The sequence below is a fragment of the Polypterus senegalus genome, chromosome 2 (assembly GCF_016835505.1).
Source record: "Polypterus senegalus isolate Bchr_013 chromosome 2, ASM1683550v1, whole genome shotgun sequence".
In the NCBI taxonomy this organism is placed as follows: Eukaryota; Metazoa; Chordata; class Cladistia; order Polypteriformes; family Polypteridae; genus Polypterus; species Polypterus senegalus.
In genome coordinates, this window is record NC_053155.1 from 283,833,680 (window position 1) to 284,110,336 (window position 276,657).

The window sequence follows — 276,657 nt, forward strand, 5'->3', positions numbered from 1 at the left end:
TGGGAAGTTGGAGAATTAGTGACGTTGGAAAGTTTAATATGGCGGCTGTTAGTGGCATCATACCACTGAAATAAGTACGTACATCGGTTTTGGTTAGCGCAGGGAAGCCGCCTACCAAATTTCGTGAAGATGGGGCCATAAATAAGAAAGTTCAACATGGCAAACGTTGTCAACCGTTATGAACATTACGCGTAGAATTTTGAAATGAAACCTGCTTAACTTTTGTAAGTAAGTTGTAAGGAATGAGCCTGCCAAATTTCTGCCTTCTACCTACACGGGAAGTTGGAGAATTAGTGACGTTGGAAAGTTCAATATGGCGGCTGACAATGACGTCATACCACCAAAATAAATACGTACATTGGTTTCGGTTAGTGCAGGGAAGCCACCTACCAGATTTCGTGAAGACGGGGTCAGTCTTCTACCTACACGGGAAGTTGGAAAATTAGTGACGTTGGAAAGTTCAATATGGCGGCCGACAGTGGCGTCATAACATCGAAATAAGTGCGTACATCAGTTTCAGTTAGTGCAGGGAAGCCGCCTACCAAATTTCGTGAAGATGAGACTATAAGTAAGAAAGTTCAACATGGCGGACGTTCTCGACCGTTATCGACCGTTATGACCGTTACTTCTGGAATTTCGAAATGAAACCTGCTTAACTTTTGTAAGTAAGCTGTAAGGAATAAGCCTGCCAAATTTTAGCCTTCTACCTACACGGGAAGTTGGAGAATTAGTGATGAGTGAGTCAGTGAGTCAGTGAGTGAGTCAGTGAGGGCTTTGCCTTTTATTAGTATAGATGACAAAATGAAAAAATATATTTATATTGCAAATACACATATCCTCAAAGTTTATACTTAGAACATGTGGAATCATGTTCATGTTGCTTGTATAATCCATATTTGATGATTCTTATATACAACCCCATTTCCAAAAAAATTGATTTGTGATATGTAAATGCTCTTTTACCCATTTTTATTTGAAAATAGTACACAAACAAGATATGTAAAGTTTAAACTAATCGACTTAGTTTAGTAAATAAACATTCATTCTAAGTGAATATTGTGAGACATATTAAGTTTACAGTTGTTTATTAAAGGATATTTATGTATGAATACGAAGGGAATTCTTAGTAGAATACTGCGGGGTGACTGACAATTACACTTTCACATGAGACTTTCCCTATGTGTATATGTACCTGTATGAATGTTAATCTTAATGTTTGAGAGTAGATCAACCTAGTAGCGGATTTGGTAAGTTTCACAGAACCCACAATAATACAATTCCTTTTACTAACATTTAAAATTATTGTTTGGCAACTGAAGACTCTAGTTATTGTAATGAGGAAAGTGGGATTTTTACCATTCCTGACTGACATAGGACTTCAGCTGCTCATCAATCCTAGGACTCCATTAGTGTATTTTACACTTAATAATGCGTCACATGTTTTCAATACAAGACAGATCTGGACTGTAGGCAGGCCAATTTAGCAACTACACTCTCCTACTGTTGTACTGAATGTGGCCTGGCATTGTCTTGTTGAAATAAACAAGGAGATCCCTGAAAAAGATATCAACTTCACAATGCATATGTATTCTTCTGCTTTAATGATGCCTTCATACATGTGAAAGCTTACCATGCCATAGGCACTACCATACCCCCATACCATGGCAAAAGTTGGCTTTTGAACTTAATGTTGATAACAAAAGATTATCTAATTCCTTTTTGGATTGGAGAACCAAAATGAACAAATGTCTTTGGTTGGTCTATTTTATTCAATTTTTACCCAGTCACGATAATCCGATAATTGTACCTATTTCCTAATCATCAATTTACCTGTTGAAAGTGCCAAAAAGTTTTTTTTTAACACTTTCTTTTTTTTTTTTTAATTTTATTACAATCCATACAAAGCAATCAAGTTTTTACAAAAGAAAAATTGAGTTAAGAACAGATCGATCCCCACCCTGAGAGAGAGAGCAAGCCAAGCCGCGTAAAGTTTTAAGGCTTGTAAACATACCTAAATTAATAAATTCTCTGTGCTTTATGAACTTATTTTAAAATATTACTGACTAGATCCTGCCATGTTTTGAAAAAAGTCTGTACGGATCCTCTAACTGAGTATTTGATTTTTCCAATTTCAAATAATATAACACATGGTTTCCCACTGACTTAAAGAGGAGAGTTTGGGTTCTTCCAGTTTATCAGAATAAGTCTGTGTGCCAAAGTGTAGTGAATGCAATCACAATTTGTTTGTCTTTCTCCACTTTAAGCCCCTCTGGAAGAACCCCAAACACAGCTGTTAATGGGTTAGGAGGGATTGTGAGTCCAAGGCTGTCTGAAGGTAATTAAAATTTTTGTCCAGAATAGTGTTAATTTGGTGCAGGCCCAGAACATATGACCTAGTGAGGCTGGGACTTGGTTGCAACGTTCGCAGGTTGGATCATGCCCTGGAAACATTTTGGAGAGTTTTAGTCGAGACAGATGTGCTCGATATATAATTTTGAGTTGTATAATTGTATGCTTTGCGCATATGGAGCTCGAGTGAATTCTCTGCATTGCTACTTTCCACTCCTTTTCTGATATATTAATTGAGAGATCTTTTCCCAGTGTCCTCTTGGATCTTTGAAAGGAGGGATTGTAAAATGATTTTATATATTGTAGAGATGGAGTCTAAGTCCTTGAGATTGAGCAATATTTTTCCAGCATGGATGAGGGTGCAAGATGAGGAAAATCTGGAAGGTTCTGTTTAACAAAGTTCCTGATTTGAAGATAGTGAAAGAAATGTGTAGCTGGAATGTTAAATTTGGAATGTAATTGTTCATAGGACGTTGTCTATATAAAGATCTCTAAGCAAGTTAATTCCAAATTTTTCCAGATATTAAAACTGCATATGTTTGTGAAGGTTGAAAGAGGTGGTTCTCTTGCAGATGTGCCACAGATAGAAGCTTCTCCGTCTTAAAATGCTTTCTACATTGGTTCCAGATTCTAAGTGAGTGGAGCACAATTGGGTTATTAGTGTATTGCCGATAACGTGTGTTTATTGGAGCACAGAGCAAGGAATACAAAGAAGTACTGCAGGATTTTACTTCTATTGCGGTCCAAGCCTGTGTATGTTCTTCTATTTGTGTCCAGGTTCTTATCGCCTGTATATTTGCTGCCCAGTAATAAAACTGGAAGTTAGGTAGAGCCATGCCACCTTCTGCCTTTTGTCTTTGTAGGGTCCCTCTTTTGATGCGTGGATGTTTTGAATTCCAAATAAATGAGGTTATTGTTGAATCTAATTGCTTAAAGAATGATTTATTAATGTATATTGGGATGTTTTGAAATAAAAAGGAGCTTAGGAAGAATATTCATCTTAACAGTGTTAATTCTTCCAGCTAGTGTGAGATGAAGGGTTGACCATCTATGCAAGTCTTGTTTAATTTTTTCCATGCAGACGCGAAATTTTGTTGATAAGAGCTTTATGTTTACTTGTGATGTTTACCCCTAGGTATTTAAACTGTTCTGCAATGATAAAAGGTAGGGTGTCTAATCTAATATTATATGCTTGAGAATTCACTGGAAAGAGTACACTTTTATTCAGATTAATTCTGAGACCAGAGATCTTTTGAAATTCTGTGAGTGCTGCTAAGACTGCAGGCACAGAATTTTCTGGGTCCGATATATACAGTACCATATCATCTGCATATAATGAGATTTTCTGTTCCAGTCCTTCTCTGCTAATCCCCTTTATCTGATCAGTATTTCGACAATGTATTGCCAGTGGTTCAATGGCAATGCAAACAGCAGCGTGACAAGGGCATCCTTGTCTAGTGCCACGTTCTAGTTTAAAGTAGTCTGAGCAAATGTTATTGATGCAAACTGAAGCTTCTGGGTTAGTATACAGTAATTTAATCCATGCACAAATGTTCGGGCCAAACCCAAACTTCTCCAATGTAGTAAAAAGGTATTTCCATTCAATCATGTCGAATGCTTTTTCTGCATCCAATGATAATAATATTTCTGGGGTGTTTGATTTAGTTGGTGAGTATATTACATTAAACAGGCGTCGAAGATTTGAAGATAAGTGTCGGCCCCTAATAAATCCAGTTTGGTCTTGTGATATTACAGAGGGGAGCACTTTCTCCAACCTTCTGGCTATGATTTTAGAGAGTATTTTAACGTCGTTATTCAGAAGTGAAATTGGTCTGTATGATGCACATTGTAATAAGTCCTTATTTTGTTTTGGAAAGACAGTGATTAGTGATTGGCGAAAGGTTTGTGAAAGAAATTGGTTATCTCTGGCTTCTGTAAATGTTGCTAATGGGAGGGAGCTAGCTGAGTGGAGAATTTCTTGTAAAACTCTGCAGGGTAGCCATCAGGGCCTGCTGCTTTTCCACCTTGGAGTGACTTTATAGCATCTAGTAATTCTGATAACGCCAGAGGTTTATCAAGTTCCTCCACACTAAAAGCGTTTTTTTTTTTTTTTTAATACTTTCTATAGGTAAATAGGCAGAATGTGTTGCAGGCATCAACATTGGAGTTTACTTTTGCAAACATATTTTAATTCTATGAAGCAAAGCATTACATATGTTGTCTTTGTACCGTTTTCAAATAGATATGGATAAAAGAGCATTTCTAAATCACTGCTTTCTGTTTTTATCTGCATTTTACATATTGTCTTAACTTTTTTAGAAATGGGTATTTTATATATATATACAGGAATATATGCATATGGGGCACTGGTCCACAGACAATACTTATGCATGTGTACATCCATCCATCCATTTTCCAACCCACTGAATCCTAACTACAGGGTCACGAGGGTCTGCTGGAGCCAATCCCACCCAACACAGGGCACAAGGCAGGAATCAATCCCGGGCAGGGCGCCAACCCACCACAGGCATGTGTACACCCACATTGAAATTGTTGAGAATGTATCTTCACTGCACAGATGATGATTGGCTAAAGACTTATTCCTTTTGACCTTGCTGTACTTTTTGTGGATAACATATCTCTCCTAGCATTTTTTCTTATTCCAGTGTCCAGTGTTTTAATTGTATACCTGTCTTTTGGACTCTGCTTTATTTCTCCTTTTGGATATTGATGCTGAATATCTTGACCAATTTAAGTTTGACATTTTGTATGTTTGTTTTTTTTTATCATGATTTCAGGTTTTGATCTTGTTTAAACAAGCAGTTTTTAGTTTACCTTTTGTCATGCCTGTACTAATGACAGCTCCCCGTGATCTCTACATGGCTGGGCACCATGCCTTAGTCCAGCAGCATACCTTTTACTACTGGTTAGTATGCTGGTGGAATACTTCTAAATCTGAAAAGGGAAGTCAATCATTCAATACTCTCAACTAGTCACTATGTAAAAAAGGCAAAAAAGAAATCATGAAATATTATGACACATTTAATTTAAAGCAACTCTGGTTACATCAAGGTTGGCGCATTTTCACAGCATAATTTTAACAGGGACCTGTATTCAATCCAGCGAGCTCTTTAAAGTCAATTTTAATTCTTGAAAATGCATGTATACATTTTTCCACTAATGTTCAGAGCTGAAATGCATCCCAGAAGCATCAGGTGCCATTCAAACCCTAGATCTTCCTAAGATACTCTAGACCAATAGAATTTAACCCAAACTGGATGTGGGAGGAAAACAGAGTGCCCATGGAAACCCCTTGTCACTGTAATTTGATCTGAAATATCTAGAGCTGGATGACAAAGGTGCTACATCACCCACTTGAAAAGCATATTTTTAAAAACTGTATTTCTACTTGAATGCATGCTTGTTATTAGTAAAAAATCAGCAGCGGGTAGTTTTGGGGTATAGACAGGGCTTACCTAATAAGGTTGAAGCAGAATGTGTCAAGGAGAAAAACTCTCTGTCTCTCTTTAATAGAAGGCAGTCTTGGAGTCCAGAAGGGAATGCAGTAAAATGTCTTTATTACACATCAGTGTAACAAAGAAACTTGACCTTGGAGCAAGTGCTTAAACTAGGAAGTGCACTGGTTTATATTACATTTTGTATCATCTATACAAAATCCTCTCCTCCTTCTAGTCCTTCCCACCAGTGCCTAATGCTCATACCCACCGTTATCTATTGCCCATCACCTGAACTTATGTCCATCATCTGACCGAAACTTGCCAAAATTACTCTTTACCCTGTGCAGATACACAAGTCTTTCATCCACAACTGTAGTATACATTGTTGACTCAAATTCTGCACTCATTCTCTAGTGAAGGGCACACAGTGAAGAAATCATTAGCATTGCTACATCATGACTCCATATGAACATTTATATTTTTCTTAGCTCTTTGACTATCTGTATTGAGTTTCTATGCTCTCCCAGTGACTGAGTTGGTTCCATACAAATATGTGCACAAGATTAAGTGGTGCTTCTAAATTATTCCAGCATGACTGGGCATTGCAATGGTTTGAAGTCTTTGATTCACTCTGTGCAGTGTGGCTGGGATATACTGTATTCTCGTTCCTATCTGCAAATTCATCTGCCTTTGAAAAAGCAGATGAATGCACATTCAATGTATTACTAACTTAGAAATTACTTTTTTATGGTTGTACTGGTGATCGGTAATCCACAATTTTAAATCCAAAAGACAAAAAACATCTAAGGTAACCTTATCATTGCTGAACTGACATTATTCTAACTGGTAGATAGCAGGCAGTGAAAATGTTAATGCTGAGATATGGCATGTCTAAAGTGGATTCAAGAACTACTAGCAGCCGCTATATGAACAAACAGGGCAATATCAAATAAACAGCATAAACAACAAGCTATACTTCATATTTAAAAATCATATATTTTTTATAATACAATTAAGTAGCACATGTTTGCAGGCCCTCATGGCCCCTAATTGTATTAAGTGGGTTTGAGAATATATGTTTAGTAAGCTTAATGTGTATGCAATAGAGATCTTTTTTATACCATCATTTCCATTGCCTTTCTGTTACCTTTACAAAGAGTGCCAATAGTTCTTATATCCACTATATAAAGCTGAGAAACTTCTTCCCTTCTGAAATTATATCCTGGGTTATTCATACATGTAGGCTTTTAAAATTTTCATTTTACAAGTTACATGTATCATATAGAAATACACCATATACTGTACAGTATAAACTTAAGGATGATATTTAGTGTATTTCTCATACTAATCAGTTCCATTATTGGTGCCTTCAATAATGCTGCTCTTTGGATTATCAGCATGAGCAGGCAACAGTGGTACATTACAAAATCATTTTACACCAATTGACTTGGCATGAACCTTAATTTTTTCTCAGACTTTTGTAGTGACATATTTTCATTTATATTTTAGAGTGATATTATATAATATTTTGTGCGTTGCACACAAAATTAGTTAGACACATAGTTAAACACATAGAGGCATGCATTGTGTTGGCTTATTATCATTTGCAGTTTTCTTGTATGAGTTATCTCACTTTGGGTACACTTCCAAGTATATTTTATGTGTATTATTAATATAATAAACTATTATTGAGAAGTAGTTGACAGAATGATCACTTTCTTTCTGCATCTATTATTTTCACTTAAGGGCATTTACAATTTGCATTGTATTGATACTATTTATGATTTAAATAAAGCAACAAATGACTCATTCAAAGAAACTGTAATTATGCAATCTTGGGAAATGACAGACAAAATATGTGTTTGGGCAAGAATACATTAATGCTCAAGCCGAGGAGTAACTGAAATTATCCAATGTTTTACATGGAATGAAAATCATGCGTTTACAGTTTTGGAACAGGACTGGGTTCTCATCCAGACTGCTATGTGGAGTCTGCATATTCTGTCTTTGTTTGTGTAGTTTACTCCACGTACGTTTGCACAGTTTTCTTTCTCTTCCCAAAGATTCTAGTGATTCTAAACTGGTCCAGTTTAACTATATGCATGTTTATTCTATGATAGAAAAAGCTTGTTCATGAACTGAGTGAATTTATGAATAAGTAAATACACAGTTTGATGGACTGATAAGTGATCTAGGGTTACTTCTTGGCTTTAATTAAATGCTGTCAGTACAGGCATGATATGTTTATAGGTTTACTATTGTCACAGAGTACAGCAAATTCTTAACTTACATGTTCTTATAAACATGCAACACATTGTTACTCTCATGATTAGTGAACATAACAACCTTACATTTAAACTGCTCCCTGACCTGAAAAATCCCAGAACATATTTGATATTAACAGTGTGATGGATATCTGGGCGCCAGCAAGCCCAAACCCTAACACGAACACACAAGCACAGTCCCAGGTTCAAATAAAGGTAGATTTATTAATCAAATCACCTCAAATATGTCACACAAGCACAAAACAAAGGTTTTCTCTGCACAATACTTTCTTTTTACCGCACTACCCTCCTCCACTCAGACGTTGCTCCACTACCTCACAGCTCTGACTCATCTGGATAAGGGAGTGCGGTCTCCTTTATTACAGACCCGCGAGTACTTCCGGTTCCAGGGTGATTGCCCAATGGAAGCACTTCTGGTTCACATGGAAGTCCATTATAACAGGGAGCTTGTCTCCCTGTAATGCCCTTTTGTGGCCCCCAGTGACTCCACAAGGTCCGCTCTACCGACCTAACCTCCTGGCATGTCTTGCTGGTTTCTTGGGGGTCACCAACATCCGGGGTTGCTAGCATCTAGCGTGCTGGGGGAATAAAAAGCTTCTAGTGACGTCTCTCTTTCTAGAACGGACTAGAAACTATACATTGGGCTTTAGAGCTGTAAGGCAGTAATACTAAGGTATGTAACAAAGGCGCTTGTCTGAGCTTTTTTCATTATATTCTATAACTTGCTATTTTTAAAAAATGTAATCCAGACTTCCATTCTGAAGCACACTTAATTAAAAGTCAATAATCTATAAATGTTACAAGCATAAAGAGATATCACATCTTGAAAAGTTAGAAGTAGCCTGTAATTTTTAGTTATGCTGTTTTTAAAAGGAAAAGTATATTCAAAACAGAAAAAGATTCAATAAAAATTCCTTCCTTTACTGTCAGCACTTGGTTAGTCCGGGACCAGGGAGTCAAATTCTACCTTGCTATCAAAGGACACAATGAAAAAACAAGCTGTGAAATGGACTGCCAGTATATTGCAAGTCTGAAAGACACATTTATTTATCAGGAAAATGTATAGCCTTAAATCAGCCCAAAATACTTGGAAATACCTGGAGAAAAACTAGATAAACAAAGGTAGAATATTCACACTCCATACATACAGTGTTTGTGGTGTAAAGTAAATTTAACCAATAACACAGGTCTGCAAAATAAAACATATTAAAAATGCTTTAATTGTGAATAGTTATTTTTATTTGCAATCATTATGACAATAAAAAGTAGAATTAGTACATTTCATGTCACATTTAAGTACAAAATAGAAAAGGAATATAATTGAAATGTATTAAATTACAATTTCATGCATACAATTTTGGTTTAAATCAATTTAACAAGAAAATAAATAATCTAATATTTTAAACATATATATATATATAATAAATTAATTATACATTAATTGATTTACATATAATTTCTCTAGTTTTTGTCACTTTTTTTTTTTTGGTTTGGTGGTCTTTCCATTGTACACTTTTTCTGCTGTGTCCCCATGAATCATCCAAAAGTATTCCAACATCATACTGACATCCTAAAATCTCTGCTACCATTTCATGTCTTTAATATCCTCATGGAATCTTTCACCCTGATCTTAACTCACAGCTCTAAGATTTTCAGGGAAAAATCCAAAAAGTGAACTTTGAGGCTCATGTTGCAACACAATTCCTTAAACTTAACTAATATTTTTTTTAGAATTTCATTATCATTTGGATCTTGATTGTTACCTAAAACATAGAAATTACTTATCTGAATGACACTAAAACCTCTTGTTCCAGGTCCTTCATTGCACCACTAAATTCTGCATCAGAAATCAATTTTCTAATATCAGGTGTGGCAAAAATGCCCTCTTTCAGTTTAGCCCCAGACAGACCTGGAAACATTTGCCAAAAATACATAAAACAGATTGCATTCTTTAAAACCACTTCATAAAACCAAGCTTAATATACTGCTCACAAAAATTAAAGGAACACTTTTTTTATTGGGCCTGGCATGAAATCAATTAAACCTGTCTGATAATTTTCTGGTTGGTTAAGCAGCTGAGGTCATTGTTAATCACTTTCAGCTGTATTGGTGTTCATGGACTTAACGACAGGTGCACTAAAGTGGCAACAATTAGAAAACCCTCAAAACTGGACTGGTTTTACATGTGGAGGTCATTTCAAGTTTCTCCCTCTTGATCTTTTTTGGCTGGCTTTCCACTCGTGCTAGTTTTGGCTTGAGTAATCATCTCTACTGGCAGTATGAGGCGATTCCTTAACCCTACAGAAGTTGCACAGGTTGTCCAACTTCTCCAGGATGGCACATCCACACGTGCTGCAGCAAGAAGGTTTAATGTGTCTCTCAGCACAATCTCCATAACATGGAGGAGATTTCAGGAGACTGGCTGTTATTCTCGGAGAGCTGGACAGGGCCGTAGAAGGTCCTCAACCCATCAGCAGGACCAATACCTGCTCCTTTGTGCAAGGCGGAACTGGCTGAGCACTGCTCGTGCCCTACAGAATGACCTCTAGAGGGCCACTGGTGTGAATGTCTCTACCCAAACAATCAGGAACAGACTTCATGAAGATGGCCTGAGGGCCCGACGTCCTGTAGTGGGCCCTGTGCTCACTGCCCAGCACCATGGAGCTCGACTGGCATTTACTCAAGAACACCAGAATTGGCAAGTCCGCCACTGGCACCCTGTACTTTTTACAGACGAGAGCAGGTTCACCCTGAGCAGCTGTGATAGACGTGAAAGAGTCTGGAGAAGACAAGGAGAATGATATGCTGCCTGCAACGTCGTTAAACATGACAGGTTTGGTGGTGGGTCAGTGATGGTCTGGGAAGGCATATCCATGGAGGGACGCACAGACATCTACTGCGTAGGAAATGGTGCTCTGACTGCCATAAGGTATCAAGATGAAATCCTTGAACCCATTGTCAGACCCTACGCTGGTGCAGTAAGTCCTGGTTTCCTCCTAATGCACGACAATGCCCGGCCTCATGTGGCAAAAGTATGCAGGCAGTACCTGGAGGATGAAGGAATTGAAACAACTGAATGGCCTTCACGATCCCCTGACTTAAACCCAATAGAACATCTGTGGGACATTGTGTTTCGGTCCATTAGGCGCCGCCAGGTTGCTCCTCAGACTGTACAACAGCTCAGGGATGCCCTCATACAGATCTGGGAGGAAATGCCACAAGACACCATCCGTCGTCTCATTAGGAGCATGCCCCGACGTTATCAAGCATGCATACAAGCTCGTGGGGGCCACACAAGATACTGAAAAGCATTTTGAGTAGCAGAAATTAAGTTTTTGAAAAAATGGACTAGCCTGCCACATCTTCATTTCACTCTGATTTTAGGGTGTCTACACAATTGAGCCCTCTGTAGGCAGAAAACTTTTATTTCCATTAAAAGACTTGGCATCCTTTTGTTCCTAAGACATTGCCCTGTCGTTATTTGTATAGATATCCAACTTCATATTGAGATCTGATGTATCTAATGTGTTTCTTTAAAGTGTTCCTTTAATTTTTGTGAGCAGTGTAAGAAGAGGTGGTAGCAGCACTTTATCTGAATTCACCAGTATAGGTCTCGTGATTTTTCTATCACCAAGCTGTAGTTTTTTCTAGTTGACCATAAATTCTGAACACACTGTAAATTGTTGGCTCTGTTGTCCCACTCACAGAGAAAACATGGGAGTTGTGCATGCCCTGACTATTCACCCAGTAAGATGCATGGAACTTTCAGGTCCCCACATATGAGCCAACTGTGTTCAAATTACTTTTTTTTTTATCTTGAGAAGGTTTTCAAAACATTATACAATATTAGAAAACATCAAATTAAAAAAATATCATTACAATACTGAAATATGTAATCAATTATAGTGTGAAAACAATAAAAAACTATAATTGACACCAAAAAATGTGTTTTGTAAAAAAAATGTTACATGATGGAGAAAAATTGTTTTCATTTTTAAATTTAGAGCCCAGAAATAAAGTGTCATTATTAGGTCCTGGGGCAGTTTTAAATTATTATTACTTCAGTTGATTAAATGATAAAATCAGTTTGTACTGAACACTGTGAAGCATGATTTGTTTTCCATCCATCTATTATCCAACCCGCTATATCCTAACTACAGGGTCACGGGGGTCTGCTGGAGCCAAGGCAGGAACAAACCCCAGGTAGGGCACCAGCCCACCACTGGACACACACACACCAAGGAAGCGAACCCGGGTCTCCTAACTGCAAGGCAGCAACACTACCACTGCGCCACCATGCCGCCCATGATTTGACTTGTTTTATTTTATATAAAAATAAAAGGACTTTATTATGATCCCTTATATAAAAATCACAAGAAATATTCAAAACAATTTTTTAGTGTATACCTGTGATTAGTATATATCACTACGAATTGTGCTTTAAATGCTAAAACATACAGTACTGGATATGTGAGTTTTGTTACATTTATATAGAATAAATACAGTATTTTATCTTGCACTTGGATATGACCAGTGAAGCAAGGCAAATGTAAAAAAAAAAAAAAAAGATAGAAAGTCAGGCTCAAAATGTTTCATACTTGCTTAAGTATTTGTGGTTTCAGAAAGAATATCAGAATAAAAGGTGTATGGAATTTTTCACTCATTTTAGAAATATAAACAATACTGGAATATGTAGAGAACTTGTTGCTACTTGTTCATAGACTGTCTAATCTGCACAGAGGACTAGCAGAATTTAAGCCTTTACAAAGGCAACATATTGTTTCAATGAAAAGCAAAAGATGCTACAGAGATTAGTCACTAGTGACTCACTTCAAATCAACTGACTTTGGACTCCCACAAAACTATTATGGACAATATATTAAGAAAATTATAGAGCTCTGTCTATTGTATTTTTTGTTAGTATTATATTTAAAAATTGTCACAATTTCAATTAAATAATAAAATTTAAAAAAACTTAATTTATATCCTTAACATGCTCGTTGGTGTATTCAAGTTCTAGCAATGAGAACAAAGCAGGGGCAACTGCTAGAGGCCATCAATTATCCATTGTGTAAGGCGTGGCATGAACAAATTAAAATACAATTAGAAATCACTTTAGATTTGTTTGTCTGCCACTTTCTGAGTCACTGTTACAAGAGTATGATATACCTTTTGAGTTGTCTTGAGGTCTAATTATGCAAGACATTGAGCTTTTTTATAGTTATCCCTATTTTTGGCCCTCTATAACTGAAAAAAAACCCTCAATTTTGGACCATATTTAGTTCAGGAAATTACACTTGTGAAAAACATGTCTTCAGCAATAAGGACTTGAAGGTGTGTGTGCTACATTGGCCAAGAGGTTAACTCTATAAGGGATATATGAGATGTCAAAGTTACTCCTTTTCACAAAACTTTGAAAACTTATTGGACTAATAATATATGCATGTAGAGTGTTTCTTTATGCTATTTTGAGGTTCCTGATCACAAATATGAGATTTTTGATATGATACTTTACTGGTGGTCCTACACCTCTAATGGGCTCTCTATGGAGGTTAAAATAGAAAATTTCAAACATAAGCACATGGGGTATTGTTTTAGACTAATAAATGGTCAGTGATTGAGAATATTTTTCATTTTTGCTAAAAAACTATAGCCCTCTATGCACCACTGTCACAAGTGAAAATGACAAATTTCTATTGCAATCAAAAATAGTTAGCCTTTAAAACTTTAAATCGAAGAACACGTTTAATATTTCCAATACGGTATAAAACACAACTATTCTTGTTTATTATGGACTTCTACCTCATGAAGTAAATCATTAGTTTTCTTATGAACAGCCTTAATTTGGACGACTTACACTATTTTTTTTTTTTTTGTTTTCATTACTTTTATCGCAGGTACCAAATAAAAACGAGGTGTCGCCGAAAGTACAAGAATATAAACAAATCTGCAGAGGGCCCATACCTAATCCTTAAGCACTTTGAGCTACATTATATGTATGAAAATGTGCTATATAAGTAAATGTTGTTGTAATGCATAGGTCGCAAAGCAGGAACATCTCAGTGCCAGAAACCAGTCTGTCGTAATGGCCATTCGCGCACATAATGCCAATTTGAATAGTCAATGAATGTAAGCTGTGAGTCTTTTCGGAAGCACTGCTGGAGCAACACCTAAATCGCGGAAAAGTTCAGACTCAAAACGGACCTCCACTGGGAGCAGTATTCTAACCCAGGCCGAGAGACACATGAGGCAACAGTCCCGCTCATCATGTTGCCCATTCCAAACTTAATCGTTTTAGCACGTCGTATTTGGTAAACACAGAACCTATACAATTGAAATAAATCAAAATATTAGACTGAGGAACGAAAAGAACATTCTCCTCAAAATAAATTATATATTTTTTTCGAACAACGTTACCATATACTCTAACATAACGCGTTAGAAATTACAGTATAACCTCTTTTACGGGTAAATATACTATCGCGGCCATGTTGATTCCCAGTAGTCATTGCGGTTCTAACCCCTCTACGCATGTGCAAGAATTCTGACTCGTTAAGAAGACAGAGTACAATCTTAAATTTGAGGATTGGGAGTCGTGACCAGTGGGCGTCGGCAAAGAAATGACTTTGAAAAAGGTCGGTCCCCAAGCATATATTAACCAATCTAATAGTGTCTTTGTAGAGCGACAATGACAAAACCCAATACCTTCCTTGTTAGTGACGTAGACAGCAGTCCCCTGAACTATACAGAGTGAGTTTATGGGCTATGGGCGTTGGATTTAAATGACACAAGTAAAGCAGCTGGGATGTTACGGGAAGCGAGCGCTGCGCAGAATTGCGAAATTCCTCAGCATGATTTGTCGGCACAAATCCAAACTCCAGTCGGCTGCAAAGACTACCCAGATTAGTGCAGTATTAGCCGGCCACAGCTGGCACCGACTTTTGCGTAGCCCATTTCCTGATTGAAGATCTTTTCAGCAAATCCCATTACACTTTTACGTCGTGGGGGCGGGTTGATAAGGCCATGCTGTGACGTTTTGCGTTCTGGATGTTGCTTCAGTTGAAGCAAGTTACGTACTTTCTCTCGCTGTTAAGTCATAAAAATTGGAATATTTTATACAGCTAGAAGACTTTGTTTAATATAGTATCTGCTAAGCGCAGTATACTTGGCGTTTTTAGCCGACCGGACAGTACGTCGTGGTGGATTTTCTCCAGCATAGCGGTAAGTTGTCAACCTATAAGAAACCAAAACAGAAAACATTGAGTGTTCGAGACTGGCGAAAAATAACAACACGACGTGGGATATCGAACTCTGGCCGTCGGGGGATTAAATTCTTTCCTCAAATGTGAGCTGTTGTTTTTTTTCGGCGTTGTGGGACAAAGTGGTTAGCTTTTCTTACTTTATTTAAAAAAGCTCCACGTTACGACGTTCCATTTTGAGCTCAAATATGCACTGTTGTATATTGCTGGGGTTTAGCTTTTTTTTGTTTTAAGTAAAGTAACGGCAGTTCATGGAGTAATCGAATTTTCTATTTGATTCGATGGCTTAATGTTTACAAGTTGTAATTACTTTGCATATTGTCAGGCTTGTTTTCCTAGCGCGACATATTGGCAGGTCTGAAAGATCGATTAAAACCGGTTTCGTCCAGTTTTCCCCTTAAGAACGTGAACATTTATTCATTACGGTTATCCGCGCTTTAAAACTTCTGGCAGTACTTTTGATTTTTTTTCCTGTCGATTTAGGTCGGATGTATGTATGTGTGCGAGTTGTAAGAGCGCGATCACGTTGTAGGCCGCACACAGCGAGCCTTTCTGGCGCCTCTTTCAAAGGAAGCACATTTCAAGCCGCATGCCCGTGAGATTGGCTGCTGACACGATCAGCCGCTGACACGATCAGCCGCTGACACGATCAGCCGCTGACACGATCAGCCGCTGACACGATCAGCCGCTGACACGATCAGCCTGGAGGGTGAGGCGGTACGTAACAATCGTTGATTTTTGCGAAGCGATCACATTCTAGTAGTTCTGTGATTTAAAGATTCGAGTTGTAGATCTCGAACTTGTATTGGGTAAAGTGTTTGTGTGTGTTTTTTTTTTTGTTTTTTTTTTAAACAATTCGAGTGTTTTTGTAGTTGTCTCCTTTACTTGATGTTTTCGACAGTTGCTTTGGGAGGACACCGATTGTATTTTAAAGCTAAATGCTGTTATTTTTTTCTATAATTACTCCCAATTACTATATGTTTATATCATTTCATCCATCTTAATGGAACTGAAAAATGGTTAACCTGTAATTTTTACTCAGAGTTTTGGGAAGGATAATACGGAAGAAGTCAAAGGTATTTTCGGTTCGCGAGCGTATTTGTGCAGCCATCGTGCACGGTGGATTCACATCTCTGTAGTGGTCCTGGGTGCTGCGCCCCATTCGCTATTCGTTCAGTTTTGAGACTCTTGTAGGAATTTATTGACCAAAAGTTTGATAGTTTTTTCAGAGTTAAGTTTATTTAAAAACTTCAAATAAGATTTAAAATGTGCGTTCAAGACAAGGGTAATAATGTTAAGCGTTCCAATTCTAAGTCACTTGTCTTGAGTAGTGATATCTTTTAAAGGAAACCGACTGGGCATTGACTATTTTTTTTTTTTTTGCTTCAGAAGGCTAGAATATCTCTTTGATATTGATAAGCTTGTAGGAGTGTCTTTTCTGTGATGCTTGGGCAAGTTTGGGATAATCACTCACTTAAAAACTGGCGCACTCTTCACAGTCCGCAGGATTTGCTACAAATTTTAAAATCGGGGTTTTTAAAGTCAGGGTTACATTGTTATATCTGCTATTACATTGCAGTGTGAGTGGGTTATTTTTGTTATATATGCTATTACAGTGATAGTCAAACTGAAGTAAGTTGCCTATTTTAGGTAAATGCACATGGCACCTACTGCAAAAGTTTAATTTTCATTTCAATATCTAGAGCAGAGTGCTCTGTACATAATTTTGAAAATATCCCAATGATAGGTATTTAACAAATTTGTGAACTGTGTCACATCCACTGTTGGGGAAACTTTTACTTTTTAAAGCAGCTTACTCATTATTTAGTAACTGTTATTTAGTTGCATTACATCTTTTATATTAAGTATTTCAAACCGTTGTTATGCTTGCGGCCATTTTTCTTGCTTTGTATGAAAAGCAGCAGAAGTCCCTTAGTAGCGTTTTGTATTTAAATCATAGGCCCATATAAGAACCTTCATGAAACTTGCCAAAACACCACCGAATTTGATGATATACTTTTTTTTATAAATCCAGTACTTTCAACTCCTCTGTATTTGATATGCTAATGTATTTTCCATGTTGATTGAAGGAAGGCAACATACACATCATTTAACCACAGAACTAATGGCTAGGAAGATGACTCTACCATATTGGCCAGTTTAAACAAAAGACAAAAAAATGAAAACCATAAGGTGTTTTTTTTTTATTTTATTTATTATTTTTATCAAGTGGCTATAAAGTAGTAGCATGCATAAAAAAATCGGGAACAGGAACTTTACCAGTTCAAAAATATAAACCACATTCTTTAGTAGTTTTTAAAACAAAACAAAGCTTAACTACATGAACAAAAAACGAAAGCTGTAAATCCTAAAACAGTTTATATATTAAACTTGGAATATAGTTGTAGAATAGCTGTTGAATGCAATCTAAAATTAACTCAATATAGTGTTCTAAGAAACAGAATTGCTTCTACCAAAACCTTTTTAATAGAAGCTCTTAAATATGACTTCTTTTTAGAGCTGAAAATTTAGTCTTTCAACACTGACTTGGGTGGGTGGTATTGCTGTTGCAGTTCTAGGCACATCACTAAGAATCTCTGGATAAACAAGGATGACTTCTTCTGCAGTCAGTTTTCAATGAGTTATTATACTTTTAAAAACTCCTGCTGGAATCTCTATTTGGACATTTTACTGGTCATTTTACCTTTCACACTTAGGCGACATCGCTTTGCTTTTGCAACTTCCATTTTGTCCAAGTAGGACAATTCTAATTCTTCATTTGAAGAAGATGATCCTGAGTTACCAGTGCTTATAGCTTCATTCAGTGGTGGTGTTTTCAGGTAGCAGTAATCCCTTCATGCCAACTGCTACATCACAGAGCCTCTTTTGTTTTTGGTATCTTTTTTTCTTTTCAATTAGCAATCTGGTCACTCAGTGGCGTAGTGTGGGTGTCAGCCGCCTGGGGCGAAGGACAATTTCGCCGCCCTCTTATTTAGGTATTTCAATTTAAAAGACTAAAATATACAGTAATTCTTTGCCACCCCCTAAAAGTGCTGCCTGGGGTCGCCCCCGCCCCCACTACGCTACGCCACGCCACTGTGGTCACTACTCAACAAAATTTGGCTCATTGGATCAACATAAATAGCAGCTAACAAGATTTGACTATCCAGTAAAAGACTCTCGCCTTTTTCTTCATTGAAGATACAATGCCATCAACTATTAATCCTCCACTTTTATTCAGGCAATATATCAAGCTCTTCCATTCCAAGAAAAATTTACCGGGTGTTAAATCTTCATATTGCAACCTCTTGGTTACAGTAAAGGAGTAAGAAAGTAGACTTTCCAGTTCTTTTACTTGTGCCCACTGGCTTTCAGTTAATAAAACATTTTCCCTGTCCAGTTCTTCAAGAAAGTCTTTTAGTTCAAGCAAACTCTCTTTACCATCAAGTAAGTGCTTCCCCAGTGTGGTGCTTGATCCAAAATTGTCCTTTTCCTGCACGTTTTTTCAAAATGGCATCTGTTTTAGTGGCCCTGGCTGCAACCGTTACTTGCCTCAATTTGCCAGTTAGAGTAGCTCCTTGACGATCTTTCAATCCATCTCTTAATGCAAGCTGCAGAGTATGAACAGCACAATGCATATGTTGAATAGTAGTAAGCTTGGATGCTTCTTCAGCAATGTTATCTAAAATTTCATTCTTCTCTATTCGGTTTCACTTTCTCTAATACTTGTAGAACCGTCTTCCTCCGATATCTGTTTGTTTGTCACTTTCTTCATCTACTTTATTTATTTTCTCAGTTGTGCTTAACGTATTAGAAGCATTATCTGTCACGATACATAAAATCTGTTCCTTTTTAGTTTCAAAATGTTTTAGAACACCCAACACTAACTTTTGAAGATACTCGGTAGTGTGATGTGGCTGGGTGTCCTTTACTGCCAAGGTGCATGTTATTGTTTTATTTTTCATCAACAAATCTAACATTAATAGCAAGGTTGTATATTAGCTCAGATGAACTTCACATTAGTAGTAACGACTATGCACTGTGCTTTATTCTTTCATCAGAGAAGTACTTAATTATGACTGTTTGTGAAATGGAATATTTCAACTTGATGTATTTATTTCATTACAATAAATTTTATTAGGTGTCTAAGTCAGTACATTTTTGCAGACTCTTACCCTAACTCCACAGTCCTGGTTACAGACATGAACAAACATGTACTGTACAGTGTGTGTGTATATCAATAATAAATAAATTCATTTGGAGTCATTAATGATGACATAAATCCTAAAACTTGTACTATTTTGCATATACATGTATTATAATCTGTGATTAGAGTCCTAGTGAATCAAGAGCTTTGCCTATACTTCTTTAAAAGGGAAAAGTCAAATGGGGGGGGGGTGCGTGCAGCATTTACTGAGAAGATAGTGACTGGCAAAACGGGCAAGATGTTAAATGCAATGCAGACTTGACTAAATTTTGTTAAATGCTAAAAATAGGCTGAATTTTTTGCTTAATACAAAAATTTAGGAAATTGGTCTTGTTTACGATTGCTTGGTGAATTTGTAATCCGTTTCACTACATTTTATTTGATAAACTGACTGTTGCAAGTTTGTGGCTCTGTTATGCCACTCAATCTGCATTTCTTTAAAATGTCTGTTAGTCATGCTCTGATTGGCTGCCAAACTAAATTGGTCTATTTTCGCTGCAAAAGACTCAATTGGTCATTAGTAAATTGACCTATCAGAGAAACTGTTTTTCCGCATATGCTTTTCTAAGCTTTGATAATTTAGATGTAGTGCTCCTTTACAGGATGTATTACTGTAGTTGAGCGTTCACACATTTCTTTTCTTGCTGGAAAGTTCCTGTATATCGAATACAGAAGGCTGATTTTACCTGAGAAGTTAGGAAGACCTTAATACTAGTTTACTAGCAAAATACCCACGCTTCGCAGCGGAGAAGTAGTGTGTTAAAGAAGTTATGAAAAAGAAAAGGAAAAATTTTAAAAATAACATGATTGTCAATGTAATTGTTTTGTCACTGTTATGAGTGTTACTATCATCAAGGATTTGATTATCATTATTTCTTTCAATCAGGTTCGTATTTGGAGGATGTGTTGTGTTCAAGTTGTATTCTGTGTTTGTCAACCGCTGTAAAGATAACGGGTTTCATTCATCGAAGTGTTCACTACCCAAATTGGTACTCGTGAATCTAAGATGTTTAATAGGCATTCCCGGTATTAAGTTGTGGATTTGCCTGTGAATATTTAGCAGTAGCATGTCTATGAACTTAATTTAAACTTAAGCTTTACACCTTGCTTTCCTATTGATATGTCTACAAAGGCTTGTTCAGATTCAGAGGGTTTTTCCTTTCTTACTGCATCAATAAACAGCTCGTCTTCCTCTTTATCTGAGACATCACACACTGCATGCACGGGTTTACCTTTCCCAGTCCTGCAAAGTCCGTTCACGTGAGCCGCTCGGAGTACATGCATCGAAGCTTCTCAGCTGTGCTTATGCTATCTCGTGTGATCTCGCGATGTCCACGGCTTTATTTAATGTTAGCTCAGACCCGGCCCTTAAAAGTTTCTCTCGCACTTTCACTGAGTTTGTGCCAAACACTAGTCTATCCCTGACCATCTCATCTTCTTTTGCATAAGCACAGTCCTCCACCAGCGAATATTTCGCAGCAGTGTGTCTATTGGATAGCTGCTGACAGATGGCCTTATGGGCAGGCACTCAATTATGTGGGAGGCGTGACGATGAGGGACGCAACTCCGCCTCACACGGCGACCAGGCTATGTATTTATATGTGTATATGCAGGGCTCTAGACTAACTTTTTGCACTGGTGCGCCTAACTTTTATTTTTTTTCTTAGGTGCACCAGCACAAAAGTTAGGTGCACCCAAATTTTCAACCGCATCACATTTAACATCACTTTTATTTTATTTATTTATTTTTTTATCGCTTTCCATATAGGCAATATTGACTTGTAAATGATTAACTAACAATCTGGTCAATATAAAGTTCTTTATTTGAAGGCAAGCACAATTCTACAAGAAAGGTAACTTACTGAAAAAGTGTTGGTGCTTAAAATGCTTTACTGAGCTGAAATTTAAACTTAAAAAATCTCAAGATAAATTAACTAAAAAGAAAATCTAAATTAAGTGTTTTAAGGGCTTCAAACTGAACATCTCATTACTCAATGTCTTATGGACTATCCTCCATTGCAGTCACATGCCCCTCAGATGGCCAACTCCTGTAGTTTGGCCTTGACTAAACCAGCTGGCCACACACTCTCTCTAGCATCAAAATCTTCCAGATTTGGGCATGAACATGCTCGACCTCAATGTGTCCAATAAGTATATTCACCGGTCTTCCTCTCCGCAAGATACGACCGTACACAATGACGCATTCCTTTGTGGCGATTATCTGTGTCTCCGTCGATCAGGAATGCGATGTACGCACTGTTCGCAATTTGCACAGACGTGTTTTTTTTTAAATGTATCTGCGATGACTCCTATAAATTGGGCGCACGCGACATCATTGCTGTACGTCGGGTTTACGTTCAAGCCATTTTTCTTCATAAGAATTATTTCGGACTTGAATTTAGCGAAGGGAAGTTCTTCTTTTGCATTATTGTAGGCAACGTTAAACTTAATTATCATCTCGCCTCGTCTGATGATCTGTTTGCTGCTGCCTGCCGCTGAAAGGCAGCGGGAGAGGGGACACTTGAGCAGTGCATTTATCGCGCATGTAATGTGTTTTATAGATGCATTGTGCTTTTTCGGCGTTTCAATTCTAAATGTATTAGAACCAGTCACAAATGCACTACTGCCGGCCATGGTCTTCCCACACTCTTTACAGTAAATACAGTGCATTATATTATCGGCTTTACTGTATCTTAGCCAGGAAACTGGTCAAGCCACTCTTTTCGAAATGTTCACTTTACCCCTTTTAATTTCAGTGGGCTCGGACTCGATTGTATGTGGCTCATTATCTAATGCCGTCTCCGGACCAGGGCTTGCTATAACTTGGGATGTTGATGGCTCCGTGTCAGAGCATTGGTTTTGATTTTCGGACGGATCAGGCCCTAACTTAACATTCTTAACGAAAAAGCTGTCAATCGTTCTTTTCATCTTCTCTCATAATCCGCGGCTACATCCACTGTTTACCTGATGGGCTACTCGCCTCTCTCTGTCTGACTGCATCACATGCATTTTCAAATGTACACACACGTACAGGAATATCTGGACCACGCCAATCAGGGATCCGCCCTTCACTATCTCTGATTGGTTTAGACCACGATATGGGCCTAATGTGTGTCTGTTGTTGATCAACAGGGAGACTTTAAGAGTCACGGAGTTTCTTTTTTTTTTTTCCCCTCAAACGGCTGGTCGCACCGGTGCAACCTTTTGATTTTTTTTTTTTAGTTGCACCATTGAGAAATTAGGTCGCACGTGTGACCAAATTTGTCGCACTCTAGAGCCCGGATATGTATATGTATGGAAACCACTCGGTAAGTGACAGTTCTTTGATCGATGGTGATCACCTCGATAGACGTGTTAATGGGGGTACGGTTGGAATGATAAAGGAAATGGGTACCTGAACAATGTAAAGTAAGTCTAAAATACCTAAACAATAGCTATAATCGTAATAAACGAACAGTAAAACAGCGGAGAAGCCGTGGATTAAATAAAAAGGCTGTAGTTATCAGCAGGGAGACGTGAATCCCATGGCGAAGCAATGAAGGGAATGTAGAGACCGGAATGACGGACGGCCTTATATAGGCAGGCAGCCAACAACATGGGAGGCATTGGGATGGGGGGACCCAACGCCGCCTCACATGGTGACCGAGCTGCAGGCTATGGACGTATATATGTACGCAAGTAGGATTCAGTTAGCGTTGGGAACCCGCGTACCAAATTTCTTGAAGATGGGCCCATAAGTAACAAAGACCGTTGAAAAGTTCAATATGGCGGCCGACCGTGGCATCATAACACTGAAATAAGTACGTACATCGGTTTTCGTTAGCACATTTCGTTACCAAATTTCGTGAAGATGGGGCCATAAATAAATTTCAACATGGTGAACGTTGTCAGCCGTTATGACCGTTACACGTAGCATTTCGAAATGAAACCTGCTTAACTTTTGTAAGTAAGCTGTAAGGAATGAGCATGCCAAATTTCAGCCTTCTACCTACACAGGAAGTTGGAGAATTAGTGATGTTGGAAAGTTCAATATGGCAGCTGACAGTGGCATCATACCACCAGAATAAGTATGTACATTGGTTTTGGTTAGCGCAGGGAAGCCGCCTACCAAATTTCGTGAAGATGGGGCCATAAATAAGAATGTTCAACATGGTGGACATTGTTGACCGTTATGTGTAGAATTTCGAAATGAAACCTGCTTAACTTTTGCAAGTAAGCTGCAAGGAATGAGCATGCTAAATTTCAGCTTTTTACCTACACGGGAAGTTGGAGAATTAGTGACGTTGGAAAGATCAATTTGGTGGCCAGCAGTGGCGTCATACCATCGGAAATAAGTACGTACATCGGTTTCGGTTAGTGCAGGGAAGCCGCCTACCAAATTTCGTGAAGATGGGGCCGTAAATAAAGTTCAACATGGCAGATGTTGTCGACCGTTAAATTAGTATAGATTACAACTCAAGAATTAGGAATGTCTAGCTTGTAAACTGGAAACGGGGGTTTGGGAGAGGAGAACCTGTATAAATATGTCTCGCCTTGAGGTTAGCAATTAGATTTGTTGTACTGTAGATTTTTTTACTAGTATTCCCTCCTTTATAGGGTAATCTGCACAAATTTTAAAACAAGCCCAACCATTAGGACATTTTTCTATTTAAGTTTAGTTGCCAAAGTATCATGAGAAATATTTTTGTAAAGGGGATAATCCGCAGTAAATATTGGCTTATTTCTAATAGGTTGTTCAGATTTTTTTTTTTTTCCTGCCTCCCCCAGGACTTTCAGTCCAAATCCAGAACTAAAAGGAAACGGTTACATTGCAATAATGAAAGGAAAATATGTATTAACTTATTTTTATGTAATAACGTCACTGCCTCCCCAAATATGTATAATTGTTCACTTAAGCTTATACAGTATATACTGATATTGTATATTCAACAGTTAATTTTGGGTTTACTCAGAGTTCTCTCTGTATACCTTTTTGAGAGTATATACATAAACAGACACAAACATTCAATACAAACTTCATCTACACAAGATACAAACATCTGAAATGTTTACAGTGTATTGTCTGGGTGGGTTTGAAGCGATCACAGGATGCAGATGATGTGAATGGTACAAACATGGATGAAAGGAGGAGTATGATTGTGGGGAGTTTGAATCTTGCCTTGGAGTCTTGTTCCAAAAAAGCGTGAACACTAAAGAATAAGCACCACTGGAAGTAAAATCTAGGACAAGACAGCTATGTCGTGCACTTGCTTAGATGTTCAGTAATAGTTCTTTTAGTGTTGTGAAGCTAGTTATCTTAAAGTCATGCTAGTGACTGGCGTTCGCGCAAAGGTTAGAGCCATGGTATTTTTCTCAAGCAAAACTGATAAATTGCTAAAGAAACTTGTAACTTGCCACAATTCTTACTCTCCAGTAGTGATGCACCGATATGGAAATTCTGGGCAATGCCGATCTGCTTTTGTCCATCTTTGCCAATACTGATAACCGATGGCTGATTTTTTTTTTTATTCAAGTTTGAATGTTTTAGTTATGCTGAAAATTTTATTTTGCATTCTCGAAGAAACAGTAGCATGTCAAACAGAGATGAACTTTTTTTATTTACTTGCTGACTTTTATGCTCTTATTTGCTATTGATGTAAGCAGCCAGTACTTTCTGTGAGGTGATAAAGAGCAAGATATGGCCAATCAATATAGGAAAACATACTCCCGGTCATGTACAAAAATCTGCTTAATGTACATATTCTGGGTAACTTAAGCATATCAATACACCATGTCATTACAGAACATGGCATTGGATATATTAGCAAAAAAATAATGCATATTCTTTGTGTCATAACCAGACATACAGTATATTTAAGTAAAACTAAAGTAAAAGGTACAGTGAGGCCAGTAACCCTGGTCTTCAGTTGGCTTCTTTAAGTGGTAGTTAAAAAAGAAGCATTTCTGCCTTTTCACCAGGAAGACTGCTTCTCTTTTACTATATTTGACAAAGCTGAAAAAAGGCACTCAATGTCTACACTCGTACAAAGTACTAACTGGTGCTGCCTTGGCCAGGGTTCGTAAACTAGCAGCATTCCTTTTACATTACTGGAGGACACGGTTATTTATGGAGAGAGGGCGCTCACTTAGATAGTTATTCAGCTAAAAATTAAAAAAAAATTTACAAACGTTTACCTAAAAGGTAATTACAGTATTTATTAATAGTTTGACCAGATATGTGGTAAAGAAAAACAAGACAACCGCCTGTACCAACCAACCTCCATTAATAAAGACTTGTGATGTTGAAAGCTTGACATATAATAATTTGGGTCATATAAGGGGCATTCTATAAATTGTGATGCAGATGAACTTTTAAGAGATACAGCACAAGCTGTTCTACAATGAAACGCACTATGTAACGCAGGTGTGCCTTGAAATATTGAGAGACTGCTGTGTATTTTAGGGTGAATTTGTTTTAAAGTAATGCTTACATTAAAACTGGAGTAGATCTTAAGATCTTTTACAGTTTAGACACCGGAGACATCTTTCACAAGGTACAAAACTTGAAGCTGCATTCTACCATGCTAGCGAACATGTCCCTGCTTTTTGTTAAGTACCCAATAAATTAAATTCCTCCAATATTTTTCCACAGCAGCTTGACTGTCTAAAATGGAGAAACCCACAAACTGCGCCGCTGAAGTAACAGTATTGTAGGTATTCTGGCAAACATAAATTGTAAAAACCTGACACAAGGCGAGGTGATGCTGTTAACGTGTTCTTTTTTTTTTTTTCTCAACTAATGTTTGAGAAGCAGTTTGCCCCGCGCTCTTAAGTTATGCACCGTCCCAGCAAGCCGCCGTGCCAACTTCGAGTTTTCAGCAAATGCGTGATGATACTGATTACATATTAGGAAGCTGTAGTTTATGGCTTATGTTTTTTTCTTTCTTTTTTTAAAGTAAATCCGTAACCGTTTTTTTTATTATAAATATTTAGATATACATTTATTATGTCTGTCTCTAATTAGTATGGTTATTGTTAAAAGTGCTCTCTGCGTCTTCTTCACCAGCAGAGATCTCGACCAGTTGTTTCTCAAGTGCTTCTTGCGCTTGTTTTTTGGTATCTCGGTCACAGAATCTCGATCTTTGTACTGTGGATCAAGGACAGCAGATAGGATAGTGGCTTGGAGAATGCATCATTAAAGCATTATGTAACAGCTTCCAAAAGTATGATTTTTCGCCATCTGAACTCTGGAATCTGTTTAGCCACACTTGCTAAGCAGACGTTTAAGTGCTTCAACAGACGGAATCACATCTGCAATTGTAGATGAATGCGCGCTTATGTCTTTAGTAAGTTGCTCGAATGGTTCGAGTAATCACGTTTTCCACAAGTCCCCACTGATGCATCGTGAGAGAGGCAGGAAGCTCGTTTTCAGCACCATACGCAGCAAGAGTGCGCTTCTGATCAACCAGACTTTTCAGCATATAATATGTGATGTTCTGACAAGTTGGCACGTCCAACTGAAGCATTGTTGTTGGGGTACCAAGGTCTGTTTGTATTTCTCGCACCCACAAAATAGCAAGCTGCGAGTTCTTAAAATGAGTCACTATTTGCATCCCAATGGCAAAAAGTTGGAGATGCTTCTCTGGCTCAATAAGCATTCATTTATAGCAAGCTGCAAAGTGTGAGTCATGCAGCTTAAACTTTTTTAATGCTACTTTGTTCCATAGCTTTTGCCATATTGTGAGAGTTGTCGGGAAGTACAACGTGCACATTACTTTATGAAATGTTCCCTCTCGCTAACATGGAATCGAAAGCTTGTGCAATGAAAGTTGCAGAATGAGAACTGTAGAAATCATTATTATGCAAGAGTATTCTTTTTGTCTCCAAATTTTTGGCAATCCAGTGTGTCATTAGACTTGAAATACTCATGCGGCTGACTGAGCTCCAAATATCTGTAGTGAAGCTAAAGCTGGTGACATTGTTTCTTAGAAGCTTGTGGATATGTGCAGCAATCACATCATAGGCAGGCAGTGAGACATCTGCAAAATATCGCCCGTTTGGAAGAATGTACAGAGGTTCTAAATGATATAGTAGCCGACAAAAGCCCTCTTCCTCAGCTAGGGAAAAAGGTTGGTTATCGAGTGCGATCATTTCCTTTATTTTAGTAGTTATGCTTTTAGCTCTGTTGCAGTCTTGAGGAAATGTCTTTGCTTGTGGGATGGTTTTTTTTTAAATATACTGTAATCATTCCATACAAATAGATCAATTTTTACAAAAAATAGGATTGAAAATGAATTGAATCGCGTTTTGAAGGGTTTACTGTATGAGGCTACCGCTAGTGAGCCTGGTAGGCATCTGATTTAACTTTTATTAACATTAGTTACAAAAAATTCTGTGTATAATTCGTTATTGTGGTGGTTCAGATGGGTAATTTAAATTGGTGGTATTAAAAGATTTAATTCTGCAACCTCCTTGCATTATCTCACTTTTGCAGAAAGAGCAGGTAGCAACTCTGTCTTTTTTTTTTTTTTTAAATGACCACACAGTTGCTCCGGTCAGCAAAACTAGGAAATCCAGTGTTTTTTTGAAACCCCCTGTTCTTGTGTGAGCGCAAGGGGCTGTGCTTGCATGCATGGTTTTTCTGCAGCTTAATGTCTGCTTCACCCGAACAGTGAAAGCAACATTTTAATTATTTAGTGAACAGTGTTCGCAAGCCCGATTTTATATCGGTCGGCTGTATTGGTTAAAATGTGCACATTTCGATTTTGATGTCATCATTTTTAATGAATATCGGCTGATAACAAATGCAGTACCTGAGATATCTCGCATATCTACTCTCCAGTGCACTAAAGTAAAATCTTTCAGTACACAGGTTACCTAAATACGATAGACTAGACCATTACATTAATTTGCTGCTGTTTATTTTCGGCAAAGTTGCATTTTCACTCATTGCCAGATATTTATGCCATGGCTGGGAACTTGTAACTGTTAAATTGCCTACTAGCATATCCGAAAGAAAAATGCTTATCAATGGTTGTCAAAATTGAGCAGCAATAACATCCTATATAAACATAGGACATAATGAGCAACAGGAATTTATATAAAAAAAACGCACCTTGTGCAATCATTGCCCCTTCAGAACAAGGTGTGAAGCTGTACCCAAGTTAGCAATGCAAAAAATGAACTGTTACTGAAAAGTTAGCTTTTACCTCGCTCCAAAGGAGGTGTTACTCGTTTCCTACAGTATGACTTCAGTTGGTATCATTTATACATTTATAAACCTTATTAAGCAGCTTTGTGCCAAAATATGCCTAGTGCCAATATTCAGGATGTCTATGAACAACATCTACTGTATATCCGTTTATGATGGGGTTTTAAAATGAGTCATAGACCTCACCATTAAAATGCATCTACTCTAAAATGACCGAAAAGCTGTTTCACATTGGATTATGGATGTCAAGTTATGTAAAGTCCATTAATAATAATAAAAAAAAATACTTTTAAGGCTTTTATTTTATTGTTAAGTGTTATCTTGTTTACCTTGTAAGAAGAGTTTGCTTTTTCATATCTTCATGGTTTTTAAATTCTTTATGTAAAATTCAATATTGTAAATACATCACACATTCATTGCCTACTTCAGTTAATTGGGCAAAATTAGTAGTTTGATTGATTAAGCAATAAAATAGTTGACCGATTGACACTAGAATTCCTGAAGCCTATGAAAAAACTTATAATCCTGGCCTACCTTAAATCCCTCTACCATCAGCGTCTTTTGTAAATGTGTAGATAAGGGCAAGTAGCCTGCTGTCCCATTCCCCACCTTGATGGAACTCAACTCATGGACAAAAAGGTCTTTCAGCTCAAGCCAAGGCTCATTATCTGCATGTGGGGATCCCTGGAGATGTATAGGGTAAATAATCGAGTATATCGTTATTTGGAATACATGCATTTCATGTGTGTTCTGTGTCTACAAAGTTCTGGGTAAATGTTGGATGAAAGGAAATGCAAGAAATGTTGAACACCTACCTAAAGCAGAAACTTTTTCCATGTTATGTTAATAATGATCAGAAGTGTATAATGTGTGAAGACGTTAGTCCAAATATCAAACACGTGTGCTTTTATTCAAAAAACATAACCAAAATCTAAGGTGGGCAAAATTGTTTTTTTTTTTTTGTTTTTTTTATATATAAATTGTTGGTTTTATATCCAGTAGAGGTATGGTCTTGACTTTTGTCTCCTTTCAATTTTTAGGCATATGAAGTCTTGTTATGATGTTTAACAAATCGTTTGGAACTCCTTTTGGAGGTGGTGCAACAGCGTTTGGGACAACTTCTACTTTCGGACAAGGTAAGATGTTTGTTTTTGAAGTGATGTTCTCAATTGCTTGTGTATGTGTGGGTTTTTCCCCTCTTTCTTTAAATGAATATAAAATTTGAATGTAAATATTACAGAATTAACTGTCCATAATATAAAATTCTGGTCTGCACGCTCACTTGATCAGCGAATTTCACCGAAGAGTTATTTGTAGTGGGGTCGCTGCATTCTCATTCGCCCTTCTTAGTTGAATAATTTACTGATAATTCTGCTCCAGTCATAGCCGAAATTATCGGCACCCCTGGAATTTTTCCAGAAAGTGCACCATTTCTCCCAGAAAATTGTTGCAATTACAAATGTTTTGGTATGCACATGTTTATTTCCTTTGTGTGCTTTAACAACACAAAAAAAACGAGAAAAAAAAAAGCCAAATCTGACATTTCACATACAACTCAAAAACCGGGCTGGACAAAATTATTGGCACCCTCAACTTAATAGTTGGTTGCTCGCCCTTTGGAAAAAATAACTGAAATCAAGTGCTTCCTATAACCATCAACAAGCTTGTTACACCTCTCAAATGGAATTTCTGACCACTCTTCTTTTGCAAACTGCTCAAGGTCTCCCAGATTTGATGGGTGCCTTCTCCCATCAGCAATTTTGAGATCTCTCCCATAACTGTTCAATTTATATTAAAAACCCGATTCATTGCCTGACACTTCAGAACTCTCCATCGAGATTCTTCCAGATGGGTTTAAAGTGGAGAAAGACAAACCAATTGTGATTGCATTCACTACACTTTTGGCACGCAGACTTATTCTGATAAACTGGAAGAACCCAACTCTCCTCTTAAGTCGGTGGGAAATTGATGTGTTATACTATTTGAAATTGGAAAAAATCAAATGCCCAGAAGATCCGTACAGACTTTTTTCAAAACATGGCAGGATTTAATCAGTAATATTTTGAAATAAGCTCATAAAGCACTGATAATTTATTAACTTAGGTATGTTTACAAGCCTTAAATTTCACGCCGTTTGCCTTGCGCTCTCTCAGGGGTGGGGATCAATTTGTTCTTAACTCGATTTTTCTTTTTGTAATAATTTTATTGCAATCCATACAAATCAATCAAGTTAATAAAAAAAAAAAAACTCCATCGCTTCGTCTTCAACCATTTCTGGGTGCTTTAAGAGGTATGTCCTGCTGGAACACCCATGACCTCTGACGCAGACCCAGCTTTCTGACACTGGGCCCTACATTGCGCCCCAATATCTTTTGTTAGTCTCCAGATTTCATGATGCCTTGCACGCAGTTAAGTCATCCAGTGCCAGAGGCAGCTAAATATCCCCAAAACATCTTAGAACCTCCACCATGTTTGACTGTAGGTACTGTGTTCTTTTCTTCATAGGCCTCATTCTGTAAACAGTAGAATGATGAGCTTTACCAAAAAGCTCTATCTTGGTCTCCTCTGTCCACAAGCCGTTCGCCCAGAAGGATTTTGGCTTCCTCAAGTACATTTTGGCAAACTCAAGTCTGGCTTTTTTTGTTTCTGTGTCAGCAATGGGGTCCTCCTGGCTCTCCTCTAATTTTGAAAAGATGCCAATAGTTTTGTCCGGCCCATTTTTGGTTTTACATGATGCCAGATTTGGCCTTTTTTCTGTTTTTTTTTTGTTGTTACAGTGCACATAAAGGAAGTAAACATGTATACCAAAACATTTGTAATTGCAACAATTTTCTGGGAGAAATTGTGCATTTTCTGGGAAAATTCTAGGGGTACCGATATTTCGGCCATGACTGTAGTTTAGGATCCTAACCACCTTAATATTAATTGTGCCGGTCGATCTTCAAGTTCCACGTCAATATAAGAGAAGGAGACGCGTGCCCTATGCATACATAATATTTAGCCAAGTGACAGGGTGAGCGTAAAACCACAGACAGAGCTTTCAGTATGACTTCAAAAAACAATGAACCAGCGGTTTCAATCATGACACACCTCTTTGTAAATGCCAAAATCGTTGAAAGGCAGACAATTCAATTTGTTTTGGTGAAATATATCTCTGACTGCATTCTTTCTTTGATCTCACGAAGGTGCAGTGGTTGGCACAGCTCGGGTTACCTTTTTGGCCACAATAATATACCCTTGGCCCATTGGTGCTCGCGAAGAAACCGTTTTGAACATTTTGTAGTCCAAGCGTGACATTTCTTAGTTTTTTTTTTAGACCCATAGCATCCACACAGACCGTTTGGAGAGCCTTCAGTGTGACTTCATAAAATGGAAGAAGTCAGCGACTTCAGTCATGACACGCCCCTTTGTCTTTTCTGCCTTTAAAAGACCTGCATATTTTTTCTGACTTTTGCCTACAATTTTGGTATTTCTACTTTGTTTTGACTATCTTTAATTGTGTGCCTCTGACTCTGTTCGTTCTTTTATACCAGAGGGGCATGGTGGTGCAATGGTTGACATTGCTGCAGCACAGCTCGGGTCCCCTCCTTTGGCCATAAGAAACGGTCCAGTATAGTTAGCAGATACTTCCCTACCCTCAGGGATACTTTAAAGATGGCTGCCTTTATTTTAATCCAGTCAAATTGAGTCCAGTTACTCTTTTTTCCCCATTGACCTAAATGTAATTTGGTGAATATCGCAAACATTTTAGTCAGTTCAGGGAACTCTTGTGTTATGAACTCGGCAATGTTCACTCAAAACTGCTTGAGTCATCTTGCTGTATACACAGCTTCACAACTTGTGTTTTTCTAAAGGAGGTATAAAGAGCTTCATGTGTCACCAAAACAATGATATACACTTTTTTTTAAACTGTTGGCAAGCTCTTGGTAGCATTGAAAATACTTTTCTTGTGGTACAGTACATCCCCAATATTCGCAGGGGTTACGTTCCTAGAGCACCTGTCGAATTGTGAAAAACCGTGGCTTTTGGATGTGGTTTAAAAAATACCTTTTTAAGTATCTATATTTTAAACACTAAATACAGTATGGCCCCAAAGCACTTTAATTTTGTTGCAAACTTGGCGTAATACATTACCTAAAAATGGAATGTAAAGGTAAACCCGTATACTGCAAAGTACTGTACTGCTATGTCTCCCGTGGTGCTAGAATGTAAAATACCAATGTTACCACTGTATGTACTGTAATTCATGCAAGCGTGTTTTCTTTGGTATTCGTTGTTTTTCTTAAGTAGAGTAAATACATAATTTCATTTAATTAAAATACAGTAAAATGTACAGGTACTTGATGATGAAGTACCTGTGCAGTACAATGCAGATGATTTTAAACTCCTTGGATGGCGCCTCTTCTTCAGGAGGAATCTTATCTTTGGACTGGTCTTCTGATGGGGTTTCGTGCTGGCTCTTCTTTATAGGTTTCAGGAACATTATGATGGAAAGTTGCTACATTGTCTCCTGTAGTGAACTGCTGGTACAATTTCCATGCTTTCTCTCAGATGATGTTACTGTCCAATGGGATGTTCTTTTTCCTGCAGTCGGTGATCCACAATGCCAAGGCAGATTCCATCCTGACGATATTTTTATTCTTTACAATCCATTATCTTTTTGGCACTATCGCATAAACTTACAGATATGGTACTCCAGATCACTGCTTTGTTCTTCTTTATGTAGTGTTATGGTGCTTTCATTAATGCCATAGTGGCGTGCTGCTGCAGCATAACTTTTTAGTTTCCGGCACAAATCCAGTAGTTCAACCTTTTCCTGGAGTGTTTTAAACTACTTCTGGTGCTTAGGCTCTGTGCCAGAAGCCTTAGAAGGTGCAGGGCGTTTCGGCGACATCTTGTGCGTCTTTAAGAATAACAATGAATACAATAACAAAATGAAAAACACAAGGACACGCCACTGGAGACGCGTCGTAGGGCAGCAGTCAATCGGCAGCAAGGAGAAATGAATAATGCTCTCGGATTGGCTGCTTTCACCCTCCCAAACCACGTTTCCCTCAGTGTTTAAAGCCAACAGGCAAATTGAAAGAACCTGTACTTCTAAGTTCTCTGCAAGAACAGCCTCAGAAAGTTAATCAGGTCTTGAATAATATTTTTAGACTTCGCTTGTCAGCAGACGGTACACTTCTTCATTCAAGATGGCGGTGGGATTACATCAGGGATTGGCTCTGAGGCCTTTATTTGCAATGGTGATGGACAGGTTGACGGACGAGATTAGACGGGAGTCCCCGTGGACTATGATGTTTGCTGATGACATTGTGAGTAGGGAGCAGATTGAGGTGGCCCTGGAGAGGTGGAGATATGCTCTAGAGAGGAATGAAGGTCAGTAGGAACAAGACAGAATACATGTGTGTTAATGAGAGGGAGGTCAAGGGAATGGTGAGGATGCAAGAAGTAGAGGTGGCGAAGGTGGATGAGTTTAAATACTTGGGATCAACAGTACAGCGTAATGGGGATTGTGGAAAAGAGTGCAGGCAGGGTGGAATGGGTGGAGAAGAGTGTCGGGAATGATTTGTGAGAGATGAATATCAGCAAAATTGATTGAGTGAAAGGGAAGGTCTACAGGATGATCGTGAGACCAGCTATGTTATATGGGTTGGAGACAGTGGTACTGACCAGAAAGCAGGAGACGGAGCTAGAGGTAGCAGAGTTAAAGATGCTAAAATTTGTATTGGGTGTGACGAGGATGGGATAGGGTTAGAAATGAGTACATTAGAGGGTCATGTTCTGTCTGTGTGTTCCAGTTTCCTCCCACAGTCCAAAGACATGCAGGTTAGGTGCATTGGTGATCCTAAATTGTCCCTACTGTGTGTGCGCCCTGCCTGGGTTTGTTCCTGCCTTACGCCCTGTGCTGGGTAGGATTGGCTCCACCAGACCCCCGTGACTCTGTGTTAGAATATAGCGGGTTGGAAAATGACTCGCTGACATTTAGAGGGTCAGCTCAAGTTGGACGTTTGGGAGACAAAATCGGAGGCGAGATTGCGTTGGTTTGGACATGTGCAGTGGAGAGATGCTGGGTATATTGGGAGAAGGATGCTAAGGATAGAGCTGCCAGGCAAGAGGAAAAGAGGAAGGCCTAAGAGGAGGTTTATGGATGTGGTAAGAGATGACATGCAGGTGATGGTTGTAACAGAACAAGATGCAGAGCACAGAAAGATATGGAAGAAGATGATCCGTTGTGGCAACCCCTAACTGGAGCAGCTGAAAGAAGACATGGCAGATGTTGGCATTTTATGCAGCAACTCCTTGCAGTGAAATTGACAGTCTGAATACAGAACAGTACAGGTGCATCTCAATAAATTAGAATATCATCAAAGTTAATTTGTTTTAGAACATTAGAACACTCTAGATGAGAACAGGCCATTCATTCAAAGCTCGCCAGTCCTATCCACTTGTTTCCTCCAAGAAAACATCAAGTCGAGTCTTACTGTCTACCACACTACTTGGTAGCTTATTCCAAGTGTTTATCATTCTTTGTGTAAAGAAAAACTTCCTTATGTTTGTGCAAAATTTACTCTACAGTTTCCAACTGTGTTCCCGTGTTCTTGATGAACTCATTTTAAAATACTGTACAAGTCTCGATCCTCTGTACTAATTCCCTTCATAATTTTAAACCCTTCAATCACGTCACCTCTTCTTTTGCTTAAACTGTAAAGCCTCCGCTCTTTTAACCTTTCCTTATAATTCAACCCCTGTAGCCCTGGAATCGGCATATTCTCTCTTCTCTGGACCTTTTCTAGTGCTGCTATGTCCTTTTTGTAGCCTGGAGACCAAAACTGCACACCGTACTCGAGATGAGGCCTCATCAGTGCATTATAAAGGTTGAGCATAACCTCCTTGGACTTGTACTCCACAGATCGTGCTATATAACCTAACATTCTGTTAGCCTTCTTAATGGCTTCTGAAGAATGTTGGGAAGTTAATAGCTTAGAATCTACTATGACTCCTAAATCCTTCTCATAAGATGTACTCTCGATTTTTCTGACCACCCATTGTATACTCAAACCTAATATTTTTACTCTTTATGTGTAATACTTTACATTTACTGACATTACATTTCATCTGCCACAAATCTGCCCAAGCCTGTATGCTATCCAAGTCCTTCTGTAATGATATAACGGATTCCAAATTATCTGCTAATCCACCTATCTTGGTATCATCTGCAAATTTAACCAGCTTGTTACTTCATCACCCTGAACTCCCACTTCTTTTAACTTGATGGCCAACCTGTCATGTGGCACCTTATCAAATGCTTTCTGAAAGTCCAGATAAATAATATCATAAGCTCCACTTTGATCGTATGCTTTTGTTGCAACCTCATAGAATTCCAACATGTTAGTAAAACACGACCTCCCTCTTCTGATCCCATGCTGACTGTTCGGAATAACTCCTGTCCTTGCCATGTGTTGCTCAATCTTATCCTTAATAATTCCTTCCATTAATTTTCCTGTGATGCATGTTAAGCTTAATGGCCTATAGTTGCTTGGATCTGCCCTGTCACCCTTTTTATATAATGGGATGATATTTGCCGTTTTCCAGTCCTTCGGAAATCTCTGCAGTGACTTCCTAATAATATGTGTCAAGGGTTTATATATTTACTTGCTAGCCTCCATAAGAACACAAGTATAAATATTATCTGGGCCTGGTGATTTTTGTTTAATTTCATTTTAGTTAATCTGAGCAGCATTTCTCCCTCTACAATTTCCAAATCCCTCCGTACCTCCTTAGTAGTTGCGTTTACCTCTGGGAGGTTATCCACTTGCACACTCGTAAACACCTCAGAAAAATGTAAGTGTAGGGCAACTGCTATTTCATTGTCTATCTTTTTAATTCCCCTTTACTATTCCTGATGAGCTTGACCTCCTCCTTAACTGTTCTTTTACTACTAAAATACTGAGAGAATCTCTTGGGGGTCTTTCGCCTTATCTGCTATATTCTGTCTTTTGGCCTCCCTGATATCCTTCTTAATGGTTGCCCTCATGTTCTCATACGCGCTACGATTCACTTTGCAGTCATTAGTCTTTTATATGCCTTATACAGTAGTTTTTTCCTTTGCAACTTCTTTTTTATAAATCTTTATTAATCCACCGTGGAGTTTTTTTTTAGTTTCCTATTAATTCCAAATTTACGTATGTATCTGTCCTGCATTATATGTAAAACATTTTTAAACCTGTTCCACTGCTCCTCGACTGTCTCCACATTTAAAAGCTTACCCCAGTCTATCCTACTTAGACTTTGTCACATCTGCTCAAAATTAGCCCTACCAAAGTTCAGCTTAACAACTTTAGTCTTTGCATCTGTACTCTTACAAAATACTGAGAATTGTATTACATTATGGTCACTTGACCCTAGTGGTTCAATCGCCTCTACATCCTCAATTCTATCCTGATTATTACAGAATACTAAATCCAGACAGGCTTCACCCCGTGTTGGTGCTTTAACATACTGTTTTAAAAACAGTCGCTGATTACTTCTAAAAACTCTTGTGCTCCTCCATCTGCAAGGTTATCCCAGTTAATATTTGGATAATTAAAGTCCCCCATGACTATAATATACCCCTGTAAACTTGCCTTTTTGATATTACTAAAAAGATGTGTGTTGAAATTACTGTCTGAATTGGGTGGTCTATAACACACTCCTAAAATAAAACCTCTTTCCCTAATATTTTCCAGGCGACGCCAAATGTCCTCACTTATGGAGGAATATTTCGGTCAAAATTAAATAAATATTTGCTTAAATAAATAAAAGTACTGTGAAATGTGAGCATAAATAAATGTATCATGAAATGAAGCCTTAATAAATAAATGTATCATGAAATGAGAGCATAAAGAAAAATAAATGTGTCACGTAATGTGTTTCGTTGCTTATTTAATTTTGTCCGTAACATTCCTGCAAACCGTCATGAAATACGGCCTGAAATAAAACTGTCACTTTCACTCGTCAAAGTTGAGAGGGTGGGCTCTAACATGCCCTCTAGTTACTGATTGGTGAATCGATAGCACAAGAATTAATTAGGAAAAATGCTTACTGCTGCCGATGAAATGGATTCTGCCGAAGATATTACGTATTTCAGAGAGAGAATTGAAGATTTATCGGAAGAAATTACAATGTCGGCGGCCCTTTTAGACTCCGATATAGATGAAACTATTTTTGAAATTATTGAAGAACAGGTGGAATGGACTCTACTACACTCCAGTTCAGGTGACGCAGTTCGCTGCTCTGGACGTCCATCCTTTGACATTCCAGCTGAGTCAATAGAACACCTTCTGTTTTCTTCTGAGTCTTTCTTGTTTAGTTTTTATTTTTAAAGTTGTTGTGTTTGTGTGTGTGTGTTGGGGTTTTTTTTTTTTTTCTTTCTTTTCTCAAACAATTAAAAAAAATACCCAGCATTGCCTGGGAGGAAAATAAAGTGTTATTTCAGCTAGTTAGCTATAAGCCATAATCGGCAAATGAAAAGAAATACATTTCAAGTGTGTATCACTCTGTGTGTAATGAATCTATATGAGTTTCACTTTTTCAATTGAATTTCTGAAATAAACTTTTTACATGATATTAATTTATTGAAATGTACCTGTAGGTGTTCTAAAGGAATAAAATGGTTTATTTTTGCTATAAATTGACAAGGTGCTGCCCCATGGGGGAGAGGGTTCATGTATCTGTACATATTTGGAAAGTTAATATTGGGGTGAAATATGAAAGACTCCAAGCAACCTTCATTATTGAGCAAACAAGACTGAGGCAGCTTTTTTAGCCATTAATTGCTTGTATGAGCAACATACAACAAACATTTTGAGAGCGAAAAGCTTAATTTCACAAATTTTTCTCTCTCTCTCTCTCTCAGCAAAATACCCACGCTTCACAGCGGCAAAGTACTGCCTTAATTTTTATTAAGAAGAAAAGTAAACCTTTTTAAACTGCGGGAAAATATACCAATAATTATTTAAGGATTTCTTTGTATACCATGTTGTCAGTTCGGCCCTCCGGTTGTAATATGACCAAGCTGTGCGCTGAGCTTACTCTTGAGCATGCAACGTACAGTTGGCCATGTGAAAAGCAATCTTGCCTCAAATCTCGTAGCTTGGATTGCTGCTGTCATAATTGGTTTGATTTTCATGGTTTGTTTCAGTTGTTAGTATTTGCAGGACTTGCTGTGTTGAAGTGACATTCAGCATCTGTCAAGCGTTGTAAGCATACAACCGGTTTCATTGATAACTTTGCATCCAGCTTTTGAGAATTTAAACATTCATAAACATCTAAGTGTCCACTACTCAAATCGTCACCAGAGAATCTAAGATGTTTAAGAGGCATTGGCGCTTGTCCAAAGGTGTATAAAGTATTTGGCCATTTCGGTAAACTTGAAAGAGACAACTGAACAATTCAGCAGCAGCCATCAACTTGCCTGCAGAACCATAGGTGAAGGGCTTAAGCATTTCACTCTTATAGTGCTCTCCGGGCACGGAAACCACTCGGTTAGTTGAAAGTTCTTTGATTGATGGTGATCATCTCGATAGACATGTTAATGGGGTTACAGTTGGAACAATCTACAGTTGGAAGTCTAAAATACCTATACAATAACTATAATCGTAATAAACGAACAATAAAACCGCGGAGAAGCCGTGGATTAAATAAAAAGGCTGCATTTATCAGCAGGGAGACGTGAATACCGTGGTGAAGTAAGGAAGGGAATGAAGAGACTGGAGCGATGGACGGCCTTATATAGGCAGGCAGCCAACCATGTGGGAGGCATGGGGATGAGGGATCCAACGCCGCCTCGCATGGCGACCAAGTTGCAGGCTATAGACGTATATATGTACGTAAGTAGGATTTAGTTAGCGTTAGGAACCTGCATACCAATTTCTTGAAGATGGGCCCATGGGTAACAAAGACCGTTGGAAAGTTCAATATGGCGGCCGACATTGGCGTCATACCACCGTAATAAGTACGTACATCGGCTTTGATTAGCGCAGGGAAGCCGCCTATCAAATGTTACGATGGGGCCATAAATAAAGTTTAACATGGCGGACATTGTCGACCTTTATACGTAAAAGTTCAAAACAAAACCTGCTTAACTTGTAAGTAATATGTAAAGAATGAGCCTGCCAAATTTCAGCCTTCTACCTACACAGGAAGTTGGAGAATTTAGTAGTGAGTCAGTGAGGGCTTTGCCTTTTATTTATGTACTATCTGTTTGTATGGTATTTGCGTCGATACAAGTTAGAACCATGCAGTGGGACTCTGTAGTTAGAACATAACTTGGCAAACGCGGACGCAGTATTGCATGATTGGATAAGAATGTTTGAATGCTACAGTGTCATCGCTGGACGGCTGAGTATAGTAATTCGGTGTTGGTTCAAGCAGATAACAGTAAGTTTGGTTGGTTTTTGGAATGTTGGTTTGGTGGGGCGTACTTTCTGGGACTAACATAGTCAGCTGACTTAAATCCTACGACAGCTCTGGAACCGTAAGTAATGTAGAACGTATCGCTATTTGCTTGGTACGTCAATCAGTTTGCCAATAGAGTTCAGAAGGATGGATGCCAAACCTGAGCTGCCCACAGATTAGATTAATGATGGCTGGGTATTAACAACAGTCATTGTTTAAGTTTTAGCCGATCTCGGATCTATAATGATCATGCCAACATAATTATTACTGCGACTCTGATTAGAGTCGCAAAATACGGTTTGTTTTGAAAATTTGTTTGTTGGAAAAAATCAAATTGGGTGCGCCGAAGAGCTGAATTCTCATCTCGCAACCCCATTTAAACAGGAAGCTCTTCATTACATTGGCTGAAAAGGTCTATTTTTAAGTGCAAATCAGTGCCACGATAACAATCATTTCAAGGAAAAGGGGGTGGGAACACCCAAATAATTCTTTGCAGAGAAAGTATGGATATCACAAACGTAGAATCTAGTGTGTGTTTGTATGTATGATAATATAATATAATCTCTCTACTTAATGTGAAGGGGGAAAAAAAAGTATATCTGATCCTTAAAATTTTTACTTTTGCATCCAAGGTTCTGGGTTTGGCTCTACTGGTGCATTTGGAACATCATCATCATTTGGAACAAGTAACAACACGGGAGGACTCTTTGGAAATACACAAAACAAACCAGGTCTGTTTGCATTAATAATTTTAATGAATGAAGTAAATGAATAGCATATATTTCCTTGTGAATTTTTTTTAAGTAAAAGAATTGAGTTATTGTGTTTTTAATTTCTTGATTTTTTTATTATGTGCTTTTAAACACCCTTGGTGATTTGAGCATTTTCATTTCTTTAAAATATTACACACGAATTAAAGTAGTACTTGTGAGGTGTTCTTATGAGATGTACTCCTCTGTTGAATATTGATGCCAATGACATTCAAGTATCTTGCCTTGCTTTTTCTATGTGGCTTACAGGGGGACTCTTTGGATCAAGTACCTTTAGCCAACCTGCAACTTCCACCAGCACTGGATTTGGTTTTGGAACAGCCAGTGGCTCTTCAAACAGCCTTTTTGGAAGCACCAATACTGGGGGAAGCTTATTTTCACAGCCAAATAATGCCTTCAGCCAGAGCAAGCCAGGGAGCTTTGGAAGTGAGTTCAACTCTCAGTACAATTAATGTCGATCTTTTAATTTGAAAATTGGGCTCTTCAGAGCCTCTTCTTATAGAGTCCTATTCATGCATCCAAAGTACTGTGTATTAGCAGTGGTTAGTGTATCTTTAAAGTATGTGCAGTGGAGAACAAATTGTAAATGCATGTGGTAGCAGTCTGGTGTGCTATTAGCTCTGTAAACTTGGTAGTCCAGGTACACTTTCTGGTAGCTCAGCCCCAGGTTTGTACATGTCAGTACATTTCAAATTCCAGGACCCCTTTTCTTTCTTTTTTTTTTTTTTTTTTAATGACTTTTCCATTACCATAGAGCACATGAATCTAGGATGACTTGATGCTCCGGTTCAGAATATCTACAGCAAAAGTACCTGAATCTTATTAGAAACTGTAAACTCAAACACGTGGGCTGTTTTTAATTGCAGATCACTAAGAAAAACTGACTTCGAAGCTCACTTTGTTTACCAAGAGTAATAGCCCAATTATGCTCTATTTATGCAGTTCTAAGCAGGGCTGTTCTATCTATCTCTCTATATATAGAGAGATATATATTATATGCACTGAGCCTGCTTGTGCCAGTATTTTGGTACATGCACATTAATGTTACAAAGAAATTGTAGAAGAAAAGCATGTCATTATTTGAGTGCTATTTACACATGCAACCCATTAAAGCTCATGTAAAAATATAGAAATATTGTGTTGGGGTGCTAGTGACCCTATACATATTACGCAAGTGAATGAGCATAAAATATTGGGTGTATTTTGGGAAGTAAATTGTTACGAATGAGGTATACCTTCGGAAGTCAAGTCAACTTTATTTAGAAAGCACTTTACCTACAACAGACGCTGACCAAAGTGCTGAACATAGACTAAAATAAATTTTAAACAAAAACTAATAAGTAGATAAAATACAATAAATAAAACATAGTAAAAACAACTAAACAGAGTTAACACAGAGTAAAATCAACTGCTCACACAGGATCAAACGCCAAACCAAAAAGGTAAGTCTTAAGAGCAGACTTAAAAATGGGCAGTTAGGAGGCCTGTCTAATGTGGATCGGCAGTGAATTCCAGAGCCTTGGAGCCACAACGGAAAAAGCCCTATCCCCCCCCTGAGCTTTCGCTGAGTCTTAGGCACATCCAGAAACAGCTGATCTGAGTGAGCGGGAAGGAGAGTGCATATGCAGCAGCTCAGCGAGGTAGGGCGGAGCACGCCCATTTAAGGTCTTAAAAACAAATAAAAGAATCTTGAACTCTAAACTGAACAGGCAGCCAGTGCAGTGAGGATAATACAGGTGTGATGTGCTCATTCTTTCGCGTTCCAGTTAAAAGGCGTGCAGCAGCATTTTGCACTAGCTGCAGCCGAGACAGGGTGGACTGGCTAACACCAACATACAATGAATTACAATATTCCAATCGGGTTGTAATGAAGGCGTGGATTACTGTTGTAAATTGATCTTTTGGAAAGAATGTTTTTTATCTTAGCCAAATGTCTTAGCTGAAAAAAAAAAACAGATTTCACCACAGCACTGATCTGACCGTCCAGTCTAAAATTCTCATCTATCATAAAACCCAAATTCGTAGTAACAGGCATACCATATTGTGCAAGGGGACCCAAATCCACAAGAGCAGAAGTAGAAATAGACCCACTGGTGTCCCCAGGACCAAAAACTATAACCTCTGTCTTATTTTCATTAAAATTTAAAAAGTTCACTGCCATCCAAGCTTTCACCCCTTTTAGGCACATAACCAACGTTTGTATAGAGTAAGCATTCTTGCGTTTGAGGGGTACATAAACCTGAGTATCATCTGCATAATAATGGAAAGCAATTTTATGCTTTCTAAGAATAGAGCCAAGAGGTAGAAGATGTAAAGGACCAAGTATGGCGCCTTGCGGAACCCCACACGATAGTGAAGCGGAGGAAGATCTAAATTCATCTAGCCTCACTGAAAAAGTTCTTTGAGTCAAGTATGATTTTAAACCACGCCAAGGCAGTACCACAAATGCCCACACAGTGCTCCAGATGAGATAATAAAATACTATGATATATAGTATCAAAGGCAGCTGTTCAATCAAGCAGAACTAAAATCGCATAATCCCCTGAGTCTGTTGCCAAAAGGATGTCATTAAAAACCTTCAGTAATGCGGTTTCAGTACTGTGAAATGGCTTAAAACCAGATTGAAACACTTCTAGCACATCACTTTCATCTAAAAAGGCTTTCAATTGAATATACACACTTCTCTCCAAAATTTTGGAGAGAAATGGAAGCTTGGAAATCGGTCTAAAATTGGATAGTACAGTGGGATCTAGGCTTGGTTTTTTGATCAATGGTTGCACAATGGCATGTTTAAACAAATTAGGAACTATGTCTGAGGAAAGGCTACTATTGATAATAGCAAGAACAGATGGCCCTAAAACAGAAATAATCTTTTTAAACAGAGAAGGTGGGACAACCTCAAAAGGAGAACCTGAGGGCTTCAATTGACCAACAATCTCATATAGACAAGATAGTCACCGGCTCAAACTGATAAAAAAAAAAAAACAGCAGAGCAGGGGAGAACGGCTAAGGGGTCATAAACAGTGAGGGGTATATGAGCCCTAAGATTATTCACCTTATCCACAAAAAAGTGCAAAAATGGAAAAAAATTCGGAAGAATGTCCACACTTACTGTATGACTTTCTATGATCTCACTATTGGGAAGCATTTTCTGAAAAAGGTTATCCACAGCTTTCCATGATTTGTGTGAATCATGCTTGTTTGTCACATTTAATATCCAGAGTAGTGTGTGCGTTATTAACAAAAAGAAATGGTATCTTGATATTTTCTGGGATTTTGTTGATAACAATAAGTAAATGATATTTTGCATCTTTCAAAACTATTTGTAAAAATCTTACTATACTAGCTCTGGCTTACTCTTTTTAATAGGATATTAACTGTTGCTTACTAACGATATTAATGGAACAATATATTTAAAGGAACCCCCAAAAGATTTTTCTTTAAAACTTTTTCATGGCTACCACTCCAGACTTCATGGAGTACAGTGGAACCTCTAGATACGATCACTTCTGTATACGCGAAATCCAAGATAAGAGGAAAGTATGAGCGAAAAATTCTGATCTAAATACGAGCACGAGCCAGGCTGTGGCTATGCGTGACGCGTTTCCCAATCCGCCTCGACTCGGGGATTCACCCAAGCAGACGCTGCCAGCCCGTCCGCTCACTCAGTGTTCCTTGTTCTCCCGTAGCGTGAGGATCTACGCGTTTGTGCTTTTGTGATTTCATTGTTTAAGCTGTAAAGTTAGCGTATAAGCGTATCCAAAAATATTGTGGACATGCAGACGGAGAATAGGAGACGATTGCACTCAAGAGGAGTACTAGGGTGTTGTACCATGTTAGCCATTATGAATGTAGAGAAAAGCCAAGCAAAATGACACCTTTTATTGGCTAACTAAAAAGATTACAATATGCAAGCTTTGATTACATCTTGCCTGAAGAAGGAGCATGAGTTGCCTCGAAAGCTTGCATATTGTAATCTTTTTAGTTAGCCAATAAAAGGTGTCATTTTGCTTGGCTTTTCTCTACCCTCAAGGAGAGAGAGAGAGACGAGCATGAGAGAGAAGAATCATCAGCTCGGTTATGATCACATGACGCTCAGCAGACAAAGTGTATCCACACTTATTTATCAGTGTTATTTGTTAGGAAAATTGATTTTTATGTTGATATTTTTGGGGTGCGGAACGGATTAACTGGATTTCCATTATTTTCAATGGGGAAGTTTTGTTCTAGATACAAGAAATTCGCTATACAAGCTCAGTGCTGGAACAAATTAAACTCGTATCTAGAGGTTCCACTGTAAATAGAATTTCATCTCATACTTTTGTGGAAAAATTTAAATAGTGAACATTCAATCTCACTAAGATTGCACAGGTGAACCATCTGAGGGGAGGGAAAGGCTGCAGAGATCTGTGGTATCCGGGGTGAACTTCTACAGGCTGGTGGTAAGGCTGTCCTCCTGAAATTGCAAGCAATCTTTGCTTTCATTTGGCAGACTGGCATCATCCCAACTGACTGGAAAACGGGAATTGTCATCCCTATCTGGAATGGGAAGGGTGATCGCCTGGATTGCAGCAACTACAGGGGGATAACACTGCTCTCGGTGCAGGGTAAGGTCCTTGCTAGGGTCGTCCTTAAGATCTGTGATCACTTGCTCACCTACCAGCAACCGGAACAATCTGTTTTTACACCTAAGAAGTCTACCATCGACCGAATCCTGGCATGGAGGGTTCTCAAACACAAATATCGTCAGTTTCTTTACAGCCTTTGACGATTTTTGCAAAGCGTTCAACTCGGTTGATTGAGCTGCCCTGTGGGACATCCTGAGGGTTTGCGGGATCCCTTCGAGGTGCTAGATATAATGGCCAGCCTGTACACTGGTACTGTGAGTGCTGTGCAGAGTGGAGGCAGGACCTTTGTTTTTCCCAGTTGATTCTGGGGTTCGTCAGGGGTGTGTTCTTGCTCCTACTCTGTTCTGCTTGTATGGACTGGGTGTTGGGCAAGGTCATGTGGTCCAGCGGCTGTGGGGCATCTGTTGGTGAAGAAAGATTCACGGGTCTTGACTTTGCTGATGATGCTGTGATCTTTGCAGTGTCAATGGAGGCTCTGATCGTGGCACTCTAGTGATTGAGTGAGGAGTCCAAATGTCTGGGCTTGCAAGTGTCCTGGATAAAAACCAAGATCCAGGCCTTTAATGATCTCTTGGCCACAGCCATCAGCAGTGTGTCTGTTTGAGGATAGAGTATTGACCTTGTTGAGAGGTTTACTTAACTTGACAGTGACATTCATGTCTCTGGTGACTCTTCCTGTGAAGTCAGTAGGCAGATTGGGAGAGAGGTGTCGCTGGAAAGTGTTGCGCGGCGCTCCCGATATCTATGCAAAAGGACGAAGGTCCAAGTCTTTAGAGTCCTGGTGCTTCTTGTCTTGCTATATGGTTGTGGGACATGGACGCTATCCAGGGACTGAGACAAAGACTGGACTTCTTTGGTACTGTGTCTCTCCAGAAAATCCTTGGATACCTTTTGGTTCTACTTTGTTTTGAATGAGCTTTTGCTAATGAATTCCTGAATGAGGCACATTACCTGCATTGTGAGGGAGCGTCAGTTACGACACTACGATCATGTGTCGCATTTCCCCGAGGGTGATCCGGCTCATAAGATCCTCATTGTTGGGGACCCGAGTGGCTGGACCAGGCCAAGGGGCCACCCCTGACCAGACTGCGGCAGATAGTGGGTCATTTCCGGAAGGTGAGACTGGTCAAACCGGCATCCCAAGTTGTTTTGCCATGTAGTAGGTGTGGCAAAGCACTGTGCCAGTGCATGCTCCCCAACTTGACATAACTTGTTCACTTTGACACGATTGAGTTTGAATGTCCAACAGTGCCAAATGATATGAAAAACATTATTTTGAAGGATTTTCATAACCTTCAGTATACCTGTTAAGAGACCAGCATACATATCCATTAATGATGAGCATTTCATTTTTATTTACAGTGGTGTGTTTGTTTTTTAAATTATGAGAATACTCTCCATGACTGCATTAGTTGAGATATGTTTGTAGTGGAGTATAGCCCTCTGATTTCAAAAGGTTAATGTCCATTTTTTTGCATCTGAACACTTGAAAATTTGTGACACATTGTTAGAACACATGGTACTTCACACATGATCAACATGCTGTTGAATATTTTAGGCCATTTTCTTGGCAGTAGTAAGTGTCAGTTGAAAATAATTACTTTCTGTATCAGTGTACATTTCAGGAAATTTGAAAAAACTCCACACCGCAATAGCATAGCATTTGTTTTAAAATTTTGGCCAACTAGTATAGTTAACAGTCTGTTTCTGTGCTTTCTCACCCTTTCAACAAGACAAGAATAGGTCATTCTGCCCAACAAAGATCGGCAGTCACGTCCACTTAATTCCTGCAAAATAACATCTCATTTTAAAGGTCCCAAAAGTCTTATCTACCACACTACATGGTAACTTATCCTTGGGTCTATGGTTCTCTGTGTAAAGAAAACCTTCCTAATGACAAATGTACTGTTAAATGGTTCCCAACTGTGTCTCCATGTTCTTGTTTTAACTCCTTTTCAGGTAACAGTCTTGATCCTCTGTACTCATTCCCTTCATAATTTTAATCTCCTCTATCATATCGCCTCTTAATCTCCTTTTCCTTAAACTGAAAAGGTTGCTTTTCTCTGGACTTTTTGTAGGGTTTTTTTTAGCGTGGAGACCAACACTGTACACTGGTGAGACCTTGAGACCTCATGTTGAGTACGATGTGTTATAAATCTTGAACATAACCACCTTTGACTTGTACTCTATTCATCATGTTAGGTTTTATAACATTCTGCTAGTAGTCTTAAGGCATTTAAACACTGTCTGGATGCTGATAAGGGCAAGTCCACTGTGTTTCCTAAATCCTTCTCAAAAGATATAATTTTAATGTTCATTCCTCACTTTGTGTATTCAGATCGCAGTTTTTTTGTGCGCAACACTAAAATTGTATTAGCTACAAATTTGATAATCCTTTTGTTTGTTTGTTTTTTTGTTTTATATAAAAAAATTGTAAAAAACACGGGGTGTCACTAAGCCTAAAGTCCCCAGACACACCACACTAAATATTCCCAGGTGCAAAATAAAGGTTTTTATTTCACAAAATATCTCTTTCACAGGCCAATTCTGCAATCTTCCAGTACATAATCTCTTTTTGTCCAACTCTGACTGAGCTGGAGGAGGCTGGACGTGTTGCTTTTTATGTTCGACCTGGAAGTACTTGCGGTATCGAGGCATAGCCCAACTGAAGCCTCCTGAAACAGGGAGTCTCTCTCCCTGCTGCACCAAAGGACCTAACTAGTTTGTGCCTTATGACTATGACTCCCATGCGTCCCTCTAAGGTGTCCTTACTGAGTCCATGCCCATGATGTACCAACTCCACTACATTATCCATTGATTTATCTCATTGTATGAGGCATTGTCAGAGTCCCATCTTGGCTGGTTTATGCTGTCTTGCATGTTGTCCTTCCATTACAGCATTCCAGCTGGGAAAAGGTCTAGCACTGTGTGTGTGTGTGTGTGTGTGTGTGTGTGTGTGTGTGTGTGTGTGTGTTTTGAGAAAACCCAGCAACACCCCTGAGTTGAGGCAATTCCTTATAGAGGAATGGGCTAAAATTCCTCCAAGCCGATATGCAGGACTGTTCAAGACCTACCAAGAAGAGTTTAGTTGCAGTTATTGCTGCAAATAGGGTCGCACAAGGGTTTCACATTTTGCCTCTCACAGATACGGAATACTGAGTGATTTTCTTCAATAAATAAATGACCAAGTGTAATATTTTTGTTTAATTTGTTTACCTGCTGATGTTTCAAGTCATATTTATGCAGGAATATAAAAAATTATGAAGGGTTTGCTAACTTTCTAACACCACTGTATATATGTGCACACACTAGGACTGTCAAATCAAACTTCAGTATTTGAATGCAGTTTATTATTTATTTTTTTATCAGCAAAAACCTGATATTCGATTGGGGAAAAAATGCAGTGCAGATGTTCGGGAATTTCATAGCTCTAATATTTAAGTGTTGCCCGAGTACTGCTAGTATTCTTCCCTTGGGGTTGTTTTTTTTTGGCTGTGTTTTATTATGGTAACAACCACAGCAATAGCAAAGTAGTTTTTAAAAAAAAAAAAAAAGTTGGAATATTTTTTATTTTGAATATTCAAATATTAGTTTTTGGCTAATATAACAGTCCTAGTACCTCCTTAAGCACTCGAGGATTAATACAATCTTGTCCTGATTGTGTATCCTCTTGTCATTTTATACCAAAGGATACAGAGTAACTTTTGGTATTCTTACTCTTCCTGTCCTACTTCCTTTACAATGAACTCCGTAGTTTCTTTTGTTTGGTTTATAGACTTGGCTGTACAATTTCATGCATACCAATTAACCTAAAACGTTGAAGGGAGGGCGAGTATACTCTTCTGACTGGGTTAAATGCATAAAATGGTGCACCTCAAATATTTGTGTATATTTCTTACACTGTGGTAACCTGCTGAGTCACATTCAGCCCTTTGTTCATCATTCTGGCACCTATGTAACCGGCAGCTTCTTGAAATTCACTCTTTTTATATAGGGTGCATTGCGCTGCCTCCTCACTGCCATGTAGTTAGAAAAAACATTGTGTCCATTGCACAGCAAAAATCCAGTGCATGTTGTCGCATCTGTCATTTTTGCTATGCTTTACTCACAAGCAGTGCGTACATGTCAAGTGTAAACCAGGCTTAAGATGGTAGTTCTGGTAGTCTTGCGCATTCTAAGCAGTTGTCTTTAAAAGCAACACTAAAGTTTAATATTGTAAATTAAGACCAGGGTCTTTTTGTTTTTTATCAGATTCTGTTTTATTAGGAAAATATTGTATGAACCAAAGATCTGAAACATCTATTGGGCTTTAAGTTTATGATCTTGAATGTACATTTATCTATTATAATATTTGAAAGAAAACATTAATTATGCATTTGACTGACATTTTTGCCTTTTGCAGCAGTTGTATTGTGTAGTTGGTAATTTTATTTTAAAAATGGACTGTAGAATAGTAATATGCATATTGCATATGGGTGTTTTTTCTCTCTTTCTCCTAAAGTAAAGCGTAAGCTCCCTCAGACAATAATAAAACCAGAGAAAATTCATTAAATTTGATGAATACTCAAACTTGAATCCCCACATCTAATTTTAAAATTGCAGTTAAAAAATAATATATATATATATATGTATGTATGTATATGTATATGTATATGTATATGTATATGTATATGTATGTGTATATATATATGTATATATATATATATATATATATATATATATATATATATATATATATATATATATATATATATATGTATATATATGTATATATATATATATATATATGTATGTATGTATGTATATATATATATATATATGTATATGTATATATGTATATGTATATATATATGTATGTATGTATATATATATATATATATATATATATATATATATATATATATATATGTATATGTGTGTATGTATATATATATATATATGTGTGTGTATATATATATATATATATATGTGTGTATGTGTTCATGCTTCACCCAAACCTTTAGTTTATCTGCAATTGAACGTGCAGTATAGGAGAAGATTCTTTGCTTGCATGCTCTACTGATGATCAACAATTACAGCAAGGTCACCTTTGGGTAAAAAAACTACATTCTTTAAAGGAGAATCTGTCAAAAATAATACCTACAGTATGTCTTAGTGTTATTTTTGACTAGCCAAATACCTGCGCTTCGCAGCGGAGAAGTAGTGTGTTAAAGAAGTAATGAAAAAGAAAAGGAAACATTTTGGAAATAACATAACATGATTGTCGATGTAATTGTTTTGTCACCGTTATCAGTGTTGCTGTGTGTATATATCTATCTCCCTTGGGGTGTGAGCAGCTATTGCTGGGGGTGCCAGAATCAGTCAAAGAAAAATGAAAAACCTTATTTGTACAAAATCTTAATTTATCTATCCATTCCTAAATAATTAAATGGGCAGGCTATTTCGTATCGGTGCAATACGCTGCTTGTTAAAACGGATGACTCCCGCTCTTACGTGCAGTTAGTTCATAATACCCACGCAGCACTATCATATCTGTTCATGTTCTATTTAAATTTTAAATATAAGTACTTTTTATTTAGTCAACAGAAGTATGTTTGGTAGGAATGCAAATTAAATTTAGTCATCTTTGCATAAGTTTTTTTTTTTTTTCTTCACCATAGAAATTTAAAGACTAAATTCAAATAGTTTTACTGTCAAATAATGCAAAGAGTATGCGGCACGTGTTTCGTCCTAATTCTGGGCTCATCAGGCATACACACTCACTACACCCCCTCTCGGGAATCGAACCTCGGCCGTCAGCGCTAAAGGCGAATATAATAACTCCTGTAGCCACAATAAATGCCTTTATTGAATAGACAAACCAGGGGTTAGCAAGTTCCTTTCTACTGCAGCCACAGCCGCAACACACATAAACATCAATAATAACTCTGATTGGTTGAAGCAACAGGTTAATCGACATTTATTCTGTGTTAGAGTGCCTGCACAACGGATCGTGAAGGCCTGTCTGCCTGGCAGCAAATGATGGCTGAAATGTGATTGGTTAAATGCTTTGTGATTGGTTAAATTCTTTAATATGAAGATACATGCCTGGAAGCACCACAACCATCGGAAAAGGTATGAAAGGAAGCAGACAGACTATTTGGAATTATTAAGTATTCATGGACAAAATATAATTAACATCAGTTTGTGATTCAGATATTTTTACTTCTGAATATGCTAAGCACAATCCTTGACCTGCGAATATTTACCTTATATGGGCAGACACTCAATTACGTGGGAGGCGTGATGATGCGACACGCAACTTCACCTCCCACGGCCATCGAGCTGCAGTCTATTACAGTATACGTATGGACGAAAATAGGTTCCAATTATGACCATTACGTGTAGAATTTCGCAATGAAATCTGCCCAACCTTTGTAAGGAATGAGACTGCCAAATTTCAGCCTTCTACCTACATGGGAAGTTGGAGAATTTAGTGATGAGTCAGTCAGTGAGTCGGTCAGTCCTTCCTTTGCCTTTTATTAGTATAGATTCCACACTCTTTTTGGACAAACTTCATCTCCTTTAACTAAAGCTGCATTTTATCAGCTACCAAATGTTGCCCACCTATACACTGATTTTATTACTTCACTTCCAGGCTACTGTAATTCATTTTTCAATGGTTTCCCTGCAAAATATCTATATCTCAAACTGCAATATAGCCTTGACTCCGTAGCCAGGCCATTTACCCATATGAAAACATTTGCCCACTCTCATGCACTCTCACAATTATAGTTAAGGTAATTCTTAGAATAAATTGTGAAATAATGGGAAATGCAATATGCTGCTTTATTTATGATTTATTTGTTTCATTAATTAGTATGACCTACATAATTTCAACACTGAAATTCCAAATACTAATAATGAGTTCTATGCCTTGTTTTTTCTTTCTTGTCCTTTAGCATTTGGAACAAGCACCAACACTGGGGGACTATTTGGTACGACAAGCACCAGCTCTAACCCATTTGGTGGAACTACTGGATCCCTTTTTGGATCCACAGGCTTTGGGGCTGCACAGACAGGAACCACTATTAAGTTTAATGTAGGTTTTTGAATTGAACAATGTACACTGATGTTGCTGTTCTGGAATTTGTAACCATTAGTTTCAAATATCATAAAACATCTTTACAAGTAATTTTGCAAGTTAAATGTACTTTTTTGGGCAAGTAAATAAAATGTACCATTTTCCCTGCTCTTTTTAAAGCCTCCTAATGGAAATGACACGATGGTGAAAGCAGGTGTCACTACCAGCATTAATACCAAACATCAGTGCATAACAGCCATGAAAGAGTATGAGAATAAATCATTGGAGGTAAGTCTGAAAGAATAGTCAAGTACATACAATTGAAATCACTACTGATGATGGGAAAAGTAATGAGATACTACAAAACCAATTAAAGAGAGAACCACACTCCTCCCACCTACTTTACAATAACTTTTAAAAATGAAACCTTTCAACTATGATAATTTTCAACCCATAACTCCAAAAAAAAGTTGCTTTTTGCTACCCTAGCTAACTTGTCAACTGATAAATAACTTGTCTTTATGTTGGAGTGGCTGAAGAAATGCTATGTTTGCTTCAGCCATGACTGATTTGTATATAACAACATTTCTTAAAGGAGTACCCAATTATAAAAACAAAAAGCATGCTATAGACCTGCCTTTTATCATGTATGTTGTGATAGGAAGATGGCTGTTGTTGTTTTAAACTCTAACTGTAATTTTCTTAAATGCAAGTGGATAGCAATTATGGGTAGGTAGCCATTCTCCTGAATGGTTTGTGGCATTCTGTGTTGCAGTAGAATCATAAACAGGTGATCAGAAAGTCACACTGACTAGAAGTGCAATTTAATTTTTTTTTTTTTGAATTTGTCATGTAGATTTACTCTCCAATACTTAACTGTTATTTTTTCAGAAATGTACAATAACAATGAACTTGATCTTTACTCTAACCCTGTGCTTATGAGCTCTGAGATGTCATCTTTTGTATGCTAGATACATGACAAACTGTGCAGTCTTCTGCTCGCGCTCTCTCTCTCATAGATTTTTATATAGATTTTTATATATGAGAGAGAGAGCGAGAGATTTTTATTTATATGTATGTAATAATAAATAAAATTTGTATATATGTATAATTCCTTGAGTCCAGTCAAACTCTATCTAAAGCTAGTAGTTTCTCATTATGGCTGTTGGTGTGCTTCTGCAAGTTATTTAATTGTAACCAAAAAGATAGGTTAATAGGAAAAAATGCATACAGTGAATCAGTCTTCACAAACTTGTTCTAGAAGAAACTGTCTGATGTCAGTGCACAGTCCCTGCACAATCTTATCCTTTTTTTTTTTTTCCCCTCCTAGTCTTGCAATATAACAACCAGTTCTTTCAAGGATCTTCGCATCCCTCCCAACATCCTGTTTTTGTTTTTTCATTTTCTTGTGCAGTGCAAATAATCAGTATGTTGATATAGCTGTTACTCTTATAAAATGAATAAACTTTTGGAAAATAGTATTGAGTAGGAGGTGGGAAATAATGTGTTCATTAAGTTCTGAGTTTTTTTGTTTCCTTCAGAACAGTTTGTTTGATAAACAAATATAAAAATATTAACTTTCATCCATCTTGAGTGGTAAAAGTTGATGCTTCTTTTTTGTATCTTGTGTGTTTGTTTGTTTTTTTTAAATTGAAGGAGTTGCGTTTGGAAGATTACCAGGCAGAAAGAAAGGGCCCTCAGAACCCAATTGCAGGAGGCACTGGGGTACTGTTTGGAACCCCGACAGCTACATCTAGTACAGCCACAGGTTTATTTGGAGCATCTACAGCAAATACAGGCTTCTCTTTTGGACCAAGCAAAACTGGTTTTGGTACTGGTGAGTACCTCTTTATAAATTACTTTTTTGTTCTTGTTTCATAACTTGTTTGTTTGTGTATCTTTTTATTAGCCTTGCATCTAATAATAAATTCTCTCTTTAAACTTTGAGGTGCCTTCGGATCTGGAACCGGTAGCCTCTTTGGTTCACAGCCATCGCAACCAGGAACAAGCCTCTTTAATAAACCCTTTGGTCAGGTTACAACAACTCCAAGTACTGGCTTTTCATTTGGCAGTACAAACACTTTGGGTCAACCCAACACCAGTAGTATCGTAAGTTTCTGAATATTGCATACTTGCATGTATGAAAAGTGTTTAGTTAATATATTTAAAACATAGTCATTAAAAGATCAGTCCCCCAACCGAGTTTACTCAGTAGCTAGATATGATTATATAGTGTGTTTTTGTGTAAACATAAGTGAAAAATCCCAAAAAAATGCAGTATCGGGCATATGTGTGGTGTAATTTTCTATTCCTCCTACTCAAGTAGTCTTTTTAAAAATGATTTCTTAAATAGTAAGTAAGTATCAAGTAACAATCATGTCTGACACTAACACTTTTAACTACTCAATGCCTTAATTCTATACATTATTTTTTGTTTTATCTCTCTAGAGTCAAATATAAATGTTGAATTTTATTTTGGGGAAATTGAAAAATATTTGAAAATTATGACCATCTTTGTTTGCTTGTTCGTATAATACATTATTTTAATTTCTTGCTTAATTTTAACTATCTACTTTAGTTAAATGCAGGCTGACTGTTAATGCCGTTGTACAAAAATGTTTTGATGGATATTGGATACTTTATTTCTTTGAAGGGGTTATTTGGAAACACTTCTGCTTCTCAGTCTGGTGGTCTTTTTGGAAGCTCAACCAATACCAGCACTGCAACTGCATTTGGAACAGGAACTGGACTTTTTGGGGCCACAAACACTTCATTTGGCAACCCTGCTGGGCAGGTCTGTGTTTATATAGTTTACATAGTCAAAATGAATATTTAGCCTTAGTTTGGATCTTTTTTTTTTTTTTTCTTTTCCTCCAAAAAGAACAAAAAGTTGTTTTAGACTTTGCAGAAAGTTGATTGTGATTTGTAAGTTTGAATGTGAAGACATTGCGGCTATTTTTTTTTCCTTTTGGAAAATGATTTATTTACATTTTTTACTTTTGGGTTTGCAGTTTTGAGGGTTTTTTCCTCACCCAGCTTATTCCAATACATAGCTTTACGTTGATGGTGAATGTTTATTTCTTGGTTTGTCCCGAAGATGACAGGGTTTTTCCAATAGTTTGCCAATGTTATTTATGGTAGTAATCAACATTTATTTATATAGCACATTTTCATGCAAACAATATAGCTCAAAGTGCTTTACTTGATGAAGAAAGAGAAAGACAGAATAAATAATTAAAATTAGGGAACACTAACATAGAATAAAAGTAAGGTCTGATGACCAGGGAGGACAGAAAAAACAAAAAAAAAAAAACTCCAGACTGGAGAGAAAAAAATAATCTACAGGGGTTCCAGGCCATGAGACCACCCAGCCCCCTCTAGGCATTCTACCTAACATAAATGACCTCAGTCAGTCCTAATTTGTATTCAGGGTTTTCATGGAAGAATTTGACCTTTTAATCCACCAATGTAAGGACATCACGGTGCTTTGATCAGGTAGTGGTGGTGCAGATCGCCACCACAGAAAACCAGAAAAAGAACAGAAGAGAAAGTAGGGGTTAGTATGGATTTTGGAGCCAGCATGAATAATAATGATAATTAATTGAATATACTGAGCATCAGGATTTAACTAAGATGAAGCTATGAGAAAACCATGTTGAAGTAATGTTTTTTTCAGCAGTGTTTTAAAGTGCTCCACTGTATTAGCCTGACGAATTCCAATTGGTAAGCTATTCCAGATTTTAGGTGTAGAACAGCAGAAGGCCGCCTCACCACTTAGTCAGATGTCAATATGATAGGAGAAGGTGTTGACTCCTTTTTTGAATAAGTTTCATCCTGTGTTTAAAAAAAAAAAAAAAATAATAAAAATAACTATGGTAATGGTATGATGTATTTTTCCATTGCCCTTATTGCTGGTTCAGGGATAGTATTGAGACAAGGGTATGATAAAGGTTTTTTTTTTTAAATCCAAAGGAAATGTGCTTTTTAAATTTGCTGAAAGGTGTTATCCTTTTTTCTGAAAAGGTATTTTTGAATGTGTTTGATATTTTTGCTGTGTTTTGTTTTTATTGGTAATACATTTGTTTTAAAACATTATTAAATGGTATTACATACTATTTTATGGATAAGCACTTAGTCCCAAACCTAGTTAAAATGTATATTGCAAATTATGCTTTGTTTTTAAAAAAAATCTTTTTTAATTCTTGTAGACTATGTTTGGCAATAAAACAACAGGATTTGGAACCACAACAACAAGTGCACCTTCCTTTGGCACTGGTACTGGATTGTTTGGAAATAAGCCTTCTCTTACTTTGGGCACCAATACCAATACTTCCACTTTTGGTAAGTGTTAGGAGATCTTTTTTTTTTTTGTTGTAGATTTATATTTATTGCAATGTCTTTTCCGGGTGGATGTGCTCTTTGAAAACTAGTTTCTGTATAGTATACAAATAATATGAAACTTTGTTGGTTTTTTTTTTTTTGCCTAATTTTCTGTTTTACCAGAGTTCCAGGGTGAAAGATTTCCTGTGACTTTTTTTTTTTTTTTGTTTACAAGACCAAAATATTGCAGAGAGAAGCTGAAATAATTGTTGTAATGATGCAAGAATTCATTGGATTGAAAGTGGATGTTTTTGCTGCTTGTTGTGACTTTTTTTTTTTTCTCTTCCACTTTTTCTCCTCTCTTTTCTCTTTCTCTCGGTGCTGTCTGGTCACTCATTTTTAACTATTTATGCTAGTTTATCTAGTGGAGCAGTGACTATGTATGACTATACTAGCACACTGCATGTGCTCTCAGTGTATGTTCAGTAGTATATCCTACATGAGGTTTTTTGCTAAGTCAGAAGTCTTTGGAGAAAACCATGAGTGAAATTTGCTTAAAACTGCGTGTGAAGAATTGGACCTCCTCATTGATTATTGCATTTCTAAGCCAATCCAGCGTCTCATGGAAGTGGCACTCTGAGTTAGGGGTTATTCTGAACTTTTAGTTTAGATTTTCAAAAAATAAAAAATATGTATTCATCTTTAACAATCTGTTATACCCTGTTGGAAGTTGATAACAATGAGCCTTAACAAATGCAGATTTCAGTACCCAGCACATGCAAATCAACAAATCTTCCTAATGGCCTCCGCAAAAGCATGCAGTAGGTTGTACAACATCCACTGTGTCACTGAAGGACGTTAATATTACTGTCTAATTGGATATGCTAACATGGAATGCCAGAATAGCCACAGCATTTTACACATAGTTTATTCATAGACCATAATGCTTATCTGGGCTCTGTTTTTCTCTTGTAACGTATATTGAATTAATAGTCAAAATGACATGAACATATTATAGCAGACAGAAGCATTTTTGAAATGTGTGGATCCATGTAGGTGTCATGTCTCGGCACTTGTTAAAATGTACAAATTAATCATTAAACTTCAGTTTCCTTGTGCTACTGAGCTCCTGATCTGACAACTGCAATTTTAGCTTTTTATTTTCTCTCTGAATTTTTTGTTCGGTTTTCTTATGCTCTCTAGCACCCCCACCCCCAATAACCCTGGCAGTTTTGAACTTCTTGGGCTAAATAAATTGGGGGTGGATATTTATGAAGATGTCTTGTGGTTGTAACCTTTGCAGTATGGGATTTCACTAACAATTCATTACAAACTTTTTAAGGGATTGTCTGCAGACATATATACTCATTTGAGAATTATCTGGCCTTGTGAGACTAGGCTACACGATGCAGTTAATGTGTAGACTATCAAGGCATGTTTTTGGTTATTTTTTGCAAAGTGAGTGACATACTTGATTTAATGTTGGCTCACACATTGTTGTATTTATCAATTAAGATATTAATTGTAGACAATACATATCGTTACTTAAGATGCACAATTCTGTGTCGCCCTATGTGCAAGCACTACTGAGAGGTAATACGTCTTAAGTTTTAGAAGTGCTATCTAGAGGTCTGATGTGATCCCCGTGTTGGTTTTGAGCTTGACTGCTCGATGTATTGACTGATTAAACACCCCATACTTTCACTTGGTTATCCTTTAACACAAGATTCTGGCTTATTCATAGTGGCATTCAGTGTAGTGAAGGGGGCCATTACTCACTCCATTCTGGCATGTCGTCGTACTTCCCCTACGAGTACTGTAAGCTAATGTTTGCAAGCTAGCATTTTTAACAATGCACGCCCCTCTACCTACTTGTATTTTGAAGAGAAAAAAATGTTCTTTTGATGAGCTTTTGCAGTTCCATAGCAGAGGAGGAGGCGGCGGTTGGGAGCATTTGCTAATGCCGCTCCAAACACACAACAAACCACCTGGATTGGGACCTGACTGCAGCAGGTGACACCTCGGCACCACACTAGAACAAAATTTTATTTAATTTTTTTTTTGCTGGTGGTTGGATTGCCAATCCTGCCACCAACCCCCAAGTTTTCCCTGTAAGTGGCCAAACCCATCAATAATCTCCCATTTGGACTTTCAGTTACAGAATATAGTGCCAAACAGCCACACTCTTGCACTCCCCAGACTGTTTTGAAGTTGTTTTTCATCTTAACCTACAGGAAATGTAAGTGAATTAAAAAGTTAAAGTAATGATTAGGCATTTCCTCTTGGGGTCGCTAGCTCCCCAGTTGGAATAAGTTCTTTTTAATTGCTGTGTTTTAAGTAACCCGAAACTATACAGATATAATGTAAAAAGGCGACATCCCTCTCATAGTGATATGGCGGTAAAAAATCACGTAAGAGATGATAACTTGGCTTTCTTTAATGACGATTTGCACAGCATAACAGGCGAGAAAGCCATGACGACACTTTTTATGTAGAGTTCGCCGTTTTTGACTCTGCGATGGAAGGATTTTCAGGACGGATGACGTAATCTTCCATCCATCCATCGACTTTGAAGTGTTTGGCTGCTGTCCAAGTCTTTTATACTCTTTTCTCCACATGCAGGCGTTTACTTATGTTCCAGACAAGGCAAGGAGAGGGCTCAATTTCATCTCTAACATACAGAAATAGTACAATGCCCATTTTTGTAATTGTATCTTTACTTTCTTCAAATGCTTGCCTAGCAGTTCTAAATGCTGAGAGCCCCCGTGTGCTAACTTTGGCCTGGCCTGTAAATGTGAGTGGATTTATAAAAACTTTTGTACAGAGCACAGTGACATTTAAACTTGTATTCTGATTACATTAGGATGTTCAAAGAAACATGTGACTACTTTGGGAAGAACCCATTCAGACTGTGCACGGAGAGGAGTAAAAATAAAAAATAAAAAAAATAGAGTGAATATGCACTATGGCTGACTTGTTTATAACAAGTTGTGTGCTGTGATGACATTACAGCTTTGAAATGACCTCTCGCTAACTTGATCACCTTGATATTCAGAAGTTTTATCCCATTTTCTACAGCTTTGCTGTGTGTGTGTGTGTGTGTGTGTGTGTGTATATTATATGTATATACATAATATATATAATATATATATGAGAGAGAGAGATTGAGATTTAAATGTTTAACATTATATCACCCCCTTTGCTTTAACTTACATAAAAATTTTAATTGAACAGAATCCCAATGTCTACAGACTCTGTTTGAATTGTTCATGTGACACACTGGAATAGGCATGAAATATTGGTTTTGGTGCATCTCTTGGTTTTAGTTTAATTGTACTCCTTTGCCAGTGTCAGATGAGCTAAGGTTTTTGTTTTCATTTTCTCATTTTGTTTGCTGCAGTAATCTTGCTAATATTCTTAACTTAGTACATCTATAAAATTTGCCATGGTTTGGGTCTTGGAAGGATGCTATTATCTCCCAACTTAAACATTTTTATGATAATTTAAATTTTCATATGCATTTGTTTAGGGTTTGGATCAACTGGTGGGAGCTTGTTTGGTAATAAACCTGCTACTGGTGGATTAGGCACTGGACTTGTAACACCTTTTGGATCAGGTAAATATTTCCCCTTTATTAGCTGTACTTTATCAAAAGTAGTCTTGTTTTACTATTTTTATCTATTTAATATTTTAAATTGTATATCTCTGGAAATGTTCATTTTAGTAACCTGTTAGCAAATGTAATAAAATGATTGCAACACAAGGTGTAACTATTTGTATTCTATAGCTTGAAGTCTACAGGGGACTTTAGTTCATTCTGAGCTAGTTTTCTCTAATGGATAAGAGAAACTTTATTAATCTCAAAGGGAAATTCACATGCATACAGCAGTAACATTAAAAACAAGGATATAGACTACAGCCAATCAATTGATATACAAATAAAAAAATCTAAGTAAATGTATATTTTGAAATATCTGAACAAGTGCCCGGGGTGGCACTAAAATGTCTGATAGCACTGGGCAGAAAAGACCCACAGGGGTGCTTCTTAGAATACTGTTAGAATAAGCCCGTGAGTAAAAGTGCTCTAAGAGATCACCTCCTGAAGGGGATGGAAGAGATTTTTTTCATGATGGCATCCATTTTTGCCACCATCCACTTTTCTGCAATAGCTTCCATTGTGTCCAGGGTTCGTCCTGTGATGGCTCGTTTCCTGATGAGTTTATTCAGGCATTGTGCTTCTTTTAAACTTGCACACAACTGTTTTGTTTAATCTTTCTTTAAATGATAACCTTGTGATACTAATAGAAGATCCAGTTAACAAGAGATAAGGATAACTGATTTTTTTTTAAGGAGGGGAAAGTAACTGCAGATACTGAGATTGATGGTTTAAAAAAAAAAAAAACCAAAAAAAAACCTTGGGAGTTCACCTTGTTAAATTTTTGGTCATTTTTATATTCTGCAAGTCTATAAATTAACTAAAATTGTTAGAATGACCAAAATGCCAAATTTGCTATCCACTCATTCTTCTTCAGTTGAAGAAATGGTAGCTTTGTCATAGTAAAAATGGTATTGAGTATCATTTCCGGATAAAAAGAAGGGAAATGTAACAAGACCTATAGCAAATATAGATCTTAAACTACTGACCGACCATCCATCCATCCATCCATCCATCCACTTATTCGAGATCGGGTCGTTGGGGCAGCAGCTAGCGCAGAGACGCCCAGACTTCCCTCTCCTTGGGCACTTCTAGCTCTTCCGGGGGAATCTCGAGGCATTCCCAGGCCAGCCGGGAGACAGTCCCTCCAGCGTGTCCTGGGTCTTCCCCGGGGCCTCCTTCCGGTTGGATGTGCCTGGAACACCGAGCCACCTCATCTGACTCCTCTCGATGTGGAGGCACTGCGGCTCTACTCTGAGCTTCTCACCCTATCTGTAAAGGAAAGCCCAGACACCCTGCGGAGGAAACTCATTTCAGCCGCTTGTATACGTGATCTTGTTCTTTCGGTCACTACCCATAGCTTTTGACCATAGGTGAGGGTAGGAACATAGATCGACTGGTAAATTGAGAGCTTTGCCTTACAACTTAGCTCCTTTTTCACCACGACAGACTGATGTAGAGCCCGCATCACTGCGGACGCTGCACCGATCTGCCTGTCAATCTCATGCTCCATTCTTCTTTCACTCGTGAACAAGACCCCGCGATACTTGAACTCCTCCACTTGGGGCAGGATCTCGCTCCCAGTTCTGAGAGGGCAGTCCACCCTTTTTTAGCTGAGGACCATGGTCTCGGATTTGCAAGTACTGTTTCCCATCCCAGCCGCTTCACACTCGGCTGTGAACCAATCCAGAGAGAGCTGAAGATCACGGCCTGATGAAGCAAAAAGCAGTGGACCCAATCCTGAATCCAACAAACTGGACCCCCTCAACACCCTGGCTGCGCCTAGAAATTCTGTCCATAAAGGTTATGAACAGAATCGGTGACAAAGGGCAGCGCTGGCAGAGTCGAACTCTCACTGGAAACGGGTTAGACTTACTGCTGAAGATGTTGACCAAGCTCTGACACTGGTTGTACAGGGACCGAACAGCCCTTATCAGGGGGTCCAGTACCCCATACTCCCGGAGCACCCCCCACAGGATTCCCTGAGGGACATGGTCAAACGCCTTTTCCAAGTCAACAAAACACATGTAGATTGGTTGGGCAAACTCCCATGCACCCTCCAGGACCCTGTTAAGTGTGTAGAGCTGGTCCACTGTTCCACGACCTGGACGAAAACCACACTGTTCCTCCTGAATCTGAGGTTCGACTATCCAACGGACCTTCCTCTCTAGAATTCCTGAATAGACCCACCACCCACTTTTCCAGGAAGGCTGAGGAGCGTGATCCCTCTGTAGTTGGAACACACCCTCCGGTCCCCCTTCTTAGAGGGGGACCACCACCCCGGTCTGCCAATCCAGAGGCACTGTCCCCGATGTCAATGCGATGTTGCAGAGGCATGTCAACCAAGACAGTCCTACAACATCCAGAACCTTGAGGAACTCCGAGCGTATCTCATCCACCCCGGAACCCTTCCACCAAGGAGTTTTTTGACCACCTCGGTGACCTCAGTCCCAGAGTCCGAGTCCCCAGGCTCTGCTTCCTCATTGGAAGGCATGTTAGTGGGATTGAGGAGGTCTTTGAAGTACTCCCCCACCAACCCACAATGTCCTGAGTTGAAGTCCGCAGTACACCATCCCCACCATATACAGTATTAACACTGCACTGCTTCCCCCTCCTGAGACGCCAGATGGTGGACCAGAATCTCCTCGAAGCCATCTAAAAGTCGTTCTCCATGGCCTCCCCAAACTCCTCCCACGCCAGAGTTTTTGCCTCCACAACCACTGAAGCCGCATTCCGCTTGGCCTGCCGGTACCTATTGCCTGTCTCCGGAGTCCCACAGGACAAAAGGGTCCTGTAGGATTCCTTCTTCAGCTTGATGGCATCCCTCACCGCCGGTGTCAACCAATGGGTTCGGGGATTGCCGCCACGACCGGCACTGACCCCCTTACGGCCACAGCTCTGGTCCGCCGCCTCAACAACAGAGGCACGGAACATGGCCCATTCGGACTCAATGTCCCCCACCTCCCTCGGGACGTGGTCAAAGTTCTGCCGGAGATGGGAGTTGAAGCTACTTCTTACAGGGAACTCTGCCAGACATTCCCAGCAGACCCTCGCAATATTTTGGGCCTACCAGCCCTGACCGGCATCCTCCCCCACCGTCGAAGCCAACTCGCCACCAGCTGGTGATCAGTTGACAGCTCTTCCCCTCTCTTCACCCGATGGTCCAAGACATGTGGTCACAAGTCCGACGACCACAAAGTCGATCATTGAACTGAGGCCTAGGGTGTCTTGGTGCCAAGTGCACATATGAATACCGCTGTGCTTGAACATGGTGATAGTTATGGACAATCCGTGACAGAAGTCCAATAACAAAACGCCGCTCGGGTTCAGATCAGGGGGGCCATTCCTCCCAATCACGCCTTTCCGGGTCTCACTGAGCAATCATGGTCAACTTTACCAACTGTTATCACTGAAACTGTCACCTGGAAAAAGCAGTACAGCATAAAAGACATAATTATATTAAGACTAGACAGTAATGTACATAAATGGGTTGAAGTGTCGGCAGATCCTAGCTTATATAACTTGAGTTAATGCAGCTGTATGTGATGTCTTTCTCCCTTTTTCTGTTTTCTTCTCTTGATGACTGTTTAATCACAGGTGCATAGTACCTCTTTTTATATATTTATATAATTATATAAAAATAATTAATATAAGTAGTGCTGTTTTGCTATGATAGTCTCGATATTAATGTTAACTTTGGTGTTTTATTTACAGCTCTGGGCACTGGCCAAACATCCCTATTTGGAAATAATCAACCAAAGATTGGCTCCACTCTTGGTAGTGTGGGAACTTTTGGGAATCTTGGATTCAACACATCTACTACTGGTCTGGGGTTTGGAACCCCACAGCAGGCAGTTGGTAATGATGGATAAATCAACGAGTGTATGGATCTGTGAAATTGTTGGAACAACATTTGTAAAAAAAAAATGTCTTTACTTCCTTACAGCTTTGACTGATCCAAATGCCTCAGCAGCACAACAAACTATAATACAGCAGTTTTTCAACACGCTGACATTTTATCCGTATGGGGATTCACCTTTGTTTAGAAACCCGTTGACTGATCCAAAGAAGAAAGAAGAGGTAGGAATTTTATTTTTCAGTTTTATTTAGTGAACAGTTTCTAGTGTTTAAGTATTTGCATGATGAACTCAGTGTGCTGCATTTTTGAAAATACCATTAAATACAAAACCAGCAACTTCATCTGAATTTAAGATTATGGTTTCTCTGTTTTGTATTTATTATTTATTTATTTTTCAGAGATTAAAGCCAACAAATCCTGCAGCGCAGTTAACACTGACAACACAAAATCGCTATAGATTATCACTTCGTCCTGCAACACGTGTAAGGCCTAAGGCCCTTACTTCCTCCAGTTCATCTAAATCACAGCTGTTTGAAGGCTTGGATGACGATGATCCCCTGTTTTCAAAAGGATCCTTAGTGCCAAGGTATGTCTTCTGGCTTGTATGCTGTTTTTGGGTTTATTTTTTTTTTTTTTTTTCCAGCTTTGCAATTGAATTTCAACAAACCCCAGTTGTGTAATCTGACTTTGATTTCTTTTTTTACTTTGTAATAAAGTTCAAGGAAGTTAAGGCATTTCCTTTTAAGTCTATGTTCAAATGTTTAATACCATTTTTCGAGATAATACAACATGATTATTCCTCCTTGTTAAATTTTAAATACATTTTGATGAATGGCATTGGATATTTTAAATGATTGTGTATTTTAACCTCCTAGAACATTCTTAACATACTGTTCTTTCAGAATAATCCCTACTCCATTTCTCCTCCTATCCACACCATAATAGAACAATTTGAATCCACCTGGCCTTACTCCCCTTCATTTAGTCTCTGGCACACTCAATATATCAACTTTCCTTCTCTTCATCATATCTGCTAACTCTCTCCCCTTACCCGTCATACTGCCAACAGTCAAAGTTTCTACCCTCTGTTCCACTCTCTTTACCTGCCTCCGAACACGTCTCCCCCCTCTTTTTCTTCTTCGCCCAATTTCCATCGGCATCCTGTTGACTAACAGTACTGGTGGCGGTCGTTGTTAACGCGGGGTTCGACCGATCCAGTATTGAAATTTGTATTGTTGTCCGCATATTGATTTGGCAACATTTTACACCGGATGCCCATCCTGGCATAACCCTCCCCATTTATCCGGGCTTGGGACCAGCACAAAGAAACTCATTGGTTTGTGCATCCCCTGTGGCTGGATTATTGTGTATTTTGAGTAATACTTGCATATTACATTTATATATTAAAAAAAAAAAACTGTGAAGTCAAGCAAAATTACAGTGAACCCTCATTTATCACGGTTAATCAGTTCCAGACTCTACCGTGATAAATGAATTTTCGCGAAGTAGGATTCTTTATTTATAAATCGAATATTTTCCCAGTTAGAGTATAGAAAACCTGTTTACGACCCTCTAAGTACGTTTTTTTAACATTTAGAGCCCTCTAGACATGAAATAACACCCTGTAGTCACCATTACAGTCGTATTACCCAATATATTAGACAAAATAAGAGAAAATAAGACATATTAGACGTTACAAATATATAATAAGTGTAGGGAATGAGAACATCAAAGTGCTCATTCATAACATCTCCCGAAAACCTAAGTTTTTTTTTTTTTTTATCCCCTCAAGTGCCTGTCCAAAGTCGTACAACGTCTTTAGTGGTACAGATTCGGGCTGACAGAGTTTCATGCACTAAATAAGCTATAGATTAGAATAAGCAAGCACCATCTCCCCTGATATTTACTACGCGGTGAGGCATTTGTACTCCATCAACATTATTTCCAGAGACATAATTTTGTCTATTTTTCCAGCGCATCGCGCACAAAAAGCAAAGGGAGCGATGGGAGCCCCAGAACTCTGCTCACATCGCCGTGCCTGCACCTCAAGCCGCAAGTAGTAGATTGTACTGTACATTTAATTACACACACACACACACACTCACAGTTCTTACACACAACCACAAACCTATGAAGGTACGACCTCAGTAGGAGAGTCTTCAAAGGTGGTGCAGTATCTTCAGCAGGTGCGTTGTTGTCTTCTTCCGCTGAAGGAGTACTAGGAGTAGGCAGTGGGTGTCTGGGTGCGTGGCTGAAGAACATCTTAATAGGCAATTGCTGACGCTGTCTTTTCATATGCGTGAGGAGGCTTTTGTAGGGTATTGCCATCTTTAATCATATCCAAGAGTTTCACCCTCTCCTGGATAGTAAGCATCTTCCTCCGGCGCTTAGTTTTATTGTCAGAAGGCTTAGAAAAAGCAGCACGTTTAGGAGCCATCGTAGGGTTAGATAAAAGTTCTCAGAAAGCGCATGCGTAGTGACGTAAGCGTGTATGAGAAAAAAAAAACACGATAGAGTGAAGCTGTGAAAGTCGAAGCGTGATATAGCGAGGGATCACTGTACACCTTTTTATTGGCTAACTAAAAATATTACAGTATGCAAGCTTTCAAGGCAAGCCAGGGACCAAGTTGCCTCAAGCTTGCATATTGTAATCCTTGTAGTTGGCCAATAAAGGTCATCTCACTACATCCATAATGGCTAACACAGTACAACACCCTAGTACTAATAACAATGTCAATCTCTATTTATATAGCACATTTAAAACAACATAGGAATGCTGTGGTCAAAGTGCTTTACAATAATAGAATAAAAGGAAACCAACAAGTAACAAACATACACAGAAATAAAATATAAGAACATAAATAAAATACATAATAAATAGAAGTAATGTGTTATAAACACAATGATTAAACCATCAGTATTGCTGAAGGTCACGGAATGCAAGTGAATAGAAATGAGTCTTTAATCTTGTTTTGAACAGTTCCATTGTAGACTACTACTTTATGTGATGGGGTAAAGAGTTCCACAGGCGAGGAGCAGCAGCTGCAAAAGCCCTGTCCCCTTTAGTTTTACACTTGGTACGAGGGACAACAAGAGACAACTGAGCAGAAGATCTAAGCACTCGGGGTGGCTGGTAAGGCTGGAGCAAGTCCATGTAAAGATTTAAAAACTAGCCAACAAGATTTTAAAATCAATTCGAAAATTGACAGGCAGCCAATGTAAAGAAGCTAAAATAGGAGAAACCGAGTCATACTTTCTTGCCCCAACCAGAAAGCGAGTGGTAGCATTCTGGACCAACTGTAGCCTGCATATCAGGGATTTGCTAATCCCAGAATACAGTGAGTTGCAGTAATCAAGTCGAAAAAAAATGAAAGCTTGAGTAGCTTTCTCAAGATCCCTAGAAGATAAAGGCTTGATCTTACCTAATAGATGAAGCTGGAAAAAGCAACTCTTGACTGCAGAATTTTACTTGTTTCTCAAAAGAGAGGTTACTGTCGAAGATAACACCTAGATTGAGAATTTGAAGTTTGCAAAAGACAGAGAGAGAGCCGAAGTCCAAGACCAGTTTGGGCTTTAGCTGATGGACCCACTATAAGCACCTCTGTTTTATTTTGATTCAGATCAAGGAAATTATTAGCCATCCAGGATCTTAGTTCAGAAAGACATTTGTGGAGTTAATTAATAACATGTGGAAATTTTATTTTACTAACCTTCCGATATGTTTTGTACTATAATACTTTGAAAATAAAAGCCATTAAAAGTAGGTTGGTTCCATTTTTATTTGCATATAGTAGCCAGTGTTGGCCAAGTGAAAAGTAAAATTCTGTAACTTGTAGAAAATCTTTTTTACTATTTACAATGGTGTCCATTTTATCCTTATTTTGGATAAGTGAACATGTCATCCTTACAATTGCTTTAGTAAACTCACTTAAGTATAACTAGTCACCTTTCAAATCTCCTCACAAACCAATAGATTTCTTCTTTTTATCAGTTGTGGTGATTCTGATTAGTTCAGAATAAAAACAAATACTCCTAGAGGATTGGAAATGTCTTTTGAAAGCAATATGCCTGTGCATCTTTTAGATGTGAACCTTGCATTTCAAGCCTTTGATGCTTGGATCAAATTTTACTGAGAGTAAATAAACTGTAGTTCATTGAAATGCACATTTACTGTATTATATCATCAAAAATTGAGCCATGCCCTCACAAATTAATACTAAGGCTGTTGTAAAATGTGTTCTAAACTGAGGTACTCTGAAACTGAAGTACTTATTAGATGCTATTTTTGACTGTTGAGATGGTCTCTTGTAGTATTTTATATAGATATTTACTCAGGAAATATGATTTGCTATTAATGCTTTATTTAAAGTAGCTGTTTTGACTATATTAAACAGAACAGTATTAGTTTTCTTTTACTCTCTTTGCATTAAGTCTGAAGGTTAAACATTTTCTTTTCAGTAAAAATGGTCAAGTATTGCTCTTGACCTCAACCCCATCTGAATTAGGAGTGCACCATGAGTTTAAATAAGATTTCAAAGATAGGTGCTAAATTTATCAACTATTTCAGCTTTTTCCATAAAGATAATGGGTGGGGCTTTTTCAGGATGTCACATTGCCACATCGTTTGCATTTGATACTATTACCAATGAAATTTCATGTTGTTAACCAATAAGTTTGAAGTAAACTAATATTTGCATTGATAAATTCCAAAATATAATGCAGGACTTGAATTTTAATGTATTTTTAGACCTGGAAGTTCCTCTACCTAAACCAACAAATGAGGGAAATTTTATAATATTCTTGAGGATTTTAGTATAGTGGTTATAAAGGATGATATCATGAACTATCTGAATTATTTGGGATGTGCACATGGTTAATTTTTTTTTCCCTGAACTGAAAAATATAACTTAAAATTAATACTAATAAATTCAAACATTTATTATATAGTATATGTACTGTTGAATGAGGGAATTACAGGATATTTTAATTTAAAGAATCACATTAAGCTGTTAGTAAACAAAGTGCTTTTGAAATCTTTCTTGATAGAGAATCCCTGTGTTTGGTTTGCAGTATTTTCTATTGTATGATTTAATTTGTGTCATTAGCTGGTTAAAGAAAATGAACTACAGAGTAATACATGGATGGCTCAAATTGATTACATTTTCAAATGTCACAGACTCCTAGTGCTTTGATTTTTTTATTATAACATTTCTCCACACATTAATTTCCTATATGCAATCAAACTTACTAGTTTTACATTCATTTGTTGTTTGAGTTCCTGTATAACACCCTTTTGTTGTGCTGCTTTCAAAGTATCATGTATGAATGATAAGACTTTGTTATTGCTTAACCATTGTACTAATACACTACATGTCCAGTTAAAATTCTAATGCTGTATCTGGTAGACTGCATTGCATTTGCCGATGTTACCTTTCAAATATGCAACACATTTGCTTTCACTATATTTGTCTCATGTTGGGAATTGTGCTTATGAACATTAGATTGTCTTCAAAATCCAAAGGAATGGGACAACTGTAGTGCATATTCATATTTGACAATGAAGTATGCTGTTTTTTTTTTACTCGTCCAGCTGACTGGTGTAATCATAGTCCCTTAAACCAGAAGGCACTAAGCAAATTTATTTTGGTATTAGGAAATATAGTAGTAATTTCATCACCAGTGTAGAAAAGCCAAATAGCCACTTTGTATGAATTGCGCCTTGATTTTTACTTGCTACTTGGGGGCTCCGCCTCCTGCTTGCTTTGCTCACCAACCCCTATGTTTGGTTAATCGGATATACAATTTTAAAAGCTTTTTTTTTTTTTCCTCTTTGGAATCATTGCTTTAACTGGTGCGGGACCACAGATTCTCATAGCATATATTGTCCATTATTGTGTAAATCCACATTTTGTGCATTGAATGATGCGAAGATGAAAAGACTTTTTTTTCCACTCTTTCCCTTTTATTTCTGACCTTGATTTGTCCTGCTATTTTTTTCAATTACACCTGGTTCTGATGATTAATTACCTTTTGTTTGTGTTAATGTGATCTTTACTATCTTTTTTTTAAAAACGGTAGCAACTGACGTAATAAAGTGTCACAAAAGTTCTACTTGAACAATCTCTGACTTCGTAACCCCAAACAACTTTATAGCACCCTCTCCAACCCCTCCTCCCATGGGTCTCGCCTCCCCATTACCGCATCAATCAGTACCCCGATATCAGTCTTCCGTGCTGTACTCCACCCTCCCTCAGTCGGACCTAACGAGTCACTTAAAACGTAAAAGGCTTCAACTTGGCTGGGACGATACAATACTTTTGAATTTTACTGCTTTCATATTCTGTACCTTTCTCTGCATGTGTGTTGTGCCATCGTTTGCTTGAGCCTTTCGAATTCCACAGCTTTCATTATCTGTTATCTGCCTTTTTTCTCTCCCAATGCTTTTGGGTCTCTTTCCTCTGCGCTCCTATTTCTTCTTTGCTGAGAGCACAGGATCTGTGTGTGCTACGTGCCTTTACATGACTGAGTGTTTTGCTGGCTGGCCGTGCTCTTATTTGATGATAAGGGTGTGCCTTGCAAGAACCTCCATGTTCCACATCCCTGCGAGACGTTCCTGGGACAATCTCTTGGCACTAAGTCTCATGTTTATGGTCCCTGCGAAACGCTCAGTGGCCAGTCTTTTTTGTCTTGCAGGTCTTTTAAATGTCCCGTCTTGTCGCCCTGCTTTTCCTTTCCAGGATTTTGTTTTATAATAGAGGGACATCTGTTAGTACTGTCAGTGTGCCGGGTCCTATACAAATAACTGTGAATACTTTAATGTTTCGCCTACATCCCTAAATTGTTTAAACTGGTTAGAATATGGATTGCTTAAACAGAAATCTGTAGGGGTGTACAGTGCATTCAGAAAATTAATGTCAAGCCTCCATTCCTCTATTAGGACTGTGTAGGAAACTATTAAAAATTGATTCATCTAGCTATAGTTTTGTCTCCCCTGACTAAAAATTACCTGTTTTTCTTTTTGAGATATGTTGATACAGTGCTTGTAGCATCAACACCTCTAAGCATTTTTTAAATTTTTCTGAACTTTGCTATCCGCTTGGCACAAGCGTATCGGGTTTTTGTGGCATTCCTAGTGCAATTTGCTATTTGACAGTATTTGTTAAAAGAATTTTATTTTTTTTTAATCACAGGCAGGCTGGAAGCTTATCTGGTGTTTTTTTTTTTTTTTTTTTTTTTTTATATATATATATATGTAATACATAAATTACTCCCAGAATTGTGAAACTTGGGTTGCTTTTTATGCCATTGCTTTTTGGGTGTATAGATCTAGAAATCAACATAATTACAAATACCCTTGAAAAATCAAAAATTGAACTGGCAGGAATGTTGCACGAGTGTCCAAAGATAAACTATCTTGTCTAATGTAATTTTTAAAAGATGTACTGCACTGTCTGAAAAATCATTGTTTTAGCATTAAGTCAAACTCTGCAACTTTTTGGCTTTATTCTGCTGTTACATAGAACAATGTCAAGCTCTATAATGAGAACTGCAAATGACATATTTCTTATCACACTATGAAACATGAACTACTTAACTGTTGTTTTTGTGCCTCCTGACCCTTTTAACAGAAAGAGTATCAAGAGATTGGTACTTAAGAACCTGAATCGTAGCAGCCTTTTTTCTCAAATGAACCGGGAGAATGATGATCTCGCTTCTCCGTCAGAGTACCCTGAAAATGGGGACAGGTAATATATGCAAATTATTTTGTATAGTTTTGTGTTTGTATGTTTTTAAAAGTAATAATGTATTTTTTTTTCTTTAGAATTTAGTAGAATGTAGTATTTCTCTCTCATTGAATATTGGTATTTACCAAATTCACAACAAAGATTATTTACTCCAAAGTTCAATGTTATTTAACAAACTTCTTGTCAGAGTCATTTTTGTTTCTTGACTTAGCAAAACAGTTGAACTTTCCCCAGACATTAACTTAACTTAACCCAAACATTAACTCCTTTTGAGTTTTAATTACTGAGACATAAGCTGTTTAAACTCTATAATGACTTTACTGCAAAAGTTAAAAAAAATTTCCTCTAACATGTTCTCATATTTGTAATCCTATTCTAGGTCATAATCTATTTTATAAACAGATTATGTAACCAAATTGCAAATATTTTGCATCAATGAAAGTGTTATCTTTCTTAAATTCTGCCCTTTTTAATTGGCCTATAAAGGAAAAGGATGGTTGAGTGAGACACTTAAAATGGCTTATATAGGGTAGTCCAGATCTAATTATGCAATTGTCATTACACTATAACTTATTAAGTTTATTGCATTAAAAAATCACCCAAAAAATCCCGGACCATCGAGAAGTGTGTGAACTGACAACAATGAGAATCGTCTTTGAGCCGAACTGGAATCGTCCCCGCATAAATCAAAGTAATCCAGATGATCTGGATCTGCACAATTGGATCTGGACCACCCAGCATTAAAATATCATCACATGGCTTATTTTGTGACAATATATTTTTTCAGTTCAGTTCTTTGTCATGTACCATGTGCAATGAAATGTTTACTTGCATGTGTCTCCACAGACACTAGAGACTAAATATAGAATAAATGCCAAGAGTGGAAGAAAATGTATGTGCAAGGTCTAGCAGTAGTAGTAGCAGTGGAGGTGACCAGATTACTGATTATTCATGAATCTAATTGCAGTTTGTTAAAAATGGTTTGTGAATCTGCATGTGTGTGTTCAAATGGACTTTATACGCTTCCAAGATGGTAAGAGGGTGAAAAGTAGCAGAGCAGGATGGTTGGAGTCCCGCCTGGAACTGTTTACGTTCCTGAGACATTGTGTGTTGTGGATGTTGTGAATCACCAGGAGCCGAGTGCCTGTGATTTGCTGTGTTGTTTTCACCACGCACTTCAGAGCTCTGCAATCTAGAACTGAGCAGCTGCTGTACCAGGATGTAATGCATCCTGTGAGGATGGATTCCACGGCACACCTGTGCAGTCTGCATAGGTTTGTGAGTTAAGAATGCCTAATGTCTCAACTACTGCTGCAGTGCAACTTGACCATTTTGATGGTAATTGGTGAGGGTCACCCCAAGGAACCTGAAGCTGTTAACGTGCTCCGCTCCAATGTGAATGGGACAATGCTCCCTCATCTGCTCGCGGAAATCCACAGTCGGCACCTTAGTTTTCCTAACGCACCATTCTGCCAGGAGTCTGTTCTGCTCTTTGTAGGCTGTCTTGTTGTCCTTGCTGATTGGACTGATTTACAGTGGTGTTTTCAGCAAACTTGAGGATGGTATTAGAGCTGTACTTAGCCACGCAGTCATAGGTGAAGAGAGAGTAAAGCCGGGGACTCTACACACTATTCTGCAGGTTGCCAGTGTTAATGAAGGTGGATGAGGTTTTTCCACCAATATGCACATGTTGAGATCTGCCAGTGAGGAAGTCCAGGACCCAGTTGTACAGTGAAGAGCCAAGCTCCAGATCCTGGAGATTAGCGTTGGGATGGAATGATAATGTTAAATGCAGGTTTGTAGTCCACAAACAGCAAGCTGGCATAACGGTTCTTGTTTTCTATGTGACATAGAGAAGTGTGAAGTGCCATGGAAATGGCATCCTCAGTGGACCTGTTGCAATGGTAGGCAAACTGGAGGGGGTCCAAGCTGTCGGGGATTATGTTGGTAATGTGTTCCAGCATCTCCAAGCACTTCATTGCTATGGGAGTAAGTGTTACTGGGCGGTAATTTTATTCAAATATCTCTAGATTTACAGCACTTGGGTTGGAAAGCAACAATTTTTTATTTGTAATTTTTATGAGTATTGCCTATTTTTGACTATTTTTAATCTGGTCCTGTTCTATTAAAAAATGTTCAAATTAAGTATTTCTTTGCACTTTCTCAACCTTATTAACAGAACTATTGAGGAAGAGTCTGGGACACAGGAGATTGAGAGAGATGATGAGGATTCTGGAGTTGGCAAATTTTATACAAATCCTATTGCAAAGCCTATTCCCCATACTCCACTTGGAAGTCAGTCTTTTTCACTGCAAGATACAATAAATGAACTTGGCGTACGCAATATTGTTCGTAATGGATTAGAAGTAAGCAGTGAAGATGCATCTTTAGGAGATGACTCTTTGCAGGAGGAACGAGAAGAGGAGTTTGATTGTAATCGACCTCCACATCCAGCTGGTAAATATATAGAATTTTTATCTTTCAAACTGATCAAGCTGTTCAGTGCCAGAAATACTTGCATGTAATTTTATTTATGTAGACTTAGTTGTGTGTGTCCATATGTTTTATTTATGGGAGTAATTTATTGAATCCTCTAATAAAAGGAAAACTGGACATGAGAATGATTTTATTTATAGAGGTTTGACATATAGATATGGAGGTTAAAATGTAAGCAATCTTTGCCTACTGTATAATTAGCAAAAATTGTGCCTGCAAACCTGAACAATTTTGGGATATTTGCATACATGTCTAGAGTTGTGTACCAGGTGGGAGTTTATTGTAGCTCTCACACATGAGGCATTATTTCATTTTATTTAATAAATTGCAGTGTTATGTACCATAGAGAGGCAAATTTCATATGGTGGAAGACTACCTCTCAGTGTAGTTTGTGTTGTGGTATTCAGTTTATTGTGAACAAAACATAAATATTAGATTGTCTGTTTTCCCACCTCAGTGTTCCTTCATGCATATTCTTCACTTAATCTGTATTGTAAAAAGCCAGATATACAGTATTGTAGGATTAGCCTGAATTAATTTTTTCTGCATCAAGGTACCCATCACATAATTTAGATAAATCCTTTGTTTAAATTAGTGCAATCACAAAACAAACAAGAATCTAACAACTTTAATGGTGTATCTCTAATATTAATAGAATATTGGGGCCTTTAGCTAGCTGGCTCATTTTAACGAATTTAAACAATGAGATTTTGTTACCCTTCCAAATTCAAAAAAAGCACAGTAATGTCAGATATAAATGTATAAATTTGAGATTTTATATACTGGTGTTTTTGCCATAGCTTCAGATGCTTAATTTTGTCATATTCCTTTTAAGTCACATTTTCATCTATCGGCTTTATTTTTGTATCTTAAAGAAAATTTAATGTGGAGTAGATTAGACATGGTTTTTAACTGGAATAGGGTTTAAATGATAAAAACATGTGGAGAAGCAGAAAGTTCATCTAAATTTAAAAAAAAAAAATAAAAAAATAGATTTTTAGAACACTTGTTTATTCCCATGTAAAATACATAAATGCTTGCTACGTCCATCCATTCTCTTCTGCTTATCCGAGGTCGGGTCGCGGGGGCAGCAGCTTAAGCAGAGAGGCCCAGACTTCCCTCTCCCCGGCCACTTCTTCCAGCTCTTCCGGGAGAATCCCAAGGCGTTCCCAGGCCAGCCGGGAGACACAGTCCCTCCAGCGTGCCCTGGGTCTTCCCCAGGGCCTCCTCCCGTCCAGGAGGCATCCTGATCAGATGCCCGAGCCACCTCATCTGACTCCTCTCGATGCGGAGGAGCAGCGGCTCTACTCTGAGCCCCTCCCGGATGACTGAGCTTCTCACCCTATCTTTAAGGGAAAGCCCAGACACCCTGCGGAGGAAACTCATTTCAGCCGCTTGTATTCGCGATCTCGTTCTTTCGGTCACTACCCATAGCTCATGACCATAGGTGAGGGTAGGAAGGTAGATCGACTGGTAAATTGAGAGCTTTGCCTTACGGCTCAGCTCCTTTTCACCACGACAGACCGATGCAGAGCCGCATCACTGCGGACCCCGCACCGATCCGCCTGTCGATCTCACGCTCCATTCTTCCCTCACTCGTGAACAAGACCCCGAGATACTTGAACTCCTCCACTTGGGGCAGGATCTCTCCCCCAACCCTGAGAGGGCACTCCACCCTTTTCCGGCTGAGGACCATGCTCTCGGATTTGGAGGTGCTGATTCTCATCCCAGCCGCTTCACACTCAGCTGCGAACCGATCCAGAGAGAGCTGAAGATCACGGCCTGATGAAGCAAACAGGACAACATCATCTGCAAAAGCCAGTGACCCAATCCTGAGTCCACCAAACCGGACCCCTTCAACACCCTGGCTGCGCCTAGAAATTCTGTCCATAAAAGTTATGAACAGAATCGGTGACAAAGGGCAGCCCTGGCGGAGTCCAACTCTCACTGGAAGCGGGCTCGACTTACTGCGGCAATGCGGACCAAGCTCTGACACGGTTGTACAGAGACCGAACAGCTCTTATCAGGGGTCCGGTACCCCATACTCCCGAGCACCCCCACAGGATTCCCGAGGGACACGGTCGAATGCCTTTTCCAAGTCCACAAAACACATGTAGACCGGTCGGGCAAACTCCCATGCACCCTCCAGACTCTGCTAAGGGTGAAGAGCTGGTCCACTGTTCAGCGACCAGGGCGAAAACCACACTGTTCCTCCTGAATCCGAGGTTCGACTATCCGACGGACCCTCCTCTCCAGAACCCCCGAATAGACTTTTCCAGGGAGGCTGAGGAGTGTGATCCCTCTATAGTTGGAACACCACCCCGGTCTGCCAATCCAGAGGCACTGTCCCCGATGTCCATGCGATGTTGCAGAGACGTGTCAACCAAGACAGTCCTACAACATCCAGAGCCTTAAGGAACTCGGTATCTCATCCACCCGGGGCCCTGCCACCAAGGAGTTTTTGACCACCTCGGTGACTTCAGTCCCAGAGATGGGAGAGCCCACCTCAGAGTCCCCAGGCTCTGCTTCCTCATGGAAGGCATGTTAGTGGGATTGAGGAGGTCTTGAAGTACTCCTCCCACCGACCCACAGCGTCAGTGAGGTCAGCAGCGCACCATCCCCACTATATACGGTGTTGACACTGCACTGCTTCCCCCTCCTGAGGCGCCGGACGGTGGACCAGAATCTCCTCGAAGCCGTCCGAAAGTCGTTCTCCATGGCCTCTCCAAACTCCTCCCATGCCCGAGTTTTGCCTCAGCAACAACGAAGCAGCGTTCCGCTTGGCCTGCGGTACCTATCAGCTGCCTCCAGAGACCCACAGGACAAAAAGTCCTATAGGACTCCTTCTTCAGCTTGACGGCATCCCTCACGCGGTGTCCACCAGCGGGTTGGGGATTGCCGCCACGACAGGCACCGACCACCTTGCGGCCACAGCTCCGGTCAGCCGCCTCAACAATAGAGGCACGGAACATGGCCCATTCGGACTCAATGTCCCCCACCTCCCTCGGGGCGTGGTTGAAGTTCTGCGGAGGTGGGAGTTGAAGCTACTTCTGACAGGGGACTCTGCCAGCCGTTCCCAGCAGACCCTCACAACACGTTTGGGCCTACCAGGTCTGACCGGCATCTTCCCCACCATCGAAGCCAACTCACCACCAGGTGGTGATCAGTTGACAGCTCCGCCCCTCTCTTCACCCGAGTGTCCAAGACATATGGCGCAAGTCCGGCACGACCACAAAGTCGATCATCGACCTGAGGCCTAGGGTGTCCTGGTGCCAAGTGCACATATGAACACCCTTATGCTTGAACATGGTGTTCGTTATGGACAATCCGAGTCCAATAACAAAACACGCTCGGGTTCAGATCGGGGCCATTCCTCCCAATCACGCCCTTCCAGGTCTCACTGTCATTGCCCGTGAGCATTGAAGTCTCCCAGCAAAGCGAGGGAATCCCAGAAGGTATGCCCTCTAGCAACCCCTCAGAGACTCCAAAAGGGTGGATACTCCAAACTGCTGTTGGCATACGCACAAACAACAGTCAGGACCCTTCCCCCCACCCGAAGGCGGAGGGAGGCCACCCTCTCGTCCAACGGGGTAAACCCCAATGCACAGGCTCCAGTGGGGGCAATAAGTATGCCCACACCTGCTCGGCGCCTCACACCGGGGGCAACTCCAGAGTGGTAGAGAGTCCAGCCCCTCTCAAGGAGATTGGTTCCAGAGTCCAAGCTGTGCGTCGAGTGAGTCCGACTATATCTAGCGGAACCTCTCGACCTGCGCACTAGCTCAGGCTCCTTCCCTTCAGAGAGTGACATTCCACGTCCCAAGAGCCAGTTTCTGTAGCCGAGGATCAGACCGCCAAGGTCCCGCCGCCACCACCCAACTCACATTGCACCCAACCTCCTTGGCCCCTCCCATAGGTGGTGAGCCCATGGGGAGGAGGACCCACGTTACCTCTTCGGGCTGTGCCCAGCCGAGCCCCATGGGTGCAGGCCCGGCCACCAGGCGCGCCATCGAGCCCCACCTCCAGGCCTGGCTCCAGAGGGGGGCCCCGGTGACCCGCGTCCGGGCAAGGGAAAGCGTCGTCCAGTTTTATTTTCATTGGAGGTTTATTGAACCGCTCTTTGTCTCATCCCTCACCCAGGACCAGTTTGCCTTGGGTGGCCCTACAAGGGGCATAAAGCCCCGGACAACATAGCTCCTAGGATCATTGGGACACGCAAACCCCTCCACCACGATAAGGTGACGGTTCAAGGAGGAGGCTTGCTACGTGCCCAAAAAAAGTTTAGCATACCAATTTTTAGGCACATTTGAAGCACCTATTATGAAAGCCAACATCTGGCTACTTTAACATTGCAAGCCTCATTGTTCAATTCCAATTTTTATTTGGATCAGATTTACCTAACTTCACATTCTTAAGTACAAGTGACCTGTATCTAACTGTAATGTGAATGCACCTGTCCTGAAATGGCACACATTAACATTTTTACACGATACATCTGATTCACCAACTTCATATTTGTAAGATAACCCTGGATTTAGCGGATGACATGGCTCCCCAAATCATCACTGACTATAGAAACTTCACACTGGACCTCGGGCAACTTCGATTCTGTGCCTCTTCACTCTTCCTCCAGAATGTGGGACCTTGATTTCCAAGTGAAATGTAAAATTAACTTTCATCTGAAAGTAAATCGGACATGTCGTCATCAGCTGGTGTTGGTCCACTGTGTTTTATCAAGTCCAAAGACCGCACAGCAGTCTACCAGGGATTTTTAGAAAACTTTATGCTTCACTCTGCTGACAACCTTTATAAAAATGCTGATTTCATTTTCCAGCAGGACCTGGCACCTGCCCACACTGCTAAGAGTACCAATACCTGGTTTAATGATCATGGTATCACTATGCTTGATTGGCCAGTAAACTCACCTGACCTAAACTGTCAAGAGGAAGATGAGAGATGCCACACCCAGAACAATGCAAGCGAGCTTAAGGCCGCTATCAAAGCATCCTGGGCTTCCATAACACCTCAGCAGTGACACAGGCTGATCGCCTCCATGCCATGCCGCATTGATGCAGTAATTCATGCAAAAGGAGCCCTGACCAAGTATTGAGTGCATACATGGACGTACTTTTTCAGTAGGCCAACTGTATTAAAAATCATTTTTTTGTTGGTCTTGCGTAATCTAATTTTCTGAGATACTGAAATTAAGTTTGCATTAACTGTAGACCATAATCCGCAAAATGAAAAGAAATAAATGCTTGAAATATATCACTCTGTGTGTAATGAATCTATATAATATGAGTTTCACTTTTTGAATTGAATTACTGAAATTAACTTTTCAATGATATTCTAATTGGAGATGCACCTGTATAAGACCAAATTGATTGAACAGTATTAGTTACAGATATTATTGTAAAGGACTGATCAACCTGCAGCTAAATTAGTGTTAGAACTAATTTAATTACACAGGAAAGGTGCAGTTGCTCTAACTGATATAAACATAAGACGGGTTTAAAAATGGATAGTGGTGTTGGGAGGTGGGAGGCTAAAGTGGTGCTCAGCCCCTGATCTTTCAGTCCCAGATATAAATGAACAATTGCAGCAAGCCTTTGATTATCTTCTTCCTGCTGTACAATAGATTGGTTCCTCTCCTAGTTTTTAGTTATTTATAGAATTTTAACGAGTTACTGTGTTTTAACTAATAGCTAGATGGTGAACTTATTTGATTTCCTTTTCTCCTTTCATAAGTTAATATTGAAATGCCAGCAAATGCCAAAAGGAACTCTGCTCTGTTTGACCTTTGAGCAAGGCCCTTAACCTGCAATTGCTGAGCACTTTGTATAGTGAGAAAAGCGCTATATAAATGCAAATAATTATTTTAATATTTTTTCAATTTCTGATTATTGAATTCTACTCTATTGGTCAGATTTTCAAAAATGTTCAGTTTTCTTAAACATAACCGTTCGTCACAGACCCTCCACCACTAATGCACATCAATTAATCAATTTTCACATGACTTGATTTGCAGTCTGCTGTTTACAATGGAGTTAAAAACTGTGCAAAAATAGGCTTGTGGGGGATTAATAGCTTTCGTAAAGTGCTGTTAAATAGTACACACAGGTAAAACTCTGTTACAAGGAACTGCCAGGGACCTAAAGTATTTTGCTGTAATGAAAATTTTGTAGTAATGAGATTCTGTATTGTCACTATAGTACTTTCTTTAACTTGCGTCCAGGCGTTTGCAATCATTTCAATAGCTTCTTCCGTGTTAATTTTATTCTCCTTCTGTCTACAAGTTATGCTGACGAGAATTTTTCTCAGCATTTCCTTGCGATAATATACTTTTTAAGGTGCAAATGATGCCCCAATCTTATGGCTGAAGCACTGCCATGCAATTGTGTGGGAGGACTTCAACACGAACATTATCTGAATGTGGAAGCATGTTGTGGGCAGCACAGTTCTCAATCGGAAGCCGAGTCCTTCTTCGTCGTCGTCTTCCTCCTCCTTCTCCTGACATGCCGAAGTATAATTGCCACATCTGTGGAAGATTGTTTGTCCATTGCCAGGGCAACAGCAGGCTCGCAGCACTTCAGTGAAACACCACAGAAGCAAATCCTAATAGATTGGTGTCGCTCCAAGTCCCTGTCTTGCACCCCAAAACATGAAGCGGAGTCTCGGTACTTTAGCAAAACCAGCTTTATTCAGCTTGAAGCAGGAACAGCGTGGTTATTTATTGTAGCAGGATCTGCCACTCTCCTATACACAGACACTGCAGTCAGGCAGGGATGTGGCTAGGTTAGTGGTTAAGTATAGGTAATAGTATTTACAATGTTCCTTGCATCACCCCTCGAGATCTTTTCTGTTGTGACCCGACATTTGTGAGATCGACATGAGCGCTGACAAAATAGCGCGATTAAAACGCAGCGTCAAAATCCTGCCGACAAAATCGCAAAAGTTTCATTAAATATGAATTACTAGTTTAAAGCATATATAATGTTTATTTTAGAAGTCAATATTATGAGATGCGGCATGCCATCAGCACGGCACGCAGGTAGTCCTTAAGATCACGCCCTGCAAATGTAGGAAGAATTGCAGCAAGACGTCTTGATAGTTGAGCGTATTTGGACTTGCTGGCTGCCTGACTGCTGGTAATTCCGCTTTGTATACGACGCGTTATGCCAACCCTCGACTGAGTTAATTTGTTCGCGGCATGCCATCAGCAGTTATAACCTAGCACATAATGTGTACATAATGCGCACGTACGCGTCCCACTCTTTTGGCCTCTCTCGCGATTTTCTCGTGCCGATTTTGTCGGCGCACATTTGTCGAAAACCAGTTAGCGGGTTTGTCGGTGCTCATTTGTCCGTCACGGTTTTGTCTGGGCGCATGTGTCTTATCGTGCTTTTGTCGGTGAACCCTTTTCTGTTTGCTTACAAAGCTGTGAGCCTGCTTTTTGCCCAGGCAATGGATAAACCGTCTTCCACAGATGCGGTGATCACACTTTGGAATGCTCCTCAGCGTGTTGTCTAGTTGGGGGAGGTCCCAAGAGAGTTCAAAAATCATTCCTATTAATGCGACACTCATTCAAGAAAATTTGAGATTTTTAAACGAGCATCACTGAACCACATAAAAACTTCTTGTTTGGTGTCTTGAAATGCAGCAGTTTGCATACATTTGCAACCCAAGATTTTTCTTTTTTTTGCTCGGTGTTTCAAGAAAGTTGACAATGTTGACAGTGTCAATGGCAAAATTCCGAATTCACTGGCAATGTGTTTCTTTTTCTTTTTGCCGCAATCGAGAGCTGCAAGAATACATTTCTCCCAAAAATATGAACTGTTAACGTTTTTTCGTGTCTGCCTTTTTATATAGGGGGGTGACATTGAGTTAAATTCCAGTGGATGTTTTTCAGATGTTGACGAGCAATAAGCAAAACGTATCACTGAAAACCACAGAAAACAAAGAGCAAAAAAAAAACAGTTCAAGGAAAGTTCAAAGAGAAAAAATTTACAGTGTTTGTGTTTTGGGATCGTTGTGCAGAACTGAGTGGCGACCACAGAACTAACTGCTCTGTGGATGATTCATTCAGGCATTTCAAGGTCTTTTGGGCACTTCGTTGTAATGAAAGTATCTGCTGAAATATATTTCATAGTAACAGGATTTCTATAGACTCGTGTCATATGGGGAAACTGTCGAGACCATAAAAATACTTAGTTGTAATGAAAATGTCATTATAAAGTTATTCGTTGTAATGGAATTTTACCTGTCTCTAACACATGTAATTGCATTCTATTATTGCTAATACTTAATGTCTCATGTAAAAAAAAACAAAAAAAAAAACATAACTGACTCTCAGATTAAGTTAAATGCTTGCAACTTTCATATTGGGTAACTTGTTCTCAGAATACACCTGAATTTAGTCGATTTTGTTATTTCCCTGGAGAGTGTCAATTCAGAAATTAAGTTTGCTTAAAAACAGTTAATGGAAGAATTATTGGATCCAAATAAAATGTAACAATAGTGCGTCCCAAGACTGAATTTGAGATGTATTGCTACAGAGCAGCAGCATTATTTTCTGTAATTTATAAAAAGTCATTGGACAATTTATAACTGGAAAATCATGCAGATATTTAAGAACTCCAGTGGCATTTGCTTCTGATCCTTATGTGTGTGTTGACAGTATTACCATTAGCTATTTCTGCTTGAAGAAACTAAAATTCACTTTTCTTAAGAAGGATACAAAAAAACTAAAGATATTTTAAGATGAGGAAAGTGAGCCTTCGTATGGAAATTTTAAGTTCTAAAAATATACAGTATTTTGTGTGGCGTCCAGCCAATCTAAAATGTAAACCTTTTGAATTCGTCTGCATTATTATAATTGGCAGGATTACTACCTATCTAGTGACATTCATTTTATGTATTTATTTTCTTATGTTCACTTTAGGGATTGTTCTGAACAGAGTTGGTTACTACACCATACCCTCTATGGATGAACTTGCGAGGATGACCAATGAAAATGGAGAATGTATTGTTGAAAATTTTACAATTGGCCGGAAAGGTAGGTGATTATTGCACTATGGTGCAGTGGTTAGAGCTTCTAGCTTACAGATGCAGTGTCATGTGTTTCAGATCTCTTGCATGATTAGTGTCTGTGTGGAGTTTGTGACTTCACCCATTGTGACCATGTGTGGTTCTGTGCATATTCCATTGTTTTCTCAAATTGTCAAAAGTTCTGCCTGGAGTTATCAATTTTGACATCTTAGAAGTGCCTGGGTTCAGTGCACAAGTGCTTGAGTATGGAGTCTGTAGTGGATTTGTACTCTGTCTGACATTGGTTCTTGTTTTGTACCTGATGCTGCCCAGATAGCTTATATCCCCCTTTGGTTCTAAATTGGATAAAGTGTATTTAGGAATGTTATACATATTGCCTGTTTTTATTGTACTTAGTTTGGATTATGGTCCGGTGTGTATTTTTTTTTTTAGATTTTTGTGTGATTTATTTGCCCATTTTGGGTATATACATTAGTGAATAGCATGTTTGTTAGGTTTCAAATTTGCATTTACTTTTTTTAAAATGTTTTTTTTTTATGTGAAATGTTAACAAAATATGTAAACAGAAGAGAGTCAGAGCTTTGTAATTGTTTGTATTCCCAGACATAAGCCCTCCGATGTAAGCAGTAGTGCAGGTGTTTTAGTGCATGGTGAATGGTTTTGTCTACTCAGGGTTTCTGATTTGGGCAAGTCATGATGATGACTTTTGGTGTGGTTTCATTTACAAAATAACAGCTGCTCTGAACATATTGTCATGAGAGTTGTGTCTGGACACTTCCTATTCGGTAACACTTGACGCATCCTGGATAATGGCCTGTAATTAGTCTCTCTAACAAATGACCTCATGGTGTATCTGGAAATTCCTGCTTTTTGTTTGTATCTAGGTATAAAGATAGCAGCATGGTCAGATTTTCCAAATGGTGGGTAGTGTCTTTTGTCTTACAGTTACCTTTATATGGTGTATAGTAGTGGTCAAGTGTCCTGTCCACAAAGTTTGCCATTACCTTTTTGAGACTAGCCTTGTTGAAATCGCCAGCCTTAATGAGGACATCATCCAGGTTATGATTCTGGTGGCAATTGAGCATCTCCTATAGTTCTGTCTGGCAGTGTCTGCCTTCTTAAGGTGAAATATATATGGCTGGGGACAGTGACCCACACCCTTTCCATTCTCAGTGGGCGGACGCTGCAGGCACCATACTGTATGCAAGTGGAGGTGACTGTGTGGTGGATCGCCCCTCGCCTTCCCCATTCATTCTGAATAGCAAGCCTGCTTGTACTGTTACGTACTTAGGAGGAAGTTATCTCTCGTCAGTACACCAGACGTGCTGTTGGAAGGGTGCCTTCCTACCATGATAGCATGTGCAGTGCTGTGGAGAAGAGCTGCTCTTAACCTTTTTGTCTTCACCCTTCAAGAATGTCTCTGAAACACAAATCTGATGCAAGTGCTGGTGATACAGTAAAGAAGAGAAAAAAACATCACCATGGAAAATTAAGTAGAAATAATAAGTTCAGAGAGGGGTGGAACTCCATCATTCATTGACAGAGCACTTGGTTACAGTCGGTGAACAATAGCATTTATGAAAATAATGTACCTGTTCTGATTTACATACAAATAAACCTACAGTCCCTATCTCGTAACCTGGGGACTGCCTGTATTGTAAACGAAAAGTCAGTCAGTGGGTGTACCGTCAGAATCATCCAGATCTCTGTGAGACTAACTGTTTCTCTTTCAAATGTTTTTTTGGAACTTTATATTTTCTCTGTCATTCAGCTTGTAATTCAGTGACTTGACATTGGCAAGTAGGACACTGGGCATTGGTAGACTGGTATGCTCATGATCTCAGCCTTTTTTTTTTTTTTAAAAACTGTTGTTTTTGCTCTGCATTTCTTTTGGGTGCATCTTCTGTTGTCCCTCCTTTCTTCCCCAAAGGATCATACTCAGTGTTGAGTGACCCATGATTCTATGTTTATAAATGTCTGGAGGTCATGATTAATGCAACCCAAAGCATTTGATTGATTGATTTAAGAAAATTAAATTATACTTGACACAAAATAAATGCACAGTCTGATTGGAGCCAACAGAATAATGAATTATTTAAAGTCACCCTCTATATTTGAACATTAAAAGTTACTTAACAGTTTTTGTTACAGGCCTAAGTGCTACTCTAATGGATAGCACCAAATACCCTGACAAATGCCCCTTTTACAGCTTTTGTTTTATTTTTTTTGTTATTAAATATGCTGCTCACCTTGCACAGGTGACTTCCTTTGCAACAGCTTCTTTCTCCAGACACTACTCCTGACTTGGTTCCTTCTGCAGTGGTATTACCTTATTTAATTTTTAACAGTGCTTCAGTTTGAGCTTGCTTTTACCTGTTTTCGTTCATGAAATATCAACATGCATGTTCTGTATTGTGATGAAGATTATCCAGACTGCCAACATGCTTCTATTTCTATTCTGTGTATTTTCAGTGTTAAACCTCCGTCCCCATTTTGACTTTACTTACTTTTATGGGATTCTGCCTTTCAGCGAATTTACATGATCACTGACATCAGACAAGACAATACACTAAAAGAAATAAGACGATATATTTTCATTTATCCCTATCTACCCCTGCCCTGCAGTTTTCGGGTTATGGGAGCCAGTGCTTATCCAAGTAGCAATGAACGTATGGTGGTGTCCATCCCTACTGTAATCTCTCTCTCTCTCTCTCTCTCTCTCTCTCTCTCTCTCTCTCTCTCTCTCTCTCTCTCTCTCTCTCTCTCTCATATGTTTCCAAGCTTAGACAGAGCTAAGTTATGAGTGAAGCCATCTTATACAATGTATATATATTGTTAAGAAAATTTTTACTGTATATCATGTTACAGGCTATGGGTCAGTCTACTTTCCAGGAAGGATCAATTTGACCAATCTAAATCTTGATGACATTGTTCATTTCCGGCGGAAAGAAGTAATCGTTTACCCAGATGATAACCTAAAGCCGACTGTAGGAGAAGAACTAAACAGGTAAAATATGATGTGTACATTGGTCTCGAACCTTTGACCTGTCATATTGAAATAGTTTGAAATAACTTCATTATTGAATAATAAAAATGATTTATCTACATTGGTCTTAGTTTTGCCTGTTTGATTGACCCAAGACTGCAAGTTTTTTATTTAGATATGTGTAGGCTGAAAGCACTATTTATTTATTTTAATTCATATGTGTGCGTGTATTTTATAAAAGTATAAGGAAATGAGAGTTAAATTTGATGTAATTAACTTACAGATCCTGGGTCAAAACTGATAAAATATTGCATTGTCGCTAGAGATCAAAATGAATGCAAAGGTTGAAGGAAATCAGTTTAGTAAAAGTGTGTAAAAAAATTGATTACAAAATTTGACCCAGACAAACACAGAGGGCAAGTTGACTAAAGTCGTGTAATAATAATTATAAAAACTAAAGGACACACCATGCAAACATTTGGGCACCCCAAGATGTTTGAGGTCTCTTAACTTTTACCAAAGTCTCAGACTTCAATTATTTCGTTAAGGAAATGGCTTGTTAACATTCATAGTTAGGAAATCCCAGGTGATGCAAATTGCAAATCTGTATAAATTCTTTGACTTCTCAAAATTTTGTCCCAACAATCCGCAAAAATTGGCTCTTCTAAGCAGCTCCCTAGCACTCTGAAAAATAAAACAATTGATTCTCACAAAACACAAGAAGGCTACAAGAAGATATGAAAGCGTTTTCAGTAGCTTTTTCCTCAGTTTGTAATGTGATTAAGACATGAAAGACTTTGAGCTGGCTACAAAAAGTGTTTATAAGTTGTGATGCTTGCCAAAGGGTTTTTATGAAGTACTGACCATGTCAAGTGCGCAAACATTTGCTGTAGGCCCTTTTCAGTTTTTTGGCATATTGTACCTGTGAATGATAAAATATTGCCTTTTGGTGATCATCTTCTGTTCACTTAACAGACATTTTAAGCAAGGGTACCCACACTTTTGCATGCCACTGTATCATATGCAAACACTTTGTATTTATAGCAGGATTGTTGGAATTGCAACTTATTTTGGACTTTGGTTTTAAAATAAGTCTTTAAACTATTGAAACAAAAAAAGCTAACTTTTTTTTTTTCCTCCCCCGCCCTTCTCTACTCATCTGAAGGGCTGCAGAAGTGACACTTGATGGAGTGTGGCCAACTGATAAGACAACACGCACACAGATCACAAGTCCAGAACGCCTGTTGCAAATGAATTTTGAGGGAAGATTGGAAAAATCATGTCTCGACCAGGGTGCTCAGTTCTTGGAATACAGACCTGAAACAGGTTCCTGGGTTTTCCAGGTAAGTCACTAATAGGGCTGCAAGTATGTTGGTGATAATCTACAAAAAATAGTTTCCAACCAGTTGTTGTTGAAACAAAATTTTGGCAGCTTAAAGACCTAATCTAATCATGCAGATTTCAAGTAAGCATTATGCAGAGTATTTCTTTTGATGATATGAATGGTATTTGATGCTGCAGTAAATCCAATAAGGGTCCGTTCTTTTCTGCCGTGTAATGGGGGATCCAATACATTGTTGGAGCAGTTTTTGTTGGCACTTAACCATGGCTTCAGTCTTTGTCGACTTTTGTTGATTACTTTTGAAAAGACAGTAACTTTTTTGCTTTGGACATTTTTAGCACATATAGTTTTAGGACAAAGTTGTAATTTTGTTATAACTGAGAGTACTCCTAAGGAATAAAGCTATTTCATTTTTCCTTTAACATTTCCACCTTCACAAAAACATTTCATTACCAATTGAGGTTTTTTTAATTAAAAGTAGAAATTAACCAACTAATCAATTAAAGTAGACTAGGACAACAAATAATGACTATGCATTAACCTCATGAAATTGGCTGCCTTTGATCTTTGCATTCTTAGCTTAACTTTCTTTAGTACATCAGTTTCACTGCTAAATGTTGATAGTTGTTTCTTTAATCCTACTTTTCTGGAGTAACTTGCCAATTTGGGAATTATGGAATGGTTCCAGGTGTGATGTTTATGTATGCAGGGTTTTTTTTTTTTTTTTGCTCCTCATAACCAAAGCCGACCTCAACCCCCAGTGGATGCTACAGGGAAAAGCTTATACAGTGATTACAATAAATTGCAGTGATGCATATTAGCATACCTAGTAAAACATATTAGTGCCAGTTCTTCTTTCTGTCTTTCATTCACATGGAATTATTGTTTTCTTGCTCATTTTTAAATGCTTATTTTGATGTGAATGTATGGTAAAGTACTTTAAAATTTATTTAACAGATTGAAAGAATGACATGTCAAATGTTTATACTTCGACTACACTATAGGTTAGTAGCACCATCTTTAGCAAATAGTCTCCTGGCTAAAGAAACACCTCAAACTTTCTTATTTTAGTAAGAAAGAGCTTCTGATCTGCTTTAGAGTTTATTTAGTTTAAAAACATTCCAGTTTACATACTGTTGTGTATTACTTTTGTAATCGGGTTATGGGAAATGCATATCAGTTCTGGTGCCTGTTGTTGTTTTCCCAAAGCATTGTAACACTAAGAAGTAAATTCCATCTTAAGATTGTTTATTGACTATTTTCCAAAAACCCATCATTTATTACTATAGCTTGTTAAATATTTCATAATGTGTTCCTTGAACCTCACTTGAAGTCTCCTTAGTGTTATGTTTACTGCCAGAGAAATCAACCAAAAACTTTTTTTTTTTTTTTCTCCCCCAACAAGAAAAAATGTGTAACGGAAGCATGTACAGTATTTATGTTGATGTCTAATTTATTGTAGGAAAGGCAAGTCTATTGTCCAGTGCTATACATATATAGATTTAGTACTTGGCTGTGGTTATTTTGGCTATTATGCCACGAACCTTGTGGCACCATGGTAAACTTTCATGGGTCAGAATTTACCAGGCATATCATGGCTATTTGAACTTGCAGTGCCATTTGCATCAGTTTCACTATCCATGTCTAATGTCCAATTCAAAATAGTAGTGCTTCTTGAGTCCTTGTACCAAGATTTTGTATGCCTCTCTAGTGATGGTCACAGGCTATACCTCTTCTTCTGTGGCCGTGGTGAGGTTCTCTATTGTGCATTTTTTGGCCGAGTGTGGGCTGATGAGATGTTCCGTGGTCTGTCTTTCCCCACAGTCGCATATATCGCTGTCATCGGAGTAACGCCAACTTGGTCATATTGCTTTGGATTGGCCAGTCCATGTTGTCCAATCCAAGTCCCCATCAGCAGGAAGAAGTTCTAATTCTAGGCTAGAGATTTTAATTGAGTTGATGTCTTGAAGATACTTGTGCCATGAGTTAAGCCTTACTACTTTGATTGTTCAGTCCATGGTGGGGGGGATCAGGGGGTTTAAGGTCTTATGTATGAAGCTTTTCTGGGATTTCAGACGTTTAGCAACATTGATATGACTGTACAGTTTCTGTCTGGGGTCCTCTAGTTGTTTTTCCTGCCTACTCACCATATTTCTTCTAATATCAGATGGAGCAATACCGGCCAGTATGTAGAGGCTGCCAATGGATGTTGGTTTTAAGCATCCAGTGATATTGTGACAGCTCTCATTGAGTACAGGGTTGAATTCTGCTGTAGAATAACCGTGTGAGTGCAGACTTGCTGGGTTGGCACCCCACAATTTTCACCAATTTTCTGATTGTTATTGCTTGTGCTGACTTTCCACATGGGCTCTATAAATCAGGGCGCAGTCAAGGGTGACTTCAAGATAGCCTGGGTTCAGGTGCTGTTTTGTTGGCCTACCATCCCAAATGGTGGCGCAAATGGATGAGTTTGCTGTCAGATTGTTCTTGCTGTAATAGATTGAGAGGTTCAATAGGCCAGATGTAAGTACTGCCTGTATAGTGGTGAAATTTTTCTCCTGTGCTGTGATGCATAGGTTGTCATTGTATAAGAAGCTCCTGCATTCAGGCTGGATGAGTTGATTGTTTGTGTAGATGTTGAAAAGAGTCCGTGCTAGCACACTTCCCTGAGGAAGGCAGTTTTGTTGGTGTCTCCAACAGCTCTTTTTGCATAGATCAACAAAAATAGTCTATTTTCCAATAGAGATTGAATGACTTGCACTATGTGGTAGTCCTGTATTATGTCATATATTATATCCTTGAAGAGCAACCTATGATTCACGATACTGTTCGCAGCTGAGAGGTCAACAAATGTGATTTTTACTTTTTCCAAGCAATCTTCTATGGCTGGGTGAGGCTGAGCTCCTGTCCCATGCATGATTTGCCTGGGTGGAAGCCAGCTTGCTCTTGGACTAGGTGTCCTTGGGCATAAAAATGAGAGTAACCTATCAAACCTCACAAAAATCGGTAGCTAACAATGTTATCCTGCTTATTATATACCATGTCTGTCGCATTTTTAGATTATACATATGTAATTTTTAGTGCTGGGCAACGATTAAAATATTTAATCGCAGGCAATCGCAATAATCACATTGTTATGCGCAAAATTAAATAATGAACTAGGATAGTTTATTGCTTGTATTTGGTTTGCAAACACTTTAAGCAAATAAGGTGCTTTTTTAACAGCAGTATTCCCTTTACATAGTAGCAGTTAAAATATTTATTGTAAATCTCAACTTAAACATTAATGTAATCAAATCAAATATAAAACCAAAACTATGTGCCACTGCCAGGACATTAACGTTTTTATCTAGTTTTTTTAGAAAAAGTTACCCTCAGAGTCGCGAGCCACGGTCATACTGTATATATATATATATATATATATATATATATATATATATATATCAGGCACTTTCCGAGCAATGGCAAGTTAACATTTCTAAATCTGTTTTCTTTTTTTATCTGAACAGATACCAGCAGAAACATTTATATATATTTTTTTTTTTTTTTTGTATCAGGGAGCAGCACAAACCGTCTGTTCAGTAGCAACTCTTTGAGAGCTAATATTTTTTCCAAACAAATCGCACAAAGCAATGGTTTCACATATAAATCAACATAAAACATCTGTTGCTGTGTCTGCTGTCGGCACCTGTTTGCAGTTTGTGGCAGCAGCAGCTGTACAGGGGGCGGCACGACAGCCAGCAGGAATGCACGGTGGGCTGGCTGTCTTTGTGACACAGGTATGCGGGGGTGACAGTTGCAGTGAGACGTAATATGGTTTGTACCTCCTGTCATCGTAAGTGTCTGTCCTCCCAGGTGAACGTTGCCATAGGTGCATCAGCTACATGAACTGGTTCCCAGCTGATCATAGTGCTGAACATATCAGCTGATCCTGGTTACCTCACTTTTGTTTTCGATATACATCTTCAGGTCACTTGCATCAAAATTGAAGTCTGACAAGTTGGAGTCAGATTCGGTGATAATACAAAAAAAGTCATGCACAGATTATTCTGCTTTGAGCATTCACTTTGGTATCTCTCCATATGCCATTTTAGAAGCTGTTTGCTCTTCGCTACTTATGCACGCACAGGGAATCAAGGTCAAATCAACGAAGCTAACTTTCCTTCTAGCAAAAGCGTATCGAAAAGCGGTAAACAAGAAGATCTCTATTTGATCGCTAACGAGACTGAGGCTTTCAAAATAATAACTGTGTTAATGCGCAATAAAATTGTTAGTGTTAATTCGTTAACACAGTAGTAACTCATTAACTTTCCTGATCCCTGGTAATTTTATTTTTTTCCCCCCTAATTTCAAGCTTCCTGGGGGCAATCTTGTTACTCAGCGCTAGTCTACTACTGCAATGTTACCAGGGTGACTGGTCCTTTATGAAGGAAAATAAATGACTATAGGTTGCAGCGATTTACCAGCAACTTGTGGCGCAGTGTTGGTGGTGTCTTCAGAGAAAACTCCGGAATGCTTGTCTTAGACACTCCTGCATAGTTGTTGTGCTGCTATGATATATCATTTCATATTTACAGAACGTACAGAACAGCGTATTTGACTTTTGCTTAAAGTAAAACTTTAGAAGTCTGCGAAAGAGCTGCACATGAACTAAGCACTACCATGTTGACCTCATAAATGATGTTAACAATGTGATGTGTCGATTTGTATGCCACACCAAATGATGTATTTAAATAATCGCCTGTATCGATTTATGTCGACACACCATTAATTCACATTGTCATCGCTATCACTTGAGTTAACAAATGATTAATTAGTTTGTTCTACAACTGGCTTTACAACTTCTTGTTTACCTGCCATTGTGTTTTAGTTGAGAAAACCACCCTAATCATGAAGAACTTTTATTTTTTTACCATAGAGAAGCAGAAGGCATTGAATTTTATTTTATTTTCAAAATGGCAGCAAAATACTCTGAATACTGTCTTGACAGTTATTCAGGCTTAATAATCACATGTAAATTGGTTAACTTGACTACTATTTGGATTTAACCATCATTTACAGAAAATTCAGAGCCTGTGTAATGGCCAGACTAATGTCAAGGATCTTAATAACAGCTAATTAAACTAGCAAAACCTTGTGCCCAACTTGGCAATGGATGGTGGTTGCCAGACGGAGTGTATTGAATTCACATTATACTTTTATATTGATCATAATATATATTTTATTTATATAGCACATTTCCCATATTTAAAGTCCTTCACAAATGTTCAAAAGGAATAAAACCACAAAGTCCTGAATTAGAATAAGAAAAACTAAATTCTATTATATAGATAAGTTTGGTTAAATTTCTACTATTATTAACATGTATACATGGTTAATATTCACATCTTTTACTGAAACCTTGGAACAAAGTTCTGTAAAGCTAAAGGTTTTGAAGAATTTTCACTGAGGAGTTTTTGAATGGTTATGGAGAGAAGTCTTTTCCTGGCTTCCACCTCAAACTCGACACACAAATTTATTTAATTAAATCAGAGTAGTAGCTGAAAGCCTTTCATACTCCTAGCTTCTTGCAGCCTAGTCACATCTGCTATAAATGAGAATTTCCAAGGAAAACTTGCAAGTATGTGTTGTTTTAAAGCTTAATTCTTGGTGCTAATAAAAAATTGTATACTGTAAATTTGTTTTTGTGCCTAGCTTATACACTGTCTATTTTTAAACTATTGTTTAAGTGTTTAAAATGTTGCTTTGTTGTTACTTTTCATGCTATTCTGTATGGGAGAGAAGTGGTTCAGTTTCTGATTTTTGTGATATCCTTTCTGCATTAACAGTTTTTGCCCTGACTTTGGGTTCCAAAATGTTTCTTTTTGTCACTGTTTTGCACAAACACGTTACATGTTTTCCTGGTCTTTGATTCCTTTACCCACTAGTTCAAATATATTTTTAAAAATTAAGTTTTGATACTTAATGTAGTCTCTGAGTATTGCACATAGGATTTGACAGTTTCAGTTTTGAATATTTTGGAAAACACATGGAAGATTAGAACATTTTAGACAATCTAATTCATAGTTAGCTTAGCATAGTTAATTCATAAAGCACTTTGAGCTACTATTTGTATGATAATGTGCTATATAAATAAATGTTGTTGTTGTTGTAGTTCCAATGAGTTGGAGGCGATTAGTAGCTGGATTTCATGCAAAGCACTTACCTTGAATGAGACAGTAATTTATCTTGGAGGGCATAATTGTGTGCTTATACACCGTCATGCATTCAGGCCAGTGAAAATGCATGTCTTTATGATTAAAGAGAGAGAGTGCCCCCAGTACTGCTATGTCCGATGCAGTGGGTATTCAAAGCATTATGTTACCATACTGCTCACAAACTAAAGACAAAAAGGTTAACTGATTTGTGGCACATGATTTTAGACAGTTAAGAAAATTTAAGTATAATGATATTTTTAGTTAATGTGTTAAAGTGGATGTACTCCAGGACTTTAGTTCATTATAAGAAATTATATTATTGGAGTGTTACAATAGGAAAAAAATGAGGATGTGTAGGTTGGGGTGAGGTGGTGCTGTGGTCCAATTTCTTTGAGTTCCTGGCTGCCCTCTTAACTTCAATGCAGCCTGGTTTTTCACTCCCCTTACTTTTCCTTACACTTGCTGGTGGCCCACACACCGTGGCTAGTGGATTTTAGGCAACAGGACTAGGCACAACCCAAGTGCTTGCAGGTGACACAATGCTCACAAATATTAATTCCATGTTAAAAATACTGTAGTATCCAGTCAATGTTACAAATTTTTTATTGGGCAGTATTGTCTGGAATAATTTGATACTTCCTTTTATATTGGCCTTTGTTAAAGATATTATTACTGCATCTGAACGGATTTAAAATATTAAATATTTGTAAACCACCCCCATATTTATTTATTTATTTATTTATTAATAGGAACATTTTGAGCTTGGTTTGCTGACATTGGTTGTCAAATAAAATCTCCAACCAGTAATATGGAGCAGAATTGTAAACCTCCGGCCTAGATAATTTGAAGCTTTCTTTCATAATTAACAAATACGTTTTAAACACTTCAGTGCATGACCATCTGTAATTTTTTTTTTTTTTTTTTTTTTTCCTTTCTTGGCAATACATCTCCAACAACCTTTTATTAACTATCAAGACTGTGTAATTAAAACTTGTTTTGTGTTACCACCTGCAAACTATGGCGTGACCCTTGGCTTTTACAATTGACTGAACTGTCAAGCTATCGTCTACACATTTTGACACCACAGTTTCAGTGTTAACCAAAAGAACATACAAATCTAATATGCTGTACATGCTAAACCACAAACTTGGGTATTCTTGATTTATTCATGATTTTTGTGGATGTATTCTAAATCAGAAATGTTTTTTTGGAGTTGTGGTACAGTATTAAGTTTTTTAGACCTTTCCCTGGCTTTTTCTTTTTCTTTCCCTGCCCCTCATTCCTTTTGGAGTCCAGTTGTTTTTAATGCATAGTGACTTTGGCTTTTCTATCTTGCTTATTTGTCCATTTCAGGTTCCTCATTTCTCCAAATATGGACTAAAATCAGCTGATGGGGAAGATGATGTTCCACCTCCAAAAACGGATGCCAAGAAGCTAAAATCTGCTTCAGGGACAACTTCAGGACAGCAGCAGTCACCTGTTCAACAGATGGCACTTAATGGAAAAGAAGTACAGGTATATATTGGACTGTCTTGATTGTACAGTGTTGTCCCATTGACAATTATTGCTATGTATTGGATGTTGAATGTTTCATCTTTCATTCATGTTGTCCTTTGGTATGCAGTATAATTGGGTACATGTCAGTCTGGCAATCTGATATCTGATACTTTTCTGTTTTGCTAATAAGTTTAAAAAAAAAAAGTTTTTTTGACAGATTTAATTTTTGTTTTGTGGTGTAGTAATACATTTTTACATGCAGAATTTTTGACGAAATAAAAAAAAACTTTAATATTAGAATGAAATCAACCTATTACCACTACAACACTGTTTCAATAATATAAATAAAATGTGTGTGTGTGTGTGTGTGTGTGTGTGTGTGTATGTATGTATGAATGACTCGGACACAATGAGTCCTAAAAATAGTTGGTATGCCAACTCTATTTCATTTCACAAGCAACAGGCACGTGATGGTGCTCAAACATAAAGAATGCTGGCAGTCACCTCCAGTTCGCACTTTGGTGGTTGTTCCGAGTGTCAACTGGATGATAACATGCATACAAGACCGCAAGATCACCCTTCACCCTACCCAGTAGGAGATGGGTTACGGTTGATTTCACCCTACAGTATTTTTATTTGACCAATAAGAAACGTGTACCAAGTTTCATGAAAATTGCTCCAGCTGTTCGGAAATGATGCTGGAACATACATATATATACACACACACATAAAAGATGTTTTATGCACCATTTTGTGATGATTTTCAAAGTTTAAAAAAGAAAAATTGTGTTTCTACTCCTTATGAAAGAAACCTTTTTTTCTGTCTTTTTGTTTTACATCTGCTCTGCTTAGTATTTTCTGACGTACTTTTCTTTTGAAAGTGTCGCCTTTTAATTAAGTAGAGTCTCTAATATTGAGACTTAACAACTGTGTGTCTTAAACAGTTTGGAGACCTTTTTTCTTTGTTTGCGGGCAGAGCCAGTAAATTTATTGCAGTTGTTTACCTGACAGTCTTGAAGCTTTAGACAGCTGTCCATTTTTGGAAGTATAAAAGAATGAGTTTTTATATTTGTAAGCCTTGACATTTTAAACCATGTTTCATGTGCCTTGCATAACTGACTAGTTATTCCCTTTAATTTTAAAATATTGGTGGCAAAATCCAGAAAATCATGCTGCATATGTAGACTTACACCTTAGTGCTAGTGCATGTACCATCTTGCAGCATACACTTTCCCAAATAACAGTTGTTTCACTTCTGATTTTATCTAGTTAAAGGGTTATATGGATGGATCTGTGTTGGGGGATGTTGTGTGTCTCAAACCCCCGCTAAGACATGTCTACATTTATCCTATCTTGTGTATATGTGTGGTGGTGTTGCCGCCACCCAAATGATCATACCCATAATAATTCCATCTTTTATGACATTTGTTACTTTAAAAGGATTAACGCCGCTAATCTCTCTTTCTCAGCGGAGTAGTCTTTATTTGATCTTGGTACTAGCTTACAACTGTGGTAAATGGCTTTTATGCTAAAGTTCATACATGGATAAGTGCAGGGTATCATACCTAGGGAGAGCTCTATATATGTGATGTCTGACCAACATAGTACCAAGTATGCCTTTTTGCCTGCATTGTCGATTGATTTGTCACAAGTTAAGATCATGCTTTACTCTGCCTTGTGAACTGGAAAAATGGTCTATGGATCAGATAACCTCATTCTGAGATGAGCACAGTGTCAGACTTCGTCCTGTCTGCTGGTAATATTAATACTTTTATTTAATGTTTATGTGGCAAAAGCAGGCAGTTAGTATGAAGTAAACCTCATGTTCTTTTCATCATTTTGATTTTTGTAGTTGCTGTTAACACTTGTGTAGATATGGGTCATAAATAACATTTAAAATATATAAAATGATTTTTAAAAACCATGCTTATATTAATTTAAAAAGTGTACTAAAAAGTAAAAAATTAGTGTCTCATACGTCACTCGTAAAATAAAAGCGTGATGTATGAGAGACTCATTTTTTTACTTTTTAGTACACTTGAATTAATATATATATATATATCTGTTACTAACGCCATCTATTGGTGAAATATTGAACTATTCTTCATATGAAAATTTCATTTCTTAATATGGATTAATTGATCAATTAATGAAACTGATTATTGATTCATGTATTGTCATCGGAAGTATGCAAAATTTCAAGTTATTTGGACAACAGGAAGTGGGTTAAATATCTATTACAAGATTTATATGACAAAACAGGTGAAGTTCAAATGAACGTGATAATAAAAAGATATACAAGTAAAGTTAGTGACAAGAATCTGAAGCTCACCACATATATTGACTTCCAGAATTTGTTTTTTTTTTGGGCTGAAAGGAGAACACACTAATCATTGGGAGACTTTTTAACTTTGTGGAGGTTAATGTGTTGGAATTAGTATTATGTCTTATAAACATATTCTGAAGGTCTTAACTAGGAATTTAAAACTGGAAAAAAATGTTCTGAGGAAATAATTCTCCTAGTCTGTGTAATCCACATATGCATCTTTATGTAATGGTCTTCTTGCTGAATTAAATGACTTGCAGTGCTGTAGGATTTTTTTTTTATGAAGAATTTTATGTGTGTATTAATAGAAATTTTATAGATGTTTCTGCTTTCTAATCTTTAATATCTTTTGCCCTTGGCCCTGTCTTCTTAAAACAACCATTCAGGCTTAAATGGTCCACATTCAAACAAGCTGCAAAACTCTTCCACTTAATAAAATGTGTCATCAGTTGAAGCTAAGGTTACATGAAGTAAAGACATATTTTACGTTCTATTTAAAATGAAATAAATAAATCTTGGTACATTTTAATTGGATGGATGAAGATGTCCAGTCAAATTGTCTGAGTATTGAATCTAATTATTCTGCCTATATGAATACTTTTATTTTCATCTTTTCATTTTCTGTGCATTGTTTGATTTATCTATTCATAATGCATTCATGACAAGACACAAATTTAAAAGCCATGTGTCATGTTTTATTTGGATTATTTCTGAGAAAATGTGCTTTTAATATTGTACATTTTAGGTTGGAATTGTGTATTACCATTATGTAATTATGTATACCTATTGTAAATTATATGTACTGGAAAAATCTATAATAAAGTTTGAACATTTTAATGTGCCTTTTTTTTTCTTTAATTATAAAGAGTTATTAAACACATTGACTAGATCATGGAGTCTTGTGTTTATGGTGTAGTAAGTTTTGGGATGCTGCTGAAGTAACAAATTTACAAACTGTCACCCAAGCACCGAAAAATAAAAATTGTTACAGAACCATATTTACAGTTTGGAGTGGCACTAGCCCTTCCATTTCCTTGGCTTGTGGAGGGGCCAAAGTAATTTGGGAGGAAAAAGCAGTTAGATTTTTTTTTTTTTCTTTCTTAGTTGGTGTTTACCACAGAAGAATCATTTAGCCTTTAGTGTGTAAAGAAGCTTTTTATAAACTAAAACCTTACATTCTAGAATGAATTTATGTTCTTTGACATGGTACAACACCCTAGTACTACTGTTCTTTGACATTAAACTGCAGAGCCACTCAACTTGTGTAGTCTGAAAAAGGTTCAGTGATTTTTTTCTATTTTCATTGGTTTTTAACTGGGAACACACTTGATGAGTGTTAATTTGACTCTTTTTGCATAGGCAAATGTTTAAAATGGTTAGGTCACATGTTTGTTTCCATTGTCTCCTTCACTGGCTGCCACCATCTTCTTTTTTTTTTTTTTTTGTATTTCAAGGTATAAAATTAATTTTATTGTTACTAATCCTTCATGCACTTCTTTTTAACGTGTTCATAACTTTTTTTTTTTCTGCAGTTACTTTATTCTACTTGGCTTCAAAAGAATCCCCTTTTGTTGCTAGTCTATTTTATATTGCAAGGAACTCAAATTGTTTTAGCTGGGGCAGGAACAGTATTGGTGGATTTAATCTGTTTTAGGTTAATTTTGAATATTTATTTTAGTACTATTGTATTGTATGTGACAGGTAATGTCCAGCACCAGACATCACTTCATAGAAAAAAGTCTGCTTAGCCACTTGCATTGAGAGCAGCATTAGAAGGATGCTCAGACACTTATTCTGAAACAATTTTGTTTTCGTATGAAACCTTTAAACAAGGTAGTACCAATTATCAGACAAATGTCTTGATAGTCTGATAAATACTACTAAGTACAAACCGGATTCCAAAAAAGTTGGGACACTATACAAATCGTGAATAAAAACTGAATGCAATGATGTGAAGGTGCCAACTTCTAATATTTTATTCAGAATAGAACATAAATCACGGAACAAAAGTTTAAACTGAGAAAATGTATCATTTTAAGGGAAAAATATGTTGATTCAGAATTTCATGGTGTCAACAAATCCCAAAAAAGTTGGGACAAAGCCATTTTCACCACTGTGTGGCATCTCCCCATCTCTCACCAGTTTCTCAAGTTTAGAAATAGGAATGCTCTCCCATTCTTGTCTAATACAGGCCTCTAACTGTTCAATCGTCTTGGGCCGCCTTTGTCGCACCTTACTCTTTATGACGCGCCAAATGTTCTCTATAGGTGAAAGATCTGGACTGCAGACTGGCCATTTCAGTACCCGGATCCTTCTCCTACGCAGCCATGATGATGTGATTGATGCAGAATGTGGTCTTGCATTATCTTGTTGAAAAATGCAGGGTCTTCCCTAAAAGAGATGACGTCTGGATGGGAGCATATGTTGTTCTAGAACCTGAATATATTTTTCTGCCTTGATGGTGCCTTTCCAGACATGCAAGCTGCCCATGCCACAAGCACTCATGCAACCCCATACCATCAGAGATGCAGGCTTCTGAACTGAGCGTTGATAACAACTTGGGTTGTCCTTGTCCTCTTTGGTCCGGCTGACATGGCGTCCCAGATTTCCAAAAAGAACTTCGAATCGTGACTCGTCTAACCACAGAACAGTCTTCCATTTTGCCACACTCCATTTTAAATGATCCCTGGCCCAGTGACAACGCCTGAGCTTGTGGATCTTGCTTAGAAATGGCTGCTTCTTTGCACTGTAGAGTTTCAGCTGGCAACGGCGGATGGCACGGTGAATTGTGTTCACTAACAATGGTTTCTGGAAGTATTCCTGAGCCCATTCTGTGATTTCCTTTACAGTAGCATTCCTGTTTGTGGTGCAGTGTCGTTTAAGGGCCCGGAGATCACGGGCATCCAGTATGGTTTTACGGCCTTGACCCTTTCGCACAGAGATTGTTCCAGATTCTCTGAATCTTCGGATGATGTTCTGCACAGTTGATGATGATAGATGCAAAGTCTTTGCAATATTTTCACTGGGTAACACCTTTCTGATATTGCTCCACTATCTTTCTGCGCAACATTGTGGGAATTGGTGATCCTCTACCCATCTTGGCTTCTGAGACACACTGCCACTCTGAGAAGCTCTTTTTATACCCAATCATGTTGCCAATTGACCTAATTAGTGTTTATTGGTCTTCCAGCTTCTCGTTATGCTCAAATTTACTTTTTCCAGCCTCTTATTGCTACTTGTCCCAACTTTTTGGGATTTTTTGACACCATGAAATTTTGAATCAACATATTTTTCCTTTAAAATGATACATTTACTCGGATTAAACGTTTGATCTGTCATCTACGTTCTATTACAAATAAAATATTGACATTTGCCATCTCCACATCATTGCATTCAGTTTTTATTCACAATTTGTTTAGTGTCCCAACTTTTTTGGAATCCGGTTTGTAGATACATTAGCATATAAGAGCTACCAAATGATAAACCTCTGGTTCACCCATCTAGAACTATGAAAGCTTTATACTAGAATAGATTTACGTTTAAGAGGAGGAGTATAGATCTTTCAAAAATACTTGTATGGGCGATTGAAGAATACTTTATAATTATTGTACATGTAAATCACCATTTTTCTGGCTTTATGTCCAGTGATATAGGTACAAAGTTAAACGTTGGCTTTGTGTTTTGAACAAATAAAAATTTTGTCATGTCATGGATAAATAAAAATTCACCTTTTATTTTTGTTTTTTCTGTTCAACTTTGGTTGTCAGTATTGTTTTTTTTTGTTCTTGTCCACACGCACACTAAATTTTACATATCTTAAAAGCAAAGGTTGTATGCATTAGGCACCAGCTTGCAGCAAACATGAACTGAATAAAGTGAGTTAGAATATTCATGGATGGAATATGGAATAGTTGCTGTAGAGCAGTATGTTTGGTGTTTCCATTCATTTTTTTAGTTCTCTTAATTGGTTTTGTGTATTTGCCAGAGTTAATCCAATTTAGTGTGTTTTTATCTGTTAAGAGTGAAATTCAATAACATTAAACAGTATTTAGTGTATATATAAAAGACTAGTTGAAAAAGCTGGGTGGGAACTATTCAGCAAAAAACGTAACTAGCAGGGTTTAGTTTAATGTTACATTTTTTTTTTGTTAGTCTTTCTCACTTGTGTACCTAATCATGGGTGTTCTGTAAGTGCTTGTGCCTTTCTTGGAATTACTTGAAAATACTTCTGTCATGTCTAAGCATGTCTGTAACTTTAAAAAATAAACAATCTTAGTGTGTACAAAAATGTTCTAGCATATTCTGGGATCCCATGCCATCGAAGGTAGGTCAAAATTTTGATGAGAACATGCCCTTCAGCGCAAAAGAGCTTGTTCCTTCATATTCGCCTAACACATCCAAAATATGGAGAATCGAGTTAACATTTGTAAGTACTCAAGGTGTTCCTTTTACCTGCACTACATGGTAAACTGATACATGTACTGTATTAATATCTTGCATTGTGAAGAAATGATATTTAAGAATTACTCTTCATTTACTTGTGTGCCTTCAAAAATGATATGAAAGTATTAGCTTCTTTCTCCCTTCATAATTTTACGTTTTTTTTAAATGTTGCCTATTTAAACTAAGCTTGTTTAAGATGAATTGGTTCAACTCCCTCAGCCTATCCTTATTACTCACAGGTTTTGATGGTGTAATTGGTTTAGTAGCTTTCTTAAGACTACTAATTGTCCTGTATCTTGTAATTTAAGGAAGTGCACATAGCATTCCATATGTGGCCTTAAAATTGAACTTTAATGCAGAACTTCTATTTGGCATGTTATTTAACTCTTACTTACCTTGTACCTGGCTAGACTCTTAGAAGTACCTTTTTGTCACCTTTGGTAGCACATAGTTTAGGTAATATGACTAATGGACTAGTGACTTCTCTTAAAGGAGACTTTTTTGGACAAATTATATCGGTTGAAATGTTTCTGAAACCAATTTCATATGTGCTTCAAAAATAATACTCCTTTCTTACTCCCCAACTATTTTACCTTGGGTAATGGAGTTTGAAAATTCTCATTCAGTAGCTATTGTACATTACTGTGTCCATGCTACCTCAGGAAGATAATGATAAAGGTAACATTTTAATACACATTTAAACTTTAGATGTATTTGTGTACACAGTATATAGATTGAAACATTATTCATCTAAATAAATGTTGGTTTAAATATTTGGTTAATTTATTTTGGAATATATTTTTAGGGTTGTTTCTCAAAGTTCATTACATGGTAAAAACTGACTTTGTCCATTATTGTGCTGAGTAGTACCTCCTCCAAAATTTGCTTTAAAACCAAGTCAACTTGCCCATAAAAGTAAAGTCCCATCTTCTCTGCATTCTTCCATCAGCTTGGTTGCAAGCAAGAAGTGACTAGGTAATTTTGTTACATAGTTGGTTTGAAACCCTGATTAAGATTGCCAATGAGATGTATAGTTACTTTTAGCAGGGCCTTTTCAGCTTTCCAGATTTTTCAGCAAAATTTGTGCAGCTGCCCATTAAGAAACATTTATTTCAAAGATGGTAACTTAAGACATTTACTTCTCATTAGCACAGTCACTGTTTGTGTAACACTCTAGACTAGTAATGTTCACATCTGAACCTTTTCTTTCGCAGCCCTTCCACCTGATGACCCAACTGATTATCTTCGTTATTATAAAGCTGCATTAATGACGTAATTTAAATTTTTATAAAGTCATATATGACTGATAATATTTGTACAGTGTCACGGTTGTCGAATGAGGAACTTGTTACTACTGTTTAGTAAAATATATATATATATTTTCTTGTTTAAGGCCCAAGTTTAAATGTGTAAAACCAAAGTCTGTGAGAATTTCAGATAGTATGACTGGCTGAATTTCCACTTCAGACATTTTTAACTTATTTTAACAATTATCAGTTAAATACATTGCCATTATTAGAAAATCATATACAATACTGTATTGTGGTTCAGCAATATTCTTGCTATGTTTTGGGGGACTTTCTCAGGAGTGCGTAAGACTTTAAGAATCAACCCAGGACAAGATAACAAAATACAAGCAAACTTGGTCATTCCCTTACTTGTACTCGCACATCACCTTGCCGTCCGGCAACTTGGCATCTGCTTCTTGAAAGAGATTTGCATGTGTTTGTGTGGGTTTTTTTTTATGTATGTATTCTTATATCCGTAGAACCAGGATTTGTTGGAGCAGCTGGGAAGAGTGGCAGAGCTGGACAGTGACATGGCAGATATTACCCAAGAACCACCTCTTGATGGAATGATGGAAGATGATGACAGTACGGATATGACTGAAAAAGAATTTCCTGCAGATACTGAACCTTTGTCTACATCTCATATAGCTGCGTCACTTGGTATAAACCCACATACACTACAGGTATTTGTGTGTGTGTTGGGGTTTTGTTTGAGAAGGTTTTCCTAACTTTTTAGAATAACTTGTATCTAATTAAAAACTAGGTGATATCTGATTTATACAATGCTTTTGTTTGTGTATGTAAATTGAATATCTTGTGCCAATAAGCTGCTGTTGAAATGTTGTGGGTTTTTTTTTTTTTAATTTCTAATAAGAATGAATTCAAGATAAATCCTATCAGGGCACTTTCACTTTGTAAATCTTGATTTAGATTTAGTTTCAATGCCTTTACAACAGCCTGGAGAGTGCTGGTATAATTTTTTAAAGAGCCATTAAAGTAAAAAGAGTTCAGGACACAGTATTACTCCAACTATTGATTGTGCTTAATAACAAATGTGTATCACACTACTAAAATCCTATTGTTAATCAAACTGCACATTGATGTGAGCAGTTTTACACATTGTAAGCAAGCTTGTGAGGTTGGCCACTTTTTAAAGCGTCCATACTGAGCCAGGTATAATTAATATACCTAAAAAAATAACTGCATTTTTGTTATGCTCTCCTTTTGGTAGCTTTTTGTAAGTAATATATGGCTTGTCCTCCTTTTTTTTTTTTTTTTTTTTTTTTCTTCTCCCTCTCCTTCCATGGACCTTATCTATATCAAAAACTTGTAATTATATAATTAAATGGTCCTTTGTTACAGGTTATGAAGGCCTCCTTGTTTGCAGATGACGATGATTCAGAGTACAATCAGGATCAAAGATTTGGAAAGTTTTCACAGGAAACTAGCTCCCCTAGAGTATTAAGTGGTTCTCAAGGTACATTTGAAAGTTCTGCTTTTGTTATTCAATCTGAAAGGCTTTTCTAGAATACTGTTCAGCTGCAGAAGCAGTGACTGATAATTTTTAATTTTAATTAAAAGCTTGATCGTTGCAAAAATATTTCAACATGTAATTTTGAGTCATTTAAAAAAATTTGTTTACTAACCACTTATCCATCCCCCTTGCACTGCAATCTTTTCCCACAAAAACAAATATTTATCTTTTGTACTTTCCATAATCAAACTAGGAATATTCACTTGTTGTGTATAACAAGTGAGACGAGCCCTTGTTTTTCCAGTATTACTGTCAATCTTATTCTGGCTTCTCCCTATAAGGGTTGCCATAGCGGATCATCTTGTTCCATATCTTCCTGTCCTCTACATCTTGCTCTGTCACACCTCTCACCACATCCATAAACCTTATCTCGGGCCTTCCTTTTGCCTGGAGCTCTATATTTAACATCCTTTTCCCAATATACCCAGCATCTCTCCTTTGCCTATGTCCAAATCAACTCAATCTCTCCTCTGACTTTGTCTCTCTACTGTCCAACCTGAGCCGACCCTCTAATGTACTCCTTTCTAATCCTGTCCAACCTAGTCACACCCAGTACAAATCTTTAGCATCTTTAACTCTGCCACCTCCAACTCTGTCAGTGCCATTGTCTCCAACCCATATAACATACCTGTTCTCACTACCGTCCTGTAGATCTTCCATTTCAGTCTTGCTGATAACTGTCTGTCACAAATTACTCCTGACACTTTTCTCCACCCATTCCACCCTACTTGCACAATCCCTGTTGCTCTGTACTGCTGATCCGAAGTATTTAAACTCATCCACCTTCGCCAACTCTCTCTGCATCCTCACCATTCCACTGACCTCCCTCTCATTCACACACATTTATTCTGGCTTTTTCCTACAGCCATTTATTCCTCTCCTCTCTAGAGCATATCTCCACTTCCAGCGTCTCCTCGACCTGCTTCCTACTGTCGCTACAGATGACGATGTCATCAGCAAACATCATACTCCAAGGGGACTCCTGTATAATCTCATCTGTCAACCTGTCCATCGCCATTGCAAATAAGGGCTCAGAACAAATCCCTGATGTAATCCCACCTTCACGTTTTTGCGTCCGTTACTCCTACCACAGACCTCACCGCTGTCACACTTTCCTTGTACATGTCCTCTACAACAATTACATATTTCTCTGCCACTCCCGACTTCCTCATACAATACCACAACTCCTCTCAAGGTACCCTGTCAATATGCTTTCTCCAGGTCCACAGAGACACAATGCAACTCCTTCTGGCCTTCTCTATACTTCTCCATCAACACCCTCAGATCAAACATTTCGTCTGTTCACTTTCTTGGCATGAAGCCCTACTGCTGCTCATTAATCATCATCTCACTTTCTGAGATTCCATTAAATAATCTGGTTGAAAACTCAACTGCCATCTTTCCTAAACACCTCCATGCTTCGACAGGTATGTCATCTGGACTAAGGGCCTTTCCATTCTTCTTCCTCTTCATAGCTGTCCTTACTTGCTCCTTGCTAATCTGTTGCATTTCCTGATTCATTTTCTCTCTCTCTCTCTCTCTCTCTCTCTCTCTCTCTCTCTCTCTCTCTCTCTCTCCTAATCCCGTTCTCTCTTCTCCTCCCCCAACCAGCCTCTCAAAGAACTATTTCCATCTTCTCCTTCCTCTGTCCAGATGTCATGCCAGTCACCCTTACTACTTCTTGGAGTCTGGTAATTCTTAATTGCCACCCAGTGCCTGTCTTACCTCCTCCCTAAACTCCACCTTTATAGTCTTCCTTTTTCGACTTCCACCATTTGATCCTTGGCTCTGCCCTCATTCTCCTCCTCTTCTTGATCTCCTGTGTTACTGTCAACCATTGATTCAAATTGAAGTTATTCATTTTTAATGTATATTTTTTCAAATATTTGCAAGTTTATATCTTGTGCCATGTGCTCTTAGATGTATTGGTTCCTATATTTGTAACCTTTTTGCATTTTATGCATATTGTAAGTGGATGTTGGTTAATGTTCAATGAAAATGTCTTTGTTGTGGTAAGTGTTATGTACATTGTGATATTTTTATGGATACAGGTCTGTATGAGGAAGAGTCAAGTTATCCATGTCTGAGGTTAGGCTTAAGGACTGCCCAGTTTATTTTTTGTAATGTACCAAAATATGTTTTGTGTTCAATTTTTAGCTGGAGGGCTGATTTATCAACGAACAAAAACTGGTACCTTTCGCCAACCTCAATCGCAGGAAGTTTATGGTTCGAGGAAGGCTCCCTGTTCATTAGCTACAGAGCCTTCATGGTCCATGTTTGGCTCCTCTTTTCTAAGGCCACCACCAACTTCTGAGATGCCTCTCCGCACAGTGGGTGCACGCCGTCAGATGGGTCCAGTTCCTCTTGAGAAATCAGTAACCCTTGGTAAAGGCAAACTGCTGATGGACATGGCACTCTTCATGGGACGCTCTTTTCGAGTGGGATGGGGCCCTAATTGGATTTTAACTCATAGCGGTGAACAGCTTAGTGCAACAGCATGCTGCCAAAGTGATAGTTCCCTTGATGTTGTTGGATATGGGCTTCTACCTAGACAACCTCCAGTTAACCAGTAAGTGATCAGATCAAGATGGTGACATTTATTTAAGACTAGCAGAATACCCGCGCTTCGCAGCAGAGAAGTAGTGTGTAAAAGAAGTTATGAAAAAGAAAAGGAAAAATTTTAAAAACGTAACATGATTGTTAATGTAATTGTTTTGTCATTGATAATGTTGTTGAGATAGATAGATAGATAGATAGATATATAGATTTTCTGAATGTATAAAGTCAAAACTTGAATATATAAAGTCAGCATCGGTATATATAAAGTCAAACTTGTTTCTGAATGTATAAAGTCAAAAGTTGAATATATAAAGTCATCGCTGGAATATATAAAGTGAAAACCTGAATATATAAAGTCAGCGTCAGAATTTATAAAGTCATTCCTGATTATATAAAGTCAACATCGGAGTATATAAACTCATTCCTGAATATATAAAGTCAAAGTCAAAATATATTGATTGAAACGACTCTGCACTGAAGTAAGTTAACAAAAACGTATTCAGAAAAATAAATTAAAAAAACACTGTTCGGTTAATGTTTTGAAAATGATGCATGTGCCCTGCCCAGGATTGGTTCCTGCCTTGCGCCCAGTGTTGGCTGGGATTGGCTCCAGCAGATCCCCGTGACCCTGTGTTCGGATTCAACGGGTTGGGAAATGGATGGATATTCCAGCACTGACTTTGTATATTCCGACAATGACTTTATATATTTTATATACTTTATATTTATATATAAGTTTTGTCTTTATATATTCCAGCGCTTACTTTATATTGTGAGCTGGAGGGCTTCGCTATTACTTGTGGGGACGAAACTTCACTTTGGTAACTGATCATCCTCCACTTTCAATGGTTATACCGACAGAAAGATACAAACTCTCGCCTCATGAGATGGTTTCTGGGCTTACAACCTTACCGTTTCACAGTAAAACATCGACCAGGTTCTGAGCACGTCGACGCAGACGTATTATCACGACTAAATGAACCTGGTACAGAGAGTCGCTTGATTCACGGGAATGTGAATAAAGCTGAGAGGGAGGGTGTGAGCTGGAGGGCTGATCGCACCCCAAGAAGATACAGACGCCCCTGGGCAAACCACAACCCCTGAAACACAGACTACCCTCACATTGCTCTTTACTTTCTCACTTGCGCTATAACGCATAATGCAAACCTTGCGCGATACTCCGCTAACTTAAAAGCCTTGTGCAGCGCCTGCCAGTTGAAAATTGATTGTTTGCTTGCTTTTATCTCTCTCTCTCTCTCTCTCTCTCTCTCTCTCTCTCTCTCTGCTCCTAGCGGAACTGTCATCTCTGACTTGTCATGGAGCACATTTAAGCTCATGTGTTTGCAGTGTTTCAATAAAAATCCTTCTTGTTTCTACGACCTCCTGTGTCTCTGTGCAAATCTGTGACCCAAGCGTGACAATATATTCCGAAGCTGACTTTATATATTTAAGTTTTGACTTTATATATTCCAGCGCTTACATTATATATTCTGAAATATTCCAACGCCGTCTTTATATACTTTTGGGAAGAGCTGATCAATGTAATCGGTGTACCAGGAAATCATGCATTGACAGAAGTTCCCCTTTGCTTGTAATTGAAACTGTGATTAAATGCATTATTTTTTTAATGCGTTATGGAGCACATGCATCGAAGCTTCTCAGATGTGCGATTGTCATTGTAACCTTTTGTAAGTAGTGCCTGGAGGATTCAGTGTGGAGAAACTCTAGAGACAGCGTGTGTATTAACTTGTGGATTTTTCTGTGAGTATTTGGTAGCAGCGTCACAAAGTCACTTCTGTAAGACTGCGTTGGCTGCGGAGCTCAGCTCAGAGCGAAATTAGGTGAATGGGAGGGGAGATGATGACGTGACTTCCCCTCCCGCCTTAACTGTCAATCCCCCACAAACACAGTCTCTCGGAATTTGCATAAATACAGCCGTTCACGTGCAATTTTAACTTAGTTACAAAGTGATCAGAACTCTTGTTTATATCCTGTGTCGTCCTCATTAAACTTGTATCACGCATTACCCGTGAGCATGTCAAACGCCAGCGGCAGCGTGTCTATGAACTTAATTTAAACTTCAGGTTTACACCGTGCTTTGTTTCCGAAGTAGCAGCACTCATGAATATGGGTATATGTCACTCGCTCACTTCTTATTGTTTCGCTGCCTTCTCAATTATATAATGCATCTTTTCTTCAGTGCTTTTTGGATCTCTTCCTGGTTTTCTACATAGTGCGTTGACAGTCAGTTCACGTGATTACGTGGGAGGCGTGATGATGTCACACGAAACTCCGCCCCCCCACGGCTTTCGAGCTCAACTCCATTACAGCATATGCAGAAAAATAGCTTCCAGTTATGACCATTACGCGTAGAATTTTCGAAATGAAATCTACCCAACTTTTGTAAGTAAGCTGTAAAGAATGAGCCTGCCAAATTTCAGCCTTCTACCTACACGGGAAGTTGGAGAATTAGTGATCAGGCAGTCAGTCAGTGAGTGAGTGAGGGCTTTGCCTTTTATTAGTATAGTTTCAAGGTCTTTTTGTAAAATATTAAAAGTTTATTGAATTAAATTTCTGTATAAATTTATGATGTCTTATGTACTGACAAAAACATGTATAGCTGACTTGGAGATTAGTCTGATTTCTTTCTCCTTCAGCATACTGTAAACGTGTAGTTCTTAGGATTAGCACAGGGAGACCTCCATGGCTGCTGGTGTTTGTTCCATACAGTTTCTTAATCAGAGAGCCATTTTAATCTCTTAAATGATGACATTGTTTTTAAAGTGTGCTTCCTGATTACCTCCTCCCCCCACCCCCCCAAATTCTTTAATTTTGGAGAAGCATAGTTTGTGATTTTACATTTGTACACATTTTGCCATAGCTTTTAATGCTTAACCTTTTATTGTTTTCCGTTTTTATTTTGAGGGGTTTGCTCCCTTAATTATATCCTAAAGTGACAATTAATGAATGAGTAGACACTAAGATAAACGCTGAAAGTTGTAGGGTTACAATTATTTGAGTGTCATGGCCAATAGAGTGTTCTAGGATTGTAAGATCAAATGTCATTATAACAGTATTATTCAAATTTATTTAAATAAGATCTTCTACAAAGGCAAAAGCTGATGCAAGGTTGTAAAAGAATGGTTGTTTATTTTACCCATACTAATTTTTGTCATATTCCAGATGTACTGTGCAAAGCTGCTATATTTTACAGATCTGGTTTTGCAGTTCTCTATTATTGTCCTTTGCGTAATTGTTAATGGTTTGTTTTTTTTATTAGTAAAGCTTATAACCAGACCCCTTTTATAATCTAGATTTTTTCCTATCTCAATACTTTGCACTTTGATCTACAAGTGTACTCAGAGCAGTTTTTCTGAACGCTTCTCTGATGCCTTAAGTATTGTTTTATTACTGATTCAGTGCATCCCATTCACTTTTTAAACCTGAGATCTTTAACTGTTTAATGCTAAGATGTTCTCATTAAAGCAAATGGGGGGAAAAAAACTTAAAAAAATTCTGAGTTTCCTTTTATTACAATGCTTTAAAACCCTCTCTTTAAAGAGCCTTGTTAGTTTCAGCCAACATGTATTTTCCCACAATTGTTTGTTTGATATGGCTGCTGGCTTGACATATAATGCCTAAAATGTGGTGTAATTTAGTAAATATTGGCCTAAATAAACAGAACACTTATTAGAGTAAAATGAATTTCATCAGGGGGGTGATCATTATTAAAACCAAGATAGAAGAAAACAGAATTATTTCTGTGCAAGGTACATGCTGTACATGCATGTTATTTTCATATAAAAATGTACCAATCCCAATTTTGTAATTTTTGCATTGACACCAAACCACAGAAACTGATAAATAACAGCTTGCTAAATTTGAGGTATGAGCTCAATTAAAAACAGAGATTGTTTAGGGTAAAACCTGCAGCCAGAGGGAATGCCCCAGGACTGAATTTGAGAGCCACTGATTTAATGAAGGTGTATACATATAATATTGCCATGTTTGAGTTAATGTGTGCCTCTCAAAATGTTGTTGCAACATCTTAAGCCACGTTTTCCAAAATAAACACAGATTAATTACTATTTTCTACCTTCTACATTAATCTTTGTCTGAGAATTTATACAGGTTGCTCTATATGGTTTTTAAACATGCCAAATACAAAAACGGTGAGCTATTGGCTTTTAGGTCTTCTCTCTAGGGCTTAAAAATGGACATTGGATATAAAATGGACAACATGGGGAAAAAAGTCTAATACTATGTCAAAATAGTTTTAAATTCTCGCATATTGTCACGTCCTTCATTAGGTTTTGCAAATTAGATTGCAACATCTTAGTCTTGTAACTAGTTAAATACTGCATTACATTCTTTTCTCATATTTTCTCAAATGATTTCTAGATTGCAAGAGACTCTCGTTTTAAATACCTCTAGCAGTTTGCATTCTTAACTTTTTGTAACATTTAGTTTTTATGAAAGTCTTGACTTTTTGCTTTACTTCTGTCATTTTTGTATTAATATTGATCTTCTTGCATGCTTTCAGACTTTCACTGCTTTCATTCTTAGTGTATCCGCACTATTTTCAATCAAATTCTTTCTTGAATATTTACCTGACTTTACATCCGTTTAATTGCTTTGAAAATTCTGCTCACTTTTTAGTAGTTTACATATCTGAATAATTTTAGAATCACTTTTGTCTATTTTCTTACCCAATTTGCAGTCTTGATTGCTGTATGTAAGGCAAGTGCACTCTCCAAATGGGTCTGTATAATTGATCACTATGAAACTGAGCCAAACCTGTCTGTACATGTTCATCTGTGTTTATCAAGGTATCCCAAAATACAGTCAAGTCCATAAGTATTTGGACAGTGACACAATATTCATTATTTTTTCTCTTTATGCCAGCACTATGGATTTGAAATAAAGAAATTGTTTGTGAGTTAAGTGCAGACTTTCAGCTTTAATTTAAGGGGTTTACCAAAAATATTGTATACGCTGTTTAGGAATAACAGCCATGTTTCTGCATAGCTCTACATTTCCAGGTGCTCCAAGTATATGGACATTTAACTGACAAGATGTTCCATATCCAGGTGGAAGCAGTTACCTCATTACTAAGCAGGTAGAGTCTGAATTGATTCCAAGTGTGGAATTTGCATTTGGAAGCTGTCTCTGTGAACTCTCAATATGAGATCCAAAGAGCTGTCCATGCAAGTAAAAACAGTCCATCTTTTAGGCTGAAATTCTCTTTTGGAGAAATAGCAGAAACAGGAGGAGGGGTTAAAATAACATTTGGGGTATACTTAAAAAGAAGGAATGCACTGGTGAAATTGGCAACACCAGATGGTCTGGAAAACCATACAAGACAACTCTGCTAGATTTTTGCAGAATTTTGTCCTTGATGAAGAACCCATTCAAAACATTTAGCCAAACCAAGAACACCCTCAAAGAAGTAGTAGGCCTATTACTGTCAAAATTTTACAATCAAGAGAAGATTTCATGAAAATAAGTTTACAACAATGTGCAAACACCTGGTAAATCTCATTCATAGGAAGGGAAAATTTTAAAGTTTGGCAGAAAACATTTTTTAAAAACCTGTCCAGTTCTGGAACAGCTTTCTTTGGATAAAATAAACTAAGATCAGTACTGTATATACCAGAATTTTGTTAAGAAGAATATGGAGAAGCGAATAAATGGCTCATGACCCAATGAATACATCTGTGAAACAGTGGGGGCAGTTTTATGGCATGATCATGCATGAATGTGAATGGAAGGCAATCACTAGTGTTTGTTGATGATATGACTGTAGACAGAAGTAGCAGGATGAATTCTGTAATGTATAGGGCTGTACTATTTGCTCAGATACAGCCAAGTGCTACAAAACTGATAGGGCAATGCTTCCCAGTACAGATGGACTATGAGGCAGAACATGCTGCAAAAGCAAACAGTGTTTTTCAAAGCAAAGAAATGGACTATTCTTCAATGGCTAAGTCCATCAGCTGATTTTAACCCATTTGGACATGCATTTATTTCACTTGCTGAAGACCAAACTCATGGCTGAAAGTCCAACTAAGTCCAACTAGAGCAGAATCCAGCTCTTGGAGATGGCCATGGGTTCCAGACTTAAGGCAGTCATTGACGGTAAATCATTATATTTATGATCGTTAGTTTGTCCATGTACTTTTGAGCCCCTGAAAATGGTGGTGGTGCGCTGTGGCATCCATAAAAATGTCTTTTCTACAATATTTTGTTAAACTGTTTGAGTTAAAGCAGAAAGTTTATACTTTTATCACATCTTGATTGCTTTGCTTCAAATCCATTGTGGTGGTGTACAGGGACAAAATTATGAAAATTGTGTCACTGTCTAAATAGTATTTTTCTTTGGCATTCCAGTAGTTTAGTATTGTAAAGACTAAAAAAATAGCATGACCTCAGTCTAGATTTTTGAATCTCCTTTTCAAATAGAAAACTTAAGACTAAACACTGTACAATACAGTTTATTTTTGTATAGCCCAAAATCACACAGGAAGTGCTGCAATGGGCTTTAACAGGCCCTGCCTTTTGACAGCCCCCCAGCCTTGACTCTCTGAGAAGACAAGGAAAAACTCCCAATAAAACCTTGTAGGAAAATGGAAGAAACCTCGGAAAGGCAGTTCAAAGAGAGACCCCTTTCCAGGTAGGTTGGGCGTGCAGTGGGTGTCAAAAGTAGGGGGTCAATACAATACAATATACAGAACAGAACAATTCCTTAAGACAGCATAATAATAAAAATTTTAGAAGTACGGTTTAACAGTAGATGATATGACATAATTAGGTATGTATATTTTTAGAGTCCTGGAGACCTCATCCATCTAGCTGCCTCCCCATTTGGCCATGCCACGGCTGAAACGTTGCTCGATGAAAGGACCCTCTTTCCCATGATTCCTGTGATCCTCCATCAGGGATGACTTTACCATAGGCAGGCAAACAACTTGGCAGGTGGGCCGTGGCACCAATGGCCACATTTGGGTACCGAGAAAAGAAACAGAATAGGTGAGGGTTAGTATTCAAATATAATTATCATGTTACTTATGTTATAGTGCTAATGACTAACAACAGAGATGCAGTATGTACAGTTAATCAGCAGCTCTAGTCAGGATATGCTAAACTGAAGTAGTGAGTCTTCAGCCGGGATTTAAAGGCTGAGACTGAAGGGGCATCTCTTATGGAAGCAGGAAGACCATTCCACAGTTTAGGGGCCCTGTAACTAAAAGCTCGACCTCCCACTGTTATTTTATTAATCCTTGGAATCCTAAGCAGACCGGCATCTTGAGATCTTAATGTGCTCAGGTTTGTAAGTCATGATAAGTTCAGACAAGTAAGCGGACCTTGGCCATTTAATGCTTTATATGTTAAAAGGAGGATTTTGAAATCTGCCCTAAACTTAACTGGGAGCCAGTGTAAAGATTTAATAACTGGGGTTATGTGTTCATATTTTCTTGTTCTTGTAATAATTCTTGCAGCGCATTTTGGATTAACTGGAGGCTGTATAGAGAACAGTTTGAACAGCCAGTGAACACCGCATTGCAGTAGTCAATCCTACTAGAGATAAATGCATGAATTAATTTCTCACAATCCTGTTTATTTAGAAAGCCTTAATTTCCTAACATTTTTAAGATGGAAAAACATGTTTTGGACGACTTTGTAATATGCTTTAAATGACATGCTAGAGTCAAAGATAACTCCTAGATTGGGGCTGATTCAGTAAAATTAATTGGGATTCCAACTGAGTTAAATGACGACAAAATATTGCTGTGATCAGCGTCATTCCCTCCAACAATTAACATCTCTGTTTTATCTGTATTTAAAGACAAGTAGTTCTCATTCATCCATTCCTTTAATTCACTAACACAACTAATTAAAGACAACATCGGAGAAACTTCATTTGATTTAAATGAAAGGTATAACTGGGTGTCATCTGCATACGAGTGAAAATTAACATTATGTTTCCTAATGAGAGATCCCAGTGGAAGCATGTAAAGTGAAAACAGTAAAGGTCCCAGTACTGAGCCCTGCGGGACACCATATTGAACTTCTGTGTATAATGATGGAGTACTGTCTGCACATTTCTGTACATACTGGAATCGATTTGATAAATAAGAACTGAACCAAGCGAGCACGGGCCTGTAAGCCCAACATCGCTTTCTAGCCTGTGCAGTAAAATAGAATGGTCAATGGTGTCAAATGCTGCACTTAAGTCCAACAACATAATTACAGTGGAATTTCCTTCATCAGAGGATATCAGAATGTCATTTACAACCCGTGTTAGTGCCGTTTCTGTACTATGACCAGTGCGAAAGCCAGACTGGAATTTCTCAAATAAATTGTAATGCGTAAGGTGTGACTGAAGCTGACTGGCGACTACTTTCTCTAGTATTTTAGAGAGAAATGGTAAATTTGAAATAGGCCTATAGTTATTTAGTATGTGTGGGTCTAGGTCTGACTTTTTAAGTAAAGGTTTAATGACTGACACTTTTAGTGCATCAGGTACGTGCCATGCAGTAATGAACTATTGATAATGTTAGAATAGGCTGCAAGAACATCCATTGCACTTTTACTAGTTTTGTTGGCACTGGATCTAGGGAACAAGTAGTGGGCTTCATTTTAGTAATTAAAGTTAAGACTTCCTGGTGAGTTACAGGATTAAAATTATTAAAGTGCTGAATGCAATGTGCACAGGGTCTGCTAAGCTAGTATTTGGTTTGTACTGTGATGCTGAGATCTGGGATCTTATATTTTTAATTTTCTCATTGAAGAAGTTCATAAAGTCTGTACTGCTAATATCTGTTGGTATTTTGCACTGTTGATCTGAATTCCCATTTGTTAATTTAGCCACTGCTCTAAAAAGTACCCTAGGATTTTTATTATTGCTATCTATTAATGTAGAATAGTATTCTGAGCGAGCTTTAAAGAGGGCTTTTTATATTTATTAACACTCTCTGTCCATGCAATTTGAAAGACATGTAGCTTTGTTGTTCTCCATCTGCTCCAGTTTTCGACACTCTAATTTAAGAGCTCGAGTATTTTCATTAAACCAGGGAGAGTTTCTATGTGCTTTGATCACTTTTGTTTTAGGGGAGCCACTGTGTCCAGAGCATCTCTCAAGGTCACATTATAATGTGATATTAGCTGATCTAAATTGTTTTCCACGTTTACATTTGATGTTAACTGATCTAAATGGTTTTCCACAATTACACTCGACTTACTCAAGGTATCTATAAATTTTGAAGCAGAATTACAATCTAGATGTCGCACTGTCTTTGTTTTAATCTGCGAGTGCTGGCATGGGCAGAACTAAATCAAACGTAATTAAGAAGTGATCGGAAATAACTACATTTAATGGAGTAATATTTAAATTTTGAATTTCAACTTTGTAAGTTATAATTAAATCTAATGTATGGTTATGATTATGAGTTGGACCTTTGACAATCTGACAAAATCCTACTGAATTTAACAAATAAGTAAAACATTTGCTAAAAGTGTCAGTTTCCACATCAATGTGTACATTAAAATCCCACATCAGAACTACGTGATCATAATTTATAGCCAAATCAGACAGAAGGTTGCTAAATTCAGTCATGAACAATGAATATGGCCCTGGTGGTCTGTAGACTAGCACTATAATTGTGTTGGAATCTGTTTTAATATTTAAAATGAATGCCTCAAAGGATGTAAAGTTGCCTAAATTTTTAGGAGTGATTTGCATTTTGTTACAATGAATTATTCCAAGGCCTCCTCCTCGACCAGAATCTCTAGACTTATGAAGGAACGAGTATCCATCTGGTGACGCCTCAGCTAGGGGAACAGTGTCACATTTACTAAGCCAGGTTTCAGTAAGAAGACACAGATCAGATTTTGTACTTAATATATATCATTTACCAAAACAGCTTTAGTGCCAAGAGAGCGAATGTTCAATAAACAGCATTTAAAACTGCATGGTTCTTTCTGAACTGCTGCTATATTTTTTGTTTTAATTTGAATTAAATTTCTATTACAGATGCCCCTGGTGGAGTGTCTGGTTTTATCCCTTGGTCTAATTATACACCTTATTTTTTGGTTATCGATTAATTTATGGTTTGTATCAAGACTAAATTTACTGGATGCCCCACAACAGGGATTATGGGTAACAGCTTCAGGAAAATAACAGGTGGGATAAAGAACAGCCTGTGATTTAAGATCACTGTAGCAAATAGACCTCCACAGAGATTCTAGCTAAGGGGTCCTCAAACTTTTTAAACAGGCGGCCGGTTCACAGTCCCTCCGACTGTTTGGGGGCCTGACTATAATTTGGGGGGACCTGATCGAATTCCCTTGCACACTGCACATATCTTATTTGTAGTGTAAAAAAACATGAAAGAACAATACAGTCTTAAAAAAGAACAATTTTAACCAACATAAACATTCCATTATTTCAATGAGAAGTGTGGGCCTGCTTTTGGCTGATAGTCAATGTCCGGTTCCATGTTTGTCCCTGCCAGTCGTAACAAGTGATGCAAGCGTGCATCAGGTAGTCTGGATCTGGTTGGAGATTTCAGATGTTTATTTCGGGGAAACAGTCTGTTCACAGACATAGGTTCTGCCAAAGATGGTTGACATTTTAAATGCATGGTTCCTGAGATTAAGATGTGTTACAGAGGGGAGAGATGCATAGAAATTAGTAAGGTAGTTGACTTGAATGTGTCTTTCAGAGTGTCATTCTGTAGTTGCCAGTTCCATTTGGTAAATCGGATCAACAGTTTCAATGTCAACAGAAAATGGGTTCCAGAAAAGCTGTATGTCCTGTTCATGGAGATGAAGCTCTTTAAATCTCATTTGAAACTCCCTTTGCAACATTTCCAGTGAATCCACACATTTTTTGTTTGGTAATGCAACTATTAGTTTCTTAGCCAAAAGCTTTTGAGTAATGAGATGGCAGAAGTTTTCCTCCTTCACTTGTTTAATGATTTCACATGTGAATGCATATCACAGATGAGCTTCCCCTTTCCTTGAAGTTGCACAATGAAACTGTTGAGCAGCTCTTTTACATCTGTCAGAAAGGCAAGATGCCATTTCCATTCTGCATCTTTAAGCTCTGGTAATTCTTTGTTTTTTGAAAGCAGAAACCTGTGGAAATAAGTCATAAAAAGTTTTTAAAACTCTCATTTGACTCGTCCAACAGAGTTCTGTGTGGTACAAAATATCTTCAAAGGCAACATTCGACTCGGACCGAAATTCCTGAAACTGTCTGTGGTTTAGTGCATGAGTCCTATTGAAGTTAACACAGGACACCACAACTTTCATGACAGAGTCCCACTTCAGTGATTTACAACACAGCACTTGGTGTATGAGGCAGTGTATGGCTATTGGACGTGAATGGTTGTGTTTGTCCATCTGTTGGTTAATGCTTGCAACCACTCCTTTCATAGACTATACCATCCTAGCAGCACCATCAGTTGTCACACTGGCTAGTTTAGCCTAGTCCAGCTCCAAATCATTCAGTTTGGCAAACTTTTTCTTAGATATCCTCTCCTGTTGTTGTTCCTTTGATGCTTTGCAATGCAGCAAGCTCCTCTGTGACTTTGAAATGATTTGTCCCACAAATGAAAATTAGAAGTTGTGCAGAATCACGAACATCATTGCTTTCCTCGAGTGCCAACGAAAAATAGCAAAGTTTTTTGAGGAGTTTTGCAAAAGCTGATGCAAATTATCCCCAATTTCTTCAATCCTTCATGTAATTGTAGGTCCTGAAAGACTCACTGTACTAAATAAATCGGCCTTCTCTGGACACCTCTGTTTGGCAACAGAAAGAAGGCATTCTTTAACAAATTCTCCCTCTACAAATGGTCTGCCAGTGTGCGCTATTAGCTTGGCAACTTGAAAACTTGCTTGCAGTGATGAAAGATTTATCTGCTTTACAAAAGCATTTTGCTGAGTTGTCAATCCATTTTTCAGTTTTAATATTTTGTGTCTTCTCACTTGTCCAACCAAACAATCATATTTGTCTTCTGTTGAGTTTCATAGTGTAGACGCAAATTCTATTCTTGGAACACAGCCACTGACTCCTAGCACACCAGACAAACCGCTCTCCTTGCACTGTGTGAAAAAGTAATCGTATGTCCACTGTTCTTTGAATATCCTGCACTCTGAGTTTATTTTTTTTTCCTTGGCATTGTTTCCAAAAGGATGCACAGTGGCTATTACTTTTTTGGGGTGGGTGCGTCCTTGCCCCTGGTTACTACCTCTCTGCCTTAGTGTGGTGAAGGTAGCTCGGCTTGGTGCATCCTCCGCTCCAACGCGTCACGTCACCGCATGCTAATGACTCTGGATGCAGCGGCTACTACAGCGACTCCCACGGCCACAGCGGGGGCCAGGTAAATGACCTAGGGGGGGCTGTATCTGGCCCACGGGCTGTAGTTTGAGGACCCCGTTCTAGCTCCTAAGTATCTGAAGCTTATCTGACTCAAATGCAGAGTCTTGCATTGAATTAACTTTACTGTGTTTTAAAAGTTTTAATTTTCTATTTGTATCCCACTCCCTTTTGCTAAGCTCTGCCATAGTGGAAACAGTTTTTCTCTGTTTAGAGTAGAATATGTAATTTCCCTGCCTATTTAGCAGTTTGCAATGTATTTCCATTTCCTGGATTGACCGAACACGTTTTACATAAACCATGCCACAGATATGTCCGTGTCCCTTGTGGTTTCAGGTCTGTAATTCTGTATGCAATGAAAATGTCTGGGTTTGTTTTTGTTTTTATCTCTTGGAGAATAACATAAGATAAAAATAACTTTATAGCAACTCCATAAATAAGGTACTTGGGTTGGCCTTCCTTCATATACAGGTAGTATGCAGTACAGTCCTTCAGAAGATAGCAATTTTGTCCTGTCCTCATTTTTTGTATCGGCTTTTTTGAAAATAAAATGCTGTTAACAGACTAAAATACGGGATGTTTGTAATTTGATTTATAGTTGATATTGAGTAATGGTATCCAAATACAGTTTCTTTGGATTTATTTAAACTTGACTTAAAAGAAACTCGTTTTCCAAGTATTAGTTTCATATTTTCATTTTAATAGTTAACTGTTCGTTTTTTATTTCAGGGTTTCTGAATGCCCATTAAAAGTCTTCATAGAGAAATTGACCATCGCTGAACCTGAGGTGGAAGAGGAACACCTGAAGTTATACCAATGTCCCCTTGAAATTGAATTCAAAAATAGTGTTGTCATCACTGATGACCCCTGTCCTTTTATCCAGCCAGTTCATGGGGTGGAAGCACTTCATGAATATGCAGACTGGATCACAACTGTGATTAAAGACCTGGACACATGTGATGGCAAGTATGATTTGTCCTATAGTTTGGGAGATCCTAATGCTGTGTTCAATTACACTTTACATTATTTGTAGTTTTATTGGTAACCAGTCACAAAGACTGGGTTATCAGACAGACTGTCCTAAACATAAGAGAAAGAAGGTGAGAATAATATGTTTTATATTAGTGATTTGTTTATTAGTATCTTTTTATTAGAGAATCTTGCTTGGCGTTTCCTTTTTCTCTCATTCATTTACGCCTCGGGTATTTTACAGTAATACTTGACTGGCTTTATGACTGTTTTTGGTGACATTAATTCTAAATTAATTGGCAATAGTTAACCTAAATAAAGTTAATGAGACGAGTTTCAGCCAACGCTTTAAATCACAGTGCATCCTGTCTTCTGTCTTAATTCTAAATGCTTCAACCTGAATGCCTTTTTTTTCCAGTAACTGATTTTTTGCTTATCCCAAATATAATTGACAATATTGCTCACCTTTTTCACTGTGTTTTGTTGCTGTTATTGAGGTAACTGTTGAAAAGCAAGAGGTTCATCAGTGCCAGAATGTTTGCCTGACAAGGCTTTAATTAATCAGATCACTCTCACATACAGTTCTAACCCTATAAAAGTAATTGAATAATGGTGAGTGTTCCATAGTTGTATGAAATAACTATAAATATTAAGGTTGTGGGAGCTAGACACCACCAATTGTTTACAGTAATTTATTTTAAAAGTTACATAAGATAGGAATATACACTCTCTTTTTGGATACTTAGAAGATATGAAATTGGTTTGGGTTGGTAAAACCAATGTTGCCTATTTTTTAATAAATAAATACTTTAAGTTTTGTGCCAGTTCTTCAGGCTGTGGTTGCTAGTTTAGCAATATTGATCCCCAACCTTATTTCCTGAAATGGACATGTTATTTGAAACTATTTTGATTGTTATTACTATATAGTCATCCAGTTTTACTCCTGTTCAATCTAGTTCAGAGTTACGGGTCCTGCTAACACTGGGAATGCAATAAAATATGCAGGTGTTGTCAGAACTAACCAGCAACATATTTACGCTCAGATGCATTAGATTGTTACATAATAAATTGTCAAACCATTTGTCACACATCTTGTTACAAAAAAAAAAAAATGTCTACTTCATTGATTAGGCTGAATGCATCAAATCAGGTCACACAACAAAGCAGTGTAGTTTTCATGGTTAAGTGTATTGAATCACATTTTGTGAATTAAGCATGCACAAACTGATGCCGGTTTTCTTTGAATACCTTAAAAAGGTGCACAAAGGTAAATATGTTGAAGTGTCGGACAACTTTAACATCTAAGCCGTCAAGTCAAGTTGGGGAGCATGCACTGGTACACGCAACCCCCCAGGCAGACGCACGATCCAGTCCCACCCTCCGGAAATGACCCTCTATCTGCCGCAGCCAGGTATTACCTGGGCGACCCCTTGGCCTGGTCCAGCCACTCGGGTCCCCAACAATGAGGATCTTACAAGCCGGATCACCCTCGGGGAAATGCGCCACATGGCTGTAGTGCCGTAACTGACGCTCCCTCACAATGCAGGTGATATGCCTCATTCGGAACTCCATGAGCAACCACTCTTTTAACACAAAGTCAAACCAACGGTACCTTGGATTTTACGGAGAGACCGTACCAAAGGAGTCCAGTCTTCATCTCAGGTCACTGGATAATGTCCATGTCTCGCAACCATATAGCAAGACAGGAAGCACCAGGACTCGAAAGAGTTGGACCTTCGTCCTTTTTGCATGGATATCAGGAGTGCCAGACACCCCTTTCCAGCGACCTCATGACCAAACCCCCCACCCCCATGCTCTCCAAATCTGTCTACTGACTTCTCAATGAAGAGTCACCAGAGACATGAATGTCACTGCTAAGGTAAGTAAACCTCTCAACAAGGTCAATACTCTCTCCGCAAACGGACACACTGCTGATGGCTGTGCCCAAGAGGTAATTAAAGGCCTGGATCTTGGTTTTTATCCAGGACACTCGCAAGCCCAGACATTTGGACTTCTCACTCAGTCTCTAGAGTGCCACGATCAGAACCTTCATTGACTCCGCGAAGATCACAGCATCGTTGGCAAAGTCAAGATCCGTGAATCTTTTTTCACCAACAGATATCCCACATATCCCATATCCATACAAGCATTGAACAGAGTAGGAGCAAGAACACTCCCCTGGCAAACCCCAGAATCAACTGGGAAAAACTCAGAGGTCCTGCCTCCACTCTGCACGGCACTCACAGTACCATTGTACAGGCCATCCATGATATCCAGCAACCTCGAGGAGATCCCGCGAACCCTCGGGATGGCCCACAGGGCAGCTCAATCAACTGAGTCGAACACTTTGCGAAAATCGACAAAGCTGCAAAGAAACTCTGCCGATATTCGCGTTTGCGCTCCATGAGAACCCTCAGCGGCAGGATGCGGTCGATGGTAGACTTCTTAGGCATAAAACCAGACTGTTCCAGTCGATGGTAGGTGAGCAAGTGATCACAGATCCTATTGTGGACGACCCTAGCCAAGGACCTTACCCTGCAGTGTTATCCCCCTGTAGGTGCTGCAATCCAGCCGATGTCCCTATCTGGAAATGGAAGGGTGAACAAGTCCTATTTTCCAGTCAGTTGGGATTATGCCAGTCTCCCAAATGGAAGCAATGATTGCTTGCAATGCCAGGAGGACAGCCTTACCAACAGCCTGGAGAAGTTCACAGGGAAGTTCACAAAGGCTGCAGGGATATGTGGTATCCGTCTAGGGGAAAAAATAATTTCTACACTGAGAGCTAGAATATAGGGCTCATCAGATGGCCACTTAATCTGCAAAACCTGCTAACATTACATTTAATTATGTGGTTATTGCCTATGTTGAAGTCCGCTTGCAACAATTGAGGTACAATTGGTTACATTTCTTTTATTTTTCCATTTGGAGCATAGTCAGGCGAAGTGATTTGCTCATTGTCACAAAATGCTAGTAGCGGGATTAGAACCAACAAACTCGGGTGTTTGTAGTCCCAACCCTTATGCACTACACTGCCAAGAATGGCATCACATTTACTTATTTGGCAATTATTGACTGGACCTGTAAGGCCACATGTAATGCCCACCTTATGTCTTGGGTACATCTCAGAAACAAAGAACAAAGACCGTTTTTGGCAAATTCTGCAGCTCGTTAAACCACAATCATAAGTACTTAGAACTAGGGATTTCAAATACAAGTTTGTGGAAAATTTTGATGCAGTTTGTGTTTAATCCAATATTCTGCTTCAGAAAATTAAATACAGAGTATCTTCATTAAATATTACTTTTTTTTCAGTTAATGCCAAGTGGAGTTTCAGTAAATATAACACACTGCTTGCTGAAAAGAGTTCCTCATGGAAAAAACAAATAGTATTTGACTATTATGTATATATAAATGTGTCTCTAAGCAGGCTTATGTTTACATAGTTTTAATTTAAATTAATTAAAATTAAATTAATCTTTAGATTAGATTTTTGGTAAAGTTGAAAATGTTTACATTTGTTTAGTCTTAGAAGTATGCTTTTAACCATACTGTAAATGTTTCATAAATATACATTAGTTAATTTAATTCTTTATGTAAAATTTAAATTAACTAAGTTGGAAAATGTTGTCATTGTTTCCCAATTGCTTTGGATTTTTTTTTTTACTTCCAACTTCAGTGAAACTGTTTAAAAAATAAACCCAAAAGGTTTTTTTTCTCCTTGAACCAATATTATACCATTTAATTTTCATGCAACAGCAAATGAAAACATAAAAATCTCAATTAGCGAAAATAAATACCAAAGAAACCAAAATGGAATCCACAGATCTAAAAAAGTTTAAAATACTCTGTTACTGTGTCTGTATGATTATCAAGAAGAATGATGTGACCTTAACCTGGTAACTAGTAGGCAAGAGTTTTGGAAAGTATACCTTTATTTAAAAAATGGCAAGTGGCATAACTGTTTCTTTTTTTTTTTTTGATAGTTGAGGGAAAACTGTAAAACTTTGTCACTTTTATAGACATTGGATGCTTGAACTAATTTTTCTACATATTGAAAAAATCCAGAAAAATACAAAATACTGCAGAAATTGTAGTAATTAGAGATGTTTATTTACTCTTAGATTATGTGTTCTACAGGGACGGTGAGATGCTGGAAGCTTGTCTGGACCTTGTGTGAAGCTCTCTGGGGGCGTCTTTGTGCTCCTGATATTGAGGTTCAAAGTAAATATGCTGAACATTTGGAACGCAGGAGAGCTTTCTCCAATTGGTTATCACAAAGTGTGAAGCACAAAATTGAGGAAGAAGTAGCACTTTCTAAAAAGGAGAATCATTTGGATGCAATCTACAGCTACTTGACTGGAAATCACATTAGTGAGGCTTGTAAACTGGCACAACAATGTGGTAAGCAATAAAATGTGAAGATCTTATAAGACTTTGAATTTATAGGCTGAAGAAGTGGTGGTTTATACGTCTTCAATAGCTTTGCACAATTTTTAATGTAGGCTAGTTTGCAAAAAGTGTTGTTACAAATAGAAAAGACTTGTTGCCTACTTTACATTTACTACAAATGTGGCCTGCTACTAAGACATGAAACGATTATTATTCTAATAGTTAGTTTGGTATGTTTCAAATCGGTTATTTTTTCCACAGTTATGCTATGCACTAATTCATCAGAGCAAAGTGATCTTAAGTGAAGCATAACTTCAAATTCCAAAATACCAAACTTTGTCTGTCAATGGTAAAGTAATAACACATTTATCTTTTAACACATTGCAAAAAGTAAGAAAATAAGTACATAAATATAATAGGTAAGTTGGAGATTTCAGTGAATTTCATAATACCTTGAAAATTTGAAGAACAATTTTGCCTGAAATGTTTTTGCCTGCAACTTCCTTTTTTTTTTTTTTTTTGTCCCATATGTTATATTCTTAGACATCTGGTGTAAAAGTTTGCCAAATCAATATATGGACAACAATGATGGGTAGGTATGGTGTTAAGGAGAGGAATGAAGAAGGTCAGAGGATAGTGGATTTTGCCAAAAGGATGGACATGGCTGTGGTGAATACATATTTTAAGAAGAGGGGAGGAACATAAGGTTACGTACAAGAGTGGAGGAAGATTACATCCTATGCAGAAGAGTTGATCTGAAGGAGATTGAAGACTGCAAAGTGGTGGCAGGGAAAAGTGTAGCTAAGCAGCATAGGATGGTGGTCTGTAGGATGACGTTGGAGATCAAGAAGAGGAAGAGAGTGAGGGCAGAGCCGAGGATCAAATGGTGGAAATTGAAAAAGGAGGACTGCAAGGTTGAGTTTAGGGAGGCAGTGAGACAGGCATTGGGTGGCAGTGAAGAGTTACCAGACAGCTGGGAAACTACAGCAGATGTAGTAAGGGTGACCGCAAGAAGGGTGCTTTGTGTGACATCTGGAAAGAGGAAGGAGGAAAAGGAAACCGGATAGAGGAATGAGGAAATACAAGAAAGTATACAGAGGAAGAGGATGGCAAAGAAGAATTGGGACAGTCAGAGAGATGCTCCTTATCTCCATGTACTCTTGTCTACTTTCTGCTTGGTGAAGAGCGACATGGTGAAGGCTAAAGAAAAGGCGTATGATGAGTTGTATGAGGTTGGACACTAAGGAGGGAGAAAAGGACCTGTACCGATTGGCTAGACAGAGGGACCGAGCTGGGAAAGATGTGCAGCAGGTTAGGGGGATAAAGATGGAAACGTACTCGCAAGTGAGGAGAGTGTGTTGAGCGAATGGAAAGAGTACTTTGAGAGGCTGATGAATGAAGAAAACAAGAGAGGGAAGAAGTTGGATGATCTGGAGATAGTGAATCAGGAAGTGCAACGGATTAGCAAGGAGGAAGTAAGGATAGCTATGAAGAGGATGAAAAATGGAAAGGCTGTTGGTCCAGATGACATACCTATGGAAGCATGGAAGTGTTTAGGAGAGATGGCAATGGAGTTTTTCACCAGATTGTTTACTGGAATCTTGGAAAGTGGGAGGATGCCTGTGGAGTGGAGAAGTAGTGTACTGCTGCCGATATTTAAGAATAAGGGGGATGTGCAGGACTACAGTAACTACAGGGGAATAAAATTGATAAGCCACAGCAGGAAGTTATGGGAAAGAATAGTGGAAGCTAGGTTAAGAAGTGAGGTGATGATTAGTGAGCAGCAGTATGGTTTCATGCCATGAAAGAGCACCACAGATGCAATGTTTTCTCTGAGGACGTTGATGAAGTATATAGAGAAGGCCAGAAGAAGTTGCATTGCGTCTTTGTGGACCTGGAGAAAGCATAGGACAGGGTGCTTTGATAGGAGCTGTGGTATTGTATGAGGAAGTCGGAAGTGGCAGAGAAGTACGTAAGAGTTGTACAGGATATGTACAAAGGAAGTGTGACAGTGGTGAGGTCTGCGGTAGGAGCGATGGATGCATTCAACGTGGAGGTGGAATTACATTAGGGATCAGCTCTGAGCCCTTTCTTATTTGCAATGGTGATGGACTGGTTGACAGACGCGATTAGACAGGAGTCCCTGTGGACTATGATGTTTGCTGATGACATTGTGATCTGTAGCAATAGTAGTGAGCAGGTTCAGGAGACCCTGGAGAGGTGGAGATATACTCTGGAGAGGACCGGAATAAAGGTCAATAGGAACAAGACCAAATACTTGTGTGTAAATGAGAGGGAGGGCAGTGGAATGGTGTGGATGCAGGGAGTACATTTGGCGAAGGTGGATGAGTTTAAATACTTGGGATCAACAGTACAGAGTAATGGGGATTGTGGAAGAGAGGTGGAGAAGAGTGTCAGGAGTGATTTGTGACAGACGGATATCAGCAAGAGTGAAAGGGAAGGTCTACAGGATGGTAGTGAGACCAGCTATGTTATATGGGTTGGAGACAGTGACACTGACCAGAAAGCATGAGACAGAGCTTGAGGTAGCAGAGTTAAAGATGCTAATATATGCATTGGGTGTGACAAGGATGGATAGGATTAGAAATGAGTACATTAGAGGGTCGGCTCAATTTGGATGATTGGGAGACAAAGTCAGAGAGGCGAAATTGCATTGGTTTGGACATGTGCAGAGGAGAGATGCTGAGTATATTGGGAGAAGGATGCTAAGGATAGAGCTGCAGGGAAGAGAAAAAGAGGAAGGCCTAAGAGAAGGTTTATGGATGTGGTGAGAGAGGACATTCAGGTTAATGCTGTAAAATAAGATGCAGAGGACAGAAAGATATGGAAGATGATCTGCTGTGGCGACCCCTAACTGCAGTAGGCAAGAGAAGATGATGATTTAATATTCTCCAATGCTTCGGAATTTGTATTTGAGGCTGTTTATTTAAACAGAAATGATATCTGAGGACATTTTTCAGTTTTATCTTAGCTTTTATAAAAAATATTTTGGTGGGGTACCTTACTGATAAGTACTACTGTGTCTTTATCCATATGTCCTGGATTTGAATCCTAATGTTACAATCCGGGTTTGCAAATTTTCCTTTTGTTCTTTATAACCAAATGCAAATATTTCAGCTAGCTTGTTTTACCCCATATCCCGAAAATGTGTTTTGATAAAATTATCTGTTATCCCTAAATAGATTCTGTGTGTGTGATTGTTCACTGTAAAGGTCCAAGGTTTTGTAACAGGTTGGTGTTTGCCTTGAGATTAGTGCTCCTGGGTTGGCTAAAAAGTAAGGTAACCTGGTTTAAAATGGATCTTTAATGGATAGATTGTTTGTCAGGGATGATTTTGAGTTTAGGCAAATTCTAATGGTAGAACTATTGTCATGTATAGGTGTAAAAATAAATAAGATTTATTGCAATTTTTTTTTTCTCTTCAGTTGATCATCGACTTTCTTTACTGCTGTCACAAGCAGCAGGGAGTCAGGGCATCAGAGAATTGCTTTCTATGCAGCTAGTGGATTGGTGTAATCTTCAGATTGATTCTCATATACAGGAGGAGAGACTAAGAGTATACACGTTGCTTTCTGGAAAACCGGTGTGTATAGATATTAATAAAAACATTGTTTACTATTTTGAAATATTACAGTTGTAAGTGTCATCTATGAAATTGCATGTTAAATCAAAAGTACCTGGATTCCTCTGTTGTAAAGTTGCATATAAGTACACAAACTAGCAATAAATGTGGTTCTGACCATTCTCAGGTTTCACGGGATTAGTCAGTAGTGACTGGCAGCATGCCACAATTTCCAAAGGTCAGCATGTCATAAGGAGCCCTGTTTACACAAAACGTTCCCCGTAACATTAAGATTTATTTAAGTGGTTTGGCAAAGTAACATTGCCCCTTAGAACTTTTTCATTCCAGTGAAGGGATAGCTTTGTTAATCCATTCCAAAATATACCGGTGTATGTGTCCCTTGAGGAACATTATAAACAATTATGGCTTTAATCTGAATTTACATAACGTATGGCTATAAATAAAGGTGCTGATTTGATAATTGTAATATCAGTTTTAAAGGTCTTAAAGACACTCTACAATTATTTCTGTTTTACTTTTTATGCAGAAAGTTTGTTTTTTTACTTTCCAAAGTACATATGTTTAACTTATATAGCCTGTTTAGTTATGTTCACAGACCATTATGGCGATTCTTTACAGAGGTAAAAAATGTAGAAAAGGATGTTTTCAGTTGGTTACACCCACTCTCTGTGTAAAATGTAAAGTCAGAATAAAAAATGTCAAATAATGGCTATGCATAATTGTGTTTTGCTTTTATTTTAAGGTATGGCAGTCTTCAGATGGCTTTATTAATGTGTGCTCTGGACTGGATTGGAAGCGATGTGTTGCCATACATCTCTGGTATATGTTATCACCTACTGCTTCTATAGCTGATGCCCTCTGCAAGTATGAAGAAGCTTTTCTGGTAAATACGGTTTTATTTGGTATAGTATTGTTTAATTAATTTGGAGGTTAATATGTGATAAAGAGATGAGAAAAGAGCTTTTTATTTGGTAATTGGTTTATGGAAAATGTCCATGACCTTAAAATTATATTTTTTAGGTGCATTTGTAGCTACTCAAATCCTCTCTGTTCTAACTACCTTCCTATGATAACGAAGAGGTTTGCCAAAGTACAAATTTCTATTTGTCTCTGTTTTAATCTTGTTGCCTTTTAACTTATTCAAAAAAAAAAAAAATCTGAGATTGATGATACAGAATATTGGCATTTTCCTATCCCTTTATCTCACGATAACCTCTACCAGTTATAATTGTTTTAAAATAATTAAAACTGAATACTAACTAGTACGTTAATTACAGAAATTGATGTGAACATTTTCTGCTTCTTGGATAGAAGTTGCTCATTTTACCTAGTAAGCAAGAATTATAGTTGAAAATAAGGCAAATATCCTGGAACATACAGATAATAAAACTTCTTTATCACCAGTCAACCTGTTTTATTGTATAGTGCAATTTTCAAAAAACTACAAAATATAAAATAACTGAAATGAAATAAAAATTTTAATAAATTTAACCCATTGGGCAAACTTCTAGATAGTGTTTTTTTTGTTTTTTTTTTGGTTTTTTTTATTATAAACATACAGGATAAAGCTATTCTGCTGCAGAAGTTTTGATGACTTCAAACAATTAATTACCTCTGAATAAATGTCTCTTGGCTAGTTTTGTGTTTAGTGTAAGGCCAAATATTCTCTATAGGGATTAAGACTCAATTTCGACAAGAGTCAAACATGGAACTGATAGACTTGTTCTCCGGCAACGTTTTGTGTGCCAGAATATTATCTTGTTGAAAAATTAACTTCCTCCTCTGAAAACATCTTCTCAAGATGTAGGAAGTAATTCTTACTGAAATATTCCCCTGTACTCGATAGCATTAATCAGGTTTTCATAGTGAAGTACCTCACAGTACCAGTAACTGAACAGATACATTTTCCTCCATGCCTAATTGTGGTTGAGAAGCTCTCAACATTCTGTTTCTCACATAATCTTTTAAAACATCTCTCTGAAGCATCAAACATTTTTTCATCACTCCACACAACTGTGCTTAAGCATTCTGCATCAAACTTCACAAACTCTGCTGAAAGCTGCTTTCTGTGATAGGTGTTTATTCTCAGACAGCAGTGACTTTTTAACAGAGTCTAGACGCAAAACCAAAAAGATGCAACCTTTCTTGTAATTGTCATTCTGTTAGGAGTCATGTTGTCAGTGGTCTTAACAAACCCCCAAAAAAACCCCTTTCAGGACCATAGATTTATAGACAATTGTCATCCCTGCATTAGGTGGCTTTGGTTTTTCCAAATATTACTATCAATATCACTTGATTCTAAATGTTGACTAATTTTATTCTCTCAGATGTTGATAGAGGAATAAGGATTAACTCTGACTTTGGGGTTGTATTAGTTTCAGAATAGCTATAGCTGGCAGGACAAAGCCTAGCTATAAAATTTGACAGCAACCTCTTCATGGTGTTTTGCTTTTTTACAATAATTTCCTTAGCTCACTTTCTCCAAGAGATCACATTTTTTTTTCAAAACTTTTTACTATAGCAAACCTTTACTAGCAAATTAACAGGCGCTGTCAAAGGTGTAATAGGTACATTTATTGCCTGATGTTACACTGGCTACATTGGTTAAGAGGACATTTATGGAAAAAGCTCCCCTCCCCAATTTTTTTTTGTCCTAACAAAGTTAAAAGTATTCTTATTTTTAAAATGAATTAATTGATGCACCTGTTTTTAGCATTCACAAATTAGAAATATTTTATCTCTTTTAGGGAGACACTCAGAAATATGCCTGTGCACCTCTTCCTCCTTATCTGGAGGATATTGGAATTGAGCATCAGGAACCTGAGGATACAGGAAAATCAAAAAAGCCACTTTATGATATTTGTTTTCATTTGCTGAAACTCTATAGTGACAGGTAAGCAAGTATGAGTAGTTTTTTGGCTTGTAAATTTGAATGGACTTTTCAAATATAGTAGTTTAGTGACTTGTAATATATCTTCATGGTGTTGCATTTTTAATTTATTACATTATGGATTATATATAATACTGTTATGTAAATCTCTTTAACCAGTTTTAAAGAGTAACAAATTGATTTCCAACATTCTGATTTCATATGTTGGTTTGTTTAATTTTAGGCATTATGACCTACAGGAGTTGCTTGATCCCTGCACTGTCACTCCCGATAGGTTGGATTACCGATTAAGCTGGCACCTTTGGAATGTGCTTCAAGCCTTAAAATATTCACATTTATCCAGCCAACAGCAGGGGTTGTTGCATGCAAGTTACGCAGCTCAACTGGAGAGCAGAGGACTTTGGGAAAAGGCAGTTTTTGTTTTACTTCACATTAGTGATGCACAGTGAGTATATATGCACAGAAGACACATTTGTTTCTGAAAATGTCAGACTAAACATGCAAAGAGCCTTAGTTTTTTTATTTTTAAAAATATTTGTAATCATTGAGCTAACTTAATGGGGGTGTGATGGGTATGCATTTTTTAATGTAGAAGGAACACAAACGTACAGAGCAAGGTTTAAAACCATACCACCCTTCAACACAATTTGTTTGTAGTGTTAATGATTTTTATGTCGACTTTAATTTTTCAGTTGCAACCTTTTTCCATTTGGAACATTACTATATAAATATTAAGTGCAAATTGCTTAGTCATTTGAGATTGTAGATTGGTTTCTTTGATTTAAATTGGTGCAAGTAAAAACAGTAACATGATCTGATGGTTTGTTCTTTTTTTTTTTTTTTTCTTTCAATCTGTATCTTGGCATTGGTATAGTGTGGCATTACCAAAACTCAAATACGGCTATCCTTCTTTCCTGAATTGTAGTTCTAAAGTGTAGATGTGTCCTGTTTTATTATGAATATATCTTGAACGAATCTCTCTGCAGGAGAGTTGACAAAAATTCTCTATCCCCATCCAAACAGCATGTCCTAGATTTACTTGAGAGCAGGGATTGTTTATAAATCTCACTTTGATATTACCCAACTTGTTGCTTTTTAAATTGCAAGATACCTATGAATGCTAGTTGTATTAGTTAATCTTTGATTAAAGGGAAAAATTGAAACAGGTTGCCTTAAGTTCAAGACAAAATCTGGGCCATGGAAAAGCAGTATTAAATTTAATTTTGAATATGATGATCTTTGTGGATGCTGTATTAACCGTTCTTTGTACATTTTATTTTGAATATTGTATTTTTAACATGTCTACAATACTTAGTAGTTTTATATGAAAAAATGACAATAGTGAAAAGGAATTTTGACTTTTTTTTTTCTTCTTCTTAAATAATCCTTCAAGTGCGCGAGAAAGGGCTGTTAAAGAGATGCTCAGACTACATTGTTCTCTGATGGAAGCAGATGAATCCTCCAAGAAGGAACGTTTTCTTACTGAAAAGTTACTCATTCCAGTGCAGTGGATCCATGAGGCCAAAGCTATTCGTGCTTGTCAAGAAGGCAACAAACATAAACAAGCACTTCACTTATTTAAGGCACGTCACTGGAACCAGTGTCACAAGCTAGTCATCCAGCATTTGGCTTCAGGTAACTTCTCAGTGCCATGCTGTAGAATCTAGCATATGTAATGTATTAAATTTAGGAATAGTGCAGAGTTGAACAATATTTTTGCTTTTGTGATTGTTTCACTCCAAAATGCAGTATTCGATGTGCTCTCAAAACACTTGAAAGATTGGTGATCAGCACTATATAGACATGTATATACATGTTTCTTATTCCAGATTTTTTTGTAATAATATGAATACTGTATTAGCAAAGGAAGCAGTTTTTTTTTCTTTCAAAGTGTAACTGTTATACGAAAAGATGTGCCTCAGACAGTATCCTGCTTTTCTTGGGTTTCTATTGCATGTTATTGGTTTAACACCTTGCTTGCATCTGTCTCTGTTGATTAGTCATAAAATATTACGCGTCCTCTCTCTCTCTCTCTCTCTCTCTCTCTCTCTCTCTCTCTCTCTCTCTCTCTCTCATATATATATATATATATATATATATATATATATATATATATATATATATATAAAGGGAAATTATATATTTGCATATACGTGATTTATTTTGTCAGTAAGTCTGTACAATTAGTTGCCGTCTCTATGGCATAGATCCACACTTTACACACACAACTATTCATTCCGAGGGAAGAATCTGTAAGAGGACAGTTGAAATTATATGGAGGGTCGTGATATTTAGGTGAAAGTGGAGCTGTTTCAACTGCAGTATTCAGCAAAACTCAATTTTAGTCCCATTGAACACTGAATAATGCCTTTTGACATTATAAAAACCACACAGATATTTTTATTTTATTCATTTTTTTATCCAATTACTAACCTCTGCTCACGAAGTAATATAAATATATTTGACCTCCTCCATCTTAACAGATTTAAAAATCATCAGGACAATGTATTTATAAATGCTAATGCAAAATAAATGTGCTATATGGTGAATATGCACTGTTGTAATTAGAAAGTTCAATTCACCTGCTAAATTCCCAAATTTAAATGCAAACTCAAAATTAAAATAGCCAGTAATGTAGTTTTCCACATACAAAGTCATCAACTAATTTACAAAAAAAGAAAAAAAACTGAAGGCTGCTGGTTTTATTCATTTGTAGCATTTAAGTATAAGCACTGAGACCATGTAAAATAGATGGATGAGGACTTGTGCTCCTCCTTCGAACTTCTCCTTGTCTGCTCATACAGTATTCAGCAAAACAGTGAACATTTTATGGAACTGTGCTTAAAGGGGCCCATATTTCAGGGGAAGATGTGACACCTGCAGCATGCCCTCCCACCTGCCTGGATGGCCTCTTCATATGTTGTGATGTATTTTATGTTTAGGTACGGTATTTGACTGCTTGAACTGTCGTACCTAGTAAAGCTAAACCATTTCCAAACAGCAGAGCTAATCCTACTTGTTAAACTTGTCCTCTTCTAAGAACTCCTCCAGGCACACACAGTTATGCTTGTGGGGAGGACTTGAGATTTTGCATATTTTTATTTAATATTCAGAATAAGTTGTAGAAAATCAAAGTGCTGAGCATTACGTTATTGACTTTTGCATATTGTTTCCTAACCCTTTATAAACTCTGCCTCATTTTTGTCCATTTCCTGCTACTTTGATTTATCAAGCTATAACTTCTCCTTTCTTCACTCAGTAGTCACGTTCTACTCCTCTATATAAAGAGAATGCATTTTTCTTACAGAATTGTTATGTTGTACATGTGTTACAGTAGAATAAGTTGCAAAATTCAGTAAAGGTTTTACCAGAAAATGTTATGAAATATCTACAAGTAATATCTCTAGTTTTACTGTTTTGAAGCAGTATAAAAACTGGATTCTTTTTCTTTAAAAGTAAAGTTTTTAAATAAGTGACAACAAAATCAAGAAGCCTACCTGAAAACATGTTCCATATGCCCTATTAAAGTGCAGGCAAAGGACATTCTCTGTAGTAGTGTATATCATGATAAATCTAAGTAGAAAACTGGGCTGATTTGGCCTCTTCTCGTCACAGCTGTTCTAAGCTGTTTTACTGAAAACCTTTCAACAAATGTCTGAAAGGAAAATTTAAATTGTGAGATTTTAAAAAAGAAAATTTTACTCTCGTAATTATAAGGCTAGTTTTCCTCAAGTGCAGTGTGTTACCTTACCAGATTGCCCAGTTAGTTCATGGCCTCCGTCTATGCACGAAATAGACTGGTCACCCATTCTCAAATAATTTAAGAGGATACATTCTTCACCCTAAAGTGGAACTTTTTGGCTTGAATTTTAAGTTTAATGCGTGGAATTACACTGTACATCAACCAGTGTATCCAGCAGGGGGCACTAGCTCCTTTGTTGGAAAAAGTTATTTTGTAATTGTGGCATGTTACAACAACAACATTTATTTATATAGCACATTTTCATACAAATAAGAGACTGCCCAACCCCCTCTAGGCATTCTACTGAACATAAATGACCTCAATCAGTCCTCATGGTATTCAGGGTTTTCATGGAAGAACTTGATGATGATGATCATGTGGACTTCTGGCATTTAATCCATCAATGTAGGGACATTACGGTGCTTTGATCAGGTGGTGGTGGCACAGGTCGCCACCCCAGAAAACCGTAAAAAGAATAGAAGAGAAAGTAGGGGTTAGTATGGATTTTGAATATGAATACCATGAAGAATAATGATAATTGAATATACAGAGCATCAGGATTAAAATAAGATGAAGTTATGAGAAAGTCATGTTAAAGTAATGTGTTTTCAGCAGCTTTTTAAAGTGCGCCGCTGTATTAGCCGGGGGGGGGTTTTGTTTTGAGGGCAATGAATCGTCTGACTCTGTCCTGGCGATGTCACATTTAAGATAAAAATTCAGCCCTGATTAGAATAGTAATCCATTACTTTGAGTGACTAATACAATTTAATGGTGCACTTGGTTGTACAGCATCAATACATTAGTATTAGTTACTTAAAAGGCAAACTTGACTGCCTTTTTTATTATTAAATCTACTTCCCCAACCTGAAAAAACAAGGAATAAGTTTGTAGAAGCTCTCCTAAAGTTGTGATATTTGTGTTGCTATGGTAATTTTGAAGCCTTTTGTATTTTGTCTTGTGCTTTTATTTCTTTTACTGTTTTTTTTTAAATCTTTTTAAATAGATGCAATCATCAATGAAAGCCATGACTACCTTTTGAGTTTCTTGGAAGGTCTTGCACCCCCTGAAAGAAGTGTCCTCATCCAAGACTGGGATTCCTCAGGAAAAGTTTTTCTTGATTATATAAGAGTATTACAGACACTACAAAGAATGGAGCAGGTACTTTTATTCTTTTAGTGTATAATTTGCAATACATGTTATTGGTACATGCATAAGAAGTTCAAACAGATGGTACACAAAAAATGTTAGAACTGCTGCAGAGATTCCTATACCAGATGCTCTGTACATGTTAAAATTGAGTAGTTGGGGTAATTTTGGCTTTGTTTTTATAATTTAATATTTTGTTTCTTTGAATTTTGTAGTAGAGTGTTTTTAAAACTTCAATCTCATTCTTTACATTTCTAATTTTGTTTTTGTAGCTGGACAGTCAAGGTTATGAGCTTGAACAACTTCATACTGAAGTGACATCCCTTTGTGGAAGGATACAGCTTATTCAGTGCTTTACAGCAAAAGATAGACTTGCACAATCAGGTTTGTTGTGTATATTTTGCAGCTGTTTGAAATGGATGTTTGCATTGCCGGTTGCAACAGTGCATTGTGCGTTTTCTACATGGTTTTAAAATTCATCCGCACATAAACAATCTGCAGAAAGTGCTTAACAATAAATGTACAGCACATGTCAAATTGTTTTTAAATAAAAGGTTTCCAACCACTTGAATTTTCTGAGTTCCTGAATGAATTGTTCCTAAATTGTAATCTGGTCTGGTCTCTTAACTTGTAAAGACTGGTGGTTTAAACAGATAGGACATAATTTTCAAAATGTTGATTTTTATTGAGCATATTGTTTAAATATTCAGGTTCAAGGTTGGAGAAATGTATGTAGACTTTCAGAGTCAGAAACTGGTGAGCTCTTCAATTGTCAGTGTGGGCCATATAGTTATGTCAGTTTGCAATGTTTTGGGTGCTGTTAGTTCAGTCATAACTGTTTTAGGATGAAGATCAGATGATAATTTATTAGACTTTTATTTCCCAAGTGCTGTCAAAGTTTTTAACAACTTTAAAAGTGTTGTTATGTAATTGACTAAGACTGTTTGATCAATCCTTATTTATGACATAGTTAAATACTTTGATCATCATTGCAAGCTACAGCTCAGTCTGATTAAAATGCTTGCAAATCCTTATTTATAATTAAGTAGATAAAATGTGTTCAGATCAATATATATATGATTACAGATTACTCTAGTACACTGTTTTTGTAATGAGATGTCCCTTTTATTCTGTGTGCTGACTGCTGTATTTTTAGGCTCCTTCTATAATTAAATGAAAAAATGGACAGTGGTTAATATGAATGCAAAACTGTTATACAGGTGCACTAAATATGCTACTCTGACCCATTTCCTTCTAGAAGATCAGCGTGATACCTTTTGTTCACATCTAAAAAGTCACCTTTGTCTGCATTATACTTGTCACTGAATAACTTGTGGCAGCTGCTAAGAAATTGGTATTCACTGGTAATGGTATATAACAGTAAAAAATATATCGAAAGAACTTAAACTTAGCTTCTGTGCCAGCCTGTGTTAATACTGAGCATGTTGTCCAGATCTCAGAAAGATTGCATCAGCTAAAAATGTGCATGATTTGGAAACAAGCCTTTTATTTCAATTTAAGCTGACCAATTACTGTACTGGATGCTATAGAAGAAATCTATGTGATTTTTTTTTTTTATATGAACACATTACCCACACTATAACTTTCTGCATTTAAAGCTATGCAGTACAGCAGTGTCCTAAAGTGTTCCTTATTAATTGCATTTAACTGGAAGCTGATTGCAGAAGTTATTGCTAACATAGATCCACCTGTAATCAATTCACTATCTACTTATTCAATATTTGTTTCACCCACCAATTTTGTCATTGTTGCAGCCTAATGCACAAGCAAATAAAACATGACTTAAGAAAAAATACCCTATGGCTGCAACTGTTCCATGCAAAAGTTTGGAGACCCTTGGCCAAATTTACATATTTTATTGCTCAACATTTGAATTAAAGATTAGTAAATACAACTTTGAGAGTAAACAAACTAAAACAGTGTCATTTTAATAATAATGTTACAATTATAATTTATATGTAGTTCATTTGAAATGAAAAAAAAAATGCTTAACATTTTGTTACCCCTAATATGTCAGTATTTTTTAACGCCTCCTTAGATGACAAAAATTACAGTTTGGAAATATGATAGTGAAACTTTTTGTTCATTACTAGCCAGCTTCTGTTTAGGAGAGTGCAATTACTACAATTTGAAATCGCTTGTTTTGGAAAACAAGTTGCCGACATGTTTAATTTTTAATTTATACTTGTGACCCTTCACATTTAAAAGCACTGATTATTTTGTACTCATTTTTTTTGCGTTACTGATAATAATTTTTATTTTTTTTGACAGAGATGGCAAAGCGAGTGGCGAATATTTTGCGTATTGTTTTGAGTCTTCAGCGAGGAGGTGAGGGTGCTCCAGACTCTCTGCACATACCCCTTCACTACCTTGCACCACATATCGGCCGCTTACCGATGCCTGAGGATTATGCATTGGAAGAACTTCGCAACCTCACAAGATCATACCTGCAAGAGCTTGTCATCCAGTAAGAAGCTATCTGGTGTCAAAGAAGAAAGATACTTTAGAAACTGCTTTTGCAGCAAGACATTCTAGAATGAGAGTATGGCTGTGCTGATAATTTCAGATGTTTAATAATTAAACTATTACAGACACTTAAGAATTTCCCTGTGTAAAAGGGGTTTTGTTGCTAATTTTCTTTACAAGAAAGTGCAACATAAATTTAACCTGCACAAGTTATGCGAGGGTTATTTACTCATTCCAGAAACATGTACCATAACCTCTGGTTGCAGTCAGTGAGGCTTCCATTCCCCATCAAACTGTTATATAGTCCTAAAATCAAAATTCTGTCCCTCTTGGTTTTTAAAATATTCTAACTGTTTTTCCTGTTACCCCGATAAGTTATAATTTTAATTATTCACTCGGATGCCATTATGTAATGTAAAGATGTTTGAAAGATGGATAAAATTTCATGCAGTGAGGGGCACACACATGATTTATGTCTTCCTTTAGTATAATGCTTTTGATATCTTAAACAAACATTTTTATACTTTAATCCATTCATTAGTAGTTACACCTATGTTAGTTACCATTCTTGGAAAAAATGGTATGTTATTTACCATCTTCTGTAACTATGTTTATATTTTGGTAATGCTGGAAGTTTAAATTCTTAAGTCATTATCATTAGACAACTAATGTGACAGCATTGGAATTTTTTTTTTTTTTTAATTCCCATTATTATTGGTTACAGTGTAATGTTGGTGCCCTTCATTTTTAATTAAAGACTGAGATGCTTTTTGAACTTAAACAATATTAATATTTTGTGATGTGAAAAAAATAGTATTTTGACAGTGTTTTTTTTTTTCCCCTGTAAAGAGGCAAGTATGTCAAAGCATTTTGTAGACATTTTTTATTCTTTTGTAATTTCAGCTTATTTCCTATAGCATACAGAAAAGCAAGTCTTGTCAACTTAAATTGAAGCAAAAAGCATATAAACGTTCATATTTTCTACTAGCAGATCCTAAAGATTTTGGAAGTTTTATAAAAGAGCTTATTAAATTGGAGTTTCTAAGAGTTTTTCTTAAGTAATGTTACCTTTTTTCTTTTGCAAGTACATTTACACTTAATGTCATGATCTTGCAAAATATGCTTGATACTAGTCTGTACTCCCACATGCACAAAAGTAGCTCACCTCACCAAGAACTACAACATCATAAATACATATTTTTAACAGTTAGTCAGTAGATGCCTGTAATTCTAAAAGTAGTATGTAATTATCAATAAAATCTATTCAGGTGCACCTTTTATGTTTGAGTGAACAACTTTTACTCAAAACTTTTTTTTCTTTTTGCTTCCACTGTGATGCAATATTTTTGATGCAAATTAAGCTTTCCAAATTGTTAAATTTTCATTTATGTTCTGTCACAGTTTATGTATGTTATGGCACTGATTCAGTTATGTTGAAACAGCTGTCGGGTGTAAACATAAGTTTTGTTTATGTATTTTAAGTAAATTATACTATAAAATGCGTCCTTTAAAGGAGCACAGTCTCTGCATCCCATGACCCCAAGTCCTTGACTTGAAAGTTGACTCCTAGAAAAGCATTGTTAGATATTTCCAAATGTACATATTGTATTTAAGTCTGTTGCCCTAATCTGTCACTAGAGGAGTATCCTCTTGTTTTTGTGCCTTCTAGGAGAAGGGTCTGGTGCTGTTATTTTGGGAGTATTGTCTGCTGTGTGCATGATTATGTTTTGATGTTTTACTATGAATGCATTTTGGAATAAATGACTGAGTGTCTTCTATTTGTTTTTTTTTTTTTTTTTTTATTTACTCTAAAATTCTTCCTTGCACTGTACTAAGCTTAAATCTTCTGTAATAACTTTACTTTTTAAGAGTTATTTTTTTCTCTTGAGTATTAAACATACTTTTGACTGAAAAAAATCTTAAATTTCTTGCCAAATCAAACACAGATCAATGCAGGTTTTTCCTGCACGGCCCCAAAGGCTTCTGTCATTTTCTACCTTAAAAAAAAAAAAAAAAAGTGGTACATTTGTCATTCTGTAGCAAAACAAACTGTCAATCAATCAATCAATCAACATTTATTTATATAGCACATTTTCATACAGAAAAATGTAGCTCAAAGTGCTTTACAAAATAAAGAATAGAAAAATAGAAGACACAATAAAAAATAAACATAAGTCAACATTAATTAACATAGAATAAGTAAGGTCCGATCGCCAGGGTGGACAGAAAAAACAAACAAAAAAAAAAAACTCAAAGCTGGAGAAAAAAAAAAAATCTGTAGGGGTTCCAGACCAATACGTGTCATTACCAAGAGTCCCCTCTGGGCAATCTACCTAACATAAATGAAACAGTCCTCTTTATATTTAGGGTTTTCATGGAAGGACCTCCATATAAGATAGTATGTACAAGATGTATTCGCTTCCCATTAAGCACAAAAACTTCATTATATTTAAAATTTGTTAATTCTAGAATGTTATTAATGTAACTGCCATAAAGCCTCAATTTGCAAAGAAAGTCTCGAGCTCCTTGTAACCATGGATTGGAATAAGTGCTGTCAGAAAATGGATAGATGTAAAATTTTGATTTTGTTACCAAACTTCACAGTAAAATCTTCAGTGGGCCCCATTTTATGATTTTTTTTTTTTTTTTTTGAGTTGCAGGCAGTGTGTGTTATATTTTGTGGCCTAAAACATTCAATGCAGATTTTTTTTTTTTTAATCTTCATCTTATGATGTTCAAAATGGGCATTTATTTGTGCCAGCCTGCAGTATATAGCACTCAAGCATTTGCCAGTAGACATCTGGTGCATGGATTGTTCCTGTTTACCTCTTCCATGAGATTTCCTGACTTGCAATATATATAACTGTTCTGAGACTGTTGGCTTTCCAGAATGTTGACAGAGGAGGGGAAATGTAAAAGTTGTCTTTTTCGGCTGCTTGGCCTGGATCTTTTATTATTTGTGTAGTGTACTAAATTTTTTTGGAATTAGTTTTTGAGTCCAGTGTTGAAGTGTATAGCATTGCCTGTTGAATAATTATTGAATGTGTGTTTGTTATAGCATGTGAAGTTTGACAGAGTAGAAGAGACTCTCAATACATAAAGCTTGTTTGTTTTGCTAATAGCTAAGTTGTCCCAAAATCTCATCCAGATACTTTTTAAAAGTTGTCCAAGTTTCTGCTTCAACTACATGTCTTGGTAGTTTGTTCCAGATTTGTACCACTCTGATTAAAGAAGCGTTTCCTGGCTTCAGTGTTAGGCTACACTCATACTACTGTTATTAAAAAATGGTGAAAATAATCAATTCCCTTGCTTGCATTTTCACATTGAAAATATTTTCATCCAAACAACCAAAAATGTATATAACGTAATGGTCTGCATACACCGGGCATGTGCAGCATAGACATCTTAAACCAAGCATTCACTGTGCAATTTTTGCCATGCTTTACAGTCAGATTTGAAGAATTTCTGTCATATTATAAATTTCAGTCTTTTCTTATACTGCAAGCCATCTCACAGGCCAGTATTTTGGTATCTCAAAACAAATTTTACATATATAGCCAGAGCATCCATGTCATGACAAGTCAGTTGGATTCAATGTGCTCAAGCAGTTTGAGCACATGTAAAACTGGCAGCTTCCAAAAACTGCACAAAACATAAGTTAGATGCATTCAGGTAAGCAACACAACAAGCTCCATGGATAGCAGCTCTGAGCTGTGTTGGAACGTTTTTCCTTTAGTGAAGGGTAAACTATCAGAGAATGAGATGTTGTAATGAGCAGAATCCAATATGGGAAGAACTACATAATAAGCATGAACCAACCAGTTTGTGATGGAGTCTGTTTTCAGAAGTCTTTGTTTTCACCTGCCTACTCTGAAACTCCTCACTGCTATTTTCAAAGTACTACATTTTGTCAGTTGTAAATGTCAGGGTGTTGTGGAGGAAATGAGAAGACTTGAGACACAGGTCTGTGGTTTTTAAATGAAAACACACTAGTGTGGGTCTTACATGCATTTCCATTTGTGCCTTTGCATACTAGTTAGATTCATGGTTAGTAAAACTTTTTTATTCCTTAATTTTAATCCTTATTCCTCAGATGGAAAGAAAGGTGGCTGAATGTTTGGCTTCCTGAGAAATTGTTTGTTTTACAGTGTTTATAACAAATGCAGAACAGTTTGAAATGTGGGGATCTTTCACTTGAAGGTCATGTCTGACTTGCATTAACAGACATTACCAAGGACTTCTCGGCACATCTGACAGTTGTCATTTGTCCCTGAGAAATCTATACACCCGGAAGTTTTCACTGTGTTTACTGTTTTTCGTTAGTTTGCCCTCAGTTGTCAACAAGCATGTGTGAATTCTCGCATACTTCAGTTACATTTCAAAGTAGCATACAGCAGGTAAGCCATTTTACCAAATATAGCACTGTTGAAAAAAAAATATATATATATATATATATATATATATATATATATATATATATATATATATATATATATATATATATACACACTGCTCAAAAGAATTAAAGGAACACTTTTTAATCAGAGTATAGCATAAAGTCAGTGAAACTTATGGGATATTAATCTGGTCAGTTAAGTAGCAGAGGGGGTTGTTAATCAGTTTCAGCTGCTGTGGTGTTAATGAAACTAACAGATGCACTAGAGGGCAACAATGAGATAACCCCAAAACAGGAATGGTTTAACAGGTGGAGGCCACTGACATTTTTCCCTCCTCATCTTTTCTGACTGTTTCTTCACTAGTTTTGCATTTGGCTACAGTCAGTGTCACTACTGGTAGCATGAGGCGATACCTGGACCCTACAGAGGTTGCACAGGTAGTCCAACTTCTCCAGGATGGCACATCAATATGTGTCATTGCCAGAAGGTTTGCTGTGTCTCCCTGCACAGTCTCAAGGGCATGGAGGAGATTCTAGGAGAGCTGGAGAGGGCCATAGAAGGTCCATAACCCATCAGCAGGACCGGCATCTGCTCCTTTGGGCAAGGAGGAACAGGATGAGCACTGCCAGAGCCCTACAAAATGACCTCCAGCAGGCCACTGGTGTGAATGTCTCTGACCAAACAACCAGAAAGACTTCATGAGGGTAACCCAAGGGCCCCATGTCCTCTAATGGGCCCTGAGCTCACTGCCCAGCAGCATGCAGCTCGATTGGCATTCGCAATAGAATACCAGAATTGGCAGATGCACCACTGGTGCCCTGTGCTTTTTACAAATGAGAGCAGGTTCACCCTGAGCACGTGACAGAAGTGAAAGGGTCTGGAGAAGCCATGGAGAACATTATGCTGCCTGTAACATCATTCAGCATGAGCAGTTTGGTGGTGGGTTAATGATTGTCTGGGGAGGCATATCCATGGAGGGTCACACAGACTGCTACAGGCTTGACAAAGCACCTTGGCTGCCATTAGGTATCAGGATGAAATCCTTGGACCCATTGTCAGACCCTATGCTGGTACAGTGGCTCCTGGTGCACGACAATTCCTGGCCTCATATGGTGAGAGTATGCAGGCAGTTCCTGGAGGATGAAGGAATTGATACCATTGACTGGCCACCACACTTTCCTGACCTAAATCCAATAGAACACCTCTGGGACATTATGTTTTGGTCCATCCAATGCCACCAGGTTGCACCTCAGACTGTCCAGGAGCTCAGTGACGCCCTGGTCCAGATCTGGGAGGAGATCCCCCACAACACCATCTGTCATCTCATTAGAAGCATGCACTGATGTCAGGCATGTATACAAGAACACAGGGGCCATACAAAGTGCTGCGTACAATTTTGAGTTGCTGCAATTAAATTTTGGCAAAATGGACTAGCCTGCCACATAATTTTTCCACTCTGATTTTTGGGGCGTCTTTAAATTCAGGGCTCTGTAGGTTGATCATTTTCATTTCCATCAAACGATGTGGCATCCTTTCGTTCCTAACACATTACCCAGTCTATATCAGTATAGATATCCAGGAGGATTTCTTTTTCCCATTGAGATCTGATGTGTTTTCAAAGTGTTGCTTTAATTTTTTTGAGCAGTATATATGTGTATGTATATATATATATATATATATATATATATATATATATATATATATATATATATATATACACACAGTGGTGTGAAAAACTATTTGCCCCTTCCTGATTTCTTATTCTTTTGCATTTTGTCACACAAAATGTTTCTGATCATCAAACACATTTAACCATTAGTCAAATATAACACAAGTAAACACAAAATGCAGTTTTTAAATGATGGTTTTTATTATTTAGGGAGAAAAAAAATCCAAACCTACATGGCCCTGTGTGAAAAAGTAATTCCCCCTTGTTAAAAAATAACCTAACTGTGGTGTGTCACACCTGAGTTCAATTTCCGTAGCCACCCCCAGGCCTGATTACTGCCACACCTGTTTCAATCAAGAAAACACTTAAATAGGAGCTGCCTGACACAGAGAAGTAGACCAAAAGCACCTCAAAAGCTAGACATCATGCCAAGATCCAAAGAAATTCAGGAACAAATGAGAACAGAAGTAATTGAGATCTATCAGTCTGGTAAAGGTTATAGAGCCATTTCTAAAGCTTTGGGACTCCAGCGAACCACAGTGAGAGCCATTATCCACAAATTGCAAAAACATGGAACAGTGGTGAACCTTCCCAGGAGTGGCCGGCCGACCAAAATTACCCCAAGAGCGCAGAGACGACTCATCCAAGAGGTCACAAAAGACTCCAGGACAATGTCTAAAGAACTGCAGGCCTCACTTGCCTCAATTAAGGTCAGTGTTCACGACTCCACCATAAGAAAGAGACTGGGCAAAAACGGCCTGCATGGCAGATTTCTAGGACACAAACCGCTGTTAAGCAAAAAGAACATCAGGGCTTATCTCAATTTTGCTAAGAAACATCTCAATGATTGCCAAGACTTTTGGGGAAAATACCTTGTGGACTGATGAGACAAAAGTTGAACTTTTTGGAAGGCAAATGTCCCGTTACATTTGGCGTAAAAGGAACAGCATTTCAGAAAAAGAACATCATACCAACAGTAAAATATGGTGGTGGTAGTGTGATGGTCTGGGGTTGTTTTGCTGCTTCAGGACCTGGAAGGCTTGCTGTGATAGATGGAACCATGAATTCTACTGTCTACCAAAAATCCTGAAGGAGAATGTCCGGCCATCTGTTCGTCAACTCAAGCTGAAGCGATCTTGGGTGCTGCAACAGGACAATGACCCAAAACACACCAGCAAATCCACCTCTGAATGGCTGAAGAAAAACAAAATGAAGACTTTGGAGTGGCCTAGTCAAAGTCCTGACCTGAATCCAATTGAGATGCTATGGCATGTCCTTAAAAAGGCGGTTCATGCTAGAAAACCCTCAAAAAAAAAAAGCTGAATTACAACAATTCTGCAAAGATGAGTGGGCCAAAATTCCTCCAGAGCGCTGTAAAAGACTCATTGCAAGTTATCGCAAGCGCTTGATTGCAGTTATTGCTGCTAATGGTGGCCCAACCAGTTATTAGGTTCAGGGGGCAATTACTTTTTCACACAGGGCCATATAGGTTTGGATTTTTTCTCCCTAAATAATAAAACCATCATTTAAAAACTGCATTTTGTGTTTACTTGTGTTATATTTGACTAATGGTTAAATGTGTTTGATGATCAGAAACATTTTGTGTGACAAACATGCAAAAGAATAAGAAATCAGGAAGGGGGCAAATAGTTTTTCACACCACTGTATGTATGTATGTATGTGTGTGTGTGTGTTTATATATATATATATATATATATATATATATATATATATATATATATATATATAAATGTTTAAACTGAAGAGAGCCTATGAGAGAAATGTACAGTTGTGAGAAGTAATTGGTAAGCCCTTTGAAATTACTCGTTTTTTTCCACAAGTGCATGTGATGATGTGGTCAGTCTGACTTTCCGTTAAATCATAATAATTGAAAAATACAAACAACTGTATGAATACTTGCAGATACTTAATGTGTTTAAACACTCATAGTCCAGGAAAAGCTAATTGAAGTGCACAGTTCCAATCAGTGATACTCTCCAGTCATTTTTGTACATGATGTTTGTTGGGAACATGAGCAACAGAGAGCCTCGGAGGACCAACAAGTGAAGCCCAATGACTTTGCTTGTTAGCATTTTATTGTCTTACAAAGAAATATCTCTTTGCTCTGCTTTTAAAAAAAGGCTTTTGTCTGGGGAAAATGTTTGGGCTATGTATAAGAAAAGGTGTTTCATTATGGTTTGTTTTCTTCATGAATTTCAGTAAATAGTGGTACTCTTATAAGAAAGTTATTCCTCTTCATTCCATTTCTCCCTATCTTGGGCTGTCTTGCTTTATCTCTCCCCAGGATATACTGTTGGCTTTGAGTTCTGACTGTACTATTCTTCATGTCAGCATTGACCGTTTTTCTTTTTTCCCCCGCATAGTTCCAAGGTATGGTATGGAATCCTTGTCTGCTCTCTGCACGAGGTCTGCCTATTCCACTTCCATTTCCTTGTTCAGATGGTATCAACGATGGACTGCTGCCAGAGGTCCTAGTTGAAAATCAGCTGTGGCCACCTGATGTGTTGGATGTGTCGTAGGCAGGTGTTAATGAACAATTGCAGCTTGTGGTCAAGATGCTTTGTATGTCTCCAGGTCTCTGCCCAACACAAGAACACAAATTTCACATTTGTCTTATTTAAACACCTTCAACTTGTTATGAAGACTGAGGTTCTTATTTCTCCATAGTGGTCTCGGAGCAACAAAAGTGGTGTGCTTTAGTGATCTGGGTGCTCACTTATTTGTCTGCCCAAGTATGTAAAAGCAATCCACATCTTCAGGGGTCTGCCAATTGGTGGTTGGTAGAGTTTTCTTGCAGGCTCTTGCTCTTTATGAAGCTGATCTTCAGTTCTGTGGCCCCAGTAACACTGTGGAGTGAGTTTGTCTTTGCCTTCTGCTGATGGACATGCAGCGATATTTAGATGTCATCAGAAAAGTCCAGGTTCTTGTGTTTAACTGGGTCAAGGTCCACTATCTGTCCCCTAGGCTGATCCATTGTTGTCCTCATTACCAAATAAATCATGATGATAATGGTTGATAATAGGAGTCAGCCTTGCTTGGCTCCAGTGTTTACACTGAATGGTTCTGACAGATCAGTGTTATGGATTACTCAACCACTCGTGTTTGTAGAGGTATCACATTGATGATCTTCTGAAGGGTGCCATAATGCCTAAGTCTCTACTTATGACCACTATCTTATCCACCATATTGAATGTCATCTTGAAATCGAGGAAGCTGATGTAAAGTGATGACTGCCACTCCAGCAACTGTTCTATGATGGTGTGAAAGGTTACTTATGTAATCCAGACAAGATCACCCAGCTCAGAACCCCATCTGTTCCTCTCTTAGCTTAGTGTCAGTGGCTGTTTTAATCCTTGCTAGGATCGTCCTGGCAATGACTTGTCTTGGAAGAGACAGAAGCTGTTGGAGAGGATGTGCAGCATTGTTCATTATGGCACTCGGTTTTGTTTTCCTTCTTTCCTTCGTGGCGACCTCCAGGGCAATCCAGAGCGTATCCTATAGCTGAGCTTGCCCTTTCAATTATTTTGTTGATCCTGTGCACCTTTCTTGAAGTGATATTACCAGCCCAGCACCCCATGGCATATTCTGTAGAAAATTGAATTTCCAATTGCAGAGTTGTAGAAGATGTGATGGATGTCACAAATCACATTAAAGGAATGCAGTCTCTTAAGAAAAAAAAAAAAACACCTGTTCTGACATTTTTCATATAAAAGGGTCTCATAAAGTATACAGTTTTTGAATTGTGTGGGATTTTTTTTTTTGCTTGAAGGTTGTCAGCACTGTTCCTATCATTTTCGTTATCTATTATCACTCCAATTAGAAGACCATTTGTTGTTTTTCCATTTAGTAGCCGTGAAGCGGTTCAGTATCGAGCAACGCATTCTTATTGTGAAAACTCCTTACAAAAACGGGGAGTGCTACGTACAGACTGTCTGTATACTTCGTGCGATCTTTGGACGTGACAATGCCCCTACCACAACAACAGTTTCGAGGTCGGTACAGAAATTCAAAGAATCTGGGTCAGTTGCAACCAGAAAATCACCTGGCTGAATCCGTAATGTTCGAACGCAACAAAACATTGCGGTAGTGCAAGACAGTGTGAATGTGAGCCCTATGACGTCGCTTTGCCGTCAGTCACAACAGCTGGGTATGTCACCACCTTCGGTGTATTGAATACTGAAAAAAGATCTTCTTATGCACCCCTACAAGATTCAGTTGACACAAGAGGATTATGCAAAACGGCGACGATTCGCTGATTGGATTTTGGAACAAGAGGACGACAATTTTTCAAAAAGAATAATTTTCAGTGACAAGGCACATTTCCATCTCTCGGGGTATGTCAACAAACAAAATTGCCGCAGTTTGGGTGACAAAAACCGTAGAGTGATCCAAGAGCACAAAATGCATCCCCTACGAGCCGCGGTTTGGTGTGGTTTTTAGGCAGGAGGCATGATTGGCCCCTTCTTTTTTAAAAATGGTAACGGAAATTCAGTTACTGTAAATGGCAACCATTATCGGGACATGATCACTAACTTTTTGTGGCCTTCTCCAGAAGAAATGGAGGATGATAGAATTGATGAAATATGGTTTCAGAAGGACGAGGCTACCTGCCATACTTCCCGAGAGACAATCACCTTGCTTTGTGAAAAATTCACCTTGTGACTTCTTTTTATGGGGATATGTGAAGTCACAAGTTTACGTGAACAAACCTCAAATGATTGCCGAACTGAAGAGGGAACTTCAACGGGTAATCAGCGAAATCGACGTTAATTTTACATCGTTAATTTAACGATCAGATGACTGCCTGCAGAGAAAGTGGAGGTGGACATATACTTGATATCATTTTTCATTATTAAATCAAAGAATATGTTGAATGAAATAAATAAAAATTTTGAATTTTGCTTTGATTTTGGCTGATTTATTGCATTTTTAAAAACTTTGTACTTCATGAAACACTCTCTAGTTCTGTGTTACAAGCAACCTGCCGCTGATGTGGACCCCCAGGTACCTGTAGGAGTGGACCACTTCTACATCTATTCCTTGAATAGTGACCTGACATAGAAGCTGTTTGGTGTGGCGAAAGTCAATAACCAGTTCCTTGGTTTTGCTAATGTTAAGTTGGAGATGATTCTTACTGCATCATGAAAATAACTTCTCCACTTGCCTCCTCTCCACTGTCTCATCCCCACATGTCTGTTCACATGACGTTCTTCCAGAATTCTGCAGGCTCTTCTAAGAACTTCTTCACAAACTAATCAGTCCATCCTGTTCTTGTGGCTCATTAGTGGATTGCATCTTGCACTGTGGCCTGTGGGCTTCTGTTCATGAAGTCTACTGCTGATAGTCGTCTCTGACACGTTTATGATCTGTTGGGCAGGCTTTTTATTTTTTTATCAGAGTGGAGGTCTTCCTTGGCCTACCAGTGCCTTTGTGATTACTGAGCTCACCATCGTGTTCTTTCTCCTTGATGACACTACAGACAGTTGATTTAGATAATCCTAAGGTTTTTCTGATGTCTCAAATGGTTCTATTCTTGTTTTTTTAGCCACATAATGGCCTCTTTGACTTTAATTAGCACAGCCCTTGTCCTCACTTTGAACAATGGCAACTACAGACCCAAAAAAGCAGGCCAAGGTGTCTTATGAAGCCATGAAACACAACTGAGGCATCAGAAACACCTGTGATGCCAATTGTCACAAACATTATGGAGCCCTAAAAAGGTGGGACCGTGTAGAAGACGTGTTGTCATTTCAACATGGTGTGACTGAAATGCATGCAAATATCCTTAAATGAAAGTCCGCATTGTGCACTTTAATCACAATGTATGAACTGTTTGATTTAAAATTTTGAACTTCTGAGCAGAGGGGTAAAATCAAGGAAAAATGGGTCTTTGATCCAAATATTGTATAGAGCACTGGATACGATGCATGTAGCTGAGGTTTTAAATAATATTGTAAAGAACGCCGTGCATCCATAACTGAGCCCACCTTGCCCAGTTTTTCACTGCAGGGTCCAAAGCCTCCCTAGCGTCACTGCCATCACAGGGCACACACAATGCCAACACTCATACAGGGCCAACTTAAAAGTTGCTAATTAACCTTTAGGATGTAGAGAGGACAAAACTACCAGGAGAAAAACTCACTTATACCCAGAGCTCTGGAGAAGTGCGGCTGCAGCACTAATTAGCCTGCCATGATGCACCCACGGTGTATTTCTGATTAGTCTAGCTGTGCCACCCGCCTAAGACAGCTTAAAATCTAAGTAAGCTATGAAGAGCTCAGCAGAGTCCGAGCTAACGTCTGCACTGCACCTACCATTGGAATGTGTTTTGTAACGAATGAGGCCATAAAAACATAAAGCACTGCTTTTACAAATCCCACACCGAATGGCATATAACAGGGACGTGACAACCAGACGGACACACAGACACACACAGAGAGATATTTTTCCTTTTATTAAGCTGGATGATAAATGGAGAACTACAACAGCTGTCTCAAAGCAGCTCTCACACAGATGGACACATACGCCATCTGTCAGACTGAAAACTGGACTGACTTCAGAAAACAGAAGGCTTGATAGCTGAAACGGCCGAGTGTGTCTGTCAGCCTGTCTGTTAAAAGTCTTTAAAATCACCATGAAGACGCTACTAAACATGACTCACTTTTTTTAGGTACTGAGTGCTTGCATTATAAAGACGGGTTACACCAGAAAGCACAGCAGTGTGGCATACAGTAAGCTGCGACAGTCGCACACACTCAAGTGAATAGTCATTTATTTAACTTTCTGGTTACAACTTCATCATGTATGACAGTCATAATCACATTCGATTTCGACATTATTACTGGTAATACCGAGTCTTCCTCATTTTCTTTATTGTCATTTTGTATAGTGCAAAAGTCTCACACCCCCCAGGAAAATAAATTTTGCACTAGTGAAAATATTATGTAACAGGGGTCCCAAACTCCGGTCCTGGAGGACTGCAGTGGTTGCAGGTTTTCATTCAAAGCCTTTTCTTAATAAGTGACCTGTTTGTGCTGCTAGTTAACTTTTTTTAAAATTCACTTTAATTGATTTGCTCTTGAAGACTCAGATCCCTTTATTGTTTATTTTTCCTTAATTTGCAGGCAAACAAACTGGCCCTGACTTAGTTGGTCTTCTGTTGGCTCCCTCACTTCACATTTCATTTCTGTTTGAGTGCCATTTAAGGAAAAGAAATGAAGCAGAGGAGCGAGGAAGAAATTGAGTTGAACAAATCAAAAAAAAAAAAAAAAAAACAAGTCAACTACAAAATAATTCAAAAGAACTTAATTAGCAGCAAAAACAGGTCACTAAGTAAGAAAAGGGTTAGAATGAACACCTGCACCCATTGTGGTCCTCCAGGACCGGAGTTTGGGACCCCTGCTATAGAACATAAATATAAATAAAAGTAAACATTGGCACGGTAAAAAGTAAAAAGTCAGTATTTTGTGTGGCCTTCCTTAGAATTTAATAATGAAGCAAACTACTTTGGTATGCCACTGTGTTATTTTTTCAAGTAATAATAAGCCATCCCAGTCATCCCAGACCAGCTGTATTTATTATTAGTAGTATTACTAGAAGGCTCCGCCCCCTGCTCGCTTCACGCACCAAAAGAGATTATTTTTTTCTTGGTAATTGTTACCTATGCATTACGTTCACATTTACTTTAAAACTTCAGTAAAAACAATTTTTGGAATTAACTTTTCTTCAAGGTCGCATTGAATTTTGATTCCTTGTGTGGTCTTACATCGTGATAATCCAACGTATAACTGGCCGTGAGTGAATATCGTTTCTTTCTCTCTTATAAATAAAACGGGGTTTTGTCGAATGCTTGTCCCTTTGATTTGTTAATTGTCATTGCCAAAGCTATTCTCACAGGAAACTGTAACGTTTTAATACGAATGGCATCTCTTTTGGTGTCTAATGTTATCCACGGAACATTACCTTTCTTGTCGCCTGTTAACATTTTACATGTTAGAATTGTTTGACCAATTTTCAATACGACTAATCTTGTCCCATTGCACAGCCCATCACTCATACATAAATTACGCAATAACATCACAATACATCTTTCTTTCAACAGTAATTTGGCCGATGGGAGACCGGACGGTGTTAACGGTTGTAGATATTCTTCATGATATTGTAAGTTGATGTTTTCATATTCCACACCCTCACCACCAACTGTTTCAGCACAGTCTATTGATACGCATTTAACCAATTTGCCGTGTAACTGATCGTCTTATTTTCGCGTTAATTCGTTTGACTTCATTGTTTCTCACTGCTAGGATTGCCCGTGTACTCATTTCTTCTGTTGATAATCCTTTGGGATAAAATAAGTCTTTGATTACATTTCCTTTTTTTCTGAATTTGCATTGTTTTTCTCTCCATCGCTTTTGTGTTTCTTTTCGTCGCGCTGCTCTTCCTGCTTCACTTAGTCATGGACGTGTCATCTTTAACTTGTCATTTTTTTAAGCTGCTCTTTGTTCTACGGTTATTCGTGTCGTGGGACGTGAAAGTGTCTCTCTGTCTCACTTCAAATCTGTCTGACGTGGATGTCAGTATCACGTGACTTGACCGTGAAAATGTCTTTCTGAAGTGCCTCTCTGTCTCTCTTTCAAAAGATCACGTCTCGTCGCCCAAAAAGTCTCGTCTCGTCCCCGTTTTTTTTTTTTTTTTTTTATAATTGAGAGATTAGATTCACACCTTTATCCAAGGCAGCTTGCAGCATTTGAGACACAACTGGTTACATTTCTGTTTTTCTTTTCTTTTGGTTGCACAGGCAGGTGAATTGACTTGCTCACAGTCACTCAGTGTCAGTAGAGGGATTTCAGCCCACAAGCTATGCCACTCCCTGCCAACATGCACATCATACCACCATACATAAATTCAAAGCAAAGAACAACAAGTTTGATTTAGAAAACTCTTTGATCACATATCACAAATGACAAGGTCACAATTACCCTTTATATAAATGTTTACTTGAGCACAAGGGCTTCCATATACTCGCCCCATCCTGAGTATATGTCTATGTACAGTATATAATGTAAAGGCATTAATGAGACAGAGGTCCTTTATTCATGTTTTGGCCCCAGTTTATCAAGCAGTAGTCCTGAAGTCCTGAGAAGCAGTATGAAGAGCAGTAATCCAGAAACATGCCAGCTTTAATGGACAATGGGAGATATCAGCTCTCAGGGTAGATGTTATGACTTTACTGGTTTTAGATAGGGGTGGCACGGTGGCGCAGTGGGTAGCGCTGCTGCCTCGCAGTTAGGAGGCCCAGGTTCACCTCCCAGGTCCTCCCTGTGTGGAGTTTGCATGCTCTCCCCATGTCTGTATAGGTTTCCTCCAGGTGCTCTGGTTTACGCCCACAGTCCAAAGACATGCAGGTTAAGCACATTGGCAATCCTAAATTGTCCCTGGTGTGTGTGTGCCCTGTGGTGGGCTGGGATTGACCCCTCTGTGACCCTGTGTTAGGATATAGCAGGTTGGATGATGACTGACTGACTGTTAGTGTCCTGCTAGGTAGCCTACCATACATTAAAGATTTCAAATTTTTCACATATTAGGAGGTTTTTCAAAGCACAAAGAACCACCTTTATATGCAAAGAACCCTTCTCAGAATGAAATGGTGGTTTGTCAAGCAACAGTTCTTTGAGGAACCATACAACCCAGTAAAGAACCACAAAGCGCCATTAAAGGTGCATTATTTTTTAACGTACCTTTGCAGAAAAGGAAGAGGTCAGCATAGGTTTCACTGCAGCTATTTCTTTACCTCAGTGCTACTTCCAGCTGGCACCCCTCCACACACAAATCCCATCCAGTTCCACCCTTCCCACCCTTTCACATGGCCCTGGGTTCATATCTTATAACCATTAGCACTCTTAAAAATAAAGCTTTGAGACTGTTTCAGGGTGAGCCATTGAGGAATCCAAAAGAACCATCCACATGAAGGTTCCAGAAAGAACCTTTGTTTATTCAGATTGTAACAGGCTCCATAAAAAACAATGGGCAGAAGACAACAGACACTGATGGGTTTCTGATGTTAAAAGGACTCTTGCCGCATACAATAGCGCAGACTAATTTTAGATTTGCTTGATCTGTTAGTAGCATATTAGGTAGCCTACTATACATTAAAGATTTTCTTTGTTTTGTCTGTCTGCATATTAGGAACCATTTTAAAGCCTGAAGAACTCATTTCATATGCAAAGAACTCTTTTCAGAATGAACTGGTTCTTTGTCAAGGAATGGTAAAGAACACGAAAACCCAGTAAATGGCATTTGGAAAAACAGTTTTTTAAAGAGTGCACTCATCATCCGAGCCTACTCTGTCGCTTATGGACCGGAGATGTAGTCTTCCTTGGTTGAGGTCGTGGATTGGATGCCACTGCCCGTTTATCTCAGGACATGATCCATGAAGCAGCAGGGCTACCCTCTGCGCCACCATGCTACCTCATAATCACATACGAGGTGTGGCAGAAAAGTAATGAGACTGGCAACACTACAAGCGATCTGGCAACGCTGCGCTGTTGTCCTTGATAGAGCACGTGTATCAGTACCCTCCCATAGCTCAGTGCGAGTTTCAACTCCTTCCGTTAACTACGTGATTTTTGTGACTGCTATTAGCGAAGTTGTGTTTTTGGTTGTGCGTCACGCAAAATGGAACAGCGGAATTTGGAGCAACGTTGTGCCATTAAATTTTGTGTTAAGCTTGGAGAATCAGCAAGTGTGACGTTTGAAAAGTTAAAACAGGCCTATGGGGAATATTCTTTATCCCGAGCTCAAGTTTTTCAGGGAGGCCTTCAACTTCGAAAACCAATGAAAACATCGAACGTGTGAACACTCTTGTGAGATCAGACCATCGTTTAACATTAAGAATGTTGAGTGTACAATGAAATTTGAACAGATTTACCGTTCATCAAATTTTGACTGAACATTTGCACATGCGAAAGGTCTGTGCCAAAATGGTGCCGAAAAACCTCACAATTGAGCAGAAGGACAATCGAAAAAACGCATTCCTGTGGTTCCCCAGCCCCCTTATTCACCTGACCTCAGTCTGTGTGTGACTTTTTCCTTTTCCTAAACTGAAAAATGTCCTCAAAGAACGTCATTTCGGGACTTTAGAAAACATCCAAAAGAGTGTAACGGACATGCTGAAGACCATACCGATTGAAGACTTCTAGCGCTGCTACCAACAGTGGGAACAACGTCTCCATCGGTGTGTAGCTGCCCAAGGGAACTAACTTTGAAGGGGATAACATTGATGTTAGAAAAAAATAAAAACTTTGGTAAATAAAAAATCAGTCTCATTACTTTTCTGCCACACCTCGTAACACTCTTAGCCACGCATAATAATAATGTAGCATCCCGGACGGGGCGAAACCCGGAGGGAAAGTGACTGACTGTTGGGTTGAGAGGGAAGGGCGGAGAACGGCGCGGAGGCCTGACGTCATGTGCGTTTGATTGACAGTAAAGGAAAAAAAGGGGCGGCGCCCTGATGGGAGGGGTGGGGAACTGAGGCAGGTTCGAAGAACAGCTACTGTAGAGGGGGAGTTGAACTAGATCCGTGAGGTGGGTTACGGATGTTCTCTTCTTTGTCCAGTTGTCTGTTTTTTTTCCTGTCACGTTGAGGTTGCTACAATAATAATACTTCCGTTTATTGTTTTTTTGAATCCGTCCAATTACAATCGAGGTTCTTCGAGATAGGTCGGAACCGATTCCTTCAGGCAGAGGCGTAGCTAGGGTTTTCAGCGCCCGGGGAGAACTGAAGATTTTGCGCCCCCTCCTGTTTGCCAAAATGCAATGGGGAATGGAAAGAAAATTTAAAAAAATATTTAAAATAGTAGTATTTTAAGAAAAAAATGTCATATAAGTCTCCGAAAATGATAACGCCGCCTCGTGTTCTTTAAAATCTAAATCCTTCGTTTTCCGCATTTAAAAATGATTTTACAGAAAGTATATAGCAAATTATAAAGCAAAATAATTACTGTATATATTTATAAAAACTGCATTACTTACAATTTATTCATACGAAAATATGATGGGGAAACGTCTAGACTTTTGCAGCAATCGACTAGAATACTTCACCACAGCCCAATCAATTTTCTAACAAACACTTAAACACAAATCACTTGGCGCACAGAAATGGTGTTTGCAACAACTTAGACAATGATACACTAATGCCTCATGTCAGTCGCGTGACCTGTTTAATAAAGTCAAAAATGTTTCTGGGTGGGAGTCAAGCATGTTAGAGTAGTGGAAGGGATAAACTCTTGTATGTTGGGCATATAGAACTAATACGTGCTTCGAAATCAGAAAGAGACAAAAAACACTGGAAAAAGATATCCTCATAGTGATGGACTGAGTATGCGAATGTTTTTTATTTACTTTTTAGTGCATTTAAGAATGGAAAACATTTCACTGTGAAATTTCGTAACATTAATTTGTCGCCCACGGATGCTGCGCCTGGGGTACAGATGTCTGCCCTTGTAAGAACCTGAGCTACGCCACTGCCTTCAGGGTCAGTTGGCGCAAAACTTTTACGCGGCGTCAGTTCATTACAGGGCAGGCACAAGAGATGCACTGTAACTAGAAATGCGTTACAGAGAGCTGAACTAAAGGTCAGCGATAAACGAGGAACAATATTTATTTCAAGATGGCCTCAAAGTAATTCTGACGAAATACACATCGGACACGATACCAGTTTAAGAGCTGCCAGTCTACCGAGCCTCGCTCTTGCAGTTTTAAGATGCCAACACACGGACAGGGAGCGCAAGTAAACGCCAGAAGGGATTCTGGAGCTGGGGGGCCGCCCCTCTTTATCAATCTGTGAAATAAATCTTTAATATTTAATAGGCTATTTTACAAAGATCAGCATCACGTAGTGCGTTTCAATTGAAAGCAACAGAATACATGATAGATTTTATCAAGCCTTATTGTCTATCCGTCTTAGTAAGGGTCGGGTGTCATTCTATCAGGAAATCTCAGATGACAACGGAGACTCCACACCATCCGTTGCTTTTAGGAGAAAAGTTTGCGTCAAACATTATCGATAAATGTACCGATGTGATGACATTTTAATTTAAAACGCGTATTATTGTAACATCGTCTGAATTTTGACGGCGCGGGCGTGAAAAAAAAACGTATTTGCTTTTTAATGCACTCCTTGCATCTTGATACTAATACTGTTTAGTTTCCACGGCGATGCGATCTCCCTTTCAGAAAGTCCCTTCTACATCAAAATGCATTTCTTCGGTTTATTTTCTTTAGTAAGGAATCCTCGACTTTCTCGTTGTCGCCTAATGCATATCCATTCACCTTCCAAGTTCATACAAAGAGGCCAAGAAGGCGAAAATTCAAGCTTCGAGAAAACGGATTTTTCGTAATGCTGTAGAAACAGCAACATGTTAACAAGAACTCACATTGCAGTAGAGCATTTCGCAAGTTTTGTATAATTTAATCACCAGAACGCATTGCATTTAATAATGTCCTAATTTCATTGTTTTTTATGTAGATTTTTGGGTCAAGTCAGACTTTGCGGACACCAGTACGTTCTCTTGCTAAATTATTCAAATGACCCTTCTCCAGTGTCCATTATTTACAGCCTTGAAAGAATAGCCTCGACACCCGTCAGTCCTGGTAGCTTGTTTCTCTATGACGGGGCGTTTAAAATATTTAGCTTGAGCCCCTTCAACAAATAACCCTGAACATTTATTAATTTCAATCCATTCCGTACTCTTTCCTTTCCTAGCCTTACTGCAGCCCCTTCATCTGGAACAAATCCAGCCCTTGCTTCAGTGGCCAAGTTTGCGTGCACTGCGATGGCTCACCCCACTCTGTAATTCCCTTCGAGCAGGTGCACACGTCACCTGGCCGTCCGTGGAGGTATGCTGCTGACAGAGGGCATGGCCCGAGAGCGAGGGGCTAATCCGCAGGTTGGGTGAGTGGCCGCATTGTGCACAGCTCTGTGTGGATTACGGGACCCGCCAGGGGTGTCCTGCGCACTGCCAGAGCTCACAAGGGGCGCGCCACTTGTGACAGGTGGACGAACGCTGCGCGTCAGGCTGACCGGACTGCAAGCTTCACTTCTGGGCAAAAATCAGAAGCTTCGCCTGAACTTCATTCGTGACAACTGCCTGAACCTCCGCAGCAAGATGAAACTATGGGGCGGAAAAGCATACTTGAAGTACCTTGTGTTCGTAAGCCTTGTGCAAGGTAGGACGATCATAGCGCGCTCATCGGAAAGCTTATCAGCCTTGTTTGTATTTTTCTGGAATTTCATCAAATTATTATTTACTTGCCAAACTTAAAATGATAGCGTTGACCTACTCGAGTTGTAAAATGTTTCATGTGTAAAGCAGATCAAATATTTATTACTCGGCAAAGAATACAATTATCCACAGGGTTGAATTTTATTCCAACTGCGACTTTGTTTCTGAGGGTTGTCTCATCTTACGGATTGTTAAATGCTGGTGGCCGTCACTCGGCCATTGGATTCCTTACCACTATCACACGCTGTTGGGAGAAAACCTGAAAAGCCTAGGTGTTGCCATTTTTGGTGTCTTGTTTTGAAAAACGTCGATTTTTATGTAATTTGTGTATTTCCTGTGATCTACCAGCAGAGTCACCATTATGTTTGCACCTGTAGTTTAGAGTCGTTTTCTGATATCTGTTTGCATTTCCTATAAGAATCATTCAACCTCATGAAAGTTTTCACATTTTATTGTTATACAGAATTCAATTACAGTACATTTTATTTGACTATTTTGGCACAGATCAGGAGAAACCCTTCCAAAGTGGAAACAGATCTTTGCACATCTAAGTTAATTTCAAATATCCATCCATCCATTTTCTAAAGCTGCTGTAGCCAGAGCAGGATCATGAGGAAGCTGGAGCTTCTCCCAGCAAGCATAGGATGCAAAGCAGGAATAACACCTGTACAGCGTGCCACCGCAGGGTGAACACACAAACACATCAGGGGCCAGCTTGTGTTTGTGTTATAAGATTAAGTTTTATGTCACTGTTTCTATGCACACTGGTATGTATTGATTGATACAGGCAGGCCAAGTATGGTACACAGGGGCTCAGCATTTAGAATTGCCAACCAAGCATTGGATTAGATAGCCAAAGACAACTGGAGGATTGTATCGTCAGCCTAAACACAGAATAGTATATTTCTGTCTTCTGTCAGCACAAAATCTTCTTTCCTTGTTGGGAGAATGAGAACTGCAGTGTGAGCATTGTGGAGGTGGGGTTACGTCTTTACTGTCCTTGTTTGGAGACCAGAGAAGACCAGCATGTGAAGCAGACAGTATAAAAGGCTTGGACAACAGCCAAACCCTTTGAAGCTGTTCGGACCTCCGTCCGAAAATCCTCTCAGCGTGGTAACGAAAAATGGCAGCCTACGTAGATCAAGACTCCCACCTTGATTAGTCTGTCATCAGCTTCCCATTTGTAACCTCGTAAACCATCAGTAAATATAAGCTAAAGTATATTTTTCTCATGTGATTCTTATACCGTCATAATCACAATGGGAGGGATATCACCTTTTCTGTCATATTACTATATTGTTTAATTACTTAATATGCCGCAATTTCAAAAGAACACATTTCCGGAGAGCTAATGCCTCCAAAGGAAACAGTTTGTTCTTTATTTCACCATATACAACTTCTTGTATTAGGAATTTGTTAGTTTTTGCACACCAGAGCACAGGGTCAGCCATTGTTCAGCGCCCCTGGAGCAATTAAAGGTCCAATGGCCCAGCAGAGTAGGATCTCTGTTGGCAGTAATGGACATTCGAACCTGCAGCCTTCCAGATACCAGCGCAGATCCTTATCCTCAGAGCCACCACTCGAAAATTTTGTATTGCCAATACTGTAACCTGCATGTCTTTAGACTATGGAAGGAGAATAGAGCAGGGCTGTGGAGTCGGTAGGTAAATGCTCCGACTCCGACTCCTCAGTTTCTAAATCTTTCGACTCCGACTCCGACTCCTCTGTATGTATATACTATGCTAATGTATTTTCTACATCCATTGAAGGAAAGGAAGGCAACATACATGTCATTTCACCACAGAACTACTGGCTAGGAAGCCAACACTCTACTATAATGCCAGATTAAAGACAAACACAATTGATTGGCGGCGCAGATTGCGGGTGTCGACATGGACGGGCAGATCCAGCTTGCCGAAAATCTCGACCACCGCCCCCATCCAAAGTACTGTGATGCCTCTGTCTGCTGCAGTGGTTGTCTCCTCTGTCAGCCAGCCGGAAGTTTAGTGCATTGTGTCACTCACCGGCCAGCTGATCAGCAGAACGAGCCTCTGCTGGAGACAGGTAGGGAGATCTGTGTTCTCGGCTCCTTGCCCCTACACTAGCGCATAGCGAAGGGGAGCCGACGGAGCTGAGAACACACCAGATGATTTTTCAGGCGTTTGACGCGTGATGACTCGTTGAACGGCCGAAAAATCGGCAGTGCATCTGTAAATGTATGGGGGGCTTTAGGCTAGGTTCACAGTTCCCTGTAACAGTGGAACACGACACAATGGAAAGCGGTGCTGCACCTTACCTGTGCATTACATTCCATATAGTGACGCATTCAGTCAATGAAAAGCATGCTTCATGGTTACTTGACATGTTCGTTTTGTGGTAACATTATGCACTGCAAGCATTGGGCTTTATTCTTACAGCAGAAAAGTAGTTCATTATGACTGTTTGTGAATTGGGACATTTCAACTTACTTTTTTAATTCCCATTTAAATGCCGACTCCGACTCTGACTCCAGGTACCCAAAATTGTCTCTGACTCCGACTCCTCGACTCCGACTCCGACTCCACAGCCCTGGAATAGAGTACCCAGAAGAGACCCACATGGGTCAAGACAGCAGTGCTACCTCTGTGCCACCATGGCACCCCTAAGTACAAACATGAAACACAGAATAAATGATTGCATAAGTGTTCAAACCTTCAAGTCAAGACTATACTTCCTTAGAACATTTGCGTCCTTCAACATCTGCAATAAGATGCTGCAGTTGTTCTACCAGACGGTTGTAGTGAGTGCCCTCTTCTATGCGGTGGTGTGCTGAGGAGGCAGCATAAAGAAGAGGGACGCCTCACACCTGGACAAACTGGTGAGGAAGGCAGGATGTATTATAGGCACAAAGCTGAACAGTTTGACATCTGTGGCAGAGCGACGGGCGCTGAGCAGGCTCCTGTCAATCATGGAGAATCCACTGCATCCACTGAACAGGATCATCTCCAGACAGAGGAGCAGCTTCAGCGACAGACTGCTGTCATCGTCCTGCTCCACTACAGACTGAGGAAAACGTTCCTCCCCACACTATCAGACTGTGCAATTCCACCCAGTGGGGTAAACGTTAACATTATACAAAGTTATTGTCTGCTATACCTGCATTTTTATCACTCTTTAATTTAATATTATATTGTGCCTTTCATATCTATCTATCTATCTATCTATCTATCTATCTATCTATCTATCTATCTATCTATCTATCTATCTATCTATCTATCTATCTATCTATCTATCTAAGTCAGTATTTACTAGATGTGCCATAACAGCCTTTAGTTCGTGTGCAGAAGTCTCGACCAGTTTTTCACATCTGATCTTTGCAAAACAACTCAAGCTCTGTGGGGTTACATGGGAATCACGAGTGAAGAGCCTTTTTCAAGTCCCGTCACAAGTTATCAATTGGATTGAGATGTGATCTCTAAATTGGATACTGCAGGACATTTTCATTGTTGTTTTTAAAGTCATTTCTGTGCAGCTGTGGTCTTCCTGGAAAACAAATTGTCTCCCCAGAAGCAGGTTTCTTGCAGACTGTATTATGTCTTCCTTCAGGATTTCCCCATATTTTGTTGCGTTCATGTTACTGTCTACCTTCAAAAGTCTTACAGGCCTTGGCACAGAGATGCAACTCCACATCATGATGCTGCCACCACCATTCTTCATGGTGGGGATAGTGCACTATTAATAATATGCAGTGTTAGGGTTAGACCAAACATGGCATTTAGTCTGATGACCCCAAAGCTCAGTCTTGGTCTCATTATACCATAAAACTATCTTCTGGCTAAATTCAGGGTCTCCCATGTGTAAGTTGACAATCAGTAGGAGAGATGTCCCACTTATTTTAACGTGTGGCTGTCACTTTTGCAACTTGTGAAGCATATGGGTTTGTCTGCAGAGTCTGTTCAGTCTTATCTGCTGTAGCTCGTAACTCCTTCAGAGTTCTCACAGGTCTCTTGGTTGGCTCCCTCACTAGTCGTCTTCTTGCACTATCACTCAGTTTTTGTGGACAGCCTGGTCTAAGTAGATTTACAGCTGTGCCATTCTGTTTCAATTTCTGATTGTTTTATTTGGGGTCTTAGCTGTCAAGGCAGTGTGGTGTAGTGGTTAAGGCTTTGGACTTCAGATCTGGAGGACATGGCTTATAATCCCACTGGCACGGTGTGGCTATGGGCAAGTCAGTTCTCCTGCCTGTGCTCCAATTAAAAAACCAGAAGAGTGTAACCATTGAGTGTTGTCTTGAGTAAAGGGGTGTGCTAAATCATACTTGGTGACTTAGATGTTTTCTTGTCTGTGTCTCCTTCACATGCTATTCATTGACCTTTTCATGGAGTTACTTGGAGTGTTCTTTTGTCTTTATTGTGTAGGTTAGACCATCATACTGACTTCCCTTAAACTGAACCTTTAATATAAGGTCCATGTAGACTACAGTCTTTAAACTTTAGACAGATGATCTCCTTTGAACCACTTGTGTGACTTGCAAAACTAATTGGAGATGCCAGTGATGATTTTGGTATATTATTTTAAAGGGGTTGAATATTTATACAAACATCCATTTTGTAGTTTATATCTCTCTATTGTATAAAAAAATCCTTTGACGCAACAAGACTTTTTGGAAGAGCGATGTTTTCAAGTCCGACAAGACGAGACTTTTGTGTTGACATTTTTTCAAGTCACGCCTCCTCTCAAACATTTTCAAACAAGACCACGGTCCTCTCAGCTCTCATTCATGTGAATGCTTTTGTCAGACACACTTCCTGCGCTCTCAGCTCTTATACGCTTTAACGTTTTCCTCACTTTAAGTTCCCAAGTAAAGAAGGCGTATTATGTCCAAATCTTATTGAAGAATTTAATCACAAAGGGTTATGAACATAAAAATGAGTACACGGAGTTTGGTCTCGTCCGATCGAGAGATGGACGTCTGAAGTGGAGCTCCGCTAGCAGTGGTGCTATTTTTCATATTATTTGCTTATTATTCTGAGATATCCTGTATTTATTCAACCCGAGAGGGACCGCTACAGTATATGTAAACACATATAAACATGGCCAACAAGAAGGGGGTCCAAAGAATCAAGACTAAAGCTACATCCAAGCTGCGATCAGCAAGCCCTAGTTCGAGATACGGCCTCTCAGAGACAGACCTGGATCAGATGGGCGAAAGTACAGACTCCTCGGGACCACGGTCCGCTACATCGCCGGCTGCTGAGAGCGACAAGGGGGGCGAAGGTGCGATCGTGAGTGCAGATGTGGATAGCTCCCGATTGGAGAGGATTACCTGAAACTGGAAAAGGCGGGAGGTCCGCGGCTTCAGTTACGCAATCACGCGGGACTGGAGCAGCGGGACACCGCTTCAGCAGAGTCTGCTGCTTCATCTACGGTACAAGAAGGCACATTTGAGCTATCTGAACTGAAAGTGTTGCTCGCTGACCTCAGGCAAGATATAAAGAAAAGCGAGAAGGCTAATGAGAAAGCAACGGCAAAGGCACATGAGAGACTGAAACAGGAATGGAAACAGGAGATGAAACAGGCCAATGAATGTCTGCGACAGGAAATCCAACAGGCAAATGAAAGGCTTCGTCAAGAGGTACAGCTTGAACTTCGACAGGTGCTGGGTAAAATTGAAGAGCGCATTGAGAAAAACTCGCTAAACTGAGCACGCTTGCTGATCGATTGGAGCATCTTAGTGAGACATTCACGAATCGGATCGAAATAGCGAACATCTAGCTGCCAGTGCCGAGGAAAGAGCAGTAAATGTCAGTTCGAATGTAAAAACTCGGAGAAAAACTTGGAGACAGACTGGCTGCTTTAGAAGATGGGAATAGAAGGTATAATGTCAGAATTGAAGGCTTGCCGGAGAATCGAGAAAGTTTAAACCCGGTGAAATTCGCAACTGAACTTTTTCTAAAATAATCGGGCGACTTTAAAGCAGAATCTGAGATAGCAGCGCTTACGCGACGCTGATCAAACACCGTCAGACCCCGACCAAGATCTTTTATAGTCCGTTTTGAACGATTATCATTTAAGTTAGAGGTGATGGAACTCCTCAGGAAAAAAAGGAAGATATTATATATGAAGATTGCCACATTCGTCTTCCCTGACTTCTCTCCAGCAACAGCTATCAAACGCCGCCTTCTATAATATTAAACAGCGGCTACGGCAAGCCAATGTCAAATACGGCCTCCTGTATCCGCAAAACTGAAAGTGGAATGGCAGGGCATTTCTATGTTTTCGCTAGCAAGGAGGAGGCAGAAAATGAGTTAAGAAAGCTGATCCCGGACTATTCTGATACATAATTGTGAGTCATGGCGGTAAATGATAAAGCTAGGATTAATAATCTACTGTCTGATCTATTTGTTTTAAAATACGGGTTTTTATCAGCATATATTCTCATATTCTTATATTATTATTACTTACTTATTACTTATCATTACTTAGTATTACTAGGGCTAAATGTTTGTGTTTTATTGTGCTTAATTACGTTTTCCTCCTCTTTTTTTTTCTTTTCTAATTATTTCATGTGTACCCTAAATGAGACTGTTCAATATCATACCCTTGGTTTGCTGTTATTGCTATTACTGCATTAAGACTTGTTATGCTTGTTTTGGACACATCTTTAACACCATCACCTGGGTTTATTATCTGGGGATATCATCTTAATGCACTAAAATTGATGAAGATTATATGTATGTATGTATGTATATATATATATATATATGTATATGTGTATATGTATATATATATATATATATATAAGTGCAAAATTCTTTTCTTTCTTTTTCCTCTTTTAAAGACTATATTGGTAACAGATATCTCTATCTTTTAACCTTAAAGCGCCACTGCATGGGGGCTTGATGTGCTTTGGACGTGCTCTGTCTCTGGGTATGTCAGAGGACTGGGACTGCATGAAGTGGGTTTTAGCCTCACCTGGGGAGGCAAAAAGGGAGGGTGGGGGTTAAGGGGAAGAGAAAGAGAGCAGGCTTGATCTATATCTAATCTATCATCTCAATCTTTATAATTATAACTATCAACGTAATAATAAGCTGCATGGCAACAACTCTTGGGGAAATAGGAAATTAAGACCTAAACTATTTCACTTCCAGTTAAGACTATAATATGACACCAAAACTCAGAATCAGTGTCTCCATGATGGGACAGTTAACTTCGTAAGCTGGAATGTTAAAGGCCTGAATCACGAATTAAAGAGAAAGAAAGTACTTTCTCACCTAACAGGTCTAAATGCTAAAATAGTATTTTTACAGGAAACCCACTTACTAAGTAAGGATCAGTTCCGCTGCAAAAGACTGGACTGGCCAAATGTTCCATTCTAGTTTTACAAAGAAAACTAGAGGGGTGGGAATTCTCATACATAGAACAGTACCATTTGTAGCATCAGATGTAGTATTGGATCCTGAAGGGAGATATGTGATGGTCATGGGAGACTTATCTAACTGTAAAATGATTTTGATAAATGTTTATGCACCTAATGTTGATGATAAGGAATTTATACAAAATTTATTTGCATCCATTCCCAATCTGAACACTCATAAACTTATAATGGCTGGGGACTTTAATTGTGTTCTAAATCCACTTTTAGATAAGACTTCCTCCACAGGGGGAACGGCAACTAACACCGCAAAGATAATTACAAAGTTTATAACTGATCACAACTTATCAGATCCCTGGAGGTTTTTAAACCCAAATTCAAGAACATATTCTTTCTACTCACCAGTACATCATTGCTACTCAAGGATTGATTACTTCTTTATAGATAATAACTTCTTGCCTAAGATTAAATCTTGTAAATACGATGCTATTGTTATTTCAGACCATGCTCCGATGATCTTGGAGCTGAAATTACTAAGCCCCATACACTCACCCGCAGATGGCGTCTCAATCCGCTTCTATTAGCTGACGAGAATTGTACTGAATTTATATCCAAACAAATTGAATTCTTTCTAGAGACAAATACATCCCCTGAGATCTCTGCAGGAACACTCTGGGAAACTCTTAAGGCCTTCTTAAGAGGACAGATTATCTCATATCTTTCCCACAGAAATAAATCCGAGCGAAGAAAGTAGCAGAGATAAAAGCGAAATTACTAAAATAGATGAAGAACATGCCAGACTACCAAGCGAGACTCTACATAAGAGGAGGCAGGCTCTACATTCAGAATTAAACCTCTTGACAACTAAAGAAACCGAACAACTAATTTACAAATCCAGACATCATTATTATGAACATGGAGAAAGCTAATAAGCTTTTAGCGCAACAAATTCACAAGCAAGAAGTGCAACGCAATCTCGTAATTACTAACACGAATGGAGATAAAATCATCGAACACAAAAATATAATGTGCACTTTTAGAGACTACTATAAATCCCTATATACTACTGAGTTTAAAGAAGACAATATACAATCTAATGCATTTCTGGATAAATTACAGATACCACAAATTGACGCTATTAGTGTGGAGGAGCTCGATAAACCTCTGTCATTATCAGAATTACTGGATGCTATAAAGTCACTCCAAGGTGGAAAAGCAGCAGGCCCTGATGGCTACCCTGCAGAGTTTTACAAGAAATTCTCCGCTCAGCTAGCTCCCTCCTATTAGCAACATTTACAGAAGCCAGAGATAACCAATCTCTTCCACAAACCTTTCGCCAAGCACTAATCACTGTCTTTCCAAAACAAAATAAGGACTTATTACAATGTGCATCATACAGACCAATTTCACTTCTGAATAACGACGTTAAAATACTCTCTAAAATCATAGCTAGAAGGATGGAGAAAGTGCTCCCCTCAATAATATCACAAGACCAAACTGGATTTATTAGGGGCCGACACTTATCTTCAAATCTTCGACGCCTGTTTAATGTAATATACTCACCAACTAAATCAAACACCCCAGAAATATTATTATCATTGGATGCAGAAAAGCATTCGACATGATTGAATGGAAATACCTTTTACTATTTTGGAGAAGTTTGGGTTTGGCCCGAACATTTGTGCATGGATTAAATTACTGTATACTAACCCAGAAGCTTCAGTTTGCATCAATAACATTTGCTCAGACTACTTTAAACTAGAACGTGGCACAAGACAAGGATGCCCTTTGTCACCACTGCTGTTTGCAATTGCCATTGAACCACTGGCAATACATTGTCGAAATACTGATCAGATAAAGGGGATTAGCAGAGAAGGACTGGAACAGAAAATCTCATTATATGCAGATGACATGGTACTGTATATATCGGACCCAGAAAATTCTGTGCCTGCAGTCTTAGCAGCACTCACAGAATTTCAAAAGCTCTCTGGTCTCAGAATTAATCTGAATAAAAGTGTACTCTTTCCGTGAATTCGCAAGCATATAATATTAGATTAGACACCCTTCCTTTTATCATTGCAGAACAGTTTAAATACCTCGGGTAAACATCACAAGTAAACATAAAGCTCTTTATCAAAAAATTTCGTGTCTGTATGGAAAAAATTAAACAAGACTTGCATAGATGGTCAACCCTTCATCTCACACTAGCTGGAAGAATTAACACTGTTAAGATGAATATTCTTCCTAAGCTCCTTTTTATTTCAAAACATACCAATATACATTAATAAATCGTTCTTTAAGCAATTAGATTCAACAATAACCTCATTTATTTGGAATTCTAAACATCCACGCATCAAAAGAGCGACCCTACAAAGACAAAAGGCAGAAGGCGGCATGGCTCTACCTAACTTCCAGTTTTATTACTGGGCAAATATACAGTCGATAAGAACCTGGACACAAATAGAAGAACATACACAGGCATGGACCGCAATAGAAGTAAAATCCTGCAGTACTTCTTTGTATTCCTTGCTTTGTGCTCCAATAAACACACGTTATCGGCAATACACTAATAACCCAATTGTGCTCCACTCACTTAGAATCTGGAACCAATGTAGAAAGCATTTTAAGACGGAGAAGCTTCTTTCTGTGGCACCCCTGCAAAAGAACCACCTCTTTCAACCCTCACAAACATATGCAGTTTTAATATCTGGAAAAATTTGGAATTAACTTGCTTAGAGACCTTTATATAGACAACGTCTTTGCATCCTATGAACAATTACGTTCCAAATTTAACATTCCAGCTACAAATTTCTTTCACTATCTTCAAATCAGGAACTTTGTTAAACAGAACCTTCCAGATTTTCCTCATCTTGCACCCTCATCCACGCTGGAAAAATTATTGCTCAATTTCAAGGAGTTAGACTCCATCTCTACAATATATAAAATCCTTTTACAATCCCTTCCTTTCAAAGATCCAAGAGGACACTGGGAAAATGACCTCTCAATTAATATATCAGAAAAGGAGTGGAAAGTAGCAATGCAGAGAATTCACTCAAGCTCCATATGCAAAGCATACAATTATACAACTCAAAATTATATATCGAGCACATCTGTCTCGACTAAAACTCTCAAAATGTTTCCAGGGCATGATCCAACCTGCGAACGTTGCAACCAAGCCCCAGCCTCACTAGGTCACATGTTCTGGGCCTGCTCCAAATTAACATTATTCTGGACAAAAATTTTTAATTACCTCTCAGACAGTCTTGGACTCACAATCCCTCCTAACCCATTAACAGCTGTGTTTGGGGTTCTTCCAGAGGGTCTTAAAGTGGAGAAAGACAAACAAACTGTGATTGCATTCACTACACTGTTGGCACGCAGACTTATTCTGATAAACTGGAAGAACCCAAACTCTCCTCTTTAAGTCAGTGGGAAACTGATGTGTTATATTATTTAAAATTGGAAAAATCAAATACTCAGTTAGAGGATCTGTGCAGACTTTTTCAAAACATGGCAGGATCTAATCAGTAATATTTTGAAATGATTTTATAAAGCACAGAGAATTTGTTGATTTAGGTATTTTTAAAAGCCTTAAATTTTACACCGTTTGGCTTGCTCTCTCTCTCAAGGGTGGGGATCGATCTGTTCTTAGCATAATTCTTTTTTTTTGTAAAACTTGATTGCTATGTATTGATTGTAATAAAATTAATAAATAAATAAAAAAATGAGTACGTGCGCAATCCCAGTACCGAGAAGTGAGGAAGTCAAAATGAATTAACGCTAAAAATGTCGATTGGTTACATGGCAAATTGGTTAAATGCGTATCAATAGACTATGCTGGAACAGTTGGTGGTGGTCGTGTGGAAGATGAAAACAACAACTTACAATATCATGAAGAATATCTACAACTGTTAACAATGTCCGGTCTTACAACGCACGAATTACTGTAAAAAGAAGGATGTATCTGAGAAAGGTAATGTACATCTTCCGTGGATAGCATTAGACAACAAAGGAGACCTTGATATGCCACTCGTATTAAAACGTTAACAGTTTCCTGTTAAAATAGCTTTTGCAAAGACAATTAACACATCTCAGAGCCAAACATTCGAAAAAGTCATTTTATTTAATAGATAGAAAGAAACGAAATTCAATCACTGGCAGTTATACGTTGTGTTGATGCATACAGTATGTAACAATTCCCATGAAAATAACAATCTGTTTAAATTGTACATCCGCATCCCCATACGTGAGCGGCAGAACCTGAAAGAGGCTAGCGCATAATGCAGGCCGGGAGGTTGGCGAGCGAAGTGAGCAGGGGGCGAAGCCCCTTAGTTCATAAAACATTTAGCCCACTTTGCACAAAGCTATTTTCGCTCTATTTTAAAGAGTCTTTTTATGTTGATTATTGTCAAAAAAGTGAAATAGGGTAGTTGTGGTGAATACTTCTGCTTTCCTTCCTACCTTCCACATGCTTCCCCAGCTGAAGACCTCCTGGCGTGGTATCCAGGCCAGGTAATGTTATCCTGTCTGGGATGTGTACTGTCTCATAGTTCTACCCATTCAGCTTTGTGGGTTATAAACCTGCGTGTTTTCATTGTTTATTTGAGTTTGTATGTTCTTTCTGTTTGCATTGGTTTTTCTCCATACATGCTGGTCTTCTTCCTCCCATCCCCAAAGATATGCAAGTTTGCTGAGCTGGTGATTCCAAGTTTGCACCTATGAGGGCGGTGATCATGGATGTGTGTGTGTGTACATTGAGTAGATGCTGTGATGTGCTGGTACTCCTCTTCTTAGGGTGGCTTTCTGCAAGGTGCTCAGTGCTGCTGGGATTATTTTTGCCCCCCACCCCATTTTCTGAACTGGATTAAGAGGTTTTGAGAATGGCATATTACGTTATTTTTCAGTTATGCCATGGTAATAAAAGTGATTACTGTATATCAAAACATTCACTGAAAGTTTCTATGTTGCTAATGTGTGCTTTTCCTAAAGAGATTTTTGTGTTACTGTCAACCAGTGGTAATAAGAACATTTCCTTTGTCGTGTCACACTGAGATCCAATGAGAACTCTTTTGTATTTTACAACTGATTACAAACAACAACAACAACAACATTTATTTATATAGCACATTTTCATACAAACAGTAGCTCAAAGTGCTTTACATATTAAAGAATAGAAAAATGAAAGACACAGTAAGAAAACAAAATAAATCAACATTAACATCGAATAAGAGTAAGGTTCAATGGCCAGGGGGGACAGAAAAAACAAAAAAAACTCCAGACGGCTGGAGAAAAAATAAAATATGTAGGGATTCCAGACGATGAGACCACCCAGTCCCCTCTGGGCATTCTACCTAACATAAATGAAACAGTCCTCTTTGGATTTAGGATTCTCACGGAAGGGCTTGATGATGATGATGGTCACGTAGACTTCTGCCTTTTAATCCGTCCATCATTGTTGGAGCATCATGAAGCTTTGAGTAGGTGGTGCCACCACCACCACAAAGAAACCGGAAAAAGAAACAGAAAAGAGAGTAGGGGTCAGTACCGATTTTAGAGCCACCATGAATAGTTATTTTGAGGAAATTGAACATATAGAGTACCAGGATTAAGTTAAATTAAGATTAAAATGAAGTTATAAAAAGGCCATGTTAAAGTAATGTGTTTTCAGCAGTGTTTTAAAGTGCTCTACTGTATCAGCCTGGCAAATTCCTATTGGCAGGCTATTCCAGATTTTAGGTGCATAGCAGCAGAAGGCCGCCTCACCACTTCTTTTAAGTTTTGTTCTTGGAATTCTAAGGAGACACTCATTTGAGGATCTGAGGTTACGATTTGGAATATAAGGTGTCAGACATTCCGATATATACGATGGGGTGAGATTATTTAAGGCTTTATAAACCATAAGCACAATTTTAAAGTCAAAGATCCTTGTGTTGAGAACCAATTTTATTTAACAAATCAACAGTAAAATCTATAGAGGACAAACTTCTATCCATCAATCCATGCTGGTGATGCAGTGGTAGTGCTGTTACTTTCCAGTAAGGAGACTGGTGGGTTTGCTTCCTGGGATCCCCCTTGTGGATAGTGCTTTGAGTAGTGAGAAAAGTGCTATATAAATGTAAAGAATTATTATTATTATTAATTTGCTAACTCACTCTGTTCCATGAAGCTGGTGCTCTTAAACTATTAAAGCTACGCTGATCTTATACTGTATTTACCCATCCATACTGCCTGCCTCCTCAGTATCTGTTTTACTTTTTTTTTACAATTTCCATAATTGAATTTATTAATCTGAGTATCAACAGCCTAAGTACTTGATTTGAAAGCTATGTATTTACTCTTTTTAATTAATACATTGAACCTTTAAGAAGATGGGTGGCATGGTGGCACAGTGGTAGCGCTGCTGCCTCGCAGTTAGTTTCACTTCCCAGATCCTCCCTGCGTGGAGTTTGCATGTTCTCCCCGTGTCTGCGTGGGTTTCCTCCCACAGTTCAAAGACATGCAGGTTAGGTGCACTGGCGATCTTAAATTGTCCCTAGTGTGTGCTTGGTGTGTGTGTGTGTGCCCTGCGGTGGGCTGGCGCCCTGCCCGGGATTTGCTCCTGCCTTGTGCTCTGTGCTGGCTGGGATTGGCTCCAGCAGACCCCCATGACGCTTCAGTTAGGATATAGTGGGTTGGATAATAGATGGATGAATGAAATATTCTCAAAGATGTACATTTTTGAATTCAGTAAGTCAATGTGTTGTTACTTGTTAAGGGCAGACTTCTCACAAATATTACAAGGTTTCTCTTCACACAAAGAATTGGAGACACATGGAATAATGTACCAAGTATTATGATGAACAGTATGACCCTAGGGACCTTCAAATCTCAACTTCATCTTATTATGAGCAATCTTTAGGTGAATATGATGGAGGAGCTTGTTGGGTTGAATGGTCTTTTCTTGTGTCAATTGTTCTAATGTTCTAATGTTAACAACATCTCATTAAAGAGTTTGTGTTCTTTTAATAATATCCTGCTGCCTGCCTTGCCATTAACTTCTAATCTTTCGCAGGATTGTCTTATTATTCAAACAATGGCCCTTGTAGGTCTAACATAAAGATGATGCTGAGTGTGTTTCCCATGTCCATGTGAGTTCTCCTCTGGGTGCTCCAGTTACTTCCCACATCTCAAGGATTTGTGCATTAAGTTAACAGGTGAGCCTAATTTGGCTCAGGTGTTAGTGAATGTGCCAGGAAAGAGAGAGGATTGGCACCCGCTCTAGGGCAGATTCTTGCCTTGTGCCAGCTCCAGGCAACTCTGTGGTTCATGAATTGGGTTCAGGAATTTTAATGGAGGAATTTCATGGATGAAAAATTTGCATCGTTCTTAATGAACATAACAATTGAACAGAGCAGGTGAGTAGCCGTTTTTGTAAGTAGTATTTTTATGACAACTTTTTCAAGGTTTAATGTTGTCTTATTACACTCTGTGGAATTATTGTTTTTTGCTTGCCACTTTTATAAATCTGAGCTCTAGTATTTTACACTTCTCAAAGGCTGTATTTTGACACCATCTTGATTAATTAGTTATTAAAGTCAGTTTCTCTCAGTGGCGTCTTGTAACAATTCTGTTTAAGGAAGTGGTACCTGTGTCGTTACAGCAACACTTTGTCAACCATGATGCTTACAGCACTTTCAATTTGAAAATGGGATGAATGAAATGTTGTCACTTTAATGGTCGGTTGCTAAATAATTCAGGGCTTTCTACAGTTGTCTGATGAATATGTGTAAGTGTTTTTGCATTAAAAAGTCCAGAACCATTACAGATATTCATAAAAATGCTGGGCAGAGCAAATGATCTGCTTATGCAATGATCACCATTGTCTCCATATAATTTGTTTCTGTTGATGTGGGAGTTCCTCAAAATTAAGTTTCATCCATTCCTTTAGGGAATTTACCTGCTCTTTGTTATATGGTTTGGCTCCTCTCTCCACCACTAGGTCTTTAAGATCGTCATGGCAACAATTATTAGATGCACCTTGATCCTGATCTCCAGCAGACCCCCGTGACCCTGTATTCGGATTCAGCGGGTTAGAAAATGGATGGATGGATGATCCTGATTAAAACTGTGCATTAACCGTAGCTGCTCTGAGATTGTGGATCAGTCTGTCCTTCACTTTTATAGCTGTTCCTTCCATTACTATTTTTACAGGAGACTCAAAGTATTCAGATCCCTTCACTTCCTGCACTCTTCAACATGTTATAGATTTAATTTTGAATGGATAAATTTGCCATTCTTGCCAGTCAATCTACACTCAATAACCCATAAGTGAAAACATATTTTCAGAAAGGATTGCAACCTTGGTCAGGGAGGTGAAAAAGAGTCTAATCGTCACTTTAACAGAGCTTCAGAAGTCCCTTGCTGGGATGGGTAAACCTGCTGGAAAGACAAACATCTCATCAGCTATCCACCAATCAGGCATTTTTGATAGAGTGGTTCTTGAGTAAAAGCCATAAGATGGCATTTAAAGGGCTCTGAGAACATGAGGAATAGAAATTCTTTGGTCCGATGAGACAAAAATTTACTTCTTTGGGAAGCACTTCAAGCACTGTGTCTGGTGAAAAACAGGAGCTGCTTATCACCTGCCTAAAATCATCCCTACGGTGAAGTATGGTGGTGGTGGTATCATGCTATAAGGGTGCTTCTTAGCAGCAGGGACAGGGAAACTGGTCAGAGTTGAGGGGAGGATGAATGCATCTAAATACAGATGAGTCCTTGAAGAAAACCTGCATGCAACCTTCTGACTGGGGGCGAATGTTGACCTTTCGGCACAACAATGACCCCAAGCATACAGCCAAGACAACACTGGCTTTGGAGAATCTCTGGCCAAATCCCAGATGTAAACCCATAGAACATCTGTGGAGAGACCTGAAGATGGCAGTTTACGGATGCTTCTCATCCAGTCTCATTGGTCTCTGCCAGGAAGAATAGGATAAACTGCCCAAATCCAGGTTTGCAAAGCTTGTAGCGTATACCCAAGAGGAGCTGAGCTTCTACAAAGTACTGAATTCAGGGTCTGAATACTTTACATGAATGAGAGGTTTCAGTTTCTGAAAACATGTTTTCACCTTGTCATTATGAGATATTGAGTGTAGATTGATGGGAAAAAGTGGCAAATGTATTTATTGTAAAACTTAATCTGTAACACAATAAAATGTACAGAAAGTGAAGGATGTTTTTGAATCCACTGCAAATATAGACTTCAAGCACACTTGTTCCATTAGCCTTTGAGTCTTTCTACATACTTTGCTTTTGTTTTATGTCTTAATTTCTCTTTACCAATGATCATATGGTTTGTGACTTTTGTTGTACCTTTCCTCACCTTATTTATTATTAATACTAGGGGGCTCCGCCCCCTGCTCACTTCGCTCGCCCACCCCCGGGTTTGGTTTACCGGATATACAATTTAAAGAGATTGTTATTTTCAATTGTTACATATGCATTATTTTCACTTTTACTTTAAAATTCTTGTAAAAACAATACTTGCCCTTTAATTCCGGCTGGGCGTGATTACAACTTCCTCGCAGGACGTATAACGCTGCTCATGTTGTGAAGCCGGGGGGGCGCGGCTGAACACACGCTAAGGAGATGCCATCAGATCATCTGCACTCTTCCTGCTGCTGCTGGCAAACTGCATGTTCTGCTTGTCATTGTTTTAAGAGCTGGGGGCACATGATGTTTGTCTGTCAAAGGCATTCCAACAACTGCTTGGTTATATGTCCGTGAACTTGTTTTAAATGTTGTCTCACTGCCTTGTCTCACGTGACATTAAAGTGTCTCTCACGGGACGTCAAATTATCTTCTGAGAAGATCATGTCTTGTCTCCCTAGTCTCCCTCCTAGGATTTTTTTTTTATAATAGAGATGTACAGAACATTTGTAAACACAATGCTGTTTTAAAATGTGCTTTTTAAATAAATTTTCTTGCTTACTTGCTCTTCCCATGTAATTAACTTGTACATCTGTGGCAAGATAGTATTACCAAGGGATTGTGCAAGTAAGAGTGCATGAAAAGTTCAAACAAGCTTCATTTTTAGGAACCTTTCTATAAAAAGAAGATTAAGTAACTTGTTTAAAGTTACACAGCACATCACAATTGAAACTGAACCAGCAATGCCATTACTCAAAGGTTATTGGCTGCAGATTTGAGAGTGAATGAACAACACTGAAGTTTCAGGTGGATATGGATGCAATATAGTATAGTGGGCATCAAATGCTGGGCTCTGAGCACATTAGGTAAAAGCAACTCAGTCTGTCAACGTCAAAGAAAGAGTTCTCCAAATTGCTGACAATTCTATTAATTGATCTTCATCCTGTGCCTACTCCATTTTACCCATTTAGCTTAATAATTGTGAAATACAGAATCAGTCTGTCACCTGCATAATTGTGCAAGCAATTATACATTTGAGATCTCAGTACTCCATTGAATAAGTTCATTTTCTTTGCCCACTTTCTCAAATACAGGGTCACTGGCATCATGAATGATGGCATTATGTCTCAAAGCTGGTCTTTGGGTGATTAAACTGAATGGTTTAAGCCAGCTTTTATTTTGATCCTCGCAGCTGCCTCTATTATTTTTGAAATCCAATAGAATGCATTTCCTTTGTTTTTTAATAAATTAGAATTAGTATGGAGGACAGTAGCAACATCTGGCTCTGCTTAATCCTGCCATGTACACCACAGCAACCTTGGCCAGGTTTTGTGTCTCCCTTTATTTAGATTTATACTTTGACAGGGATCATCAATCTTTTTAAATATTAGGTTTTAGTGTTGCATAAGAGAAACATGTCATTTTTTTCTAAAATAATATTTTCTATACGTTTTGTTCTTCTTTTCTGATCTCCAAACTTTAGTTATCGTGCTTAACAAACTGACACAATTTAACATGCCATGGACATTTTGATGAGACAATATTTACATAATGGACAAAAGCTCAATGGTAAATGTGGGACACATGTATACTGAGTGAAGTCTCTGCTTGTATGCATCTGCTTCCTGAGCTAAGTAAGCAACTAACATTCCAGCATTCATATGATGATGTATAAAAATGGTGGATAGAGCATAGTATCTAGCTTGCAGACATGACCACAGCGACTTAGAAAGAATAGTTATTATTGGGACCTATTTATACAGGACTCGCACTACATAACTTTCAACTTTCCACAACTTCTGAAATGTTGACACTGCGTCATTTTGTTTCTTGTAATCACATGTTGTAGTGGTTTGCACACTCCACAGTCACGCACAGATAAGACTACAAAGAATGTCTTATTCTGAAACTCGTCTACACGCTTGAGATGCAACTTTTTCTTTTTCCAAAATGGAGCTGGAAGAGAAGCCAGAAGTACAAATTATCTGTGCTCTCATGTGTTCAAATAGAAGAAAGAAGAAGACAAAACAGAAATTATGGAGGAGAAAATGTTTGGGGAGATAAAGGCAGCATCTTGTCAGAGTTCATTTCCTGGGTCCACATATACTGTTTAGAGGCTTCAGTTGACATAATTTTGAACATGGTTCTGGTTAACGCCTCACACAACTCATTTCTTCTCGCACTGTCATTGGTTATTGCTCATCACTGCTCTTAAAACTTGTCATAAATATCCTAAGATATGCTTGAAAACTTCATAAAATCTGTGATGGCTTACAATTTTACTCAGGCATACCACTATTCCTACTTACTGTGTGCCAGTGATAGGTGTGCATCGTGATTTAGCTCTGATCTGGGGATTTTGTGGCCAATCTCAAAAATGTGTTTGCAAATGGAAAATCTGGGCTGAAAAGCAGACAGTGTAAATCTTGCAATAATTGGATCTTTAGTGATGAATACAGCTTAGATTGCTTAAATTTCATAAGTTTAAGGTGATGTCAACCAGGGCATCATCAACCCTGCACTACCACAGTTGTAAGTGCACACCCCTGGCTTGTGAAGTCTTTGCATTAGTTCAAGATTCAAAGCTATACAGGCGTTTCACTCAAGATGAACTGATTGCACCTTTTAATTGATGGAGTAGACTGGAAGATTCATCAATGGTCTTCCAAGACCTGTCTACAGCTAGGCTGCAGTATGCAGTACAAAATCCAATGATTACACCTATGCAATGCAATGCATGTTTGGTGCGATCATGAATGTGATATGGTCAGATGAATCATTTCTAACATTGTTCTCTTCAGATTACACATCTGAATGATGTTGGACTCCAACACTGAAGCATTCTGTCTATTCAGTAATGCTGTAGGTTTACATTTCCTGGCATGATTTGTGCACACTTACCCCTAATTGCGCGTGTGTGACAACAGCAAAACAGCTTCTCTACCAACCCTTGATCAGTATGCTTTCTCAGTTTAAAATGGTAACAAGAAGTATTAATCAAAGATGAGCTGTCTTGTCTACAGGCATCCTTTCAGACAAAACAGTGCATAAAGTAACAATTCACTTTAAGCTTGTGACAACAAGCCTAGCCTTTCCCACTCTGATGGGCAAAAAAATGTACCTATAACCAGGGACTGGATTTTTAACTGGGAGGGAAGGTGTTTAAATCACCAGTGTCTAAACCTGCTTTTGAAAGTACAGCCAGGTCTGTATGTATTTGGCTCTGTATGCCACCACAATGGAACTGAAATAAAGCAATCATGTGACTGAAGTGTACACTTTCAGCTTTAATACAAGGAGTTTATCAAAAATATTGCATGAAGCGTTTAGGAATGACAGCTATTTTTCTGCATAGCTCCCCCCTCCCCATTTCCATGGGCTCAAAAGTATAGGGACATTTGACTGATAAGCTGTTCCATAGCCAGGTATGAGCAGATAGCTCATTATTTCATTAACTACAAGCAGGTCAATGGTCTGGAATTGATTCTAAGTGTGGAATTTACATTTGGAAGCTGTCAATGTAAACTCTCAATATAAGGTCCAGAGATTCCATCATTAGGATGAGAAAACAAAACGAACCCTTTAGAGTAGGGGTGCCCAATGCGTTGATCGTGATTGACCAGTAGATCGCAAAGGTAGTGCAGGTAGATCACGTTGCATTCAAAAAAATTTTTTTAAACGTTACTCTATCATATATCCTCCCTATGGCATTTGCCACTTGATTGACATTAAGGGCGGACAGTCTGAGATCTCTTTACTTCTAACACACTGGTCATCCTGCACGCACAATCAAACTCGCAAGCTACTGCAAAACTTTGGCTGTGATCTAGTTAGCCTTCCAATTTATATCAACTAAAGAAGGGATTAAAAAAAAATGTTTGGGGAGGGTATGGACTGGATGTGGAACTGGAAGAGGATTTTTTTCTGACAATGTCACAATCGAATTGCGTTTATCTGATCTGTCAATCTATCATTGCTATTCCAAAATGCGATCCAAGAAAGAGAAAGGAGAGGGAACTAAAATCGCAGTTAATCAGACAGCCATCATTTTTCACTCGGCTGAATTCAAAAGCTCCTTGACTGCATTATTCAGCTCTACTTATTTATGCAAGTCAGCCTTTTCCTACATGAAGATTATTATATCCAAATACTGTAGTGACCATAAATGTATTGAATTGTTATTGTGCCATGAAGGTTATTCAGTTATGCAAGGTACGACAACATACATTTTATGTATAAAGTATACTTTATGTATAAAGTATAGTATATATATAAAGTATAGTATATATATATATATATATATATATATATATATATATATATATATATATATATATATATATATAATATAACATTTTTAATGTAGGTAGATCATTTCGACCTGGTCATTTTAAAAGTACCTCGCAAACCGAAAAAGTGTGGGCACCCCTGCATTAGAGAGATATCAGAAACATGAAGACACAGAAGAAAACTGTGCTAGATGATTGCAGAATTCTTTCCTTGGTGAAAAAGAACACTTTCACAACATTTAGCCAAACCAAGCACACTCTCTGGGTGCTAGACCTGACCTACCATTGCCATAGTCTACAATCAAGAAAAGACTTCATGAAAGTAAAGACAGAGGGTTCACCACAAGATGCAAACCACTGGTAAACCTCAAGCATAGGAAGGACAGATTAGACTTTTGCAGAGTCTTTTAAAATGTTTTCTGGTAATGATTTCTTTGGGCAATGGAAACTAAGATCAATATATACTAGAATGTTGGAAAGTGGAAAGTGAAAAGTATGGAGAAAAGAAGAAATGACTCACGATATGATGAATACCACATCTGTGAAACATGGTGGAGGCAGTTTTATGGCATGATCGATAAACACAGTCACTGGTGTTTATTGATGACTGCTGGCAGAAGTAGCAGGATGAATTCTGGAACATATAGGGTTATACTATCTGCTCACAATCAGCCAAATCTTGCAAAACTGATAGGACGACGCTTCACAGTATTGATGGTGAATGAGCCAAATGTAAACCAAGAGCTTGTCAACGCAAAGAAGTAGAATATTCTTCAATGGCCAAGTCAATCAACTGAGCTCGGTCCAATTTGAGATACACTTGGTGAAGACAAAACTGATGACAGAAAGTCCAACAAACAAACAGCAACTAAAGACAGGTGGAGTAAAGGACTGGGACATCACTAGAGTGGAAATCCGGCACTTGGAGATGGCCATGGGTTCCAGACTTCAGGCAGAATTGGCTATGAAGGATTTTCAATCAAATATTGAAAATGGACATTATATTTATGATTATGTTTGATTCTCCGAATACTTTTGAGCCCCTCAAAACAGGGGGCCATGTGTAAAAATGTCTGTCTTTTCTAAATAGCTCATACAATAATTTAGTTAAACCCCTTGAATTGAAGCTAAAGGTCTATAATTCAATCACATCTTGATTGCTTTGTTTCCAATCCATTGTAGTGGTGTACAGAGCCAAAATTATGAAAATTGTGTCACTGTCCAAATACTTATGGACTCAACTGTAGGTGCATGAATATGTTATGCTTTTTTGGCGCAGGAAGCTGTCCCTCTTTCTAGGGAGAAATAAAGCACTTTCTTTGGGCCTGGTGACTACACTCTGTATATCATTTGGGTTGGATGCCCTGCACAAGCTTTAAGATCTGCCCTTCTAAGCTTGAGCTTGATCCAAGTGTTTTGAGCCCAATCTGGTGTCAAGTCCAATAGTGTCAAGCAACCTCACTTCAAGAAGAGAATTTAAGTGTTTAAACTCTCATTATATAAAGAGTAACACTTTTTCCAGTGAAGTAGTAGAGGACACAGCAAAAAGCCTAAAAGTGAACTGTGGAGGACAACATCACACCACACACAAAGGACCACACAGCAAAGACAGGGTGTACTTCACAGCATGTAAATTTCTCCAGTAACACTTGGAGCAAAGACACATACATCATCTTTAAAGGTATTAAAGCTCTGTAAGCTGTGCATTTATGCCAATAAACTCCTCAAGCCAGACTGTTGTGTTGTATGTTTTTCTGCCTCATCTGTTTTACATTCTTGTTTTTTGTGTCGACGTGTAAGCACTTATCATATTTTATTTTATGCTTGTATAGGGTGGTCCAGTTCTAATTATGTAATTGTCATTACGATATAACTTATTAAGTTTATTACATAGAAAATCACCCGAAAAATTCTGGACCATCTAGAAGTGTGCGAACTGATGACATGAAGGATCGTCCCTGCATAAATCAAAGTCATCCAGACGATCTGGATCTGCATAATTAGATCTGGACCACCCTGTATTTATCAATAAATTGTTTTTTTTCCTTAAAGTAAGAGTGATTTTGTCACTTTGATATAATGACCAGAAAGTAAGGAAAATATAAGTAGGAGCCTTGCCAATTTCTCTAATTAATTATTGGCATTGCTATAAGCTAAACTGCTAATAAAATAATCAATCGATTGATTCACATCAATCAGTCCCTCTTCTCACCCACACTGTGCATGTCTGTTACTGAAATAGGCGTCACACCAGTAAATGAATGAATGGAGTGCTGTTGAACCCCTAGGTAAATTTACAGTGGTGTGAAAAACTATTTGCCCCCTTCCCGATTTCTTATTTTTTTGCATGTTTGTCACACAAAATGTTTCTGATCATCAAACACATTTAACCATTAGTCAAATATAACACAAGTAAACACAAAATGCAGTTTTTAAATGATGGTTTTTATTATTTAGGGAGAAAAAAAATCCAAACCTACATGGCCCTGTCAAATTGCTACCTTATTGAGTCAGAACTTACAACACAATGTTCAATATAAGCCACATCAATGAAATACTGAACTGTGCTTGAACTTAAATTAATTCTGTATGCGCCTCACTTGGTACAATGTCTCTTTTTCTTAAATGTGTGTAAATCTGATACCATCGTGAAGCCTGATCTTCAGAGCTCCTGCATAATATGGTACAGGAGGCAAAGTACTTCACGGGTGTATCATTGCAAGTTCAGCCCTCTGGTAGTCTTCAAATTATAACACATTATTGTTTTTAAGTATTTTGTCTGAACATTACATTTTAGACACATTTTAAGTCCAAGTCTCTCAATTCAGAAGTACCACCCAAGGCTCAGCCACACCTATTATTAATAATTTCCCAGTTCCACAAATTGCCTGAAAAGTTAAACTGCTTTATGCAGTGGTTAATGCAATTTCTTAATGGTTTCCATGCCTGCTTGTTACCTGTGTGAAATTTGAATGCTTTTCCCATGTGTGCTTTTCTTTCTGTACTCCAGTTTTCAACTTAAAAATGTGAAGTTAGGCTACTGGGGATTCTAAATTATGAATATGAACTTTGATTGATTGGTGCCCTATTTAGGGTTGAATCCTTCCTTGCACACAATGCTGCTGGGTTAGGTGCTGCTGTCATGACTCTGAGGGGTTTTCTCTTGGTGTAATGATTTTTATTCTAAAGTGTTATTAATATTCTTTGCATATACTTGCTTCGATGTTTGATTTTGCACTATTATCTTGTGTATGACTTTCTAATTCATTTATATAAGTTGATTTTTACATCATTGTTATGCTATTTTTTATTTGTTTATTTTTCTATCAGTCTACCACTTTGCACTGTCTTCTCATTGTTGCTGCTATATTGTCATAGACAGCAATGTCCTGTTGCTACCCTGTGACTATTAGCAGTGCTACAAGCAACATCATCACTATTTAAGATGGTGGCAGACTTGCTCAAATATCCTTGCTTTGGATTAAAAAATTATAAAAGAAACCTGTCTATTTACTCCAAATAATTTAGACATGGTAAGCACATTGTTTAGGGACTCAGTTTTCACTTTGATTCTTTTACAATCATCTAACCACCATGTTATGAAAGGAAGTAGTTTAGTGGATCCAAGCTATAACTTTAAAAGGAGTTCAATATGAACACAGGGGCACAGTTATAAACCTCTTAATGGTACATTTTGCATAAGCATTATATCTTTCTTCACACAGAGAACCATAGACACATGAAATAAATTTCCAAGTATTGTAGTAGAGAGCAGAATAATGATTAAGAGTAGGGATATTTAAAATCCAACTTAATGTTTTAGAGAGATTTGGAGAATAGAATTAGTGAGCTTTGTTGGTCTGAATGGCTTGTTCTTTTCCAAAATTTTCTAATCTTCTAATGTTCATTTTGGAAGGAATTAAAGTAGTCTTCAGCAAAAGTACCTCAGTGGAAGCATGGAGATCCTGAAGAGCAGCACACCAAACAAAGGACATTGAGGGAAATAAAAGGTTACACACAATATAGAAGTGGATTCACCATTAGACCCACTTTATACATCTGTTTGTATCTGTTTGTTATTGGTAGTCCTACATATCAGATTCTGGTATAACAAGAGCAACTCTTGGAATGCTTATCCATAACCCAAAGATTAGTTTTGTATTTTTTTTTTTGAGCAATTATTATATTAACTATGTTTACCTTTATGTTTATTTTATCAGTATGCTGCTGCTGAAGTATGTGAATCTTTGTACATTTTTACAACTGTGGGTCACAAGTTAATGTTACCATTCTGAAAAGGTGATAGATAGTGTTGTCTAGGGTAACACGGTATACCATTACCAAAAATAAACAGTACTGTATATACAAAATAATTTTTAAAATGGTATGGTACTAGCAGTTTAGTACTTTTGGTACCGGAATTAAAAAGTAGCTTTAAAACATCTTGTGCTCAGCTCTTCATTCTTTTGCTCTCTGATGCATTGAAGACTTCATGGGGGACTCTTCACCCAACCGATCCCCAGTGCCCCCATCCCAAATGACATGATGGAAAATTTAACTGTACTAGTGTATATCCATAGAGGGAATGTAACATCAGAAACTGGCACACCTCTTGATGATCATACATATACAGATTTGTGATCTCAAATCTGTTCTTATTTCTGTTTTTACCATTTTGCTTGTGATGGTATCAGAACAATATTTTCGAGTGTTTGCTTTGCCTTGGGCTCCCAATATGCAGTGTGGCTCATGATGTTGCCATGATTCCAATTATTTAAGAATGCTGCACATGTTGCAAGAAATGACAGGTTTGACTAAGCAACCCAGACCTACTGTACATGAAAGATGTAGCACTTGATCATATAAAGCAAGCAAAGTTGTATTGAAAATATTAATAGCTTTGAATAGTTAGATAGTTTGGTTTAGTCCTAGTAATATGGTGAAAGATAAGAGAGAAATTTTATGCAATGACTCTGCCAATGACTTGACGATTCTTTTACCTTGTAACAAAAGGTAACTCCTTTTAAAATCTTTGCCATTCCACTTTGACTTTAGCTCCACTCCATCTCAGACGTGCCAGTTGTCCTTTTGATCATATTAGTTAGAGACTTAATCTTAGAAAAAGGGGATAAAAACCTCTTCTAAATAGATCATTTAATGCTTCTTCTTGTGGTCTTTGAGCTTCAATTTTATTTTGTAAGTTATTTGTTAGGTGTATTGGCGATTCTAAATTGTCCCTAGTGTGTGCTTGGTGTTTGGGTGTGTGTGCGTGTGCCCTGCCCGGGATTTGTTTCCTGCCTTGTGCCATGTGTTGGCTGGGATCGGCTCCAGCAGCCCCCAGTGACCTTGTATTTAGGATATAGCGGTTGGATAATGGATGGATAACCTGGTGACTGGTAGGCAAGAGTTTTTGAAAGTATACCTTATTTAAAAAATGGGAAGTGGCATAACTTTTTTTTTTTTTTTTTTATTAATTTTATTATAATCAATACATAGTAATCAAGTTTTTACAAAAAAAAGAATTATGCTAAGCACAGATCGATCCCCACCCTTGAGAGAGAGAGCAAGCCAAATGGTGTAAAATTTAAGGCTTGTAAAAAATACCTAAATCAACAAATTCTCTGTGCTTTATAAACTCATTTCTAAATATTACTGATTAGATCCTGCCATGTTTTGAAAAAAGTCTGCACAGATCCTCTAACTGAGTATTTGATTTTTCCAATTTTAAATAATATAACACATCGGTTTCCCACTGACTTAAAGAGGAGAGTTTGGGTTCTTCCAGTTTATCAGAATAAGTCTGCGTGCCAACAGTGTAGTGAATGCAATCACAATTTGTTTGTCTTTCTCCACCTTAAGACCCTCTGGAAGAACCCCAAACACAGCTGTTAATGGGTTAGGAGGGATTGTGAGTCCAAGACTGTCTGAGAGGTAATTAAAATTTTTGTCCAGAATAATGTTAATTTGGTGCAGGCCCAGAACATGTGACCTAGTGAGGCTGGGGCTTGGTTGCAACGTTCGCAGGTTGGATCATGCCCTGGAAACATTTTGGAGAGTTTTAGTCGAGACAGATGTGCTCGATATATAATTTTGAGTTGTATAATTGTATGCTTTGCGCATATGGAGCTTGAGTGAATTCTCTGCATTGCTACTTTCCACTCCTTTTCTGATATATTAATTGAGAGGTCATTTTCCCAGTGTCCTCTTGGATCTTTGAAAGGAAGGGATTGTAAAAGGATTTTATATATTGTAGAGATGGAGTCTAACTCCTTGAAATTGAGCAATAATTTTTCCAGCGTGGATGAGGGTGCAAGATGAGGAAAATCTGGAAGGTTCTGTTTAACAAAGTTCCTGATTTGAAGATAGTGAAAGAAATTTGTAGCTGGAATGTTAAATTTGGAATGTAATTGTTCATAGGATGCAAAGGCGTTGTCTATATAAAGATCTCTAAGCAAGTTAATTCCAAATTTTTCCAGATATTAAAACTGCATATGTTTGTGAGGGTTGAAAGAGGTGGTTCTTTTGCAGGGTGCCACAGAAAGAAGCTTCTCCGTCTTAAAATGCTTTCTACATTGGTTCCAGATTCTAAGTGAGTGGAGCACAATTGGGTTATTAGTGTATTGCCGATAGCGTGTGTTTATTGGAGCACAAAGCAAGGAATACAAAGAAGTACTGCAGGATTTTACTTCTATTGCGGTCCATGCCTGTGTATGTTCTTCTATTTGTGTCCAGGTTCTTATCGACTGTATATTTGCCCCAGTAATAAAACTGGAAGTTAGGTAGAGCCATGCCACCTTCTGCCTTTTGTCTTTGTAGGGTCGCTCTTTTGATGCGTGGATGTTTAGAATTCCAAATAAATGAGGTTATTGTTGAATCTAATTGCTTAAAGAACGATTTATTAATGTATATTGGTATGTTTTGAAATAAAAAGGAGCTTAGGAAGAATATTCATCTTAACAGTGTTAATTCTTCCAGCTAGTGTGAGATGAAGGGTTGACCATCTATGCAAGTCTTGTTTAATTTTTTCCATACAGGCACGAAATTTTGTTGATAAAGAGCTTTATGTTTACTTGTGATGTTTACCCGAGGTATTTAAACTGTTCTGCAATGATAAAAGGAAGGGTGTCTAATCTAATATTATATGCTTGCGAATTCACGGAAAGAGTACACTTTTATTCAGATTAATTCTGAGACCAGAGAGCTTTTGAAATTCTGTGAGTGCTGCTAAGACTGCAGGCACAGAATTTTCTGGGTCCGATATATACAGTACCATGTCATCTGCATATAATGAGATTTTCTGTTCCAGTCCTTCTCTGCTAATCCCCTTTATCTGATCAGTATTTCGACAATGTATTGCCAGTGGTTCAATGGCAATTGCAAACAGCAGTGGTGACAAAGGGCATCCTTGTCTTGTGCCACGTTCTAGTTTAAAGTAGTCTGAGCAAATGTTATTGATGCAAACTGAAGCTTCTGGGTTAGTATACAGTAATTTAATCCATGCACAAATGTTGGGCCAAACCCAAACTTCTCCAAAATAGTAAAAGGTATTTCCATTCAATCATGTCGAATGCTTTTTCTGCATCCAATGATAATAATATTTCTGGGGTGTTTGATTTAGTTGGTGAGTATATTACATTAAACAGGCGTCGAAGATTTGAAGATAAGTGTCGGCCCCTAATAAATCCAGTTTGGTCTTGTGATATTACTGAGGGAGCACTTTCTCCATCCTTCTAGCTATGATTTTAGAGAGTATTTTAACGTCGTTATTCAGAAGTGAAATTGGTCTGTATGATGCACATTGTAATAAGTCCTTATTTTGTTTTGGAAAGACAGTGATTAGTGCTTGGCGAAAGGTTTGTGGAAGAGATTGGTTATCTCTGGCTTCTGTAAATGTTGCTAATAGGAGGGAGCTAGCTGAGCGGAGAATTTCTTGTAAAACTCTGCAGGGTAGCCGTCAGGGCCTGCTGCTTTTCCACCTTGGAGTGACTTTATAGCATCCAGTAATTCTGATAATGACAGAGGTTTATCGAGTTCCTCCACACTAAAAGCGTCAATTTGTGGTATCTGTAATTTATCCAGAAATGCATTAGATTGTATATTGTCTTCTTTAAACTCAGTAGTATATAGGGATTTATAGTAGTCTCTAAAAGTGTACATTATATTTTTGTGTTCGATGATTTTATCTCCATTCGTGTTAGTAATTACGAGATTGCGTTGCGCTACATCTTGCTTGTGAATTTGTTGCGCTAAAAGCTTATTAGCTTTCTCTCCATGTTCATAATAATGATGTCTGGATTTGTAAATTAGTTGTTCGGTTTCTTTAGTTGTCAAGAGGTTTAATTCTGAATGTAGAGCCTGCCTCCTCTTATGTAGAGTCTCGCTTGGTAGTCTGGCATGTTCTTCATCTATTTTAGTAATTTCTTTTTATCTCTGCTACTTTCTTCGCTCGGATTTATTTCTGTGGGAAAGATATGAGATAATCTGTCCTCTTAAGAAGGCCTTAAGAGTTTCCCAGAGTATTCCTGCAGAGATCTCAGGGGATGTATTTGTCTCTAGAAAGAATTCAATTTGTTTGGATATAAATTCAGTACAATTCTCGTCAGCTAATAGAAGCGGATTGAGGCCATCTGCGGGTGAGTGTATGGGGCTTAGTAATTTCAGCTCCAAGATCATCGGAGCATGGTCTGAAATAACAATAGCATCGTATTTACAAGATTTAATCTTAGGCAAGAAGTTATTATCTATAAAGAAGTAATCAATCCTTGAGTAGCAATGATGTACTGGTGAGTAGAAAGAATATGTTCTTGAATTTGGGTTTAAAACCTCCAGGGATCTGATAAGTTGTGATCAGTTATAAACTTTGTAATTATCTTTGCGGTGTTAGTTGCGTTCCCCTGTGGAGGAAGTCTTATCTAAAAGTGGATTTAGAACACAATTAAAGTCCCCAGCCATTATAAGTTTATGAGTGTTCAGATTGGGAATGGATGCAAATAAATTTTGTATAAATTCCTTATCATCAACATTAGGTGCATAAACATTTATCAAAATCATTTTACAGTTAGATAAGTCTCCCATGACCATCACATATCTCCCTTCAGGATCCAATACTACATCTGATGCTACAAATGGTACTGTTCTATGTATGAGAATTCCTACCCCTCTAGTTTTCTTTGTAAAACTAGAATGGAACATTTGGCCAGTCCAGTCTTTTGCAGCGGAACTGATCCTTACTTAGTAAGTGGGTTTCCTGTAAAAATACTATTTTAGCATTTAGACCTGTTAGGTGAGAAAGTACTTTCTTTCTCTTTAATTCGTGATTCAGGCCTTTAACATTCCAGCTTACGAAGTTAACTGTCCCATCATGGAGACACTGATTCTGAGTTTTTGGTGTCATTTTATAGTCTTAACTGGAAGTGAAATAGTTTAGGTCTTAATTTCCTATTCCCCCAAGAGTTGTTGCCATGCAGCTTATTATTACGTTGATAGTTATAATTATAAAGATTGAGATGATAGATTAGATATAGATCAAGCCTGCTCTCTTTCTCTTCCCCTTAACCCCCACCCTCCCTTTTTGCCTCCCCAGGTGAGGCTAAAACCCACTTCATGCAGTCCCAGTCCTCTGACATACCCAGAGACAGAGCACGTCCAAAGCACATCAAGCCCCCATGCAGTGGCGCTTTAAGGTTAAAAGATAGAGATATCTGTTACCAATATAGTCTTTAAAATAGGAAAAAGAAAAAAAGAAAAAGAATTTTGCACTTAATATATATATATATATATATATATATACATATATATACATATATATATATATATACATATATACATACATATATATATACATACACATACACATACATATAATCTTCATCAATTTTAGTGCATTAAGATGATATCCCCAGATAATAAACCCAGGTGATGGTGTTAAAGATGTGTCCAAAACAAGCATAACAAGTCTTAATGCAGTAATAGCAATAACAGCAAACCAAGGGTATGATATTGAACAGTCTCATTTAGGGTACACATGAAATAATTAGAAAAGAAAAAAGTGGAGGAAAACGTAATTAAGCACAATAAAACATAAACATTTAGCCCTAGTAATACTAAGTAATAATAAGTAATAAGTAAGTAATAATAATAATAAGAATAATGAATATGAGAATATATGCTGATAAAAACCCGTATTTTAAAACAAATAGATCAGACAGTAGATTATTAATCCTAGCTTTATCATTTACCGCCATGACTCACAATTATGTATCAGAATAGTCCGGGATCAGCTTTCTTAACTCATTTTCTGCCTCCTCCTTGCTAGCGAAAACATAGAAATGACCCTGCCATTCCACTTTCAGTTTTGCGGATACAGGAGGCCGTATTTGACATTGGCTTGCCGTAGCAGCTGTTTAATATTATAGAAGGCGCGCGTTTAATAGCTGTTGCTGGAGAGAAGTCAGGGAAGACGCGAATGTGGCAATCTTCATATATAATATCTTCCTTTTTTCCTGAGGAGTTCCATCACCTCTAACTTAAATGATAATCGTTCAAAACGAACTATAAAAGATCTTGGTCGGGTCTGGCGGTGTTTGATCAGCGCGTAAGCCGCTGCTATCTCAGATTCTGCTTTAAAGTCGCCCCGATTATTTTAGAAAAAGTTCAGTTGCGAATTTCACGGGTTTAAACTTTCTCGATTCTCCGGCAGGCCTTCAATTCTGACATTATACCTTCTATTCCCATCTTCTAAAGCAGCCAGTCTGTCTCCAAGTTTTTCTCCGAGTTTTTACATTCGAACTGGCATTTACTGCTCTTTCCTCGGCACTGGCAGCTAGATGTTCGGCTATTTCGATCCGATTCGTGAATGTCTCACTAAGATGCTCCAATCGATCAGCAAGCGTGCTCAGTTTAGCGAGTTTTTCTCAATGCGCTCTTCAATTTTGCCCAGCACCTGTCGAAGTTCAAGTTGTACCTCTTGACGCAGCCTTTCATTTGCCTGTTGGAATTCCTGTCGCAGCCTTTCATTTGCCTGTTGGATTTCCTGTCGCAGACATTCATTGGCCTGTTTCATCTCCTGTTTTAATTCCTGTTTCAGTCTCTCAAGTGCCTTTGCCGTTGCTTTCTCATTAGCCTTCTCGCTTTCCTTTATATCTTGCGTGAGCTCAGCTAGCAACACTTTCAGTTCAGATAGCTCAAATGTGCCTTCTTGTGCGTAGATGAAGCAGCAGACTCTGCTGAAGCGGTGTCCCCTGCTCCAGTCCAGCGTAATTGCGTAACTGAAGCCGCGGACCTCCCGGCCTTTTCCAGTTTCAGGTAATCCTCTCCAATCGGCGAGCTATCCACATCTGCACTCACGATCGCACCTTCGCTCCCCTTTTCGCTCTCAGCCGGCGACGATGTAGCGGACCGTGGTCCCGAGGAGTCTGTACTTTCGCCCATCTGATCCAGGTCTGTCTCTGACAGGCCGTATCTCGAGCTAGGGCTTGCTGATCGCAGCTTGGATGTAGCTTTAGTCTTGATTCTTTCGTTCCCTTCTTGTTGGCCATGTTTATATGTGTTTACATATACTGTAGCGGTCCCTCTCGGGTCGAATAAATACAGGATATCTCAGAATAATAAGCAAATAATATGAAAAATAGCACCACTGCTAGCGGAGCTCCACTTCAGACGTCCATCTCCCGCATCGGACGAGACCACCAACTTTTCTTTTTTTTTTTAGTTTGATTGTTGAGAGGAAAATGTAAAACTTTATCACTTTTATAGACATTGGATGCTTGAAGTAATTTTTCTACATATTGAAAAAATCCAGAAAAATACTGAATATTTGAATGCCGTTGCTGATCTAAATACTGCAGAAAGGGTAGTAATTAGAGATGTTTATTCACTCTTAGGTTATGTATTCTACAGGGACAGTGAGACACTGGAAGCTTGTCTGGACCTTGTGTGAAGCTCTCTGTTGTTTTTCATTTTAATAAGACTTTGTTTTGACAAGGGTCCTGCTACCTACCACTTCCAGAATCCAGGGTTCATATCCTGCCTTTGTAGAATTTGCAAATTCACCCCTTCTCTGTGTAGGTTTTCTTGGACACTCCAGTTTTCTTCTGTGTCTCAAAGACACACAGTTTAGGTTAATTAGTGAAGTGGAATTACCCTGTTGTGTGTGTTACTGTGGGGTATTTGTTTCCTACGTTGGACCCAATACTGCTGAGATATGGTTTACCCCTATGTGATACCGTGTCGGAATAAACAGAATTTAGATATGAGTGAGTGAAAGCAATAAAAATGTTTAGAATGGAAAGTCTTTCTTGTAATATATTTTTAAAACAATTGTAGCAAAAGAAACAGTGAGATGAAGAGGAGTAGTGCAGAATGGCAAACATCATCACAGTTTTTGAGGAGTGTTACTTTATGGTCAAAATCAAGTTTGGAGTAATTCAGAAGGGTGTTTATTGACTCAGATGTTGACCGAGGTTTGGGGAATCAAAGGATGATATTAGAGTTTAGAGGTAGACTGATACGTGAGGGTTTAGCTGATGTACATAAAATACAATACAATTTATTTTTGTATAGCCCAAAATCACACAAGGTGTGCCGCAATGGGCTTTAACAGGCCCTGCCTCTTGACAGCCCCCCAGCCTAGACTCTCCATAAGACAAGGAAAAACTCCCAAAAAAACCCTTGTAGGAAAAAAAAAGACATAAGCATGAGCTCAGCATAAACTGAGCCTGAAAGATGGGACAGACACAGACTGTGCATAATGGAAGAAGCAACATTAGGACATAAAAATCTGAAGAGTTGGATAGGCAGAGACTCTGAGAGCACGTAGTCTGGCCACGAGTGACTCAAAGGATCAGAGACATCTGTGAGATTGTCTTGCTCTTATTCTCTGCTATTTATTTTAGGTATCTTTGACTGTTGTTTTTTAAACATTAACATTTTAATTAGGTGTTTGTGTTCCCACTCCACTAATTATATATGCGGTTTGGAGTAAATACCAACTGAGGTTCAGAAAGCAGATCCTGCTGAGGCCGAATTGGAATACTCTACCCTAATGTTATATTGAGGCAGATGAGACACTTTCATTATTCATAAATTCGATCTGTTCAGGGTAGGAGGCATCTGTTTTAATATATATACTTTTCAATCTCTTTTTTAATTTCTGGTAGTGCTGCTGCCTTGCTGTAAGGAGACGAAGATTCACATCCCAGGTCCTCTCTTTGAGAAGTTTGTGTGTTCTCCCTTTGTTTGCATGGGTTAGGTGTGGATCTTTGTCACAAACGTGTTCGTGGTGTGTATGTGAGTGTGTTCACCCTGCATTAGACTGGCACCCTTTCCACTGATTGATCTTGCCTTGCTCCTTATACTTGCTGGGATAAGTTCCAGCCCCCCGACACTGTGCTCAGCATTGCACAGGCTTAGAAAATGGTGTGGTATGGTAATATTTCTGTAAATCAGTGTTCATCATATTTTTAATTTTCTCATCCCTAGTAATACATTTTCAAATTTTCATATGGTTTTGGGGAATAATGACTATTGCTATGGGCGGCACGGTGGCGCAATGGGTAGCACTGCTGCCTCGCTGTTAGGAGTACCCGGGTTCAATTCCCGGGTCCTCCCTGCATGGAGTTTGCATGTTCTCCCCGTGTCTGCCTGGGTTTTGTCCGGGTGCTCCGGTTTCCTCCCACAGTCCAAGGACATGCAGGTTAGGTGCATTGGCAATCCTAAATTGTCCCTAGTGTGTGTGCCCTGTTGTGGGCTGGCGTCCTGCCCGGGGTTTGTTTCCTGCCTTGCACCCTGTGTTGGCTGGGATTGGCTCCAGCAGACCCCCGTGACCCTGTAGTTAGGATATAGCGAGCGGATTGGCTGATGGATGACTATTGCTACAGAAGACAGGCAAAAAAAAAAGTTTTTTACTTTTCCTTTGTAGAATGCCTGACATAAATGGTGACTACAAGGTACCACAGTCATACGTTACATTGTCTGTTTTCTCCTTACTGCCTTATCTTTTACCTCCTTTCATCTCCTGTATGTATCTGAGATTCGGTGAAGAGATCATTTTAAAATAAAAGCTTTAAATTTGTTTTTCCTGTTATAATTTAAAGCATTTCTATCAAATTGTCTGTTCATTTAAACTGAGATCTTTTAATGTCTCCAGTCATTTCCTCATAGTTCTGACTCGGCAGCCTTGGAATTAGCAGAGTCTTTCTTCATCTATTTTGGATCTTTTTTGTAGTATGGATACCAAGAACTGCACCTGATATTGTACATGAGACCTCACAAATGGGTAATTTATTTTAAAAATAACCCCTCCATTTATACTCAACACAATATGCCCCATAAAACAACTTCCTGTTTGCCTTCTTAATAGATAAACACATAGATAGATAGATAGATAGATAGATAGATAGATAGATAGATAGATAGATAGATAGATAAAAATATATTTATTCCAAGAAGGAAATTTAACTTTTAATGGAAGCTCAAGGAATATCATAACAATCATTATTAACAAATACACACAAGAACTACAAAAAGAATAAAACGTCTGACTTTGATTATTGCTATAGGTATTAAGAAATCCCTCTGACATTTCTTGACATGCTTATGCTGAATAAAATAGTTTCACTGAAAATACGCCATGCTAGTGTGTCAGATAGAGGATGTGCAGTATTTTTCATAAATCCTGTCAGTTTTGTTTTCACTCTTTCCTTCGCTGCTACCTCTACCAGGTATAGCCAGCATCCCATAACTCTAAAACTGAGCCTGCCTTCTAAATGTGGGGGGCCTGTCTTGAAGTGATGAACATCACAGTGGCCATCACAGAGTTACAGAACGTGTAAAGGATGTCTCTACCAGCATTGAAGGAATGCAGTCTCCCAAGAAAAGAGCGTCTGCTCTGCACATTTTTACAGTGGATTCAGGCCCCTTAGATTAGAAACTTGCTATTTTGCCTATCAGTCTACACTGAATAACTCAAAATGACAAAGTGAAAACATGTTTTCATGAAGATTTGCAAATTTAGTAAAAATCAACAACTGAAATCTCTCATTTATATAAGTATTCAGATCGTTTGCTATAGCACTACAGATTGTGGTCGTTTGCATCCTGTTGCTTTAATTATCCTTGAAATGTGTCTAAAACTTGATGGTGGTAAACTGAATTAATAGGACATCATTTATAAAGACATACACCCTTGTATGTGAGGTCCCACAATTCACATCGGACAAACATCAATCTGTAAAGTCCAAAGAGCCAAATACAGAGAGGCCTTTGAAGAAAACCTGCTCCAGCATGTATGCCACCTCAGACTGGGACAAGTACTACAGATCTACAAATTGTCTTTGGAGGTGACGTGGCATCTTGCTAGGTCATAGCACTTTAGGACATATCAAATACCCATCCTTCTACATACTGAGTGTGTTTTCCATACAGATTTGCAGGGGGTTTTTGACAGCACTAGGTATAAGGCAGGTATCAACACTGAGAGGGATCCCAGTGCATTAAAGGGTTCATTTACGCACCACCCACCCTCAGTCATATACAGCATACCATGTACAACAAAATCTGCACCAAAAGTTAAAGGGAGGAATTGAACCCTGGTCTTTGAACTGTGAGACAACAGTACCCACTGTGCCACTATGTCTGCCTATAGGCAAATGTCAGTATCTACAATCAAGACTCACTGGGCAGGTATTACACCTGGGTGCAAGTAATCGTGAGGCAGCAGTGCCAACTGCCACCTAACTCTGCCTTCCTACATGCCAATGCCCACATCTCTGGAGGTGTGGGGTGGAAGTGCTGAACACCATGATACTATACCTACCTCTGTAACTATACCAAACCCCATAAAAAGTGTGACTGGAAGAGTATCAAGCCCAGGTACAGGTAAGAGTCAGCACATATCACCACGTGACTGTGCTGCCCATATGGTTGCACCAAATGTCACACTAACAATAACTTGGCATAACTTCAATTCTTATCCCTGCAGGGGTGTAGTAGCAGTAGCAACAACTGTGCCACCATGCCTGTGCTAAACTCCATAAAGACAGTAACTGAGTAAGAAATGAACAAAGGCCTCTGCCTATATGCCTCTGTTACAATTAAAATGAGAGTAAGCTGGTTGGATGGTAACTCGGGTTAATCAGGGTGTAAGACAATAACATTAACCACTGTGCCATTATACCTGCTCTAAACACCACATGCTGAATGACCAGTCAGGAAATGAACCAAAATGTAAGGATGTGTGAGGCTGCAGCACTACCTGCTGTGGCATCATGCCACCTATATTGCTATATCCAACGCCACACTAATAATGAGTGGATTGGAATGGAACCCAGATCCCTGAAATTGTGAGGCAGCAGTCCAAACTACTGTCCTACTATGCCTACTTAACTACCCTAGCCAAGCTTTATAAAAAAAATGACTAGATGGTGTAATGGAAGTCTGATACAGCAATGCTAACCACTGTGCCACTATACACAAGTCAAAGTTCATATTAGACCAGTGTGGGCAGGAGCAGAACCAAGGCTCACATAGGCATGAAGCAGCAGTGCTAGCCACTGCATCATCGTGCCCCCTCATATGCCCACGTCAAAATCCACAAAAGCTGACTAATTAGGAGTAGAAGCTGGAAGCCAAAATTTGACAAACAAATCTCTAACCGCTGTGCCACTATGCTTCCCTGCATGCTCTTATCCTCAATGAGAGTAACTTGGTGGGAAATGAACCCAGATGCTTGGATTTGTGAGGTGGTAGGCCTAACAACTATGCTATCATGCATGATTTTAGGCCCAAGCCAAACTCTGCAATAACAGTGACTAAATGGAAATCAAAGCTGTGTCCCTGCCGATATGATGCAATAATACTAACCACTGTGCCACCATATCTACTGTATGTCAAAATTGCACACAAATGGGCAGGAACCGAGCCAAGGTTAAATAATATGAGGCAGCAGTGCTAACTACTGTACCACCATGTCTTCTTCTACACCCATGATATACTCCACCCAGACAGGTACTGCAGGAACTGAATGCATAAATCTGCAGGTGAACGTTAGCAATGCCAACCTACTTGTTTACTGTGCCTGGTAAGTGTATGGTAGTAGTGCTAATGGGTGGGAACTGAACCCAGGTCTCAAATCCTGTTAGTCAGCAGTGATCCCAACCTATATGTACATCCTGATACTGTAGATTGTTGTTCCAAAGTCCATTTTATGAGGGCCTTCACTTGAGCACACTGTCCTCTCTTGTACTGTCACTTAGCAGCAGTCCTTTGGGAGGCCTGATCGTTTTACACGACATTGTCTGACAGCAAATTCTACACTCACCGGACGTTAGGCGTATCAGCGTTCCTGCTTGGTTTACTGCTAAGCAAGCGGAGGAGATTGACAGGCATGAAATTCAAGATGCCCAGTCCTTTGACAGGATTAAGTAAGTGCAGTTCGAACACCGTGAGTGACACACTGCTGACGGTCGCCCCTAGATTCCCACCAATCTGTTATTTTAGTGTGGATGAGGTGCTAAAGCTCAGTGACGGTGAGGAAGAGTCTGGCAAAAAACATGGCTGGCATGGATTATTAGCCCAAAATTTCAGCAGCACTGGGTTGTTTAGCCGCCTGATGAGTAAGACATTTTCCACATGAAAGATTCATTGGTGTTGTTTAGCATATGATACCATTAATTACTGTAACCTATGGCCTTGTGACTTTCGACTGCTGGCAATTGTCAAGCAGCACAAAGAACAAATTGGCATGAAAGAAGGTAGCTGTTATAAAGTTCATTCCACCTTTTAATTCTTCTTACTGCCATATTAATAATGAACATTGCACGTCTGGATAATCATTCCTGACAGGGACAGCTTAGGGGGTGTCATGGGCTGCCATCCATTGCTTTGGAAAAAACAGATATCTTTATATTGTATAGCAGCTTTCCTGACAAATGCCTTTGTAAGGTGCATTTGAAGCAGTTTATTGTGGCACGCAGCTAGTGTTGCTTCCTCATGATTCCAAAATTTATGGTTCAAATGGGTCATATTTTTGATGCATATTTTTAGAATGTCACTGAGCACTGGGGAAATTCTGAAAAAGACTGCAAAATGGCAGATGCTATCCTGTTGTATACAAAGGGCGACTGGACAGATCCAAGTAACTATAGGCCAGTAAAAGTAATGTTTATTATGGAAATATTAAGAAGAAGACTGAGGAACGTGGTAAAAAAATTGTGTTTTAAAAAGCAGTCAGCATAGGGAAGCTTTCTTAATACAGAGAGCTATAGACATATGTAATAAGTTACTAGGTAGCTTGGTAGACAGCAGGACTTACAGTACGGACCCTCAAAGCTGGGCTTAATGTTATTTTGGAAGCATTAAGTGGGCAGGATCATCAAGCTTTGTTTAGCTGAATGGCCTGTTCTTCATTATAACTTTTCAAATTTTTTAAGGTCTTGTGTCTGTCTGTGTAGTCTTCATAATATTCACACATCTGACTTTTTTCTCACTGGTTCTCCTCTCATTTCTCAAAGACAAGCAGGTTGATTTAGTTGGAGATTCTAAACTGGTCCCACATAGGTGTGTACTGGAGTTAGCCCAGGGTTGGTTCCCTGTGACCCTGACTTAAATTATGTGGTTATGAGAATGTTGTCATATTTTTCATTGTGCTTTGGATGGGACCTGTAATGTAAATGTTTCCAACGTAGTGCCTTAACAGTTAGGTCACACTGCAAACTGTTCTTAGTGAATTTTGGTTTTATTGAAGGGTTAAGCTGAAAATAGTGCCCTGCTACTTATCGTTTTGACATTTCCTCCCCAAATAACTATTTCTGGTTAAAGTTTATTTCTTCTTTTTTTCTTTTAACAAAAACCTCCTGGGTTATTTCCAGACTTTTTGATGAGTGACACCCTGTCCATGTTTGGTTTCTGTTTTATATCATCTATACTAATAAAACCCTCACTGACTCACTCACTCACTGACTCACTCACTGACTCATCACTAATTCTCCAAGTTCCCGTGCAGGTAGAAGGCTGAAATTTGGCAGGCTCATTCCTTACAGCTTACTTACAAAAGTTGGGCAGGTTTCATTTTGAAATTCTACGTATAATGGTCATAACTGGAACCTATTTTTCTCTGTATACTGTAATGGGTGTTAGCCTGATGGCCGTGGGGGGGCGGAGCTGCGTGTGACATTATCACGGCCTCCCACGTAATCACGTGAACTGACTGTGACCGCAGTACCTAGAAAAGAAGGAAGACCCCTGAAGAAAAACGCCGAATACTTTATTCGCGAGATACAACTTTAATGAGAAGACACGAGGTATAAACGAGACTTTGGATCACTTTGTAACAGAGTTAAACTTGCTGTAGGGAGAAACTTTTAAGTGCCGGGTCTTAGCTAACATTAAATAACGCCGTGGACATCGCAAGATCGCACTAGATAGCACAGGCACAGCTCAGAAGCTTCGATGCATTTACTCCGAGCGGCTCACGTGAACTGACTATGAGCGCAGTGCTGTGCCGGCCTTTGACACGCTGACTAAGCTTCTGCCTTAAGTGAAAGTAAACGTGTCTGCAAAAAGTGGCATTTCCTTCACTGCAAAAATACTTTGTACAAAAGTTGGGCGGCGGCGTGCAAGCAAGCCTGCATAGCTGTGCCGGCCTCTGACACGCTGACTGCACTTCTGCCTTAAGTGAAACTAAACATTTTTAATTTTTTTCCCCCTTCCCATGAGCTATAGCCCAGACAACTGTAAACACGGGATCCCATTTCTAGACCGCGGCAAACTAATATTAAGGCGCTTCACACTTTCTTTTACACGTATGCGATTATGAGGTCATCAGGTCGGATTATGAAGACACGCACAGGAGTGGAGGACCGACAGTGCCATCCCGGAGAAGTAAATGGCAGGGCCGTCTCTCCAGTCTACACGAGACCCACCGCGACGCTCATATCGTCAGCGAAGACCTCTCTCTACACTATATTAAAGAAAAAGGCAAGTTTCCTTTCTAACAACCTTTTTTCCTTTTATCCCCAACGAAAGCCTTTCTCTCTTAACACTGCAGAGCACACAAAAATGATTTTCTTTTAATTGCTGATAATGCCGGTAGGGCACATTACCACACGCAGAAATTTGGATGTTCACATAGAAAATGTAATTTCTATACCACAGCCGTCGTGTAGCGCCTTTCAAAAGGGATCAACTACCAAAAGATGATCCATATACATTTTAGCTGCTGTTAGTACTACTTACCTGTTATGTTATACCGGCTTTAAAATGTAGCTTACCCGAAACCACTCCACTGGTGCTCAGTGTATCTTTACTTCTTAAAATGTTAATGTTTTACTGTTTAATAGCTTATAGACTACATTTTATATTTTTCCCTTGCACTCAGTGAGCGATGCCAATGACTGATCAATTTTATATATATATATATATATAAATGACCTCCAAAGAGCGCAGAGACTTTTGATCACGTGAACGTGTCTGCAAAAAGTGGCATCTCCTGCCCTGCAAAACTCGAGCAGCCATACACCCCGATCTACATACTGTCAAATAAACGAAACACACGCCGTGGTGCAACACGAAAGGCTTCGCCTCTGGCGCTGACGTCCGAGGTTCGATTCCCAAGAGTGGGTGCAGTGAGTGTGTACGCATGATGAGCCCAGAATTAGGGTGAAACACGTGCCGCGTATTGTTTGCATTATTTGACAGTGAAACTATTTCAGTATATTCAATATATATAAATCAGCACTTCCCGATTCATTTTACCCTTGCACCCCCTTGGTTTGAGAAGAAGTATGAAAAAATATGAGATTAACACAGAAAAACAGATCACCAATTGAAGCTTTATGAATAATGGATACTTTATTTCCCATCAATAATTATTTTGGTAAAGCCATACTCAGTGTAATCCTCCTTCCATGTTCTAATTTTTTCGCGACTAGCCATGATTACATGAACAGTAAAAAAGTAAGAGCAAAGCTAGAGTGACATATCCAGGCAGGCAGGCAACACCTCAATAGCTCGAATTTGGATATAAGCAGGTTCTATTTAGTCGACAGAAATAACTTTGGTAGGAATGTAAGTTGAATTTACTCTTTAAATTTCTATGGTGAAGAAAAATTTATGCAATGCTGACTAAATTTACCTTTCATTCCTACCAAACATGTTTCTCTCGACTAAATAAAAATTACTTATATTTAAAATTGAAATAGAATTTGAACAGATACAATACTTCATAATACCCACGCAGCACTACAGTAAGTGCACGTAAGAGCAGGAGTCATCCGTTTTAACAAGCAGCGCATTGCACTGATATGATATAGCCTGCCCTTTTAATTTTTTAGGAATGGATAGATAAATTCAGATTATATACAACAAATGTTTTTCATTTTTCTTCCTCGATGGATTCTGGCACCCACAGCAACAGCTGCTCGCACCCCAAAGGAGATATAGATATATATAGCATATAGAGATATATATAGATATATATATATATATATATATAGATATATATAGATATAGATATAGAGATATATATAAATATAGATATACTGTATAGATATAGATATATAGATACAGATATACTGTATATATATATATATAGATATAGATATATATATATAGATATACAGTGGTGTAAAAACTAATTGCCCCCTTCCTGATTTCTTATTCTTTTGCATGTTTGTCACACAAAATGTTTCTGATCATCAAACACATTTAACCATTAGTCAAATATAACACAAGTAAACACAAAATGCAGTTTTTAAATGATGGTTTTTATTATTTAGGGAGAAAAAAAATCCAAACCTACATGGCCCTGTGTGAAAAAGTAATTCCCCCCTTGTTAAAAAATAACCTAACTGTGGTGTATCACACCTGAGTTCAATTTCCGTAGCCACCCCCAGGCCTGATTACTGCCACACCTGTTTCAATCAAGAAATCACTTAAATAGGAGCTGCCTGACACAGAGAAGTAGACCAAAAGCACCTCAAAAGCTAGAAGTCATGCCAAGATCCAAAGAAATTCAGGAACAAATGAAGTAATTGAGATCTATCAGTCTGGTAAAGGTTATAAAGCCATTTCTAAAGCTTTGGGACTCCAGCGAACCACAGTGAGAGCCATTATCCACAAATGGCAAAAACATGGAACAGTGGTGAAACTTCCCAGGAGTGGCCGGCCGACCAAAATTACCCCAAGAGCGCAGAGGCGACTTATCCGAGAGGTCACAAAGACCCCAGGACAACGCGTCTAAAGAACTGCAGGCCTCACTTGCCTCAATTAAGGTCAGTGTTCACGACTCCACCATAAGAAAGAGACTGGGCAAAACAGCCTGCATGGCAGATTTCCAAGACGCAAACCACTGTTAAGCAAAAGAACATTAGGGCTCGTCTCAATTTTGCTAAGAAACATCTCAATGATTGCCAAGACTTTTGGGAAAATACCTTGTGGACTGATGAGACAAAAGTTGAACTTTTTGGAAGGCAAATGTCCGTTACATCTGGCGTAAAAGGAACACAGCATTTCAGAAAAGAACATCATACCAACAGTAAAATATGGTGGTGGTAGTGTGATGGTCTGGGGTTGTTTTGCTGCTTCAGGACCTGGAAGGCTTGCTGTGATAGATGGAACCATGAATTCTACTGTCTACCAAAAAATCCTGAAGGAGAATGTCCGGCCATCTGTTCGTCAACTCAAGCTGAAGCGATCTTGGGTGCTGCAACAGGACAATGACCCAAAACACACCAGCAAATCCACCTCTGAATGGCTGAAGAAAAACAAGATGAAGACTGTGGAGTGGCCTAGTCAAAGTCCTGACCTGAATCCAATTGAGATGCTATGGCAAGACCTTAAAAAGGCGGTTCATGCTAGAAAACCCTCAAATAAAGCTGAATTACAACAATTCTGCAAAGATGAGTGGGCCAAAATTCCTCCAGAGCGCTGTAAAAGACTCATTGCAAGTTATCGCAAACGCTTGATTGCAGTTGATTGCAGATTGCTGCTAAGGGTGGCCCAACCAGTTATTAGGTATTAGGGGGCAATTACTTTTCACACAGGGCCATGTAGGTTTGGATTTTTTCTCCCTAAATAATAAAACCATCATTTAAAAACTGCATTTTGTGTTTACTTGTGTTATATTTGACTAATGGTTAAATGTGTTTGATGATCAGAAACATTTTGTGTGGCAAACATGCAAAAGAATAAGAAATCAGGAAGGGGGCAAATAGTTTTTCACACCACTGTATATAGAGATATATATAGATAACAGTGACAAAACAATTGCATTCATTACATTGACAATCATGTTACGTTATTTTCAAAATGTTTCCTTATCTTGTTTATTACTTCTTCAACACACTACTTCTCCGCTGCAAAGCGAGGGTATTTTGCTATATATATATATATATACGGTATATATATATATATATATATATATATATAATGTGTGTGTGTGTGTGTGTGTGTATATATATGTACAGTATATTTATCTGTATGTATGTATATATGTATATGTGTGTGTATATATATATATATATATATATGACAGCAACACTCATATCAATGACAAAACAATTACATTAACAATCATGTTATGTTATTTTTTTTAACTTTTCCTTTTCTTTTTCATAACTTCTTTAACACACTACTTCTCCGCTGCGAAGCGAGGGTATTCTGCTAGTCTTCTTATATAATACGCTACTGTGGCTGTTCGTTTGTCTGTCCAAGATTTTAAATCACCTGTAGCTCGCAAACCGTTTGACCTATTGACTTGAAATTTGACACACTTTTACTACGTGACATCTACTATATGCTTTCATGGTGATGATTTTTATTACTCTTTTTATTTTTATTTTATTTTATTGTAGAATCAACTCTTGGCAGTTTGCAGCAGGGCGACCGTGCGGCGCATGCGTATGTACACCGTTCTCATTCCCTACCACCTTCGCTATCACTTCCCCTGCCTCTTCATATCTTAAGTCTTCAATCTGCCTCAAGAATGATTTAAGTGCCAACTTAAGTGAGAAATTAAGAAAAACGTACTAAGTAATTGCAACACAAAGACTAACTTGAATCAGTTTTAACGCGAAAAGATGCTGACGGAAGAAGAGAAGCAGTGGGCCGCTAGTGTGGAGAAAAGAAGAGCTGCTCAGTAAGCAGCAAGCGCATCAACCTTTGAGCAAACAAATGTTAAACGTACATAGAAAGAAAGAGGATGAAAGCTATGAATGCTCAAGTCAAGTGTATTCACTGCACATTATCGTGCAGTGCGCCGTTACTGGTGTTATATATTTGCATATTGTTCCCCTGCAATTGTCTGGCATTCCATATAAAGATGGTTCCTGCCTTTTCAAACACAACACACTATTGTAAAATCAGTGGCCAGAAAATGGAGGGATAGATCCAATCTGCCCTCTTCTTTCTTGATTCTGTAGTTAAGTATAGTCAAGTATATATAGTATGTTTACTGCACTGTACTTTGTCTTGTTCCATCATTTTTGTTTTGTTTTCCATCAGTTATATTTTATTAAATCATAGAAATTAGTGGACAGTTGTTGTTCCAACAGGGGCCACCTTTGTGCCCTCTTGCAATGCTCAAACTACCACCAAGAGGAGACACAAAAGTAAGGCATACATTGTGAAGCAGGGCCACACAAGGGGAGATAACAAAATTCATTTGAAGGAATAAACAGGCTTAAACTCCTATCTGGTGGGGAGCCTCATCCACTTGCCTACCTTATCAAGCAGCTCCCACTCTCCTTCTATTGTTTCCTAGAAGACCTTGGCTTCTTTACAGCGCTCCATGGCTTGTCTCTCTCTCGGCATAGGGCCGGGATTCTTCGATGCTTGTTTGAAGACATAACTTCCTGGTTTCATTTTTTTTTGCATGGATTTCCTCTCACACTTTAAAGACCTTTTGTTAGTTGGATTGACTTCTCTCAGCTGGCTTATCATAAAGGAGTCTGAGTGCTTGTGCCAGTGTGCTGTCTTTTACCTAAGACTAGCTCCAGCTTTGTCTGAACCAATAATATACACATGGGTTTATATGGAACCCCTGAACCATCCATCTGTCAATTGTAATCCACTTAATTCACTTAGGTTCACAATAAAAATGGGCACAAGATGGTGACCAATACTGGTTGTGGCACTTGACCATTGCAGTACAGTATATTTAAAAAAAATTGTCAGAATGACCTGAGCAGTGGGATCTTCATCTCCTTCAAATCTGAGCAGTAGGATCTTCATCTCCTTCAAATCTGAGCAGTAGGATCCTCATCTCCCTCGCACCTATCAAGTTCTGTAAGTTTTGGTTACTGTTTCTTGTTACCAAGAGGAGTTCACTATTATTCCCCAAAATGGGTCACAATTCTCTCATTTCTTATGCATCTGCTGCACAGACAAATACCCTTTATTCCATATTGTGCCTTCCTATAGTCCGCACCAGCTGCAAGTCCATCACATGTGTAGACTAAGATTGCAGTTATTCACACAGAGAATATCTTTTAAAATGAGAGCAGAGTGATGCACCCTTAAATTGAAGGAGGATTTTGAAATGACTGTCTTTTGTTCAAGGTCTAGGCAGTACAGCCTGTCTAAAGGGAGTGATTAATAATTCTCCCAATCTGTGCAAGAGGACCAAAATCTAATTAATATTAATACATAAAGAGAGCCAGCTTGCCCCTGCACACTTTTGGGTTTTCAGTTCTGTAGTGGGTTGGACCCCCTTATTGTAAAATTGTATTATAGGAAGAATCACTGGCAGGCAGGGTTTCAAATTTTTTTTCAGTAAGCACACACTCATAAAATAATACAGCTCCTGCAACCAACAAATAAACATTTATTTTGTGCAGTGCTAGTGACTTTTTGTATAGTGAACACAGGGTCCAAGTACAAGTGTTTGGTGCATTTGGAGTACAAGGAGGTTCACTGAGTTCATCTTATTCAAACAGTTAGTAAAAGGTGAGTAAGTAACTTGCAGCCTTTTTTTGATTTATAGGTCTAAGCAACGAGATGACACACATGACATGACATGGCTTCTTGTACTGCTTCCGAATACTGCCATTATACTGTCACAAGGAGCCAAAGGCCAAAGGCTGAAGGCCAGAAGAATTCCTCGATGGGATGCCAATCCATCATGTTCAAGTTTACTGTCAATTGTATATTTAGTTCATTGAAATTATTGCTTGAATGTCTTCCATAGACTATTGACGGTCATATAATACCAAACAATACAACACCACAAGTTGATGTTAACCTGACAACATAACCAAGGTACACACATGGACATCAAAACAGTTTCAGTCCGCCAAACAGCCTTCATTTGGTTTGACGACAGGGAAACGTGGGAAACCCCAGATGGAACACACCACAGTTTGAAAATGAACACGAGTTGGAAAGACAATGGGAGTCATAATTGAAATATTTAGAGGAAAATGAAGATGTTGGTGCTTGACAAACTGTAATAAGAATGAATCTGGGACTCATCAGCTTAAAGTATTACAGTGGCAGAGAACTGATTACTAATGTCCATCTTGAGGAAATCAATGCTGGCATTATAATACCTTCATTGTGAGTAGGGCTAAAATGAGAAATTGTAAGTGTCACTTACCAAACCTGATGAAACAATCAAGTGTCTCTGGGTCAAAAAGAACCCCCCTACCACTTGATGAGACAATCAGCTACAGTATCTGCGAGTCAAAATAACCAAGGGGACCCAAGCTTGGTCAAGCAATTGTGTATTGTACTGAAATCAAGAGTAAGAAATGCAGTGGTGCTTTAAATGAGCAACACTTCGTTAAAGAGCTAAATCACCCAGGGGTCTGTGGGGTCTTAATCTGTGCTTGACAGTTATGTATAAAATCCTACATGTTGTGAAGGATGGCCGGCCATTTATCCCGGCCAATACCCCCAAGCCGCCAGGTGGAGCCCTCCTTGCAGCGTGGAGATCCCCAGAAGACCAGCAGGGCATCATGGACATTGGAGTTTTTATGCAAAGCCCTGCTGGATGCCGTGGGGGCCACAGGAGGGAGCTGCAGGGAGGACCGAGGGCTTCTTCGTGCCCTGTGACCCGGAGGTTCGTCACAGGAAGAGCGACGGACTTCCGGGTTGAAGAAAGGGACTATTTACCCTGACCCGGAAGGAATAAGGACTTGTGGACTATTGGGCAGAAACACTTCCGGGTCAGGAGGTATAAAAGGACTATGGGAACTCATAGACAATGAGCTGAGCTGGGTGGAAGGGTGGCAACGCGTCTGGGAGCTGGAGGATTGGTTTATTTGAGAATTGTTGATTTATATGAGTATTGTGGTGGAGAGTGTGCTTTGTGCACTGTGGAAGAAAAATAAAGTCAACATTTGGACTTTTACCTGGTGTCTGGAGTCGTGGACAGGGGTTCAAGGGAGCGAGAGCGCCCCCTATCGTTCACAATGTCTGTCTTTCAATAATGCTTTATGGAGGCTGCTGTTTTACTCTACTCTATTTACTCCTATTTTTCCCAGGCAACACTTGTTAAATAATTAAATGCTCATTGTGTGCATTGTTGCCGTAAAACCTGAAAAATATTCCCACAACTTTGTAATGTACACAAACAGTCAAATAATAATCTACTATTTCCTTCTTTGCCTGATGCTGCTGTTATTGGCCATCTAATTAATGCTTGTATGAAAAATAAATTGTACAAACGTGGCTTTGCATTGAATGAGGAATTTGAAACAAAGATGCTAAAAATGCAGATGTATAATCATTTAAATATGTATCTCTTACAGGTTGCTGTGGTGCTCATGGGAAATATGCTCACAAATTGTTGAATGATCTCTTTGCCAACTACACAAGTGCACTGCGGCCAGTGGAGGACACAGATAAAGCTTTGAATGTCACCCTGCGCATCACTTTATCCCAGATCATTGACATGGTAAGACAAGCTTCTGTGGCTTTTTGTTAGCTTTTGCACTATTTAAAGAACTTAGGCCCATCTAGACGAATCACAACGCACCTTACATGAGAAAATGATGTCTAATGCTGTCTAACTTTTGGCAAAAATAAAACCTAATCTTCTTTATGAGGAATGTTTGCCAAGAATTCATTAATGCTGTTCTAAACTAAAGTTGCTGGTAACATGTCAATCTGAAACACTTGTGATGTTTCAATATACATAAAGTAGTACCTCATAAGATGCCTTCTGAACTGGAAATGGGAAGGATGTTGGCTCTTCACTATAACATGATACAAGTTTATTTTAAAAATGAGTGATTGGAATGTTTTACTGAATTCATTCTTAATTGTATTTTACTTGTAATGTGACATATATGTTCCAAAAAAACAAAAAAGAAGGATACTAACAACTAATAAAAACTATCCACAAAATGTGTTTTATTCCATCTTAAAAATGTTGGAAAATGGAGGCATTTTCTAAATATGTAAGATACATACATTAATTCTTTGTATATAATATCTCTTTCTAGTTGGATAGACCACTGTGACGTTTAAATTAAATGCTGAAAGGACAATGTCCCTTATTTTTTTTAGAACATTAGAACACTCTAGACAAGAACAGGCCATTCAGCCCAACAAAGCTCGCCAGTCCTATCCACTTGTTTCTTCCAAGAAAACATCAAGTCAAGTTTTGAAAGTCCCTAACGTCTTACTGTCTACCACACTACTTGGTAGCTTATTCCAAGTGTCTATCGTTCTTTGTGTAAAGAAAAACTTCCTAATGTTTGTGCGAAATTTACTCTTAACAAGTTTCCAACTGTGTCCCCGTGTTCTTCATGAACTAATTTTAAAATAACTGTCTCGATCCACTGTACTAATTTGTACATATTTGAAGTGTATTGTAGTAAATCCCCATCAGTATGAGCTCATATTAAAAGTTTAAATTACTTTTAAGGAGTGGGTTACATTTTAGAAAGTCAATCAGTCAGTCAGTCAATTAAAATTACAATCTATTCTAATAATCAAGTTAATTAATCAATACAGTCACTCAAAAACATTCACCAATTCATCCATCCATTCATGATTCTTCTATTCATCTTTCATTCAGTTAGTTCATCCATCAGTCATTCCCAAACATACTATTCAATCACTCAGACATTAAATATATCCATCTTCTAAAACTAACATTCCTTCCTTCCTTACTTCCTTCCAATCTTGCATTGCTTTTATTTTGAACCTTTTCAACACAATCACATTAGAAAGTAATGATACAACTCACACTATTCTGATTTAGTAATTATAACAAACATGGAAGATAAATAAGGAACAAACCCTTAGATGCTCTGGGTAAAGTCTGCCAGTGTCCTGCTCTCCAGTCATGATATGAAAGAAGGCACTGGCTGTATGTCAGACTGAATTGAGTGTACTGTGAGGACGTCATAGAAAACATAGTAAAGTCTGTATTATCACATTTTGTCACTTTAGAGCAGTGGTTCTCAACCTGTGGGGTGGGCCCCCCTAGGGGGGCGGCGAAAATGAGAAAAAAAGAAAACAAGAATCAAAAATATGAAAAAAACATCTGTTCAAACCAAAACAAATTAACTTAAACTACATTCTGATACTAGAAAAATAAATATAGAGTTAGATAAATGTCGATAAAAGTTAAGTAGGTATAATAAAATATGCATGTACATTTCAAGAAAATGTTGGGGGGTGGGCGTGATTAAAACTGTTATGAAAACTCGGGTCGCAAATACTTAAAGGTTGAGAAATGCTGCTTTAGAGTTAGTAAAACAAAATGCAAAAATTTTGGTTCCGCAGGGAGGAACATTTTCATACTAGTTGGAACTATCATAAATGCTGAATACACACTAAATGATGCATTCAGCAAGAGCAACAAAGTTCAGTGGTCATTTATTGAGAGTTTTGTTTTGGAACAAGAACAGCTTCAGAAGATCGCAGTTGTTTCAGAGCCTTTGTTTGTTTTGTGTTCGTCTCTGCTGAGATATTCACTCAGAGTGTCACCCTCTCCTCCCAGCCACCATCCTCTCTGAGACAGCAGAAGTGGAGATTCTAAATGCTTCACTGGAATTACAACCACAAAGTTCTTCCACTCAGCTCAAAGGTCACGTCCAGCTAACAAGAAACCGGTACATCTGCATGCTGTGAAGGAGTTTCTTGTGCAGCAGTGAGCGCCTCCCTCAACTTTGTAGCTAACACAAAGTCAAAGAGAAACCATATAACATAAATACAAAATCAGTTAGGGAAATAACCGATGGTTTTAATTACAGTGCTTTGTTTTGTGTTTTGATTCAGGTATTGTCTTAGTAGCATGTTGAATGATTTGTAATGAATGATGTTGAATGATTTCTGCATATCTCCTCTCTTTTATACGGTGGCTACTTTTATGACCCTAAAAATTTTCTTATCTGTTTTTTAAAAGAAAGTCCTTAAAAATGTCTGCTGCTCACAATAAAAGTATTCCCTTTGAGGGCTGGGGACTAGTAGGATAGGTACTAGGATGAAGGCCCCAGAGGTTACAGAAGGCACTCCTGCCTCAGGATGACCTCTGAAGTGAACCCTGGTTGGGATGTAAGTTTCTTCCACACAGGCAAACACAGGTGAGTTAAAAGTTGTGATAAAAACAAGGGGCTGGTAGGAAAAAGTAAGGCCAGAAAAATACAAAAAGAGGCAAAGGAAGTGGGAGACAAAAAAAGAGAAGCGTTTGGCTTGGCACAGAGTCGGTGATCCAACCATCCTAATAGAGAGGAAGAGTGAAAACTCAGAGAGACATACTCATTTTTTGTTCAGTCCCTCCCTGGTATGCTTTATTTTGGATAACATTGATCAGTTTTTATAACTTTAACCTCCTTGGCTTTCATTCTGAATTCAGATGAGGTTCAGGGAATGCTCCTATCTTTTAAAATGGCATTTCCTTTTTTGGTTATTCCTAATATGGCAAATTAATTTTGTCTTGATGCCGAGCTTCTGTGTCTCAGGGGCCACGTCTATTATAACGTACTTCAGTCGGTTTATGTTACACACTCTGTGGTGGGCTGGCGCCCACCCCTGGATTTGTTTCATGCCTTACGCCCTGTGTGGGCTGGGATTGGCTCCAGCAGACCCCCATGACCCTGTAGTTCGGATATAGCAGGTTGGATAATGGATGGATGGATGTTACACACCGATGCAATTATTTCCTATCCAATGGTAATTTATGGATTGTTAGACAAGGTGTTTCTTCAAAAGAACCACAATTAGTTATTTGTTATACCAAACATATACTTCTGTTATATATATTTACGTATGTGCTCTTTTGGGAGTGTTTCTATATTTTGAGGCTTTAAAATCATATTTCCATTTATTTGCCTGTCCTTGCCTTGAAAGTGACATACTATATTTCATGTTGGGTTTCCTATCCAAGGACACTCTCTCATTGCAATATGTTGTTGTTGTATGCAATAATTTGACCATGTGTACGAGGGATGTTCAAAAAGTTTCCACACTTTTTTTAATTCTATTTATTAAGAAATTGAAAAACAAATCACTTTTCTACATAGTCACCTTCGTTTGAGATGCAATTTTCCCAGCGTCATACCAAATTTTTAATGCCCCGTTACTACTCCTCCCGCCTTTACCGTTTCCAACGAAAATATAAAAGTGCGGAAACCTTTTGAACGTCCCCCGTAAGAAAGGGGCCTATTTTAGAGCTGCATAGCAGACTCTGATGGAAGTTTACTTAACAAATCAAATAAATACTCTCTTAAAAAAGAATTCAAAGCAAAGTTTTGTTTAAGAATTACATGTTTTTTACTATACTTTCATGACTATGATTTCTGGTTTGCCATTTTTTGGCAAATGTTCACTCAATTGTCTCAATACAACTTCTATTCTGGGTTGGCTTGTTTTTTGATCAAGAATAAAGAAAAAAATGCTGAGATTATCAAGGAGAATTAATATGTCACAATCAGAGAAGAAGCACCATGTTGTTGAGGAAACAGTCAAATGTTTAGTCACTTCTAGAACAGAGTTCTACCTCAAAAGGATCTTCATACAGCTAGAATTGCGCAGAAATGCTCCAGTTGTAAAGAAGAGAAGTAAACAATGCTACATTGATTTGATTAATATGCTCATATATTTATTTAATGGTAAAATTAATATGCTTGTTACTTTAGGTAAAATCCTCTTATGTTTCTGTCTTTTAGGCCTTTGGTAAACTTTCAAGTTTGTGTTACCTTCCGCATGGCTGAAATGCAATATTTAACCTTATGTAATGGTAAATATATTGTAATTATTGTATTAAGAATAGTAAGCGGTAACAAAGAAATAATACATTGTCAATATGCCTGAAATAATGGTTTATCATAAGAAACTAATACTGAACTGATGATAAAAATTAAAACAATAATGAAACAAAACATCTTGTGTTCCATAATGCCAAACCTGATGGGACGGAGGAGTCCTGAGTGGGTAATCTCTGCTTTTTGTTGCAGGATGAAAGAAATCAAATCCTTACAGCGTACCTGTGGATCCGACAGGTGTGGACTGATGCGTACCTGAGGTGGAATAAGGATGATTATGATGGGCTTGATACCATCCGCATACCTAGTAGTTATGTATGGAGACCTGATATAGTCCTATATAACAAGTAGGTTGGAATGGTATTAAGTTTCATCAGTTTGATCTCCATCCTTTTAGATCACCTTCCTCCTTGTTCATTCATTTCATGTGCACAGCCAAGGTACAAACAGGACATTTATCTGACTGGATTTTATTTCAAATTAGTGTATTGGCATATGATGATTTGTATTTGGAACTTGTCTACTTGGTTCATATTTAATAGAGCAATGTTTTGTAACTTCCGTATTTTAATAATCTTTACGGTTTCACATATTAAAGGGATACTCAAACTATCACAGGTAAATGCCAAACAACGTTGGTTTTGAATGGTCAAAAATGAATGAAAGGGCACACATACTGTATTTATTCTGATTGGACACAGAAGTATCTATATATTTCTTTAAAGGTCAAGAGCTAGCAAACATACTGAAACAGGAAGAGCGCTATCCCTCACCTGTGCTCCACTTTTGTTCTGCCAGCAGATCAAACTTGCCTTACTGACTAGATTTGCTCAAATGCAGATTGAAGTAAACAACCTATCAGTGCTTTTCACATACAAATACAGTGCTTGGCTTCATCCAGACCTATGTGAACTATGTCCCATCATTCACATTAGACATTTACAAAATCATATGTGTCTTAAAAACGTTGGTAGTATAAAAGTAAAAAAATAAATATCCACTTGCATTTTTAGTGATAAGGCCTAAATATAATGAAAAAAGAGATCAGCATCTCAGGCTTTGTGGCATGACAATATTTATTTCTATAACATTTCTATAACATTCAGAGGATGAAGCTCAAAATGCCTTACTACAACAACAACATGGATTTCTATAGCACATTTTCATACAAATAATGTAGCTCAAAGTGCTTTACATGATAAAGAAAAGACAAAGTAAGAATTAGAATAAGACAACACTGATTAACATAGAATAAGAGTAAAGTTCGATGGCCAGGGAGGACAGAAAAAACAAAAAAAAAAACTTGGACGGCTGGAGAGAAAAAATAAAATCTGCAGGGGTTCCAGGCCACAGGACCGCCCAGTCCCCTCTGGGCATTCTACCTAACATAAATGAAACAGTCCTTTTAGTATTTAGGGTTCTCATGGAAGGACTTGATGATGGTGGTCATGTAGACTTCTGGCTTTTAATCCATCAGTGTAGGACATCACGGTGCTTTGATTAGGTGGTGATGGCGCAGATAACCACCACAGAAAATCGGGAAAAGAAACAGAAGAGAGAATTGGGGTTAGTACGCATTTTAAAGCCACCATGAATAGTTATTATAATGAATATACAGAGTATCAGGATTAAATGAAGGTGAAGTTATCAGAAAGCCATGTTAAAGTGATGTGTTTTTAGCAGTTTTTTAAAGTGCTCCACCGTATTAGCCTGGCGAATTCCTATTGGCAGGCTATTCCAGATTTTAGGTGCATAACAGCAGAAGGCCGCCTCACCACTTCTTTTAAGTTTTGCTCTTGGAATTTACTAGGTGTCAAAGAAAAAAAAAATGAAATACATAAGAATAACAATTAATAAATGGCAAACCAAAATTATTAGATAATAATTAATCAATATGCACTTACATAACACATATATTCAAGTAATATATAAAGTAAAATCCTTATATAGATTCATGATAATAAGTCTGATGCTATGGTCAGATGGCTGGGGAGGACAGAAAAAAAAATGTAAAAGACCTCCAGGTGCAAGTTTCTGAAGAAAAAAACAAATCTGCCAAAAGACCACTCAGCCTCTTGTAGACATGATACCTAACATAAACATACTTAAGTAGTTTCCTATTGTTTTTAAGCTTCATGCTAGAAGATTTGAACCAGTTGGTCTTACCGATAGTTAGGGTATCCGCTTTTATTCCAGCATCACAAGTGGCTGCACAGTACTTTGACCAAGTGATGGTGGCACAAAATACCACCACAGAAAAACAGAAAAGAAAGCAGACAAAGTAGAGATTTATAATGATTTCAAAATAGGGTCTGTGTAGGTTGACACGATGGTCAGCATAGCATCCTTGGTTTAAATAGTGCATCTGATAATTGTGGAGTTTGCACATTATCACAGTATCTGTCTGTTCTTCCCTCCCACGTCCACAAAGACATGCATGTTAGGGTAATTGCAACTTCCATATTAGCTGCAAATGAGTGTGAGTATTGATGTGTGTCTAATCGGGCCCAGTGATGGACTGTCATTCTCTCCAGGGCTATTTTCTATCTTGTATTCAATGCTGCTGGTACAGGCACAGTTTTCAAACAACCATATAAAAGATTAATCAGGTTTGAGAATATCATATGGATATAAATGTATATACATTGTTAACACAGAACAATGTGTGTGTTTGAAGATAATAAAAAGAAAGACTAAATAAATCATCTGAATTCATTAACTGATTATGTTTTTCAGTGCTGATGACCAATTCACTGGCTCTATGGAGACCAATGTTGTTATTAGACATGATGGTCAAATAATGTGGGACTCACCAGCTATCACCAAAAGCTCCTGCAAGGTGGATGTTTCCTTTTTTCCATTTGATGGACAACAGTGCAGACTTACCTTTGGTTCTTGGACATACAATGGAAATCAGATTGATATTTTAAATGGCCTTGACAGTGGGGACCTGACAGATTTTGTGGAAAATGTGGAATGGGAGGTCTTAGGCATGCCCGCCAAGAAGAATGTTATTCTTTATGGTTGCTGCTCAGATCCTTATCCGGATGTCACCTACACTCTTAAGCTTAAGAGAAGAGCCTCCTTTTACATTTTCAACTTGCTAATTCCATGTATTATGATCTCCTTTCTTGCTCCTTTGGGGTTCTATCTGCCTGCTGACTCAGGAGAAAAGGTTTCCCTTGGCGTCACTGTGCTTTTAGCACTGACGGTCTTCCAGCTGCTTGTAGCAGAGAGTATGCCACCTTCAGAAAATGTTCCTCTTATTGGTGAGTTCACAAACTTACTAAAGTTTTTCTATATTAGTTTCACGAGAACTTATTATCTGTTGAGGTGTAGCATATTTTGCTGTTCACATTTTTATGAATTCATGTACTTAATTAGATTAATTCAGATGAATGAACAAATCAAGGAAACATAGTGCACAAATGAAAGGTACGAATTAGATGAGTATGGCTTTACTGTTAAAGACAACTTCATTTGACTTCTTAATATGAGGTATCTTCAGAATTTCCTTTATAGTACATTTTTGAAAAACTGTCATTACTCAAATTCCGACTGCATTTGTACATCATTCACACATCTCAGAATAAAAACTAAACCATAATGCTTACAGACGTACAGTAAAACCCTATTTTATTGCCGTTTCTGTGGTGTGCTTACCCATTTTCTAGCAGGAAAGCATATTAGGGTATAACATTGTAGTGATGTGATGTGTTTATGCAATCAACATGCCCTTTTTAAACTTCAAAACTGCATTCTGTATATATTTTTATATGAGGTTTTATATTAGGATATACTAGAATGTTGTTAAACATACTTTTGTTGTCACTTTTGTGAGGCCCCTTGCTGCCTCCAACATTGCCCCATATTTACATGGAGAAGGGACAAGGGCAGGAGACCTGAACACTATGACCCTATACACTATAACACACTGACCCCACGCTATGTGACTCTTCAATTCTACCCCCTAAACGCTAACATTATTCAAAGTTATTGTCTGTTTTTACATGCATTTTTATTACTCTTTAATTTAATATTGGGTTTTTTTTGTATCAGTATACTGCTGCTGGATTATGTGAATTTCCCCTTGGGATTAATAAAGTATCTATCTATCTATCTATCTATCTATCTATCTATCTATCTATCTATCTATCTGCTGAGGCAAGACTATAAATACTGTACACTTGACAACAAACCTAAGTTTCAATTCAAAGCAGACAGTGTGAAAGTTAAAATAAACAAAGAGGAAAAAGCCAAGCAACCTGGGAACTTTGGCTTAACTCCCCTTTTGAGTCTGAGGCCCTTTGTTATGGCTACTGTATGTTAGAACGTGAGAGAATTAAAAAAACAAAATGACATGACTGATTGGCCAGTGTTTTGCTGCGTTGGAACTGGCAGTCTAGAAGCAAATGATCAGGAAATGAAAAGACCAAAAAAAGTCAGCAATAGTTGGTGGTCAAAGCCAGATGGAAAAATTATATCAGTACACCAATGTCCAGCCAAAATAACATGCTCAAAATTGTTTTCCTAAAGTTTAGACAAAAAACAGAATCGCTGAATTCTTTTGAAGTATAATCCAAAATCTTGGACGCAATGAGTAGTGTGCCACCCAACCAGAAAATACATCTAATTGGTAACATCTGCAATAAACGCAATATTAGCAAAAATAAAAAGGAGTAAATTGGTAAAATAGCAATAACAAGAAAATAATCAAAATTTGTGTAGAAATATATAATAGAAGATAAAATGTCAAAAAGCACAAAATAATTTACAATCAGATTTTGTTACACTGCAAAGTAAAAATACAAGTGAGTAAAATAAAAGTGAAAAATGAGAAGAAGATCAAAACTACTGGGGAAAACTATGAAACAGGAAAAAAGTGAAATTATAGAATTGTTGATCAAAATAAATCCATAAGCAGATGCAGTACTGAGTTGTACAGCTCAATGAAGGAGCTCTGAACTAATGTCAGAACCAGCATATGATGGACAATAATATTATCAGGAAGAAAGGAGAACACCTTGCAAATCATTTCTGCAGCCAAGAGTAGCATGTGGAAGAGAGGGATTAAATTCAGACAGTGGCCATTGTCCTGAGAATAATGTGACAACGTTTACTACTGTTAGATAATTCAGCACTGGAACCTCTGATGAAATATGGAAACCATTAATGCATAATAGGAACCAGTGCTGTAATGATAGATGAGGGCAGTAGTAGTAGTGACCATCATCCTATAACAATGCCTGTGAATTTGGGTAATGCATTTGAATTGTTCTTATGGAAATATGTTATAGTTTACAACAACAACGTTTATTTATATAGCACATTTTCATGCAAAAAAAATGTAGCTCAAAGTGCTTTACAAAATGAAGTATAGAAAAATAAAAGACACAGTAAGAAAACACTTCTTTTAAGTTTAGCTTTTGGAATTCTAAGGAGACACTCATTTGAGGATCTAAGGTTACGATTTGGCATATAGGGTATCAGACATTTCGATATGTAAGATGGAGCGAGATTATTTAAGGCTTTATAAACCATAAGCAGAATTTTAAAGTCAATTCTGAAAGACACAGGTAACCAGTGTAGTGACATCAAAACTGGAGAAATGTGTTCTGATTTTCTTTTCCTAGTTAGGATTCTAGCAGCTGCATTCTGCACTAGTTGCAAACGATTTATATCTTTTTTGGGTAGTCCTGAGAGGAGTGCGTTTAGGAGGTTCCGCAGTGTTGGGGAGATGTACTATGTTATTTCTAATATCATTAATTTTTTGTTTGAAAAATACAACAATGTTCTCACAGGTTTCACTGGAAGTATTCTGGGGGCATTCCTTTGTGTTACCTGGGTTTAACAGGCGATCAATTGTAGAAAATAAGACTCTGGGATTACTAGCATTGTTATTTATAATCTTAGAGAAATAGCAACGCCTCTCAAGATGGACTGTGTTGTTGTATTCTGTTAGTTTAACCTTCAATATCTCATAATGGATAGTTAGTTTAGTTTTCCTCCATTTACTCTCAGCTCTACGACATATTCTTTTTAAATCAGACACTCTTTGGGTCTTCCATGGAATAAAAATACTAGAGGATTTTTTAACTGTCTTTTCAGGTGCAACTATGTCAACAGCAGCTCTTACTTTAGAATTACAATTTTCCACCTTACTATTTACATTATCCTCGCTATTATAGTTGGCACTATAAACAGACTGCTTAGAATGTTTGTAAGTTTTAAAGCTGCTGATGAGTCAAAGAAGCATTTTTTAACAATATGCTTCTCATGAATGCTTTCTATCATTATTTCTATATTAAATAGTAGAAGTAAGTGGTCTGATAGACCAATATCAATGATATGCTTCACATCAACTTTTAGTCTAACATATGACCTGCTTTATGTGTAGGTTGATTAATGAGCTGTCTCAAATCAAGAGTCCAAGAGGTTCATGAATTCTTTTACTTTTAAGTCACACTGATTATCGATATGAAAGTTAAAGTCGCCGACTATTAAGAGTGTGTCATAGTTCGTAATTAAAATTGACATTAAGTCTGAGAATTCCTCAAAGAAAGACGCGTTAAATTTAGGAGGTCTATACACGGATAATACTAGAACGTGAGAATCTCCATGAATAACAATGGCGAGATACTCAAAGGACTTAAATTTACCAAAACTAACATCTTTACACTTTAACCGGCTCGAGTAAATGTTTGCCAAGCTGCCGCCCTTTTTTCCTTGGCGGTCTGCACGAGTATATCTGTAATCCAGAGGCGCAGATTCGATTAAAACAGCTGCGCCGTCTGAGTTAAACCACATTTCACTTTGTGCAATAAAATCAATGTTTCTATCAGTAATAAGATGGTTTATAAAAAATGTCTTGTTAGTTAAAGCTCTAACATTTAATAGTGCCATATTTAATGTTTCGGAGGGGCAGAGCTGAATTCTATGTGCGTTATTGGTATTTGGAACAAAAACTAAGTTATTTTTGTTAACGCTGCTCTGTGTGTATTTTTTATGTAATCTACAATCTGTTTTTATAGTTTTAATGCATTGTTGATCTAAAGTAGTAATTGCAATTAAATTAATTATTAGTTTAAGCCTAAAATGCCACTTTGTTCTTCAGGGATTTCATACATTTCTTATAATTTGTAATGCACTAACTTTGATCGTGAAGACTGAACAAGAAACCTGCTTACTCTGAGTTACAAGTACTTATTTTCAATTAGAGTGGTTTTTTTCTAACAGTATCTCTTAATTCTTCATTTTCAGGAAAATACTACATTGCCACAATGACCCTGATAACGGCATCAACTGCCTTGACAATTTTTATCATGAACATCCATCACTGTGGACCAGATGCCAAGCCTGTTCCAAAGTGGGCAAAAACGATTGTTCTGCAATATATGGCCAAAATTTTCTTTGTGTATGAAGTGGGTGAGAACTGCATGAGTCCTCAGCCTGACAAACCCGATGCAGCACCACCAGCGAAGACTAACACAATGAATGGTCAGGCCAAGAAAGATGACTTTGTGTTAAAGATTAAAAAGAGTCAGGATGGTCTGGCACAGAAGCTTCAAGAAATTCAGGAGGAGTTTGATCAACGTGGGACTCCTGCTGCATCGATGGCAAACACACCTACCAATTGCTACACTCCATGGAAAGAAGAAGGAAAGTATGTCAGTTTGGACAGAGGAGACTGTGGTGGTGGAGGTAAAAATAAAGACACATTTTGTAAGGTGCAATGTGTGTGCCACCATCACGACCTACTGAGGAACATTGAGTATATCGCCAACTGCTATCGAGATCAGAAAGCCACCCAGAGAAGAACTACAGAATGGAAGAAGGTGGCCAAGGTAATGGATCGCTTCTTTATGTGGATCTTCTTCATCATGGTTTTTTTCATGAGTCTGCTTATCATGGGAAAAGCGGTTTAAACAAAAGCCAATTCTCAGTAATTAAGAGGATGCATGCCTGCTCCTTAAATTTGAAGGAAATGCTGGAAGGTTTTGAAAATCACTGCAGCCAAAGTTTCATTACCCTTCCCAAAAAATGTACTCACAATGAACAATGAATACCCAAGGATTTAAATTAAACAAATAGTAATGCTGTCTGTTTGTCTTTTAAAAAAATACGGCTTTAGGTTTGCTCTTCAGGTTTCATTACGTGTCTGGATGTAAACAAAAACACAATGTACAAAAGCTGGAAGCATTTTCACTTCTTTTTGTGATGTACTTCTTGAACCTTATAGATCTATTCATAGAATTGTTAAGTAGAGGAAAGCTGAAGGCTTTATATTTACAGTGTTGACAACATATTCAGAGTGTTTAGAACATATGCAGACCCCTTCACTTTCTACACATTTTGCTATGTTGCAGCCTTTTGCTAAAATCATTTAAATAATTTTTTCCCATATCAAGCAACACTCAATAGCTTGAAATGGCAAAGTGAAAACAGAATTTTAGAAAATGTTTGCATGTTTATTAAAATTAAAAAACTGAAAAATCACACTGACACAAGGATTGAGACTCTTCACTCAGTACATAGTTGAAGCTCCTTTGGCAACGATTTCAGCTTGGAGTCTTCATCAGTTTAAATGGACAAGTGTCGCAAATCTGGATTTGGGGATTTTCTGCCATTGTTTTCTGCAGATCCTCTCAAGCTCTGTCAGGTTAGATGGAGACAATCAGTGGACAGCTACTTTTCAGGTCTCTCCAAACATGTTCGATTAGGTTAAAGTCATTCTTTATTGTCTATGCTTTGTGCTTAGGGTCTTGTTGGAAGGTGAACCTTTGGCCCAGTCTGGGGTCCAAACTACTCTGGAGCAGGTTTCAATTAAGGATATCTTGTTACATTGCCCTGTTCAGTTTTTCATCAACCCTGTATAGTTTCTAAGTCCTTGCCACAAAGAAAAAAATCCTCGGCATAATGCTGCCACCACCATTCTTCACTGTTGAAGTTTGTGTATTGCACACATGGTAAGCATTGCCTGGTTTCCTTCAGACATGACACTAATCTTGGTTTCATCACACCAGAGAATCTTGCTTCTCACACTCTGAGTGTTCTTTAGGTGCATTTTTGCAAACTCTTAACAGGCTTCCACATGTCTCGTACAGAGAAGAAACTTCTGTCTGGCCACTATGTCGTAAATCTCAGATAAGTGGAGTGTTACACTGATGGTTGTCTTTCTAAACGTTTCTCCCATCTCCACACAGGTTCTCTTAAGCTGAGATAAAGTGACAATTGGGTTCTTGGTCACCTCTAAACCATAGCACTTTATTCACTATTGCTCAGTTTGGCCAGGTGGCTACCTCTAGAAGGAGTCATGATTGTTCCAAACTTCTTCCATTTATGTATTATAGAGTGGAGTGTGATCTTCGGAACCTTCAGTGTGGCCAATTTTTTTTTTTGTAGATTTCCCCAGTTCTCTGCCTCAACACAATCATCTCTTGAAGCTCTGCAAGCAATTCCTTTCACCTCATGGCTTGGTTTTTGTTCTGATACACATTGTATGCTGTGGGACCGTCTATTGACTGGTGTGTGCCTTTCCTAATCAGGTGTAATCTATTGAATTGACCACAAGTGCACTCCAAACAAGGTGTAGAAACATCTCAGTGATGATTACAAAAATAAGATCCACCTTCCATATTTCAAGTGTAATAGCAAAAAGTCCTAAATACTTGTGTCAAGGTGATATTTCACCTTTTATTTTAAATCAATTTGCAAAACTTCCCAAAATCCAGTTTTCACTTTGTCATTCTTGGGGGTTGTGTTACTTGATGTGATAAAAAAGTAAATTGAAATAATTTTAGCATAAGGCTGAAACATAGCAAGATGTGATATATGTGGATCAGGGTTAGGGTTAGGGTTAGGGTTAGGATTGATAAGAGGATTGATAAAAAAAACAAAAACATATTATATTTACCATCCTCAAACATGACGAAGATAGGTCTCCATTTCTACTCTTTGGCACAATATATGAAACATTATTTGGGACATAAATTGTTTTTGACTGTACAGGTGCCGGTCATAAAATTAGAATATCATGAGAAAGTTGATTTATTTCAGTAATTCCATTCAAAAAGTGAAACTTGTATATTAGATTCATTCATTACACACAGACTGATGTATTTCAAATGTTTATTTCTTTTAATTTTGATGATTCTAACTGACAACTAATGAAAGTCCCAAATGCAGTATCTCGGAAAATTAGAATATCAATTAAGACCAATGCAAAAAAAGGATTTTTAGAAATGTTGGCCAACTGAAAGGTATAAACATGAAAAGTATGAGGATGTACAGCACTCAATATTTAGTTGGGGCTCCTTTGGCCTGGATTACTGCAGCAATGTGGCGTGGCATGGAGTTGATCAGTCTGTGGCACTGCTCAGGTGTTATGAGAGCCCATGTTGCTCTGATAGTGGCCTTCAGCTCTTCTGAATTGTTGGGTCTGGCGTATTGCATCTTCCTCTTCACAATACCCCAAAGATTTTCTATGGGGTTAAGGTCAGACGAGTTTGCTGGCCAATCAAGAACAGGGATACCATGGTCCTTAAACCAGGTACTGGTAGCTTTGGCACTGTGCGCAGGTGCCAGGTCCTGTTGGAAAATGAAATCTGCATCTCCATAAAGTTCATCAGCAGCAGGAAGCATGAAGTGCTCTAAAACTTCCTGGTAGATGGCTGCGTTGACCTTGGACCTCAGAAAACACAATGGACCAACACCAGCAGATGACATGGCACCCCAAACCATCACTGACTGTGGAAACTTTACACTGGACCTCAAGCAATGTGGATTCTGTGCCTCTCCTCTCTTCCTTCAGACTCTGGGACCTTGATTTCCAAAGGAAATGCAAAATTTACTTTCATCAGAGAACATAACTTTGGACCACTCAGCAGCAGTCCAGTCCTTTTTGTCTTTAGCCCAGGTGAGATGCGTCTCTTGTTCAAGAGTGGCTTGTCACAAGGAGTGCAACAGCTGAAGCCCATGTCTTGCATATGTCTGTGCGTGGTGGTTCTTGAAGCACTGACTCAAGCTGCAGTCCACTCTTTGTGAATCTCCCCCACAGTTTTGAATGGGTTTTGTTTCACAATCCTCTCCAAGGTGCAGTTATCCCTATTGCTTGTACACTTTTTTCTACCACATCTTGTCCTTCCCTTCGCCTCTCTATTAATGTGCTTGGACACAGAGCTCTGTGAACAGCCAGCCTCCTTGTGCAAGGTGTCAATGGTCGTCTTTTGGACAACTGTCAAGTCAGCAGTCTTCCCCATGATCGTGTAGCCTACAGAACTAGACTGAGAGACCATTTAAAGGCTTTTGCAGGTGTTTTGAGTTAATTAGCTGATTAGAGTGTGGCACCAGGTGTCTTCAATATTGAACCTTTTCACAATATTCTAATTTTCTGAGATACTGAATTTGGGACTTTCATTAGTTGTCAGTTATAATCATCAAAATTAAAAGAAATAAACATTTAAAATACATCAGTTTGTGTGTAATGAATGAATCTAATATACAAGTTTCACTTTTGAATGGAATTACTGAAATAAATCAACTTTGTCATGATATTCTAATTTTATGACCGGCACCTGTACATACTGCACACTTTATACTGAAACACGTACACTGTATGCAGAAATACACACACTCCATGGTGAATAGCACATGCTATACACTGAACTACATGTACTGCACTGAAAAGCATACTGTATATTGAAATACTTACATTAGCAAAAATAATCTTAAAACATGTCACAGGTCTGTTACAGCAAATGCAATAAAAGTTTATTGTTAAATAAATGCATATACAGTATTTACAACACAGTTGCAGAGTACAGTGTATGTATTTGTTTTACCATATTGTGTACACATTTTGGTACATACTGTAGTATAGAAGTTTTGAGGTAAGGTAGTATACTCACTAATCATGACACCAGAGAGGGGCGATGTGTTGAATGCTGTGAAGCACATACAAATAAGGATTTATCTGTACTCTGTACACGTGGCAATAATCACCGTATTAACTTATAAGACGAAATCTTGACATATGCTGTATGTATGTGTTTCAGTATTTAATTAGATACCTTTCACTGTATATTATGTGCATTTTAGTGTGACATGTATGAGACAATATCAGAGTATATAGTGCATGAGTGTCAGTATATGGAGCAAGCATTCTCATGCACAGTATCTAGGTTTCCATACAGAGTTTATGTATTGTAAGGAATTTAGTTCTAAACAGCGCATCGAACAAAATAGTTTCTCTATCTGCTTTGTTTGCTAAAAGTTGTTGGTGTCATTTGTATTAATTATAAAGAACTGCCGTTTTATGCTGAGAACTGTTTCTTAGATAGCTCAGCCTAAATATTTAAATAGTAGTCATTGTTTTTATGGTGGTGCAGTAGTTAGTGCTACTGCTTCCCCACTCCAAGAGACTGGCATCAAATTCTAGTCTCAGCCACTGTCTGTTTGGAGGCTGCAGGTCTTCCAGTATCTGTCTGAGTTTTTGTCTGGCTCCTCTGTTTTCTGCCCCACATTTTAAAGATGTACATGGTTGGTTAATTGCTGGCTCTACATCGACCTACTGTGTGCCTTTAAATGGACTGACGTCCTGTCCAGGGTGAGATGCTGCGTGGACACACTCCACCTACGACACCTTTGAAACTCGACAAAGTGGGTGATCAGAGATAGAGGATTTATGGCTTTAGACCATTTTCCAGAACCATTACTTGACTTGTCCTTTAAGTGTTATGAAAATACGCTTCTTGAAGAGTTTTGGCTTAGACCGATATCTTATGTAACAATTCTGTACCCATTTCATTCTCCACAACCTCTCAATTTTCTTGCATGTTAAGTAGTTTTCTCTCTTGGCAAGGCTTTATAACATGGATGTCTCCAACTTTGAGATCTATTCAGGACCCAAACCCTCACTATATATTATGTAATGTTTTTCTTTGTATATGTAAAACTTTATTTATGTACATTAAACTTTATTTGCTACATATGAGCTCACAGTTGTATTCTTTTCAGGTTCAACTGTAGGGATCTGTTCTGGCACCATGAAAGTGACAGGGAAAGTTTTATATGAAGGACTGGAAGACGAGATATGAGTCAGATAAACAATCAAGGACTCCTAACTGAGAAGTCATATAAACACTATTATAACGGCAAAATCAAAAATACAAAATCTTAGTCAATAATATCGACATTATACTGTAAGTTGCTTACCAGGAGCACTACCTGAATAAACACAGGCTCTTTTTATGAACACATACTCAGTTAGGAAGGAAGTGTTTGGGAAGAACTTTATACCTTTTCCTAGAAGTGAAACTTAAACGCTTCAGGATCAACTGCTTAGCAAACCCATCACAAAATGGCAGCAAAACAGAATTCAAAATTACATCCAAAAAGGGGCTCAAAATAATAATAAACATTACAGTATTATCTTCTAGAATAGTGGTTCCCAAAGTAGGGGTCGGGGTCGAGATGATTTCCAAGAAATCAAATACTTTTTAAAAACTTTTTAGAAATTAATTTAATTTTTTAGAAATAACATTTTGTATGTTGGATGTACTGATGCTGTTTTGCACTTCCTACTTGTGCGAAAAGACTTTTTCGGCACTCACGTACATTAAAAATAAATACAGGTCGCGACTGAACTTGGAGGATGATCTCTGAGTCGCGGTCTCCAAAATTAACCCAAGAATGGACTTGCTGTGCTCCAAGCATTGTGCCCACCCATCTCATTAGGTGAGATGTTTTGTTGAAATTAAACGAATGAGTAAATAACAATTTTTTAAAAAGTTATCTGGTTGTTAGAGCGTTATGTTCTTTTTTGTTGTCATGCTCATGTTTGGATAGGCCTATTGGCGCATGTGCACCGTTGCGCAACATTTGTATATTTTAACCACTTCCGAGGATAGTGGGGGTCACAATCCACTGGCGCGGTTATTTTGGGGGTCGTGAGCTGAAAAGTTTGGGAATCCCTGTTCTAGAATGACAGTAACCACAGAATTGAATTTTGTGACCTCTAAAATCTTTATTAGCATATAAAGGAAAGAAAAAATAGGTCTGAAATGTGCACAAAAATAAAAAAAATAATACCAATCATAGCAGGATCTTCTTATTCGCGTAACTTAGCATTATGTGTAAATTGAACCACGTAAGTTGGGAGTGTCTGTATCTCGTAGCCAGTTTTCAGTAATTAGTAATTAGTCTACTTTGTACTTAAAATAATACGTATATACTGTATAATACTTTACCTTCCAAAAGATGGCATTTATACAGTAGTTAAACGTTTTAGAATGATTTGATGTGAAGGAGTTGGGTTTATTTTTAAAGAGTTCATGTTTATAAAATACATAATACAGGCACCTCTAGTAGAAATATGAGTTTGAGTAAAGTTCTAACTATAGTTAAAGATTTTGCTGCAATTTTTCCTTTCTCAGAGATTTTGAATTAAGAACAGAAAAACAAACAATTTTATGTCTACAAACCCCTTTTATTTTTCGGTACAACAATGTTGCAACATCCAGAATGGTTTCTATGTTTTGAGTCTCTGTGTGTAATTAGAGAGACAGGGTTATGGGAATGAACAGGTGAGAGTCGGCACACAGCTTATAGTTTTCAGGGGTTAGTAAATTGTTTTCAACTGTAGCAACCTGAAAAACGTTTTTGTGGAAACTTGTTTTTAAATGTTCTTCAGTAACATAAGAAAGTGGTTGCTTCTTTGTAGGTCATCCTATCTTTAATGGTCAATAACAGTATTGTATGAAATTCTGAATTCCCAAAGCTAGTTGCTGCTCTATTGAGATATTATTCAGGATACTCAGGAAAGAAAGCAACCCTCCTAGCACCCCCTTTGTGTGAAGAGACTGGGACAAGAGTACCTCCTGTGGTCTATGGCCGGCTTGTCATCCCGGGCCACCGGATGGAGCCCTCCCTGCAGCATGGAGGTGCCCCGAAGACCAGCAGGGAATCATGGACAATGGAGTTTTCATCCACGGCCCTGCTGGATACCACAGGGGCCGCTAGAGGGCGCTGCAGGAAGGAACAAAGAGTCATATGTGCCCTATAACCTGGAAATGCGTCATAGGCAAAGCGACAGCAGAAGTGACGTACTTCCGGGATGAAGAAAAGGACTTTTTATCTGACCCGGAAGTTAACCCTGTGAATGAAAGGTATCACTGGATGTCATCTGCATACGAGTGAAAATTATGATAGATCCCAGTGGAAGCATGTAAAGTGAAAACAATAAAGGTCCCAGTACTGAGCCCTGCGGGACACCATATCTCACTTCTGTGTATAATGATGGAGTACTGTCAGCACATTTCTGTACATATTGGAACTGATTTGATAAATAAGAACTGAACCAAACGAGCACGGGGCCTGTAAGCCCAACATCATTTCCTAGTCTGTGCAGTAAAATAGAATGGCCAATGGTGTCAAATGCTGCACTTAAGTCTAACAACATAATTACAGTGGAGTTTCCTTCATCAGAGGATATCAGAATGTCGTTTACAACCCATGTTAGTGCTGTTTCTGTACTATGACCAGTGCGGATACCAATGTGGAATTTCTCAGATAAATTGTAATGCTTAAGGTGTGACTGAAACTGATTGGCGACTACTTTTTCTACTATTTTAGAGAGAAAGGGTAAATTTGAAATAGGCCTATAGTTATTTAGTATGTGTGGGTCTAGGTCTGACTTTTTAAGTAATGGTTTAATGACTGACACTTTTAGTGCATCAGGTACGGTGCCATGCAGTGAACTATTGATAATGTTAAGAGTAGACGCTGCAAGAACATCCATTGCACTTTTTACTAGTTTTGTTGGCACTGGATTTAGGGAACAAGTAGTGGGCTTCATTTTAGAAATTAAAGTTAAGACTTCCTGCTCAGTTACAGGATTAAAATTACTAAAGTGCTGAATGTAATGCGAGGCAGGGTCTGCTAAGCTAGTATGCAGTTTATACTGTGATGCTGAGAGCTGGGATCTTATATTTTTAGTTTTCTCATTGAAGAAATTCATAAAGTCTGTACTGCTAATATCTGTTGGTATTTTGCACTGGAGCTCTGAATACCCATTTGTTATTTTAGCAACTGTTCTAAACAGTACCTGAGGATTTTTATTATTGCTATCTATTATTGTAGAATAGTATTCTGAGCGAACTTTAAAGAGAGCTTTTTTATATTTTTTAACTCTCTCTGTCCATGCAATTTGAAAGACATGTAGCTTTGATAGAGATCAAGAACACACCAGGGGCCTTATGCATAACAGCATGTGTAGAATTCACACTAAAACATGGTGTACGGACAAAAGTCGAAATGTGTGTACGCACAAAAAAATTCAGATGAACAGAACCATGTACAAGCCAACTTCAACGTTATTCCACTACATAAATACCGGTCAGCGCGAAAAATAACACTTGTGGACATGCCTGCCGCTCCTCCCAGAATTACACCTCTTTGAATATGCAAATCAATATAAATATTCCCTTAAGTACAGCACTGTACAAAAGACAATGGCAAAAGCAAGGGGAAAAAGAAGAGTTTGAGCAAATGCCAAGTTGAGGTAATGAAAAACATACTATTTGTTGGTTTAAGCAGTTGTATAACCAACAAAAGGAAGCTGATTAAAAGTTCAAGATCAGAAAGTCGCACAGTGCCTGAAATAAAAAAGTTGTCAGATATCAAAGTCGCCGTGAAAAGGCAAGTTGTAGCCCACCATCTGAGTGTTATATGGAAGCTTATTAGGGTAAAGAGAAAAGGAAAAAAAATATGGACACAGTGGAGGAAAAAGCTCAGAATGTCAACTTTAATCTCGAAGTTTCCACTTTAATTTACTTTATTTTGTCATTAAAGTAGAACGTCATAAACGTCATTTTAAAATCTTTTTTTACTAGTTTCTCAAATCCAATCATAACTAAAGTAGCAAATTAAATGCTTTGTATTCTATATGTTCTTCTGTGTACTCTATGTGTGTGAATCACTACTTGCTTGTTATTTAACAGGCTTTCTCTTACACTGACAGGACACAGAATACATTACATTTGTGATATTACAGCTCTCTGAACAATTTAAATACTATGATGTGTGCTTGATATCATTTTCATGATGAAATGAATTAAAGAATGTATTAAACATGGGGCCACAGTGGCACAGGAGTAGTGATGAGCTGGCGCCCTGTTCAGAGATTGTTCCTGCCTCCCGCAAGATTCTTGCTGCACCGTTCATCGCTAGCGCTGTCAACTGTGTCTAGACGTTTAATTAATAACAGTATACATTATTTAAATGAAGCTAAAAATGTATCTGTATAATGTAATATATATTCTTTACTGCATTTCATCTTAAAAATGATATCAAGAGCTCCAAGAAGATAGCACCTGGAAATCTAAATCAACTTCTAAATCATGCCAGTCATCATCATCTGTAATACGTGCTCTCTTCTGTTGAACTGAACTGAATTCCTTTATTGTTATCTTATGGTGCAATGAGATTCAATATGCAAATCCTCCATAAACTTATTTTCCTATAAAATGGTAAAATAACAACAACAACAATAAATTTTACTTAAAAGTATAAGCAGTTCTACCTGGAGCACTTGATTGACTGATTAAGTGCATTTAGAGCTCTTAGAATGAAACTGTTTCTGAACTGCGAGGTTCGTACAGGAAAAGGCTCTGAAGCATTTGTCAAATAGAAGTTCAAATTGACATGTGCGCATGGCTGAGGCAGCATGTACTAAATGCTGTACCCCGACAATTCTGTCCGTACTTGACACAATCTGCCGTAGAGCTTTCCAATCAGCTGCTGTATAGCTGTGATTCCCCACTCAGATACAATAGGTTAAAATACTGGTGCACTGAGAGTAACAATGCTAAAGCAGCTATGGTATTTGGAATAGTTTGGCCATTCTGTGCATCATTATATTGTTACAGGTTGACACATACATCATTACTGTATACACAGAGAAAAGGCTAATAAGATCTTAGAGCAACCAATCCACAAGAAGGAAGTTTGCAATGCAATATCATTTATCAATACAGACAGAGATGGAATCATTGGCCATAAAAATATAATGCACACATTTAGAGACTAGTATAAGTCCTTATATTCTACTCAGTTTAAAGAATACAAGACACAATCTAATTTTTTTAGATACATTATGGATACCACACATACACTCACCTAAAGGATTATTCGGAACACCTGTTCAATTTCTCATTAATGCAATTATCTAATCAACCAATCACATGGCAGTTGCTTCAATGCATTTAGGGGTGTGGTCCTGGTCAAGACAATCTCCTGAACTCCAAACTGAATGTCAGAATGGGAAAGAAAGGTTATTTAAGCAATTCTGAGCGTGGCATGGTTGTTGGTGCCAGACGGGCCAGTCTGAGTATTTCACAATCTGCTCAGTTACTGGGATTTTCACGCACAACCATTTCTAGGGTTTACAAAGAATGGTGTGAAAAGGGAAAAACATCCAGTATGCGGCAGTCCTGTGGGCGAAAATGCCTTGTTGATTCTAGAGGTCAGAGGAGAATGGGCCGACTGATTCAAGCTGATAGAAGAGCAACTTTGACTGAAATAACCACTCGTTACAACCGAGGTATGCAGCAAAGCATTTGTGAAGCCACAACACGCACAACCTTGAGGCGGATGGGCTACAACAGCAGAAGACCCCACCGAACATGGATCCATCATGCCTTGTTACCACTGTGCAGGCTGGTGGTGGTGGTGTAATGGTGTAGGGGATGTTTTCTTGGCACACTTTAGGCCCCTTAGTGCCATTTGGGCATCGTTTAAATGCCACGGGCTACCTGAGCATTGTTTCTGACCATGTCCATCCCTTCATGACCACCATGTACCCATCCTCTGATGGCTACTTCCAGCAGGATAATGCACCATGTCACAAAGCTCGAATCATTTCAACTTGGTTTTTATTGAACATGACAATGAGTTCACTGTACTAAAATGGCCCCCACAGTCACCAGATCTCAACCCAATAGAGCATCTTTGGGATGTGGTGGAATGGGAGCTTCGTGCCCTGGATGTGCATCCCACAAATCTCCATCAACTGCAAGATGCTATCCTATCAATATGGGCCAACATTTCTAAAGAATGCTTTCAGCACCTTGTTGAATCAATGCCACGTAGAATTAAGTCAGTTCTGAGGGCGAAAGGGGGTCAAACACCGTATTAATATGGTGTTCCTAATAATCCTTTAGGTGAGTGTAGATACTCTCAGTGAAGAGGAATCAGATAAACCTCTAACGCTATCAGAATTACTAGATGCTACAAACTCACTTCAGAGTGGGAAGCACCAAGTCCTGATGGCCACCCTGCTGAATTTTATAAAAAAAATGTTTCAATTAAGTAGGCTTCCCTTACATTACCATCATTTTTAGAAGCCAGAAACAAAAAAAAAACTACCTCAAAGTTTTCACCAAGCATTATCATTTTTCTTAAGAAAAATAAGGACTTGTTACAATGCGCAACATATAGACCAATCTCACTTCTCAATAATGGTGTTAAGATACTCTCCAAAGTCCTAGCTAGAAGAATTGAGAAAGTGCTCCCTTTGGTAATTTCACAAGACCAAACCAGATTTAATAAATGTAGACATTTGGCTTCCAGTCTTTGATGCCTATTTAATATAACATATTTACCCATAAAGTCTAACACTCTGGAGCTCTTATTATCTTTGGATGCAGAAAAAGCATTTGATATGGCTGAATGGGATTACCTGTTCACCACTTTGTATAAATTTGGGTTTGGCCAAAACATATGTGCATTGATCAAACTACTGTACACCAGTCCAGAAGCTTCAGTTTGTGTTAACAACATTATTTCAGACTACTTCAAACTAGAACGTGGTACTAGACAAGGATGCCCCTTATCACCACTGCTATTTGCAATTGCCATTGGCTGTTTAATTTTAAAATGCATCAGAGATAAAGGGGATTTTCAGAGAAGAACTTGAACAAAAAATATCACTATTTGCAGATGAAATTAGTTTTGTTAAGCTTGACTTGATTGTATGGAATGTTACATGCTTTTAATAAATTCAATAAAAGACAAGAAATGACAAAAAAAAATCTAAGTCCAAAGCTAATGCACACTTTTAGAAAAATGTGATAAACATTGCCAAGAAGAGTAGAATACAAACTCTTCTTGAACATCCATATTAGTTTGTGTGTGTCATTTACAGTATGTACGGCCAATGTGAATGAGAAAAATGGAAGCTCTCTGGACAAATGATTTACATAAAGATAATTTTGTTGAACTTTTATGCTTATATTTATGAATGCATCTCTTCCACTTAAAGCTGCATCACTTTGTACTGTATGTACGCTTGACGTCATCTCTTAGTTTTCTGCTACTAACATTTTGGTGACATCGTAGTATTACTATAAGGAGTAATACAGTATATATCAGTTGGACTGAAAAATTTCAATCCATTACTTTCAGAATGGCAAGTGAAAAAGGCAAGCTCTAATAAAATCAATTGTAATGTCTTTCTGGAGGGATTTTGGGAGGATAGGCCAAAATAAACCCAACTGACACAGAGACTAATTAAACACCTCGCAAGCTTTAACAAAGTCCTTTATATCCCTATACATATTTAGCAACCAGTTGTTTCACTTCAAGAATTCTAGAGACTTAGAGTTGCCAAGATGATCCAGAAAACTTAAAGAATGACTCATTTCAAGGCCCTTCTTCTCTCGTCAGGTAGAAAGCATTAATCTCCCTTTGGGGGCTGTAGAAGGAAGGGGCTGGGGGGAGATCAGAAAGTTTTTAAGGTAATCATGAAGTTCATACCTGCCCCTATGAATTTGTCCAGTGGAATTATATTTTCTGTTCAGAAGTGGCATCATTATACTCTAACATTGTATGTAAAACATAAGCTTTTAAATTACATTTGTTGGCTGATAGGTAAGGTAAAAACAGAAACAATTTAAACAAAGAGCCCAATGAGTTTGAAAAGCATTTCATTTATTTGCTGATTTCATATATTTTACATTTTTATGATCAGTGTAAATAACAAAAGGTTGGGTAGCACCCTTCAAACAGAAATGTTTTTTTCAAGCAAGCTTGATGGGTAACATCTCCCAGTTGCCCACATCATAATTCTGCTTAGACAAGGACATGATTCTGAAAAAACAGGCACAGTAGGCTGAGACAAAGAGGCTTTAGCTCCTACACTGGAACTATCTTCGTCCACTTGAAAGGGTAGAAAAATATTTAGGTGGTGAAGGATTGGGGCAAAGGTACATTTTTCTTTATGTATAATAAAATTATTCTGAAAGTCCTCCACCAACACACAAATCTTTTTTCCATTTTTTGTGAGATTTGTAATAGCAGCAATCAAAAAAGTAAAATTCTTAATAAATTGTCTGTAGTGATTAGCAAACGCCACTAACCTTTGAACATGCTTCATACAAACAGATGGTTTCCTATTTATATTCTAAGATATTTTTCTACTGTTCTGTTAGTAAACCTGAGTGACTAATAGTCAAAAAATACAAATGACAGATGAAATTCAAATTTCTCTATTTTGGCAAATTTGTGTCCTTGGAGTTGTGACAGAACCTCCTTCACATGTGCAAAATGAACCTCTTAATCTGGGGAAAAATTAAAATGGTATATGAATACACTAATGCAAAATCTCCCAATAAGTCATGACAAATATTTATAATTGTGACAGCTTGACAGATGAGCATCAGAGTGAAATGGCCTCCCTCATGTCTTTCAGATTTCACTTTATTTACAATTGCTCACCTGATACTATGACAATCTCAACATATGTGTGTCTATGCGATGATCATTTTCATGTACAGTATATCCGCCTCACATTATAAAAGTCTAAATAAATTAATAAGAAAAACATTTTTGAAACTGTCACAATTTTTTCACTGTGTAAAACATAGAGATTTAAAAAATTATTTGGCAGTGAAACAGCTTTGGTCTATAAGTACTTATTTGCTTAATACAGAGCAGCACAGGATCAAAGAATGAAAAATACAAAAGAAAAAGGCTAGAATTGGCATGAAAACTGAAAAAAATTGTTACGACACAATTATTGGCACTCTTTTTTTGAATGATTTAATCAGCTTGTTTACATGCACACCTAAAACCAGGATAAGGTGAGTAACCTGTTTAAGGCAGAAACCTAATTTCTTCAAAACCTCTGTTTACGTGTGCAAGCACACTACTGGAGTTCCTCTTTGGCTAAACGATTAGACATCATTAAACTGCACATAAAAGAGTTAAACGTCATCACCAGCCACTTGAATCTGAAAACAAGTATGAAGACTGTGATAGTTTTGTTGTGTTTCATAAATACCTTTAGTCCTTCATGCTCTGAAGTAAATAACATCCAACCCCTTTCTACATTCTCGACCTGAGCCACCATTGATATGAACATTAGGGAACATTAAGGAAAATTATTTTTGTGGAGGCTTCCACCTGTAGCTGTGGAATAATACATAGCCCCAGAGAGGACATGGGTGGAAAAAAACGTATAAATCATGGGAACTGTTTATCATTCATGCGCACATTTTAATTAAAGTTAATACCGTACATGTGCATATTTTGATTAAAGTGTTTCTAGGAGAAGGAATAGCATAGGTCAACAGAGTTCATTGGACCTGTGCAGATTACCAGATCCTTAAATGTAATTCAGTTAAGGGCTTACATGGCCAAATAACCGGAGAAATCTTAGGCAACAACCAGGTTTCTCTGAGACCAATAACCTAGTTTAGGGTTTACATGGCATTATAGTAACCAGGTTTCTATGAATAATTAGGTTATTAAAGCACATCGAAATGCACTCACTGAGTGAGATGATACAAGGGGACTGGGGTGTTCCCTGCTAGGTGTTTGCATCTTCTCCCCACCCGAGCTTCCTCTGGGTGCTTGGTATCCTTCCACATTCCAAAAACATGCAGGTTAGTTGAATTAGTGTTGTTCAATTGGCCATATTCTGTCTGTGTGTGAGTGTGCGTACCCAACAATGGACTGAATGGTCCTGTTCCTGCCTACTCCTGATGTTTGCTGAAGTAGGCTCAAGCTTCCTCAGATGGATGGATGAATACAAGTTATACAAAGAAAATAATACACCTGCACAACACAACCTATTTTTACTCTTTTTCGGACACATAGTAGCCACTCGGATAGCCTGGTGGAAATGTATAAATTATTTGAGTACCCTTAAATGAAATAAATAAATTCCATTATTTATTAAAAATACCCACACTGCCTTGGACAATGCATGGCGTGTTTATTTCTCAAAAATATATGGAATTGAATAAATATAATGGAATGCAAAAAAAAACAACAAATTTGTATTTTACAAAGACAGTGGCAGTGCAATTTCTATACCCAGTAGCTAAGCCTCTAACCTTGCATTCTACCAGGCTGTGGGTTCACAGTTGTTCTGTACTGTACTGCCTTGTTCTTCGGCCACTGCCTGATGGTTATTTAGGAATATCAACAGGCAAGCATGGAGGGGATACTCCCTAACACCTAGCAGCCATCTAACAAGAAACACTCTATTTATTCCCTTTTCACATTGCTGAATTGTCTCAGAAGAAGGCTTTTTTGGTAATCCCAGGCTACTTTGCCTCAATATCTGTAAAAAGTCCATTGTGGCTGCAATAACAGCTGTATATGCAATGCAGAAACATTATGACAGGTGAATCAAGGCTCCAAGAGTTTGATGCCTGAATGGGTATCAACTACAGTCCATTGGTTTAATTTAAATAATGTGGAAGTGCTGAGTTTGTGAGGTGGCAGTCAAAGACACAAAAATAGGATATCATGGGTATTATTCTATGTGGGCTTTCTTTATTGCAGTCGTACTTTCTATTCAAATTCAGTTCTTATCCGTCCTTTTTCTTTCTTCTTGCTTCTCCACATAACCAACTGCATTAGACGTCTCTGTAAAAGTAAAGATAGCTGAAATCTTACTACTCTAATTCTTCAAAACTTTTAAAGACCACAGAAATATCATCAATTTATGGATTTGTAATTATTAATAGTGTAATTTGTTTAAATTAATTTAACAAGTTATCTACAAAATCTAACAAAATAAATACTTCAATACATTTCATCATGAAAATCATAGATTAACATAAATCTTACATTTCGAAATGTTCAGAGAGCTGTCTTTATTGAATTTAATTCTGTGTGGCCCAGACAGGAAAGGAAGGAAATTGTCTGGGGCCCCAAACTGGGAGGGCCTGCGAGCTGATAGGCTTACCCCCAGGCATTCACTTGCACAGGTACTCTTTGGAACGTCAAATCTGCTAGGACTTTAATTGAAACAAAGATTCAACATACTACAAAGACAAAGTCTAAACACTCCAAGGATGAAACCCGAGTCTGTGCTACGAGAGTGTTTGTTATGAACAATAGTTTTTTAGTAATGTTACATGTAATCAGAGTGATTTTTGCAAGTCATAAATAAGATTCACATGTCTCGAAACAAAAGTTGGAGTGACACAGTTTGTTTGGACAATTTGGCCCTTTCTGATTCTGTCTTCAGTTATTCCAGGCCCCGCTGCAGTTAATAAGAGGCCAAATTCAGCAGCACCAATTCAGCCACAGAGTGTATGGATAAAAGTGAGAAGGGGTCTAAAATGTCAAGATGTCTCACTCTTCCTATCATTGTTGCCTCTGGAAAGAGAAGTTTTTCATCTTTAAGTCTTTAAAGCTTATTAAATCTTACATACAGTAAGATCTACCATTTAGTCTGAGCTCTAACTCCAGTGCAGTGTTTGAAGGTCTTTGGACCTGGAGGACATAATGCCTGCATGATTTTGAAAGTTACAGTAATATGTTTATAAGCCACTTTTTAATGTGTAAAATACATTTTTATTTTTTATTTATTTATTTTTAAATATTATATGTACAATTTATTTTTATTTTTTACCTTATGTTTATTTGCATTTTATTTACTTTTTCTTTTATTTAGATTGATTTCATTATATTATCATTGGTTTTCTATTTTCTATTTATTTTGGTGTTTTATATTTTTTTACAAAACTTTATATTAAATTCTCACTGTTAACATTATTGATTTAGACTTTAAAATAATTGTATTTTTTGTAACATTCTTTTCCTTATAATACCCTTTATTTCTGAGTTTTGCTGAAGATGAATTGGCTGTGATTCAATAGCGATTGCAAATAGCTTTGGACATATTAGACCACCTTGTCAAGTTCAATGTCCTAGTTCAAAGTATTCTGAGTTTATAATGTTTACCTGCAGAAAGGTTTCTGGGCTTGAGCAAACTAATTTAATCTAGGTGACAATTTATGGCCCAAACCCAAATTTGCATAAAACAGTAAAGTGATATCCTCAGCCTTACTCTATCAAAAGCTTTGTCTACATCTAGGGGCACCAAAACTTCAGGGTGCTTGGTTGTTGAGGGAGTGTACAGTACATCCAACAAATGGTGAGCATTTGATAATAGTTGCCTGCCTTAATGAATCCTGTTTGATCCTGTGATATTATTATACGGAGCACTTTCTCAGTTCATTTCGCTAGAACTGTGGCCAATACCTTGACATCATTATTCATTAATGAGATTAGTCTAAAAGATGAACATTCCAAAGGTCTTTATTTTACCTTGAGAAGACAATGATCAACACCTGATGGAGGGATTTGGGATAGAATATTGACAAATTTTGCATCTCCAAACATAGGTAGAATGTTAGAAGTTTAGAAGACACCATTTTGTAAAATTCTGCTGGATAAGCTTCTGAACATGTAGCTTGGTAAGGAATTTATAGCAACCTCAGTTTCATTAAGCCTCACAGGTTTGTACAGTACCTCTACACACAGTGTAATTTGCAGCAATTGTGATTTTTAAAGAAAAGGTATCAACATGACCTTGTACTTCATTACAATCTGACGTATTTAGAGATTAAGAATTTTCCTTAAATATATTAGTAATCTCTTTATGCTCACTAAATGTTGTCCCTTTTATGTTTCTAATCTCTACTATTCTGTTTCTAACTTTCTTTTTATTAATTTGTTGAGCTACAATCTTGTTAGCTTTTTTCACACTCATAATAAGAGCAAATGACTTGAAGAATAGTTTTTCTGATTCTCTTGTAGTCAAAAGATTAAATTCCATTCGCAGTGACAGCTTTTTTTATATCGTGTGTCTTTAGGTGAGTGTGCATATTCTTTGCCAACTTTGGAAATCTCTGTAATTAATTCCAATGACAATTTAGATTTTTGTTTATTTTTAGGAGTTATGAATGTTATAATTTGTCCATTCAGATGTGCTTTCAACGGCACACCGCTATCTCTGGATTTGCAGTAGTCTTTATAAACTAAGCAATCTGATATTTTAATGAAGCTGTTATCCCCTAGAATGGTTCTGTTGCTAACTATATGATGTTTCAGTGGAGCCTAGTAATTAATACTCCAAAATATGGGCACCATGATTAAAGATAATGATTGCATCGTATTTTCAAGAACTAAGAGCAAATGGTTGTTGCCAAGAAGGAAATAGTCAATTCATAAATAACTATGATGTACTGTAGAAAAGAAGGACTATTGTCTTGAATAAGGGTGAAGAAATTTCCATGGGTCCAATTTGTTATGACCCTTTATGAAGTTTACAATTATTGCACTAGTTTTGAATAAAGCACTAAAAAATCAGTGTTGACTGATGTAAAGATGAGTCTAGTAGACGGTTAAAATCCACTGCTATTACATGTTTATGCAAGTTCATATTAGGAATTTCATCTAAAACGTTTGTCATAAACTATTTGTGCTACCCATCTAAGACAGGTTGAAAACTAAGTAATCAATGTAGACCCCGACATTAACATTTGCAGTGCATCATGCAATGCACATGTCTCTGTTATATACAAGTTGAGTACAGAATTTGTAAAAGCAATGCTAATGTTTGTGCGCCATCTTTTGGTATGACAAATGCAATGCATTTTATTCCTAAAAATGTTTGATCTTTTGAAATGACAAAGCAACCGGACAGACCCAGAGACAGGCACAGACACACTTATTCTTTTTTACTAAGGTGGATTCTTTATCGTCTGAGTATGGTACATATATGTCAACCCGACCTATTTTAGTTTCATTTAATTTTCTCATCACCATAATATAGCACTCTTGAGGATCTGCTGTTGTCTTTGGAGCTATAAAATGAATTCTCTGGTGGATTAAAATTCCCATTCATTGTGTCTCATTATTACCTTTGGAATGAAATACTGATCCCTGACATGTACCTTGAATTACTTTAGTTTTCCTCTTAGTTACATTCAATGTGACACGTACTGTACCTGTCAAAGATGTCTGTGTTAAGTTGATTGTATCTCTCTTTGTAGATGTGCCCTTGTGATTGACTAGCACCTTGTCCAGGTTTGGTTCCTACCTTTAATCTTATAATATTTAGATTAATTTAGTGAATTTTACAGCTACAGCTACTCTTTACGTACTGTTCAAAATAGATGTACTTACATATTGTATTAATTCTATTTAAAAAAAGCATAAAGTATATTTAATATAACATTAAAGTTCCCTCAGTACAACTTTAGGATAAAACATTAATGTATGGCATTGCTGGCTCTTCATTTTATGCCCTTGTAGCTACAGCACACTGATCTGATTTGTTGCCATGTTTGTAATGATCAAGGAGCAAGCACCTATACCGAACACATTAATCTGGGAACCTGTGCGAGAAATAGTGCTGAGTAAGTGCATTGTAAATGTGTGAAATCAGTATCTAAGTTCTGGCTGTAAATATCCGCACTCAATTTGAAAGCACACATACTGCCTGCTTGTTTGTATTACTCAATTACCTTCCCCTGTTTTAATGATATGCTCTGAGGTTTGTAGTATAGATCTGTGGGAATGAGCCACACATCAATAAACAATTAAAAGCCTTGCCAGCTCTGTTTGCCTTCTTTTGGATATGTGGAATAACTAACCCCAAAAAAGTCTGATTTTTAAATTCCCTATTTATTTATGCCCTTTCTTCTTCATGACTTAGAGCCCCTACAGGGCTGCACCTCCAGACTCCATTTCCCTAACACCCCTGCAGGTGTCCAAACTGGACTCTTACACGAAGTCCACTAACACCTAGCGTATTGAGGATGTACCCACTCCCAAGTTCCGGCTTCCTTTGGTCCATCCATTATTTTGTACCGGCCTGGCATAATATGATCTTTCTACCCAGCTGGCCAATAATGTTTCTCTCGGGCCTCCCACCCAGGTAATAATCCATGCTCTTCCTTGGCTGGGATGCCCATTCGTGTGCCACACTGCTAAGCAGGATTTGATAAGCTCAAATGCTTTCAAGCCTTTTTTTATCAACATTCTACTTTTATCTTAGAATCTTACAATCTTGACAGATCACAAAATCCCCCCTATCCCCTTGGTAGACAACTTATTTTTGCAGAAATATCTGACCATCAATATTGGGATAGAATTTTTACTCAATGTCTTTAGAAAAAAAATGATGAAAATGAATTTAACTGGATAGTAAACAGTAATTTAAATTAAATGCAATTTACTTGATTTTGTGCTTTTTCCATTGACAACCTCAGAGCACGTTATATATTTAAAAAGCTAATATTCGTTTAAAGATCCTCAAAATCATCTGCTATATAATAAAACACTAAGTTCTGGGTGTCCAATCCCCAGAGCAATCTGATTGGTCAATTTGGCTTTGGTGATGTGATGAAAGACGATGTATGAGTGTGAGGCACATGAAGTTGAGTAAAGGCATATGAGGCATGCTGAGAGAGTCACCTTCAAAGACGGCAAGTATAAAATCAGACAGGAAGTGAGAAAGGTACCTTGAAACTGCTGACCGAGTCTGAGAAGCAGGCTTTATGGGAATGTGCTCATGCACATGAAGGGCAAGAGATAGCAAATATTTTTTTTAATTATTCTATAACCTGTCTTCAACAGGTACCATGGCTAGTATTTATTGAAAGCAAAAACACACTACAAAAGAGATAAAAAAGTCATGCAACATGTGCATCAAAATATATGTACACAGCAGCTAGTGCTGATGCCTGTGAGCTACAGCAGGTTTAAGTTATGGCCAAACGCTGCCTGTCAATTTTTGAATGTTCTTCCTGTGTAGTAATAGTGTCATGTCTGCACTGGTCTTTCTACAGATACAGCGGAACCTCGGCTCACGACAATAATTCATTCCAAAACTCAGGTTGTAAACCGATTTGGTCTTGAACCGAAGTAATTTCCCCAATAGGATTGTATGTAAATACAATTAATCTGTTCCAGATCATATGAACTGTATGTAAATATATATTTTTTAAAGATTTTTAAGCACAAATATAGTTAATTATATCATAGAAAGCACAGCGTAATAGTAAACTAATGTAAAAACATTGAATAACACTGAGAAAACCTTGAACAACAGAGAAAACTAACACTGCAAGAGTTTGCGCTATAGCTCAACGAACCACTCGCTAAAAACACTTTTTTAATGAGTTTTAAGCACAGGAAAAAAATGAACATTTGAAAAATCCGCAATTTAATAAACCACCAAGAAAAGTAACATTGCAACAATGCACGCTACGAACCGATCGCTGTAAACAGAAGTGAAGTGGAGATTAAAATCCAATAGAAAAAAGCCTTCATTAAATACAACAAGGTTAAAACAAAAAAAACGGATCTGTCTGTTTAAAAACAAGCCCAGTGCATTCTTTAACTGCCTTCTCGGTCTTATGCGTCCAGCTGTCTCTCTCTCTCTCGCACGCTCGCGTGTGTGTGTGTCTCTCTCTCGCGTCTGTGTGTGTGTGTCTTTCTCGCACACGCATGTGTGTGTCTCTCTCGCGTGCGTCTCTGTGTGTGTGTGTGTCTCGCGCGCGCGTCTGTCTGTCTGTGTGTGTTTGTGTGCTCGCACAAACCGAAAGGGAAGATGGCTTGTTCGTATACCAAGTGTGTGGTTGTGAACAGATGCAAAAGTTTGGCGAACTTTTTGGTCGTAAACCGATTTGTACGTGTTCCAAGATGTTCGTGAACCGAGGTTCCACTGTACTCCATTTTTATTCCAAAGACACCATTTTAGTTTAACTAGTCACTTCAAATTATCCTGGTTGGGGTGAGTGCCCTCTGATAGACAGGTACCCTATATATGGTTACTTTGAAAGTGGATTGGTGATACTTGTATCCTTTGATAAAGAATATCACTGTATGCAACCATTGCCTGAAACAAAAACAAAGCCCTTTATCAAAAATAATGATTCCTTACTGAGCAAAACCCATAAAGAAGTCATAATGGGAGAACTCCCAAACTCTCACTCTTATCTCAAGCTGTGGCTTCACTCCAATCCTTCCATTTTCAGCACTTGCCCAAACTTATTTGAGAGATAACATGGCTGAGGTAATCTTATACTCTAGCCTGGGGCTACTTAATGGTCAATTTAGCAAACCAGTTGGAGGAGCAGAAAGCCCCAATGATCCTTTATCCCTCCACCCAGAGTATCTCCTTCCAGCAATAAGCCTCCCTGCCTCCCTAACTTACAAAGGCACAATGTCTGAAGGCACAGGTGCTGCCTGCCTTTTGTAATCTTCATCAAGAACCCACTGGTTACCTATAGGTTCCTTCAACCGCCACTCAATGGTTTGTGGGAACTCTCACAGCCTGCTGCCTATTTTGTATCTTTTATGTTATTAAAGTTACTTCCAGGACTCTCCATACAGTTCCTTTCTTAAGAGCTGGACAACTCTCTGGCAGCCATCATGCCATGATATCACTACAAGGCATCTTCCTAATAACATTCTGACTATGCCTGGCACTTATTCTGTTAATTCCGTGTCTCCAAACTCTTGACCTTTGCATTGTTTTGCCAAACTGGTGTACTATCAAAGTACATGTATTTATATACAGTACATATATTGTAACAGTACCTTGACATACATCTGGAGTGGAAAATCTTCAATTTTTGAACAGCGGACTGTTTATATTAAGTTTTAAATACTGTACTTTACTCAAACCAGGATGAACTGAATTTACAGTGACTTCACTTACAGGCACTGCAAGTCTTTCTTGTATATTCTTCCAGTGTTGTATCAGTTTGAAAAGAAGGCAAGGACATACCACAGAGGCAGGGAACCTGCTTGATGAATCTATTAGCTAGGAATGGATGGACACCGTAGAAATAGGTATTACAGAATTAGTTTACAGCTTGAGAAATGGAGTAGTAAGGAGGTATGTAAAAGATCAAACACTCTGATCAAAGTCATTCATCATCAGGACTAAATAGCCAATCAAATGTGTGCAATGTCACATGTCCTGAAATCCCACATGTACATTTTAACATAAAAATGGCTCATCCATCGGACCAAAAAAAAGAAGAGGAGAGAACCACAACAGAGGAAGTGACGTCAGAGATTGAGACACACGTGACCATTTCATCTGGATGTCAGAAAAGTAACCTATGAATAATACCAATTACTAAATCAAAAGCTGCCTAGGACAGCATCCACCCCTTGACATTTCTGATTTTCAGTAAACTTTTCTAAGACTGTTTATAGCCAGACTTTGCTATCTATTTTATTTTCAGTTATATTTTCTTCTATTTTTGTATTCCTATATATTAATAAATACCACATTGCTTTTATAATTTTTATACTTTGTCTTTTATCTAGTGATTGAAATAATAAGAGGGCACCAAGTGCAGGTAAAATGGCCACTTTCTTGCCCAAAAGGTTTATCAGGGCTATTGAGATTGCTTCTCAATAATTAGAACGCCTGCAGTAAAAATAAAACATAGTTTGCTTAGTAAGTGACATATAACCAGAAGACTTGTGTTTTTATGTCTGTAGCGATGACTCCCACTTGTTTGTTAGGGCTGATGATAGTGAGCCCTTATGTGGAGAATCTTACATGGAATATTATGAGCACTTCTAGAGAAATGGTATAACTAACTTATTACTGAACCAGATCCTGGTGGGATTTAATAGATTGCTGCCAGAGCTTTTCCCGGTGATGCTAATAATCATTCACATACTGTTGTCATCTTCCATGGTTAGAAAAGCAGACTTGATAAACAGAAAATCAATCTGAGGTACCACTGTGCAACACCAAAGAAGAGAATGCAAAAGATTTAGTAATATCCTTTTACAATGATTTCAACATTTATCCAGAACCAATATGGACATCTTTGGCAACAGCTCTATTATTATGCTTAAATAAAAAATGTGTTTGCTGTAATCAAAAAGACCAATGTTACATCTCTAATATTCACAGGTGCAATATAATGTATCTTTCAAGAGCTTTGGACCCCAAAAGGTTTAGATGCCTATTGTGCATGTACCTTGGGAATTTCAAGAAGACTGACATGTTGTTTTCGCAATGTGCACTCTGGACTGTGGGCATTAGTATGCCTTGTAAAGTAGGAGACAGCGATGTAATTGCATTTCCAAATCAGCTTAATACTTACCTGGAAGCAAATGTAGTGACTTAAGACCTGGAGTTATACTTCCTAAATTTAGATATGATTCTGGCTACAGTATTATGAATTAAATGTACCATGACCAACTTGACAGTGAATGATTGTTTCTGCGTCATGTATACTGCGACTGTTCACACTGTGTGTCATCCTCTGGTACAGCTTCTGTCTTGGGAAAGCTACACTTTTATACAGCATTCTAATGAGAAAGAAACACTCCCTCAGATTGTCAACTGCTCTTCTATACAGCATTTTAATGCAAACGAATTACAGGCTTGGTTTGGTAAGTGTGGGATTAGCTGCTGCTGTAACGCGTAAAGCACTTATTGCACGTTGATATGCGTCTTTAAAGCTAGTTTGCTCACCTGTTTTTCTGTTCTGTCTCTCTGTCCTGTGAGACTGTGCCTGGTCCGGTCTCAGCCCCTGCTGCACCTCTCTCACTGCAGATGTATCCTCTAGAGCAGGGGTTCTTAACCTTTTGATGACTCCAGACCCCCAATGGATTGTCCAATATGGTCCCATACCCCATTTACTTGACTCTCAAAATAATCATCACCATTCCATATATTATGTACACAACGGTAGTCAAATGCAGAATGAATGGCGGCGTGCCATTGCCTTTATATACAATGCAAAACGCGCTTCTAGAGTCTTTGAGATATGCACATTGCCAATAAATGAGTAAATACACGATTGTTCAGTAAATAAACATTTATTAAATTTAAATATTAAAATGAAAACATATAAAATGTACATTTAAAATTAAAGTTGTAATAAATACACACGTGTAAAATTAAATGCAAGCATTTGCAGGAAATGTCGAATGTTCTCGAAGATCGCGTTCCATTCACGTACTACCCAAGTATAAATTAATACATTAAATAAAATAAATACCAGTAACCAGAGATTGAGTCCCATACCCCCAGCATTTGGTTCCCATACCGGATACCCCCGGTTAAGAACCCCTGCTCTAGAGGAAGAAACCAAAGGGTTCTTTCTAAACTGAATAACCAAGAGTTGGAGAAACAGAGACAACCCAGGAGTTGTCCATTTTTTTCTGTGTTTGAATGAAGCTTGAGGACTCTCCCTTCAATTCCCAAAATAAAAAGATTTGTTGGTAACACTTTAGTCTAGGTACTGCAAAAAATAATCTCTTAGTCATTTACTCTTATAAAACTAGACCTTAACAAAGGCTTCTTCTGGTCTTCATAGCACTTGTAAAACTAACTTGTGACTGTTAAGAATGAACGGATCGTAATAGACATTGGTATTTGTTTAATTATGTTATGCAATGAAGTTCAAAACTTTTTGATGATATTTTTCACATTACACCTACATTTCTGGTAGCCTTACAGTCTTGACATTGAACGGCTGGACTATTGAGCAACTGGAAGCTGTCAACTGGGGTAACAGAAAACAATTGAGCAAAGTGGAGTTATGCAATGAAGTAGGTAGATTTGCAAATTTACATTAGCTTTTCTTTGATTATATAACAGAAAATCAGTAAGTCCTTGATGCTGAAAGTCTGCAGATGACAGTGTCATGCAATGTGAGACTTCACTCTGGGCAAGCATAGCCTTCAAGGAGTTTAAGGGAGAATTAGGCTTCTGAACTATGAAAGAAAGGAACTTCTGAGGAATCAATTGACCATTTGTTTAAATCCAATACCTCTCATAGTCTGGCCCAGTGAATCACACCTTTGTTTTCAATGTAATAATATCATAAACATGTTAAGATGTAATATGTTTTTAATTAAATCGATCAGCCACAGCATTAAAACAGTCTGCTCTGTCCTACTCAGACTTCAAAAAATGGCTCTGACTGATCAAGGTATGGACTCCACTAGACTTCTGAAGGTGTATTGTTTTATTTGGCATCAAAACGTTAGCAGCAGATTCTTTAAGTCCTAAAAGTTGTGAGGTGAGGTTTCAATGGACCTCTATGGATCTGACTTGTTTTTCTAGAACATCCCACAGATGCTTGATCAGATTTGGACCTGGGAAATTTGGAGGTCAAGTCAACACCTTGAACTGCCTGTCATGTTCCTTGAACCATTCCTAAACAATTTTCACAGTGTGGCAGGGCGCATTACACTGCTGAAAGATGTCACTGCCATCGGGAAGCTCTGTTGCCATAAACGGTTGTACATGACCTGCAACAATCTTTAGGTAGGTGATATTTGTCAAAGTAATATTCAAATAAATGCCAAGACACTAGTAGTGGTCCAGTAGTACTTTGCCCAGTGCCTCACAATGCCTCTGCCATCTTTTCTTGTTTCCATAATGCATCCTGCTTTTGTTTCTTTCCCAGGTAAACGAAACACATGCACCTGGCCATCTGCATGTTCTAAAAGAAAATGTGATTTATCAGACCAGGCCACCTTCTTTCATTGCTCCATAGACCAGTTCTGATCCTCACGTGACCATTGTAGGTGCTTTTGATCTGTGGCTACACAGCCCCCTACACAGCCAGCTGTGATACATTGTGTGTTCAGACACCTTTCTGTCATGGCCAGAATTTTTTAGTAATATGTGTTACAGTAGCTCTTCTGTGGGGGCAGGCCAGACAAGCTAGCCTTCACTCCCCATGCTTATCAATGAGCTTTGGATGCCCATGATCCTGTTGCCGGTTCACTTTTTGTACCTCCTTGAACCCCTTTAGGTAGGTACTAATCACTGCATATGACGAACCGCGACAAGACCCTCCATTTTAGAGATGCCCTGACCCAGTCCTATAGCCATCACAAGTGGGCCCTCATCAAAGTAGCTCAGATTCTTACGCATTCTTATTTTTTTTGCTTCCAACGCATAACCTTTAACAACTGACTCATCACTTGCTGCCTAACCCTTGACAGGTGCCATTGCAAGGAGATATTCAGTGTTATTCAGTTCACCCGTCAGTGGTGTTAATGTTGTTGAAGACTGCTTGTAGACAGATGTTAAATATACAGTATAGTTAAAACTTTAGATATCGATTATAAACAACTATTAACAATCTATGCATGTTTTATTAATTATGATATAAGCAATCAAATCAATACCAATAATATGACTTTTGAAATGTTATTGATTTTCGCATAGATTTACATCATGTTAAAAGACTTATAACATTTAGTACATATTGCAATATTAAGATATCCTGTTATGATCAGGAGTTTTAGAAATGTTGTGTCTCTTTGAGTTTTACAATAAAAGTTATACATCTATTATAGGATTTTGATACTCAAGGAATTTCAATATTGCATTTATTTTTTATTTTGAAATAACTTTCTTTCCAGACACCATTTTGTTTTCTTCTCAGAGGCAGCCATTTTGAGGCTTCATTGCCGTGATGCAGTGTTCTGTTGTTAGGGGGTGTTGTTTTGGGGGTCATGACCCACGACTCACTGGTGTGAAAGTTTATAAGTCAGCACGGTTCACTTCCTGCTATTTCAGTTTATGGAGAAGAACACAAAGAGCTTAATAAGCGATTTATTTGTTTGTGATTTCCAGATCCAGAAATGTAGTGCCTGGAATTTTTACATTGATTTAAGATTGTGATTTTAGACTTAATGTCTGATAGTTTTGACTGCCCATTTTTTAATTTGATTCCCTTCTTGAGGCATGCTTCATCTTCTGGTCACTTATTATATTATTACCTTGTGGCAGAACAGATGCGTTATTTTTCATGCTGTTAAATATAAATAATTTGTTAATGATAGTTTGTTTTGAAAAATATATATGAATTTAAAGATGTATAATAAAGTATGTAATAGAATATATTACTAACATTCTTTATAAAGACTTGATGTAGTTTCGGTCATTTTACTTAATATTTGTGAGTTTTTCTAACCTTAATCCACACTTGTCAGATGTTTCACAGCACAATATAAGAGTAGAAACCTGAAAGCAAGAAAGGCAACCAAGCAAGATATCACATCAACAGCAGGAATCACAAGCACAAGAAATGGACTTCAGACCTGGACATGTCTTGGCAGTTTTGTTAGAAATGTTGAAATGTTGAAGTTTTATTGATATGACATAGAAATTTAAGTAGATACGTTTCAGAATGTAACAGCCCACTGTGGTTTTGAAATAAACTGCGCATAGTACTTTGTATTTTGAACCTAATTTGATTCCTTGTTGGAGAGATTTCTGTATGAAGTTTTGAATATCGTCAATGTGTTTGTGTAATACAATTTTCTCCTAGAATAATAACACATCAGCAATAATTAAACAACTGGAAGACGCAAACATAAGTCATTCATTTTTCATCCACCCTACCCTGCTGTTTTCAACTCCTGAAAATGGAGACTTGTAAAAATGCTCTCCAAAGCCACACACTTTTGAAAACGCAACTTCAGTGCAGCAATGTGTATGGGTGCATGGGGTGAAGATATTAATGTTCAAAACTCACAATACTGAACTGTCCTTTAATCAATATGTAAATTAAGAAAAAGGACTGAAAAGAAGTGAAGATGTGAACTGTGTAAGATAACACTGATTAACCTTCCAGCAATAAGGACACCTGAGAGAAAAGCCAGCAATTAGAAAATCCGCACCTTTTGACATTTATTTGAATGGAGTCTCCTGAAACTTTTAAACTCTGGACTCTTCAATCCCATTTTAAACACTCTGTGCATTTCTCTAAACACTTGATATAGACTGATTTTAAATTCTGTATCTTTACTGACATTAACCTTGTGTCTTTTAGATCATTCTTTTAGAATCTTAAACAGATTGTTCATTTTTTAGACCTGGGGTACTTGGGATCAGAATGGACGAGCAGCCTGTGAAAGGCAAACACTGATCGATTATTCTTGTTAATATGAAAGGCCTTTAAGTTTGGGGTGTATGCTGAAAGGAAGGAAGGCAGGCAGAGCAGGAGGAATAGGATTGAGAAAAGCAAGAGAGCTGAGAAGGAGAAGAGCCCAAAGAAATTGACGAGGACCTCTGCGGAATGAACACCAAGCAACTCTGTACCAAGACTTTAAGAGATTCATCTTCCATCACTTTTGTTTTCTTCATGAGTATCTTTAATAAGACAGTTCTATAAGGAGCACTTGATGGACTGATTGATTGCGTTTCTAGTTCTTGGGTTGAAACTGTTTCTGAACTGTGAGGTCAGCACAGGAAGGCTCTGAAGCATTTACTGTATGGGAGCAGTTCAAATAGGCAGCATGGCCTGGATGCTGTGTACTGATAATTCTCTTTCTGATCAGTTGCTGTAGAGCTGTGATTTCACACTCGGACACAGTGATATAAATTCTCCAAATGGTGCAGTGAGAGTAATATGGAAAAAGATGATCTGCTGTAGTAACCCCTAACGGGAGCAGCTGAAAGAAGAAGAAGAAGAAGAAGGTGCAGTGAGAGTAACAACGCTAAAGCAGCTATGGTATTTGGAATACTTTGGCTATTCCCTGGACCATTATATTGTTACAGGTTAATTACAATCAGATGCCTTAAACTAATAAACAATATGCGGTTAATTTCAGTGTATTTGATAAAACCGCATCAGAGATGTGGATCTAAAAAAGAAAGGGAAACCACACTGGAACAGTAGCACTGCTTTGATACTGGGTGCTGCCAATTTGCAAAACCGAGCCGTGTAAAAATGTGCGTGGCTTTACGCCAAGTTTAGGTATTATACATCACGATTTGAGCGTGGAAATGGGGATACGCAATATTTTTGTGTGTACGCACCGTTTATACATGAGGCCCCTGGTGTGGGAGAATGCCATATTCCTACAGGGGTTAGCAGCTGAGAAAAGATGTCATCAATACAAAGCAGAACAGTGAGTGGGCACCTGCTTTGGTGATTGGCACAGGTTTAGCTCAGACAACCGTTTGGTCAGCCTGTGTAGAGCTAGTAAATCTCTTTGGTTGAAGCAGCTGTCCATGTGGAGGTAAAGCTGTACACATGGGGTGCTATAAAGCAGATACCTAACACTAATAAACAATATAGTTAACAGTAACTGTAGCATAAGAGAATCAAAATAACAAACACAGGAACCTTTGTAATAATATATTCAAGGTTTATTGATGAGAACACCTGGTGAGGGTGATTGCCATATTCACAGAGGGATTAAAATGCAGCTGAGAAGAGACATCTTCAATTGAAAGCAGCACGGTGAGTGGGCACCTGCTTTGGTGACTGGCACAGGGGTAGCTTTAGCATTTTGGTTTGCTTAGGCTGAGTTTGTAAGAATCTTTGCTTAAAGCAAATGTCAATGTGCAGATTAGAATCTACATATAGGGTGCTATAAACCAGCTACATGAAGACACAATTCCACAATAATACAGTGGGGGAAAAGGCAGATTTTTGAAAACACAGACCCTGTGTGCCTGCTGATTTGTTCATGCTTATTACGTGGAAAATCTTTAATTGGACCCTACTCACTACAACATCTTATTCCCTGATCAGTCACCTTTCATAGAAGAAAAACAAATTCCAACACAATGTGCACAGAAGACCTGGCTTGCCATGGCACTTGTTGTGTTGTTATCTGTATACATTTAAATTGTGTTTTTACATTTTACTGTAAATTCTGAAAAAATGTGCAAAAGGCTGATAATTTACCTGACATTTCAGTTTTTAATAATTGGTATGCTCTGTGGCATTACCACTTATTCTAGAATTTTTACATTGATGCATTTTTGGTTGTTTTAATATGGACTGAAATCCTTTAGTAAACTATATTAAAACATTATTTTGGACAGAGATCACTTTTTTCAAGTGCCACTTTTAAATGTTAAATGTAGTAATGTGGATGTAGCCTTAGCTTAGAGTTGGGTGAGCGTATGTGCTCATGGGTGTAAATAATGTTTTGCATCAGTGAATGTGATTACTCAACTCTTTGGCTGCTTATTACTCATGCCAAATTCTCTTTAGCATGTCTCGTTTCACAAAAACTACAAAAAGTGTTTATTTCTGAACATCGGCATGGTATTAGTATCACTATTTAATTAGCAAACTGCAACATAAAGGAAAAAGCTGAAGCTCATACTAAATGGATTTCCATTAACCTCATCAACTTTATTTAAAGGGCATAATCAATATTCAGCATGGTCCCAAAACACTGTACAAGTTACAAGAAAACATGGGACAAATAATACAATAGACAAGAGTAAAAATTAAATAAAACAAAGGTAAATATATTGATTTATCTAAAACAACACTAAAACTTATCATGTTAATGAATATCAAGAAGTAATAAAAAAATAGCATTTAAGAAAATATTTCAAACATAATAAATCTAACTCAGTTATAAGGCAGATTATAATGAATGGAGTAAATGTAGGTTTTTAGTCTTAATTTAAAAATGTCAATTGAATGTAATGGCCTTCTCTTATGCATTATAGAAGCATGAAGATAACGTGGATGATACACACGTGCTTTGTGAAAAACTAATCTTTTCTTAATTGGGGGAAAGACCAAAAGGTCAACATTAAAAGAGAGAGACGAGGACATACTGGAGTGAATGGTGTAAATTGCTCAGCTAAATCGGGGGTGCAAGTCCATGCCAGGCCTTTTATATTTAAAGAAGAATTTTGAAATCAGCTCTAACTTGTACTGGTAACCAGTAAAGAGAAGCTACAATGGATGTTATATGTTCAATTTTTCTTGTTTTTGTCAATATTCTAGCAGTAGCATTCTGAACAAGTTGAAGACTTTTAGTAGCACAACTAGGAAGACCAGACAAAAAAACAAATGCATGTTTTAATATTTCATTGTCACTGAAAGAGAAAACAGAATGGACTTTTGTGATATTACTAAGATGAAAAAAATTCAAAAAAAGTATTTCCACCTCTGAGTATAAAAACATACGATCTGAACTCCTATACATTCAAAACAATGGAATAACATACAAGTCACCACCTGAAAAAATCAGTTCAGTTAAATTCTCCAATTCATTCATTAAAATGAGAGTCTTGTAGAACAGTGACTGTTATGTTGTTTATGCACCTTGACACCCACTGTAATTATTGAATAAAGATGTTACATGAATATGTAGTAGTTTTAGAAAATAAAGTAGGAGGGGAGGTATTAAGGAGGGTTTGATGTGTATTAAGATTGATATTTTTGCATACAATAAACTACTGATAACTTTCAATAATTGTTGTGATGGGTGGCCACGGCCACTACTTGGCCGGTACGCCAGCGGAGTGGAAGGACCAGGGGAGAGAGCATTGATGAGGCAATACCTCCCCTGGGACACTAGAGGGCAGCCCTCCTGGGCAGCTGTGGCACCATGGAGTCTCACAGGGAATGTCGGAAATTGAAGTTTGGTGAAGTTCTGTGGGGCCTGCCAGGTGGAGCTGTAGAGCACCTCCAGCGCACCTGGGTGTGATTTCCAGGTAATACTGATGAGCCACCTGGAACACTTCTGGGACATGAATAAGAGGAGCTGCCTCACTCCATTGAGGGGCAATAGTCGGGAGGAAGGAGTGGACAAAGCCTGAGGAAGAGTGGAGGCGGATGAATTGGTGGCAAGGAAGGGAATGGACGTTGGTGTGGTGTTGATGGTTTGTGCACCTTTGATTGTAAATAAACGCAGGTGGTGACTTGAAGCTGTTTCTCGCCTGTCTGTGTCATGGGTTAGGATGGCAGTACGTCCCCTGGTGGCTTACACTGTGATCACTCATCATTCAGCAGATCTCAGGGGCCCATGGTCCATTTGGGCCTAAAGCAAGAACCCAACCCTGGAGAGCCAAAACCAATGCACTGCAAGGCTCACTAACACAAACTCACAAGGGGACAATTTGAATTTCAGTGATTGAACAGTTGCAAATGATTGCCTTTAAGTAGATATTTACCAAACTGTATTAAAATGAACTATTTCATAAATTATACATAGTATTCGATATTCAATAGATTGTGTTGGTGGTCTTGTACTAAATGTTCTGCTGCAAGGACAAGCCACTAGCCTCCTGGAACAGAATGGAAAACGTGGGTTCAGAGATGTATGTGAAAGATCAACAAATAAACCCTTTCTGCAAATTGTACATTTATTTTAAGGTAATTATACTTTACAGGAGAGCATTTGAGTTTTCTTTCATGTCTTATTTATCCATGTCATGGTTATATTAATATGATCTGATATGAAAAGAACCTAGTAGCTAATGACATGCAAGATAAGAGAGACAAAATGCATGTTGTTTAAAGGTTAGAGTGTACATTAAAGCCTTATTAACCTTTAAACTACTGAGAATCCATGGAGTGTGCCTATTAATTAGGCTTAAAAAAATATCCTGGCATAATGTGAGGATGTTTTTGGACTGGTTAAAGAGAATAAATCATGCATCACATAATCAGCTTATGTTGATACAGTTAATGCAAAATATTCTGCCTTTGATATTATTAAAATATAGGAATGCAAAGTCTAGAAAAAGGATAGGGTATGAAACACTTGATATTTTAGGGAAAGAGAGGTCAGGGAGTTTAGAACAGGTCAGGGTTACAACTGGACATAAAGGACTGCACAGTGGCATAAATACAAATATACAAAGTAAGCTTGAATTTACTGGTCTACATGCAGTGTAGGAGTGACGGATGCATTCAAGGTGGAAGTGGGATTACATCAGGGATTGGCGCTGAGCCCTTTCTTATTTAAAATGGCGATGGACAGGTTGACAGACAAGATTAGACAGGAGTCCCCGTGGACTATGATGTTTGCTGATGACATTGTGATCTGTAGCAATAGTAGTGAGCAGGTTGAGGAGACCCTGGAGAGGTGGAGATATGCTCTAGAGAGGAGACGAATGAAGGTCAGTAGGAACAAGACAGAATACATGTGTGTAAATGAGAGGGAGGTCAGTGGAATGATGAGAATGCAGGGAGTATAGTTGGCGAAGGTGGATGAGTTTAAATACTTGTGATCAACAGTACAGAGTAATGGGGATTGTGAAAGAGAAGTGAAAAAGAGAGTGCAGGCAGGGTGGAATGGGTGGAGAAGAGTGTCAGGAGTGATTTGTGACAGACGGGTATCAGCAAGAGTGAAAGGGAAGGTCTACAGGACGGTAGTGAGACCGGCTATGTTATATGGGTTGGAGACGGTGGCACTGACCAGAAAGCAGTAGACAGAGCTGGAGGTGGCAGAGTTAAAGATGCTAAAATTTGCATTGGCTGTGACGAGGATGGATTGGATTAGAAATGAATACATTAGAGGGTCAGCTCAGGTTGGACGGTTGGGAGACAAAGTCAGAGAGGCGAGATTGGGCTAATTTGGACATGTGCAGAGGAGAGATGCCGAGTGTATTGGGAGAAGGATGCTAAGGATAGAGCTGCCAGGGAAGAGAAAAAGAGGAAGGCCTAAGAGAAGGTTTACGGATGTGGTAAGAGAGGACATGCAGGTGATGGGGGTAACAGAACAAGATGCAGAGGATAGAAAGATATGGAAGAAGATGATCCTAACGGGAGCAGCCGTAAGAAGAAGAAGAAGGCAATAAGCCAAAATAATATTAGCAAACCGTTAAAATTGCTTACTTTAACCTTAGATGTTTCACAGCCTACATTATGAGCCTACATTATGAGCCATATCTTAGTGAGGATATATGGATTTGACTAGAAAGCATCAGGGATTGAGGTCTGATGTTAGGAGTGTTTTATGGAAACAGAGAGTAGATAATAGTGTTAATCTGCATTTTTACCAAAATAATGACTTTAGAGAAGGACATTATAGTCATGGGTGGCTTTAACTACCCAGATTCTAACTGGGAAAATCCTACAAACAGAGGAGCACATGAACAGGAATACACAGACATAAGCAATTATTGCTTTGAAGCATTGTGTGTAAATACATGTAATAGATAAAAACCATGCGTAGATTTACTATTCTGTAACGGTCAGGATAGAGTTCAGGACATAGAGGTTTTTGAGCCATGTAATCCAGTGACCATACCGTAAATATTGTATTGAACAGGCTGTGGATTCCAAGGGCGGTGTGGCTGGACAGCTACTGATCTCTGCGCGTTCTGAAGGATCAGCATGTCATGCTAATAAAACGTGCCAGTAAATTTGGAGAGGAGGAGGAGGTGCCGGGTGGAAAAGTGGCATGACACTTTGAATGCTTCATACATGCTCAAAAGGCAAATGATTGACTGCCACTACAGTTTTACAATAAATCCCATGGCCAGTGGTTAGCTCTCACTTCAATAATTTTTTCCACCAATACGCACATGTCAATTGCAGGCAAATCTCTACGTCATATGCATTTAAGTGTGGATAATTTTGAAAACAATGTGGAAATACAAGTGTGGATAGAAATCATTTTCACCTAAAAATGCTGTAATTAAATAAAAACGTAGTAGTGAGGACATAGCTTATGCAAAAAAAAAAGGCTGCATTGGTCTTATTTTCTTCCTTTTCCATTAAAAACTTTGGAATGTTCACCTCCTTCACAGTCAGCTAATTAGAATAATGGTTTTAGTACTACAAAAATTTCAATCCATTCATAACCTTCTGAGTCCTTTTATATGCATGCTGGGGAACATTTCACAGTTGCAAGTATGTTTCTATAGAGTAGGCTGCCTTTTATAGTACTCTACAGTTATGTTGTAGTCTGTATTATTAAAAGTGAGCAGATCTTTTCACACTGCTTGCTGTGGTGTGTATTGGATCTTGTGGTATATAATGGCCCTTTTGGTGAGGGATAAAAATCAAGTCAAATAGAACACTTGTCAAAGTTTTCCTTAATTGTTTTGTATGATTTGGTCAAAACATAATTTTTGTTGCATTTTGTCTATAGTTTATCATTTTCAGACGATTGCCACATATACAGTACATGACTACAACATGTCTGCTCCAAACAGAATAAAAATGATGGCGTTCATCTGTGATGGCTAATCTTTGTAATTTGTTTCAGTTATTTTAACCCTTTCACTCACAAATGATGTTTTCTTTTACACACATTGTGCAAATAATACATTTTAGAACATCAATGCAATATAAGTATGACTATAACGATGGGCTGCTGGTCCATGCCATAGACCGAATAATTGCAAAATGAATACTTTTAAACTTTAGAACCCTTGCTTTCAAAAAAGCAAACTATAAACATTTGAAATACATTATCAACCAGTGTGGTAGACAGTTGTACACTGGGGACCTTGAAAACTCATCTTGATGTTATTTTGGAGAAATTAGTTGAACAGGACTGATGAGCTTTGTTGAGCTAAATGGTTTTATGATGTCAAAATTGTTCCAATATTCTATTGCATTAGACTGTGATGCATTCAAAGGGCATATTGGTAATAATACCACACCAGGTCAAGAGTGGGCACTGTTATTCACATCCTGTTCCTTTCCATCTACAAACCTGAAGCTCCAAATGTTGAGGATCCGTGAGGTAACGTCTGGGGTTTTGCCTCTTTGCTCTGCCTTGTAAAGTCAACTGAAGACGTCATGGAACCATTCTGCTTATCAACTTTTTGTTTGCAAAGACTCCTCCTAACTTTTTTCCTTATTGTAACCATTTTTTTCCTGCAGTTATACAGGCTTCACCAGCTGGTACCCAAATCTTTTTCTTATCTCTTATCTACTCTTTTGCACACTTTATATCCAAAACAACACCTATTATCAAAAGATAGAGTCAGTAACAAAGTGAAGCTCAGTTTTCTAATTTCCTCAATGGTTTGGCATCCCGTGCATGTTTAGCTACTGCTTTATGCCTGGTGTTGCAGGGAAAGATGCTGTATCATTTTGAGCCTAGAGAGGATTAACAGGGTATAATTGATTTACAGTATGTAGATTTTAAATGAACAAAGTACATCCGTTATGGGCAATGGGTGCTATCAAATTTGGCTTGCCTAAAACTGTCTACAAAGGTGGATGTACGATTTACAGCACTGCTCAGCCTTGCAAGAGGAACTTGTAACTCTTCATTATAAATAATAACCATATCCCACCACTTGGAACTTCAATATCCAAATTTTTGTTTTGTTAAGCAACAGTTAAGCAAACCATGTTTACTTGCAAAACAATTTATTTCCTCAGATTTCAGTAGAAAGGGAACAGCCAAATAATTAAGATTACAAGGCCTATCCACTTAATTTTTCTAAAATAACATCGTCTAGTTTGAAGGTCCCTAAAGTCTTACTGTCTACCACAATACCTGGTAGCTTATTGTTCGTGTCTGTGGTTCTCTGTGTCAAGAAAAAAATCCCAATTTTTGTGTGAAGTTCACCCTGAACACGTTTCCAATTGTGTTCTTCATGAACTCATTTTAAAGTAACAGTCTTAATCCATTGTACTAATTCCCTTTATTATTTAAAACTCTTTAATCATGCTCTAAATTATCTTTTGCTTAAACTGAAAAGGCTCAGCTCTTTTCATCTTTCCTTATAACTCATCTGCTGTAGTCCTGGAATCAGCCTATTTGCTCGTCTCTAGACTAGTTGGTAACCAAATACTACTGCTAATGGGTTTTCTTTTTTCCCTAATTTGAAATGACTTGCTTTTTAAGATTCACAAAACATATTTGCTTCTCTTTTCCATAACTGACAGCCAAATAAAAATAAAATGCTGTGGAGAAAACATCTTAAAAAAAAATGTGAGTCTCCAGATAGGGAGTCAGAATATACTTTATTGCATAGCATAGAAAGCCATTGCAGTGCACATAAAGCCATCTCAGTTCATGAAGTAAGCCCTGTTATCAGGGTGAGCCTCATATTTATTACAATTCTTATCTCAAACCAATTCTGCTTCACACCGTTTCTTATCAACTGTTTCACATGGTTTCTCATGCTAATGACTTCACTCCATACCTTTTCTCATAACAGTCATCTGGTCTTCTAGACTTTATCATATCAATAACCTTGCCTCGTAGACTTCCTCATAACAATCTCCACCCCAGTAGACCTTCTCATAACAATTTCCTTCCTAATCTACACTTTCTCATAACAACCACTTTGGCTTGAAGGACATATTTGCCACCTCAAGGTGAGCATCACCCTTACTCCTCCCTTCATTTTCACCTTCCTAATCCTGGGCTGGTAAGGATTGGCAGTTTTTTGGTTAATCTATTCTCATCATTAAGCCCTCATGTGAAAACTGGACTGTACTGTACTTTAATAATTACTTGTTACACCAATATCCCTTAAGGCTAAAATCAAAGGCAGTTGTGATGATTTTTTTTTGGCTGCTGGTGTGAATGGCAACTCAGAAGGACCTGTTTCCTGACTGGGTTGGAGAGTGCTGATTTACTTCTTGTTTTTTCCATTGCATTGTCTATCTATTATGACTAATGAGTCCTATCCCAGTTGGGGCAGTTAGGGTGTAGTGGATGGGCTGTAATGATTTATTTCCCCAACATGAGTGGTGGCAGAGCTACTCTGGTTGGCTCCCATTTGGGACACCTGGAGGATATCATGGGACCTGTAGGACAACGCCTGGAGGAGTGGAAGGAAGAGAAAGAAGAACCAATTTGTGTTTGTGTGAGGGCTTAGAAGAATAACCTGCATGAAAGTATTTGTCAAAATGTATTATTAGTTGAACCCAGGACTTGTGTAGTATTTTTTTAAAGGGGGTTTGGCGGTTCTGTGGCGCCCCCTTAAGGTCACAGTGGTTAAAGAAGAAAGAAACAATTAAAGGTTATGTATCTTTAAAAAAAAAAAAATGTAATGAAGGCAAAATAAGTGTTCTCCATTAGTAGCAGCAATTGGTTACAAAGTAAGAAAGTGGCTGGAGCAAAAGCCTACTGCCATTGAAGCCCCTCAGGATTCAAGTTTCAGAACTCTATTATAAAGAAACAGGAGCAGGGGGACATAAAACCAGCCCATCAAGACTGGAAACAAAATAAAGCAATTCCCTTGACTTAAGGAAAGCACAGACAGAAGCAAAGATTATACTTAATCAAAGAATTAAACCAAAATACTAAATGTTAATCAGAACACATCAGTCACAAAATATTAACAACCAGGAGCCTCAGCACTGTGACACTGTAAGATGGCTACCAGCCACATTACTTACACACATTACTCTCAATTTTAAATCAAAGGATCCATGATTAAGTAATTGAACTGCAATTACAACCAATTATGCACAACTGAAAATGGAAGAGACCAGGAAGACCATTCTTTGAGGGCAGAGGATGGAGGTTATCTATCCCAAGTGGCTTTGAATGCCAAAACTGAGAAAGGCAGTCATGAGCAGAGCTCATGAAAAGCTTTGGTCAAACATATTTAAACAAAAGCTTAAAAGAAAGGGCCATGGAGAGAGCCCAGTTCAAGCTGTGATGGGGGCAGATAGACAGAAGACTTTGGTATTAAGGGATATCACTAGAAGTGTGCCAAAAAATGATATGCTGGTCCTCATTTGCAAACACAAATTTGCATGTGACCAAAGATTCAATTGTATGCCGTTGAATTTGACTTAGTAAACTACAGGGGGTTAATAAAACACAAAGGACTGTTGGTGCTATGCATGTAGCACCTTAATAAATTAAACATCTTCCTGTACTATGTCCGTATTTGGAGTAAGGTGACTTGTTACTGATTAAACTGAGTATTTGGAATATTTTCACCAAATATTTAACCTACTTGGGCTCTGCTAGTATGCATATGGTATTTTGCCTGTGAAGAACTCTCAAGGTATGAAATGACATAGTATCTGAATGATAGAAGCAAAATAAAAATCCCAATAAATTAGGGTATAAGGTTTGTGATATATAATAACTGAACTTGTCCTTGAATAATTACATTGTCACTTGCAAAGTGAAAAAATGATTAAAAAGTAATTATTGTTTATAATCGGCTACAAATAAAATATTAATTTTACATGAAAGGGAAACAATAAGACCCAAAGTGGACTTCAAAATATAAAACAAGGAAATTAAAGCAATAAAACAGACAACTGCAGCACCCTGAGTCGATTTTATGGATTGCTGATGCAGTGTTTTTCACTTGTTCATTTATTGCAGCAAACCAAACTGGTCAACAGAGGCTACTAGAATACAAAGTGTCCATCGATTATGTTGGTGAATTTGTAATGAGCGAAGTTAATGTTGTAAAGTTGCATGTAATCTGAACACATTATAATTAAATGGAAGAGCTACTGGAATTGTAAGGTGTATTAATCCTTCATGACAGAATGTCAGGTAAGTGGGTGTAGTATGGGGAAGCTTTAAAAGGATGAATAGAAATAATAACACAACAGGGAGATCCTCTACTTTCATTCCTTTTTAGAATGCATAATAGAGGCAATTTTAATTCAGAGGAGAATGTGATCAAAAAAGACAACAAAAGCACTTTAACGGTGAGAGTGAATGGAAAATTTGTGAAAAAACAAATGTAAAAGGGCCACTATGATGTAGTCAACTAAATTTGGTTATCTCCGAATTGCCTATTGGGAATTGTAGTTCCCCTTTGAAAAGGAATTCATGAGAAGTTTCTGATTTGGATGCTCATATTTCCCATATTTCTTTTAATGTGAAGACTTTTGCATTGATGATAGGGGAAAAGATCACTATTGAGTGTCCACCGGCTCAGAAAAGACACAGTACACATATATGGTGGGTGACCATATGATGATACAGCATATCCTAAGAGTACTCAACAGTATTAATTGAGTGAGAGACACAATCTGTGCTGTGTCTGAGTGGTGTTTTCTAACTTAGAGTCATGTTCTTGCAGGCCAACTGTGCTCCCTAGAATTGTTGTTCTCTCAGAGCAGGGCTTCTGTAGGGTGAGTAATGAAAGATACATGAGACATGTTGATGGGTAGATTTAGAAGAGCTGTTGTGATAAATACTGCAAGAGGCAATGAAGAAACAGGAGCTTTAAGCCAAAAATAAAAATGAAAAAGTGATACATTTTAACAAAATTTACAGTAGAGGCAAATTAAAAACAGCAAGAGATCAAAACAAAAGGAGTCATATAGAACAGAGAAAAGTGTTCAAAAGAAAAAAGAAAACATGACCAAAGGTCAAAAACAATGTTCTCTTCAGTTTTAAACAAAACACTAAACACATAAAACTCCTTATAGCTGCTTCTAATGCACAAAAACACAATGTCCACACATTGTCTGAGGATGGTGCCCATTTTTTTTTTTGCATCAAAAGACTGCAGCATGATTGGTAATGGGGGATGAAATTAGAGGCAAAAAGGACTGGGAAAAAAGGGTGGGAGCAGACCCCAGAAAATAAGTTTGTGACTGGATGCCAATGCTGAATATTAAAGTTTAAAATATTTTGGAATGTTTTTGGCCTTTTTTCCAAAACAAATAATAGGTATCTGTATATCATTATAGCTAGCCTTTAGACCAAACATTAGACCTAATCCAGCTCTTCAAAATCCCCAAAGGTATCGATAATGTGGATCCTGCAACGTTCTTTCAACTTAATGGCGAATGATGAATTCAAAAACACCAGTGAAAATGAAGTGGAAGTACACTTAGGACTGAAACCAGGAAGCACTTCTTTACTCAAAGGGTTGTGGGACTCTGGAACAAACTACTGAGACATGGAGTTGAAGCAGTAACCATGAAAACCTTTTAGAAGTGTCGGGATATTGAGGCAGTTTAGATATCGGTTAAACAAACAAGCCTGGTGGACTGCATAATAGCCTCTCATTTGTCAAACGTTTTATGTTCTTATGATTAGGTAATTAGTCTAAAATTTTTATTTGTTATCTCATCTCACCAAAACCAAGGTTCTCTTTGAAAGCCTGCATTTAGTTCTGCATTTTGCAGATTAAGTGAGATTCTCTCCTTTCAGAAAGGACTTTCTTGGGCTATCAAATGATTATCAATGTGAGTTATGGCAGTGTGATGTGTCAGGAGTTCACTGCAAATGAACATCTTATTTATATATTCCAAGAAAGGAGTTAATCTAGTATTAAAAACAAGCGTTTGATGATCACTTATGATCATCATTTGCCAGAAGCAGCTTAAAACAGTCATAATGCATGATGAGGCTGAATCCTGTGGACGTTGGCCCAACGCAAGCTCAGACGCTGTTCTTTTCCTTAGGAAAGCTGCAGAATCAACTGCTCAAGGTTTCAAAACCCATCATGATGATTCCCCAAAGTGCTCTCTTTACTTGTAAACGTACTCCAGGACCCAGAAACTGATGAAGAAGAATGTTTTGTTCTACTTTGCACTTTCATTTCAAGCCAAGTCAATTCTTATGATATTGCCAAAGTAAGCCCTTTCTCTACACTCTGTAGGCATTCTGGGTAAAAACAAAGTAATGGTTTTCCCTGTTGACTTTCAGTTATTGTACTGAACATTACTTCATTTTGACAGTGGCGTAGCGAGGGGGGTGCCGAGGGGGCCATGGCCCCGGGCGGCGTATCAAAAGGGGCGGCGGCGGCAATCACCATGATATTTAAATTTAAAAAAATATAGGTATATTTGAAACTGCAAATCGCGTCCGCGCTGATTCAAGCCAAGCAGACAGCGCGGGTGCGGAAAGGGTGGCAGGTGAAGCAGGTGGTGCAATAGAAATTTTCTCAGACGTTTTTACAGCGCATTGTAGAGTCAATCTACGACAGTATCTAGTGACGATAAAACCTACCTAAGTGAATTTTCAAAGTGTATTAAAAGTGAGAATCCGGGCTAAATTAATCAAAAATTATCTCAGATCAACTATGTCCACGTTAAGGCTAACAAATTTAGCTATTCTGGCAATTGAACATGACATACATATTGATATTGACAATTGTATAAAAGATTTTGCTATTAAAAAAATAAGAAAAGTTAATTTTTAATCAATAAAAAAATTGAATGCAGCTTTTTTTATTTTGTCTATTTTTTTTAAGAATAACTAAATAGAGGGGCGGCAAATTTCCGGTCGGCCCCAGGCGACGAAAGCCCACGCTACGCCACTGCATTTTGATGCTAAGGTAAAATAAAATGCTACCTTCCTTAGACTGGTTTGTTAGATGAAAATCCTAATTCTTTAAACAGTGTCTTGATACAGGTAAAAATAAGTTAACAACTTTGAATCTTGTTCTTAGAAGAATTCTGATAGCATAAATGGTATTCTGCGGTGGGCTGGCATCCTGCCAGGGGTTTGTTTCCTGCCTTGCACCCTGTGTTGACTGGGATTGGCTCCAGCAGACCCCGTGACCCTGTAGTTAGGATATAGTGGGTTGGATAAATTGAATCCTCATATTCCAATCCCTTAATGGAGTAAAGAAAAAACTAAATAATATTAATAATAATATTAAAAACATTATGTAATCATGACACTTTCTCAGATATCAACAGACACTGAAAGACATTTGAGATGTTTCAAATACTTAAAGGGCACACAATACAGGTATATAAAAACTCAGTGACACATGTTTAAACCTTAATGCAACATTCCATGAATTATAAACTGGACACTAATTCATTGACATGCTTCTTACGCGCCTGTTTTTTTGTGTCCAATACTACCCCCCAGTGGTCAGAGATTAGATTCACAGGTGCCTTCCTGTAGCAATTACTGTACAAATCGAACGAGTGTATATACTTACTGTACATATGGTGCACATCTTTTTTTAATCTATCAGTATTACAAAATGTAACATTTACTAAGATAATTTCCATGATTAAAATTTTCAAACATTAGGCAGTTACATTGTATAATACTGTATATCTTATATTGACTACGTGTCTTGAAATGTAAAGAAATCCAACCTTTTCACATGAAAAATGAAAAGATTATGAATAAATATATTCTTATGTTTTCATGATGAACAAACATTGATTTTAAAGCCTCCAATGTTTTAATTATAAGAAAATATTTTTCATTTTTAAAATTAAGTTAGTATAAGAGATAGATAGTCTGATAAAAAAATAAGGCATCCGATAAGAAAAATGTTTGGCGATGTCCACCCCGTATACTGAAAATTTTGGCAGAAAACAAAAACATGTCTTTACAGAATGGAGTTCACAACTGAACTGGTCTAACAGGGTGAGTCTGGATAAATATAGTGGAGAGGAAGAGGTTGAGTTACGGTGGCCAGAACAGGAACTGATGTGGCAGGAAGGAGAATTCTGTGTACTGGAAGTGATATCATCAGGGATGGCTGGAAGTGATCTTAGCGGGTGGACCGTTGGTGATGTCACTGATAGGCAGGACCTTTGGCTGAACTGCAGAAGAACAAGAGGAGAGAGGATCAGTCTGATAAATAGCAGTATTTGAGCCTGTAAACTGTTCCCCATGCGCACGTGTGTGACAATAGATAGAAGTGAAAAGGACTAGATGTAGATGTCTTCTGAAAAATGATTAAATGGAAAGCAGTCACCCTGTGTACACCTGCATTCATTTGATATGTCATTGAATAAATCAAAGCAAGTATGAAAAGAGATCAAGTATTGCTTATTCTACAAAGATACTCTAAAATGGCCTGGACACATGTTTTGGCCTTGGCAAGCTTTGTTGGGCTGAACAGTCTGTTTTCATCTAGATTCTTCTAATAAAAGATCACAAAAAATTGGATTTGAGTGATTTTTCAAACTAGCAAATTTGAATTAGCATCACAGATGTCTTAAATCGTGTAATCACTCATTCGGCCTATTTAAATGGAGAAAAGTCATCACTCTGCTGTTCGGTATCATTGTGTGTCCGACACTAGATATGGACCAGAGAATGCAAAAGAGAGAGTTGTCCGAAGAGATCAAAAAGAATATTATAGACTAGTGTGTTAAAGGCACAGGCCATAGAACCATTTTCAAGAGCTTGATGTATATGTGGCAACAGTTGCAAATATTATTAAGAAGTTTAAGATCCGTGGGATTGTAGCCAACTTCCCTGGATGCAACCACAAGACAAAAATTGACCCCAGAAGGATAGTGAGAATGGTCAGACAAAAAGCCAAGGACAACTTCCAAAGAGATATAAGCTGAATTCCAAGGTCAAGGTCCACCAGTGTCTGATCACATCATCCGTCACTTTTTAAGTGGCAGTGGGCTCAGTGAATGAAGACCTAAGAGGACTCCATTGTTGAAAGGAAGACATAAAAAAGCCAAAAAAAAATTCTGGCATTGCTGTGCAAAACGAGAGCTCACATACAGACAGATAGAAGACATCACTCTTGTCAGTACCTAGGAACTTTGACTGCTGCACTCTTGAAGTGGCAAGAGCCAGCTGCAGGAACCTAACATCTGCACGCTTTTCCCATAAAACTGTTCTATTGTGTGTCTAGGAAAGGTTATTATTATTTTATTATTATTATTATTATTATTGTTTTACTATTATTATTATTATTACTTATTATTTTATTATTACTACTCTTATTATATATATATATATATATATATATATATATATATATATATATATATATATATATACCACGCTTATAACCATGCTTTTTATTTTTTTTATTATTTATCTATTTATTTAGTAACTTCATCTGTTTGTATGTATGCTACAAGTCTTGTAATCGAAATTTAACCCACTTCCCAAGGTCCAATCGACCTGAAATTTGGCACACTTACTTGCTCTTGATGACAATGCAATATTCAATTGTCATATTTACTAATTAATAAATAAATCTACCATAATTAATTAACATAGATTTCATATGGGAAATTAATTTTTAGTTTCACCTGTAGATGGCGCTAATAACAAATGCAGTAAAAAAATGAATCCCTGCAACTTAAATATGCCTTTTGCCAAATGAAACTTCAAATTAAATTGAGCTAGGTGGTGAAGTTGGAAAGAAGGCGGGTTTCGATTTTAGCAATTTAAATATAGGTTCTGCAATATAGATTTTCAGGTAGGAAGAGCCTCAGTGGTCCAACAGGGAAAAGACTGTGGAGAATGCATTCAACCAGATCCATGCATTCGAAATCTTAGATCAACATTTGTTATTAGTGCCATCTATAGGTGAAACTAAAAACTATTTTCCCATATGTTAATTAATTATGGTAGATTTATTTATTAATTAGTAAATATGACAATTGAATATTGCATGAGGAACTCTCCTAGGCCACTGAATGCACCGCAAACGCTCCGAGCGAAAGATCCTCGAGCGCACTATACCGTCAACTCCATTTCAGGATTCTGGACAATATTATTTGCCAGACACAGACCAGATTTCAAGACCACGAAAACTGATGTTTGTCACGCTCCTCGAGCCCCAGAAGTTTTGGGAATGCAAGAAAAATTTCACACATGCAGCCTTCTCCAGTTTAACACAAGAGCCACGGAACTGACTGTAATGTATGCCATGGATGATTTTGCAGGAAAATCTCCCACTGAACTCCTTGACTTCCTTCATCAGAAAAATCTGAATGAGAGCATGGGGCAGCTGTTCACATTGGTATATTAGGCGGTGACCATTCCTGTGTACACTGCTTCTGTCGAGCGGACATTTTCAGCCCTAAAGCGAATTGAAACTTATGCCAGAAATACCATAGGACAGGTTCGCCTTTCAGCATTAGCTTCGATGGCGATAGAAAGTGACGTTTTGATGGAACTGAAGCGCACGGATAATCCGTATGACAGAGTAATTAAACTGTTTTTGAGGAAAGAGAGGAGGATGGATTTTATTTACAAATAATCCGAATTTTTGGTGAGTAAAATGTTGCGATTTTCCTAAATAATATTGCAAGTTTATGAGTTATTATTGATGTTTTTATGTGTGCCGCGGCTGTGGCTGCAGTAGAAAGGAACTTGTTCATCCCTGGTTTGTCTATTCAATAAAGGCATTTATTGTGGCTACAGGAGTTATCTTTTATATATATATATATACAGTGGGATGCAAACGTTTGGGCAACCTTGTTAATAGTCATTATTTTCCTGTATAAATCGTTGGTTGTTACGATAAAAAATGTCAGTTAAATATATCATATTCCAGGTTCCAATGAGAGTCTGGATTGTGGTTGAAGGTATTTTGGACCATTCCTCTTTACAAAACATCTCTAGTTCATTCAGGTTTGATGGCTTCCGAGCATGGACAGCTCTCTTTAACTCACACCACAGATTTTCAATTATATTCAGGTCTGGGGACTGAGATGGCCATTCCAGAACATTGTACTTGTTCCTCTGCATGAATGCTTAAGTGGATTTTGAGCAGTGTTTCAGGTCGTTGTCTTGTTGAAAGATCCAGTCCCGGCGCAGCTTCAGCTTTGTCACTGATTCCTGGACATTGGTCTCCAGAATCTGCTGATACTGAGTGGAATCCATGCGTCCCTCAACTTTGACAAGATTCCCACTCCCTGCACTGGCCACACAGCCCCACAGCATGATGGAACCACCACCATATTTTACTGTAGGTAGCAGGTGTTTTTCTTGGATTGCTGTGTTCTTTTTCCTCCATGCATAACGCCCCTTGTTATGCCCAAATAACTCAATTTTAGTTTCATCAGTCCACAGCACCTTATTCCAAAAACAGAGGCTCTGTTTGTGCTGTGGGTGGAGAAAAGGCTTCCTCTGCATCACTCTGTGTAAAGTGCGCTGAATGGTTGAACGATGCACAGTGACTCCATCTGCTGCAAGATGATGTTGTAGGTCTTTGGTGCTGGTCTGTGGGTTGACCCTGACTGTTCTCACCATTCGTTGCTTATGTCTATCCGAAATCTTTCTTGGTCTGCCACTTCGAGCCTTAAATTGAACTGAGCCTGTGGTCTTCCATTTCCTCAATATGTTCCTAACTGTGGAAACAGACAGCTTAAATCTCTGGGACAGCTTTCTGTATCCTTCCCCTAAACCATGATGGTGAACAATCTTTGTCTTCAGGTCATTTGAGAGTTGTTTTGTGACTCCCATGTTGCTACTCTTCAGAGAAAATTAAAGGAGGAGGGAAACTTACAATTGACCCCCTTAAATACTCTTTCTCATTATAGGATTCACCTGTGTATGTAGGTCAGGGGTCACTGAGCTTACCAAGCCAATTTGAATTCCAATAATTAGTTCTAAAAGTTTTGGAATCAATAAAATCACAACGGTGCCCAAATTTATGCACCTGCCTGATTTTGTTTGAACAATTATTGCACACTTTCTGTAAATCCAATAAACTTCATTTCACTTCTCAAATATCACTGTGTGTGTCTCCTATATGATATATTTAACTGACATTTTTTATCGTAACAACCAACGATTTATACAGGAAAATAATGACTATTAACAAGGTTGCCCAAACTTTTGCATCCCACTGTATATATATATATACAGTACAGGCCAAAAGTTTGGACACACCTCCTCATTCAATGTGTTTTCTTTATTTTCATGACCATTTACATTGGTAGATTCTCACTGAAGGCATCAAAACTATAAATGAACACATGTGGAGTTATGTACTTAACAAAAAAAGGTGAAATAACTGAAAACATGTTTTATATTCTAGTTTCTTCAAAATAGCCACCCTTTGCTCTGATTACTGCTTTGCACTCTCTTGGCATTCTCTTGATGAGCTTCAACAGGTAGTCACCTGAAATGGTTTTCACTTCACAGGTGTGCCTTATCAGGGTTATTTAGTGGAATTTCTTGCTTTATCAACGGGGTTGGGACCAGCAGTTGTGTTGTGCAGAAGTCAGGTTAGTTGGACGATCATTTATTTTTCAACATGACAATGACCCCAAACACACCTCCAGGCTGTGTAAGGGCTATTTGACCAAGAAGGAGAGTGATGGAGTGCTGTAAATGGTCATGAAAATAAAGAAAACACATTGAATGAGGAGGTGTGTCCAAACTTTTGGTCTGTACTGTATATATATATATATATATATATATATATATATATATATATATATATATATATATATATATATATATATATATATATTGTGACAGATAATCACAATAAATCAATCTTTCACTCCCAGATGCATTGCCACCCTTCCACCTAGCTCAGCTCGCCGTCTGGGAGCTCCCGTAGTCCTTTTATATATCCTGACCCGGAGGTGTTCCCAATCCCCCGTCCATGTGATCTCAATCACTTCTGGGTCAGGTAAAAAGTCCTTTTCTTCACCCCAGAAGCACGTCATTCCCCTTGTCCATGTGTGCTTCCAGGGCATAGGGAAAATAGCCATTGTTCCTCCCTGCTGCATCCCCTAGTGGCCCCCATGGCATCCAGCAGGGCTGCGTATAAAAACTACACTATATATATATATATACATATATATATATATACACCCTGATCTACAAACTGTCAAATAAACGAACCACACGCCATGGCGCAACATGAGAGGCTTTGCCTCTAGCGCTGACGTCCGAGGTTCAATTCCCAAGAGGGGGTGCAGTGAGTGTGTACGCCTGATGATCCCAGAATTAGGGCGAAACACGTGCCGTGTACTGTTTGCATTATTTGACAGTAAAACTATTTCAATATATTCAATATATATGTATATATCAATGCTTCCCGATTCATTTTACCCTCGCACCCCCTTGGTTTGAGAAGAACTATGAAAAAATATGAGGTTAACGCAGAAAAACAGATCACCAATTGAAGCTTTATGAATAATTGATACTTTATTCGCCATCAATAATTGTTTTGGTAAAGTCATACTCAGTGTAATCCACCTTCCATTTTATAATTTTTCCGTGACTAGCAATGATTACATGAACGGTAAAAAAGTAAGAGTGAAGCGACGGTGACTTATTCAGGCAGGCAGGCGACAGCTCAATAGGTCGAATTTGGATATAAGCAGGTTCTATTTAGTCGCCAGAAATATCTTTGGTAGGAATGGAAGTTGAATTTAGTCTTTAAATTTCTATGGTGAAGAAAAATTTATGCAATGATGACTAAATTTAACTTACATTCCTACTAAACATATTTCTATTGACTAAATAAAAATTACTTATATTTAAAATTTAAATAGAACTTGAACAGATACGATAGTTCATAATACCCACGCAGCACTAAGAGCACGTAGGAGCGGGAGTCATCCGTTTTAACAAGCAGCGTATTGCACTGATACGAAATAGCCTGCCCATTTAATTATTTAGGAATGGATAGATAAATTAAGATTTTGTACAAATAATGTTTTTCATTTTTCTTCCTCGATGGATTCTAGCACCACCAGCAACAGCTGCTCGCACCCCAAAGGAGATATATATAGATATAGATATAGATAGATAGATATAGATATACAGATTATATAGATAGATATATAGATATAGATAGATATATATAGATATAGATAGATAGAGATATAGATATAGATATATATGTATATATATGTGTGTGTGTATATATGTACAGTAGATATGTATGTATATATATGTGTATATTATATATATATAGAGAGAGATGTGTGTGTATATATATATATGAGAACAACACTCATATCAATGACAAAACAATTACATTGACAATCATGTTACGTTATTTTCAAAATGTTTCCTTTTCTTTTTCATTACTTCTTTAACACACTACTTCTCCGCTGCAAAGTGCGGGTATTTTGCTATATATGTATATGTGTATATGTATATACTGTATGTGTATATGTATATATATATATATATATAGGCATATATATGTATATGTATGTGTATATATATATGTGTGTGTGTGTGTATATGTATATATATGTTTATATGCGTGTGTGTGTGTGTGTATATTGTCACAGATGTACGGGGACACTGCCCGGCTGGGACGCCTGGACAGTCCCCAACTAGGACAATACTTCTCCTCGGCCACGAGATTGCAGCCGCCCGGGTCTGTTTGGGAGCCACAAAGACGGAGCTGGGATGCCCGTGAGAGGACGTGGCCACCGCCAGGGGGCACCCGGACAGTTGGAGAATCCTGGATGGCAGCACTTCTGCCACACCAGGAAGTGCTGCTGGAAATAATTCCAAGAAGGCCCGGAGTGCTTCCAGGTGCTTTCCTGACACTTCCGCCACACCAGGAAGTGACGTCAAGGGGAGCACCTGGGGCTCATCCGGGTCATGATAAAAGGGGCCGCCTCCTTCCAGACATGGAGCTAGAGTTGGGAGGAAGGAGACAAAGCTTGTGAGGAGGAGGAAGGAGGTCAAAGAGAAAGAAAGAAAGAAAGAGAGAAAGAAGAAGAGAAAGAGGAAGAAAGCAAGAGAGTTGGTGAGAGAAGGCATTATGGTGCTCAAAGAAAAAATAAAGGAGTGTGTTTTGGACATCCTGGTGTCAGTCTGTCTGTGTTTGGGGGTACGGTTTCCACTATATATATATATATATGTATATGTATATATATATATATATATGTATATGTATATGTATATGTATATGTATATGTATATGTATATATATATATATATATATATAAATGTCAGCAACACTCATGACAATTACAAAACAATTACATTGTCAAACATGTTACGTTATTATTAAAATGTTTCCTTTTCTTTTTCATTACTTCTTTAACACACTACTTCTCCGCTGCAAAGCGGGTATTTTGCTAGTATATAATAAAATAAATAAATAAAATAAAATAAAAATAAATAAAAAAATAAAAAATAAAAAAAAATAAGTGTGATATATAAGTGTGGTATAATAATAATAATAATATAAGGGTGGTAATAATAATAATAATAATAATAATAATAATAATAATAAAAAAGCATTTAATATGATTGAATGGGACTACCTATTCACTACATTGCACAAGTTTGGGTTTGGTCCGAACATATATGCATGGATCAAACTGCTTTATACCAGTCCAGAAGCTTCAGTTTGTTTTAACAACATTTATTCAGACTACTTCAAACTAGAACGTGGTACTAGACAAGGATGCCACTTGTTACCACTATTTGCAATTGCCATTGAACCATTGGCTGTTCACTTTTAAAATGCATCTGAGATAAAGGGGATTATCAGAGAAGGACTAGAACAGAAAATATCACTGTATGCAGATGATATGGTACAATGTATATCAGATCCACAAAATACTGTGCCTGCAGTCCTAGCAGCACTACCAGAATTTCAAACGATACCTGTACTCAAAATTAATTTGAATAAAAGTGTCCTTTTTCTATTGAATTGTTTATCACACAACATTAGATTAGACACCTTCCCTTTTATCACTACAGATCAGTTTAAATACCTAGCGGTAAACATCACAAGGAAATATAAAGCTCTTTTTCAATAAAATTGTGCTGTACGCATGGAAAAACTCAAGATGTGCGTAGATGGTCTACCCTGCATCTCATTTTAGCGGGGAGAACTAACACTGTCAAGATGAATATCCTTCCTGACTTTTTTTTCTATTTCAAAGCATCCCCATATACATTAACAAATCATTTCTTACTAGATTCAATCATAAACTTATTAATTTAGAATTCAAAATATCCACACATCCAAAGGGTGACGCTCTAATGATCTAAAGCAGAAGCTGGTGTGGCTCTACCCAGCTTTCAGGTTTATTACTGGGCAGCAAATATACGAGGTATAAAAATCTGGACATTGACCCAAATAGATGAATACACAAAAATTTGGTACACAATAGAAATAAAATTCCACTTTAATTCTGTATATTCCTTGCTTTGTACGCAAGTCAATACAAGTTATTGTCAATATACTAACAACCCAATTGTTCTTCATTCACTCAGAATATGGAACCAATGTAGGAAGCACTTCAAGATAAAGAAGCTTTTATCTTTGACACCTCAACATGATAACCACCTTTTTCCACCCTCTCAAACTTACACAGCTTTTTATGTTTGGAAAACGTATGGGATTAAATCATTTACAGATTTGTATATAATAATATTTTTGCATCCTACGAACAATTACACTCAAAATTTAGCTTTCCATCAACACAATTTTTCCACTATTCCCAAATTAGAAACTTTGTTAAATTAAATCTGCCCAATTTTCCTCACCTCCCACCTGTTTCTATTCCAGAAGAAATATTGATCACTCTTGAAGACTCAGACAGCTTTTCTAAAATATATAAAAACATTTTAAAGTCCCTTCCTTTCAAAGATCCCAGAGTACAGTGGGAAAAGGATCTCTTACTCAACATTTCAGAAATGGAGTGGAAGGCAGCCACACACAGAATTCTCTCAAGCTCCATATGTGCAAAGCTTGCAATTATTCAACGTAAAATCTTTTATCGAGCACATCAATCTCATTTAAAATTGTCCACAATGTTTTCAGGGCAAGATCCAACCTGCAAACATTGCAATTGAGCTACAGCCTCACTGGGCCACATGTTTTGGGTGTGTACCAAATTAACATCATTCTGGACAAAAATGTCTATCAGAGAGCCTTGGTGTCCCAATCACTCCTGATCCACTAATAGCTGTGTTTGGTGAACTCCCAGATGGGCTTAAAGTGGTGAAGGCCAAACAAACTGCAATTGCCTTTACTTCACTACTGGCACGTAGACTTATAGCTCAACTGGAAGAATACTAGCGCACCTCTTTTAAGTCAGTGGGTAACTGATGTCATATACTATTTGAAACTGAAAAAAAACTAATTCTCACTTAGAGGATCTGTTCAAATCTTTTTTTAACCTGGTAGGTTCTAATCAATAACATTTTAGAATGAGCATTTATATTTGGGGAAAAGGATTCCCTTCCTTCTTTTCTACTCTTAAAGTTTTATTCTGGCTGTTGGCCTTCCTCTCTGTCTCTTGGGTGGGGTTAAATTCAATGTAGTCTTGTTAAGTTTGATTTGATTGTATAGAATGTTACTTGCTTTTAATAAAATCAATAAAAAAGGAATGAAAGTTAAAGACACAATGTTTCGGCTGTATAGTCTTCATCAGGTGTGCAGATGAAAGGAGAAAAGGTGAGAAAAAGCAGCCATGAGAAGATAAAGAGAAAGATTAAACTGTCACTTGGTCATTAAGATCTGGAGAAATAATATGCAATCCCAGGATGAGAATGAGCTCAGCTGTGTCTGGTTTTCTTTGAAAAGAGTCTTTAAAGCCCTGTGAAAGACCACAAACAGGGAGCTCCATGTGGCTATGCTCAGAGTGATGTGTTCTAAAATGGGGGTTATAAGGTCTTTGATGGCTTGAACCGGCTCCCTGAAAAAGTATGCATGCTGTCTGCCTTTTTCAATTGTGCAAATGGTTGGACACTTTTTGTAAAAAATGCAGTAAATAAGATTTTTAAAAGGAAACAGATTCATTGTTTACTATTGAATTTACCAGAGGGACCAATACAAGGGCACAGTGGTTCCTGTTACAGCTCAAAGTGCTTTGTGACGAATGTTACATACAGCCTATGTTTTTTAAACATATATTTTGTATTATTCATGGTTTTTCACTCAGAGATTTGTTTCTGTGGTTTATTTTTTGTTTTGATTTACTTGATTTCCACCTTATTTCTATTGTTTATGTGACATTCCATGTAGTGTCACGTGACCACCTCTTTTGTGTTGCTGAAGTCCCCGGCTGCAAAGCTATAAATACAGTGGAGGTCAGATCACCTGTTATCTCTTTCTGTTTAAATCTGCATCCCAGAATTTTCATCAGAGTTAACTTATTTCTCAAGTAGAAACTAATGTTAAGTGACTTACTGGCACCCTGAACTTTTCAGTTTTGTCCTGTCCCTTTTTTAATTTGTTACCAAGTTATTTTGTTCTGCCAGTTCCTGACCACATGTTTTGCTTTCGTTCAACATCTGCTGCTCTTTCATTCTTCTCACAAAAGTCCTCAGACACTTTAATATCTCATAACAGTCTCTTTTGTTAATTATGTTTTGATTCTTCAAACTTTGGTTTATTAATCAGTCGTGTTTTTACTCATTTGTTTTCTAGTTTGATATTTACTAATTGTTTTGATGTCTCTTATTTATAATTAAAGTTAATTTTAGCAAGGTTTGCCTCTTGGGAGTAATGAATAGTATTGTAAGTGTTTGTAGTTTTCGTGGGTGTTTCCTTTAGGGACAAATCCCGACAATTATGCTGTATACTAGAAAGCTTATGAATGCTGCATCCACCATATAAACTCATTAGACATCTGAGTTCCTCTGCCGAAAATGTATGCTATAATAAAGCAATGGTTCTTCAGTCTTCATTTCATAAATTTAGATTTGCAAAGGATTAATGTATTTGTTTTCTTAAATTAAATGAGTAGATCTGAAAATGTCCACTGTATGGAATAATTGATTTATAGTATCTTCTGACCTGCTTTTTCTCTTCTAGATTGGAAGAACTTGGTGTCTTTCCCAGCACTTATGGGA

General features: G+C 38.1%; 2 protein-coding genes across 6 annotated transcripts; both read left to right on the forward strand.

Annotated features, from left to right (window-relative positions):
• The first annotated feature begins 14,708 nt into the window (after positions 1 to 14,708).
• On the forward strand, positions 14,709 to 141,507 carry nup98 (nucleoporin 98 and 96 precursor). Of its 4 annotated transcripts, none has more exons than XM_039745711.1 (33): positions 14,709 to 14,727; positions 29,789 to 29,884; positions 40,820 to 40,918; positions 41,207 to 41,383; positions 52,527 to 52,666; positions 52,829 to 52,936; positions 54,305 to 54,485; positions 54,597 to 54,757; positions 55,302 to 55,442; positions 56,857 to 56,989; positions 60,498 to 60,584; positions 64,338 to 64,481; positions 64,570 to 64,703; positions 64,881 to 65,068; positions 72,111 to 72,227; positions 74,407 to 74,684; positions 83,662 to 83,775; positions 86,637 to 86,775; positions 87,920 to 88,097; positions 95,647 to 95,808; positions 104,328 to 104,531; positions 105,211 to 105,325; positions 107,540 to 107,951; positions 121,053 to 121,285; positions 125,430 to 125,693; positions 129,128 to 129,285; positions 130,028 to 130,168; positions 132,033 to 132,178; positions 132,399 to 132,620; positions 133,569 to 133,810; positions 136,921 to 137,075; positions 137,336 to 137,447; positions 139,356 to 141,507. In XM_039745711.1, exons 2-33 carry the CDS (start codon positions 29,806 to 29,808, stop codon positions 139,553 to 139,555), a joined length of 5,364 nt encoding a protein of 1,787 aa, XP_039601645.1. In that variant the 5' UTR covers positions 14,709 to 14,727; positions 29,789 to 29,805; the 3' UTR covers positions 139,556 to 141,507. The 4 variants fall into 4 exon arrangements, with proteins under 4 accessions (XP_039601645.1, XP_039601647.1, XP_039601644.1 ...); XM_039745710.1 differs by lacking the exon at positions 14,709 to 14,727 and adding an exon at positions 14,856 to 15,313; XM_039745712.1 differs by lacking the exon at positions 14,709 to 14,727 and adding an exon at positions 15,419 to 15,437.
• Positions 141,508 to 159,536: 18,029 nt separating this feature from the next.
• On the forward strand, positions 159,537 to 221,579 carry LOC120524690 (neuronal acetylcholine receptor subunit alpha-10-like). Of its 2 annotated transcripts, XM_039746501.1 has the most exons (5): positions 159,537 to 159,866; positions 208,720 to 208,865; positions 213,379 to 213,533; positions 215,923 to 216,455; positions 220,447 to 221,579. In XM_039746501.1, the coding sequence occupies exons 1-5, from the start codon at positions 159,806 to 159,808 to the stop codon at positions 221,109 to 221,111; spliced, it is 1,560 nt and encodes a 519-aa protein (XP_039602435.1). In that variant the 5' UTR covers positions 159,537 to 159,805; the 3' UTR covers positions 221,112 to 221,579. The 2 variants fall into 2 exon arrangements, with proteins under 2 accessions (XP_039602435.1, XP_039602436.1); XM_039746502.1 differs by lacking the exons at positions 159,537 to 159,866; positions 208,720 to 208,865 and having other exon boundaries at positions 213,490 to 213,626.
• Positions 221,580 to 276,657: the final 55,078 nt, after the last annotated feature.

Coding starts and splice junctions, on each gene's coding strand:
- nup98 (XM_039745711.1), top strand. CDS start 29,806: ATGATGTTTAACAAATCGTTTGGAACTCCTTTTGGAGGTGGTGCAACA. Junction 40,919..41,206: donor AAATACACAAAACAAACCAG/GTCTGTTTGCAT, acceptor TGTGGCTTACAG/GGGGACTCTTTGGATCAAGT. Junction 74,685..83,661: donor TCGACCTCCACATCCAGCTG/GTAAATATATAG, acceptor TGTTCACTTTAG/GGATTGTTCTGAACAGAGTT.
- LOC120524690 (XM_039746501.1), top strand. CDS start 159,806: ATGAAACTATGGGGCGGAAAAGCATACTTGAAGTACCTTGTGTTCGTA. Junction 159,867..208,719: donor GTTCGTAAGCCTTGTGCAAG/GTAGGACGATCA, acceptor TATCTCTTACAG/GTTGCTGTGGTGCTCATGGG. Junction 208,866..213,378: donor TATCCCAGATCATTGACATG/GTAAGACAAGCT, acceptor TTTTTGTTGCAG/GATGAAAGAAATCAAATCCT.